Below are 288,358 nucleotides of genomic sequence, written 5' to 3'. Positions count from 1 at the left end.
TAGGAGGGATCCATCAAAATGCCTTCAAAAAAGGGTGTCGCCAAGGATAGTGTAATGGGTGCACTACTGGATGAAGGTTGTTGTTGGGTTTTGGTGAGGTAGGGTGGGATGATGTTGTCTCGGAGGTAAGCGAAGGTTTATTGATACCAAGAGGAGTCAAAACCAACCAGAACACACACCATTTCATATTCAGGGATATCATATGCTAGAATAAGGATTTGCTCGACCAAGAACTCACACTTATGACTATTAGCCGACATTTGGAGGAGGGAACCGATTGTAGCCATAAAATCTATAGCTATGTTGTTTGTATGCGAGATTTTCTCAAATTGAATAACTGTGAAGTGTTGCTTCAGATCCTCAACCATACTATAATAAGGAATAAACTTGTCATCTTTTGTCTGGTATTCATCATTTACTTGCTTTATGACAAGTTGGGAATCACCATAAACCAGCAATTCCAGTATCTTCCATTGAATATCCAAGCAGATTCCAGTGATTAGTGCTTCGTATTCCATTATATTGTTGGTCCATGAAAAGGATATTTTTGTATGACTTAGGAATGCAATCTCCTTGAGTTGTCACAAGTAGGATACCTACCCATGATCCATTCTGCGTGCAAGAGCCATCAAAGTATAACTGTCATTTCGATGATGTGGAAATAGTCATAATGGCATGATCTGGAAATTCTATGATGAGAGGATGATCCCCTTGTAGTGGAGCATCTGCGAGTTGATCTGCAATTACTTGTCCCTTGATTTCTTTTTTTTCCACATACTCAATATCAAATTCTCTCAATAGCATGACCCATTTTGCAGTTCTTCCTATGAGAGTAGCTTTTGATAACTGATACTTCCAGGGGTCAATCCGTGCAATCAATTTTGTCTTATTGTTGAGCATGTAGTGGCAGAGTTTATGTGTGTGAAGAAAAGTGTGAGGCATGCCCTTTCTATAGGGGTGCAGTTGATCTCACACCCCACAAGTGTATGACTAATGTAGTAAATTGCATGTTCTTTACCTTGATCATCTATTTGTGCCAATAATGCCCCCAGTGCCACTACGGTTGTTGATATATACAGAAGAAGTGGTCATCCTGGGAGGTATGAGAATTGGTGGTGAAGCTAGGTATTCTTTTAATTTTTTAAAAGACTTTTGACACAAATAATCCCATTTGAATTTTGTTTCCTTTCTAAGGAGGTGCGCAAATGGGTGGCACTTATCAGCAAGTTGTGCAATAAACCTTCTGATAGACTGAAGCTTTCCTTGGAGACTGTGTAACTACCTTAAAGTCTTTGGAGGAGGCATTTCCATAATAGCTTTTATCTTGGTAGGATCCACCTCTATGCCTCTACGAGAAACTATGAAGTCGGGGAGTTTTCCAGATGTGACACTGAAGACACATTTCTTGGGGTTTAAGCGTAGCTTGTACTTTTCATATCTTTCAAAGATTTTCCTTAGGACTAAGATATGCTCATCTCTTGTCTTAGATTTACCAAGGAGGTCATCAACATAATCTTCCATTATTTTGTGTAATGGGTCATGAAATATTATGGTCATCGCTCTTTAGTAGGTTGTTCCTCTGTTCTTCAATCCAAAGGGCATGACTTGGTAACAAAATGTACCCCATGGTGTTATGAATGTAGTTTTGTGTTGATCTTCTTCTGCAATCTTGATCTAGTTGTAACCAAAAAATCCATCCATTAGGGAGAGCATCTCATGTCCCTCTATCAAGTCTACAATCATGTCAATGTTGGGCAAAGGAAAATCATCCTTGGGGCATGCCTTGTTCAAATCTCTGAAGTTTGTGTAGATTCTAATGCCCCTAGTGGGCTTGTCGATAGGTACAATGTTGGAGACCGATTTAGGATAATCAATGGGTCTGAGGAAGCCAACATCCAATATTTTTTGTAGTTCTTCTTTAACTAGGAGGGGCAATTCGAGGATGTATCTTGTGTAATTTTTACTTGACAGGTTTAGCATCCAGACGAACTGCAATATTGTGTACCACCAAGTCAGGATCAAGTCTCAGCATGTTAGCATATGACTAGGAAAAATTGATTTGTGTTTCTTTTAGAAAGCTTATAAAACTATGCTTCTCCCGATCAGTGAGTGACTTGGCGACAAGTACATTCTTTGGTGTTTCTTCTATGCCCATGTTGATTGTGTTAGTTTATTCAATGAGTAGAGGGGACTTTTCCTGTTGTGAGGGAACCATTGTAGGGAGGTCAATTCCATCATCCTCAAGCGCCTAATCCATGTTTTCACTTGAGGATGTGTCCTTTATTTTTACTTTTTCCATGTTCGAAGGTGCCTCAGAAAGGTTTTCACCAGGGGACTTCTGATTTTTCTTTTTGTTTTCATTTTTGTGACTAAGGGAATCGACCTGACTAGAAAAGTAATCTTTTGGATAAAGTTGAATTCCATTGATAAATATGTGGTCCTCAAGGTCTTGCATGTTAAGCAATTCTATAAGAGCATCGTCATCGGCACAAACATCCAAATAGGTGGTCCTCGAAGGTTCTCATCAATGAGTTTGGGATGGACAAGTTTAAGCTCATATGAATTAGAAGTGATGATGGGGGTGAAGGTGTTTACATGGGCGTCATGAAATATGTTGTCGAGGTATTCGAAAGGTATTTCATGAAACTCCTCTTCATCGAAATCTTTGACTTCAGTAGGAGGGTCAGGCTAAACACTAGTGATAGTGATCTTAGGCTTTAGAGGGAAACCCAAGCCTCTATTGTACTTATAAGAGATTGGAGAGATGGGTGCTTTTATACCTTTCTTTTCTGGTCCAAGACGATGTCTTTTGTAGCCCATTTTATCTACAATGGTGGATGCTTTTGGATACATCTATTTTAGGATGTTTGTTGGTTCTTCATCTTTCTCCCAATACAACCAAGAGGTAACATCGATTTCTAGACTTTCCTCATCAAGTGGGCCCCATTGTTGGAAGGTCGTTTCTTTACATTGGATAGTGGTTTTTCTTGTTTATATATTTCCTTCGGCTTGGCGTATGACTTAGGAGAGGGCGGGAGTTGACCCACATAAAGAGCATTTTGTAGGGTATACTCTACATAGCCATTATTAATGATTTTGACCTTGTTCTTAGGTTTGGATGAGGTGGATGAAACATTGGATGGATCAGATGGGAGAAGTTGAGCAGACTGATTAAGTGGGAAATGGTAGGGGTGCTTTCCTTCAAGAAGTTTGAAATACTCAAAGGGTTTGGAGTCTGCACATATGGTAATCTCTCTACCATTGAATGGAAATTTAAGGCATTGATGGTAGGTGGAGGGAACTGGTTGAATGGAATAGATCCGTGATCGGCTAAGGAGGATGTTATAGGAAAGTTAGAGGTCTAAAAATTGACAATTCGTTTCCACAATAGTCGGCCCCACTTGAAGAGGCAATGTGATAGTGCCTTTGGAAACTCTCTTTGCATCATCATATGCTTTTATAATTATCTTTCCATATGGGTCAACCAAGTCATTAGAGATTCCCATTTGTTTAATTAACTTGTACGTACATAGATTCAAACCAGATCCATTGTCTATAAGCACTCACTTAACTTTATGTTTTTGTACAAGGGCTTCAATATAAAGGGGTTTCGTATGATCGAGTCCATCACACGGGACATCCTTGGAAGTCAAAACAAGGTGGTGTTGGGCATCAAGTTTATCGAGAAGGGCCTAAAACTAGGCCGCATTGATGTTATTAGGGATGTGGGACTCGAGGAGGGCTTTCTCTAGGATTTCCTTATGTATAGGCAAGGTCTTGAGGAGCTCAAGGATGGAGATTTGTGCAAGAGTTTTCTTGAGGTGATCAAAGAGATCATATCAACAAGTGGTTGACATAGGAGGTTGTGAAGGAGGAGGAGCTCCTTGGACAGTTACTCTCCCTCGGTGGGTTGTCACATTGCAATCATTTGAAGGTGCAGCTCCTTGAATGACTATCTTGTCTTGAGAGGATTGCGCAGATCATTGCAGGGGAGGATCACCTTGGATGGTAACCCTAGGTCTAGTAGGAGGGTCAACTCCTTGGAGTGTGATGGTATTCACATGGGTATCGGTGGGTTCTATGCGACCTACTAGAGAGTCAAAGCCAAAGATTTGATTAGTATAGTCATAATTGACATTGTTAGATGATGAGGCCTTGTCCTTACCATGTTTGGGGAATGGGTCCTAGTACATTTTGAGCTTATCATTGGAGTTACCATTTTTTGCAACATCAACCTAAATATCACCCTTATCAATAAGGTCTTGGATATAATTCTTAAGCTTCATGCATCTACGTGTATCATGACCATTGATGCGATGGTAGTCACAATATTTGTTCTCATTATACCATTGGGGCTTAGGTTGATTAGGATCAAAAGGTAATATCGGGAAGACAACGGTGTCGGTCTTAACAAGCTTCTAGAAAATAACATCAATGGTCTCACCTAGTGGGGTGTACTCACGTTGATTATTGGGCCTGGAGGGAAAACTTGGACATAAGTGGTGTTGTGAGGTTGTGATTGAGTGTCGGATTGGTTACGAAGATTAGATCTAGTGTTGAAGAAATTATTGGTGGTGGTGGGTTTGGATGGTGCAGTGACAATTTGGACACACTTGGCGTTGGTGACCCCATCATTGACAACATTTTTATTTTTAGACCAGAATTTGGGCTCATCATTATAAGAGGAGGGATTTGATTCGACTTTTGATAAGGTTTGATAGTTACATCCTCTAAGAGCACGCACTCTAAAGCTATACCCTTCTTGGAAATTTCCTTAAAGGAGGTCAAGCATTGACAAGTTAGTGGTTTGGATAATTTTGGTATCAAGTTGCGTTGAAATAAGTCAACCTGGTTTGGCTCTAGTATTTTCCAAGGAAATCTTTTGATGAGATGTCACCCTCTTTGAAGGAAATTAATGAAGGTTTCTCCAAGCCTCTACTTTGTGTTGGACAAGTCTATCATAGAAGAATCATTCTCAATGTTATAGGCATAATAATCCACAAATTTTTCAACCAAGTCAAGGAATGATGTGATAGAGCCTTATGGAAGAGTGTAGAACCAAACGAGGGCTTCTTTTGTAAGATTTTTTGGGAAAAGTATCCTAAGATAGATGTCATTGTAGGAAACCTCTTGGAATAAAAAATAGAACTCCCGAACATGATATTTAGGATCACCTTCACCTTTATATTTTTTAAATTTGGGCATCTCAAAATCAGGAGAATATGGGGCAATGGAGATGGACTGGTCATAAGGAGATGGATATATTTCTTGGAAAGAATGAGGTCTCTTATTTGTCCATTCCTTGAGATCTTTGATGATGTCCTTCATATCTTGAATCTCCTTTATGATATTAGGTTGCTGATTTTAGACATTGGGAATGTAGTGATTTGTTGGGATTTGATAAGAAAAGGATGTTTTCACCACCAATGTATTGATATGAAGAATGAAGAGGTTGAGAGATGTGGGGAGCTTGTGATCCTCAAACCATGGTAACAGAAGGTAAGCTCTTGTTGATGTAATTAGACATATTGTAAAGAGGGATAGATTAATTTGTTGGGTTGGAAATATGAGGAGGAATGGAAATTTGAGGATGTGTGATCATAGGAACGGAAGTTGTAGGCACAAATATTACGGGTACAGATGTCATGGGTTGAGGATGAAGTAGAGGATCAAGAATGGAATTGTTCGTGAGGTTTCCTTGTTATAACCTATCAAGGATTGATCTGTCAAAGTCGGGGGACAAGTGTGCCCCTTAGGCGATGAGTTTGACTAAAAGTCTATTGGCATCATGTTTGATGAATTTATGCATCATGTCTTGGTCATAAGGATCATTCATGAATGTTTGGATACGTGGAGAGAGTTTAGGATGATCAACAAGTTGTTCCTCTTGATGTGGTGGATCTTGATTGTAGAGGATACTAGTATCAGGCATTCCAAAATCTTCAGTTTCCATTTTTGCCTTTTAAGGGTGAGTTAAGACCATATACGGGTGACCTTGGAGTTGGAAGTTCATGCGACATTTAGACGAGAAGAGATGATGATTGACTTAGAAATTTTAGATGTTGATTTAATTTGGATTGAAATTGATTTGGATGGGAACCTTTGATTAGGACAAGGATGACACATTGGAAGATGTGGAATTGATGTGAACCACAAATGAGGTGACAACTAGGTTAAGTGCAATTTAGACCTTAGGATTAGGATCAATTGATTAGACCTTCTCTTATGTGGGATAGACTTGTGTTCCAAAGCAAAATAAGGCCAAAGGATTAGGGTTGATCAACCCAAATGATTAAGCAATGGGTACTTGGGGTAGATTCTTTCCCAAGCACAAAATCCAAATGATGATTGATTTAAGATAAGATCTAAATTAAACTTTCACAAAGATGTGAACCTTTGGATGAGGTTGATTGATTGATTGGGATTGAAAATGATTGTTTGATTAAGTATAGGAATAGATTGGATTTGATTATGCCAAGTCCTTATAAGATGATTGGATGATGAATGTTTGAGCAAAAGGAAATTGCTTATAGAAAAGAAAGTGTGGTGAAAGGGAAAGGTCACCCTAGGATGACTCAATAGGTGATGGGATTCTCAGGCAGGTAGGACAAGTTAATATGACCACTCCTATTAATGGATTGTGAAAAGCTTGACCTCTATAGGAAGGCACACTCCCTTCAAGTTTCTTCATCAAACTTGTTGTTGCAACCACGAAGGTAATCATGAAAGTGATACAAAAAGGTTCTATATTTCAACAAGGGTTTGCGATTGATATATAGGTACTTGCTACGCTTGAGGTTTTTCTTCAACCTAAGCTTCTTCTTCTTGACTTGATGGTGGATTGACCTCTTGGGATGCTTGATTGAGGTGGCCATGAACGTAATTATGAGATTAGGAAAATGATCTAGGCTTTATGCAAATTTGGATGGTTGTCAAATGTTTAAGAAAATGTTTGGAGGTTGGTGATTGTCAACTACTCTTGGCAAGAATACATCAAGAAAAGTATACACATTGCCCAAGTGTAACGCTTCAAAGATTGAGAGTAAAAGTGATAGGGGGCCTAGATTAGCCCAAACAATTTTTACAGGTTTTGCATAAATGAAGACATGCTTTTAAAACATGCAACCTAAGGTTGGAAAGTAGAAACCACTTGATAGGCTTCTCGCACAAGTGATACCTCACTTAAGCAAACAAATAGAGACTCTGGTAGCACTAACTCCCCCTTACAGTGCAGTCACTTCTCGGGCATACCAAATTCTCTTACCCCAAAGATCTAAGGATCTATAATATGGGGAATTCCTATCTCATCCTGAGTAGGTACATGAGAGGTAACTTCGGGGTATGATCCACATCCTCTGCACTATCAAAATGTAGGATTTTACACTAGTACATTTGGGGCTGATTTTCGATGGCCTATCGTCAAAATTTTGACTATTTTTTGTTGGATTATCGACAAATGAAGCTGTCAAAAACTCATCGTCGGTCATTCCGATGGTGACATCTAATGTCAAAATTCTGATAAAATCCTGAACTCTTCTGATGGCGGGTATGACCACTCATCCAGCTAGAGAATGTCGTCGGGCATAGAAGATTATGATGAGCATCTGACAATAGAGTGTCATCAGACATACAACATCCTCGTCGGACGTTTCATCAAATGGCGTCAGAATTCCGACACCTACCAAGAACTATGCACCGACGAGGATGTTGTTCGTCTGACAATTTCATCGTCGATGCAAAGTTGGGACAATGTCGAAATTCCGACGGTGATTTATTTTAAAAATAATAATAATACGCTCCACCAACTTGTCAATGTAGATGTTACAGAGGGTTGGAGATAGGACACCCTTGTTTGACCCCAATTGTTCTCCTCATCAAGTTGAAGATATTGTAAGCATGAAGCTGCCCAATTAATTTCATAAAGCCTACAAGCAATGCTAATAAGAGAATCCAAAATGTCAACATCATATTTTTGTTGGAAAATCAAGTGTCGTCGAATTGAGTCAAAGTCCTTCGAAAAGTCTACAAACAACAAAAGACTATAGAAATCAATCTACTTTAGAAAGTCTAGCAAGCTGATTAATTGGCCCATAGTGAGGGATGAAATCAATCCACTTTGTCAGCTCTTCCCTTCTCGTCTCCCCGTTTTGATGGTTCTGGTTTCCCAGTCGACTGATAGGAGAGGATTAGAGGTGAAAGCTCAGTAGTTTCATGTTGTGTTGTTGGGTGATAGAAAGGGTTTTGCATCACTCGTTAATACTACTATAAGATAGAATGCACCATCTTCCCTGATCTCCTATGTCGATCTACTATAAATCCAAGTGGGTGTACGAGCCTACGTCCCTCTCCCAGTGGTTTGATAATCTCCCGGTGGTGAGCCTTCTCAACAATAGCCTAGAGTGTAAATATGTGGTCAATGGCTTGATAATCTCCCTTGAAGCTAGCTTTCCCACAAGCTCGAACATTACCTTTCTACAGGTACTCATAAAAAAATTGCATGTCTAACATTGTAAAAAATAAAGTCACAAGGGCACACATAAATCAAAGTAGCACAATCAGGCATCATTCGTTAGGGCATGATCTAGTATGCAGGTAGAAGAATCAGATTTTTTTTTAGACAAGGGCATAATTTTTTTAATTGCTAAAAATTGCATGTCAAATAATCATGGAAAATGTTTTTTCCCTTTTGGAAGGTCGTTGTCACATCACAAGCAAAAAAAGCCAAATGAAGGTTTCAAAAGGGAAAACATGTGAAGAAAATCACCATTTCCCAAGGTCACACAATGATTAGTGGCTAATGTTGCACATGAAAGTTTGTAGAGGATATGCAAGACAAATTTTATTGTTAATGAGTCATAGCTAGGGCATTCAAATGAAGGATAGGGCACATGAGCAATATCAAAAAATCATGGGTATTATTTTTATCTACATTCAATATTTGTTTTTGAGCTACAAATTTTGTAAAGGCATCTTTCAAATAATCTTCCAAAGTGTTAAATTTTTAGGAAATTTTGATTTTTGTGGAAGAGCCTTATTTTCTATGGTCTAGGAATGAAAATTCCATTAGAAAAATATTTTGAACTCAACTTCCACACCTAGAAAATAAAAAACTAAATACAATTGATGAACATGAATTTGTGGGGAATAGCCAATGGTGTTAATGTTCACTGCTCTTCCAATTAGAAAGGGAAGCTCCTGAACAATAAAAAAGTAACCTTCTATGAACAACATGTACTTGCAATTTACAATGTCATTCTATGGATCGCATGTCAAGCTATATAAACTTTTTAAAAACTTGAAAATGAGTCTTTTTGGGTTTGCCTAGATAAAAGGTTGAAATGTTCTTTCAACACGAGACAAAGAATCCTATGCTTTTTTAATTGAAAATAAATTCTAAGGTTAAACACTCCTAACAATGCAAGCACACACAAATTGGATACGTTCAAGCACATACACACAATGTTATATGTTAAGACACAATAGTTGCATTTAAAGCTACATTTATCAACCTAAGACCTAATAAAATACAAAGCTTTTGTTGGTTGTAAATTTTAACTCATAAAGCACAATAACACATCAATAATAAATTAAAAAATTTAAATATTAACCTAGAACCTACTACAATACAAACCTTTTAGTGATTGTTAAGTTTTAAGTTATAAAACACAATAGAACATCAATAGTAAATTAGAAGTGAAATGCCATACTAAATAACTATTAAATAAACACTGAATTTCAGAATAACAATCATGAGTATTCAATGAATAGTGACTTTCGCAATATGTAGGCATGAGAATTACCATCAAGAATTAGGTGAAAAATATTTAAATTGTTTACAAAGCAATGCATGAAAATAAATGAAGGAAATCATCTACTAATTTTAATAACAAAAGGGTATCAACAACAATGATTTGGTGAAAGATTACCAAGGCATTTTGAGGTCACTTAAAAGTCATTCAACAAAAGTTGTACGTAGATCAACACCATACCAAGAGATCATTAAATGTGGGAGATATGATTTTTCAACTCCTATAACCTCATAAGAAAACTACTGTAAAGTGAAGTGGATTTGAAAATATCAAATCTTATTTTATGGACCATATAAAAAATTTCAAAGGGTTCATGAAATGGCTTATGAGTTAAAGTTTCCCACAAGTAGTTAGCTTCACAATGTTTTCCATGTGTCTTGCCCCAAAAAGGTACCTAGCTAAAATATTGTATCCTTAATTGATCTACTACCCTTGGATGATGAGGAGAAACTTATATTGATTCAAAATGCCATCATTGACATATGAGAGAAGAAATTCAGGGACAAGATAATCATAAAATACTCAGCCCACTAAAGAAACCCACCTACAGAGAATGCTACTTTGGAGGATGGTGCAGGAGCACTTGAGAAATTTTGTTGTGTAGGTTATAGGAGTTTGGAATCATGTTATTTTGGTTTGTAATAAGGTCAAAAGGATTTTGAATAAGTGCTCAAATGATGTAAGGACCCTAGGAGTTATTGTTTGGCCAATGTTGGCCTATGGACTCTTAAGGGTGCCAAGAAGAGTACATGGTAGGAAAAGTTGGTTTTATGTTAGAATAGGTTGGTTGATGTTGTTTAGTATTTTTTAAGGTCATTTGAACCTTTAGAAGTGACCTGGGATTGATTTGGGCCAAAGTTTCTCAACTATGTAAAAGTTGTAAAAAGTTGCAAAAAGTTGCTCATAGCAACTTTGCAACTTTTGCATTTTCCAAACACCAATGGCTAGTTGGTTCAGTTAAATAAATTTTTAACCAACTCAAGGCCGATGTAATACTTGGGACAATTGATGAGAATGTTGGTTGTTGAGTTGAATGAGAAAAAGAAAGATTAGCCTTTCAAAAATTATGTTTCCAGCGAGTAGTAGTTGAGTTTCATTGGCATTGTATAGTCTGTACAGACTACCAAGCCTAGGCCTAGGCATGATTTGTTAGAAAAAAGACATACCTTTCATTTCATGGTGATTTGAGGCTTTGAAGTTTCATAGTTTGCAAATTTTGACATTTTTGTTGTAGGTGGGTCCTAAAGACCTTAAAACAAGGGTTTTGAAGACTTTATGGCTCAATCCTAGAATTCCATGGTGGAACCTCATACTAAAACCTTGTGGAATACTAGGAGGCCTTGTATAATATGTTTTCATTTTGTTTTTAAGACAAGGAAGGCTAGTCTCCAGATTTGCCACCATACCCTAGGCTTGGCACGTTGAGTTGGCAAGCAATGGGGATCATGGACAACATGCCCTAGATGGGTAAATTCGTTGGATGGATTTGAGACTAGGTTGGATTGGAAATCCTCATGGGTGTACAGACCTGAGATAATCATCAGATTCCTTAGCCAATTGGACTGGTGAAGACATTTGAGCAAAACCCTATTTTGTAGGCTTAAAAGGAGGGAATTGTTAGGGTTTCAAGCAGATTCGAAGCAAATATGAACTAACAATTATATGCAAATTTAAATACAAAAGATAACAAAATAAAATAGGACACAGATAACATAGAGATTAACGTGGTTCACCCAGAATGGGTTACGTCCACAATACACAGTCGTCCAATCTTTCTTATTATCTAGCAAAAATAGTACATCAACCTTACAATGCCTTAAGCATCCCAGCCGCTTATAACATGCGTTTTCAGGGCAACAAACAAAGTCAACCTTTTTAGGGTTTTATTACAATGTCGGGTTTCATCAACAACAAAAATGACAAAAAAAAAGTGATGAGTGTACAATACTTTGCTGATCAGTCACCACATATCAACAATCACCTACTTGGAGATTGATCAGGCTCCACACCAAACAATCTCCCACTTGGAAACTGATACAAGACAACGCCACTGTATTTGCAGCATCCACTGGATAAAACACTTGGACTTGACAGGTATAAATTCCACACTTATCAATCAAGAAGACCAACAAAAACTGATAAAGAAATCAGCTTCTCATGTGGAACTGCCTTCGTGAACATATCAGCAATATTCTCACTTGTGTGAATCTTCTCAAGCCACGACTGACCCTCCTCCAAAATAGTCCGGATGAAATGGTACCTGAGTTGAATGTTCTTTGTCCTTGAATGAAAAGCAGAGTTCTTTGCAAGATGAATGGCACTCTAGCTATCGATATACAATGGTTGATCCTCCTATGTCTGACCCAATTCCTCCAGAAAACATTGTAACCAAATCATCTCCTTGCTGACTTTTGTAGCAGCAACATACTCAACTTCAGTGGTTGAAAGTGCAACAACCTTTTGTAGCCTAGAAATCCAACTGACTGCAGTTCCCCCTATAGTAAAAACATACCCTGTAGTACTCCTTCATGAATCAATATCACTTGCTAGATCAGAGTCAACGAATCCACTTAGAGTAGCATTAGATCCTTTGAAACATAATGCCTTTGTAGTAGTTCCTTTCAAATATCGAAGAATCCATTTCACAGCATTCCAATGTTCCATACCCGGATTACTCATAAACCTGCTCACAACTCCCACTGCATGTGCAATATCTGGCCATGTGCAAACCATTGCATACATCAGACTGCCAACAGCTGATGAATACAGGATGTTAGACATTTTGTTTACCTCTTCCTGTGTCTTTGGGCACATCTCCTTACTCAATTTGAAATGACTAGCCAAAGGTGTACTAACTGCTTTTGCATCCTACATGTTAAATCTTTTCGACACCTTCTTTATATATTCGCTTTGGGACAAATTCAAGGTTCTATTTTTCCTATCCCGTGTAATCCTCATACCAATAATTTTCTTAGCTACACCCAAATCCTTCATAGCAAATGACCTAGCTAATTTCTGTTTAAGATCATTTATATGTTGCATGTTAGACCCAGCAACAAGCATGTCATCAACATAAAGCAACAAGATAATATAACTGCCATTATCCAATCTCTTAAAATATACACAATGATCAGAATGACATCTATGATAACCATGTTCAGCCATGAAACTATTAAATTTTAAATACCATTGTCGAGGTGCTTGCTTTAGGCCATACAAAATTTTCTTCAACCTGCACACCAAGTTCTCCTTACCTTTCACCTCATATCCCTATGGTTGCAGCATGTAAATTTTCTCCTCCAAATATCCATGTAGAAAAGCTGTTTTGACATCTAATTGTTCAAGATGTAAATCATCTGCAGCCACAAGACTAAGTATAGTTCTAATTGAAGTCATTTTTACAACTAGAGAAAATATTTCATCATAATCTATACCCTTTTTCTATGCAAAACCTTTTACCACAAGTCTGGTCGTATATCTTTTCTGACCTCCTTCCTCCTCCTTTAGCCGATAAACCCATTTGTTGGGCAAGGCTCTTTTTTCTACAGGTAAAGGGACTAAGTCCCAAGTCTTATTTTTCATCAAGGAGTCCATCTCCTCTTTCATGCCTAGCTCCCACTGTTGTTTGGCATCCACCTGCATTGCCTCTTCATATTCTTCTGGTTCACCAGAATCAGTTAATAAAATAGAATACAAAGAAGGAGAAAATCTTTCAGGGGGTCTACTTGACCTCATAGAATGTCTAACACTTGCAAGAGTTTGTGGGACAATCTGTTGTTGCTGAGTATTAGGTACCTATGGCATTTCATTTTTAGGAATCTCATCCAACACCACATATTCTTGTTTGTCCTATTCATGATTCTTTTCCTGCATCTGTTCTTTATACATAACCTTCTCATTGAATATAACATCTCTACTTCTAATTATTTTCTTATTTTCAAAATCCCATAACCGATAGCCATATTCATCTATTCCATATCCAATGAAGGTACATTTCTGAGATTTAGCATCAAGCTTGGTTCTGTTTTCTTTATCAATATGGACAAAAGTTTCACAACCAAAGGTTTTCAAAAAAGAATAATTTACTTTTTTACCAGTCCATGCCTCCTCTAGAATACCACCATCCAAAGGGGTTGAAGGTCCTCTATTTATCAAATAGACAGCAGTATGTACAACATCTGCCCAAAAATGTAAGGGCAATCCAACATGCAATTTCATGCTCCTCGCGTGTTCCAAGATAGTTATATTCATTCTCTCTGACACACCATTTTCCTGTGGAGTTCTTGGAACTATCTTCTACTTTCTAATCCCATTTAAGGAGCAATAATATTCAAATTCTTTTCTGCAATACTCACCTCCATTATGTGATCTGAGACACTTCAACTTTTTTCCTGTCTCATTCTCAACCAAAGCTTTCCATTTCTTAAAAGTTTCAAAAACATCTAATTTTTGTTTTAGGAAATATACACATGTTTTTCCGGTTGAGTCATCAATAAAAATGACATAATAACAAGAGCCGCCAAGAGATGATACCTGAGCTAGTCCCCATACATCTGAATGCACAAGCTTTAACTTCTCACTCTTCTTCTCTTTCCCAACCTTGAGAAATCTGACTCTTTTATGTTTACCATAAACACAGTTTTCACAAAACTCTAAATCAATCTTCTTTAGTCCTGGCAATAGATTTTTGGAGTGAAGGGTTTTCATCCCTTTCTCACTCATGTGCCCAAGCCTATGGTGCCACATTATCAAATATGTTCTTGCAACATCTATTGTTGTTGTCCCTGCAGTAACTTTATCTGTAGCAGCTAGGGTAGAGTAAGTGTTACCAGTACATAGATATAATGTGCCTACCTTCACACCTTTAGCTACTACTAATGATCCTTTAGTGACCTTCCACATACTGTCTGAGAAGGTAACTATGCAACCTTCACTACCTAGTTGCCCTGCAGAAATTAAATTTCTTCTTAAATTAGGAACATGTCTTACCTCCTGTAGAAACCAGTCATTTCCATTCTGCAACTTGATCTTTATCTTTCCTTTTCCAACAATTTGACAGGGCTCATCATCGCCCAAATATACCTGTCCAAAATCACCTTGAACATAATCTAGAAAATATTTTCTATGGGGTGTAGCATAAAATGAAGCCCCAGAATCTATTACCCAGGAATCATTAACATTATCCAAACATAAGATTAAAGCATCTTGTAAAGTATTATTTACAATATTAGCTTCCTTACTGTCATTTTCATTTTTGTATCCTTCTTTATTTTTCCGAGACCAACAGTCTTTCTTTAGATGACCAGGCTTTCCGCGGTACCAGCAATCTTTCTTTCCTCTAGATTGAGAGTGTCCTTTCTTTGACTTCCCTCATGACTTTTCATTCATAGGGCCTTTTCCTCTTTCCTTTGATCTTCCTCTGTTATCCACATTCAAAACACTGCCCGATGATATTGGAGTCTCACCTGTGCTTTTCCTTTGCATTTCCTTGAATAGGATAACACCAACAATATCATCAAATACCAAAGTATTTTTACTAGAGATAGAGTTACTTACAACTATAACCAAGCTATTCCAGCTTTCTGGCAAAGAACATAAAATCAAGAGAGCCCTAACCTCTTCTGCAAAGGTAATTTTTACCGAAGACAATTGACTAGTAATTGTATTAAATTCATTAAAGTGCTCCGCTATAGATCCTCCCTCACTCATTTTCAAATTAAACAAACACTTCATAAGAAATACCTTATTCGAAGCCGAGGGTTTCTCATACAACTTAGCCAATGTCGCCATCAATTCTATAGTCATTTTTGCTTCTGTTATATTGAATGCTACAGACGGTGCAAGGCATAATTGAATGGATCCCAATGCCTTTTTATCTAAAATGTCCCACTCTTCATCTGACATTGTGGTCGCTTTCTTTGTCTTTCCTTCAAATGGTCGCCACAAATCCTTTTGATACAGCTAATCCTCCATCTGCATTTTCCATAAGTGATAGTTCTGGCCATTAAACTTTTTGACCTTGAATTTTGAATCCTCCATTGCTTCCACTCAAATCTGAGAGTCCTGCCAATTTACAGAAAACCTCGCTCTAATACCAATTGTTAGGGTTTCAAGCAGATCCGAAGCAAATATGAACTAACAATTATATACAGATTTAAATACAAAAGATAAAGAAATAAAACAAGACACAGATAACATAGAGATTTAACGTGGTTCACCCAGAATGGGTTACGTCCACCATACACAGTCATCCAATCTTTCTTATTATCCAACAAAAATAGTACATCAACCTTACAATGCCTTAAGCATCCCAGCTGCTTATAACATGTGTTTTTAGGGCAACAAACAAAGTTATCCTTTTTAGGGTTTTATTACAATGTCGGTTTTCATCAACAAAAAAATGGCAAAAAAAAAATTTCTCGGGGGCTGCCACCCCCGAACCCCCACAACGGGCTTCGCGGACCTTGGCGAGGATACGTGCTGAGTGTACAGTACTTTGCTGATCAGTCCCCACATATCAACAGGAATTAGGCCTAAAAAGGGTTTGGTGGGTTAGAGACCAAACCCATATCCAATTCTGAGGGTGTCTAAAAAGCCAAAGAGTTCATAGGGGTGTTTAGGACTTCTGGCAGATAAGTGCAAAATACCTCATCAGTAGGGCTAATTGGACTAGGTCTGCTAGTAGCCTAAAAGAGAAAATTGGTCCTTAAGATTGGAATCATTAATCTCCAAAGACCTAGATGAAGGGATAGGGTTGGAAACTAAAATCAAATAAACCCTATGTGTGTTGGGAATGTGTGAATGAGATCCTATACTGGAGGGGGTTGGCTCATGGTAAAGGTGTGAGTAGGTGTTGGGTTGGAGAGTCTCAATTAAGGAGTGTTGGACACTCACAAGTATAGGGGTGATCACCTTAGTCCTAGGACCTTGGGAAGGTCAGTAAGGGTGAGCCCTACAACCTTTGGAAGGTTGGGTTAGAGAGGAGCCATATGATGGTTCAAGAGATAGCTTAGTGAGACACCAAGAATAAGCAAACCTTGAAGGATTGAGCATCCTCTCTACATCAGAGGAGCTAAAGATATTTGAACATCTAACACTCCATTGATTTTGAGAAGATATAACTTGTAATGTCCTCTTTTATTTACTCCATTTATTTTGAGAAGAGCGAACATGGCATGTCTCATGATGTTTCTCCTAGTTATAAGTAGTACTTGCAAGAAAAGGTTGCACACTAGGAACATTACAAAGAACAAAGAATACTTGTAAATGTAATTAGTTAGAACTCTCTATAGTGGATCGGCCCTACCTCTATGGTCTAGCAAATGGCTTACTAAGTTAGTCTCTAATATAGATAACGTAGTTATTATATACATTATAAAATCAACCAACCAACCAAAGTACAAAGGAAGTCTCATGATAACATCGTTGTCCTTTTGTTCCAATCATGTAGGCTTGGTACAATAATGAACATGGCCTTCCTCCCCTCTCCTTAGTGCCTCCAAAAATATTCTAGGACTTTATAAGGTCCACATACTAAGCTTCCCAAAACTCCAACCACTAAACTTCCCATCACACCCTATTTGGCAAACAAGAAATTGTTATCTCACTGGTTTTGCTAAGACGGTCATAGTCACTGTTAACTTAGGACAGCCAAAGGTTTGCTTAGTTATTGGTTCTTCAACTTGGTGACCCTTTCCCTTATCAGGGGAGCCCTAACACATTCCTCTTTCCCTTCACTAGACTCCCCAAGAACCATTAATGCATTCACACCACTTCAAACTCCATGAAATCACTGTGTTTCAGACTGTGACTCAGAAATCAGTCCCTTGCATTCAACTAGCACGTGCCAAAATTATTCATGAGCCCCTGCAAAAACCAAAATATGAAAAGGCATAATATTTTACAAGTTCCCACCAGTTTTGGTGGTTTTCCTATGGCTACAAATGATGCATTACATTATTTATGGTCACTATTAACCCTAGGAAGGGTTTTGACAATGCTTTACAAAAATTGGAATATCTTTTTCAAAACAAAATCAAATTGGATGAAACCAAAGCCAAAATAGAGGGGATGTCTTTGAGTATCCTTGGGTTGATGTGTGCCTACTTGGCATTAGAAGCTGTGTCCAAAATCCATTAGGAGTCCTAATTGGAGAAGGGCTTGAGGGAGTAATATTTTGTGAGTTGGTGTGATTCAAGGGTTGCAAGATCTCAAGATAGGTTTGAGAAAGGTGACAATGCCCTATGTGATGTATGTCAATGGTTGTATGGGACTAGGGAGTAGGAGTGAGTCTTTGGGGTGTTGAAGCAACTTGATGGGCTATTAGGCTAGTGAGGGCTTGGGGTTTGTTCTCTATTGAATAGGTGAGTTGGGAGAAAGATCTCCCTAATTGATTGAGATTGGTGGATGCTCTACATCACAATGCTCCAATGTTGACCTTACCTAATTCTTTGTTGCTCATTGAAGCTTACACAAATTCTACTAAGGATGTCATGGGAGCCATCTTGTTATAAGATGGTAAAGTATTATGCTACTATTCAAAGGTTTTATTTTCAACAATGAGGGACTATCTAGCTTATGATATAACTTTATGCATTAGTCTAGGCAATGAGAAAGCGTATAAAAAATAGTATGAGAAAGACTCAAATTATTGGGAATACAAATAGCAAGAAAATACATGATCATCGAGGGAAAATCTAAGATTGGTTGACAAATATAAGATTGCAACTATGCAAATCATACAGCAGTGATAAGGAGAATTCCTAAATAATAGTCCATATGAATCACCAAGTAATAGCAACATATAGTCATACTAATCCTCACAGAGAGAAACCATGGAGTCAAAGAACACTGTCCAATGTACAGTTATAGTAGGATAAGAACTTTATATCCATCTATTCTATTGATACAGTATTACAGGAGATAAATAGCTATAACAGTCTCAATTATGCTATAGGGTAGTCATACTGGATTAAGAGCATGCAACAGTGAATGTACCAGTATCAGCACGGTGTTAATGAAAAGATCATGCATGAGGATCATTCATAGCAATCAATGGCACAAATGATAGTATAAACCCAAACACAAAGGAAGATCATCGCACAGTGTATATTTGTCACAAGCATTAGAAGTCACAAGCAAAATACAGTGTTATGAGTCACAATAAGTGCATTGGAGAGTGAGAAAACACCAAAAAGAAGGTCATCTAGATTGTAGAGTAGCACAAAAGCCATAGATTGGAGGTAGAATACAATCATGAAGGCATTTTTTATAAAAGATAGGGTTAGAGCCCAATCATGGCAGTATCACAAGCACAATGTTGCCTAGATCATTTGACAGTCAGCGATGAAAACAAAGTCCCACACTTAATAGTTAAAGGATAGTCCCAAGGTCAGGTACATCAAAAGCATAAAAGCAACAGTTATAGTGGCTAATGGTTCCAAAACTAGGAGATCGGTAATGTATAGAGGATCAGGTGCAAACACCATTATCATGATCACTATACAAAACAACCAAGAGAGGAGCAGTGACTTAAGATGCAAAGCACAGTCTTCCATTCATCAAGACAATGGCATCAAAGTAAATACAATAAAAAATACAGTCATAGAAAGGAATCTTGATATTAATGAGGACATTGGAATTTATAGCATTATAATTGATCAAAAGTCACCATCATGGAGGTATCCTTCATAGTCATATGATATAACAAGAATGAATAATGTATTGATAGCCATCAAATAGTTTGCCATGGTGTTTTATTGTAGTAGAACAGTGATCATGATTATAATTTCAATCCAAATTCCTTCAAAGGAGTAGCTTCAACATAGGATTAGCAGTCTAAGGACAATTTGCAACCATGAAATTTATCAATAGTTCAAAGTCTAACACAATGAATAATTAAATATTGCTAAAACAATTCTTCATGGACAGTCCATAGCCTTATAACAAATAGACTGATAAGGACAAAAAAGATCACTATTATCATGGGTCTGAGACAATATAAAATGATCAAAATATATAGTTATTAGCAGTCATAAACTTTCTTAGAGGATTGGCAAAGAAAAACATAGGTGTTCTCCTCTTAGAACATAGAGATATGAATCAATAACGAGATGTGAGGTAACATTTATAAAATTTGGATGAACTCAAAGAGACATTTACAAATACAACCTACCCTTTATAATACCTAATTAAAAAAATGGATGCAATGCAAGTCCTTGTATCAATAATGTTTGGCAGATAGTAAAAAGCTAGAACAATAAAGTGGTTAGACTTAAAATGATAAGGAAAATTTAAAAATGCTAAAGAAAATGTCAACTAATAAAAAAACTTACAGGGATGAGGCATATTCATAACTTTTGCAGTCCCGCCATGGATATCAACACTAGAAGCAACTCATATTGTTAGTGTACATACAAGACAATATGGGAGTTCATTATACCCATCAACTTGTGGTGTTGTTGTTCATGTTGGCTCTGTTGGACCCTGCAATTAAGATACAATATACATTATTCAATAAGATTAATTGTGCAACATAATGAAATATTGAAAAGTGTGTTATCTTATTGAGCTTCACCTAGTTTCGAGAATAGTTTAATACTCTCTACTTAACAGGGCCAACCACGTGAAGGTGGAAGTTCATTTGGCCCCTCCCACCCCCCTAACATCACTCTAAATTTCATGTTAACATCTAACATTCATTCATTCTTTCTACCATTAATAAAATATAACATTCATTCATTAATATCACATAACATTCATTAACATATAACATTGATTAACATTAATTAACACGCAACATTCATCAATATTAATTAACACGTATCATTCATAACCATTCATTAGCACATAATTACATTCATTAACACATAAAAATAAGTCACTATCAAATAAGGTAGATTACAATCATTTATTTTTTTGTTTTTTCTTTGAAGCTATGAAAAGAATAAGTGGAGCATCATTTTCTTCATCATTTCCCCCCTCTTCAGTTGTTCTATCCTCTACTCGTGATCTCGATGTATGCCTAGTCCTATACTGAGGACGAGGACACTGAAGCGAAGGGGGGTCCTCTGCAATAACAAATAAATGGATTAAATTCAAAACATTTTGTATTATTGTTATAAATATTTCATTAATTTAGAGAACATAATTGTGGCACTCTTTACCTGATGGGGCCACATCATTTTGTCTAGCCTCAACCTCAACATGTTGAACACCCTCTAGATCCTCTGGAGATGAAATACTAAAGGTTACATTAATGTTGAACACTAATTGCAATAAAATTTGTTTAAAGGAATAACAATGGTCCTCTTTACCTGATTGGGGAACATCACCTTCCTGATGTTGTGTACCTGGATCATGCTCCACTTGGTCACCACCAACTACATGCTCTAAAATATTAACAAAAAAGGTTACATTAATTATTACACTAATTACAAATTAAGATGTTTAATTGTATTAATAATTACGTAAATAAATTTGAATAGAAAATGAATACCTCCACTATTGGGATGCACATCCGGACCTTCATGTGCAGGTCATGTTTCACGATTAGCAGGTTGCATTCCAATGTCATGTGCATTGTTATCATTGCTTGCTTATTTAAAAAAAATATAGTCACTTTATGTTGGAACTCAACATCAATTAGATTATTGGTAAAGTATTCAATTTGAAACAATTTTCATTAAGCTTATTTACCTATGTGATGGATGCACCAGAATCTTGTGTTTGCCCACTCAATTCTCGTAGTCGTTCAGCCATGGGTGTATAGCCTTGCTGGTAGAAAATTCTATTGTCATCTTCTACAGGTGCTCTATTGAATTCAAAGCCCTACATTTTTGCTTGGTATCGTGAATTTTGCTTGCATTGTTTGATAAAAAAAAAATTGTTTGCAATTTATAGATATTTTGATGCGATATTTCATTTACTGATACTTACAATTCATGCAACAAGTTTCATATAACCACCAGAGCCGAGTTTGTGTTGCCTATGCTTTTCTTGTCTTGCCTTGGTTGCGTTTGACGTGTCACTCATTCTATGAAAAGTTTGAAATATGTTAGATTATATAAATATAAAGAGTAATTAATTAGTACATATTTACATTCATAATAGTATCTCATACCTTCTTTTGGCATCTGCTGGTGTATTTCCTTTTTTCCTTTCAATTCTCTCCTTGGGATCCAAAATCAGGTCCTTCCACTCCCTCTCTGGAATCATGGGGGGACGCTCGCACTTTATGTTCTTCTCTAAATGGTTCATGTATTGGTCCCCCACATACTTTAGATATGTGCCAGCTTTTTCAAGGAGCTTGGTTTTGTCGAATGTGCCATTTCCAAACAACTCAACCATATGGTTTGTCAATTCATCTTTTAACCTTTTTTTTTGGTCATTCCACCTTTTAAAGCAAAAACAAACCTGTTAGATTTAGAAATGAACTAAAGCTATATTTACTATAGTTCAAAAAATGGATCAAAGGAAAACTATTCTAGCAATGATATAAAATCAAAATAGTGGATTAGGGTTAGTTCACATATGATGTTCCACCTTTTATGTATGGTGGGCCCAAATATCTGCAATGCAATGTCATTAAGATTTTTATAAAAAATATTATTTCCTGCAAAAAAATCATGGGATCATTAGTCCAAAATGAGTGATCAGAAAGTAAATTACAATTAGACTATATACAATAATAATTTTAAAGTACCTGGAACCTTTTGTATCTTTAAGGAAATCAATTCTTCGTCGCTCACCACCAATGTGGCCTGTAATGTTCTCATAATTGTTACTACTTACTAAGTTGCCATTATTTTTATGTCCAAAGTCATTCTATATACTCTAGTCGGTTACTACTACTGAAATATTCAATCGGTAAGCTCAGAGCAGTCAGTTATAGAAGAAAGTAGTCACAGAGCCTAGTATACACTGAACTGTCTACCAAGTAACACTCTATGTCTACCGAGCAGCAAAAATGATATACCAAGTTAACACACACCGAGTGAAACGTGTTACCAGATTCATTGAACCTAGACACACATGGGAAACATGTTACAAGATCGAGGAACAAAGAACCGTTATCACATTGGAAATTGCACTTAAAGATTTTGTATGATTTTGAGGTCATCTATCCAATGAAATATTTTGTATGGTTATTCATTCGATAAATCATGTTTGTAAGATCGAAGCAATGAACCAGATCATCGACATAAGAGATCTATTTATACAACATGGATTAAGGATAAAAATATGGAAAACAGAGATATATGAAGTAAGACATATGTGATAGATAAGGAAGCACTGAGTAATGCGGCTATCAGAGACACAGAGGTCACCGAGAAGGATTTCAAAGATCAGTCAAGGAACAGAGTAAACAGAAGGGTTTACCGAGTTGATCTATGGGTTACTGAGGTATGCTATAAGCAAGGTAATCTCATTTTGAGCACATAGAATCTGCTATAACATTTCAGATGTGAAGTTGCAGATATTTGTAAAGATTTTATTGTAATATTTTGAGTTGTAAGAGAAACCTTTAACAGGGTAAAAGACTCTAACAAAGTCTATAAATTGTAAAGCCTTTAACCAAGTGCAACATTTAGAATAAGTGTTGTAAAATCCTTTAGCAATGTAGATCTAACAATCTCGATACTCCTAACAGGGTAAGCTATCAGAAATAGCTAAACATGTAGCTCTAATCGAGCAACCTTTATTATTGCAGTAGTGAAGTTGTGGGTGCCATCCCCACCGTAGTTTTTCTCTCTAACGAAGAGTTTCTGTGTAGCCAAAATATATGTGTTATGGAGTGAATCATGTATGATTGTTATTTATTTGTTTTAGCTTTATGTTATGTTACAGCAGTTTTTGGTTTATGCATAACAATAAAGTTATTGTTGAAGAAAGGATTTGAAATACTGATTCACCCCTCCCCTCTCAATACATTAGCTTTCCATATTGGGCCTAATAATTGGTATCGGAGTTTCAATCTTGGAAAAGGGTTTGACAACCTAAAGAGAAAGATCTTATCAATGGAAGGCTACAAACAATCTCGGAGAATTGTGAATCTTCAAAATGAATTGGATCATGCTAATCAAGTGATTGTAGACATGCAAAGACAAACGCAAAAATCATTGAAAGTTAGAAGAAGATTATCTGATGATTTGCAGGACTCTCAAGAGTTAGTGAAACAAATTGAAACATCATCTGAGAATAGTATATCTGAAGAGACTGAAGAAATGATTGAAGAAATGAAGGAAAAGAACAAAGCACTGACTGATCAGCTAAAAGCAATGAAAAGAGAACATGAACATTTTAGCACAAAGATGGTTGAAAATATTGATGCATTGAGGACAGCTGAGGATAAAGTAAGAGATCTAGAAAGAGAAAAACAAAAGCTTGAAGCATTAGTATCTGAAAAGAATGATGAAATCACAAGGTTGACTAGGATTCACAAAATCTGTCAGATCAATTGGGTTATGCACATCATGAAGCAAATCTGAAAGATGATGAGAAGCAAGCATTGAAACTTGAAGTATCAAGGTTGACCGATGAACTTGAAACAAAGAAGAAATCCAAAGAAACACTGAAAAAGAGTCATGAAGCATCAAAGATGTTGGATGAGCAACTGAATACAAAAAGACCCAACAAAGTTGCAGGACTCGGTTACAAAGGAAAAGACTTTACCGAGAAGGGAATCCACACTACCGAGAGAGGAGAATCATCAAAGCAAGTTGGAAACAAGAAGAACATCAAAGGAAAGAAGCCTATTTGCAACTACTGTGGAAAACAAGGACATACTGCTAATATGTGCCAAATCAGAAAAGGTAAGCAACCGAATGTCACTAGGTCTAATGGTTATTGTCACAATTGCAATAAATATGGTCACACATCTAACCAATGTAGGCTAAAGTCTGCTAGCAATTATCAGAAGGCAAAATTCAAAGGATTTTGTAAAAACTGCAATCGATATGGACATAGTTCCGAGAAGTGTTGGTTTAAGCAAAAAAACTATATGTGGTCTGCACACCGAGCAAATACTAGAGGCTACCAAACTCACACAGATCCTAACCGACAGTATTCTGCAGTACCATGGGATTACAATACAAGGATATGGTGTGAATGTTGTGGAAGATATGGACATATAAGTGCCAACTGCTTTATAAGGTTTGGAATGAACAACCGAAGATCATGGAGAAATCCTGGTATGACATGTTTTCATTGTCACAAAGTTGGGCACTTGGCTAGAGATTGCAGAGATCAACCTAGAGGAGACACTGAGGAAATAAAAGGAAAATTACAGATGATTTGGAAAAATAAGGAAATTGTGTCAAATGAAGAAAGCACCTTATCTACCGAGTTAGGTGCACCTATTCCAAATTAATTGGTAAAAGTATGAAGGGACTGCATTCTCTCAAAGGTTAAATATTAATTGTTCCTATTTTATTATGTACTTAATTCAAAATCTACATTTGAAATTTTATCAAGTCTTTTGGAAGCCTGTCTAATCAGTAAATACAGGAAGTCTGGCTACTCGGTAAAAGCATAAAAAGGAAGTGATACCGAGTGCATTTAATATTTTCTGACCTAACTGCACAAAGCCCGATAAGATATATTGTGTACTTAAATCTTTTGCGCGGTCATTTTACACTTACCAAGTTTTCAAGAGAGCAGAGCAAAGTGATTCAAAGGCGATCAAACCTCCTCCGAAGCGAAATTCAAGGTATTTACATCAATCACAATGCATTGTCAAGCTAGTTTACCGATCATATCAGTTGTGAATATCAGTTTTATATTTGCTAAGTGAAAGTGTCTGCCGTTTAAAAGTTTTCAAACCCTGAGGATCTTTTGTTAGTATTTATCCGAAATCTGCAATGGCACCTAAGATCTAGAAGCCCGTTGTTGTTGAGAACATTGAAAAGCCCTCACTAAAATACTCTCTAACTCCCAAAGTAGCATCTGAACCGAATGATAAAACTGCATTTTCACTCATTTCGGATAGAGTTTTACTAGTTGAGGATGTCAAATTCTTCACTAAGTGTCATGTTGAGGAACTAGGTCATGTTGAGATCAAGGACACATATGATGAATTGTGTACTGATGGGAAATTGGATAGCAAGTATGAACACATTAAAATCAAGGGATTGACCGAAGCCCTAACCTATCCTCATGTATTCAAACCCCAATGGGTCAAGTTTGTTTTGAGCAGAGTTCATGATGATTTCATGTGGTTAGAGGAGCAACCATTCAAGATCACCAAGGAAATTATTCATTTGATCACCGGTTACCCTATTTTTGATCGTGCCCGAGCTCAGAAAATGATATCAAAAAAGGAATTGATTACTTTAACCGGAGTTGAATCTGATTGCAGAGGACTGAAATTGAACAATGTCACAAATGCAGAGCTGAAGTTTGCCATTAGAGTTATAGGTTATTGTTTCTTTCAGTCGGCAAGGGAAAACAATGTACCTTGTGCAGCAGTCGATTTAGCATATAAAATTGTGAAGAAAGGAATGAAAATTGATCTATGCAAAGTATTGTTGAAAAACCTGTTTGAGAATCTAAACACCACAAGGAAACCGAAGAAGAAAAACTCGGATAACACACTAAAGTTTGGATCACTTTTGGTATGCATGTTTTTCTGTTTTGAGAAATTCTTTCCATCAGTCAGTAATGTAGTTTGGGAGCTACACCGACCAATCATCTATCAAATCAATGACTTCATCAAAAATCTAGGTGATAGCTTCAATGATATTATGGATGATTACTTTAGCAAGTTTCAAGAAAAGATGCATAACAAGTATAGGATTCCACCCAAGTTAGTGGAGAAATACAAGGATGACATATGCTTTGAAGTGGACATCGACTACTGCTATGGCAATGTTGTGGAACCGAGAACTCAATCTTGCCACCTATGGGTTATGAGATTGATTTTGACATCACACAACAGCAGATAGATGCTTTTCTTACATTACCATGGCTATAAGGAAAGCAACAAAAATGGTAAAGGCATTAACGGAGAAATTTGGAGAAGGTTCTTCCTCCACACCTCTCAAGGGTACTCTAGTCATCACTGAGGAGGAATCTGAAGCCCAAGAGGTAGCTATTACATTGAGCACCGAGTTGCCTAAAGGGAAAGTTTTGAAAAGGAAGAAACAGGACAAATCAAAGGTATCACCGACTCCTTCAGTTTAGCGCCCTAACACAAGATCATATGCAGCATCACCAAGTAAGAAACCAAAGAATGTTGCCACACCAAAGGTAACAAAAACTTATAAGAAATCTACTCGGAGACTCATTTTGACTAAAGAGTCTAGTGACACCAAATCTGAAGACAAAAGTAAATTTCAGATTGTCAAGAGTAAAAGGGAAGATGTACATAGTGTTGATAATTTTTGTGCTAATCTGAAGCAATATGGTGGATTTGGATCATTTAGATATGTTAAGTATGAATCTAGAAATGATGCAGAAAAGAGACAAATTGAAGAAGTCGTAATCTACACTCTTGTGAAATTCCGATTGGTCCCATTCGAAGTAACTAATTCTCTTCCAAAAGAATTGTATGTGCATATTGATAACAGGTGGACATATGCCATGGACTCGAAAAGGCAGATGACAGAAAGAAGTCTGGTACATCTCTTTCCAGACATGTTGGTAGATGAGATCACTAAAAATTTGATAAACTACCACAAAAACTTCCTAGTCAAGCAAAGAGCCTTAAAATTGATGAATGGCATTTATTTGGATGTAGAGAATGAGACCAAGGAAAAATGGCAGGAAATCTTTCGAATCAAGAATGCTAGTGAGCAAGTTGAAGTTGAAATAGTTGATGTCACCGAGCAAGATCTTGATATCACCGAGAAAGACCCTGTAGACACTATACAAATTGATGAGGATATCATGGACACCGAGGCACCAGAATAGGAAATGATAGAAGGGAATGCATATGCCAAACTGGTATCCAATGAGTTAGTTTTGGAACAAGTTCAACCCTATCCTCTGGTCACTCAGCCTATTTCCACCGAGGCCCCTCAGGATATTGAACAAGGAACAGAGGGTTACAAATCTATAGAAGAAGACATGACTTCTCAGGCCATAGGGGAACAAACTTCTCAAGCTCCTTCTAGCACTAAAAATGTTACAATTGAGACCCCGAGCAAGGATTCACCGAAGGCTACATTAGAGGTTCAAGAAATTGACAAAAGTGTTGCCTCTACCGAGCAACCTACCGAGAGTCAACAAACCTCCCAAGCCATTGTCTTAGTTCAACCGGTGAAAGATAAAGAAAAGAAAATGAAAAAGCATAGTTTCAAATTAGATTTGTCAAAACCAATAGTGTTGCCGAATGTAGACATATCCAAATTAAAAGGGCAAGCACTCATTGAATTTGGTGAACTATGCAAGGCCAAAGCAGAATAGGAAAAACAAATGGCTATTCAAAAGAAAAACAAAGTACTTCAGAAGGTGAAAGCACTGTTAACAGATATGCTACCTGAAGCAACAGTGACAAAAGGTGCCACCATCCATATTCAACTGGATGAACTCCTGTCTAAAATAGAAACATCTGGAGTAGACGCATCTGAATATTTGAGCAAGTTAAAGGACAAAGAGCTCACTGCTAAAATGATTGAAGAGGTACAGAAATCCATTGTTATTGGCAAAGTAAAACTTGTCAAATTTATTGTTGAGTTGTCCCCTCAACTCAAGCACATTCTTTATTTAATTCAGAAACTCTGTACATTCTCTTTATTCATTAAAGATATCAAAAATAAAATAGAAGTGATTGAGAAAGAGATCACCGATCTCTCAAATAAGTTGACCACTGAGCCCAATTCTATTCAGCAATTATATATAAAGTTACAAAAGCTCATGGCTCAACAATTGGAACTTAGGAATGAAGAGCACCAAATAAGGATGGACATTATGACTCTTCAAACCTTATTCATTCCACACTTGTCCTCAGTCCAAGAGCAGATCAACAAGGCTACCTCCCTATCCACTCAACCAGAGGAAAGCACCTTAGATGGACTAATTTCACTATTAGCTGACATTACAGCTCAGAATTCACTCATGGACAGTGTCAAGGATGCCCTCTCTGCCGCTCTTACCGATGCAAGGACAAAATATAAATCTATTTTTGACCAGTTGCCTCCACCGAATGGTAACTAAGTTTTGATGTTTGTCAAAAAGGGGGAGTATAGTATCAAAGTAATCAAAGTATCAAAGGGAGAGTGTAGTATACAAGGGGAGTATACCGAGCAGTGAAATGAGCAATGGAACCGAGCAGTGACAACCGAGCAGTTAATATAGAATATTGTTCACAACGCATGCATAATCAGAGTTTTGTACAGTATATTGATAAGGGGAGTATATCTGAATATACTATTTATTGACTATTGTATATACTGTCAGTTTAGTCAAATTTTGTAAGTATATAGATTTTTGAGTTATGACTTTGAAAGAAGTTTTGTCAAACATCTCAACTAATGTCAAAAGGAGAGATTGTTACTACTTACTAAGTTGCCATTAGTTTTATGTCCAAAGTCATTCTATATACTCTAGTCAGTTACGACTACCGAAATATTCAGTCGGTAAGCTCAGAGCAGTCAGTTATAGAAGAAAGTAGTCACAGAGCCTAGTATACACCGAACTGTCTACCGAGTAACACTCTATGTCTACCGAGCAATTTATTACATGTATTTGATTAAATCAATTGATCAAAAACTGAAAAAGTTTTCCTTGCAAAAATCTGAAATGGATAAAAGAGGTTTCTTTCAAAAAAGTAAAATTAAAATATAAACTTTCTTATGTGCAAAATTTTGAAAGAGACGAGAAAAAGATTTTCTTTGAAAAGAAAAAGCAAGCAATGAATGTGCAAGAGGGGAACCTGGATTTGAATGAAGAACCTTGTTGACCTCCTTCAATTCCTCCTTGAAGCTTGGTAATTATCTTCTCCAAAATCCTGCAACACATCTACAAGATTTCTCCTACAACTAACATGGTATTGAAAATAAATTCATAAGAATTTCAAGACTACTTTATCATCCAAAAAACAATGAACTCTCCTTTTTCAAAAATTTAGAACTCAATATATAGAAAAGAGAGTCATTTTCCCACTACAAAAGAAATTAATTGATTTCCATATTATTTTCCCAAAATAATTTCATGCAAAATGATTAATTGTCATAGTGGGGGTTACATGCAAAAAAATTGAATTTGAAATTCTCTTCTATAACCTTCTCATTTCCTCCTACAACATGTGCTAAATAACATATTGAGAAAATAAACAATTTCTAAATTAATTTCATGCAAAAATTATTGTTGTCATAGTGGGGGTTACATTTGACCATGTATTTAAAATTCAAACTTGAATTCTCCCCCAAAAATGCATTTTGTAACTCCTTTGTCATAAAAATGCCATGAATAGAATTATTCTTGTCGTAGAATAATTTTGTAACTCCTATGTCATATATTTGCTAAATATAATATTTATTCTTTAATATTTTAAATTTTAAATTTCTTTTCTAGAATCTTTTTATTTCTCCTACACCATGTGCTCAATTAGGATATTGAGAAAATAAGCAATTTTCAAATAAATTATGACCTCATGTGTGTGTCACCACTTAAATTCTTTTTTTTATTTAAAAACTTCAACCTCATTTCAATTTATATTTTCTTTCTAACATTACTCATAAAATTAATATTATAGTAGTAGTAGTGGTAGCGGTAGTGGTAGTGGTAGTGGTAGTGGTAGTGGCAGTGGTAGTGGTAGTGGTAGTGGTAGTAGTAGTAGTAGTAGTAGTAGTAGTAGTAATAGTAGTAGTAGTAGCAAGTCCTATCAAGGTCCGAAAAGAGTGTTATGATATCCTTCCCCCCTTTAGTTGTGCATCGTCCCGATGCACTAATTATAACCTTAAAAAGAGTTTGCTAATTCATAATGTTTAGAACGAAAGTGAAAATATCTACTGCATCATAATTGAGTATTCTCATGTAGTATTCCTTTTATCATATTTATTCAATTATACTTGAATAGAACAATCTCTTTGTTGCACAATTGGTATTGGCAATTCTCCAAGACTCTGAATGACTCTATCATTGTTCCCCCTGATTCCTAAGAGGATCATTCCTTCATCAAACCTTAGCGGATAAGTTATCCTATTTTAATTTTCCCTATTAGTATTTTATCCATCCCTTTGATTTTGATATGATGTGGCTTCTTTCAGATAAATTATTCTATTGATCCTTGTTGAAGTTTGCATTTCCCTTGAATTCATGCTTCGCCTTGGGTGATTGATTCATGTTAAAATTCTATCTTGTTATTGCTAGGGCTTGAATATTCCTTTCTTGTTCTTTCAGGTACTTCCTTCATGCCTACGAGTCTATGCACATCAACTTCTGCCCCAAGTTGGTATTGAGCCCCAAAAATGAACTTTTTGATTTGACCCTTCTCATCTTTTGACACATAGGTACACACTTTAACAATTTGGCAAACTTATTTTGATATTGTTGAACTGTCAAATCCCCTTGTCGAAGATTATGGAATTATGTTACCTTCTCATTGAAGAATAATTGTGATAGCCTCCTCTTATGAAAATGGTGAATAAATTTATCTCATGTGATTATATCATTGTTATACCCATGTGTTCCTTAGTATTAGTCCACTAACAAGTTGCATCTCTAGTGAGTTGATAGGAAACCCCATAGTGTCTTAATTGTTTCACTAAAGTCCTTTAGTTCAATGTATTTTCCCTTTTCATTCAACCAATCCTCAGCTCCTTCACCTATTTCTTTCCTTCGAACTTAGGTTGGTTAATTTCCTTGAAATCTTTAGATAGTTCCAACATATTATTTTCCCTCATTTCTTCAGTCGTTGCCAAGTTCTCATTTTCAATCCCGCTTCTATTTACTTGATGTCATTTTGCCTTGCTCTAAGGTCTCACATTGATTGTTCCATGGAGCTTATCTCATCTCTTTGCTTAGTTAATAATTGGTTATAGCTTCGACTCATATTCCATTATTCCCTTGGTCTTGTTGATTTTCATCATTGCTATCTTCCCTTTGACTCCTTGTAGTGGTGGTATGTTTTCCTCTTCCACATTCCCTGTCATCTAGGTTCACTTGAAATTTGATTCCCTTATTCAATTCTTGATTTAAGATATAACAATTCATCTTTACTACTTCCAAGATACTCTTCTAGATTGCATAAGTTGAAGTGAGCTCAAGGCCTAGACTTGAACCTTCACTCTGATACCACATGTAATAACCTACTTACTTAATCCAAAAGCTCAACTAATTTTTTATTTTTAATATATAAAAATATTGATTTCTTATTCTTACTTATTTTTTTGTTCAATCACATTTTCCTTTGCTTTGTTTTTTCTAAGTCAAACTAATTTGTTTAATAAGGAGATTTAACTATTTTGTTTTTATCGATATAAGGCCGAGGCCAAAGAATTTTATTAATTTAAAAAATAGATAGATTTACATTTACACCTCCATTCGGTGTGGGAACCGGTAGGAAAAAATGGAGGGAAGAAAACCTCTGGTCTAGCCCAAATCCCTCAAGGATCAGAAAAATTAAGAATGCAATACAAAATGGAGGTACAAGATCACAAAGGGAACTTGTCCAAAATAATGAAGATTGTATGTAGAAATCCTCTATGTAAAGTTGACCAACAGATTGCCCGTCTCTTGGGGTGATGCAGCCATTTGTGGGCAACAGTTCTTGCTATTCCTGAAACACGGGGTTAAGCATGCTCTGCTCCTTATGCTGCACAAAATCTTGAGAAAATCTTTCACCAGAATGTTAGGAAAAGGAAAACCAAACAGGTCAACTTATACAATATATCATACCTACCTGGATGGTCACCCTGTTAGGATACACAACTCAAAATATTAGTCTCAAAAAATCTCTAGAAACATAATGCAAGAGAGATTACCCATCGAATAGCATAAACTTAATAAATATAAATGAGGCAAATTCCATAATATTTCTGCAGAGAGATCGCTGGGAGCTACCATCCTAAAGAAAATGGTTCGAGAGCCTTCAAGGCCCTAATTGAGTGTCATGGGAAAGCTTTAAGTAAATCAAGCATGCCCTTAAGAATTTTGATAGAACCCTTGAAACTTCCACCGACATCAGAATCCTAAAAGTTATTGCCCAAACCAAGGCCATCAGATGTACACACTAACCTCTCACTGAAATGTCTAGTTTTACCAAAATGGTACACCTATTGAATCAAAGAAACCTACCGATGTTTCATCGATAAGATGACTTATCGAATAGACTTGGGCCTCGATGAACTTCAAAAGGGACTTATCGAAAGCGTTATTTTTCATCGATAGAAGGTATATCAAAGAAACCAAAGGAGGTTCCATCGATGAAGCAAGGCTACCAAAATAATTCACCGAAGGAGATAGTTCTACCGAAACAATGAGATCGAAGAAACTGGGGAAGGTTTCATCGATAGGAATTTTCGAGAGAAGAAGGGTGTCAAAGAGATACTAAATTTATTGACCAATAGTGATAGTTCCATCGAAAGACAAAAGGTTGATAAAACATAAGAGATTTTCTATCGAAAACATGCCATTGGTGAAAACAAAGTCGAAGGAAGATATTATTCTTTCACCGACATAAGGAATTTTATCGATGCCAATGCGAAATTTGGATAATGAGGAACCATTATCGACACACTTAAAGATCGATAAGACGGTTGTGAATTCCTATCGAAAATAGGGTTTCAATGAACCGATGGAGAATTACATTGACACGAACACGTAAGGTAAAGCTTTTGATGAAAATAAGGAGATCGATGAAACCACAAAGCTCATTGATGATAACGATGGTTTCATCGAAACAAAGGTAACATCGATGAAACAAGGGTACACACTAACCTCTCACCGAAATGTCTAGTTTTACCAAAATGGTACACCTGTTGTATCGAAGAAACCTATCGATGTTTCATCGATAAGATGATTTATCGAGAACACTTGGGCCTCGATGAACTTAAAAAGGGACTTATCAAAAGCACTATTTTTCATCGATAGAGGGTATGTCAATGAAACCAAAGGAGGTTTCATCCATGAAGCAAGGTTGCCAAAGAAACTATGGTATTGGTAGGACACGTAAAGAATTCACCGAAGGAGATAGTTCTACCGAAACAATGAGATTGAAGAAACTGGGGAAGGTTTCATCGATAGGACTTTTTGAGAGAAGAATGGTGTCGAAGAGATACTAAATTTATTGACCGACAGTGATAGTTCCATTGAAAGACAAAAGGTCGATAAAACATAAGAGATTTTTCATCGAAAACATGCCATCGGTAAAAACAAAAAGTCGAAGGAAGATATTATTCTTTCACCGACATAAGGAATTTCATCGATGCCAATGCAAAAGCTAGATAATGAGGAACCATTATCGATAAACTTAAAGATCAATAAGACGGTTGTGAATTCCTATCGAAAACAGTGTTTCGATGAACTGATGGAGGATTACATCGACACGAACATGTAAGGTAAAGCTTTCGATAAAAATAAGGAGATCGATGAAACCACAAAGCTCATTGATGATAACGATGGTTTCATTGAAACAAAGGTAACATCGACGAAACAAAGGTACACACTAACCTCTCACCGAAATGGTACACCTGTTGTATCGAAGAATCCTATTGATGTTTCATCGATAAGATGATTTATCGAATAGACTTGGGCCTCGATGAACTTAAAAAGGGACTTATCGAAAGCATTATTTTTCATCGATAAAAGGTATATCAAAGAAACCAAAGGAGGTTTCGTCGATGAAGCTAGGCTACCAAAGAAACTACGGTATCGATAGGACATGTAATGAATTCACCAAAGAAGATAGTTCTACCAAAATGATGAGATCGAAGAAGCTGGGGAAGGTTTCATCGATAGGACTTTTCAAGAAAAGAAAGATGTCGAAGAGATACTAAAGTTATTGGCCGGCAGTGACAGTTTCATCAAAAGATAGAAGGTCGATAAAACATAAGAGATTTTCATTGATAACATGCCATCGGTAAAAACAAAAGGTCGAAGGAAGATATTCTTCTTTCACTAACATAAGGAATTTCATCGATGCCAAAGCAAAATCTGGATAATGAGGATCCATTATTGATAAACTTAAAGATCGAAAAGGCGGTTTGTGAAATGTAGCGATAAAAGGATTCCTATCAAAAATAGGGTTTCGATGAACCGATGGAGCATTGCATCAACACAAACATGTAAGGTAAAGATTTCAGTGAAAATGAGGAGATCGATGAAACCAAAAGGCTCATTGATGATAACGATGGTTTCATCAAAACAAAGGTAACATCAATGAAACATGACATTTCGAAGGAAGATAAAGTGATGCCATCGAAGTGTATGACTCTAAGAAATTATGAAAATGAGAAAAGGCATATATGCCTTCAAATAAATGAAGAGATGGATAAAAAATGATTTAAGCCAATATTCAAGGATGATGAGAGTACTTATCTGTCCCAGATAATTCATGAAGGGTCCTGGGCTACAAGAATGTGAGATAAAACCTGCATATATATATATATATATATTTATATATATGTCGATGAGAGGCTGAATATAAGGATGGATGACTGAATCAAGGTGAGGGTTTTATAAACAAAAATATTAAACGAGGGGCCTCTCCTTGGGCTAAAGGATGGAAGACTAAATGGGTATGAAGGAGAGGAATAAAAATATATGATCGAGATTTGTGTTTTAATGATTATATCCGACCATGGGTTGAGCCTAACTACCTGAGTTAAAGTCTGGGAGACCAGATATATGGGCATATTTAAACTGAATGTTTGTCTGAGTATCTATACGAAAATACAGGGCAGGAAGAGGAAAAAGTAAGGGGGTTAAAACAGAGTCTGGGCAAGAGAAACATAAGGGGATGAAAGGAGAAACATGCTAATGACCACTTAGGACACGAAAAACAAAAGAGGGGATTGCCTTAAGGTGGCATAGATAGGAGATTGATGCCATCGGCTCCCAAGTTGGCCAACTCATCTGCTCTTTTATTGCCTTCCCTATAAATATGATTGACTGTGAACCTATCAAAATCTCTGCATAAGTCAAGAGCTTTTGACAATAAAGTATTTAGTCTCCAATTAGGCATACTACCTTTCCTCATAGCATTGACAATTATAGTCGAATCTCCTTCAATTTCCAAGTTCTTAACTCCTAGTTTCCTACATAAATGCAGACACTCCACCAAGGCCATAAGTTCCACCCAATTGTTGGTGTTGATGCCAACTGGAGAGGCAAGGGTTGCTAGTTCCTTGCCTTCCCAATTATGAACAACACATCCTATCCCTGCTTACCCTGGGTTGCCACGAGATGCCCCATCAAAGTTTAGCTTCATCCAACCTTCGCCTGGGGGCTACCATCTACATGCATCCCTTGATCGAAGACTTGCAATAGGACCATCTCCTACAAAGGGAGGAAAGGATAAGCCTTCCCAACATTTTATCATATTTTCATCCCAATAAGTGATAGAGGCAATCTTCAATGTGCCTGATGACAGTCGGTTGTTCATGAGCTCAGTGATAGCTGACTCTATCCTGTTAATGATTCTGGGAACATCTAGTTTTTCATTCTTAAAGAGACGTTTGTTTCTCTCCTTCCATAGTTCCCACATAATGGAAGAAGGAAGAGTTGTCCATAAACCTTCAAAGAGACAGCCATGCCTGAGGAGAGGCCATGCCTTGGGCATTCCAAAGATGGTGTGGGGGAAGGTTGCAGACCATTCAAGTTTGTTGGTGAACCAGATCCAACATTTGTGAGAAAAGGGGTAGTTAAGGAGGATATGATTGGTGTCTTCCTTGTCTACCTCACAAAGAGAACATCTACTAGGGCCCTCATACCCCATTCTTCTAAATTTGTCCGCAGTTAGGAGCTTGTTCTAAACTGCAAGCCAAAAGAAGATACCTGCCTTAGGCAGACAGTATTTATCCCAACAAAGTTTCAAGAGAAGCTCAGTCATAGGTCTTATAAATGATTTGGAGATGAGAGAGTACCCATCCTCGGATTTGTATTCTCCTCTTAGGGAGCCATCCCAGATGAGCTTGTCCTCAACCTGACCTAAGGCAATGTTCCTTGATTTAAGAATTGCCATAAGTTTTTTGTTTATTCCTTACCGGGATATCCTCATCTTCCTTCTCGATCCACTGCCAACTAGCCCCATCCTCTGAAGGGGAGATATAGTTGTTTAACAAGGGTCCTCTATGAGATTCAAGAAGGATATGAGTAGCACCAAAGTCATGGATATTATCAATAGCCTTATATCCACCCCATGAATCTGACCAGAAAAGAGCTTTATCCCCAGACCCCAGGTTCCAAGTAAGTCTGTCAGAGATAATCATCCTGCAATCTAACATAAAATTCCATAGGCAGGACCCTCTAGGAGGGTTGGTTTCTCTGAAGATTTGGATAGGATTCCCTCCATTAAGGTATTTGTGGTGCAGCAAGCGAGCCCATTTGAGGTGGGGGGTTATGAACATCCTCCAGACCAACTTGGCACCCAAGGCTTTGCCCCGATCATGAAGGTTTTTAATGCCAACTCCTCCTTCTTCTTTAGGTTTGCATATCTTGTCCCAGGATATGAGTGATATTTTACGATTATCATTAGCACCTTGCCAAAAGAAAGTCCTGAGATGCTTTTTGAGCTCTACAAGTTTAGAAGAAGATAAATGTTGATAGGAGAGCTGGTAAATGGGCACAGCTGACAAGACCGATCTAACCAAGGTTGCTCTACCTGCAGATGAGAGCCATTTTCCTTTCTAAGTGTTAACCCTAGACTTGATTTTATCCACCAAGTTGTCCCATAATTTTGAGGGTCTTCTACCCTTGTCAAGGGGAATGCCTAGGTATTTGCAAGGAAAAGTTCCTTCACTAATCTCCAGAACATTATTGATCACTTTTCCTAAGGAGGGGTCTATGTTGAACATAAAAACTATAGACTTGGCCAGATTCACCTCTTGACCCGAGGCTAGAATATAGGAATCAAGGATGCCTTTGAAGACGTTTGCTTCCCTTACACTTCCCTACCCAAAAAGCATCATGTCGTCGACAAATTGCTGGTGCGTAAAGGGAGGGAGGTCGCTGGTAATGGGGATTCCTTGGATCCCACCTTCCTCTTTGGCCTTAGAGATGGATCTACCTAGGGCTTCAACCATGATGATGAAGAGGAAGGGGGACATAGGATCTCCTTGCCTGAGCCCTCTTGAGCTGCTGAAGAAACCTTCTGGGGAACCATTAACCAAGACCAAGAATTTGGGGGTGAATATACATTCAAATATTAGGTTGATCCAGGATTTAGAAAATCCAAAGGCCTCCAAGCATTTGCATAGGAAGCGCCAATCAACTTTGTCGTAAGCTTTGCTTATGTCTAATTTGACTAGCATACTTGGGGCCCTATTGAGCTGGACCGAATGAATGGCCTCTTGGGCTATAATAACCCCATCATAGATTGATCTATCTGCTACGAAGCTAGTTTTTTCTTCACTAGTGATAATGGGGAGAAGATTCTGGAGTCTGGCTGCTAGGGTTTTGGTTAAGAGTTTGTACAGAGTGTTGCAGAGGGCTACTGGTCTAAAGTCATTAAAGCTTTCAGGATTCTCTTTTTTGGGGATGAGAGCTAAGAAGGTATTGTTGATTTCTTTGAGAATCTTACTAGAGTTCCTAATACCTTCTAAGGCGTCTGTGATCTCTGTCCCCATAAAACCCCAACATTTTTGGAAAAAGCTAGTGGGGAAGCCATCCGGGCCCAGGGTCTTGTCAGGATTCATCTTCATAAGGATAGATTTAACCTCCTCCTCAGAGAATTTCTTTGACAAGATTTTGTTGTGGTCATCGTTAATGAGTTTTGGAAGATTCTTGATAATAATGAGTTGGCCTCTGAGGTTGGAGCCTTCAATATTGTTTAAGATTTTATCAAAAAACCTTGTTGCTTCGGAGGCAACATCATCCGGTTCAGAAAGGATGGAACCCTGGCAATTCTTAATTTTAGAAATTCTATTGACCCATCTCCTCTGCTTAGTACTATTGTGGAAAAACTTAGTATTTCGGTCCCCATCACTCAACCAAGTCTCCCTCGATTTTTGTTTCAAAAAGATCTCTTCATTTGAGAGTATCTTTTCATATTCAGAGAGTAGAGCCTTTTCTTTGAGGAAGAGATGCTCATCCATCCCCTTCTCAAGAACCTTAATGTTAACATTCTTAAGATCATTTTCTATTAGGAGTTTTTTATCAAAAATATTTCCAAAATTAATCATGTTCCATTCTAAGAGCTTCCTTTTGATAAGCTTTAACTTGCTTGTGATAATAAACATCTTCGAACCAGAGAAAATAGAGCTTCTCCACCAGTTCTCAATTAAGTTTAAAAAGTTATCATCTCTGAACCACATGCTCTCAAATTTGAAGGGACATTTTTTAGGGGAGTGGTCAGATAATAAGGTTAGTTGGAGTGTGAAATGGTCAGATCCTGCTAAAGGGAGGGTTTCTACATTCAGGGTAAAGTTAAGCTCTGAGAGCCCTCCATGGATAAAGAACCTATCTAGTTTCTTAGCAATGTTATAGAAACCAAGCCTTCTGTTGTTTCAGGTGAAGGCATTATCTGTCGTCTGGATTTCCAACAGGGAGTTCCTATTGATCCAATGATTGAAATCTACAACCGCTGGAGGAAGTTTGTTGCTACCTCCTCTTTTTTCTACTACCTTAGTGATAGCATTGAAATCTCCCCCAATGATGCATACATCATTTGGGAAACTTCTGAGGAAAGACTCCAGTTCCACCCACACCCTAGCCTTATCCCTATTTTGGATAGGATCGTAAACGTTAATCAATTTGAATCTTAGGTTATTTTTATAACTTACTACTTCTCTTCCCATCTAATTTTTCTTAATCTCTAAAGGCGTAAATGAGATGAATCTAGACTCCCAAATGATGGCTAAGCCCCCAGAGGCCCCTGTAGCAGGGGAGTGCTTAAGCTGTCTAACACTTAGTTTTTTCTCGAAAAGGGCTATCTCGGAGGAGTTCATTTTGGTTTCTTGGATTAACATTATATTTGGTTTAGAATGAGAGATGCAACACTTTAAGATGTGTTGTTTGTTAGGGGCATTCAGACCCCTAACATTCCATGTTATGATTTTCATGGCTCTGTGGGGAGGAACTTCCCCTCCCCTGCATTAAAAAGAGTAGATATTTTAGACTGACCCTTGGCATCTCCATCCTTTGATCTTAGTTCAGCAAGGGATCTCCTACCTCTTCTCTTACTGTGTTTAGCATAGTCAGGAGAGTCCTTACTTCTATCAGATCTGAGAATGCCTAGAGTATTTGGGTTATCATTTTCTAAGTTATCTAATGCTATAAATAAATCATCTATTTCTAGGTCGGCTCTGGTAACATCCACTGGATTTTTTATTAAGAGATCCCTTTGTCTTTCCAACTCCTCATCATCACAAATTTCAACAACCAATTGATCCATGAGGTTGTTTACTGCTTCTTCCCCTACAAAATTGGTAATGACGTTAACTTCCCTAGCCACTCGATCACTCTCAGATTCTACAATTGAATCAGAAATAGCCTTCAAAGGTGGAGGGTGAGCCTCTACATCCTCTAAACCCTCCAATCTTGAGGCTAGAGAGATTGGATGATCCTGCAAGGATACCATTCCTGGATCCAAGGAAAGCCTATCCATTACTGCTGATTGCTCAGGGGTAATTAGTTTCATTAAAGGGGGAGACCCCAAGGGACTCAACTTCTTTAGAGGGACGAGAGAGCTAGATGATGACATATTTGTCAGACCGGGCTGCTCTTTCTGAGGGATAACCTCATTGATTTCACCTTCTTCCAGATCTCGATCCTTGAGAAGAGAGTAAGCTATAGGTGAATTTATAGTAAGCAATGGAGGAAGAGGGGAGCGAGAGGGCTTAACAGGGGAGCTATGAGGATATAGGTCCGTGGTGAGATGATTAGGGTTAATATCAATCTTATATCCCTCTAGGGTGAAACCCCCTCCTTCCACGAATCTGAATGGTGCGCCATTAGACTTAAGCAACAATTCAGGGAAGGGTTTCTTGAAGGGGATCTTCCTTGGCTTAGAATCTTCAAAGGGACCATTATAAAAGGGTAATCCTAGGGTTAAACAAGATTTATCGCATTTTAGAGTTATAGGCTTTAAAGATTTAATGTTAATATTCATATTAATGATTAAGAGCTGGTTAAAGAAGCTTAGAGTTGATTTTTTGACTTCTACAAATTTACCTATTTTGTTGCCTATTATTCTTAAAAATTCATTATTTCGCAATTCTACAGGAAATTTATCAAGTGAAATTGCTCTGTTAACCATGCAGGAATTAAATTGAGATGGGAGAAAGAGAGGTTGCCAATCCCAGGAATCAAACCCTATACCCTTAAATGATAATATATCCCTGTTTAGCAATGAATTTCTTAGACTCTTATTACCACATTTAATAGCTAAGAAATTATCAGGAAGGATGTCAATTTTTACCTAGTTATTGAAGGAGGACGACACCCAGTTGGCAATTTGTTCAGACAGGATCCCCCAACCTTTCCACCGAGCAAAGATCATTCTGTCGCTGCAATGCATTTGATACCTGGCCTGGGTATGATTATCAATTTCAATGACCAACCCGTTAGGGGTAGCTAGGGAATTTGAAGGTAGATCCGACATTGGGTGCTCGACTTCCTTAGAATTGTGACAGCCAGGGGTTTCCATATCCTTTGATAATTTACCCAGAGATTTTCGTGGAGGGATAGTATGGCAAGCAGAGGATCTCTTTGACTGGTTAGGTTTTACAAAACCCTCCTCCCTACAATTATTGGAAATCCATTTATGGTCGTTTGGTTGCCATAAAGCCCTTTTATTTCTACGGCTCACCAAATTCCGGTCCTGATCCCAACCCTTGTAAAGAGGAGGGGGAGCCCTAACCTCATTAACCAGAGAGTATTTTGTTTTTGCAAAGAAGGCCTCCTGATCGCGAGTCCACAAAATGAACCTACTAAGATCCTCAATCCCAGAGTTATTAGCCAAAACAACAAATTGATTTGCAGAGCCTCTGTAATTTCCCCGCGGTGGATAAGAATGCTCTAAAAAGGAAGTTGATGCATTGCATCACTTTTTCGCATGCAGAGGCATTTTCACACACATAGTAGATTACTTCTCTAATAATAAACTTAATTTTAAATCTAGTTCTTAATTATTATTTAAGGAGATTTAACTATTATATCTACATCCTAAGAAGGATTAATTCAAGATGATAGATCTCTTAATGCTCAATTATCTATTGAAATTCTCAAGTGTTAATTGACCCTTTTGCCTTATGCAATATTTATCTTTTCAAAACCCAAGGGACTCTTTTCCCATCATTGAGGAGATACTAACTCTTTAGAATTCAAAAAGAGTTCAAATTTGCAACTTAATTTTCCATAATTAAAACTCCAATAAGGTATCCATTAATATGGGTTAGACCCTTTTCACTTAAATTTTCCTTTAATATATTAATAATCTAATTCCTAAAACTAGAGATGATATTTTAAACACATTTCCATTAATTTTAATAAGGTTGGATTATAAATAGGTCTCATTAATCCTTTTTAAATAGATATCAATAAATAAAACCATTTTTCATTAAATAGACCTCAATAAATAAATCCATCACTAAATTTGATTAATTTTCAATTATTAAAATTTATAATTATAAACTAATCCTAAATGATTTTTTATCACCAAGTGTATAATTAAATTTCAAAGAACTACAAGCTTATTAATTTTAATCATTCAAAATAACTTTCAATATTCTAAAACATTTTTAATTTTAAATTAAACTCATAAAATTTAATTACAAACTCTAAAGTATAATAATTCAATTTTAATAAAACAGTACCTAACTCAAAATATATATATATATTTTTTTTAAATAATTGACTCAAAATATTTTAATAATATAATAATAAACTTAAATCTACAAACAAATTTAGAACATAAATTTAATATGATTTTAAATAATTTTTTTTTTTTGATCAGTAATTTTTGATATATTGATTTTCAAAAAAGAGCTACATTCTTCCGAGGCCATTCAAATTTCAACATCAGCCCAAAATTGCAATCCAAACCTACTATGAAGTGTTCCAGCTAAAATAGAAATAAAAACAGTACTGTGCATTCTTGCACTGAAAAATTACAGTCGTCCATAAATATTGTTTTTCTTTTAAAACCAGTAAAGAGCAGAAAGCAAAAAAATGGATTTTTAGCACCGTGGCCACTCAGTCAGAATCGCTCTGGTTCGGCTTCTTCTCCTCCTCCTCTGCAATGTCTGCTAGAGCTTTCCCTTTGGCTGCTTCAGTCTTCATCTTCGGTATGCAATCTAAGTTCTCGAAATCTGGGTCTCCTTCAAGGCTTGCTAGGAATTGGACCGCCCTCCCTTCCTCAAACCGGTCACGCAGATCTCTTCCCACCTCCATGCGCGCCACCACCTTGAGGGATTTTAGTACCTCATCTGTTCGTATCAGTTTGACACAGAGCTTCATGGCTTCCTAGCCTATGCGAGCTCGCTCCCTGCATTGCTCCTTTAATCGATTCTCCAGCCCTCGGACAAAGGGTAGTATCTCCTCCTCTACATCTCCTTCCCGGATGCAAATTCTAGTCTGGGGAATCACCCATTCCAAGATGGAATCAAGGTTGATCAAGTAGTCCCCGTCAATTAGCTTTTTCATTGTAAGCTTAATTTTCTCCACCTCGGGTTCAAATTCGCAAGCCTAGGCCATTATCAAGGAGTAAACCTCCATATTCCTCATGTACCTGAAGTGAATGTGCACCAAGTCCTCCCCCAGCATTAGCCGAGCTCCACTCCACAAATTTTCTTCCTTGTATGTGAAAAGTCCTTGGATTCGTTTGTCCGACACGGTTCCCAAAAAAGGGACCAATTTCTTCTTTATTCTGAGAGTGAAGTTAGTCTCCATTGAACCTGCTCAAAAACTGTTAACTCCAAATACTAAATTGCAAAGACACAACAAACCCTCATTAATCTGGATCTTTGATAATACATTGCTCATAAACCAAAATAGTAATTTCTCCGTCATCATTTGCGATGAGACATAAATGCATAATCAATGATTTTAAATAAATTTGATATATATGTTTGTATAATATATATTTGAAGGGAAATTTACTAATTTATTAATCAAGATAAGATTTACTTTTTTTTTTTTTTAAATTCATACATGCACAGGGAATAATTTTTTTTTTTCCTAAAAATCCAAAGAGATGAATATGTTTCTGAAAAGTACAGAGATGAACTTTTTTTCTTTTTTCTTTTTGTAATGCACAAAGATGAATGTTTTCCTAAAATCCACACATGAATATTTTCCTAAAATCCACAGAGATGGGTATTTATCTAACATACACAGAGATTAATATATTTCTATTTTTGTTTTATTTATTCTGATTTTATATTACTTTGGCAATAGATTTATCTTTGTTCAAGTTATTCTAATATATATATATATATATATATATATATATATATATTTCATTCTTAAAAAAATCTGATTTTTTGTAAAATAAAGAAAGTTTATTGAGGAAAATATTTCAGATTAAACAATATTCGAATTTGTATATGCATATTTTTAAAGAAATCTATTAACCAATTTATTTCCTACATGCAGAAAAAAAAAGGAAGATTTTTCTTTTTTCTTTTTTTTGGATAGAAAAGCAATTTATTACATGTATTTGATTAAATCAATTAATCAAAAACTGAAAAAGATTTCCTTGCAAAAATCTGAAATGGATAAAAGAGGTTTCTTTCAAAAAAATAAAATTAAAATATAAACTTTCTTATGTGCAAAATTTTGAAAGAGACGAGAAGAAGATTTTCTTTGAAAAGAAAAAGCAAGCAATGAATGTGCAAGAGGGGAACCTGGATTTGAATGAAGAACCTTGTTGACCTCCTTCAATTCCTCCTTGAAGCTTGGTAATTATCTTCTCCAAAATCCTGCAACACATCTACAAGATTTCTCCTACAACTAACATGGTATTGAAAATAAATTCATAAGAATTTCAAGACTACTTTATCATCCAAAAAACAATGAACTCTCCTTTTTCAAAAATTTAGAACTCAATATATAGAAAAGAGAGTCATTTTCCCACTCCAAAAGAAATTAATTGATTTTCATATTCTTTTCCCAAAATAATTTCATGCAAAATGATTAATTGTCATAGTGAGGGTTACATGCAAAAAAATTGAATTTAAAATTCTCTTCTAGAACCTTCTCATTTCCTCCTACAACATGTGCTAAATAGCATATTGAGAAAATAAACAATTTCTAAATTAATTTCATGCAAAAATGATTGTTGTCATAGTGGGGGTTACATTTTACCATGTATTCAAAATTCAAATTTGAATTCTCCTCCAAAAATGCATTTTGTAACTCCTTTGTCATAAAAATGCCATGAATAGAATTATTCTTGTCATAGAATAATTTTGTAACTCCCATGTCATATATTTGCTAAATATAATATTTATTCTTTAATATTTTAAATTTTAAATTTCTTTTCTAGAATCTTTTTATTTCTCCTGCACCATGTGCTCAATTAGGATATTGAGAAAATAAGCAATTTTCAAATAAAATATGACCTCATGTGTGTGTCACCACTTAAATTCTTTTTTTTATTTAAAAACTTCAGCCTCGTTTCAATTTATATTTTCTTTCTAACATTACTCGTAAAATTAATATTATAGTAGTAGTAGTAGTAGTAGTAGTAGTAGTAGTAGTAGTAGTAGTAGTAGTAGTAGTAGTAGTAGCAAGTCATATCAAGGTCCAAAAAGAGGGTTATGACAATAACTCCAACAACTCATCGATACGAAGCTCAATATATGCATTCATATCTTTAACTTGGTACTTACCTAATCAAATGAACAAAAACATTACATAATTATTATAACCATTTTACTGTAATATTTATAACTAAATGTAGATGACTATTAAATGATAAAATACCTGGAACAATCATTGCCAACATTATGTGCTCCCTCTTCATTGACATCCACGGAGGAATGTTATTGTTGATAACAACAATAGGCCACACTGAGTAAACGGATCTCAGCTCTCCAAATGGATTGACATTGTCTGCTGCCAATGAAACCCTGAGATTACGAGGTTCTTCTTTAAAGTGTGGCCACTTTTCCTCTATGTCCATAAATGTTGAACCATATGCAGGCATTTGAATCATGTCATCTTGACTTCTATTGCATGCATGGTAATCCATAAATTGTGCCAAGCTAGTGCACTTAAATAATCGTTGCATACGTGCAATAATGGGAATATAACAAAGAACCTTGCGAGGCACCTTTTTTGCTTTTTTGTTTTTTTTTTCAAAACAAGGTGGCGGTGCCACTTAATATATATTATTATATAAAGCTAATTCAAAGAGCTCCCGAAGAAAATAACTAGTAAGAAAAACTTTGATCCTTGCTCTACAATACATAGAAAGGTTGTGAGATTTAAATCTCAAATATGCCAAAAAATACAATATCTTATAGTGTCCAGAATACTGAGTGCCATAAAACATCCCCCAGTATCAATATACCTTTTTTGTTATTTGATCTATTTGATATCTAATCATATGACATTTAGGACATTCAGTTTGAAATTCATGTTGTTTGTGATATATAATATGATCATTGGGGCAAGCATCTATTGCTTGATACTCCATTCCAATATCTTTCATAATGGCAGATAATTCTCGGTATGAGTGAGGTAGAATATTTGATGGTGGTAACAAAAACTCACCTATCAATCTACAACAAAAAAATATAATTTGTTGATATAAAGAATATTAATGGTACATGATTCACCATTTATTAACTATAATGATATATGTGACAAACCTTAACATACGCGAGATTGTTATGTTGGATAAACCATTCATAACCTTCAAGTTCACCAACAACAATACAGCGGAGAGAAGAGTTGTCTGGGAGCCTTCGTAAAGGGCCTCATATGCCTTCTCAAGTAGAGGTAAATCATGAACAACATCAAGGTCATCTTTATCATCATGATCAGTTGCGCCAATACTAAATATGTCATGGATCAATGTATGTGTACCATCATCTTCAATTGTGTTTTGTGGCTCATGATCTTCATCTTCCATGGGATCATTATCTTCAGCTTCGATATTCACACCTCCATGTTCCTCCACTTCGAAAACCATATTCTTCGGGTTATGTTGATCCATATCATGTGCTCTGGGGTGCTTGACCTATATAAAAATGATAAACATAAATAAACCATGATCATGATCCCATCATCAAGTGATTTCTTATGTATATAAATTGTTAAAATGATATAATGTTAAACTTACCAATGGATGATAATCATGTCCCCCTTCAATGTGACCATGCAACCTACAATGTTTCTTAGTTGTTTTGATTAGAAGTCTTCTAGTCTTTAACCCCTTACAAATTTTGTAGGGACAATAACATTTTCCATCACCTTTTCTTTTCAAGTTAGACCACAATCTAGCATTTGTCTCCTTATTTTGTTGTTCATTGATATTGTCTGACATGGTCTTTCTTCACAGGCAAAAAAATCGGGCTATAGAACTAGTTATATAGAAGTTGAAATGTTAGTTATGAAATCACGTTTCAGTATAATATACCAAATTAAATTACTTGAACATAGAAATAATGCAAATTGAACCAAAACCATTTAACTCTTCTTTTTCATCTCAAAACATATATAATGACTTTGTGGTGATTTAGAGCAGGTGATATGCTAATGGCTTTATGGTATGCAATCCTTGTATCATATTTTAAGTTGACTAATGTCTAATTGGGGTAATTCATGAGTGTCTAATGTGAATTCATTATCAATGTTGTGAAGTCATCAAGAGTATGGCAATAGTCATCCTTATAGGATCCTCTCAATACTGTCCAAATCAGTCTAAAAGGAAAGTAATTATCCATTCCCATGCTCATGCATACTTACATGACTAATGCTACCCTTGTGTATCCTAAACATTGGAGAGACCTTATTTGACTTGCCTAATCAATGTGGTTGTTGTCCTAATATGAAACATTGAGTTCTACCCTTGCATCTGCATCAAACTTCTCACATCATGTTTCTTCAACAAAACACACTATTCTGATCCCAATCTTCCTCAATACCCTCAATGGAGGGGAATGTATAATGGTTTCAACATATAAAGTCAATGATCATACAGTCCATTCTTCTAGACACCCTTGGATACATTACTTGGCTTCTAGGCTTGGGAAAACTAATATGAATTGAGGCAACACCATAAGGATAGGGTCAAGTATCATGGCAACTAATCATAATACGTGAAGACAGGATTCACACCTAAGTGTTGGCTCTCAACAATGCCACACTTCCAAAATTGTCAGTCTCAAGACTTCTCCTATTGGGTCAATACTCATTGATGGCTACAAGGCCAAATCAATGTATCTAGGCTTCGAACTCCTTACTCTAGACTTGGAGGACCATACATAAGGTCTATGAAAACTCATTTGGTATTACAATAGAAAGAGCCTTCCTATATAACTTTGTTTGAAACACACACATCATTGGTAATCATTGTTACGATGGATGGTCTATTAGGACAGTAAATAAAATTCTTATTCTTTTTCCACCCTTTGAAACTACAACAAGGTATTTGACTTGGCAGGGTCCCCACACATCACTTCAACACCAAACATTAGGAAATCCAACCTTTTACCTTCTCAATGCATTTTTTTTTTGTCTTTCACTGGTTTTCTTAGTTTGATACATAGGGATATCAGACCTATCATGGCACCATCACACGTGCAAACTTCCCCATATGTCCCTATAAGTCTAAGATATTAAATACATTTCACCTAGCAGTATCTGGTACAAATTCTTGTGTCCTATCCATATAGGATGTTTGCACACCACACTATCATCCTTGACTCATGTGTATGATGCAGAGGTAGGGGCATGCATAATGGTTTCAACATACAAAGTCAATGATCATACAGTCCATTCTTCTAGACACCCTTGGATACATTAATTGGCTCCTAGGCTTGGGAAAACTAATATGAATTGAGCCAACACCATGAGGATAGGGTCAAGTATCATGGCAACTGATCATAATTTGTGAAGATAGGGTTCACACTCATTGATGGTAGTTTTGCAACTCACCTTGAGTCTACATGAGCTGAAGAAGCTTGTGATAAGTATGGATGATTGTCTCCTTCCAATATGTAGTCCTTTCATTGTATGAAGACCTAAACAATAGCATAAATATTTGTCATATTTTAGGTGCCTACACACTATGTTAGAATTTAACGTCTCACTATGGTAGGCAACCAGATGCTAATGTTAGCCAAGATTGCTCCCCATACATGCTCTAAGGTATCTATTTTGATCTCAAAATATTGCTACAAATCAAACAAAACAAAGAGTGGTACTGAACAAAACTTCTATTTCAATTGAGTGAATGCTTGTTGTTGTGGCCCTATTCATATGAACTTTTCTTAGGCCCCCCTTTTGTTGCATGTTTAGAGGCAATGCAATGTGAATAAATGTGAGCAAAAACCTAATGTGGAATTTGGTTAGCCCCAAGAAATTCAAGAGTTTTATGAGAATCCTAGGAACAATATATTCTTTATAGATCAAGATCTTCTCTAGGTCAACATGTACACCATCTTCATCAACAATGTACTTGAAGTACTAGATCCTCTCCATGCTAAAAGAGCATTTCTCTATATTGGCATAAAGCTTAAGCTGATGCAAGTTCGAAAGAACTTGTCACATGTTATTCCCATATCTTTTTTAACATAAAAATATCATCTAAGTAGACAACCACAAATAACCTATGGAGAATCTAGGTACATCATTCATCATCCAAATAAATATTGTTGGTGTAGTGATTATGCCAAAGGGCATCAATAACCACTCAAACAAGCCCTTATTGGACTCAAAGCAAGTATTCCAAATGTTAATTAGCTCAACAGGGAATTGATGGTTCCCTAATTTCAAATCCATCTTGTTGAAAAATTCATCTCCTCAGAGCTGGTTCAAGAGGTCAGCAATTTGAGGGATCAAAAAACTTGTTCTTGTAGTGGTCTTGATTAGGACCCAATAGTCGATTTGAATCACCATGTCCCATCTTCTTCTTGGAAATTACAAAATGGGTTCCACAAAGCAAAAGTAGTTGGTCAATATGACCCTTTTGAATCAACTTCTCAAGTTTTTGTTAAGTATTGATGTAGTCTTAAGACATATCATGACTCCATTACATGTCCACACTTGGGTTTACAAACACAACTCTGTCAAAACAAAAACAATATCACTCGTAAAACTATGACTATGACAATTAATACCCTTAGGAAAGTCATAGGAATTTAATCTATTTCATTTGGTTTTGATCCACAAAACCTTCCAAAGGTTTCAAAGGGTCCCCTCACCCCTCTCTCTATCATCAACCACTTCAAAATACCAATCACTTGGTCTTCCCACCAAATTCTTCACTCTTATTGCCTTTTATTGTCTGATACATAGAGATATCAGACTGTCCTCATGCCCAAACACGTACCAAATCTAATTTGAAGTCTTGAACACAACATAATATGATACATAGCATGAAATCAGATCTTCCCACACATTTGGGTGAATTTATATGCATGGGAGACCAAACTATACATCATTTACTCCTCTCGGTAAACACTAGGCAGGGTTTTGACAATTTTTGGAAAAACTATGATATCTTCTTTAAAACACAATGAAATTCAATGCTAAAAAAAGAAAAAATGAAGTTAACTCACTGCTATACCACATCTAATTGACTTCCCATCAGATTATGATGATTTTCACACTGAAAAATGAAGAGAATCAGATCGAAACGTCCAAAAATGCACAAAAAACCCCAATTTCATTAAGCAAAACTCTTGGATGGCATGCCAAAGACCTATTTACTCCCATAAAAATGGGTTACAACCTGAAACCACCATAAACTAACTTTCCAACCATATTTTTAATAATTTGCTACAAGAAATGCAAAAGTTGTCATGGCAAAATGACAACTTTTTTCCCAATGGACCTCAAACTTTCACAATTAGGTCCCAATACATGAATATTTGAATGGTATGGGAGATTCCAAAGAGGGTAAAGAATGAGGTATGGATAATGAGGACAATGGAGACTTGAGATGTTTTCTACATTGCAACACCACTTCCACTTTAATCTATGGTATTTCAAGCTTCATGGTAAAGAGCAATTCAAAACAGTGAAAGAGTTTTTCTTCATGGCATATAATAGTGAGTAGATTGAGAGCATGATATGCAATGACCATTAGTTTCAAAAAAAATAGATAGTATTAACATCCCTTTGACAATCATATAAAGCAATTTAAAGCATCAAATAAAAGTTTAAGGCCAAAAAGGATAGAGCATTCAAGATCAAACCAAGTCCAATAGAGAATATTAGAAACAATTCACAAAATGGCACAATGACTGTTGGTATGGTGAAATTTAAACAGTCTATAGTACAATATATAAACATCCATCTACATATGCAAATGTGATAAGGCAGTGTTCTTGGGATCACCCATACATAAAATTGAAAGAGCACAATCATTTCATTCATTATGAAATCAAGAATAAGGACTAGTTTTTTCAAATTTTAACTATCCAAGAAAGGACATTATAGCATCCATGTGCAGGTTTAGAGTTTGTATAGGCATTAAGGTACAAGTGCAGGGTCAAGAGTGCAAGTATGAAAAAGAGTAGCTATTGGATAGTGATTTTGTATGCAAAGAGCAGTCATGTTAGCAAGGCATAAGTCACATTGCATGGTATCAAGACCATGCATGATTAAAGGCATTATAACTACACCAAGATAATGCATTTGTGACAAAATATTGATTGCTTTGAAGCCAATAGTAGTCAGGGATATAGTGGTAAGTATAGTGTAGCCCTTAGAAATTTACAATAGATAACAACCTGAACCATGGGCAAAAGTATACAAACAAATCCAAATAGTGTATATATCATGGGCATGTATATATCTCTCGATATTTTTGTGTAGATGAAATCTACTGAGACCTTTGAAAAAGATTCACCTAGGTCTATTTGTAGGGCTTTGTTAGGAAATTTGGAAAATATAAGTTGTGACATTCAATGTTATCTACACACTCAAGATCTCGATCTCTTATACCATTTGATGGAAGCACATAAATATTCCTCTACCCAACTTAGAAACTAAATAATAGTTAGCACAAATGTATCGATTATTTGCACACAAATTGAACTGACATAAAGATTACAATAAAATATTTATTCAAATATGCAATTAACAATCTCCATACACATCAATCATCTTCACATTTAATGTCTCTCCCTAGCGTTTCAATTTTTTAGATAGTTATTGATTTGATCAAACACATGGCAATTATATTTATGGTAGAGTTTTAAAAGCCTTTTTATGCTTTGATGGATATCATACCCTACTCTATGGCTCAACCTTGCATCTTTTCTATTCTCGTTTCTTGAATAGCTTGTCTCTATATTGTGCCACACACCATCTCTGCAGCCTTCCAAAGTAGTGTGATGTTTATTCATTGTCCCTTTTACTAAACTCTATAAACTCAAATCTTGTATTTATTTTTAATAGATGCTTTCCTACATTGTTTGATTTGATCTGTCATCTTGTTAGAAATATCTTCTCTATTATGCTTTGATGGATGTCGCATCTTGTTACAAACCTCACATTTTGGCACTGGCAGAAAGGATATTAGCAAAGGTTGTGGAATATGGCATGTCCATCTACCAATTGTCATTCCATCTTGTGCATATGGATTTTACATGTAGAAGAAATAAATTTGATAAATAGGCCATATGGTGGATGATAAGTGGAGGATGTAAGTACTAAAGGTATGGCATTAGTGGCTTTGGTACATGAAGGTGACTATAGGTTGTGGAAGGAGAAATGGTGGAAGTTGGATCTATGGCAGAGGTGGGAGTAGATGTTATTTACACATGAAAATGTTAAACTAATACTCATAAAATAGATAGGAATCCAACTTAAGGCCTTCTATTTGTTAATAAAATTCTTTACCATTGAGCTAGTACCCCCTTTCTTACCATTCCATTATTGGCTTGAGTGTAGATTATTTTCAACACCCATTATAAGACACATTATAGGTTCTTGGGGCTCCTAACCTAACCTAGCTTTGATAACATGTTGAGCTACTACTCATGGATTAGTTAGGTTACCAAGTTATGACTTTCTATTTGTTGTTAGAATGTGATCTATGACTAAGCTTCTATCCCCTTTCTTGATAGTCCATTTTTTGTCCAAGTGTTTCTTATTTTCAAAAATTAAAACCATTTGTAAAATTTTGGGTCATGTAGATTACCTCAGAGGTTGCAGAGCTACAAATATACTAGTCATTGCTCTTTCATAAAAAGAGACAAGCCCGTTATAGTGTGGTAATTTGGTGTTCACTTCACTCATGAGGGGTCATCAAGTGTATGGCCAAAAGCTTTGTGCACTAATACGTACAATCAAGAAATCGAAACACTATCTACTACTTAGGGAGACAATTGTTCACATGTGCCCCACCAGGGCCCCCTAATTCCTAAACTCAAAATGTTTCTTGAGTTGTACAAGCTACTCGAGAAAAATAATTAGGCCCAAGTACGACTAACCAAGCTCGGCCAATCAAATATACAAATTCAAGTGCTTCCCTTCCTTTGATTACTAGGAGAAATAAAAAGAAAGGTGGATAACCACAAGTGTTTTCCATTTACCCAGGTGCATTAATGAATAAGCATGCAGCTCTGTGAACATGTTTATATCACTTCCATTCCCTAATCATTAGGGATTCAGGAGTGGAGGTATTGAAACTCGACCGTAAACCATTATAGCATTTGTAGGTTCAAAGCAAGTTTTAGCAGGCGTGCCATTACAAGTGGGTTGCAAAAGAAGGTGAAGATTCTACCTCGAATGGTGAGTGTGTGAAAGTATCTCGATGGTGAGTGTTGTTTGATCTTTCCATGAGTTGATAGAGGTCGATGAAGCCTGTGTGGGATTGATTGCACGAATGACTTGCTCTCTTTTCTTTTTTTTAAGTAATGCCCGTTGTCGTCGAAATTTCAATGAATGCAGGCACTTTAAAAAAAGAAAAAAAATCATTTCTAATGCCTTCTCCATTGAAACCAAATGTGAAATTATCGTTGGAATTCCAACGAATTCGAGCATTTTATCAAAAAATAATCAAATTTGGTCACAATATACCTTCTCCATCGGAAACCTCAGTCAGAATTCTAGACCAAATGTGTTGGCTACTTAAGCAGGTGTCTAGTGTAGTTTACAAGGGATCATCAATCCAATCATAGATTCTCAAAGCAAGCCACTTAAGGCTCTAACTAAGCTTATTGGTGCAAGGAGGCCCCCCACATACATTGAATTCACTCAGCACCTCAACTGTCTGGCCAACTTATTTATGTAGCGGCTCAGAAAAAACCGCTCGAGATCGTGCCGAGAGAGTTGATATCCCTGATGTGTCCCAAATCGAAGAATCCTTGTGGGGTGATGAAATCCCTGATTAAGAAGTACCCATCTACTACAAAAAAAAATAAGGGTGTTGTTGTTCACTCTTTCTCTTACACCCAAGTTCCACGAAGGCGAGGGGAGAGGATACTTGAGTGCAACGGTGGGTCCACCCAACACTAAGTGTGCAAGAACACCAAACACATAAGACACATGTTCAAATTTTTATAGCTAAATGGAAAATAAAATAATCTAATCTAGCGGAAAACAATGTTTGGACAAGCGTGCTGCAAGAAAATAGTTAGTAGTTTAGAATTATGCCTTGGACAAATAAAATAATCTTGCAAAACTCAAGATATGATCAGTAACCCAAAAAACCTAAGGTTATAGTGCTAGCAATGAACCACAGGCACAAATTTCGAAGGAGCTTGCATGCACTACCAGACAAAAAGCGGGAATTGTAAAATTTCAAAAACTTAAATGTGAATTTTACCTACAACGCAAACGTTGATTCCTAGCGCATACGTCAATGCGTATGCGTAGGCGTCAAAACATAGAAAATTAAATGCACACAAGGTTAGTTGAAATTTTAAAATTTAAATTTTGAATTTAAAATTGGGTAGGCTTTTCACTTCAGTAGAGGCACCAAAGCAGAGCGCAAATATTGATGTGTTTGTGTAGGCGCCAATCTGCCAGAAAACCTGAAACACTAACTAGATTACCTAAATTTTTTGATAAAAACCGAAAGCAAAGTACCCTAAATTTGTTTTTTTTTACCTTTTTAACTATTTTTTGTGGTTTTTTAAAATTGTAAAAAAGCAAGAAAAATGAGAATCTAGGCTAAGAAGACAAGTGTCAACAGACACTATGCGGAGGCTTCTAACTAAAGGCGCATACATTGATCCGCTTAAACTTGCAAAATGGCGGGTTAAGAATTTCAAATTTAAATGGATGTGTTGAATCTTTTGAGGATATGTTGAAGCAACAAAGCGGATATGTTGATTAGCAGGTGGAAACGCTAAAGCGGCAACCTGCGAGCTAAAATAACAAAAAACTCAAAAAAGTGATTAGTAGAAAGGGATGTGGGTCCCATCAGGCGTACCAAAATGAAGCAAGGGAATATTAGAGAGGCACGATTCAATGGTTAATATGTAAACAAATCAATTAAAACACAAAACAAACCATTATACCTCACTATTTTACCTTCTCCTTCGGATTGGGCTTGATGAAGTGGAAGATGTGCCTTGTACTCCACTTGTTTGGATTTTCCCTTATTGATTGATGTGGATTTCTCTCCAAATGCACAACAAATGGCTAGGTGGTGAAATGATGGATGCAAGATGAATGGAGGAAGTGAATGGCTATGAATACTGAGTGATTATGGATGCTCAATTGGCTATAGTATGGATGCACAAATGAGAATCCTAAAGTTATTAGGCCAGCATAAGATTGCATGAATATGAGATGAGAAATGAAGGGGAGGAGACCCCAATTTATAGATGGGAAGGGAGAGGAATGGACGATAAAGATTGAAGATGAATCAAGGGTGGAGATTGAAGGAGAGGAGACACGTGGATTGAGAGGACATGAGTGGACAAGGTGTGAAGACCAAGAGATTTGTCATAAAGGTATTTCTTGTCTCCATAGTCCACAAGGTGCATGGGGAAAATATCCTCAAGTACCTTGGGGAAATAAAAAGGAATTAAAAATTCCTTGAGGAGAGGACAAGGGAATTAAAAATTCCTGAAGTATGACTTGCATGGGAAAAGCAAATGGGAAAAGGAATTAAAAATTCCTTGTGAAGGTGAGAGACATGGGAGAATGTGAAATTTTGAAATCCTTGTAATGACCCAATTAGGTGCATTTAAGGTTGGAAGGTGAGGAGGGGACAAGGGGACTTGACCAATTATGGCTATTGGTTGACTTGGTGGTTAATCATGGGGATTAGCCACTAGCAAATGATTAAGTGGGATAATAGAAAATTAGAAGACACGTGGGATTTGTAGGAGGATTTGACAAGAGGAGAGAGAATGAGTGAAGGAAATAAAAAATAGGAAATAATGCCAAGTGGGCATTCTAGAAGAATTAATTAGCTTAATGAAGAATCGGGGAGAGTAATTTATTGGAATCACATGGTTTAGTTAAATAATTTGAATTAATTAACTAAGGGGAATTTAGAAGGAATAATTAATTGAGAAACTTTAGAGGAATAAGGGATAATTAATAAATCAATTATCTAGACTATGGTGACAGGATTAATTTAATTAATATTGAGAAGCATAAACAGGATAACATAATTAAATTAATTAATTATGTAGTCAGGCTAAATTAATTAAATATTTAATTCAATTAATTTTAAACGTCTATATATATAAATTAATCAATTTAAAATGTTAAACAATATTATTTATAATTCAATAACTTTGTTAAATTAAAGTAATTTAATTATTTAAATTATATGAAGGTATACAACGAATATATTTGTTATCATTTTTTAAATTATTAAGAATGGGTTGATCGAAGATTTTTTTCTTATTTTGACAAATAGAGGGAAGAATATCAAAGAGATTACTAGAGCCAATATAGGAAACAAAAAAATGAATAGATGACATATGCACAAAAGAAAGAGAAAAAGAGGCGAAAGAATGAAATGGATTGAGTGAGATATGCACGAAGAAGATTACAACTTTCAATTGAACAATTACAACTACAAAATAGAGAATCAAAAATTTCAAAATTCAATAGATGTCAACAAACACTTCAACATGAGATTGACCATACAGTTCATAACGCAGAAGAACCTCAATCACATTCTATGAATAGACATATAGATACACAACAAATTGGTTTTCAAGAGGAACCCCTCCAAACAATGAAGGTTGAACATAATACACAATTTTAAAAATTTACGAGAACATGAATCCCAATTTGAGTTATATTCTAGTGCACAAAATATAGTAAATCCAAATGGATTACTTGCCACAAAATTTATAAAAGTGAAAATGGTATTTCATAATCATTTAGATGCCTGCAAATACCCATCAATGTGTCATATTTGTCAAGAATATTATGTCAAAATGAAAGGTTTTCGCAATTCAGAAGGACCTGTCTATAACAGATGCAAGCAAGAGAAAGGAATGAACAAATTTTCAGCTACAAATAATATGGATCAAGAGTCCCAACCAATAGAACTACCATGTTTGATCCAAGTAGAAGAAATACTTATTGCAGGTGTGAATCTAATATTACAAGTTACGCATGCAAGAGGTGGCTAGTTTAAATATAAAGGACACACAATTAGCTTTTTGCAACACATCAAACAAATAGCAAAGCAATTGCCACATTCTATTACAAACTTGCTATTAATTATAGTATGAAGGAAATATTAACATGGCACAAGCTACAATTTTATAGTAAATAGGGAGCATGTATACGAGCACTATTGTACAAAATCACACATGATAAGTTTTACTTAGACGTCATAGTTGATTCATCTGCTCTTGACAATTTATCAGTAAATTTTGATTAAATATCTTTGAACGACTGAGAACTATGAACATGGAATTTTATTCTAATAGAAATGAGATGGTGTTCGTGGGACCAGTGACATAAATTGAAGAAGATAATGTCATTGATCACACTACATCGATGGCTTCGAGACCACCAAACACACAAAGAGAGATAGATTTGATCTGTGCATGGATTAATAACAAAAATACAAATCCATCAACATTGATTGACTAACCAACAATTGGTGGATCTCCAATCAATGAATATACCACATTGGGACTACTTGATATGGGAATTCTGACATTATTTCCTCACAGTAAATGTGATTGGTTAGAACCTCAGATTAAACAAGTACATCTTCATGAATATGCTAAGTATATATTACGATATAAAGATAACAATTTTGGGAAGCATCCCAGGTTTTGATATTACATGACAAATATGATTATGAGGCATCATGCACAGACATCAATTGTGTTCTTCATTAATAGAAGTTTCCATGAAATGTCAATCACTATAATGGAACTATGTGAGCATATGGAGAATATTCTAAATTCATATTTAGTTGACAGGTTGATGCGATTTGGAACAGCTCTAAGGGGTACAAGATCTTACTAGACAAAATATTGAGCTGAACTAACAAACATGTTACATTAGATTAGAACACCAACTATATTTTTCACTTTAAGTGCAGTTAATTTGTATTGGTCATACTTACATGTACTAATTCCAGGTACACCACAATTGAATCCATGTGAAACTCAACTATGGTGAAAACAAAATGTCACCGATTATCCCCATATAGTTGTCCAATACATGCATTTACGAAAGTATAATTTTAGAAAAGAGATACTTGAAGAATGATTGCAAGTTAAAAATTATTGGTGTAGATATGAATGACAACATAGAGGATCAACACATGTACACAAATTTCTATTGATACATGGATAACATTGATTGGTCGAATGATGAACAACAAAAAAATGTAGCAAAATATTTCAGCTCCATTGTTCATGCATGGAACCCTAGAGAAGATAGGCACAAAAGAAACGTACGGGTATGTTTTTAACTATCTGTCAAAAATTGCAAAAATATATTTATTTCTAACATCTTTATAACACTGTAAATTAATTGATTGAAATTCCATTTGCAGCTATTTCACGATTTCACTATACATCCATGTCTTAAAAACACAAGTCAAATTGTAGAAACATATTTTGACAACGACTATGAAGAGATATTGAACCCAGTAGAAAGACATACAATGTGCAAAGAAGGAACATGTCTACAAAAAAAGGGAAAATGGTTTGCAAGTAATGTTTTTAATAAAAAAATTAATTTATGTTACAACAATTCTAATAATATGATTTTTTTTTTATAAATTATAATTTCATGTTACATTATTAATGTATAGGTATAATGCTCCATGGACAATTAATTTGGATTGGTAAAATATGTGTGATGATTCAAAGATGGGTGAAATTTTTATTGAACCAGCGAGAAATGATGATAGACTAAACACACACTACAAGTACATATTACAACTTTGGAGAGCAAATATAGATTGGCAACTCGTTCTTTCAAAACATGCAGTAATTAAATATATTCCAAAGTACACGACCAAATTAGAGAAAAGCTCTGAAACATACCAACAAATGTTATTACAAATAGCAAATATTGAAAATCTAGATGATTTAGCTACAGAAGCTTTTAAGAAGCTATTAATTGAAATAATAATTGAAAGGGGAATTGGAGCACAAGAAACAAGTCACATGCTATTAGAACTACCATTGGTAGAAAGTAGAAGAAAAAAATTATTATTTAAATGTCTCAATTGAAGTTTTCAACTGTGTAGTACAAGATGATGAAAAAAACAATAAAGAACATACAATCTCATTCATTGACGCATATCAAAATAGGCCATTTGCAATGGAAGTAATATCATTGATTGATGCAACAAAATCATGGATATGTAATCTTAAAAGAAAAGGTGATGACAAATGAAATCTGAGGAAAAAAGCAAGTATTGTCAGAGTATTTCCAAGGTTTCTATCTATTTTGACACATGGCTTAGAGAAATAGATAAACTTTTGCTTTTTAGAATTATTGTTATACAAACCTTTTCATGACATCGAAAGGGACATTGGGAATAACAATGAAGCAAGAGGCAAATTGGGATAACTTCAATTATAATCAATGGCATGTGCAACGAAGAATAGAAACCGAAAATGATGAAAACATTGAAGACTCTAAAATTGAAGAAAACGATACCAAACAAGAAGAAATGATAAAAAATGAACAAGAGACTATATCTAGGCTTCACCATGGCCAAATAATGCAAACTTCAGAGATAGATATGCTCAACATGAGAGATATAGATAAAGGGACAATTTGGTCAAATGATTATCAAGGTGAAGAATATACTAATAAGGCTACAAATTTCATTGTCACCATAAAAAGTATTGGTTCACTTATCCATGATGATATACCACACCTTGTAAACCATCACAACCTTAACAATAAATAGGGAGAGGCAATTAATATTATCTTTTCACACTAACTCATAGATGGGATATAACCTCCTCTGTTTACGATAATTCAAGGTACGATAAGAATAGGCAAATCACATTTAATAGGTGCTATAAATGAAGCACTTCATAATGCTTCCATGCCAAATCGATCTCCTCTACTCATACTTGCACCAATTGGAGTTGCAACCTTTAATATAGGAGCATCGAGTATTCATTCAAGATCAAGAATATCAATAAGAGATTTCAAAGAGCTTTAGGGAACAAGACTAACAACCTTACAAGAGGAAATGATACATGCCATATATATCTTGATTGAAGAAATGAGTTTTATTGGTGAAAGGTTAAAGGAGAACATAGATGCATGCATGCCAAGTTTTTCCTACAAATGCAAATGAAACTTTCATAGGTATGCCTTCTACTCAACTTGTAAATTTTCGATTTCATTTTACTTACACAAATTTACACTAGAAATATTTAAATTTAAGAGTTATGATACATACACATTAACATAATTAATTCGATTTCATTTTACTTACACAAATTTACACTAAAAATATTTAAATTTAAGAGTTATGATACAACACATTAACATAATTAATAATTAATAAAAAAATTCAGGAATATGTATGATTTTGGTTGGCGATCTTGGACAATTACCTCTAGGGAATGATAGACCACCACATGAAAGTAGAAGACGATCTAAACTATTAATGGGAACAATTCAAGACTATTATTACTTTGGATCATATTTTTTGACAGGATGGACAAAACAATGACCAACAATGATTTCTTGAACTCTTAATGAACATAAGAGATGCAAAACCTACGTTAGATGATTGGATGTTGCTAATGATAATGTCTTGTATTGCAATTGATGCAACAAACAACCAAATATTTGACATTTGTGTTCATTTGTTCTCAACAAATGATAATGTTCACAACCATAATAGGAAGAAATTACATTACAAAATCCAGTTGCATGTAGCATTGCAACAAGAATTGGAACTCTTATTGGTAACAAAGGTGTAATAGATGATGATCTAGACGTATAATTATTATTATCTAAAAAAGTCAGAGTAATGCTGACACCAAATCTGTGGATAGAAGTAGGACTTGTAAACGAAGCTTTAGAAACTAAAAAAATGTATATAAACTTGGAAGTGGACCACCTCAACCACCAATGTATGTATTAGTTGAATTTGATAGTTACTACAGACTACCATTCGATGATCATCATCCATCTATAGTTCTAATTTCAATAACTGAAAGAGGTGGTTCTACATTGTAGCATCCTAAATTGTACCCCCTTACAATTTAGAGCACATTGGGGGCCTCACCTTAGTGTTCTCATTCATATGCTTGACTAGGACCCATTTACGCTTGCATCATGCAAATATGGCCTTAATATGACATTTTACCTTGCATTGCCCCTTTATCCCAGCCCCATGTTAGGGTAGGACCAGGACGTGGTGTCTTGGTCCTCACTGGGACCATGGCGCCATGCCATGGTCCTCCCCAATTGAGCCCTATTTTAGACCCTTTACCCCATCTCAAATTTAAGCGGGAAACCTTTCTTCGTGTCAGCCTATGTCAAAAAATTAACATGATTTCCTGATTGGCAAGTATATAAAGAGGTCTTCCCCTCTCATTTTGGGTAAGATGGTGAAATTGGGAGCACAAGGAATCAAGCAATCAAGCATTAAAGTATTGAAGCATTCATCATCAAGCATTTCTAGGGGTCTTAAAGGTTGCATATTCTTCATCTATCTATTGTGGAGCAACTTTACATCGTTCTTATGCAAGCATGTGTGTGTGTGATTAGGGTTTTGTCATATCCATGCCATTTCATACAACATATGTGATTACATTCAAGAAGCAAAGCATCATTATCAGTCATTGCAGATCTGAGGTATATCTTTCCATTATTCATTTAAGTATTTGCAACATTTCATTCAAGGTTGATTCCTCATATGAGGTTTGATGTAGGCAAACCCCTATTCCCGACTTATTTCCCTTTTTTTTTGTGTGTAGGAAACAGGTACATAGTTGTGATCTTCAAGATAAGCTTTATTTATAGTGACAAATCAATCCCCCTTTGGTGTGTGAAAAGCTTAGAGGACCATGTCGACCACCACCACGGTCTTGACATTTTAGGCGCTCTTTCGGGGATCAAATCCGAATCTGCGTACATTTCTTTGATCCAGGTACACAACTCAATCTTGCATCTATAGCTCATTGTTTTCAAGTTTTTAATTTCATTTCCAACACTTTATCTAAATTACACAATTCAACTTACAAAAGATGACCCCAAATTAATCAATCCAATCAATATTTGTTGGTGTAAATAAATATTCATTATGGATATTATTACACTTTACTTAAGTTAACTTAGGATAATGCATCTCTTCGTAGTTTGGATATGAGACACATAGGGATATAGCTTATAGGATAAATTCCACCTTTTGTGGTCTTATTTTGCTGTTACACTCCACATTTTGTGGGTCATCCACCTCTTGTAGAATATTATATTATTTCTCCTACCTACCCCTAATATTTTTTACCTACCCTTGTTTCTCATTGGGCCACATGTCATGATCGTGTGCTCACATATCCATATGGCCTTGCCTATATAAGCCAGCTCATATTCATTGTATTGGTTAATCCAGTTGATCATTTGTATATTGATGAGAATACAACTTGTTCTTGTCTCTCTTTATGCTTTTCATTGTGCCCTTGATCTTGGCAAAATCTCACATGGTATTAGAGCTATTGGGGCTTCATTGATTGGAGACATTTTGGAAGGCTTCTATTTTTGGATCTGAAGGACTGCGTGTTTTGGAGGCATCCTAGAGCGTTTTCAACCTCGCCATTGCGTCCAAGAGGCCGTTTCCATAAAATGAGTATAAACTCGACCTATTTTGGCGAAAGTCGAATTTTGGGTGTTGGAGAATTTTTTTGCCCAATTCGGACGGTACAGTACGAAATTTTTGGATTTAAAAATAAAAATAAAAAAATTTCCAGTTGAAAATCTTTTTTTGAAAAAAAAAAAAAAAAAAAAAATTTGAATTTTTTTTGGGGGGGGTCCGTACCTTTTGCCCAGTCAGCAGCGCACAATTAACGCCCACTCACCCTAGTCCAGGGGTGCGACATCCTTTTTGACGATCATACGACCATCAAATTTAGCACAATTTTTTTTTCTGACGTCAGCATTTTTTGAAAATTTTAGACCCCTCTCCGTTGAGTAGTTTGGATTTTTGGGTTAACTTTGGAGGCTCGTAACTTGCTCAAATTTGCTCCTTTTTGGGTGCATTTTTTTTTTATTTGGGCTAATTTTTTGTTCTCTTTATAGTGGTGTGGTTATTTTCTTGGATTCTCTCAGTTGTACCTGATCAATCCTCAATTTTGCAACTTCAAAGGCTTCGTTTATGCTCATACGACCTCCTTTTCAGGTGCTGTTTTTTTTGAAAGTGCATATTTTTTTGTCTAATTTCATAATATATGATCAGTTTTCAGATACTTTTAGTGGATATTATACTTTCGGATATTGGTCTTTTTTGGCCTACTTGGTACTTGTAATTTGCTTGGATCTTAGTTTAGATCACTTGAATTATTAGTTTGAGTCTCCTTTGGCCTCAATGAGGTAGTTGTAAATTTGAAATCAGAAGTCCACTTTGCCATTTTTTGCAAGTGGCCCATTGTACACGCACTAAGTATAAAGTGTCAAATCATCATTTGTTTTTTTTTGGGGGGGGGTTCTTTGATTGAGTGAATTTGGGGGAGTGTCTTGTGTGATTGTGCCTCTCTTTCCTTGTGCTCTTTCATTTTTTTTGCAATGAGTCCTCATAAATTTCCACCTTTAACTCCACATAATTATGCATCTTGGAAAATTAAAGCATGGAGCAAATTAATGGAAAAAGGTCTCACGCATTACATAGATGGAACTATACAAGCACCACCAGATCCCAAGACTGATCCTAATGCTCGGTTAGAATGGCTCACTAAAAATTGCATGGCTCTTGGAACTTTGCGTAAGTATGTATCAGATGACCTCATTTTTCACATAGAGAAGTGTTCTGCAATCAAAGAGGCTTGGGATATATTTCAAAAATTTTATGGTCAAGTTGATGAAATTAGAGGTTACAAGATTGAAAATGAGCTTACCAACTTGGATCTCAACAATTTTGATACAATCCAAGATTATGTCACCAAAGAAAATGAGCTAAGAGCAAAGCTCAAGGATTGTGGAATTGACAAAAAGGATGCTCAGTTGATATTCAACTTGTTGGACAAGCTTGCACCAGAATATGCAGCATTTATTTCTAGCTTCCAAACTCATCATTTGACAATGGGGAGTTCCTACACCATGCCTTCATTTGATGCTTTCACATAAATGTTGATGTTGGAACAATCTAAGTTGTTGAACATGGGGATTCTCAAGTCTTCAAAGTCCAAGGCTTTGGTGGCTAATCAAGGGAATCAAGGAGGTCAAGGCAAAGATTCCAAGAAGAAGAAGAAGAAATCTAAGTCAAAGCCACAATAGGAAAAAGGACAATCATCCTCTCAATCGCAAGGTGATTTTTCTTCCTCTTCCAAGAAGGGGACTCCACCTAAGAAGGATAAACCAACCTGTGCATATTGCAAGAAGTGTGGTCATGATGAGAATCAATGCCACACCAAGCAAGTTGATGAGTTGACAAATCTTCTTAAGAAAAACAACATCAACTTACCATCTGCCTACACAAAGAAGGATTCATCTCCTTCCTCTTCCTCACAGTCTAAGGGAAAAGGGCAAGCATTTGTGGCTACAACAAGTTCTTCACAACAATGGATACTGGACTTGGGTGCCTCTTATCACATGGGTTCTACAAAGGAGCAACTTTCTTCATTGGAGCCTTCTAAGGTACCTCACATTTACATTGTTGATGATACACAAGATGAGGTTGAAGGGAAAGGTTCAATTGACATGGATGATGGAACATTTGAGAATGTTCTCTATGTTCCTAACTTGTCTACCAATCTTCTCTCTATCTACCAAATCACTCACTATGGGAATGGGAAAAAGGTTGAGTTTACACCTGATTTAGTTGTGGTAAAGGAACTTGACAATGATGCCTTGGTAGCAGTGGAACAAGTCAATGACAACTCAAGATTTTATTCATTCTCCCACTTTGTGCCAATTACTCCTTCTAGGGCCTTTCTTACTCATTCAAATTCATAAAGTAGGCTATGGAATGAGTGGTTTGGTCACCTCAACTACCGCTATCTTCAACTGCTCAACACTAAAGACATGGTCATAGGTCTACAAATCAGTTTTTCAGAGGGGGTATGTTCAGGTTGTTCCATGGGCAAGCATCCTAAGGAGAAGTTTGATAAGGGGAAATCTTGGAGAGCTTTGGAAGTTCTTCAACTTGTTCACAACGATGTAGCAGGTCCATTTCTAGCACCTTCATTTAGTAAAGCTCGCTATGTCCTCACCTTCATTGACGACTACTCCCACTTCACTTGGGTGTACTTTCTTATTCATAAGAGTGAAGTATTTGACAGATTTCAGGACTTTAAAGCTCGTGGAGAAACAATCCAGGAAAGTGGTCAAGATTCTTCATACAAATAATGGAAGGGAATATGTGAACAAAAGACTTGAGGATTTTTTGTACATTTGAGGGGATTGATCTTCAACATTCTGTTGCATACACTCCACATCAAAACGGAGTTGCAGAGCGCAAGAATAAAACTCTCAAAGAAATGGCTAGCTGTATGATACATGCACATTCTCTTGATCTCACCTTTTGGGTAGAGGCTATCAGTTGTGCCACACACATCCAGAATCGGGTTCCTCACAAAGCTTTGCAAGGTATTACTCCTTTTGAGGCTTGGGCTGGTAGGAAACCGATTGTGAGACATTTCAAAGTCTTTGGGTGTCCAGCATGGGCTCGCATACCTCTGCAGAAACACAAGGCATTGGAACCTCAGAGTAGGCCTTGCATATTTGTTGGATATCCTGAGGGTGTTAAGGCATATAGATTGATGGATCTTGAGACACATGAGGTGTTTATTGAGAGGATTGTTCACTTTGAGGAAAGTTCTCCTAGCTTAGCCTCTCTACCTCCACCTTCCTCCATTGTGGATAGTGATGCCAATGATTCAGATGACGAGACTCCTTCAACTCCGACTCACAAGGTTACACCTTCACCGGGTCCACTTTCAGTTGAGGAGCCTCGTTCTCCACCTCCACCTAGACCTCGTTGGGCTCGATAGACACTTGAGTCAGTGAGTTCTCTTGTTGAGGATCCTACAGATACATGGAGGACTCAATCACAACATTAGAACCTTCCACATGCATTCATTGCTACTGCTTCCAATTTGTAGACATTTTGAGAAGCATCAGGGGTTCTTGAGTGGGACCAAGCCACGGAGGATGAGTATAGTTCTTTGATGAGGAACAACACATGAGATTTAGTCCCTCTCCTTAAGGGGAGAAAGATAGTTTGATGCAAGTGGATCTATCAGACCAAGGTTGCAGCAGATGGTAGTGTGGATAAGTATAAGGCTCGACTTGTTGCGAAAGGTTTCTCTTAGGTTTCAGGTGTTGATTATACTGAGACCTTTGCGCTCGTAGCCAAGATGAACTCCATTCGCTTGACACTCGCTATTGTCGTAACTCATGGTTGGGTTGTACATCAGATGGATGTGAAGATTTCTTTTCTTCATGGGGATCTTGATGAGGAGATTTATATGGAGTAGCCATAGGGTTTCATCCAGGATTTTTCCTTGGTTTTCAGACTAAGGAAATCTCTCTATGGCCTTAAGCAGGCCCCCAGGGCTTGGTACGCCAAGATTGATTCCTTCCTTCTCTCAGCAGAGTTCACCATGTGTCATTCCGATCCAAATGTCTACATTTTGCGACAGGATGACTCACACTTGATACTTGTGCTCTATGTTGATGGTTTGATCATTATAGGGAGCACTACATCCATCATTAGCAATGTCAAATCTGCTTTACATGACATATTTGCTATGACTGACTTGGGTCTTTTGCACTATTTTCTTGAGATAGAGATTTCACAGTCATCTTTCGGGATCACTCTTTCGCAACCCAAATATGCTCTTGATCTTATTGCATGCTTTCATATGGCTGATTGTAAGCCTGCATCGTCTCACTTTCTTTCAGGAGTCAAGCTTGAGGCTCGATGTTCTTCTCCACCAATTGATGCCACATTGTATCGTCAACTTGTGGGTAGTCTCATTTACTTGACTCACACACGCCCTGATATTTCATTTGCGGTGGCATGGTTTCCCGCTTCATGCAAGAACCACATGAGTTTCATTGGAAAGCCACCAAACACATACTTCATTACTTCCAGGGTACACATCACTATGGGATTCACTATGCAGCAAGCACGAGACTTCGCTTGGTTGGTTACACATACTCCGATTGGGATGGCGATCTTGATGATCGTAAGTCTACTTCAAGTTACAATTTTCACCTTGGTTTAGGCCCCATTTGTTGGCAGAGTAAGAAACAACATGCTATTGCTCTTTCTTTGACTGAGGCTAAGTATCGAGGAGTTGTTAACGCAGTGACTGAGACCATTTGGCTTCAACATATTCTCACAGAGTTTGGGTTCACCACTCCATGATCGACAGTTCTACATTGCAACATCAGAGTGCTATTGCAATCTTGAAGAACCCGGTCCAACATCAGTGAACCAAACACATCGAGATCCATACGCACTACATCCGAGAGCTAATTCAGGAGAAGGTCATTGATTTGCAGTATTGTCCTACATCGAAGCAGGTTGTCAACATCTTTACCAAACCTTTCACCGAGAGTAAGTTCCAGCAGTTGCGAGCTCTCTTGGGGGTGCAGGATGTCTCATTAGGGGGGGTCAACTGACTTCTCCTTCCTCTCTTATGGGGGGGGGACTTTTTCCTCTTTGAGGTTTTGTCCTTCTTCTTTGAGAGTCTTTTGTACATTCATCTCTCTTTTGGGGGGGAGTTTTTCCCATTGGGTTTTCTCCCTTTCTCTGTTTGCGAGAGATTGCATTGCATAGTTTTGCTTTCATTTGCATATTGTACATGGGTACCTATCATCGCTTAGTAGCCGGGACCCATCTTGCATTGTTGACTTGAGTCTTCATTCCCCTAAGTTGCACTTAAGGGGGGGTGTTGGTGTAAATACATATTCATTATGGATATTATTACACTTTACTTAAGTTAACTTAGGATAATGCATCTCTTCGTAGTTTGGATATGAGACACTTAGGGAAGTGTGCACATAGGGATATAGCTTGTAGGAGAAATTCCACCTTTTGTGGTCTTATTTTGCTATTACACTCCACATTCAGTGGGTCATCCACCTCTTGTGGAATATTATATTATTTCTCCTACCTACCCCTAGTATTTCTTACCTACCCTTGTTTCTCATTGAGCCACATGTCATGATCACGTGCTCACATATCCATATGGCCTTGCCTATACAAGCAAGCTCATATTCATTGTATTGGTTAATGCAATTGATCATTTATATATTGATGAGAATACAACTTGTTCTTGTCATTCTCTTGTCTCTCTTTATGCTTTTCATTGTGCCCTTGATCTTGGCAAAATCTCACAATATTCAATCTTAATCCTTGTTGATTTGTAATTAAATCTATTGGATTCCCCCTCTTTTGAATGTAATGGTCATCCCAAGCAAAAATTAGTGGTTTTCTCTCTCTAATGGTGGAAACCCTAATTTTTCACCATTACATACACAAATACCATTACGATTGGCTTGGACATTAACGATACATAAATCTCGAGGATTGACTTCAAAAAACTACTATTGATATAGGACCAACAAAAAGAGCAGGTCTAATGTTTGTGGCAATATCTTGTGTAAAATGCTCACAAGGACTACGAATCATGCCACCATTCACATATGATAGATATGAGAAATTAAAGAAAGAGAAACAAGTTTTAAGCAGAAAAAGAGAAGAAGACAAGCTTCAATGCATTGAGAACACTTAATGTAAATTTTCCTATTAAGAAATACATCTATTTTCCATTTATTGAAAATATTACTATAATATTCAAATTTATTTTTTCAAATGACAATGTATATTTTCAATTCTTTATAGAATCAAATACCATTGATAGTTTTTCCTATCATTTATTATCAACATAATTTATCCTAAAATTCAACCATTCAAATGTCAATCTTAATGTAAATTTATTTTCTTCTCACAGGTTCCTAATATAAATGTGAAGACATGGAGACACCAATTAGATTACTACAGTATTCATATTTCTTTCTCCAAATGAAAATGTACATTTTGAATTCTTTATACTATCAAATAACATTGACACTTTTTCCTATGATTTATTATAAAAATTTGCAACTCTAAAATTCAATTATTCAAGTGTTAATGTTAATGTAAATTTCTTTTGTTTTCACATGTTCCTTCCATAAATGTGAAGACATGGAGACACCAATTACATTAAGAAGTACCAAAATGCAAATAGTCATCGGATAATATTTCGTCTATGTAAAAATTATTTCAAAAAAATGGAACTCTATTTGTGTACTTTAATATTGACTCAATGAATTTATATATATGTTTCAACAAACCACAATTGCTTCAATATTGTCCAAATGTAATATCACGATATATGATAATTATATTGTTGCTTTCATATAGAAAATTATGCAAATTCAAAATTTATAAAACTAATAGTTTAGTAAACGATATACTTCGTAAGCTACATGTCGTCTCCCATGCTAATAGAAACTTCATTTCAACATTGAAGTGTGTTTTACTAAAATACCCTAGCGTCAATAATTTTGTAATAACAATTTCTATAAGCAATTTAAGCTACCTTTCTTAATCATTTACTTTTGTTACAAATTCACACTATTCTATTATATGATATATGTTTACTTTAAAAAAACAATTATACATTTAATATATTCTCTTTAATTACATACACATATTTGTGCAACTATGAAAGAAACTACAAGCATAAAGTTATTATTACATTTTAGCTATATATAATTATATATGCCTATCAATAAATACATCTAATTATATACTTAAATAGTATATTTATTCATAACTTAAATTTAACATCATATACTATAAATAAAAATTCGTTACATACAAATAATTAAATTTATAGCATACTAATCATTATTTTACATGCTCTAAATGTAAATTAAATTAATATTAATTTTTTTTTTCTTATATATTAAAATTCCAAATCTTACTAGTTTATATATCTTAACTTTAATCTATATAACGTACATTGAGAGTATCAAGGTATGTATCAAGGCGTATATGCTATATTGGAGAAAAAAATGCCTCGCATATTTTAGGGGAAAGGACCCAGTAGTCGTGCACCCTAACTTCACACTTCTCAAAATCCTACTTGGAAATTTCGAATCACTCCGATTTTTTTACAGCAGCTTACTTGGCAAGTCCCCTGCTTATAACTAAGGTTTCAGGGCCACATCATCAAATATGATGCCACATCAGCATGCTTTTTGCCAAGGTGTCCAAAACAGCCCCAAAAAAAAGTGAGACCAATAGGCGTGCAAAAGAGACCCCAATAGTTGTGCAGCCGATGTGGCATCCCCTGATTGGTTACTTTTTATAATATTAGTACATTTCTTAACAACTATTGGTACATTTCCTAACAACTGTTGGTACATTTCCTAACAAAAATTGATATTTTTTGTTTCAAACAATAGGTTTTATTTGTTCAATTTTTGGAACAAAAGGTATCAACAACCCTCACAACAATTGGAACATGCTCAACTACTGGGTCCTTTCCCCTATATAGATTAAAGTTAAGATATATAAGCTAGTTCAACTAGTTGTCATGCATAAAAGTCTTTTGTAATTTATAAGACTGTCATATTTAAAATTCATTTATGTCTTCCCCTTATTTACTTATCCACATATCCCATCATATTTAAAATTTATTTAAGTCTTCCCTTTATTTACCTATTTATTTAAGTCTTCCCTTTATTTACCTATTGCTTATCCCTTCATCTCCTATGAGTGCAAGTGTTTGTAAATAAGACCATGCAAACAAAACTTCTTAGACTACATTATTATAATTATTTTATATAAAATTTGTATTGTAACCAATCACAAGGCTTGGTGAGACTCATCAACGGCTACATTGGAAAAAAGAGACTCAGTAAAATCCAATTAAAAAAAATAAAAAAACATATTTATTAAACTGTACATCAAACTTGGAACAATTAATAAATATATCTGTAAACACAAATAAACGAATCTCTTTTAACTGTCCCGCTCTGTTTTTTTTGGCGGGGAAAAGCCTCAATTCCTTAACACGGACTTAAAATTTTTATGCATTACAATTCCACCGTTGAAAACAATACAAGGAAAAAAACTGTAAGATACCTGCTTCTAGTCTAAACCTGCAAAATCAAACAACTGCAGGATAATCAGATCAAGTAGAAAATAGAAGCGGTTATACTGTGTAGTTCGTTTTGAGGCTATGCAGGGTTAATTGAGGGCATGGCAGGGTGCATAAATCTGCTCGGATACCTGGAAAACAAGCCAGGGGTTTTGTCTGCAAATACTACGAGTACAGACTGCGCTAATAATTGTGAAGGCGGTCCAGAGTTAGGTTCTGGGGTCGAGTCCGTTGGAAAACCCCCGGGAAAGAGAGTAAGAATGAAGCAGTCCAGTTTCGGAGTGATTAGCAAGGATGGAAATTTAGTTTGGGATTTGTCGGCTTCAAATAAGGCAAATATGAATACGAGCCCTCAAAAAATTGAGGGCAATGATGAAAAGGGAGGAAAGAGGAAGAGGCCAATGCGTCAGTGTGTTCGATCGACACAAGTAGACAAGAAATTGTCTGATGTGGAGGAGGGGGACGAAGCAGCCGTTGATGCTTCTAACGTCAAAAATAGGATAAGGAGAAACTATAGACGAAAAGATGCGGATTCTCCTCCCAAACAGGTCAATATTTTTTGAGAAAAAATACTTTCGAATATAAATTTTCAAGAGCTTTTCTGGATAGCCTGTTTAGATTTTTTTGTTCAGTGTTTCGAGTGAGCAAAATGAAAATGAAATTTGGTAATGCCTGGGGGGTTTTATTGTCGTGCACATCTCATTTTAATTTTTTGTCGACTTAGTCTATATATAACTCGTAGTCAAGGACGTAATGCTTGGGTTCGTATATTTTGTTGAAAATATCAGTTGTCATGTGAATTCAACGCTTAAGGTTCATGGTTGTTCTGTGTTGTCTCTGCTTACACTAAAATACTATAAAATATGTTCTGCAGAATGAAGAGAATGCTTCTGTGGATGGGAACAGGGAATTGACGGCTGCAAGGAGAGGCAGAGGCAGAGGCAAAACTAAAGCTGCGGAGTCTCCTTCTAAACAGGTTAGAATTATTATTATTTACCAAAATTTAACTCTTTATTGCTATCCCCATTATTTTCATCATTCTAGCCCATCCCACTTGACATATTATATTATTATATCAATATAAAATTTTAGGATAATTTTCTCTAGAATATTAAGTTCTTCAAAGCAATCCAGAGTTGCCTCTGCTCACATTAAGATAACAGAAAATAACTTTCACAACAAAACAAAATAATTTTAAAATGTAGATCATTAGATAATCTAAGTGGTTGCCAAATATGCCATTTAGGAAACATTTTTCAACTTTCTGAGATATCTGTGATGGATTCTTGTGTAAAGGGAATACACCAACCCTAGTTGTTTTAGTTTCTGTGTATGGAATGGAATGACATTGGGGAGAGGTACTCCAAGAGCCAATAAACCTCGGGGCAATGCAATGTGGATGGTGTTAATTTGGTCATTTTCCTATTTAATAGTTTCTTTTCGCTCGTCGTTTAAGTAGGTCATATCATAGATCCCTAGGATTTGTTTGTCAACTCTAATGGCATTGCTTGTTTCACCATAATTGGATAGCCAAATTATTCACTTGTTTATCGACAAAAACAACCAAGTAACTGACCATAAACCAAAATGTACACACTCAAGTTGCATGACTATCAAGAAATGTTAGTAATGGAGCAATTAGCATCCTATTACCATCTCCTTGGGATTTGAGATTTTGATTGAGAGAAACCTAGGTTTACAAGTATTTAACCAAGAATCATGGGTAGCACGATGGGCTCCTATAAATTTTCTCTGTAAATCTTCTTTCGGATTGCTTGTGGTCATGCCACATGGGAAGTATAAATTGGGTGGAAGCTTGTGTCTATTTTGAAGCTCTCTATATGTAGAGTCCTTTAATTGGAAAAGCTTGGAGCCAAAATCTTAGTCAACTAAATTGGAAAAGGTTTCACATTTGAATTCTCTTCATATCATTCTAATCCCAAAGAATTGCCAAAGGATGCTGCAAAAGCAAACAAACTCAAAATGGTTCTAAATCTTGATTTAGAAACCTTGAGATTTAGATTTCTAAACCATTATGTCTTAGTCAATTTCCTCGTGTAACTTGGTTAAACATTACTTAAGTCGTGAAAGGTATTGCAATGAGATGTTGCTAGGTGTTCACCCAGTCAGTGTGTGATTGTGACACCATTCTCATCCTTCCACACAAATTAGCTTTGTTCCCCTTTGGCCATGAATTTTGACTATTAAATAAAGCGTAGGGTATGCCCTTGAGTCTTGGTCCCATATTGTATCAATTTTGTGATGGGAGTGGTGTACCCACAAGGTTGATAGCTTTTCAGCTGAGTTGCAAGTTATGCCCTCAAGTCCTAGTTCCATGTCGAATCAGTCTTGTGATAGGAGCAATGTACTTATAAGGTACCTAGGATTGCAAGGCTATACACTAGGTGCTCTTGGGCACTCCCAGGTGCACCTATGTTCACAACATTGATTTAAAAGAATGTCAAAACCTAATTTTAAAACATTTTTTTAACATTAAAACATTAAAAAAACATTAGAAGTGCCTAAAACCCTAAAACGTGTCCATACTAAGAGTTGTATTACTAAAACCTGCAAATTTCACAAAAACTCATTCCTTGTTTTGCCTTTTTTGTGTTTTAGAAGATAGTATATTTTTTTGATTGGTGAAGACTTTTGATTGGAGCTATGAATCATTGAGGCCACAAACGGGGGACCTTATCTCCAACATTAACGCAGCAACAACAGCCAAGATGTGCGAGCGTCGAGCAGGGGTAAAGAGCCCCCAAGCGCCCAACAGGGTGAGAAACACATAGCCAATACTGAGAGAGGGGGGGGGGTTGAATCAGTATAGATTTTGCCAACTTAAAAACTCATGAAAAATACTTAAAACTGATGTAAAACAATGGAAGCAAACACAAGAACCAGAACACAAATTTCTCGTGGAAAACCCTTTTGGGTTAAAAAACCACGACATAAATGAGCTCTTATTGATTCCAAACGAATGGGCACCAACCCAAAATACAAAAGTGAGCTTCAACTCACAAAGGGCACCAACCCTTTCAAAGTATCAAACCTCTCAAGACTGAAGCACCAACTTCAATCTCACAAAACACTTTTAATTAAATCTGACTAAGATTGCTCAGAAGAGCCCTTTTTAACCACTCAGCTGCATAGATACACAAATTTTTTAATCCACTCTAAATGGAAATTACACTGCCCTGTTCTTTAGGAAGGCACATTAAAACAAATTCTTCTCAACTTTTTCATCAATCACTGCCCCCAACACTTGAAGAATTAAAAATTTTTTTTTTTTTTTTTTTTTGCATACCACAAAAATCAAAGGCTTGATTATACCAAAGCATTTTCTCAGACTTGGATTCCTTGCGTACACAAAAAATGGCAGAAACCACACAAAGTAATTCAATTTCGTGTGTATTTTCTTTGCACTTTCAGTCACACACAAAACGCGCACACTATTATTTTTTTTTTACTGAAATTTCCGCAACTGCTAATATTTTCCCATCACAACCATACCAGAAAAAACGGATGCAAATAAAAAATTCCTCAATAAATTTTGCTCAATCTCCATCACAAAAAGCACATATTTCTTGATTTCAGGGATTATTAGATAGCTGCTGTAATGTCCCCTACTTGATTAACATAATTAATCTATTTCAATATACTAAAATTGATTGAGAGGCTAATCATGAAGCCAGTCATTGACATTCTTCAATTTATTAGTTATTAACAAGTACTTATTTATTTTCCTCATTAGATGATTAATTTCATTATTCATAGTTATTAACATAGTTGGACTACTCGCGACTCGGCTCGACTCGCCAAGCCCCTGAGAAAAAAACTCGAGAAAAAATCGGAAAAACTCGGCGAAAAACTCGGCAACGTAAAAACACGCTTAATTTTAATAAAAAATGCATTTTTTTTGCAAAATTTAACGAGAAGATGCATCCAACGAGTCAATAAATGATAACACAAAAGAAACAAGCTGATTCTAGATATATTTAAATGCAAAGTGTCTACAAAATCACATCCTCATGAGGAATGCTGATGGTTGGAAGCAAAATAGTAAATAGTTTTTGTAAAACCAAAAGTAAATATATCATTACAAATTACAATTACAACTTCCTCTTCCCAGCTCTAGCTAAAACTAGGGAGGAGGTAAAACTAGAGGGTCTAGTCCTAGAAGTCTGCAATGGGCGTGACTGTGCCTCCTCGCTCGGTATGGCTGGCTCATCCTCCATCTTGGATGAAGCTATGTCTCCACTTGCTTGTGGCATTGGCAATGACTCCTCATCCTCATCCTCTTCCTCAATGTCATCCAATGTGAAACCAAATCCACCCCCCTCCTCCTCCATAGCTTGCCTCTCCAAATTAGTGTTGTCATCCTCAGAAAACAATGGAGGTTTCTCCTGTGATGTCCAATCACTGTAAGGATCTATATCATCCAAGGCAAGTGGACCACCTGCTACTTCCTCTACCTTCCTTACGCGCAATCGAAGATTATATTGCACAGAGACGAGGTCATTGAGGTGTTTTTGAGCTAGCTTGCTCCTCTTCTTCGTGTCGATGGCTTCAAACAAGCTCTAATTGTGCTCACAACTGGATGAACTACAAGGTTGACATAAGATTCTGAGGGCAATTGTTTTGAGATTTGGGGTATTTCCACCCCAACTTTGCCACCAAGCATCTACAAATTAAAATTAGGTTGAAAGTAGCACCCCTCGCCGGGGTCTGCGGGTGAGAAAAAGAGGGGTAGAGAGATAGGTTTAGATCTTGGTGGAGATCTACAAACGCTCAATATTTGAAATTTCATCATTCATACTCATAGTTTCAAACTTTCAACTCTAAAATGTATAATACCAGGATTTCCTCAATGCTAATTATGTTGTTATATGGAGCCTAATCAGACTCAGAGGTTAAATTTTCCTTACTTCCATCAGCGCAGTTTCCCCCTATATTTTTTGATGGGGGATTGGGGGCAGCGCCCCTTGCGCGCTCTCTGTCGTGATACAGGGCGGGGTCGAGGGGCAGCGCCTCGCGAGGCCAAAAATACTTTTATTATTTTATAAAGGCGTCGGGTGTTATAAAGTATAAGAAAGGAAAAAGACATATTTGTCATGTCCCCTCCTTGATCGATATATATATATATATATATATATATATATATCGATCAAGGAGGGGACATGACAGTTCGTCCTTCTCGAAATTGCTTGTCCTCAAGCAATTGACATTTTTTTCTCAAATTGAGTCATCTCCTAATATACATGAAGTAAACACACAATACATGTAAGGTCATGAGGCATGAAACCCTAAATACATGTAATACACATGAATACATAAGACATGAGTCATACCTATATATACACATAAGGCGTGAATCTAGAGTATATAAGGTAAGAGGCATCTACGTAAAGCATAAAGTATACACATGAATATACACAAGGTGTGAAGCATGTGTGTAATATAAGTGAATGTAATTAAGGCATGCAACATACATGTGAAACGCAAAGTATGGAGTATACACTTAAGGCAATACATAAACATAAAGTATCACATAGGGCATAGAGAATATGCATGAATATACTCATGGTCTGAGTCATACACATGAAAATACTTATGTTATAATCATACATATGAATACACATAAGGTATGAAACACTAATATGAATACGCATAAATCACATAGGACATGAAGCATACATACAAATATATGAGCATTCATTCAAGGCATACAAATATTTTTAAAGCATATGAAACAAACGCTCATTGGATAGTTGCAAGTCATGAATCATGGATGTAAGGCATGAAGTCCACGTGTCAAGCATAAGGCAATGAATACATCAAGCACGTAAAGCATGAAACGGTACACTCTATTACACTAAGCAAACATTAAACATACATGAGGAATGTCCTCGTGGAGTAAACAAGTGTGAGGCAAACACAAGTGCACATATGAAGGGTATACTTGGAGTAAGCATGTAGTCTAAAGTACATTGGATTGATCCACATTTACCAATCAATTCATATCTTTGGAACTATTCTAGATCAACCAAAAGTAGAACCACAATGATTTACTTCCCATAGATACATGAGACTCGTCTTCCCTATTCCGCTAATGTTTACAAGATGGAGGATTTATTGTGCCAAGGGTGCATGACACAGTCTACATGCGGCCCCCTCAAGGTTTGCTACCCGTCTTGGGACATTTTTGCCATGTGACCGATTTACTCGGCCTTTCCCCCACACACTCGCTATCTTTGCAAGTATTAGAGAAAGGCAAAGAATCCCATCACTACAATATTATTCGAATTACATTGTCAATTGTTTACTTAGGGCAAGAAACTTACAAATGAATACACATGTAGTATGAAGTACACATGTAAAGCACATAAATATGGGCAAGGCATTAAGCACATTCATAAGCATTCACACCACTAGCCTTTAAAGCAGGAAGAATATGAAGCATATGAAAACCTGTATGAATATAAGCATGGCATGAGCTAGGTAAGGAACATACATGAAGAATGAATTTAGTATTCACAAATATTCGCAAGGTAGGAAGCATATACTTGTAAGGAATGAAATGTTCATATGGAAAGTACACACATATTAAAGAACAATGTTAAAAATATTTGTATGCCTTGAATGAATGCTCATATATTTGTATGTATGCTTCATGTCCTATGTGATTTATGCATATTCATATTAGTGTTTCATACCTTATGTGTATTCATATGTATGATTATAACATAAGTATTTTCATGTGTATGACTCAGACCATGAGTATATTCATGCATATTCTCTATGCCCTATGTGATACTTTATGTTTATGTATTGCCTTAATTGTATACACCATACTTTATGTACTGCATGCGTTTCACATGTATGTTGCATGCCTTAATTACATTCACTTATATTACACATATGCTTCACACCTTGTGTATATTCATGTGTATACTTTATGCTTTACGTAGGTGCCTCTTACCTTATATACTCTGGATTCACGCCTTATGTGTATATATAGGTATGACTCTTGTCTCATGTATTCATGTGTATTACATGTATTTAGGGTTTCATGCCTCATGACCTTACATGTATTGTGTGTATACTTCATGTATATTAGGAGGTATACTAGGAGATGACTCAGTTTGAGAAAAAAATGTCAATTGCTTGAGGACAAGCGATTTCGGGAAGGGCGGATTGTCATGTCCCCTCTTTGATCGATATATATATATATATATATGTCCTAAATGAGGCAATAATTGTTATTATTAATATAATAATTATCGACAAATAATTATTTGAAAATTTATTAAATGTTATTATTTAATATTTATTAAAATTTATCATTATTAATATTCTCAATATTTATTAATTAAAGTTCATATATAATTATATATAAACACATATATATGGATATGAGCACATGCATATATCCACATATAAAATAGAGAGGCAGCGATAAGTAATTAAAGAATCGCTAAATAAGAATTTACCAGTAGTGAATTTGCTAGCAATGAATTTACTAATAAAGTATCACTAATGAATACCGATTGGATCATTGGCAAATGAACACGATTCACTAATTGTTTACAAGTTAAAGGAGGGTGCGCTTGCTAAAAGACAAGAGACGTGACCCCTCCCAAACAACCGTTCCATCCAAGGATGGGGATATATTAAGACCCGCCCTCATTCGTCAAATAAAGGGGGACACGAGGAAAAAAGGAGAAAGGAAATAAGGCAATGAGGATATATGGAATGGATAAGAAATGATTGTATATAGTTTGTGCCATCGATCAGATCATATCAGAACTGTTATAGGCAGTAACATCCTTGTTCCAGGTGGTATGCATGGGGATGACTTCATACGTATGGTTAATATGTAAAGTCCGATAATGTTTCAGGCAGAATTTAATACTAATATTAATATTGACTGCAATATGTATGACAAATCATTCTCAATTTTCATATGCAGTGGCAGACCAGATCTGACGCATGTCAGATCTGGCTGCCCTCATAGTCATTATGTATAGTATAGTAGGCAAAGGGGTATTAATAACTTATATAATAGGTAATATATAAATATTTGATAATATAATATAATTTATTAATTTATTTATATTGAAATCAGAAAACAATAATAAATTTATATATGATATTGATATCAGCGAGATATGTGTGTGTGTGTGTACTTGACATATTATCAATAAGCTTATGTTTATATATTTACAAAAGCATAAATTATAAAATGGATGGTTTTCAATAATTTATATAATAGAATTGAATATGATATAAGGGAATTATATGAAGACAATGGAATACATCAGATAATTTACACGCTGCAAAATAGGTAAGCGGTTGATTTACACGCCACAAGGATATATATGTGTGTGGACGTGTGTGCCACACACACACATATATATTTATGATGGTTCTGTCGTATGAATAGTATACCAATCTCTTTGATAGAGTTATAGTAGGATAATGATATTATCTCATGTGTATGTAGCAAAGGATATAAGAATGTATGTAGAGTATTTATATGTATATAGGATCAATAATGGAAATTAAGGAATATGTAAATGTGGGCATAAATTATGGAATGGAAAATAGTAATGAATTGTAAAAAGGTAATATAAGATGATTATATGATGGAGGCTATAGGGAGGAAATTCCCTTAGCCTAATGGAGGGATTATGATAATCCCCGGAGGGTAGTATATACTGAATATCTATATGCATATATATGGCTTGGTTGACTAAGTTCATCCAAGAAGAGACGGATCTGGCCGGTCCCCTCTGAAGGACTTGGATGATGTGATACATCATCCAAGGCAAGGAATTGACATATGGTCTTCCTTGGATGGCTTGGGTGTAAAAAATTACACCCAAGTCAGGAATCGAATTAACCTTCAATTTCCTGGATGGCTTGGGTGTAAGAGGTTACATCCAAGACAGGAATCTAATTAACCTTCGATTTCTTGGATCGCTTGGGTGTAAGAGGTTACACCCAAGACAGGAATCGAATTAACCTTCGATTTCTTGGATGGCTTGGGTGTAAGAGCTTACATCCAAGACAGGAATCGAATTAACCGTTGATTTCCTGGATGGCTTGGGTGTAAGAAATTACATCCAAAACAAGAATCAAATTCACCTTCAATTTTCTGGATGGCTTGGAACCAAGATGGGTTCCAAGAAGGCGAGCTTCACAACCGCCTAAGGACATATCTCCGTATGACATTCATAACCTTTTTTAGATAAGAATTGTGATTAGTGTTAATTAAGTATTTTAAGGTTAAATTGCAAGTTAGATTAGTTATATATGTATATTTGTTGTATTTCTAACAATCTGTTTTGCAGGACAGTGATCCCTAACTAGCAGGGACATTACAATATTGAAATGCCACTTATACTTAAATGTTATATTTCATGTGTATATTCTGATGAAGAGAATGAAACTGACCTGAAAAAACAAAAATTGACAATTTTTTGACATGTTTGGGCCTCTTTTTTAAGTCTAGCCGAGTACTCGCAGAGCTCAAAAACTCTACGAGTTAAAGTCGTAAAAACTCGGAGAGCTCAAAAACTCAGCGAGTGTTCCATCTATGGTTATTGATATAGATATCAAACCCTGCTACTACTTCAGTTTTAAGGGAGAAGGGTCTATGTATGTTACGAAAGCGCTTAGAGACCAAATACAATAGGTTCCCTAAAAGTTATAGATCCAAGCCCTTACCTATCTTGGGTCTATACCCTCAAGGCTTATGAGTCGCTGATCCCCACCCTATCTTGAGACTTAAACTATTGCTTGGATTTAGACTGCCCCTCTTTGGAACATCTCATTCCCATATTTTTAAAGATTGACATTAATAACATGATTTAGACTATAAGTATGCTAATTTCTTATGTATTATGAATATATATGAAATCAAGTATGACTATCATACATATTGCAGTCCATATTGATATTACTATTGATTCTGCATAAGAACATTATCGGGCTTCATATATTAAGCATACTTATTAAACACATTCCCATGCATACCACCAAGAACAAAGATGTTACTGCCTGTAACTTAATAACAGTTCTGATCTGATCTGATACATGGTGATGTTACTGGATACTTTTGATTCATTTCCTTTATATCTCTCAATGTGAGAGAGAGGTCACACCTCTTCATCATGTATGCCCTTTGGCAAGAGACACACCCTTTCACCGTCAGCACCCTTTGAAGAGTGCAACTCTTCATTATTTCTACCCTTTGAAAGGGACACAACCTTTCACAATCAGATCTGGACTTCTTATTTAAATCAGATTTGCACATCTGATTTCCAAATTCACCCCCCTCCAAAATGAGGTTCTCTTATCCCTTTTATATCTCATTGTTTAGGGACTCAACTTTTCTTTCCATGTCTTTTGACATTCATTAAATTAATTAAATTTAATTAAATATAATTATATTCTTTATATTATAATTTAATTTTTAATATTTTAATTTTATTATTATTATTTATTATTAAATTCTATTTCAAAGTGGGGACATTACAACTGCCCACAATTTTTATTTAAATGCGCCATAACCTTCTTGCGCCGAATTGCTGTAGTCAAAACTATATTTTTGGTCCACAACCAAAGACAACTTGAACAAATGTCCACGATGGCCAAAATGATGAAAGGTAACACACAACGAAGAGGTAGAATGTGGGTGCAAATTCAAACATATAATCTGCCGTAAACAATTAGGAGTCCCGGAACCCACAAAATAAAGTGATGTGGCAATATATTTGACTCTGCTGCTGACAAAAGAATAAGTAGGCAGTTGACTAGAACCAAGTAGACATATAGCTAGCTGAAGGAGGCAACTAGGCAGCTCAAGTAGATAAGCAACTAGGTGATGCAAGAGCACACACAACTCAGCCTAGCAACCAGGTAGCTCAAGCAAGCAAGCAACCAGCTTAAGCACCTCAAGTAGACAAGCAAGGAGTTCAAATGAACAGCTTGACATCAATGACAAAAATACCAACAAACTCCCACTTTGTCATTGATGACAACTCTATCATCACCACCTTCTGAAACATAACTTCTCCCTCTGAAATCCTACTTTCCCTTTGACATCAATGACTGATACAAAGCTGCAACCAACCATAAATTGATACAAATCCATAATCAAACCTGCAAACACTAAACGGGGGCATAAAATAATGCAATATATACTCCCCCAGAGGAAAACAACCCTTCAATGATGAAGTGAAACCACTCCTAACTGCTGTTTTAACCTTTCAAAAGTATCACTGGGCAATGGCTTAGTAAAAACATCTGCAAGCTAATCTTTAGTGGAAACATATTCAAGTTTTGCTGAGCTGATCACTGACTTGTTCTCACAAGAAATGATGCTTGATCAGAATGTGCTTAGTTCTAGAGTGCAAAACATGATTTTTGATATGTTAATGGCACTCGTGTTATCACACAATATAGAGATGGGATGACTGAAATCTACCTTGAAGTCTTTCAAAGTTGCTTCATCCAAAGAACTTGTGTACAACATAATACTGCTGCAATATATTCTGCTTCAGCAATTGAAAGAGAAACAAAAGCTTGCTTTTTGCTGTGCCATGGAACGAAACACTTCCCAAGGAAGAAAGCACCTCCACTTGTGCTTTTCCTGTCATCAACAAAGCCACAAAATCTGCATCTGTATAGGCTGTAAGCGAGAAATCATTTCCACCAGGATGCCAAAGGCCATACTCCATAGTACCTTTGAGGTACTTGAAAATTCTTTTGATTGCATGAACATGTTTCCTTAGGGGCAGCTTGAAATCTTGCAACATAGCCTACAACTTGCATTATATCAGGTCTAGTAGCTGTAACATACAATAAACTACCTATCGTAGACTTGTAAAGAGTTCGATTAGCATTTGGTGATTCATCATCCTTACTGAGTTTACAACCAGTCACTATAGGAGTGCTAACAAGAGTACAATCTTCCATTTTGAATCTCTTCAACATCTGTCTAATTTATTTAGTCTGGGAAATAAATATACCTTCCTTAGATTGATAAATTTGTAGCCCCAGGAAGAATGATAGCTCTCCCAACTTTGACATTTCAAACTCCATCTTCATATTAGTTGCAAAAACTTCACACATCTGCACAAAATTAAATCATCAACATATACAACCACAATCAACATATGTTTACATTGCTCTTAGATATACAGTTTGTTGCCCGCAATGCCTCTTCTAAACCCCTGCTAAAGCAAATAACTATTAAGTCTGTCATACTGTTGTGACCATTTCACACATCGCCCCATAGCAAATGGGGACCCCCTCTTTTTGCTTGTTTTTCGCTCGCTTTTTGCTTTCGTTTTTAGGGTTTTGTTTGATTAGTTGGTCGTCTGGATTTAGGGCCAAGCCTTAGGGTTTTAAATTTTGTCCTTTCGAGCCAAAATCCAGTCGTTTTTGAGAGCTTTTGAGCCTCCTTTTCTAGAATGCAAATTTTGAATGCAATGATTTCGCCAAAATGGTCTAATTTTCAATTGGAATGTTAATGCAGAGCTTGAATTTGTCTAAGTGTTGACCGTCAATGTGAATTTTTGTCCGATTGAATATTTTGACCAAATTTTGACTTTTTTGAATTTTGATCCTGGGCATTGGAATTGATTTGTTTTCGCCTCGTGAAGTGTTAAAATGTGAAAAATCTTGTTATTTTGGCCTGTAGGAGCAAAATCGCTCCTGTCCCTCAGTGAAGGACGGGAGCTCATTTTCAAAATATCTCATCATCCCTGCAGAATCTAGGCAAATTTCAAGTTGGAAGTGATGGAGAACGGCGAGATCTTTCCATTGAATATAAATTGAAGATTTTCATGAGCACAGAAATGCCTCCAGGAGGAAAAGCGCTCCTGTCCCTCAGTGAAGGACCGGAGCTACAATTCAAATTTCGCTTTGTCCTTGCAAAATTTTGAAAACTTAATAATTTGAAAGGGTCCGAAGGAAGATGCTTTGCCAAATGAATATAATTTGAGATGCAAAAACGATAATGACCTATATTGACTAAATCGCTCCTGTCCCTCTCCAAGGGACCAGGGCGAGGTACCTTGTAGCTCTCGTCCCTCTCCCAGGGACCAGAGCGATTTCCTTCATTATGCAAAATCCAGACAAAGGTCAAGGAAAGTTTACGTTCAAAAACAAGGGAAAACATGAGATGAACGCATTGAATATAAATTGAAGATTTTTGGGACGTCCATAACAGTGTTAAATGCCTAGTTCGCTCCTGTCCCTCAGGAAGGGACCAGAGCGATTTTTGATATAATTGCTTTTCTTGCAAAGTTACAGATGATGTCGAGGCATGAACGAATAGAGTGAAGAAGGACGAGTTCGTTGAATATAAACTTGGAACCTGGCAAAGTGAGATAGTGGCCACAAAGGGAGGATCGCTCCTGTCCCTCTCCAAGGGACCAAGGCGATACAATGGTGATGATACTTCCTACGCAAGTTCAAGGTCGTTCCTCCAAAGTTCAAGGTCGACACAAGTCAAGACAAGGTGGTGAGGGATGTTTCAGGGCATTTTCAATCGAACGCAAGCATCAAGGTCGTCACGTTGGAAGGATTTGCGCTTTAAGACCCAGGATCGCTCCTGTCCCTCAGGAAGGGACCAGAGCGATATTTCCATTAAGGCATCGATTTCAAAAGACAAGCAAGTGTTAAGCTACCAAGAGGATCGAATGGACGTCATTACACGCATTGAAGATAATTGCAAGTTGATAAAAACAAGAACAAGCTCGCAATGATGAATTTCGCTCCTGTCCCTCAGGAAGGGACCAGAGCGATATTGAGTGTATTGATCAATTCATGCAAAATCACGTTGAGTCAAAGTTTTTTCAAGGTCACACGAGGTTCAAGACATCTTTTTAAGGTGACATGCAAGAGTTTTGAACGTCCAAACATTATCAATCAAGCTAAGGAGTCCATATCGCTCCTATCCTTTGGACAAGGACCAAAGCGATTTCATCAAAAACATTCATACTCCTTCAAAGTCAAGGCAAGGCGAGGATGGACGAGGTAAAGGACGTTATTTCGAAGGCAATAAACAATGAACCAGGGTTAAACGTTACCAACTTGAGCTCAAAATGGAGAAAAAACATGGATCGCTCCTGTCCCTCTCCAAGGGACAAGGGCGATGATCCTTATAATATCAAAGGTACCTTGCAAAAGCAAGTGGGATGTGCGTGGAATGGACAAGCAATGATATTATTCGCCTTACAATGGAAGTTCGAAGGTCAAAGATACAAGATGAACGTGAAGACATGGAGATCGCTCCTGTCCCTCTCCAAGGGACAAGGGCGATGTTAGGCAAAACACATGATATTCTTTGAAAATCACGTTAAGACAAGGACGCACAAGGTTTTAAATGGCATTTGGAAGATGATACAAGGAAAGGATCGTATCAAAATGGAGAATTTCAAGCAAAAACCTTAGGATCGCTCCTGTCCCTCTCCAAGGGACAAGGGCGATGATACATCTAAAGACACTTATGCGCACATGCAAGGCAATCTAATTCGAAGAACCCAACCAGATGATCGATTTGGAACGTGGAAATGAAGGAGTTGAACGTTGAAAACGCAAGAAATCATGACAAAAATGGTGAATCGCTCCTGTCCCTCTCCAAGGGACCAGGGCGATGAGGTACGTCCACTTCATTTTCAAAATTTTTGGCGCCAAATAAACCTTTTTAAATTCATTTTAATGCCAAAATTCGATAAGATTTAAAGTCCTATTTAATTGGCATTTAATATGGCGTTTTGCATTAATTAATTATTTTGCCTTGATTTAAAAAAAAAAGAAATCGAAATTTATTAATTAAAATAAAAGGCATTTAATTAATTAATGAATTAAATAATTAAAAGTCGAATAAGAACGCTCATGCATGTAAGTCGGCCTTGTTATTTTATTTAAAAATCGTTTGAAATTACTTTATTTTATCAAGTCGGCCTTGAGGGTGAAGTGTGATGTGAGCGCTATATAAAGGGGGGTAAAAACTATCATTTCTACATCATTATTTTACCTTTCTACATGCGAATTGAGGAAGACGAAGGGAAGTGCTAAGTGCGAATTGCGTTGAAGACCAAAGGTGGTGCGAGTTTCATTCATCCAAAGGTGGCGCTTAGTTATCAAAAGGGGGTGCGAATTTGAAGACCACACCAAAGGCGAACTTGAAGATCCATCTAAGACCACGTCGAAGGTGCGAAACTTGGAGATTTGTTTGTGCGAACTTGAAGATCCATTTGAGACCACGTCAAAGGCGATAATTGAAGATCACGTTCTCTCCAGGGGTGGCGAAGTCAATTTTGAGGAGATCATATTGAAGATTATCTTATACCTCAAATTTTGCCTAGGCGAATTTTGTTTTTGCATTCTAGAGTTAGCTCTCTATCGAGGTATGGCGATTTAATTGTTATTGCTTTATTCATTCATCGTCATATTTCAATTTTTGAATTTTGAAATTTTGAATCTCTTAGCTCAATCGTTGTTTTTTTTAGGAAATGATAACTCTAGAGACTTATCATGAGGTTTCCTAAAATTTTATCTCTCTTATTTACGTTATTTATTGCAAAATCTATTTCTTATAATGAAATGTTGTGTAGGTATGGCGACCCCAAAGGCGGGAGCATCCACCAGTCGCTCGGCTCTCATGAAAGAAGACCAGAAGACCGAAGAAGTGGAGACCAAGATCGTGTCTAAGTGGAGCAACATTGGAGATACAAACTTGGGGAACTTTAGCACGAAGAAGTTCCGAGAGGTCCCTTACATCGGCAAGCCATCACCTGTCGCCCGGAGAATAATAGAGAGTGGCATCATCAAGGCGGCCGGTTTTCCTCCAGCCATTCAGTGCCACGAGTTGATGATCGAGTGTGCCCGTCACTACAATCCACAGTCCAGGACAATTGTGTCCAATGAGGGAAGCGCTTTGGCGTACCTTTCAGAGGAAGCCATAAGTGAGGCCTTCCATCTTCCAGAGCACAGGGACATGATATACAAGAGCATTGAAGGAGCCAGATCAGTGTACGATGATGATCCAGATGCTTGCCTAAGCATAATCAACAAGAACTGGCTACTCAAGAGTCGTCCCCGTCTGAGCAAAGTACCGAACACACCACACAGGATTGATTTCCAGGAGGAGTACAGAGATTTGATTACCATGCTCAATAGAGTTACAGGAGCACCTCATGCCTTCTATTTTGAGAAATGGATGTTTTACTTCATCCAGGTGATTGTTCAAGGAAAGGGTACAATACATTGGGCTAGAATAATTAGCCATTGCTTAGACGTACAGTTGAGAAGACTCAGGGCTACTAAGTCCTTCCACATGAGTTCATACGTCATCTATGCCTTAATCAGGAGCGTTGAGTACGCAGGACTACCTCACAGAGGAGTGATTGGAAGAGGACCCGGCGAGGTCAGAGCTTGTGAATCCTATACCTACTTGCATCATCCGCCAGGGAAGAACTACAAGTTAGTCAATGATACTTTCACGATGAACATCACAAGGACGTTGCAAGGAGGGATTCACAACAGATTATCTCAGGATGCCCAGGAGTTCATCAAGAGGTACGGTGCTTGGTTCATTCAGTTTCCCAAGTTCACTTACATTAGAGTGCATGGATGTCCTTTACCTCCATACATGTTGCCGAGATACCCGACAGACAGAATTGTGTTACTTGAAGTAACAAGGCAGTTGGCAGCATATATGAAGGCATTCAGACACAGACATCAGAATGGAGTTCAGGTACCTATTATTTTGGGTAATTCAGTTGAGGTATGTCCTAATGTCTTAGCCATGGATGACGCAGAGAAGGAGTTAGCCTTGTATCCTTTTTCATCTTTTGCTTGGAGGAATAGTTTTGATCCCCATGGACATTTAGAGGAGACGGTCGGTAGAAGATTTAAACATGAGCACCAAATTGAAGATTTTATGATGAATCTCCTAGATGATCTCGAAGTGAAACGAAAGATGCATTCTAGATTGCCTTTGGATTTCATCAGGAAATGTAAGATTTACAGAGTGGCCGACCAAGCTCAGGACAACGGCAGGCACATCCAGTCTTCATATGATAGAGAAAGCAAAACAATAAGTTTGAATTGGAATGAGCTCGAGGCCGTGGATTTAGATGATTTGATGGCACCAGTCTTGTCTTGTACTCGCAGATGGGTAGACGTTCAGCATCAGAAGTTGAGAGAACAAGGCATAGCCATGTCTTTTACTTTGGAAGAAAAGCCAGCCGAAGGTGGAGCCAGTGTTAGTGAAGGCAATCCTAATCCTAGGAATTCAGGTGAAGGTAACCTTCGATGTGCCAGTGAGGGCAATCTCCATTCGAGAGGTTCAAAGAGAAAGGAAAGATCAGAAAAGAAAGAGCCTTCCAAGAAAAAGTTAGGTGCCAACAAAGATCAAACACCAGGTACTTCTTCCAGACCAGAAGATAGAACAGTTCGAGTGGAAGAGTCCATGGAGTCGATGGTACAGAATGACAGACAGGAGGAAGGACAGGCACAGCATGTTTCGTCAGATGGATCTCTCCAAGACTATGATTTAGATAATGATAATGAAGTAACATCTCCTCCCAGACAAGAAGAAATAGTACATAAAGAAATTCAAGTTCAAGAGACAAGATCGAATATCCCAGATTGGTTGAAGGAAAGATTGACTAAGGTGATCGTAATAGAGGACGAGGATAGTGCAATTGATTTAGAGAGTCTTGTTGGACGTTCACATATGACAACAGAGAAGAAGAAGGCTACAAAGATGTCCAAGATGATTCGAGATGAGACTGGATCTAGAAAACTGCAGATAGCTACACCGGCAGCAGATAAATATGAGGGTGAGATCCTAGCAGAGGACTATCATATACAGACTATTGAGTTAGGACCGTCCACAGCAGAGCAGACTTTAGATGATGCCACCGACACATTTGAGGCATTGAAGGACAAGCTTAGAGAAGAAGTAGAAAAGAATAGAAAGCTTGAGAGAGAGGTCGGTGCATGGAGGACATATTTCAGTCACATCAATGAACCTTTGGGACGTCAGGATCCAGTTAGATCACCAGTGCAGGCATTGCCCCTTCAATCGATTAATGAAGCAGAAAGATTCAGGAACCTGGTCCAGCGTACATGTAGTTGGATGGATAGATCTCATACAATGGCCATAGAGTTTGTTACAAGGATGTCGAAGATCACCCATTAGGCTATCCAAGTTCTTGAAATTATCCACAGATTGATGGCAACAGTAGCTGCATTTGCCCATACCAAGGACGTTGTCATCCCTGTCTTGAAAGTTATAAGACACACATCCAGAAGAATTTTAGCGCAGGAAAGGATCTTAGAAGGTGATTCTCACAGTTTGTTTCAGTGGTCAACCTTACTCCATATAAAGAGTGTTCTCTTCGAGGACATCAGTGTTAGATGTGGTCAAGTTGAGGAGGTGATCAATCCGATCCAGGACAGAGTATTTGAGGTACTTCGTACCATTCTTGGCAGAAGGATCGAGGTCGAGACAGATGTGGATTTACAAGAATTTGAGGATAGAATCAAGATCATCTTTCGCAAGGACGCAGATGTTACAGATGAGCAGTATGATCAGATGTATGCTACCATGCTCCTGATTGATAGAACAAAGGAACTTGAACCTACTTGGGACGCAGCTCTTCTAGATGCATTTGATCAGGTCATCCACTTAGAAGAGAGTATCAAGAATCTTCCCGAGATTCCAATCACAGAAATCGAAGGAATCGTGACAAAATTCATTGCATATGCTAAGAAAGAGAATTGGAAAGGGAATAAGATTCTAGATGAAAGGTTGTTACAGATGACATGACATCTTATTTCTCATTGGTTGATACCTCCTAGATTTTTGTGCCAAATTTAATATTTGGCTATGTATTTAATATTGTTCAGTAAAAAGGAGGTCATTTGTAACAAACCCTAATTAGGGTTTAGGTGTCATGATCTTGTCCGTTGATTTACTTTCAATCTGGACCTTTCATTGTAACTGGGGATGCTATTTATACCCCCATTTTTCATTTCATTTGGTAATAGTGAATAGTGTAAGAGATAATAGTTGATGTAATAGAGAGATTAGAGTTAGAAGCAATTTTATTTTGTAGCAAGATTGAGTCTTGAAGAGAGAAATTCAAGCAATTGTTGTATATGATGACTTGGAAATCAATAAAATATTGAAGTTATGGTGTTTTGTTGCAAATTTCTTAAGTTATCTTCATGGTTGTTGGATGTACTTGAATTACGCTCAATCAAAGTAGTTTGTTAATTTGAAAGGCTAAGTGTGAGATTTGATATTTGGTGGGATTCGCAATCCAAACCACTAGCTTCTTGCTGATTGTAGGAACGCCTTGCGTGGTCGACTGGAAAACACTTTACGTCCTTAACCTTCAAGCATTTTCGTATCTAGGATATGTACCTTCATAGTAGTGTCCTTGGTCTTTGATGCATTGAACACCATTATTACCTTAGAAGATCGCACTAATTTCAATTGAGTTGTTATCTTATGGCAAAATTGAAGTTGGTTGAGTCTTGCCAAATCTCATTCATGCTAAGTCATTCATAGGGTTAGGCTAGATTAGACTTCCTTAAACCCTATCTTTTGCTATTTTTTTGGAAAGTTCCTTTTAGATTAGTAAAATCTTCGAGCCTTTGGAATCCGTAAGACGCCTTGGAGGAAACAGCAAATCACATCATACCACTAAAAAGCTTGTCCACACGTGGAGACCCCACTAAAAGAACCTTGGAGTCCATCTAACTGATCCTTTTTGCAGATCTTCAGCAGTTAGAGACTATTTTCTCAAGAGAGGATAAGATGCCTAATGGTATTTTATTCTGTGTATGATTGTGTATAAAATACACGTCAACACATACCAAGCATGGGATGCTTGTTTGAGGCCATAAAGTGCCTTTTTCAGCTTGCACACATAATCTTGATTCTCTGAAAAAATAAAAACCATCAAGCTATTCCATATACACCTTTTCCTTTAAATTACCATTCAAAAAGACAGATTTAACATCAATTTGAAAAATTTTAAAACTTTTAAAAGAGGCAAAAGCTAAGAACATTCTAATTGTCTCTAATCTAGCAACTGGTGCAAAGGTTTCATCAAAATCTATGCCTTCAACCTGGGCATAACCCTTATACACTAACTTTGCCTTGTTTCTTACAACTTGGCCATCTTCATTCAACTTGTTCCTGAAGATTCCCTTCGTGCCAATCACGTTCTTGTCCTTATCACGTTCTTGTCCTTAGGCCTTGGGACAAGTTCCTAATGTTTTTACTCTTCTGGATTTGATCTAACTCTTCTCTCATGGCTGGAAGCCAAGGCTTATCTTCTTTTGACTCTTCAAAATTTTTGGGTTCAATAATGGACAGCAGTGAAATATCATCATATTCATAGTAACTAACATTCTTTCTTGATGCTCTAGGTCTGTTCTCTTGCATAATCTGATTAATAGGATGGTTCTTTTCAACAAATCTTGATGAAGTCTTGAGAGATGTTCTGATTGTAGTTTTGTTTTTGTCATGTGAAATTGTAGGACCAGCTGATGCATTTGCTGTTCCTCCTTCAAAATGTGTACCAGCACCTTCATTCTAATTGTTTTCAAAGGTGTTATCAGCATTGTTGCTTGCTGTCCCAGCTTGAGTACTGGTAGAAGTTTGCTGATTAACACTTTCAGCCTCATCAACCTGCAAGCTATCATCATAACTTTGCAATTTCTTAGAAAAGTTAGTAATCTTATGAATTTTCACATTAGTGCTTTCAACTATTTTATGCAACCTCTTATTGAAACATTTATAGGCTTTACTTTTAGAGGAATATTCTAGAAAAGTACCCTCATCTATTCTAAGATCAAATTTGAATAAATTATCTTCATCTCTCCTAATATAACAAGGGCTGCGAAAGATCTTAAAATACTTAACTGTTGTTGCCTTACCATTCCATAATTCATACGGTGACTTGTTGTGCTTTGCCCTTACCAATTTTCTATTCTAAATGTAAATAGCTGTATGGACTGCCTCTTTCCAAAAGCAATCACTTACCTTAGATTCATTCATCATGCTTCTAGCCATCTCTTGAACTGACCAACAACCCCATTCTATTGAGGTGTTCTAGTAGCTGAAAATTGCCTCTTAATACCATACTTCTCACAAAAACTCACAAACTCACCTCCATTGTTTGATCGCAGGCATTTGATTCTCAATCCCTTGTCATTTTCTACCAAGCTTTGAACTTCTCCAAGGCTTTTGATTTTTCCTTAAAAAAGGCCACCCAAGTCATACATGAGTAGTCATCGATTAATAACATAAAGTATCTTTTGCCTTGCATGCTCGTAGTCCTTGCTGGTTCTGCACAAATCAATATGAACCAGCTCTAGAGGCATTGTGCTTGAGTACTCCTTTGTTTTAAAACTCCTACGAGTTTATTTACCAAATTGACAATCTTTGCACACTTGAAATGACCACCCCTATTTTCATTTTGAAAGAGACTTGCAAAGTACTATGTGATATCAATTAAATTGCTTAATAATCAAAATGGCATTTTATCAAACACTTGACAAACATACAACAATATATGCAAAACCCGAAACTTCTTATTTGTTGTTAAATACTGATTTGCAATATCAATGTGCACATTCAACTGCCTTATGGGCTACAACAATGATTCAGGTTTGTATTCAACAATTACAATGCTTAGTTATGAAAATATGATAGAAAAAACCTGGAATTGAATGTTGTAGTGGTCTGCAGATGTAATGGTAGCCTTCCAAACTTCTAATCAGCAGGAAAAACAAGTAAACTTCATACCAACATTGTTCATGCACTATAGCAGCACTATTCATGGTACTGTAGCATTTTTACTATTCACGTAGCACTGTAGCAAAACACTATTCACGCAGCACTGTAGCAAAAACACTATTCACGTGGCATTATAGCAAAACACTATTCACGCGGTACTGTAGCAAAAACACTATTCACGCAGTACTGTAGCAAAATCACTATCTTCAAATCTGCACTTTCAAACCCCTGTAAAAACTTCATGCGAGAGCACCAGATGAAGCCCAATGTGTTTCTTGAATGAAAACACCATTAATCCTCCTGACTGTGTCTTTCAACAGCGAAGAGAATGCTAGCAAAGAGGGATTCCGTCCTCCAAGCCCAATAATCAGATCTTTACGAAATCCAACAGCATAACATTAATCTCATCCAAGCATACCCCAAAAGAGAGCTCGCAACCTCAATTTATATCTTCTTCCTGGATGCAAACACTTCATTTCCTAAATGTGGGATAATACATTTTAGAATAAAATATTATTTCCCACAATGTACACATTAAAAGGAACTTTTAATATTTTAAACATTACTTTATATTCCCAACCTTATAATATAACGGTAAAGTTAAATATTTAATTTAACTTTACACTTTATCTTTAAATATTAAAACATTGTTGATAATCCCTTTAAATCATTGTCGCCTTCAAATATTTTTTACTGATAATTATGCCGACCAGGGAAATACTAAAAATTTCAAGTCACTACTTGGAGACTAACTTACTATAAATAGTAAGTGTTTAGAAACCTTGTCAGAGCAGCACCGATTGGCCTGAAACTGAAAACACCTAGGCCAAAACACTTCAAGATCCCACCAATGTCTTTGTTAGCCTTCGGGACCGTGTCAGAATAGGCTAACGACACCCCATATCATGCTGCGCTAAAAAGGGGACATTACAACACTGTGTCGGATGGTTTAGTGAGTTTTGGCAAGTCCCTCACTACTTCCTTCTTGCTGATTTGAACAAGGCTGTCAAAATTTATATGATCAAGTCTTGTGTCTCACAGCCAAGATTGATCAAGTAGACTCAAACAACAAGTTTCACTTTTAGCATCATCAAGAATGTATAAGTTATTCGCTACCCTACTGGCTTCAGCAATATGAACACCATCTTTACTAATCAATATGAACCAGCTCTAGAGGCATTGTGCTTGAGTACTCCTTTGTTTTAAAACTCCTACGAGTTTATTTACCAAATTGACAATCTTTGCACACTGTGTCAGATGGTTTAGTGAGTTTTGGCAAGTCCCTCACCACTTCCTTCTTGCTGATTTGAACAAGGGTGTCAAAATTTATATGGCCAAGTCTTGTGTCTCACAGCCAAGATTGATCAAGTAGACTCAAACAACAAGTTTCACTTTTAGCATCATCAAGAATGTATAAGTTATTCGCTACCCTACTGGCTTCAGCAATATGAACACCATCTTTACTAATCTTGCAATAGTTAGAACTGAAAGTTAAACTGTGATCTTGATCACACAACTGATTGACACTAAGCAAATTATGTTTCAAGCCATCTACAAATAACACATTCTCAACTTTAGTTATTCCATCACTCAAAATGAGAGTACCTTTACCAACAACCTTAGCAAAGGAGTTTCCATTGAATCTTACCTTGCCACCATTTGACTTCTTGAGAGTAAAGAACTTACTCTCATTTCTGGTCATGTGTTTAGAACAGCCACTATTTACATACCAAATGTCTTTTTCACTTTGTGCAATAAGAGCTGTTTGCACAATCAAAGACTTTGTTTCAGCCTCTTTCTCTATCTTCTTCCAAACTTTGGTTTCCTTGGCCTTGCTCTCATTATCTTTCTTTGAGAAATCTACCCTGTCAATCTTACAAAATCTTGCACCATGCCCAATGTTATTACATTTATAACAAACATAGTTATAATCTCTCAAAGGAGCAAAATAGTTCTTTGTTGGAATTTTTGTCATTGATGTCAAGGTTATTTCTGAAGTTTATTTGAGCTGCTTGAGGAGCTTGACCAGTTTGAGGAGCTTGACCTGCTTGTGTGTTTGCTTGAGCAGGGTGTGTGCTTGCTTGTTCTTTTTGTCAGCAGCTAAATCAGAAATTTTTGCCACATCCTTTTCTTGTGCCAAATCAGATGGCATGTCAGTTTGAATTCATGTGGACTAAGTCAATATTCTTTTCATCACATGTATTTTCTATGACTTTGGTGAATGTGGTTATTTGTAGTGCTTAAAGCTGCTGGCTATCATTAGCTTGTAACGTTTTTTTTAAACATCACTATCATGGCATATTTGTCAAGGAGATACTTTCTGGCTGAAGGAGTATGGGGCTATTCTAGGCATACTTAAAAAAAAACAAAACTTGGCAGCCGATGCCTGGACATGATGATTCGTTTCAGTTTATTTTGGAATCATAGTGAGTGGCATATAATGGCAGAGTCATACTTTGTCTGAAAGAATTTATTGCTGGTCAAACGTTTTTGCTTTATAGCTACGGTTATATGAAATATTGGGTGAATCATTTTCTGTGTGCCGTGTATTTAGTTTGGTATATGCAGAAGTTTTAAAAAAAATTCAATGCTGATGGTACGTTTTATTTCTTCAACGTATTTACAGCACATAGTGTCGGAATCATGATTTCTATCTTCAATGCATATACAGGGCATATAGAATTTTTCAAATAATGAGAATCACTTTTACACCATGAGTAGTTATTTTTGGGTCTGTGTAATGTCCCCTTTTGGGATTTCCCTAAATCTTGCCTTAGATTACTATTCTCAATTGATAAGGGAGGGTTAGAGAGAGGGTTCCTTTATCTTCTTAAAGGGAAAACAGTTTGCCGGTCCCTTTATTGTTTTCTGTTCTGCTAAAATATTCTCCCTTTTGATTCTTTTTTCATTTAGATCAGAGTGTAGATCGAACTTCTGTATATATCTGCATATTAATCTATTTGTATGTGTTTTCTATCTGCATATTAATCTATTTTTATGTGTTTTCTATCTGCATAAGGAATTCACTGGTAATCATACCCAGATGCTATTATAAGTATTCAGTCAATTTCGGTGTGGCTTTCTAAAGGTATCTTTAAGTTTGATTGGCCTGTGATGTTGATGTAATTCTGAGTGCAGTCTATTTCTTTCCAACCGATTCATGTATTATGGATTAAGTATGAATGTCATACATATTGCAGTCTATATTAATATTACTACTGAATTCTGCATAAGAACATTATCAGGCTTCATATATTAAGCATACATATTAAGCACATCCCCAACCAAGAACAAAGATGTTACTGCCCGTAACTTAATAACAGTTCTGATTTGATCTGATCGATGGTGATCTCCTTGGATGCTTGGATTCCTTTCCTTTATATCTCTCAATGTGAGGGAGGGGTCACACCTCTTCACCATGTATGCCCTTTGGCAAGAGGCACATCCTTTCACCATCAGCACCCTTTGAAAGAGTGCAACTCTGAATTATTTCTGCCTTTTTGAAAGAGACACAAGCTTTCACAATCAGATCTGCACTTTTATTTAAATTAGATCTGCACCTCTGATTCCCCAATTATCCTCCTCAAATGAGGTTCTCTTCTCCCTTTTATATCACCTGTTTGAGGGAGTCACAACTCTTCATTTCATGTCTTTGACCATTCATTAACTTAATTAAAATTTAATTATATACTTTTATATTTTAATTTTAATTTTAATTTTTCTATTATCATTTACCATTAAATTGTATTTCAAAGTGGGGACATTATAGTGTGCGCTAAAATTGAAGAGATTGTGGGAATTCAATTTTTGAGTAACATTCTTGACTGACTGTTTTTCTTTAATGTGAGAGTGCGTGAAACTCTTTGGTTTTGAACCTTTTTTCTATAAAAATCTCGTGCCTTCTTAATGTGCGATTTATATATATTTGAACCATAAAAAAAAAGTTTTTTTTGAGTATGATGGGAAATTAAAAAAACAAAAATGAAATCGGGCTTGGAGGAATTTGCAGGGCTAAAAGGAGAATTTGTGGTAATGGTGCGGTTTTTTTTTTCAGTCGTCGATGATTTTTCTCCCTGCAGGGTTGGCTCTCTAAAAGTTATGGCAGGATTCAAATATTTGTGCCAATTACTTTCAAAATTGTGAAGAATCTTTCTATTTTTAAGTCTGTTGGGTGCTTTAAATATACCTGGCTGCTGAGTGTGATGACAGAGTGTTAGCTCAATGTTGAGCTGTGTTCGATATAGCATAGTGGGAAAAAATCGTGGATATGTGGAGACCAAAAAATGGGAATTGTGTGGATGCATGACCGCAATACATTAAGTTTTGGCAGTTCGTGTGGGACATGGAGATATTTTTAGGCATCGCTTTGATCGACTTTTATAGTGCATGAAAAACCGATATAAGGTTCTGCACTTGTAACGATTTGAATTTTTTTTGTGCGTGGTGCTTGTGTGCTCTATATATGTAGAGCTTCAGTTTGCAGAAAAGTTATTTTTGAAGTGGGCTGTGATATATTTCTATATTCTTCTTAACAGTGAGTGACATGAGAGTATATATTTTTGTTGAAGAGCTACAAAGTTTGTTTTCTAAGCGTGAATAAGTAGTGAAGGGAACCTTTTGGAATGTATTCGAATTGAATGAACATATCTTTTGTCGGTGCCATTTCTGTGATGTTCAAAAGTATATGTGATAGTGTGTTTTTGAAAGTTGGATTTATCTGGAGTTGGTGCTCTTGATTTGCTTTGTGTGAATTAGGTGCTTTTGAGTCACTTGATTAGTTTTGAAACAGTTGGTGCTCTTTGTGAGTTGAAGCTCACCTTGTATGTTTGGGTTGGTGACCATCTGTTAAAGATTAATAAGAATTTTATGCCGTGGATTTTTACCTGAAAGGGTTTTCCATGAGAAAGCTTGTGTTTGTGTCTTTATGATCTTTTGTGTATCATTTGGCTTTGTACTTAAAAATTGATTAAAATTTCCAATACTGATTCACCCCCCCTCTCGATATTGGCTGAGCATCTTTCATTTGGTATCAGAACCAATAGATTCTTCAAAAGCTTAAAAGCTTGAAGGTTGTTTTTGTTTGAGTGCGAAATGAATGCTGTAGAAGGACTAGCTACGAATAGGGCTCCTCTATTTGATGGTTCTAATTATGCCTTCTGGTGTGTCAGGATGAGAGCATATCTGATGTCTCTTGGATTTGATGTGTGGAGCAGCGTTGTGTCAGGCTACACATCTCCTCAAAATCCTCCATCTATTGTTGATGAAAACAGAGCCTTTGAAAGCAATGCAAAGGCTATGAATGGTGTCTTGTGTGGATTGTCAGAATCTGAGTTTGTGAAAGTTATGCATTGTGACAGTGCACAAGCTATGTGGGATAAGCTTAAAAATGCTTACGAAGGAGAAGAAAAAGTGAAAAAGGCCAAGCTTTAGACTAAAAGAATGTAGTTCAAAAGTCTGAAAATGAAAGAGGAGAATGTTGCAGCATACTTTCTAAGGGTTGATGAAGTGGTTAATTCTCTCAAAGGTTTAGGAGAAACAGTTGATGATAAAGTTGTTATACAAAATTTTTAAGGTCTCTACCTTTAAGGTTTGATGCAAAGATTTTTGCAGTTGAAGAGATGGCTGATCCTGATCAAATGACCATTGACAAACTCCATGGTATATTGACCGCATATGAGATGAGAACGAATCTTGAACCTTCAAATAGAGAGACCGCCTTCAAAGCTTCGAAGAAAGGCAAACAAGTGGAGCAAGCCTCAAGTGAGAGTATAGAGGATAATGCTGATTCAGAAGAAGCTATGTTCACTAGAAGATCAAAGGACATTAGCAAAAACAAGAAGAAGACCTCTCTCAGATGTTTTAACTGTGGCAAATCTAGACATTTTGCAGCCAAATGTCTATACAAGGATAATGATGACAGTAGCAATGAAAAAAAGCCAAAGTTTAACAAAAATAATTATAGAGGAAAAGACAAGAAGACTTGGAAATCTAAGAAGAGTCTATATTCAAAGAAGGAAAGTGATTCGTCTGAAGGAAGTGATGAAGAATCTCAGAGTGATAAAATCCTTTTCATGGCTTTGGAAGATTTTCACGTTGAAAATCAAGAAGATGGAGATGTCTTTGATGAAGAAGATGGAGAAGTGGACCTTGAACAAGAGTTGTTAAGCGCACTATGTGAAATTAAAAATCTTAAGAAGAAAAATTTAAATCTGAAGCTGCTGCTCAAATAAGAGACTAAAGAAAAGGTCAGAAAGTCACAAGCTCTTGAGGATGCAGAGAAACAGATGGATGATTTGAAATTTCAGATTGCTAAGGCTAAGAAACTTGAAGAGGAATTCAAAAATCAGGTTAAAGTTATAGTTGAAAGTTGTGAAAAAGTTGAAGCTGAGATTTCTTCTCTTAGGAAGATTGAGAAATCATCTACACTACTGAACCAAGAAGAGATAAATCAGAAAGGTTCACTTTCGTTGGACAACTTGTTAGCTTCCCAAAAACAGTGCTCAGACAAGGGTGGAGTTGGCCTTGAAGAAGGTCAAAGATCGAAGGTAGAATAACAGAGTTTTACTGGTGAAAGCTCAATGTTTTCATCTTCAAAAACCAAAAATAATGCTTTCAGGCAATGTTTCAGTGCTAGACAAGCACACTCAACCAGGTTTAATTATCCATTCTTTCATGGCTATTGTTTTGCTTGTAACTATTTTGTACACAAAGTAGCAAATTGTAGGGTGTCTTTTAGAAATAATTTCAGTTTTGCAAACAAGATCTCTTTCGCTCCTTTGAGAGATTATAATCATGTTTGCTACAAATGTAACAACATTGGGCATAGTGCAGATTTCGTAAGAATGATAGGGCAGATTTTTCAAAGAAGGATGTTAAGAACAATGCAAAGGAAATCAAAGTTTGGAGGAAGAAAGAGAAGGAGGCTGAAACTAAGCCTGATTGTGCAAACAACTTTTCTTGCACATAATAAGAGAGATATTTTGCATGTGGATAGTGGCTGCTCTAGACACATGACTGGAGATGAGTGTAAGTTCTTAACTCTGAAGAAATCCAATGGTGGTAAGGTAAGATTTAGTGGAAACTCATCTACTAGAGTTGCTGGTAAAGGTACGCTCATGTTGAGCGATGGTAAGACTAAAGTTGAGAACGTGTTGTTTGTTGAAGGCTTGAAACATAATCTACTTAGTGTTAGTCAGTTGTGTGATCAAGGTCATAGTCTAACTTTCAGTTCTGACAGTTGCAAGATTAGTAAAGATGGTATTCATATTGCTGAAGCCAGTAGGGCAGCGAATAACTTATATATTCTTGATAATCTTAAAAGTGAAACTTGTTGTTTGAGTGTACTTGATGAATCTTGGTTGTGCCACAAGAGACTTGGTCATATAAATTATGACAGCCTTGTTCAGATCAGCAAGAAGGAAGTGGCGAGAGACTTGCCAAAACTCACTAAACCATATGACACAGTATGCAAAGACTTTCAATTGGGTAAACAAACTTGTAGGATTTTTAAAGTAAAGGAGTATTCAAGCACAATGCCTCTAGAGCTGGTTCATACTGATTTTTGCAGACCGACAAGGACTGCAAGTATGCTAGGTGAGAGATACTTTATGTTATTGATTGATGACTACTCACGTATGACAAAAGCCTTGGAAAAGTTCAAAGCTTTCAAAGCTTTGGTTGAAAATGAAAAGGGATTGAAAATTAAATGTTTGTGATCTGACGAAGGAGGTGAGTTTACCTCTAATGAGTTTGTGAGTTTTTGTGAGAAGTATGGCATTAAAAGACAATTTTTAGCAGCTAGGACACCTCAACAGAATGGGGTGGTGGAGAGAAAGAACATATCAGTTCAAGAAATGGTAAGAAGCATGATGAATGAATCAAAGGTAAGTGATTGTTTTTGGAAAGAAGCAGTTCATACAGCTGTCTATATTCAAAACAAAAGTTTGGTAAGGGCAAAGCACACCAAGTCACCGTATGAATTGTGGAATGGTAGGGCAGCAATTGTTAAGTACTTTAAAATCTTTAGTAGCCCTTGTTTTATTAAGAGAGGAGGATAATTTTGGCAAATTTGATCCTAGAGCATATGATGGTATTTTTTAGGATATTCCTCAAAAAGTAAAACATATAAATGTTTTAACAAGAGATTGCATAAGATAGTTGAAAGCACTAATGTGAAAATTCATGAGATTGCTGATTCTTCTAGAAGATTGCAAAGTTGTGATGATAGCTTGCAGGGTGATGAAGCTGAAACTGTTGGTCAGCCAATTTCTACCAATCCACAAGTTGGGACAGCAAACAACAATACTGAAAACATTTCCAATAACAATCAAAATGAAGGCGCTGGTATGCATTTTGAGGGTGGAACAGCAGAAAATCAGTCTAGTACAACTAATGCATCAGCTGGTCCTACAACTTCACATGATAGAAATACGCCTACAATTAGAACTTCTCTCAAGTCCATGTCAAGATTTGTTTAGAGGAACCATCCTATTAATTAGATTATGCAAGAGGACAGACCTAGAGCATCAAGAAGAAAAGTAAATTGCTATGAGGATGATGATATTTCACTACTGTCCATGACTGAACCAAAGACTTTTGAAGAGGCAGCAGAAGATAAATCTTGTGTTGCAGCTATGAAAGGAGAGTTAAATCAGATCCTTAAGAGTGAAATTTGGGAACTTGTCCCAAGGCCTAAAGACAAAAGCGTGATTGACACAAAGTGGGTTTTTCAAGAACAAATTGAATGAGGATGGCCAAGTGGTGCGAAACAAGGCTAGGTTAGTGTGTAAGGGTTATGCTCAGGTTGAAGATATAGATTTCGATGAAATCTTTGCGCCAGTTATTAGATTAGAGGCCATTAGAATGTTCTTAGATTTTACCTCTTTTAAAGGGTTTATAGTTTTTCAAATGGATGTTCAATCTGTGTTCTTGAATGGTGATTTAAGTGAATAAGTTTATGTAGAACAGCCTGATAGGTTTATTTTGTTAGAAAATCAGGATTATGTGTGCAAACTGAAAAAGGCACTTTATGGCCTTAAAGAAGCACCTCGTGCTCGGTATGATAGATTGAATAGTTATTTGCTTCAGCAAGGGTTCAGAAGAGGCATTGTGGACACCAACCTGTATATCGAAGAAGAAGGTAAACATTTGCTAATTGTGGTTGTATATGTTGATGATTTAATATTTGGGAGTAATTGTGTGCAGATGTGTGAAGGTTTTACAAACAATATGAAGATGGAGTTTGAAATGTCGATGTTGGGAGACTTGTCATTTTTCCTTGGGCTGCAAATTCATCAATCAAAGGAAGGTATTTTTATTTCTCAGAGTAAATATATTAGAGAAATGTTGAAGAGATTCAAAATGGAAGATTGTACTCTTGTTACCACTTCTATGGTGACTGGTTGTAAACTTAGTAAGGATGATGAATCATTAGATGCTAATCGAACTCTTTACAAGTCTATGATAGGTAGTTTATTGTATGTTACTGCTACTAGACCCGATATAATGCAAGCTGTAGGATATGTTGCAAGATTGCAGGTTGCCCCTAGGGAGACATGTTCATGCAATCAAAAGAATTTTCAAGTACCTCAAAGGTACTATGGAGTATGGCCTTTGGTATCCAGGTGGAAATGATTTCTCGCTTACAACCTATACAGATGCAGATTGGGGTGGCTCTATTGATGATAGGAAGAGCACAAGTGGAGGTGCTTTCTTCCTTGGCAAGTTTTTGGTTTCATGGCATAGTAAAAAGCAAGCTTTTGTTTCTTTTGCAATTGCTGAAGTGGAATATATTGCAGCAGTATCCTGCTGTACACAAGTTCTTTGGATGAAGCAGCATCTTGCTGTAAAACATGCTCCATTCTTAACACGTTAGAGATGCACCCGTGGGGTTTGAACATAGGTTGTAGTCACTACATGCAAGAAGCCCCACCATTCACCAAAGGGTCATCGCCTTTTAGAAAATAGTATTATTTTGAAAGAGTGATTTCAAAACGTTAGGGAAGGAATCCATTTTGCAAAAGAGACATATATCAACCTAAGATAAGTAATGTAACATCCACCCATTAATAACAAACAAAATCTGGTAATTAATGAGTATAGTAAATATAATCTAGTGTCAAGGAGTCAAATATTGGACTAATTTTTTTTTTGATGACATATAAAATGATTCTATAATCATTACAATTTGTACAAGTCCATTTACCAAACTTTGGCATAACTTTAAATGCAAACATTTTACGTTACTGGTATAAGCGCACATCATGATACAACACTCAAGATTTGCAAGGGAAGAGTAAGGTATATATAAGAGTCATCTACTCTTTCAATCAATAGGTTACAAAATAGGTAAACATCAATACATTAACACTTGCATTACAAACCCTTCTTTGTTTCCTCTTCGTAACTTGAAGTAGCATCATCAAGTTGATATCCACCTTACCACAAAGCATTAGCTTTCCTGTGTTACTCCAGTGGAGAAGATTGACCAATCACAAAGGATCTAGCAATATGTTGCCAACATGCATGATGGAATCCAATTCACTTTGTGATTCATTGACAACTAGCATACCTATATGCTCATGCATCACATGTCTAATACGCTTGTCCATTGTTAAATATATTATAGAGGAATACATAAATCAATCAAAGTAATGCATCTATGCATGGAAATCATTGATTTTTAATGTTTATAGCATAGAATATTTCAATCATCTCCCAATGATGCCTTGACATTCTATAGGATGGATAAAAATAGTAACTAGAAGGCAAAACCTATAATGGCGTTAGTTTTATAATATAATTTCAAGGTAGTGACATTTGTTGAATAGTACACCAAGAAGGCTACTCCATATCCCACACGTTCCCTAAATCCATTCAGTATTAGGTGATTTAATGAAAGGTCTTACTTCCTTGTTAATTCCCAAGTCTAGAATCCAATTAAGGATCAACAATAAATTCACCCATATCCTGTAATGTCCCCTACTAGATATAGGCTGGTTTTTATAATAATTAATCTGTTTCAATACGTTTATGATTTAAATAGATTAATTAGGAGACAATTACTATTCTGATTATTTGAAACAAATCATTATTTCAATACTACAATGTGATTATTTCTTAATCAAGAAAATCATGAATGATATAAGTGGGATTAAGGTTGGGCACATACCTTATATTGGATGAGTGTAATCTTGGAAGGACAACCTGCACCCAAAAGGAAAGGCAAATACCTACAATCATATCCAGTCTTAATCAGTTATAACCTATTCTAATGTAACAACAGAAAGAGTGGGTATATGAGACATGAAAGGGTTGCTTGGATCCGTTATCTAACAAGTCCAAGGAATGGTTGCTTCTAATCTCCTTGCTAGACTTGGCAGCCCATGTTGCTATCCCTCCAAGCCCATTGCCATTACATATCAACTAGTAGAAGACTCGTTTGCTAAGTTTGGCTTATGACCCAATACTGACATGAGTTGTCTAGGTTTCATTCTTAGACAACTATATTTAGGCAAAGAACATGTAAGAACCCTTACTAACTTTGCCCTTAAATCATTGATTTCTACCCTTGGGAATTTTGTCAAACACTTGTCTTGCAAAGTCTGTACTTGCTGTTATGAGTTTTCTGTTTGTATTGTTTGGGTCTTGTACACTGCAATTAATGTTTTGAATGCCTCTAACCATGAAAGATTGACTAACAATGTCATAGAAATGATATGCCAATTGATTTTGATGCATATAAGTAACTAAAAATAACAACTACAGTTGCTTGACAAATCATCAAACACTTGGCATGCAAACTAGAAATTATGTGGCAGCAGCATAATGAAGTTTTTATTAGTTATTCTCACACCAAATAGTTACAAAGGTATAACATGTAATTTCCAAAACTTATGACAGCAAAATTAGAGAACCTGATATGTAAAATGCTTGCTGCAAATGATGGTCTCCACTCTTCAATGGACTGCCAATTAAACACGTTCCTGCTGTAGCTACGAATAATTTGCCAATTAAATGCCTGATTTCTTAGTACCGTAGCACGTCACTATTCACGCCACTGTAGCGTTTCACTATTCACGGATTACTGTAGCGCGAGTACTGTAGCATCTACTGTAGCGCGGGTACTGTAGCAGCAATTGTATCTTGAAATGATTGCTTCAATTCTGATTTTTAATGGCTGCCAAATGAAACTGTAGGTCTGCAATTGATATATATTCGAAAATCTGCATACCCTAGATGTCTTCCCTTCTTTTTAAAGCCCAAATAGAACTCCAGAATGAAGCTCTCCTGAAATGCCAAATTCAGTGGATATTTCACCACCTCAAATGGTTGCAACACTGAAGAATTGTCGCTCTCCAATGGCTGACTGAATCAGAAACCCTTGGCTTCTTCTCCCAAGTTCATAACAAACAAATATCAATTCTCTGGATGGATGATATAAAATGAGCTCTTAAGTCCCTTTTTATTCTTTCTTATGAGAGCTCGAACACTTTCTTGGCCAATGTGGGATTAAAGACATATTCACACATTATAATATTAAAGTGACTTTATTATTATAAAGTTACTTTATAACTTTATAATAACATTAAAATATTTAAATAAATCACTTAAGTCACTTTTAATTAAATTAATTAAATATAAAGTCACCTTTTTTTATTTTATTTTATTTAATGACTTAATAAGAAATTAATTTAATCAATTTCTCCTTATTTCTCCACTTAGCCTTCGGAGAATGTAAAGGCTAAGAACTCCACTGAGATGCTAAAAAGGTGGGGACATTACAGAACACATATATACATTAATCCTATGCAACTTAGCTACATGAATCTAAGTGTATGTGTGTGTGATTCCATCACAACAAGTTACTAACATTGGCAAAAATCTTCCCAATGATACTCTCTTCGACTTGAGGGAGTATTACAGATTCTTGTCAGACTAGCATAATAAGTCATCACCATCATAATCATTCTTAATTACCCTTGAAGTAATAATCAATGTAATCAATTTGTCTTTCATAATTTCTTGTTATTAACAACACAAATATTCAATAACTAAACTAAGTCAATTAAACTGGATGTGACAAGTAGTTTAATGTTTTTTTTCAATCTAAAGGAAAAAGTTTTAGAGTTCTACAAAATCCTTTTCTGTGTTTGTTTTTAATTTTTTAATTTTTTTATAAAACCCTAAATCCTGACCCCAAATTTCCCTGTTTTACCCATTAAATCTGTGATTAACAAAAAAGTTGTCTTTTGTTATGTTAAGTTGTAAGATACATCATAGGAGATGAAGACCTAAACCATATACATATTATATTTTTATGCAATAAAATTGTCTTTTTTTAAAGTTTATCATAAATCATGTACCTCTTTTCTTAACTAAGCTACTGCAATGAAAGATTTGAGGAAGTGACTCACAAACATAATTACGCATAACAATCTCTATATGAGAAGACACTCAATCATTGTACAAGCCTGAAGGTCTTACCTACTAGAAATTGATAAAAAGTACAAAATGAGTTTAGGTAGCTTGTACTTCTATATCTTCTTCCATGTACTTCAATTAGGCTTTAGCTTTAGCATTTCATTACTTTGGGAGCTACCTTTAAATTCACCAATATCACTGTTAAAATCAACTCATATACATCATCAAAATGCTAAAGCATACCCCCACCAATTCTTGTTGTTTGGCACCATCCTCTTATTTATCTATATGTGTGGCCTCCACGATGAATGCCCTATTTTGTTGCTTGTTTGTACAGATACTTTGTTATTTTCTATTGTTGAAGACATAAGATACTGTGCACTATGAGCAGCGTCTTGGCTCATTTAGAGTCAAGTCTGTTCTTTACAAGGGGGCAAAGTGATATATGGGTTGGTTAATTTTTGTTGCCAAAGAATCAAGAACATGGCATGAGAAAGAGATGGTTAGTTTGTAAAGATTTAGAATTGCATTCCTATGCATTGCTTACTATTTAAATGTCCTCCCTCCATTCCAATGTGAAAGATGTTGCTAACTCAAAAAATAGTCTTTGAAGTATCTACGTTTCATCCACAGACTGCATCTGTCCAATAGCAAAGTTTCCTTACTCAAGAAAATGAGTCTTGTTGAATTACATTTTATAATTTTTCTGATGGTTTTCATCATACATGTTTGCAACTTGATAATTTTTATTTTATTTAACATGTATATTAGTTAATCGTTTATCTTTTTGTAGACACCCTTCTTACTTGTTCTTCTCTGCCACATGGATATGATACTTCACTTAATGCTTGTTGATATGTTTTGTATTTATAAAAAAGTTGATCGCCAACCATAATATAACCTTGTCTAATCTTTTGTTGTAATCTTCTAATCTAATTTTGCCACAGATAGATGGAGTAGCAATGCCTGGAAAACACCAATGCACAGACTGTGTAGGTGCATGTAATTGTTTGGCTTATATTGAAGGGCTTGGAGATGAAGTGCTTTTAGGTCCAACTTCTGAGTTCTCTCTGAAAATTCTTGGCAAAGCTGGTATTCATAATGTGTCCATTTTTCTTGGCTGACTGACATATCAGAGTAACTTTGATATTTCTATTAATTTGAAATTTCATGTATTATAGACTCTTTTATTTATTAAGCATGCATATTATGTCAAATCTTTATTAACTACATTGCATAACTAATGTTCTGTTTTAAGTACTTGAATTAGATACAATTTCTTTTACAGGCATGGAGTTCTCTTCCCTGACTCCCAAGAAACACGTTTTAAAGCAGCTAAAGTTGAAAAGTGAATCACAAGATTGTGGTGTAAGGAATAAAAATTCTTCCAATGCTGAAGCTCCCAAAAACAGTAAGCCTGAATATTCATTATCTTTCTTTTCTCTCAAATTTTTCAGAACACAAGGTCTACTGTAATTGAACGTTACTTTCGAGTGCTATTGATGTACATTGGTCATTTGTTGACATCAATTTTATTTCAAATTTGTAAGCTTAACACATCCTAATTAAATTTATCTATGAGCTTCAACCTAGTTGTGTTCGATACCCAGGCCTCCTAAGGTTCTCCCAAATGCTGGTTTGATTCCTTGTGAACTGATATGTTAGACATCTTTTAATTTGAGATTTTAACTTAAACCGTCAAGTTTGTAAGCTTCACACAACCAAATTCTTTTACACATGTGATTCCAATAAGAACTTAGGACATGCTAAATATCAGTTCAGAAACTGGCATGATTGTTTATGGTGCATTAGGAATGCGACACAGAGAAATTTTCCCTTTAATTTTGGAGGGTCTGTTATTTCCTACATGATCATATTCTTAATTGGAAGGACTGTTAAAATTTACAATGTGACACCACTTTTCCTTGACATTTGATTTTAGTTTCTGTTAAATATATCATTTTTTATTTTTGGTTTGTCGATTAGGATTAGTATGTTTTTTTTTTGGTTGGTAATAAGATTATTTTATTAAGTAACCCGGGTATTGTCTTGGCCCGAACTAGTAGGGGCTACAATTAGGGAGCCCCCTCCCCAGAAGAGTCATCTCCTTCATGAGATAAAGATACAAAGCTAGTACTGCCCCCATTTCCCTTTTATCTTTTTTCCGTTTAACTTCAATCCACCCCTCCTCCTTCGCCTCCTTCAATAACTTCAGATTTAAATTTTCTAGTAAATTTGTTCCCTTGGTAACCGGGTGTGACTGCTCCCGCAGTTGTCCACCAACTTGCCCTGAGCCACCTTCAGCCAAAGAGTTAACCACCAAGGCATGCCTTGTCACCCTATCTGTCTGAATAGAAAATCCCCCAGAGTAAGATTGCTTACGCACCAAGCCATAAACAACTTCAGTCATGCCCTGTTCAGGAACAGTTTCGCTCTCCATGTTGCCCAAAGCACTCTTGTCAGTGTCCTCCATACCTTGCTTGGCATCCTGAATCTCTATCACTTTATCCATCGTGTATAATAGAGGAGAAACATCCTTCCACCAAGAAGTCGGTCGATCCACCTTGGCCCTTTCACACGACGATGCATTATGCCCAACACTAAAACATCTCCGACACCTAAATGGAACCCCTTCATAGTCCACAAGCTGCTTCCAAATCCCTTTCGAGGTAGTAATTGAAATCTCAGCAGGGAGATCTTGAGATATATCCATCTCTACTAAAATACGAGCAAAGGTAGTGCACAAAAGATTTAAAGAACCTTCATCAGTCATAATAAACTTATCCAAAGAGTTAGCCACCGCCTCAAAGCAAGAATCAAACCAAAATTGCATTGGAAGGTTAGGCAGTTTGATCCAAAGAGGGGTGCGATCAAAAGATTCTGAAAGGGGGTTGAAAGCCGGATGCCATGGTTTCAACATCAATGGTTGACTTTCCTCCCAGCACCATTGACCTCCACTCAGGACCTTATTCCTATCAGCCTCATATTGAAAAACCACAACGAAAAAACCCCTTGCGTGACGGTAAATCTGCATATACTCTTCCACCAAGGGTTCCCAATGCACTGAAATCCACTTATGTAAATCACCAAGACTTGGCCAAAGACCTTTGAACCGCCCAATCAGCCCCAAATTTGAGAAAACCTTTTCATTATGCTCAACCTCCTTTTCCACTTCTTTTGATAGACAAATATTGACTGGTTTAGTTGAACAAATAGGAGCCAAAGAGGAAGAACCCGGAAAAGCCAAACCACGAGACGACGGAGTATTACTAGGCAAAGATTGAAAACCCTCACGATCCATTGCCTCACACTTCTTGTAGGCCAGACTATCACCATCCCTAGTCGATGCTCTAGAAACATCATCCATTCCGTGCCCTCGTTGCAGATTAGTTCCACCGCACCCATGCTTTACCACCGTACCATTTCCTCGATCAACTAAGTGCCGGTTACTTGCAACATTGTGTGGTCTCTACTCCTGCCATAGTCCACCCTGCTTTCTGCCAAACCCGAAATCCCTGCCTGTGCCAGCACCCACCAATTTGTTATGGGCACCATCGCCAAATCCACCCCTTCTCACCATGTTCGCCCTGCTCGGGGCATGCATATAACGCCTACCATGCTTGATAACCGCAGTCGGGAAAACCCTACCCCCAGAGGCCCGTAGCGCCATTTTTTTTAGGATTAGCATGTTGTAGATGTGCATATATAATATATATGTATTGTTTTAATGATATTTATATATTTAGGTAATTAATAGTAATGGGTGAGATTTTTGGTTGTAGTTTTGTCTTATTTAATATAATTAATTGAGGAAATTTAAATGAGAGGGTAACTTATTGATATTTTATAGAAATGTTACTTGTATAATCATATAATGTTCAGGTTTAGAATAGTTAATCTAAAAGATAATGTTGATGCCTGTAATGATAATTTTAGTAGAGCTCTTAGCTAATGATGAAAAATTAGAAAACATAAAATAATGTGTATAGAAAACTGTTTCTAATTTGTTTCTTATGTGCAATCTCAATCTACCCCATTTGTGTCACATTGTTTCTATTATGTTTTTTGTTTCTGACAACATATCTAGTGCATTGCTTAAGGTTTTTAGCAAAAAGTTATGGCTCGTATCTGTCATGATCTATGTTTTTGGGTTATAGGAAGAACCTGTCATACAAAATATCTTCCTAGCTCTCATCTCTTTCATTGGGCAATTTTTAGTGTATTTTCCTTGACATGATTTCTTCTAGTTCGCTTGGGCACAATTTAATAGTTTTTGTGCAAAATTTAAGATTACTATAAGGCCCCAGAAAATGTCTGTACCTTTTTTGGGCTCTATGATAAACTTTCCAACTTTCCATTCAATACCCTGATTTTTTTGATTATGGTCCATGCATTTATTGGGTACAACCAAATAAATTGTTGTTGTGACTGCCTAACTTATAAACTCTAACATTCAACTTCAGAATGAAAAATTAATTGCTCAAATAATCGAATTAATTAATGAAGGCAACAGAGGCTCCTTAAATAGAGATTACAAGACGGTGTTCTAAAAAGAACAAACCATTTAACTGAAGCTAAAAAGCTAAAAAGCAAAAATGCGAAAAAACTAACTATGCTTTCTAATAAAAGAAGCAATAGTTAAGCTAAACAAATTAAACTAATTAAACAAACTTAAATGACCATTAATAGAACAACTAAACATGGTTGACAAAATATAATTAAATATTCTAATACCCTTCCTTAATGGTCATTGTATCAACTAACTACCCTACAAAAGACATTGCAGGTCTTTTGATCACAAACGCAAAGAACACTCTGTTGTTGCGGAGACCCTCCTAGGATCTGCAAAGTGTTAATGACCAAGATTACTAGAATCCATCCAACTTGATGTTGGGTAACCAAACCTAAAACCTCAAACCACGATTTTGAGGAAAAATCAACAAACCCTCCAAAACTGAAGTTACAAATCATCATTTTTTGTGGAAAAAAATTGGTAAAAATACCCTAAACAGGAACAAAACCTTGAAACGATTTTTGAGGAAAACATTGAACAACCTTGAGACGTCAGGAGATGAAACCCTAGACATCACACGGTAAAGCATTACTCCTTGATTTTTGAGGAAAAAATCAAGCAAAACCCTCCAATGATTTTTTGTGGAGAAATATCAGAAAACCCAAAAAAATAATTTTTGTGGAAAAATTAATAAAACCCATAAATAATTTTTAAGGATTTTTTTTTTTAAAACCCATTATAATTTTTTTATGGAGAAAAATATTTAAAACCCATCATAATTTTTTTATAGAGAAAAAATTAAAATCCAAACCTAATTTTTTTTAAGGCCAAATGAAATTAAAAATCCATCAATAATTTCTGCTGCCGATTTCGTTAGACCTGTTGTTGTGAAAACCCTTGCGCTAGCTCAAAAAAAACTTTTCGCATGCAGAAGGAAAAAATAAACGCGACTCTCTCTGCGGGAAAAGCACAGAGATTGTTGCATTTATTTGTGTGAAAAATACGGGCCAAAATCTGCCGAGCAATCAGAACACGGTAAAAAAACAAACGTTGCCTAGAAAAGCGTGGGCAGAACACGACTGAAAGTCACCGTCGGAAGATGACATACGCATCCAGATTCATGGGTAAAAACAAACACGAAAAAAAATGTGGAATACAAATTTTGCTGCCAAAAACAAGACCTCCATAAAATCATTGATTGTGCAACCCATAGAAGGAAAAACCACTGTTATTTTCATGTCGCAGAGAAAGGTTGTGGTCACAACAATAAAACGTGATTTTTCTTCAAGAAAAAAACCCTCTCAGCCAGAAGACAAATTTGCCAACGATTTCCAGCAAAAAGAATCCACGAAAAACCCTTGACACAAATCCTTTTCATGTATAGAAAACTTGAAAACCCTTCACACGGGAGTTGCAGACAAAAAACGGATTTGAAGAAACCTTCAAAAAAATTGTAGCCATGAACTTTCGAAAAAAACATGATTTTTTTCATAAAAAAAATTACTTCAATTTTTTGTTGGAAATAAATTCCATGTAACGGCTTATGAATTTTCTAAAAAATCCCATCGACCCATTTTGATACCATGAAATATATTGCTCAAATAGTTAACTTAATTAATGAAGGAGATGAAGGCTCCTTAAATAGAGATTACAAGATGGTGTTCTAAAAAGAACAAACTGTTTAAGTAAAGTGAAAAAGCTAAAAAGCAAAAACGCAAAAACACAAAAAAGCTAACTATGCCTTCTAATAAAAGAAGCAATACTTAAGCTAAACAAATTAAATGAACTTAAATGACCATTAATAGAACAACTAAACATAGTTGACTAAATATAATCAAATATTTTAATACAGAAATATACGGTAGATCACTAAAACTTATTGCAGTCATATCTAATATTGATTTTATTTTCCTGACAATTTGTTGTTGTGGATGATTTTTTTAATCACCTACTGTTTTCCTTTTTCTATAGTATTTTATGTGGAGATACAGTTAAGTTTTGATGTTGTAGTTGGTGCTTATTTCTAATACGTGGGCATAATTTCTATTTACTTGTGGATGGATTTTTTTGTTGTTGGACAATTGTTGGCAGATAGTGAATTTATTCTCCACTCTTTCTCGTTTTATATAATTTCCTAATGTCTAAAAGCTTTCCTATAATGTGTGAGAATCTCACTACCATGATTGACATCCAGATGGAATTTATTTTCCCTATGGTATCCCAAATAATGTATAATGTCAATATTTCTGAGAATTGTACTAGTCCAGTTTTTGATGGAAATGAAAGTGCATTTCTTGTTTGTGCAAAATTATTAATATCTTTTGAAGAATTTGTGCTAATTTTGAGCTGATGAAATTGGCCAGTTCTAAAAAGGCAGAAGCATGCAAAGGAGGCAAAAGTTGATACTTCATATTCTCCTAAAACTGTATCTTCTAAAAAAGGTCATTCCAAAAGGAAAGGGCCGCTGTTGGAAAATTCAAAAATGGATGCTCTTATAGATGGAGATGGGGCTAAACTATCAAGTGCTAGTTTTGATTTGCGATCTGAAGCCAAACAAGCAGCAGAGGTATCGGTGCACTGTAAAGAGTGATTTTTTTTTACAGAAGTAGGCTGATTTTGTAAATAGCACTTGTTTTCTGTTCCATGTCTAACATCACTTGTAATACTATGTGTGTGTCAAGGTAGTCTTTACAATTGTAATTCTTTGGTATTTATTCTATTTTTTAAAATAGGATTCTATTTAATAAATATTTTGAGGGTTGCTTATAATATATATTATAAAAAACTTACATGATACAAATGAAACGACATGGTAATCCTATTTATATTTAGAGAAGATTTCCAAAGATCTATGTTTGGTAAATTTTGAAAATCATAACTCCTACCATGCTTTGAAACAGACATTATGAGTTTCTCCTTCGGTCTGGGGAGACATATCCCAATTATTTAACAAATTCTTTGATTTAGAATGCAAGATATGTAAAAGACTAGAGGCATGTGGATTGTTTATAAAGTTACATATTTTTCTAGTAATTTAGCAGAGTGCTTAAATATTTCTTCCATTTTTTTTCTCTCGATGAAAATGGTGTTGGGGGCCATACTCGTATATATTAAACTTGAAGAAATTACGGTAAGGGGCTGCTCCATTAACGGAGGGCCTTTGAGCAAAATGCTTGAGGACCTGTAACAAAAACCTCAAGGGTATAGTCCATTTGTGTTTTCATCAGTTTATGGCTGTGTGCTATTACACTATCTATATACAGAAAACTATTTACTTTTCTATTATCTGCATTTTTTAGCTTTCCATTGTATTTGCTAAATTTAAATCTGTTTCTCAAGTAATATGATATTTATATTAAAAAATAAGTATGCAGTGATAGAAATTGTAGTTTATCTTTAGAAGATGAAGTTCAAGGGAGTGAATGGCAAACAAAAAAGGAGAAAGCTGTGACAATCAAGTGTGGATTGGAAAGCAATTAAGGGCAGAATTTTAGCAGCCAGAGGCCAATGGGAGAAAGAAGAGAAACAGATAGAATAGGTTAAGGACAGGAAGGAGACACTATGGAAGTCTAATGGTCGAATTGGTAAGGGATAGCTTGAACCATATTAGCAAAAATCTTTAATAATTAGTGATTTATACTGCTTGCTTTAGTTGGTAACTCAATCCGAAATGGATCCTTGATTTTTTAATTTTTTTCCTTTGATCATTGGCACAATTCTTGAGACTGGTAAAGTGCCAATTTTTTTTTTATGTTACAAAATTGGGTTTTGTCTAAGTAAGCATACATTGGACCAATTAGGGAGCACTAAAGGGCACTCATTCTTGAATGAATATCTTTTACTTGTTAAGATAGGGTCTAATCTTTGCTTTATAGCCTTGACTCCTATATTGTTTTAAGGGTTTGGAGCTAGACATACATTGGACCAATTAGGGAGCACTAAAGGGCACTCATTCTTGAATGAATATCTTTTACTTGCTAAGATAGGGTCTAATCTCTTCTTTTTAGCCTTGACTCCTATATTGTTTTAAGGGTTTGGAGCTTGGGTAAAAGCAATAATATTAAAGACATGATGTTTCCACACCATGAAGGTTTGTGTCCCCTCGAAGGTCTTAGTTTGGTTTTGGTGGCAAGTGCTTTACTTGTTGTCCCCAACAAAGGTTATTGCCACCAGATCCCATGAGGGGTGCTATCTTTTGACTCTGCTAGGGCTTGTCGTCCTGTTGTGACTTTTTTCACACATCACCTCATCGGGAATGGGGACTCTCTTCTTTCCTGCTTTCTAGGGTTTTCGCTAGTGTCCCGTGGTCTTCCGCTTCAGTTTTGCTCGGTTTTGTCAAGTTTTGAACGGTTTGAGTCTTAAAGATTGAAAGTCAGTTTTTGCAAACCAAGTGATAACAGAGTTTAGACATCGCCAAAGTGCCCAGAACCGGCAAAGGACGAAGAGCACAATTGATTTGAGCGAATTCAGACAACTTTCTATTTTTGGAAAGTTTGCTTTTTTGCTTTTCCTATTTTTTAGGAAGTTTCATTTTTGGCATTTTTAGCTCGATCCCCGGGATGGCTATTTTTAGAAAGTTTTCCCTATTTTTTAGGGATGTCTGCTTTTTGCTTTTTCGGAGTAGGGACCTAGGGTTTGCACTAGTACCATTGGCTTGCATTGATCGCAATCGAAAATTTTCAAGTTTTGACCCAAAAAGCTAAGTTCCTACATTTTAGGGGTCATCGCGCTTCGAATGGGTTACCTAAGAGCTTCATAAAGTCCGCCCTATGGAGATGGAGATTCACAAAGTTCGCCCTACTCTTGATAGCATTGGAGCATGAGCCAAGATGTCCGCCCTCCAAGGTTTCCAAAACCTTCTCAAAGTCTGCCCAAGCAACTCTGCCCATGAAGAAGGTCCAAGGAGGCAAGAAAGTACGCCCAAGGTGATGAGTGAGGGTGCCTAACTCCAACAAGTCCGCCTTGTCAAAGTGAAGGAAGTTTCTAAGTGTTTGGAGGTCATAGCCATGGTGCAAGGAAGCAAAATGTCTGCCCTCCTAAGATCATGGATCAAAGGTCTGCTTTGCAATGAGAGTTTAAGGTTTCTCAAGTTTCTCAAAGTCCGCCCAAGCAAGTCCGCCTAAGGAGATGGTGAGTGATGTGTGAACATGAGAAAGTCCGCCCTCCTACAAAGACCAAGTGCATAAGGCAAGGGAAGTCCGCCTAGGACTAGTTTGCATTGAAAGTAAAGTCCGCCTAAGGGTGAAGGAAGCATGGTCATGACCTTCTCAAAGTCCGCCCTAGTAATGGTTGCAAAGTTAACATGATGATACACAAACTCATGGAAGTCCGCCCTACTTGATGAAGTGCTAAGACTTGTTCCATGAGTTTCAAAAACTCCGCCCTATGTTTGAAAGAGCTGTTCCATGAACTTCATCAAGTCCACCCTTGGAAGTATTAATGAAGATGATTGTGTGTTGCCACAAACTCTCTAAACTCCACCCTAATAGATGAACAAGTGTGGTGTCATGAGTTGGTTGAAGTCCGCCTCACTGATGAAAGATCAAACAAACTCCAAAGTATGCCTTGAAAATGATCAGATCATGGTAAGATCAGGTTTGAAGATGAGGTGTTAAGCTGAAGAGGAGTTCAAGTTCAAGATGAAATGATCAGATTTTGGTTAAGTATGAATGAATATGAAGTATGGTACCTTGTCTTGTTCCACCAATCTTCCAAAGTCCGCCCTATGCTGGAGTGTGGTGCCTTGTTTAGTTCCCCAACTTGAAATAAGTCTGCCCAAGTAAGATTCTTGCTAAAATGGAAGACAAGAAGATGATGTCAGCAGAATCTATCATCCATGTTTGAACTGAGTGCAGATTTGGAAAGTCTTGAAAGAAGAATATAGAAGATTGAGTTCGATTTGCAAACTAAAGACCGAATTAGAAACATTCTATGCAGATTCAAAAGGCTAGAGAAGGATTAGAAACAAATTTTGAAGAGATTTTCTTAGTTTCTAATTATAAAATCGAACCCTCATACAAATATTTCATTCACTATCATTTTTACACATGAGGTTCGAATTTCTTGAAGCAAGCTGAGAGCAATTAAGAGAGGTTTTCTGCAGGTAAAGAACATTTTGAGAGAAGTTTTAAGAGTTTTGCTGGTTGAAAGAAGATTTTAAAGGTGATTCCAAGTATAAGTTTGAGATTTTCAACCATTTATCACAAGTTTACATGCAGATTTCAAAGAAATCAGATTGATAGGGAGCAAATTTATCTAATTTTCTGAGTTTTTCAATCTGATTCTGAGTTCTTTCTATCCGTTTCTCATTCAACTCAGTTGGTTGGAGGTGAAATTTCATTTTGTGGGCAAATTCCTTCAAATTTTCAGTAAGAAGGATCATATTAAGACCGAAAATCCATACCTTCTTTCTTATTTCCCACCTTTCAAAGCAAGTTTGGATAAGATTGATGTGATTGCAGACCTGGTTTTTGGATTAAAATCAGAATGTACTTATCCTAGAGTGTGGAGTTTTATTATCATTTTCAAGATTCCTACATGTAAAAACTCCATTCTAATGACTAAATTTCAGTCACCTTTAAGTTCCAAGTAGACAAGGATGCTCCTGAATCAAGGATGAACTGGAAAAGGAAGAATGTCAGTGATACCAACCTCAGACATATCAATCTAAGGGAGTTTAAGAAAAGGATGTTCGGCTTGGACAACCTTGTGCCTACTGTGACCTCACGTAAAATGATGAGGAGTGGCATCGTGCATGTTGTTGGCTTTCTCCCTACTATGCAGTGCACGGAGTTGGTAGTTGAATGTGCTAGGCACTATAACCCTGACAGTAGAGATGTTATATCACCAGACGGAAGAGTGTTGGCCAATATCAGTGATGTAGCCATAAGGGAAGCTTTTAGAATTCCAGAATATCATAATGCTGTATATGTGACCAAGGATGAGGCCAATCAAATGTATCAAGACCACATGGAGGAGTATGAGGCCATCATCAATCATTCATGGCTGGACAAACCAAGAAAGGGTGCCTCTAAGCTGTCAAAGAAGAACTTGACGAGGGCATATTTTAAAGAAGATATTGGAGGCATTATTGTCCTATTGAATCGAATAATGGGTAATCCCCAAGGCGCCCCATTTGAGCCTTGGATGTATTACTTCATAAATGAGATAATGAATGGAGTCAAGATGATTGACTGGGCTCAGATAATAAGCAACAACTTGGACAGCCAACAGAGAAATTTGGAGGGAGATAGAATCTTCTACATGAGTTCATATTTGTTCTATTCCTTTGCTAAAACTTATAGATATAGAGGCCTCACTTGCAGAGGAGAGGTGGGAAACAAGGAGAATCAGTTTCTTGTTTACGATTGTTACCCCCAGCTGCATATGGAAGAAAAATTACATTTCAAGAAGGTGAATGATGCATTTTTGATGCATATCACGCGAACATTGCAAGGTGGATTACATTAGAGACTCTCTCAAGAGTCTAAGGACTTCATAAGCAGATTCGGGTATTGGTATATCCAATACCCAAGATTCACCTATATTAGAATTCAGGGATTTTCTGGATCTCCCTACAAGCTCCCATTTTATCCCACCAACCGAGTTGTGCTGCTAGAAGTTGTGAGGCAACGAGAGCTTCATGACGGTTTAGAGAGAGAAGCAAAAGAAGGAAGGAACATCTTCTCTCACTATTGGAAATGGATTGGAGACATGTCCATCATCACAAGCTGCTGCCACTGTGGAGAAAGAGCTGCCATGAGAAAGGCAAGAAGAAACTTTGATCCATTCCATAAGATGAAAAAGGTAGAAGGAATTGTATTTGAACACATAACTGATTTGGAGGATTATTGGGCTAATGCCAGCGATAGTTTCAAAATCAAAAAAAGATTTTGGTCGAGAATTCCCCTAAGCATGGTGAGAGTAACGAAAGTATTTAGGGTCGTTGATCAAGTAGAAGACAGTCCTGAACTTGAACAGTCGGGTTTCGAGAAGATAAGAAATGAGCCACTTGCCTTGATTGATTGGGCAGACGGGGAAATATCAGATTTGGTAGACCTTATAAAGTCAGTGGTCGAATACTCCAAGTGGTGGACATCTGAGAAGACAAAGTAGCTAAAGTCCAAAGGTGTTGCCTCGACTTATGGTTTGATGGGAATGGATGACTCTATGTCTTCAAACCATGGTATTTCTTTAGGCAATGCTTGGAATCCAAAAAGTGTTGGGTCTCGGAAGAGAAAAGAACTTGCTGGAAGTTTTGGAAAGACCAAGGGAAATAAAGTTATTGGGGAAAGACGTGAATCAAATGAAGGTCATTCGACCTTGAGTGCCACATCTGTTGTGCCTGACCAAAATACAATTGAAGAACATGAGATGGACATAGATATAGAGGATAATGAAGTAAGAGTGCCATCTCCTTCGATTGAAGAGATAATGAGAGAGGCTGTCCAAAATCCAGGCAAGGAACCAGTTTTTACTAGAGCTACAAAGGTTGAAGAATATGAGCCTCCAAAGGCTTTTCTTGATGGTATAGTTACTAGACCTGGAGAAATAGATGGTGGATTTGTTAAAGATACTATGGAGCAATCAACCATTCCAGATTGGTTGAGGGAAAGAATGAAGGCTAAGGCTCCTAAGGAAGCTCTTTCAAAGGAGAACACAACAACATTCTTGGCTATGGTGAGTAAACCGGTTGAAATAAGACAACCCAAACTAGCCAAGAGATTCTCTTTAATTCAAAGAGATAGCGCAGGATTCAGATCAGTGCAGGTAGCTGTACCCAAAGAAGGCAAAACTCGGGATAACATCACTCCTGAGGATTATAAAATCATCACTATGAATTTGGGTAAGCCTACTCAGACCCAAGAGATCCAAGATTTTGATGATTCTTGCAATGCTCTCAAAGCAAGACTAGCCATGGAAAAGGAAAAAAGAAGGAAGGTTGAGGAAGAGAATCAACAATGGAGAAAATGTGTTCTCCATCTAACTAAGCCACTTAATCATGATACACCAGTTACCCCTCCGCAACCTCTTCTGCAGGAGTCGATGAAAGATTATGCGGACATGAAGGGCACATTCAGGCAAGTTAAGGAATGGACCTCAGATGCTTCGGCACGTGCTGACATACTTGTGGAAAATTTGGTATCAACATATGAGTCGGCTTCGTCATTGGTCAACAGAATTCAGGACTTAGCTGCAAATTGGGAGGATATTGAGGAAATCCAAGACAAAATACTTCCACAATTGAGGATCATTCGAGGTCTGTCAAAGCAAGACTTGATAGATGCAGGTGTCATCCAGTCTGGGGATTAGTATGATTTTAACACTTGGTATTGTGCCTTGGTCACCAGGATTGAGGTCTTGAAGAAATCTGAGACAAGTGTATTGTGTGGCATAAAAAATTTGGCAAAGGGAGGGAATGCGAGAAAAACACCTGCAGGCAGAGAACCTGAGAGCCAGAATTCAGTCGAGCTTTTTCGAATTCTCGAGGATGATTGATAAGGGCAATCTCTCAAAAATTGTGAGTTTTCTCCTCGTTGACGAAAACTTTCTTGCCTAGGCAGTTGAGTGGGAATGCATCCTCGCCACGTGTACTGGCAATGTGGACGTCGTCGACTTCCAGATTAGTAACTTGCCAAGTGTCACTATGGAAGAGTTTCGACTCATTGTGTGTCTAGATACATTGAATTTGCGAAAGGGGAAATTGGACACTCACCTCAGTGATAATAACTATGCCACATATCACTCTTTTGTCTGTTTTAACTGATAGAGTTTTGAGAAACCCTAATTAGGGTTCGTAACTTTCAATCTGGGCCCTTGATCACTGTTTGATCTTGACCGTTCATTGTTTCCTAGAAAACTATATAAGGCTACCTCTTCTCATTTGGAGAGTGTGAGGTTTTTGATATGTTGCGTGAAGGTCATTTTTCAAATAATACATTGCATGTGCGCTTTTTCTTAAGGTTTCAATTTCCTCAACACATTAATTAGAAGTTAATTTAGATTTGCTTTCAAAGTTGTTAGAGTTGAATGAAGGATTTGATAAGTATTAATTAACGGTGCATCTCCGCTCATACTTTTGGTGAATGGATGATCTCCATTTCACTGCGCAAAGTTAGTTTGAGCCTATCCCCTGTGTATGCCAAAACTTCAATCATAAGCACAACCCATTGAAGATTGCACTCGCTTTGTGTAGTTTTCCTTAATGTGGCGAAGCAAAGTGTGGTTTCCCGAGAACACCCAATTAATACCGTCTTCAGAATTCGTAGGTTTAGATCGGCTTTCTTAACCCTATCCCCTTTTCTCCTTTTTGAAAGTCTAAATCCCGGAAAATCCATAAAAAAAGAGAGCCAGAAATTGACAAATTTATCTAAGTCCAGAAGCTTGAAAGACATTTGTAAACGTATGTCCCCCTTGAGATTTTCAGCATACACTACCCAAGTAGCTATCCCACTAAAGTCACTTGTTCGCACATATAGACCTTGGAATCGCCAACGGTGATTTTTCAGGAGAGGATAGAATAGCTTTGGGTATCTTATTCTAATGTTTGGTAGATGATAAAACGTACACCAACTTGTCCCAAACCACTGCTTTATTTTTTAAAAGGCAAAAAGTAAAAATTGTTTTGGGCTGCAACAGATGGAAAAAGGAACATTTTTTTCTTAATTTCTATGAATTTTCATTGTTTTTATCCTAATTTTTTTCTCATTAATTGAAAAAACCTTTTTTGTTTTGCTGGTCAAGCCTGAGAAAGAATATGGCTACAATGGCCTCAAGTGCAACAAGGGTATGGGGAAGATTGTGCACTCTCAAAATCCCCAGGAACCTTAATGTGGAAAATATGGTGAGAGGTAAAGCTTTATTTGCTGCCAAAATTGACATTTTTCTTTTCAGTCACATACTGTATAGGACTTTAGATGCCTTCTCTATCATTCTAGATAGTCTAGTCCAACAGGACTTGGGATGCTTTGGATAAAAGAGGAGAGTGTTGTTGCAAGCAAGGTTATATGAGTGTGTGGGTGCAAGGTACACATGTTTTGGGTACTTAGTAGCTAGGGCAAGTGCTCAAAACTTGGGAATGTGGCTGTAATTGTGTGGGGATGTGCCAGCTATGTTTTGCTAAAAATAGGGGTACACTATGAGTAAAACTCAAATAGCAAACTTGAACCTCAAAACAAAAGATTATCATGAAAATTACAAGTCCAGATGTATTATGACAAAAGTAGTGTTGTAGGGGAGTGGTAAGAGAGATCTGTACGCCATTTAAAGAGATTAGGAGATGAGTTCTCAGAGATGCCAAAAAAACTATATAATTTGTTGAAACAAAAAATTTAAAACTTGAAAAATGTGAAATCTATAACAAATCTGTAAAGTTCTTCTCCTTATTTTCTTGCTCTCTGAATTTGTAATAGCAGCAAGTTCTTTTTTAGTCTTGAGTAATGCTAACTGAGTACCTTTCAAAGAATCTTTGGTTGTACTAAGCTAAGTGAGCTTATCAATCTTAGCCTTTGTTTCGCTAAACATAGATGAGACATCATCTACAAGCTTGGTTGCTACATCTCTATCTTTGATCATAAGCAAGTAGGCTGTAATGTCCCCAAGTCAAGCCATGATGAGGCTTAACTATGCATTGTCTGCCCTTTCCTTGGATTACCCAAGAGGAAGAGGACTTAGAGCATCATTGGGTAAGTGTTAAAGTCTTTGGCTTGTTCTCTATTCTATTCATAAGTTGTGGGCACATCTTTTTATGCAACTTAAGTGGCTTTTAGCCTAAAGAATTATTATTTCCCCCTTCCGTGTTTAATGATTTAAGAGCCGTACTTTAACTGATTTTAAATAAGCATGTGCCAAAAAGGTTAAGGGGGCGTTGGAAATTAAGGAGCCAATTTTTGAGGGTTTTATTTGGATCATTGAATTGGCTTTGCAATGGATCTATGGCTGAGATTAAATCATCCTTTTGGGAGTCATTATATAACATTTTAGGGTTCTCTTGGAGCTCCTTGTGTGATCAAACTTTCCTCTATTGCTGCTGCAATCTTTGGCTTGAGGCTTGAAACCCTTGAGTATCCCTGGTTTAGGAAAGACATATAGGCTCCCCCTAGTCAGAAGGGTGTGTCTTGGTGGAAGGGCTCTGGTCTGTGATGCCTTAGCACATCATTTCCAGAGCTGCATATTCTTATCAGGTTTGGAGGTCATTTTGGAGGTGTGCTTCAAGGTTATCAGAATCAGACTAGACCTACTTACAACAAAATCCCTGCATATTCATGAGCATCATTGAAGCTAACATCAACAATGGCAAGTGGGATGTCTTTGTGAGACCTAGCACTGGTTTTTTGAGGGTTTTGACAATGGCGGCTAGGGTTTTAAAGGTATTTTTGAGGTAGTTGAGCATAAATCTGCATATTGCAGGTCATATTCAGCTCAAGAAAATAAGAAAAAAATAATGTAAATTATTTGTGAAAATTCTGGACAGATTTAGTGTTTTTTTGTAACTTTTTCATATTTAGAAATTTCTATAAATTAGCAGAAAAATCAGATAAATAATTTGATCCTAGGTTTGAGTTTGTTGAAGGGTATTTTATTTGCAAATAAAATTTCAGAATTTTCTGTTGCATATTTTTGGATATGTTGTTTCTCCTTTATTTCTATTTGGGGATGTTACACGGTTTGTAATCAACAAAAAAAAATGCAATAGAGATTGTCTAAATTTCAAACAACCAATTAGAGTCTCAATCTATTAAGATTAAGCTTGGAATTCCTTTTACATGGAATGGAATGGATTTCCAAGGTTCTCGAGGATTAAGGTATTTTTTCTTTAAATCTAAAATAATTGAACTTTGAGCAAACTCAATATTAATATTGATTTGGTGCCATATACATTCTTCACGATTAGAGGTGACATTTAGTCAATTATCAATTGGCATTGTTGTATGCTGAACCTCTAATGAGTCAATTAAGATGAAGTCTTTGCTCAAGCAATTAATAAGACAATTTTAATTTTAAGCTCTCTGTCAATTTTACATTGTTGACATGTTATTGAAAACCTATTTAACTTCTTTATTTTATTGTAAAACATTTTTTGTAGAAAGTTTGATATACCCAACTAAAAAACATTGTCCTTAAACCCCTCTATAGTGCATTGAACACAACATTCGACAAGATTAGCCTCTCATACTTTGGGAAGAAAACATTGCCCTTAAACCCCCCTATAGTGCATTGAACACAACATTTGACAAGATTAGCCTCCCGTACTTTGGGAAGTGATGCCCTAGAGGTATATTTGAGGGCTAGGGAGGTTGGAGTGATGAGGAGACTGCAAACTTCTGCACATAGTTGCCTTCTCTTACATATCTTCTCTTCTGTTTCTTTGTTTGTCCAGTGATCTATTGTTCCATTGTATATTAGGTGTAGGGGGGTTGTAGTGTTATTAGAATAATATCTTTAATGGTCAATTATGTAATTTATTGTAAATATTAGTTAGTTTCTATTTTACAATTGTTTCTATTTAGAAACATCGTTTTGTAGATTCTTTAAATGATCTTTTGATCATTTCTTTAATTCATTCAATATTTTACCAATTGCTTGCGTAATATGGTATTAGAGCAAGAAAGAAAATAATATTGTTTTTCAAAAAAAAAGTTCGAAAGGAATTTTTTAAAGAAATTTGAAAAACGATTTTTTCGTTAATTTTTAGTTTCAACGTTGCTTTTGGGCGGAATTTTTTTCATTTTTTGCATCATTTTGGTGCGTTCTTGTTGCAACCCTTGCGTTTTGGTTCCTCTGTGTTTGTCGACTTGCATCCACGGGCTCACTATTTCTTTTGTGAAAAAGGGTTTTGTTTTCCATGCGATTTCTGGTTATCACGAATAAACTCGTGCACGCAATCTGTGTTTTTTGGTGCAGTGTTTTATTTTGTGATTTTTTCGTGATTTTTTTCTGAGATCTTCATCTTTTTACTTGCGAATTCAAGCTTCTTCAGTGGCGGTAGTGCTTTTTCGTGGATTTTCTTTTGCGATTTTTTGTTTTTCAGGCGACGGGTTTTCGTGTTTTTGAATAAATGTGCGACATGACTTTTTGCAGCCGAGGGTTTCTGTGATCAGGGTTATTTGCATGCATGAATTTTTTTTCTTCTTTGTGTTCGTGCTTCGATTTGCATTTTTTTGGGTGTCATTTTTTGACGCGATTTCACAAACCTCCATTTTTTCTCAGACGGGTTTTTCTAGTTCTTTCTACCCGCACCCAATGGCTAGGGTTTTTTGCATTCCGCGACCTGTGGTGATGGCTAGGGTTTTTAGCTCAACCCTTCGATTTTTTGTTGCCAAAGGCACAATTTTTTTCAAAAAATAGTAATTTGTTTGTTCTGTTGGCTAGGGTTTTTTGCTAAACTCTTTGGGTTTTTGCCGAAATTAATTTTTAACTATAGATTCCTTGTGGGTTTCTCCCATATTTTTTTGGGTCTTCGTCAGAATTTTTGGGTTTGTCGAAAAGTTTACCTCGGGATTTGTGCCAACCATATAGTATTTTTTTCAAAGTTTGTACTTGAATCTACTTTTGTTTTTGCATTGGGATCTGTGCCTCAGATTCCATAATAAGTTTTTCACCTTTTTTCAAAATTTCTCGTTTTTCATGCCTCGATAAGCGTGCAAAATGGTGTCATTGACCAACATCATGTTGGAGGGCAGTCAGTGATGCAACGACAAAATTACAACACATGGAAGCAATGAATGATGACCATCTTTGAATACCGTTGCCTCGATCTCGTTTTGGCTAAAGAAACTCGTTCTACCACAGCTAGACACGATCAAGATAAGTTTGACGAGCGCAACTGAGAAGCGGTTATGCTTATCAAGCTTTCAATTACTGATGGTCAACTGTTGCAAGTGCCACTTGGCAAGACAGCTGTAGAGATATGGACTATTCTGAAGCATCTCCATGAGACATCAAATAAGTGCCGTGCGTTCTTCCCAAAGAACTAGCTATTTTCTATCATGATGGATGAGCGTATGTTCTTACAGGATCATCTGACAAAGATTATGAACATTTGGGATCAACTCGAAGCAATTGGCGGGAAAATGAAGGAAGAGGATATTGTAGTTATAACCCTAAAGAGTCTACCTAAATCCTATGAGCACTTCATAAAAATTCTCAACATTACTTCAATGAATGTTGACCTGGAATTTCTAGAGCTGTGCACCAAACATTTGCAACAGGACTATTGGAAACAACAGTTTGGTAGTGGTGCCACTTCGTCCTCCACCGAGCAAGCCATCGCAACCAAATTCTTTCACAAGGATAAAGGCAAATCTTAGTCATCTTAGTAGAAAGTCCCCAGTCTATCTTAGGATAGCTTGAAGAAGATGAAAGTTCAGTGCAACTATTGCCACAAATATGCCCACTTGATAAAGGACTGTTGGAATCAGATAGCTTTCGAACAATGGAAGCAGGGAGGGTCTTAGCCTAAGGCCAATGTCGTAGAGCACTCGGAGTAGAAAGAATCTGCATTCTATGCTTTCATGGCGAAGCGTCCCGCAGATCATGTGAAATCTTCTGCTTGGTACATAGACTCTGATGCATCTCGACATTTCATTCGTCGATGTGATTGGTTCACAAACTACTCACCTTTCATTGATTTAGTCACTTTTGGAGGAGGTGAAGAGTATACTGTTTTGCGGCAAGGGCAATGTTCAGATTCAGTCTGGTGGGAGGAATCTCATTTTCCTCAATGTATGCTACGTTCCTGCATGGAACAAAACCTTCTCTCTGTGAGCCAGATTATGCGGCATTTTCCTTAGCTTGATGTGGTATTCAGTTCACACAAGTGTTCGATTGTTGATCGTGCGACTCGCACTACTGTGGTTGTTGGCATTGAGGATCATGGTCTTTATAGACTTGTGGATACGGGTGATTCTCTTGAGCATGCCTTTGCAGCTAAATCATCTTCTATTAGCAGTCTTTGGCATCGGTGGTATGGTCACTTGAGCATTCTTTACCTCGCTAGCTTGTTCGGGAGGATCTTGTTCTTGGCTTACCAGAGATTCAAACTTAGAATTACCGAGTTTGTGGGGCTTGTCAGGCTAGTAAGCAGCACCGGACACCATTCAAGGATGGTGACTCATGGCGAGCCTCAACGGTATTGCAGTTGGTTCACACTGATGTATGTGGTCCAATGAATACACCTTTTGTTACTAGTTGCAGGTATTTCTTACTTTTTGTTGATGATTTCAGTCGTAAAATGTGGGTGTACTTTCTTAGACAGAAATCAGATGTGTTTATTGTATTTTAGAAGTTTAAGGCCTTAGTAGAGTAAGAGTTTGGTTGTCCAATAGTCACTCTTAGTTCAGATAATTGGGGGGGGGGGGGGAGTTTTGTTCTACTGCTTTCTCCAACTTTTGTGATACTCATGGCATCAAACACTAGTTAACCACACCGTACACTCCTCAATAGAATGACGTAGAATGTCGCAATCGCACTATCATTGAAATGGCTAGGTCAATGTTGGAACGCAGGAATGTTCTTAAGAAATATTGGGCAGAAGCAGTATACATTGCAGTCTATCTCCTTAATCGGTCTACCACACAGGCTGTTAAAGGGAAGACTCCTGAGGAGGCTTGGATTGGTCGGAATCCTAAGATCAGTCATTTGAAAGTCTTTGGCTCTTTAGCTTATGTACGGATTACAGATGCCAAGCGCTCCAAGTTGGATTCCAAGAGTCAACTTATGTTCACTGGGTACAGTGACAACCATAAGGCTTATTGGCTGATTGATGTGGACATTGATCGTCTTATCTTCAGTCGTGATGTTGTTTTTGATGAAGAACGAGGACCTTTTCAGCTTTCCTCGTTCGAGCAGAAATCTGAGGATCAACCTTTGAAGGCTTCTGATTTTTGTGTTCGTCTCTCATTTGTTTCACTTGATGGGAGGAATGATGCAAACTTTGAATTTGATGACGCACTACTTGAATTTCATCCGGATGATGTTAATCTTTCACCTGTTCAACTTGTTCCAGATTCTGTTCCAGTTATTCCTCCTGCATCTGATGTTGGTTCATCTACTCTTTGGCCTAAATGGTGGGCTAAGACCATAAGTGATCTTCAACCTGATGAGCTCATTGAGGGTAGTTCTTCTAGAAACAAGAGCAAGCAGCAAATTACAATCAACTTTTCTCTCATGGCTAACATTCATAGTATTTTTGAGCCCCAGACATATTTTGAAGCTAAAGGGATTCCTAAGTGGGAAAAGGCTATGGAAGATGAATGCCATAGTTTTCTGAAGAATAACATTTGGGCCCTTTTTGATCTTCCATCAGGGAAGAAGCCCATTAGCTGCAAATGGGTATATAAAGTTAAGTACAAAGCTGATGAAACTCTTGACAAGTACAAAGCTCGTCGAGTTGCTAGGGGGTTCTCACAGAAGGAAGGCATTGACTATGAGGAGACTTTTGCTCTTACAACCAAAATGAGTACCATACGGCTTGTCCTTGCCTTAGCAACTCAATTTGGTTGGAAAGTCCATCAAATGGATGTTAAGAGTGCATTCCTCAACAGTGAGTTGCAGGAAGAGGTCTACATGACGCAACCTCCAAGGTTTAAGGTTGCTGGAAAAGAACATTAGGTGTGCATACTAGTGAAAGCACTCTATGGCTTGAAACAAGCTCCTTGGGCTTGGTACATCAAAATTGACAAGTACCTCACATATATTGACTTTCAGAGGAGTCCATCTGATTCTAATCTGTATGTCAAAAACATTGGTGATGATATTCTTATTCTTGTTTTCTATGTTGATGACCTTATTATCATTGGTAGTTCGACACTTTTGATTGATCAAATCAAACAGAGTTTGTGCCAATCCTTTGACATAAAAGACTTGGGACTTTTGCACTATTACTTAGGTGTTGATGTTTGGCAGACTGAAGGTAGTATCTTCATCTCTCAGTCAAAGTATGCTCACAGTTTATTGGACAAGTTTCGGATGCAAGACTACAAACTTGGATCCACACTTGTGGAGAAAGGGTTGAAATTGACAACCAAATCAGATTCACCCGTGGTGGATGAATCGACATTTAGGCAACGGGTGGGTAGTCTCATCCACAGAAGCAATAGTCGGTAAAAAAACCCGATTACTCCCGATTAATTGGCAATCGGGATTGTTCCCGATCAATTCCCCCCCAAAAATTGGAAAAAATTGTTGACTGATTTTTTTTTGATTTTCAACGATTTTTTCCATTTTAATTTGCAAAAAAACGCGATTAATCGCTGCACAAAATCCTGTCAAAAAAACTCGCCATGAAAAACCCTAGAATGTTAAAAAAAATCAATAAATAGTTGAAGTTTACAGAAGCCAAACGGAAGTTGAAGCTGAAAGGTAGCAAATAGAAATTCAAAACGAAGCAATTAGAAGGTTTTTTTTGGTCGTGCGACAGAGCATTACTGGTGACTGCAAATTTTGAGGTATTTCTATTTAGTATTTACGATTCTTTCTATACCAGTTCCAAACATTCTAAACTGTAAATTCCTTGACCATGGAGACTTTAGGGAAACAATTGCCACATGTATGAATTTTCTGTATGTTTGCCATTGTTATGTATGTATACGTTTGCGGGAAACTCATATTAAAACTAATATGAGACTGCTTCTAATATATGTTTTAATATGTATGTATATGTTTTAATGTATATTTTAGTTTGCTTAATATGTATAGTTTTAATATATGTTTTAATATGTATGTATATGTTTTAATATATTTTTAGTTTTAATACCGACTATGTATGTATAATAACTAACTGGTATGCAAAATTTAATAACTGGTATTACCATATTAATATTAAAACATAAAACATATGCAAAATATAATAATTGGTATTACATTTAATGTATGTATATTAGTTTTAATAGATTTTAATAACTGGTATTGGACATATGTTTTAATATATGTTTTAGTTTTAATATTAAACTTCTCTATGTATAAATTAAGAAACTAATATGAGTTTGCCATTGTTATGTATGTATATGTTTTAAGAAGTTTGCCATTATTGCACATGTATGTTTTATTTTCTGTATGTTTGTTATGTATGTATTATGTATGTATGAAACTAATATTGTTATGCATGTATATGTTGAATGGTCATTGTTTGGGATTATGAATTAAATGTTACGAATGATTAAGATGACTTTGTAATGCAAGTACATTCCCAAACCATTAAGAATATTTGAATAATAATTATGGTTAGAAAATTCAACAAAAGAGGTTTCATACAAACTGTTTGACAAAATGCCTGTGAAGCATAATTTGAAAAAAATTGCCAGTTTGTTCAATATTTTGACAATAACCTGGGGTTTCAAGTTTCAACAATCCCTTCCTCCTTCAGTGGCCTCACATAAAACCTCTCTTGTGCAGTCACAGTGGATATAAAACCTCTCTTGTGCAGTAATCTTCATATTTTAAAAAACAATACAATAACAAGTAATGTAGGTAATGTATCACCTGACACAGATTTCTGATTTAACATAATTTCTGATTAAAACATCTCACATTTGATGTTGTTGCTGATCGTCCATTTGAGACTGAAGATTTTGATATCATGAGGCAAGCCAACTCTGGTCCTCAATGGGTTGAACGAATTAGGATAAGCTCTCACCCAAGAGCTTCATCATCAGGGCCTCCTGCCCTCTAGCATGTCATTGCCTACATTTGATATTTTGGAATTTTGTACTTAGTTTTACAAGTTGACTTTGTGCAAAGTCACAAACTATATTGTAATTGACATTTTGACATCTATCACCATCTAGATATTATTAATGGTGTAGTATATTTTGTGCAATGTAATCAGTGATATGAATATAAACAACGAAAATCTATTTCCTGCAATTCATGTGTTTAAGTGTCTATTTTATTTGCCTACAATGTCTCTATTCTATGGAAATACCCAAAAATATATAAAAAAGTAGTTTTTGATTGTTTTCCTACAATTTTTTACGTTTTTTTGTAAATCTGATTTTTTCCCCATTTTTTGAAAAAATCTTTACTTTTGTTTTGCCGATTAATTCCCCAAACGATTATTGCTTCCTTGGTCTCATCTACCTTACTGCTACTAGTCCTGATCTCAGTTTTGTAGTGAGCTACATTTCACGCTTCATGACAACCCCCAAGGCTGATCATTGGGTCGCAACGAAGCTTGTGTTGTGTTATGTTAAGGGCACTTCTTATTTTGGACCTCTGTACAACACAAGTCACAATCCTAGGCTTATTGGTTACATAGACTCAGAATGGGCAGGTTTCGTTGATGACAAAAATTCAACATTTGGGTATGTTTTCAGTTTGGGATTTGGTGTAGTCACATGGACTAGCAAGAAGCAGCGGGCAATGGCTCTTTCTTCGACAAAATCTGAGTATTGAGGAACAATTTAGACAACTTGTGAGGTAGTTTTGCTTCGATGGATGCTTTCAGACATGCAAATGTCTCAAGCAGGTCCTACTCCCCTTTATTGTGACAATTAGGGGGTGCTCAAACTTGCCAAGAATTTGGTCTTCCATGAGAGAACCAAGCATGTTGAACTTCATTGTCACTTCATTCGGAAGTTGGTTGAAGATGGATCAATTTCGTTGTTGTATGTTCTGACTGCGGATTAGACAACAAATATCCTCACCAAGTCTCTGAGCCGGACACGTTTGTAAATTTTAGGGGGCAACTTGGTGTAGTTGATAGATTGACCATTAAGGGAGGGTATTAGAATAATATCTTTAATGTTTATTTAATGGTCGATTATGCAATTTATTGTAAATATTAGTTAGTTTCTATTTTACGATTGTTTTTGTTTTGGAAACATCGTTTTGTAAATTCTTTAAATGATCTTTCGATCATTTCTGGAATTCATTTAATATTTTACCAATTACTTGCATAATAAGTGTCAGATGGGAAGTTGTGCTTACATGCCCTAGATTGCCCCTTGTGAGCACGTATGCCATCAAATAGAGTTGAGACCTTTCAAGTAGCATTCCTTATGGTGCAACTCTATTGTCTTGTGCTACACTACTATCACATCTCTCTTCTATGTGCCTTTAGGTATTTAGGAAGGTGAGGTATATCAAATGGTTTGGTATATTGAGAGGTTTAAAATATTGGGAAAATTGTTCTTTTGTGCCATCACTTTGGTATAATGGTGGTTTTACATTGGAGATATGGGCATATTGAAATGTGGGGAGTGATAAGGTTGAATTGATAAGGGTTTATTCTAGGAGTGATAAGGCAAAAGTTATAACCTCGAAATATGATAGATTGAATTCAGATTTGGTCATCAAGTTCTATCAGAGGGACTTTGTGTGGGCATATTGCACATCGGTCTTGTGCAAACAAGGTCAAATATAATTTTTGCTTGACAGATAAATGGAGGCATATATCGCATCAAATTTAATTTGGCAAAGGAGCCATGACTTGACACCACTGTTTGCTCAAAGTGCCTTGAAATATCACATATTAGGCACAAAAGTGGGTTCTAGTTTTGTAGATATTAAGGGCAATCCTTTGGATATGGCAATTGGTGCATCATAGTCTTTGAGGGAGTCTTAGTCAACACTTACTTCTACAACACATAGCTCAACCATAGGTGGAGGAAACATTAATTTTTTCTTTGCACCTTGTGCTTCACCAAATTTGCAAACCATTTTGGAGAGTACAAGATGTAGGAAGCATGTCCATAAATAGAAAACTAGAGTCATGTTATATCTTTAATAGAAAACTTCAGGTAGTACATAAAAATGAAGACAAATTTCATGAGAGTATGGGCATAAATTTGGGCCAAAATATCTTCCAAGAGAAAACATACATGCTTTAAAGGCGAACGGTCTAATACTAGCTACCTTTCTTCCAATAACCTGAATCCGTGCAGTAACTAACATTGTATGGGAGACTGCATTGTATCAAATTTTTACTTTAATAGCCCAAGTTTGTAGTCAGTGTAACAATGCCTATTATATATGATTTTTTTGGCTGTTTGTCTATGTATCAATCATTATTAGCTCTTGGGTTATTATATGAGTTAGTTGACGATTGTATTCGAGTCCTTTTAAGTGGTCTTAGTGTTGTCAAGTAAAGCAGTTTGATCCTTGGCCAACTATCTCTTCTCTACTTCTGTAATAATTTCATGTGCGAAGAAATACATATTTTGCTCTTATATCTGTTATGCATTGTTATCTCTGTTATTAATTGAAGTATTAGTTTTATCAGATAGAGCAGTAAGCAATGGCTAAAATATGATCAGTGCCTTTATCCAATGCATGAATGCTGGCATTTTTGTCAGATAGAAAAGTTGGAGGGTGTTGTGTGCATGTGTGGAAGGGATGGCAGGAAGCTATGAAATTAATTGTTGTTCTTTGACTGCCATCTCTTGAAGAGATCATGCTTTGTGTATTTTTGTTGAAGCTATTCTATTCGACTGTAGTTGCTAAGAAATATTTGCATATGTTATACTATTGTATGGCTGCAGTTTAGCTTGTCAAAGTCAGATGTTGACTGCATGTCTCTGTATAGCAAATCCTTGGATAGGTGGACATTCTTGCTAATCCTGCAGCAGTGGATGTTTGTGCTGTGTTTTCTCAAATTTAAAAGAGCTGTGTTTGGGACGAGATTATTGAGCAAAAGTAAGAAAAACCTGGCTTGCAATCAGACAGTAAACTGCTTTTGTTAGTATTGCACTGCAATGCTGTCCTTTGGTAAGTTTTGCTTATCATATAATTTTAAATGCTTACCAAGGGTCTCAGCTTATTTTTTTAACGAAACTTGCTGCTTTTAGTAGCCTGCTTGCTTATGGAGAATACAACATTTGAAGTTTTTAAAATTAAGTAGGCTGTGGTAGCACTTGTAGACTTGATACTGAAGTTACATGCCTTATTATTAAAATCAGAAAGGACATGAAAAATGTAAGACAATACTGCTGGATTGGCAAAGGAAGTATCAAATCATCATGTAATTACATCTGATAGGATAGTTTAGACAAGTTCTCAGGTTGGTCTTTAATATTATGTGCTCCAAGACATACCAGAACTGAACATTACCAATGAATTTTCACTATCTGTATTTTTTTATCAACTCCTTTAAGTTCAAATGAACATTCTTGCCAGCTCTATTTGGTGATTGAGTGTGAACTTCTTTCCCTTTTATTTTAGACCATTTCCAACCTCCTATTTTTTGTAGCTAGTCATTTTCCAAAAGTTGAAAGTTGCCACTATTTTCTCTTTGAGGTTTACCGTGCTGGTATGAGAGCTTTTGCAACAGCACCACATCTTTTGATATAATCTTTCTAGAACAGATATAATTGTGCTAACAGTTTCTTCCCAACTGCCTTCTGGAAATTTATCATCTACTCACTTGAGGCATTGTGTTGATTGCATTCAATCTAAATTTTAAATATCCTTTTACTTGTTAGGCAAGATGTGGGCAAGCTGTAATAAGTTCAATCCTTTGTCACACAACGGATCTTTTGGTTTCCATCATGTTTTGCTCTAGAACTATTGTTTATATTCCTCTTTTTTGCTCTTGGATTTTCATGGTTATTGTGAGAAATTTAAATAACTACTAGCCACTGCTTATCCATAGGAATGACTGGCATGACAATTGATGTTGATTGTTGACATTCACATCATTCAATGGTTGCTTCCCTTTTTTCTCGTTAAATTTCAAAATAAACTATAACCTTTTTTGGTAAAGTTGAGTTACTGTAGATTTCAATGCAAAATGATGTCCACGTGCCAATAACTATTAACTGTCTTCTCCATGTCTTGTTCTGGAGACAACTTTTCGGAGGAGCTTAAAATGACCTTTTAATATTTCTTCATGTAAACAATGTAGTCAAGTTTGGGAGTTTTGAATAATCTAAAAGTTCACTTATTTTTGATATATAATAAAATATGGTCTATTTGTTGAATATGACATCTTTTTTCTCTTGTTTTTAAGTTTATAGTGTATTATGCTAGATGCCTCATTGATTCCTTATTTTACTTGTGGCTGCAGGAAAATGCACGTCTTAATGCTGGGAAAAACACCCATCCATTCTTTATGCAGAAAAGATCACTACAGACAAGAGCAGTAAATATTTCTGAGACTCAATTTGAAGCTAATCGGCAGAATTTGAAATTGTCAGAGACATTGGTTGCACCTTTGCCACCTTTTCACATAACACAAAATGACCAGGTATGATAATATTTTTGAGCTTATTCCTCAAGGGAATTTAATAATTCAACGTTAATTAGCTTTGAGAATTTAAGAAGGGTGAAATTAAATGCTTTATTGATCTTATGTTCTTAAAAATTGCTAAATACTTACCTAGTTTCATGTTTTGGCTGATAACATTTTTAAAGCACTGACTTTGTTATTATTGCAGATGGAGATTGCAGCTTTGGATTGGAAAGGTTGGGAGTTTGTAGAGAGCAATATTTGGCAGCAGGAAGGTTCCAAACTTTTTGAAGAGGCCTTCCAAGCAATGCCAGAAGACGACATTAAACTCTTAAAATCTGGGGGTTTTAGTTGTTTCCTTAATGGCAGCAAAGATTCATCAAACGCCTTTCCTTGTCAGGATGTTTGGTCTCAGGTTGAACTGACAGAACATTCAGGAGGTTTAGACAGGAAGAAAAAGCAACTTGAGAAGCTATTTGCATACTTGGAGGTGATATTTTGTGAAATGCACGAATGTTATATTTACAGCTTGGTTAACAATCTGCCATCAAAACAAACATGCATAGAGACATAATATTTGAAACAGCTCGAATTAAGAATTTTATTTATGCTGATGTATGCCATTATCTATTGTGTGGGATGCTGCAGAACGGGGCAAAAATTGGGGAACCTACTTTATCTGCTAATCTAGTGAAAGATTCCTGCAGCAAATTATCTTTAGAAGATCTTGAGCAAAGGTGGAATGCTTTATTTTTTTCTCAGAAATGCTGTTTTTTATAAGCTTATGCTAGTAAATGCAAAGAAATGAGGTAAGAGATGTTGACTTCGATGTCTTATTTCACAAAGAGGAGAAGCATTATATAGAATTAGAAATGCACTATTTCATCTGCCATATTACAAGGAAATACAACAAGATCATTAAGAATTGCAACAACTACAACCACTACACTAACTTTAATGACTTGCACCTAACTATCCAAGTAGAGTAAAGTTTGAATACACTTCATTGCATTGTTATACTAATATATACATGTACTAACTCATTAAATTAGCAGTCTGCTCTTGAGAGGAACATAAAAGAAGATAAATGTCTTCTCAATCAACCAGTTGTTGAATATAGTGATGATGAATCTCAATGTGTTTGGTTTGAGTATGATAAATTGGATTCTTCACCAACTTCAATACTCCCTGATTAGCACAAAAAATGGAGTAGGAGTATGCTTATGTAGCTGAAAATTTGTCAAGATTTTGCATAACCAAAGTGCTTCACAATTGACACTCACAGCTTCCTGAATGTTCTGTCAGCTCAAACTTTTCAATTTGCATAACCGAAGTGCTTCACAATTGACACTCACAACTTCCTTATTGTTTGCTGAAGTTTACTTTGCCAAGAAATCACTCTTGAATCCAAGGAGAAAATGTAGCTGATCGTAGACCACCAGTTATCCATAGATCCTGTCCACTCAGAGTTTGTATACCTAATCAAACGAAAATCTTTAGTCCTCTGATAGAATCTGATAGGATATGCCAAAGCCATGAGTACCTTCGATATATCACTGAACTCGCTTCGCAGAGATCCAATGTGAGGGCTTTGGTCTTGACAAAAATCTAGAGAGATAGCTAACCGTGAAGGAAAGATTTGGTCTAATGGTTGTAAGATATGTCAAGCTGCCCACCAATTGTCTGTAGTGAATCATCAACTGATTATGAATCCTTGGAGACTGACAACTTCAGCTTGACCTCCATAAGCGTCAAAGATGACTTACAAGCTGCCATCCTAAAAAACTCCAAAAGACTTGTGGCACATTTGATTTGTACCATGAAGATTGATGATCAGATTGTCAAAACTTAACTCTCAGGCAATAATATATGAGGTCTATATCTGAAATGTCAAAAGTTGCAAACTAATATGATTTTACTCGATGAATTATAGTCTTTGTGCTACATTTGATGACAAGATCATTAACACATACAATATCGTTGCCATCCCATTTGACATAAAGTTTGGATTAGAAAGACTCTTCTTAATCGAGAATCTTTTAAATGTTGGTCAATTTTAAGATACCAGCCTTAAGGAGCTTGCTTAATCTTTTGTATAAAGACTTCATTAACCTGCAAACCAGATGTTTACGTCTAGGAACCTGAAAACTCTTTAAGTTGCACCATGTAGACTGCCTCATCGAAGTCCTTGTTCAAGAAGGCACTTTTGACATCCATTTGATACACCTTCCAACCAAATTGAGTGGCTTTGGATAGAAGAAACCAAAATGTGACCATCTTATTAGTAGGAGCAAAAATCTCTTCAAAGTCTGTACCTTCCTATTGTAAATATCTCTTACCAACAAGATGTGCCTTGTATTTGTTTAATGAACCATCAACTTTGCATTTTACTTTATAAGCCCATTTGCATCCAACTGGCATTTTACCTAGAGGCGATTTGGCCAACTCCCAACTATGATTCTCTATCAATGCATCATATCAACCATCATATCAGCTTCCCATTTTGGTTTTCCTTATGCCTAAAAAAACTTTTGTGGTCCAGAAGCTTGACAAAGATTAGAAGATAGAACAAAAAATGAATATGCTCATTGAAATAATGATCATTTATCTTTTCTTTGAGGACATTCATTGGATTGACTCACAATGTGGAATATTATTATTTAGGTCTCTGATGTGTCTCAAATGAATGCTGCAAAGGCAAGCGCTCAACTGTAGCCTTAGTTGGAGTGGAAACACCTTTATTCTTGTGTCTTTGGTAGACCAGTGGAGAAGAACCAGTAAAAGGTTGACTTATAAGTTGGTCTAATGAATTGGAGGGTTCATCTTTCAAGTGTATTGTAATACTAGACTAAAGATCTTCATTGATTTCTTGTTGAACATATGAAAAATATGAAACTGTCTCTTTTACATCAACATCCCAACTAAAGATGACTTTGTTACTCGAAGTATCAATATGCTTGTGTACCTTAGATTATTCACTATAACCAACAAAGAAATACTTGATGGTTTTGGAATCTAGTTCATAACTTTTCTATTCACGAACCAAAGTTTGTGTGGATACCAAAAACCCGAAAAGATGTTACCTCAGGTTTGTTACTAGTCAAAACTTCATTTGGTGTGAGTTTTTGCAAGGCTTTGCCAAACATCTATTTAGAATACAACCATGTGTTCATAGCTTCTTCCCAATATTGGTAGGGCACATTCTTGTCGTGCATTATGCATAGTGCCATCTCCATGATAGTCTTATTATACCTTTAAACCACCCATTTGGTTGTAGAGTGTATGGTGTTGTTAATTGACATTGAATACCTTTTTTTCAGAGTGGAGGTGAATTCCACCTCATTGGATTGTAGGATCTTGATCCAATGTCTTGTGAACGTTTTAACCATAGTTCCATGGAGTTACTTGATAATGGGATGAGGCAAATGTTGATATGTTTTTTATGACCTCATGCAACACAGAATAAAATACTAAGTATTCTATCCTCTCTTGAACAAAATCCTCTTGAATGCCAAGCTATGTGATCATATGAGGCGACTCCAAGGTTCCAATAGTCAGGTCTTGATTTATACATGGATAGACTCAGAGTGTTGATGTGATTTTGTTGGAATTACAAGGGGGCTTACGTGTATACTTGAACTCTATTGGAACTTGAGATATGATTGACTTGGAAAAAAGATAAAAAAGATAAGAGTTTAGAGAAATCTGATCTATTCCTAAGATCAATGATAGCACTAGATCATGCTTGGATGGACACATTTCTTAAACCGAGCTTTTCTTTGCCATGTTGCCACCAACTACACAAAACCGATGCAATCTTCCAAGGGAAATGTCATATACCCTTGTTTTCTTATAGAAGAAATCCCCGATAATAGCACTAAATAATATTAATTTGATTGATTATTATTATTTTTCACTAGTTGACTGATTAAATGAATAAATTGTTATGGTTGTGTCCCATAAATTGTGGCTGTCTACCATGAGGAAGGAGGATAAATACCACCCAGTGATTTGGAAAAAGGGAGAGGGAGAATAGAATCTGGAAAATAAGAATCGTAGAGTCTGCTCCATAGTCACTGATAACATTCGAAGGAAAAGACCACTTCCTGGTTTCCCTATCAAAGCAATAAAAGGTATTCCTATTTCTGATCTATCTTTAGTAAGTGAGGATCGTCATCTAGGGAAACTAGGCCATTTTGAAAAGGGACATTACAAGTGCTATCAGAGCATGTTCCTGCCAGCCTGAGGGGAATTAGTTGATGCAACTAAGTCAGCAAACCTTAAGGGCTCTAGAAAGAGAAAAAAAAGAAAGCTACATTAGCCATGGAACATGAATTTAGAACCTTTATGGAGCAAACTACTTAGGCCCTGCAAAACATAACAGCAACCATAGGTAATCTTAGGACAAACCAAGGGAATTAAAGGGAAAGATCTCCAAGTCAATTAGAAAGTGATAATAGAATCACCCAAGAGCCTACCCCTAGAACAAATAGACCAGCTTTTCTATTTAGGGAGGAGCAATCCAGAGATGGTGAAGAAACTCGTATCCCCGACATAAGGGAACTCGCTGCAGAATACACAAAATTAGACCTTGAAATTAAAAGAAGTATTCCCTTCTTTGAATTTTGTGAAGCCGATTCAAGGAGAAACCATAGGAAAAAAAGGACAGAGCCCAATAGGGAAATACAAAACAAGGTGGGAAAAAATGACCATTCCCAACTTTGATGGGTTCGGGAAAATCTTACCTCATTCATGGATTCAAAAATTAGAGACTTATCTCACCCTTTGTCCTATGATAGAAAAGGATGCTATCACATTTGCCATACTACACCTAGAAGGGACAGCACATGAATGGTGGCATCATGGCCTAGTTACACAAGACCATAAAAATGTTAAGACCTATGATGCCTTCAAGGAAAAACTTATTGAGAGGTTTGATCACACCCATCCCCAAAAATATTTCAAAGAGCTTACAAAGATAAGATAGAAGGGAACTCTTGAGGAATATATCTCAGAATTCCAAAGATTAGCTGTTATGGTCCCCGGGATATCCGAAGAAAGACTCATCTACCTATTCATAGAGGGGCTAACCGATGCAACCTGAGGCTTAGTAAGCGCTTTTGATCCCCCTACTCTTCAAAAGGCAATCCTTAAAGCTACTGAACTTGAGGCTGCCCAAACCAAAGGGCAAGATCATTCTAGGAAGACAACAATAAAAAGTAAAAACTTCCATGAAAGAGATGGCCGCAAGAGGGCCCTTATTTCTTCTGATGAACTAGAAGAGCTAAGGAGGAAGGCCCTATGTTTTAATTGCAAAAAGAAGTGGGAGAAAGGTCACATATGTGAACAAGTTTCGAACGAGAAGCAAAAAATATGCTACAAGTGCAACGAGGAATGGGGTTCAAGACATGAATTTAAAGGGAAGAACCCAAGAAATAATACATGTTTCAAATGTGGAGGATATTGGGAACCAGATCACAACTGTGTAAAAAGGAGCCAAGCTCTCTACATTGAAACCAAACCTAATGAAGATGAGGAAGCCCCATGTAAGAGGGTAAAATACAGTGAAAAGGATGAGGAGGGGGGAGCCTTAGCGTCCATCTCAAAAGCATCAAAACACCACCCTTTTAGAATCCGAGGAATGGTTAAGGGGAAAAAGGTAACTGCTCTTATAGATAGTGGGGCCACACATAACTTTGTGGATGAGGACTTAGCCACAAAATTGGGATTAAAAATGCAGGACTTCAAAGGATTTAAGGTGGCGCTAGCAGATGGATTTACAACTCCATGTACAAAGAAGGTTCCTCAACTTGTCATCTCTATGGGAAAATACGAGATCAAGGACAAGTTTTATATCGTAAAGTTGGGAGATACAGATCTGATTTTGGGGATCCCTTGGCTGGTTTCATTAGGGGATATCAATCTAAATTTTAAAAAATTAGAACACAGCTTTGATAATAATAGGGAAAGAATCAAATTGCAAGGACTCTTCGATGGATCTCCTAGAGTAGTTTCAGCAAAGAAAATGGGAAAGATTCTCAACCATAACCAAGCAACATGCGTGGCCCAATGCCTAATCTTAGACAAAACCACTCCCAAGGGGAGAGCAGTCCATGTGGAAATCCAGCCATTGCTAAGGGAGCATAAGAAGGTATTTGATGACATCTCTCTAGGATTGCCTCCCAAGAGGGGTTTTGAGCATTCTATTGAGTTAGAATAAGGGACAAAACCGGTAGTCACCACACCCTAACGCCATCCACACAAATATAAAGAGGAAATTGAAAAAACCATCAGAGTTATTAGAGATGGGGCACATTAAACCAAATTTTAGCCCATTTGCCTCATCCATTGTTCTCTCCAAGAAAAAAGATGGCACAATGAGGATGTGCATAGACTACAAGGCGCTCAATAAAAAGACAATAAAGAACAAGTATCCCATTCCTTGAACTGATGAACTCATTGATGAACTTGATCGGGCCACGCATTTTTCTAAAATAGACTTAAGATCAGAGTACCACCAAATCAGGCTAAGGGAAGAAGATATACCAAAGAACAATTTTAGGTGCCATTATGGGCACTTCGAATTCCTTGTCCTGCCATTGGTTTGACAAATGCCCCTGCCACCTTCCAATCCTGTATGAACCACATTTTCAAAGATCAATTAAGGGAATTCCTGTTGGTTTTCTTTGATGATATCTTAATCTATAGCAACACTTGGGAGGAGCATCTAGAGCACATATATAAAGTATTGGGAATACTTGAGGAAAGTTCCCTATATGCAAAACTATCCAAGTGTGAATTTGGTATAGAGGAGATCTTATACTTGGGCCACAAGATCAGTGCACAAGGAGTAAGAGTAGATGAAGAAAAGATAGAAGCCATTCAAAGTTGGCCAAGACCAAAAACCCTCACACACCTATGAGGATTCTTGGGACTTTGTAGCTATTGCAAGAGATTCGTAAAAGGGTTTTCAAGGCTAACAACACCACTTGCGAATCTTACTAAGAAGGGGGCTTTCGCGTGGAATGATGGGGCCCAAGAAGCTTTTGAGAAACTCAAGGAAATCGTGAGTTCCTACCTTGTGGTAGCCATATGTGATTTCTCTCTACCTTTTGAGCTATTTTGTGATGCCTCAGGTGAAGGAAATCGAGCTGAATTGATGCAAAACAAGCACCCCATAGCTTTTGAAAGCAGGAAACTTAAGGATCCAAAAAGGGCATATTCCATTTATGATAAGGAAATGTTGGCAATAATGCATGCTATTGCAAAATTCAGGCAATATTTGATTTGTGGGAGGTTCATTGTAAAAACTGATCACAGTAGCTTAAGATTTTTCGTAAGCCAGAAGGACCAGAATGATAGACAACAAAAATGGGTAAATAAATTACAAGTCTATGATTTTGACATTGAGTATATGAAGGGTAAAAATAACATTGTAGTCGATGCATTATCATGGAAACCTCACCTAAATAATAACAATGATATCTATTGATTGGAAGACATCTATACTCACTGAGTATGCCAAAGACACATTCTTGAGTGACCTAATTGAGGGGAAGATACAGGATGAAAGATATCGGGTTGTGGATGATCTTATCCTTTATAAAGGTTGACTGTTCATTACACCTTGGTTAAAGGTGAAAAAATAAATCTTAAATAATTATCATGACAATCCCTCAGCAAGACATTAGGGGTACTACAAGACTTATAAGCAGATCAGAGAAAGATTCTCATGGAAGGGTCTTAAGGGAGATGTGCTCAAACATGTTAAGGAATGCATGGAGTACCAGATGAATAAGGATGAACAGACATTTCCAGTAGGACTACTCCAGCCATTACCCATCCCTAGTCAAAAATGGGAAAGCATATCCATGGTTTTTATAACAAGTCTACCCAAGGTACAAGGGAAAGTAAGTATTTTAGTGGTTGATCGGCTAACAAAATATGGTCACTTCATGGGAATATCCACAAAATTTAGAGCACCTCAAGTGGTTGAGGTTTTCTTCAAAGAGGTTTTTAGGCTACATGGGTTGCCCAAAAACATTGTAAGTGATTGGGACAATCGTTATAATGTCCCCACTTTAGCAGTTGACCAAGTGTGTGTGCGTTAGCCTTGTTCTACATGGTCCCGAGGGCTAACGAAGGGTTTAAGGGGATCCTGGAGTGTTTTGGCCTAGTCATTTCCAGTTTGGGCCAAAACGAAGTTGATTTACTCAGTTTCAGGCATACTTACTATTTTTAGTAAGTCAACAGGACATAGTGGAGGCCAGTTTTGGTGTTTGGATTTGATACTCCTCGGTGAGAGCTTTCCGACGAGCTATCACTCGCATTATTCGGAGTCCGTTTGTTAATACATTTTAATGCCTGAAGTTTTATTAAAGTAACATTTAATTTAATTGTAAAATATTAAAGTGTTACTCTAATATTTATTTTATGGGGATCTGTACCCAAGGGAGACATAAGTGAATATTTTAATATATGTTTTATATTGCTCATCTTTTATCCCACATTGCCCATGAGAGTTGAGTGGACCCTTGGAAAAAGAATAAAAGAAAGCGTTTGTGGCTTCATTAGATATGTTGAATATGAGAAGAATTGGTATGTGTGAGTTGCAGATCCGTTCTTGGCATTAGAGGACGTCTATCCTCTCTTGTGACATTCTAGACGTCATTCCCTTGGGGTTTGGCCTTTGGAATCCATTGCTATCAGCTTCATTATCAGGCAGATTGGGTGCATTTCCAGCTACAGGCAGATTTAATGTTTGTTCATATCTTCTTCCCTACTTGTCCGATGCTTATGCCCTTTTGAGGAGATGATTTTATGAAGATATTGGACCCGTTGAAGACAAATTAATATTGCTGCAACACTATTCACGTGGGTACTATTCACTTGGGTACTATTCACGTCATTGTAGCAGCAAGATTGAAAATGATTGCTGGAGTATTATGTCAATAATGCTGGAATAATTAGTGAGTTGATAATCTGCCATGTATTTGATTTTATTAAAATCTGAAAATAACATCTTATCAGCAGTAGTTCAATTTTCAGTTTGCATATTATTGTAGTTTCATTCTTGTCCATATTCTGTGATTTCAATTCCATGTAAAACAAACCAACATTTCATTTCCGGAGCCATAAGGGAATTTAAAACATTAAACGGAGAAATAAGGAGTTGGATGCAAACTGTTTGATAAAATTCCTAGCAGCAATTGGTATGGTTTTTGGGCATTCCGGGGTGTCCATTACAATCGTTTCCTTAGTCTCTTTTGGCAAGAACTCTTTAGGCTATCCGGAACAGAGTTAACTCCCATCACAAGCTACCCTCCACAAATAGATGGGCAGACTGGGATCTTCAACAAATGGTTGTGTTGATGTGTCTTTTGTACATGACCAAACACAAAATAAAATACCTATAGGTACCTTATCCTCTCTTGAACAAAGTTTCCCGACTATTGAAGATCTCGCCAAAGGATCTGTCGGAGTAACTCCAAGGTTCTGATATGTAGGTTCTCTATGTGTGGGTAAGCTCTTTGCGGTCTAATGTGATTTTGTTGGAATCACAAGGGGACTTACATTCGATGACCTGAGCGTCTGATTTGCTTTGGATATTATTGGAACGTGGAATTTCACTGACCCTTGATTTTGAAAAAAGGAAAAAAAGGATAAGGGTTGGAACGGGATCTATTTCTAACACTAAGAATGTAGGAGCAATGGATGACCTTTGATGAAACTTTAACTAAGTCTTGCTTTGACATGCTAGGATCATCTCTACAAGGTTAGTGCGATCTGCTGAGGATGGCTTTATGATGTTCAGATCACCGCTACAAGCATAGACATCGTCAGGTTGATGCATATCAATGAAGAAGCGATAATTGAAGTTAAGCTTAAGCTAAATGATTCCAGTTGACTACGCAAGGCAAGTCTGCAATCAACAAACCGCTAGTAGTATGGATATACGAATTTCACTGTTGATCATACAAATTTCTTCCATTCACCTAATAACATGAAATCAAATTTGAGAAGTATAGAGACCATGCAAATTGTTGAATCGACCCATAGAATTCACCATTTCTTCAATGAAGTTTACAAGTCTTTTGCAACAATATGTTGGCAACAATCTTTGTCTTCTCTTTCTACTCTACTCTAAAATGCTAGTAATTATTGACTATTCTCTCTAACTATTTCCTATTCTCTGACTATTAACTATTAACCTTTGCAAATGAGGAGCCGGGGCCTTATATAGAGAGCCCTTTACAGATTGATGGCTCTGATTGACTTAGATGGAAACCCTAATTAGGGTTTGTTATAACAAACTTCCCTAGGCAATGATAAAATTACATTCAACGAGTGAGGACCAATAGGAAGCAGGGGTAGGTACATCGAAGTTTGTGTCACCTCCGATAAATTAGGTACATTGAATCTGGTCATGTTGAGGTGGACCAATCCGATCGGAGGAATGATGACTGGGATGCCACCTTGTCTAACGCTTGTGACTTGGTTGATCCTTTTCTATCTCTAACGTGATGAATGATGTACTTCCTTTGCTTGATGAGGCTTCCTTATTGTCAAGTCTTCCTTCTCCAGTAGCATATCTCGCCCTAAAGTGTTGGCAAAGGTCATTTTTCTCTGTCATCATGTGGTTTCTTCATGTGGTAGAATGAGGTCTTGAAGCTAGCTTGCAACTCCTCAAACACTTGAAGTCTTCCAATGCTTCAAAACACCTTGAGTCCTCCTTTATGCATCTGGAATGTCCTTGATGAGGATGGACTGGAATAGGTCGTCCTTGTTCGGGCTTGATCTTCTTTTATCGGCAAAATAAACCAAAGGATGATTAAGCACATATGACAAATTCATTTCAACATAGCATTTTCCACCTTAAATCATCAACAAAAAGGCATTAGAATGAAATTCGTTCAAGATCCTCCCCAGGGACAGGCCCTATTAGAATTTCGCTCTGGACCCTTTGGAAGGGTCAGGAGCGAAATTTGTATTTTAGCTCAAATTTCATCTTCTCCTTGCCTCAAACTTCTCTTGACCTTTGAATTGCTTTCTCGTGAAGATATCATTGATTTGACCCCCAAAAAGACCAAAAGAGGATTTCGCTTTGGATCTAGGCCAAGGATAGGACCTATTTAGAATTTCACTCTGGACCCTTTGGAAGGGTCAGGAGCGAAATTTGCATTCTTGGCTTAAATTCTTCTCATTTTGTGACCATACTTGGTCAAATGTATGCCTAAGGATCCCTTTAATCTCAACCAATACCAAGTTTGAGGTAAAATTGGAGCAAGATGGAGTCTTTAAGGATTTTGCTTTGGACCCTTTGGAAGGGTTAGGAGCGAAATTCTTGTTTAGGCTCAAGTTCTATCACTTCTCCACTCCAAAATGTCTTCCAAGGCAAGCATACACTAGTCTTCTCTCCACCAAGGTCTGGGAATCCATCTCTTGATCTTCATCATGAGCAAATTAGGTGAAATTGAGAATTTCTCTCTGGACCCTTTGGAAGGGTCAGGAGCGAAATTCTTGACTTGCTTGTTTTCCTTCACCTAAGTCTACTCTTTTCACTTTTCATACTTAGACTTCCATTTTTGAATCCCTCTCTCAACATTACAAAACTTGCTTGACCCTCAAAATGGCTAGAAAGGAGAATTTCGCTAAGAATCATGGCCAGGGACATGACCTATTCAGGATTTCGCCCTGGACCCTTTGGAAGGGTCTGGAGCGAAATCCTTGTCCTAGCTCAAAATCTTTGTTTTTGGTGGCCAAAATCCATCCAAGGACAATCCTAGGGGCATCTCCCAACTTCTCTCACCTTGGTCTAGGCTTGGCTTGGCACAAATTTTGGAAGATAGAATAGGTTTTAGGATTTTCGCTCTGGACCCTTTGGAAGGGTCTGGAGCGAAATCCTTGCTCTTGAGCTTATTCCTTCATATTTGTTGATTATTAGCAACCCAAAGTTATGCCCAAGGACATCTCCAATCCTAATTCACCTTGACCCACACTAGACTTGGCACAAAACTGAGAGAAAAGAGTGGTTTTGTGAAATTTCGCTCTAAACCCTTTGGAAGGGTCAGGAGCATGACTCTTCATCTTTTGTAATGCCCCGCCAGGAAACCCCGAAGGGATAAGCCAAAACACAAGAATAGAGTGCAATAATTTTTTTTTTTTAAAGTTACACCACATTAAGATACCACAAGATATCAAAGATTCAGAATTACATAGCGGAAGACATCAACTAACACCTAAAGAGTTTCCCAACAAGATTACTTAATTTTCACAATTCACTTAACTTACACAATTAATCCAACAAGCTGATTACCTTAATAATGAGATAATTCTTAATTAGGATAATCTCTTTCAAAAGATGGAAATATTAATCACAAGCAAAGATTCAACCATTAAGATCTATTCATAATCTTCATTCAAGCTTTTCGTAAGAATTACAAGCCATACATCTAATATTCTATCACACTAGAATTTCATCAAAAACATATGAGATCTTTTCAAGCATACTTAATTTCCTTAACAACAACTGAATATAATCCATTACTCTAAGTTACATTCTTTCATATTCCAATTTATTGCATTTAAAAGACGATTGCATACATGCATCTACGATAAATCTCATCTAAACCACTTATGCATTCGATCAAAAAGGCATTCAAGAAAGGACTGCATATAAGCATTTAAAGTTAATTCCATTTATCCACTTATCCATTCTAACATAAGCTAATCACACAAGATAAAGCTGAATAAAGGAAACATAAGAGAATAACATCACATAACACCATAATGATCTCGGAGTTCACCCCTAAAGGGCTACATCTCCGGGTCTGCTCAACTGCAAGACCCCTCTGATAAATAATAAAGTTAAGAGTACAAGAGGTTACACCATTACAATCCGGCCATCAAGGCGAAAATAAACAATATACACACGACCACATCGGTCAATTGATACATAAACGATCCTTGAAAAGGAAAGGATCCAGCTGAACATAATCAAAGCTAATACAAAGGTCCAGAAGAGCATCCACAAGACTGAGCCATCACCACCCAAGGTCTAACATGAAACCGATACTCACAAGGGCAGAGACAAAAGGACGACCCACAAAGGTACTCCTAACAGGACAAACGACAACACACTAGCGAACGTAGGGACAAGTGTCATCACACAACCTGGTACGGTTACCATGGCAGGTCTTCATAGGTCCCGGCCTCATACACTGGGTTACCCTGGCAACCTAATCCGAGCCTCCGGCCCATCCAAGCCTCATGTGGACCCACACATCCTCTCGTGAAGACAAGGATGATGGTTTGCCATTTCAGGCCTTCTCACAGCATGTCGAGCCTATGTTAGCACTCGTCCCATGTGTGAGGCACATTTATCTTACTTAGAGATTACATTCTAATCTACTGATAGGTTATCACTTATTAGACTCACTTTCGACGGGTTACCCGGCAGCCACTTTGGGTGCGACCCCCAATCGAAAGCCACTTTCCCATACGTCACTAGACTACACTCAGACGAACTCAAAACCCAAGGAATACACATGGTCAGACGAACGGAGTTCAAGGAGGAGAGGACAACCATCTGGTCAAACACGAATCATCATTCGACACCTACACAAAGGATATGACCAAATATGACACAACCACAAAACAACAGACAACTCAAAACCGAGGACAGAAACAGGTACCCCAAATCATTCCATACGACAGGGACCTATCAAACAAAGCACTCTTGCCATTTCATAATTTAAAAGCGAATACAGAAATTAAACTCGCAAAGGCAACATTCAACAGATACAATCTTTCTCCAAATTAATCTAGACATTAAATGTCGATCAAGATTTCCACAAAGTCTATATTAGATTGCAGTTATCTACCTCATCTAGGTATAGGTTGTTCTTGGTTTTCTAACTCTCTAAGGTTCATTGCATCGAACATACAAAAATACGCCATAACGAGTTCTTTAACCAATTTCACAAGAATATAATCTAAACAACCATTAACTAACTAATTAAGATATTTAATTTTAAATTAACATCATTGATGTACTGGTTCAAAATAAATTCCTACACATTTGTCTTTTCCAGAACCAATTTACGCTATACAGATCAAGGAAATATACATATTTAGGGAAGCCAAATAAAGAAAATCCATTCCCAGATTAACAAATTGTTTCCATGAGCATTAAAGAAAATTACTAAAATTAACTATTAATTAATGAATATATTTAATAATCCACGATTAATTAAATATAACAAATTAATAATTAATAACGGAATTAACCAATTAAGTATTTAATTACCAAAATACGCATTAAAACAAGATGAGTTTGAATATTAACTATTGTATATTATTTTTTTTTTAAAACATTATACAATAAATTGATAACCAATCATACTTGGATTTTTACTTAAATGCCCATATTTAAAATAATCAAAACTTAATTAAAATATTAAACATTAAATAATAATAAAATATTATATGCATTTTTTTTTAATATAAAAAAATACATAAAAAAACAACATTTTTTTTAAAAAAAAAACTAATAAAACAAAGCGTTGAAAAAGAGCGGCGAAGGCTGGGCGCCTAAACCCTAGCCACAAGAGATACCTGCGCGGGTGGCGCCACTGTGGTGCCCGCAGGTCCCGCGGCGCCCTGCGGCCATCGCGGCCCCTGCGGCCACCGCGGCCCCTGCGGCCACCACAGTGAGCCCGCGGCCACTGTGGGCAGCGTACAAGCGCGCGGTGATAAGGGAAAGGGGGAGGAGGAGGCGGGTAGAGCTCCGCTCCCCGCCCTCCAACCCCAAACAAGTTTTCATTTATCTAAAAAAACGCACAGTTCGAAATTTCCTTTTTTTTTTTTTAAAAAAAAACAACAAAACAACATTTGTTTATAAATTTCGGTATACATAGAAATCCGGTTTATAAGCAAAGTATTTTGGTTTCCTTTCTCTTTTCTTTTAAAAAGGGTATCCCTCATTCCCAAACATAACTGGGTTTCAAACACCCACAAAAAGGATAAAATCTGAGGAGTAACAAAAACCCCAACAATCTGAAGAATATCAATTTATAAAAATTTCTTCAACAAAACCCATACTTGGGCAAAATGGACATTTAAACTAAATAACTCATCCATTCTTCCCAACAACATCTAATTTCTAAAATAGAATTCGAATTTGAGAATACCCAATGGAGATTTTAACAAGAGTTCCTCATGAACAACCATTTCCAATTGATATCCAATATTTGGTTTTGAAAAAAAAACAAGAACAATGCAATCAGAAATCAAAGAGATGGTTCTAAACCCTACCTTATCTCGCATTCCTGGCAAGATCTGCTGAAGAGCCCCAATCTGCGACTCCAGGAATCCTTCCCCATCGAAAACCCCCCCAAATTTCATCCAAAAACTTTCTCCAACCAAATATTTTCCAAAAATGTCCATCCTCCAAAATTTCCCAAAATTTTAGGTTATATGGAAGAGTTGACCAAAATTCCATTTTTGGAATTAAAATTTTTATTTAAAAATAATTCTCAAAATTAATTCTTTTCTAACTATATCAACAATTAAATTGCTTTCCAATTAAAATTCGATTTTTCTCATTTAATTCAATTTACCCTTTCTAATTTCACAAGCCAACAGAATACAATTAAATCTATTGCAATTAAATACAAAACTTTTTTTTTCGACAGCATATACAAAATGCATTTAATATTCAAAATCAGCTATTTAATTGAATTTACTCCCAATTAAAACGAGCAATCCAATATCAACGAAAATCGCATAACGAAATCTCGATTAATCTAGTCCATTAATCTCTAATGCACAAATACATATATAATCAAAATAATTACTAAGGACTAATTAATCAATTTAACCATACACACCAAGCACGCAAACCGAGAAGGTCAACCAAACAGACGACTCGCAAATCCAACCAAAAAGGGATTACCGACGGCGACTGACGATGCTCGCTTGAGCACGACTAAGGTCAACTAAGGTCTTACGACCACCTAATCCAACTCTAAGGATTAAAGAGGTACACTCAAACCTGCAAATTCAGGTGAAGACGAACCTCGCACTCATGCGGCGTTGTACTTGAAATCTCCTGCAACCAAGAGTCATACATGCATACGTATATAAAATTTAATGAAAGCGTTAGCCCAATATTAATACCACGAAATAGGAACACTAAACAACTTGCATACAACTAGTGTGGGACCCACATCAACAGCTATGCGTTAAATCAAACCTCTGACTATAATCATAATATTAAGATACACTAACCAAGAATAAACCAAGATAAGAAATTGATTAGGGCAGGGGTACTACATCTTTTCAACTCCAATCTTCTCTGGAAGGCAAAAATACATCACTCTTTACCCAAGGAACAAGGTTTGTAGCCTAAGCAAGGGAGCCGATGAGGTTTATAAAGAATTTCGCTCTGGACCCTTTGGAAGGGTCAGGAGCGAAATTCATCCTTTAGGAAAAATCTTCATCTTTCAATGCTTTCAACCACATCTCAAGGCAAGAACATATCAATCCACCTTCCAACATGCCTTAGAAACCAACACTTGGCCAAAACTAGGAAGGAAATGAGAGCTATGGGGATTTTCGCTCTGGACCCTTTGGAAGGGTCAAGAGTGAAATCCTCATTCTTGGTTAATTTTCCACTTAATTCGTCCAATTCTTCCTCAAATGTGATCAATTCAACTTCCTTCCACCCTAATCAAGGCAATCCACCATCAAACTAGCTCCAGACAAGGCCAACCTAGGGCTTAAGGCAAAAAAGAAGGTCAAATGGAGGATTTCGCTCTGGAGCCTTTGGAAGGGTCAAGAGCGAAATACTCCTTCCAGGTTGATTTCCATCATTTTATTGCTTCAAACCTTCTCTCCAAGGCAAATATGCATCCAAGTCCCCCAAATCACTCCTTAGAAGCTCCAAACTTGGTCAAGTTAAAGAGCAAAATAGAGAAAAAATGAATTTTGCTCTGAACCCTTTGGAAGGGTCAAGAGCGAAATTCCTCCTTATGCTCAAATCCTGACTTCATTTTCATATTTCTTCACTCCAAATAAGTGTTTTGCCCTCAATAATGCTTGGGAATGAGTTAGTTCTAAGTTTGGATCAAAGTAGAATGTCCTATAGAGGAATTCACTCTGGACCCTTTGGAAGGGTCAGGAGTGAAATTTGACATTTGGGACTCTCCCTCAAGATTCATAGATGAAATATAACATTTAAGTATAAGATTCTTATACTTCAAGTTATATTCCATATATACTGTCAGGATGTTTGAGAGTGGTTTCGGACCTCCAGGAGTTATAATGCAAAATCTAGTTTTTGGAGGATTCTTCAATTTTCCAGACTTAGTCAAATTTCAGGATCACGATGACATTCTAGACTTAGCCAAATTCCAGACTTAGACCTTCAAAGATGATATTCACTCACCAAGCTTCATTGACCTCCTCAAACTCAAACAAGACACAATTAGCAACAAAAGCAAAACTTTGTCCTAAGGAAGACTTTCAAAGATGACCTTAACCCGAAGCATCCACTGACTCACCTTTAGCTAAAACAGAGCCTGCTATCTTAGTGATCCCTCTGGCAACACTCAACATGCAAAGGCTAATAGACAAAACCCTAAAAGACCTAGAAAAACAAATCCCAGAAAGCAAAAAGTAGGGGTCCCCATTTGCAATGGGGCGATGTGTGAAAACGTCACAACAGGAACCAAGGGCCTAAATTTGGGTATGACAGTGGAGGGGCAGCACAAATACATATATTATTTAAAAAATTAGTCATAAAAAGATATATAAGAATATTTAAATTTTCATGATGATGATTATAATGACAAATGTTCAAAGCAACAAAATGTTTAAAGTGATGCTTCTAATCATCCACATGTGTAAGCTCCTCCAAACCAATACCAACCAACATTGTTTGTGTACGATCATCATTGATGTTGATGATTTATAGCTTCAGTCGGAGTAGTCTCATAAAATCATACGTATAAGTAATGCTGATTATAGTTGATATGAATGTATACATATTAATATATGTCATAATAATAAGTCTTCTTATTATTATTATATATATGAATATTTATATATGCATAAGTTATATTAATCACATTGTTTATACCAAATCGAATATGAGCACCGTATCTATATGATCATAAGTATCGATTATATTGATCAAATGAAATGATCAATATAAATTGATTCTCCACATTAATAGTTCGATATCATTTATCGCTGTGTATATCAACAATAGTTGATCTCCTTCCAAAAACGACTATGTGAATCGTTACTTGCTGATAACAGTGATAACCAACAATTATGAGAATCGTTAACTATTGTTAACCGATAACAAATGATTAGGAGAATCATTGTTTATTGTTAAACCGATAACAAACGATTAGGAGAATCGTTGTCTTGCAAATCGGATAATTAATCCAGTATGTTGAGAGGCATCTCAATGGAGAGACATTTCTCCACGTACGTGGAGGCATGTCTATTCATCGACATGTCTCCACATACGTAGAGGCATGCCTGTTCATTGACATGCCTATACCGCAAGGTATATATTATGATAGAGTTCGATTCTAATAGGTAAGTATAGTAATCGAAAGTGCAAGCCATTAGATATCGATCTCCTTGATTTTGCAGTCTTGCAAATACTTTATGAATTAAGTTGTGTTCCCTTCACATAAGCAGCAACCTACACTTAAGAGTTCATTGTCATACAGTCTAGTGTGAACCAAGTATTAGAAATAAATTAAAACTACTCACATATCTAATCTGATCCAAATTTTAACATAGTATCAAAGCTAGTTTGAAGAAAAGATCCGATCAGATTTGTAAAAGGGAAACAACCAATCTCCATTAAAGGTTCTAGAATTCTATATTCGACAAAATGGTGAATAGAGTTAGACTTGAGGATCGACTTCAAGGAGCTGCAAATTTTGTATCATGGAAGTTTAGAATGATGCTTGCATTAAAGGCACATGAATTAAACACTCTTGTGGAAAAGGCCTTACCCATGCCCGATGAAGAAGACAAAAAACTCCTATGGACAAGAAATAATAATAAAGCTATGAAACTATTGGGGGATGGAGTAAAAGATCATGTTGTTCCCAATCTCAAAATTAGATACTGCTATCTAATGTTTTCAAAACTAGAGAACATGTTTGAGATAAATAACACTAGCAGGGTTCTTGCTCTAAAAAAGCAACTCCACCACATCAAAATGAACCAAAGTGAAACTATCACTTCATATTTCATGAGGATAACAGAGCTCAGAAACCAATTATCTACAATTCGTCACACATTCAATAGCAAGAAGTTGACTATGCTGGCACTCAACGGACTTCCTACTTCTTGGGAATTGTTTATTCAAGGAATTAGTGCTCAATCCAAACTCCCCAAATTTGATCAGTTGAAGACTGATTGTATACAAGAAGAATCCAGATTGATTACTAGAGGGACTGGAATTAACTCCCAAAATGAAGTGATGCAAGCCCTAAACTCTTAGTCTCACAAAAGAGGAAAGAGGAATAACTCGAAGAAGAGGAGAGGTAAGGACTCAACTAGGAAGCAATCATTCAAAAGGAAGAGGGACCTATCTAAAGTACAATGCTTTAGATGTGATAAATATGGTCACATTGCTGTAAAGTGTCCTGACAAACCTAAGCCTCAAGCCTCGATTGATTGCTGAAGTCAGTGAGGCCAACACAGACTCTGAAAGACTTGTATTCTACTCAACTCTATCCAGTCAAGTATCAACCAGCCTTAACACCTGGGTTATAGACAGTGGGGCATCTCGGCATGTACCAGGATTCAAAGAGCACTTAGACACTATGATAGAAAAATCTGATGAGGAAGTCACAATTGGGGATGATTCAAACTACCCAGTGAACGGGATTGGAACCTGTACCATTCAACTAAAATCAGGCATTGCCTTTCAATTAACAGGTGTACTATTTGTGCCAGGCATCAAACGCAACCTAATTTCCATATCAGCTCTTGAAGACAAAGGATATAGAATCGCCTTCATGGATGGAGAAGTCTTAGCCTGGCCTAAGAACTCAAACATCAAGAAGGCACACACCATTGGAATTCGACATGGGTGCCTGTACAAACTTTGCACCTCTCCTTCACAAGCACTTATTCATGAATCTTCTAACACTTGTGAATTATGGCATAGAAGATTAGGGCATCTTCATTTTCGTGCTTTACCCTCGATAGAGAAAATGGTGATAGGGATACCTAAGCTGACTCAAGAACATGAAAGAATCTGCAAAGGGTGTGCCTTAGGGAAAAATACCAAGGGCACATTTCATAATAGTGAAAGTAAATCCAAAAATGTATTAGAAATTGTTTATTCTGATTTATGTGGACCTATGCCAGTACCCTCCTTAGGAGGATTTTTGTATTATGTCATTTTTGTAGATAATTATTCTAGGAAGACATGGATATATTTTCTAAAGTGTAAAGAGTCTGATGAAGTCCTTAAAAAGTTTAAGGAATTCTAGGCTTTAGTAGAAAATATATCAAGTAAAAGTATTAAGACCCTTAGATCAGATAATGGGGGGGAATACATCTCTGAAAAATTTAAATTTTTTTGTAATAATGTTGGGATTAAGAGGGAGTTCACTGTTCCTTGCAACCCTCAACAAAATGGGGTAGCAGAAAGGAGAAACAAAACTATAGTAGAAGTAGCCAAAGCCATGATGCATGACCAATACCTTCATACCTCATTCTGGGTTGAATCCTCCAGTGCTGCTATGTATATCCAAAACAGATGTTCACATTCCTTTCTTGATAACAAAACTCTTGAAGAAGCATTCACAGGAATCAAACCCGACATAGGTCACTTAAGAATTTTTGGTTGTTATGTTTACATTCACATCCCTAAGGAGAAAAGATTTAAATTAGAACCCTATGGGAAAAAAGGAATCTTTGTTGGGTATAGTGAAACTTCTAAAGCCTATAGGGTCTATATTCCAGGTCAAAAACAAATTGAACTAAGCAGGGATGTAATATTTGAAGAGGATGTTGCATTCAAAAGATCTAAGGATGTTAATGAAACAGATGATGAATCCCCTCAATACAGTGAAAAGGATCACTCCTCCGAGATTCAAAGTGAGAGTCATGAATCAATTGAAGGCAACAATCACATTGAACCTATGGACTATATGGTTGAACTTAGGGACACCAATGTGACTAAGAAAAGACTAGTATGGGCCAAGAAGATGATTGAGGAGGCTGAAAATTATGCAGCTCCAAAAGGAACTTTCAGGGAAACTAAAAGACCTAATAGATTCTCCAGCTATATTGCACTAATGAGTGAAATCATAAAGTCAGAGCCTTCTACTGTTGAGGAAGCCTTCCAACATCAAGCCTGGAAAGAAGCCATGACAAAAGAGTATAAGTCTATTCTCAAGAATGATGTCTGGGACATTGTGCCTAGGCCTAAGGACAAATCAGTAGTGTCTTCTAAGTGGCTTTTCAAAATCAAACATGCTGCAGATGGAAGTATTGAAAAATACAAAGCAAGGTTTGTCGCCAGAGGTTTCTCTCAGAAAGAGGGAATTGATTATGAAGAGACATTTGCTCCTGTTGCCCGATACACTTCTGTCAGAGTTGTGATTGCTATTGCTGCATCAAAAGGATGTAAAAACTGCATTTCTAAACGGTGTAATACAAGAGGAAGTCTATCTAGAACAACTTGAAGGATTTGTAGTGCATGGACAACATTCTCATGTTTGCAAATTGAAGAAAGCCTTATATAAACAGGCTCCTCGGGCCTGGTATGAAAGGATAGATCACTATCTATCAGGACTTGGCTTCTCAAAGAATGATGCAAATCCGAATCTTTACTTCAAGGTAATAAATGGAGATATGTTAATTCTTATCCTTTATGTTGATGACTTGTTAATAACAGGCGAAGAGCATCTCATCATCAAATGTAAACAAGACCTTGCAGCTGAATTTGACATGAAGGACTAGGGCTTCTACACTATTTTCTCGGTTTAGAAGTATGGCAGCAGACTGATGGGATTATCCTAAATCAAGGGAAATACACTATTGAAATTCTAAAAAGGTTTGGAATGATGGATTGTAAGTCTATGTCCACTCCCATGGAAACAAACTCACACAAGTTAAGAGAGGCAACTGCAAGTTCTGAATCAACAGATTCCACACTCTACCGGCAGATGATTGGATCATTGATGTATTTGGTCAATACTAGACTAGATATTTGTTATGCTGTGAATGCACTTAGTCAGTTCATGTGTGAACCAAAGCAGTTACATACAGTTGCAGCAAAACACATCTTGAGATATCTTCGTGGAACAATTGGATATGGCTTAAAGTATAAAGATGTAGATCTAAACTTATATGGATATACAAACTCAGATTGGGTTGGAAGTGTGGTGGATCATAAAAACACATTAGGGTGTTGCTTCAGTTTAGGATCAGCTATGATATCCTGGTTTAGCAGAAAACAATCTTCAGTTGCTTAGAGCTCCACAGAAGCAGAGTACATTGCGACATCTATGGGAGCACGAGAAGCAGTATGGTCGATAAAACTCTTTGTAGGATTGTTTGGACAATCCTTAGATCCTACTATCATCCACTGTGACAACCAGAGTTGTATAAAGCTTTCAGTAAACCCAATATTTCATGACAGATCCAAACATATTGAAATACCTTATCACTATGTTAGAGACATGGTGGAGAGAAAGATAATTCAGTTGAGGTATATTAGTATTGAAGATCAAACAACAAACATTCTCACCAAGCCTCTCGCCAAAACAAAGGTAAAACACTTCAGAGGTAAGCTTGGTATGATTGAAATGTAAATTCTGAGTTTTGAGTCTCAACATTATTATTGTACTAATATATTCTAAAGATGTTTAATATAAACTCTTTTCGTCATTACATGACTATGGGCACCTATGTGCATCATTAAGAAGTGACGACTTCTGAATGATAATCACTTGTACTTCTAGTAGTTATTGGAAGGTGACGACTTTACAATAACTCTACAGTCTATCATGATAGATATCATATGGTTGATATTTGTGAACATGTCATGATAGTTTATATCTCTTAAAAACAATTTCAACTGTATATAATAAGGTTGATATCTTGAATTTTTGAGATATGTCATGGTGGATATTAAGTGCTTAATATCTGTGGGTATGCCATGATCTTCTATATCCCTATGGTAGGCATCATATGGTTGATGCTAGTGCACATACCATAATGGATATGATGAGTTTTGGTGAGTATCATAAGTGTTGATACTTGTAGACCATTGCTCCTGATATCATATAATGATATCTACTACACTATGTGTAGTTCTTCTATGAGTACCTTGTGATCCTCCTCCCTAGCTAAGAGGGAGTGTTGATGATTTATAGCTTTGGTCGGAGTAGTCTCATAAAATCATATGTATAAGTAATGCTGATTATAGTTGATATGAATATATACATATTAATATATGTAATAATAATAAGTGTTCTTATTATTTTTATATATATGAATATTTATATATACATAATTTATATTAATCACATTGTTTATACCAAATCGAATATGAGCACCGTATCTATATGATCATAAGTATCAATTATATTGATCAAATGAAATGATCAATATAAATTGATTCTTATGATCATATAGATTGATATCATTTATCTCTGTGTATATCGACAATAGTCGATCTCCTTCCAAAAACGATTATGTGAATTGTTACTTGCAGATAACAGTGATAACCAACGATTATGAGAATCGTTAACTGTTGTTAACCGATAACAAACGATTATAGTTGATATGAATATATACATATTAATATATGTAATAATAATAAGTGTTCTTATTATTATTATATATATGAATATTTATATATACATAATTTATATTAATCACATTGTTTATACCAAATCGAATATGAGCACCGTATCTATATGATCATAAGTATCGATTATATCGATCAAATGAAATGATCAATATAAATCGATTCTCTACATTAATAGTTCGATATCATTTATTGCTGCGTATATCGACAATAGTCGATCTCCTTCCAAAAACGATTATGTGAATTGTTACTTGCAGATAACAGTGATAACCAACGATTATGAGAATCGTTAACTATTGTTAACTGATAACAAACGATTAGGAGAATCGTTGTCTATTGTTAAACCGATAACAAACGATTGGGAGAATTGTTGTCTTGCAAATCAGATGATTATATCGGTATGTTGAGAGGCATCTCAATGAAGAGACATGTCTCCATGTACGTAGAGGCATGTCTATTCATCGACATGTCTCCACGTACGTAGAGGTATGTCTGTTCATTGACATGCCTATATTGTAAGGTATATATTATGATAGAGTTCGATTCTAATAGGTAAGTACAGTAATCGAAAGTGCAAGCCATTAGATATCGATCCCCTTCATTTTGCAGTCTTGCAAATACTTTATGAATTAAGTTGTGTTTCCCTTAACGTAAGTAGCAACCTGCACTTAAGAGTTCATTGTCATATAGTCTAGTGTGAATTAAGTATTAGAAATAAATTAAAACTACTCACATATCTAATCTGATCCAAACTTTAACAATTGACTCATGCTATCTTCTTTGGCTTTACATCCCATCGTGATGTTGGACTTTTCTTGTATGTAAGTGAGTTATCCAAATATTTTAATTTTATATACACAATGGTTTGAAAACCAGATTAGAGAGTGGATATGCAATTTGGAGAGGATTTATAACATACAATGCATAGCTGATTTTCATTGTATAAAAAATATGATAGAAAATCATGGTTGTTTATCATGAATGTTAATTTTCTTACTATAAATGCAGCAAATTGGGACATGTGTCCATTCATTTTACAAATACTGTCGGGACAACTCTGTATGGTTAATTCATTTATGAATGGGTGATGTAGACATGCCAAGGATGTTGATAATTATGAAGCTTATGAAACACATACTTATGAAGGAAAGCTTGCCTATGGTTTTGCTATAGCAATTGATTTTAATACAACTTACAAGATGCTAAATGACCTTGTAGAAATGTTTGATCCTACAATTGTAGAGTTAACAAAATATAGAGAATTTCCTTACCTCTTATGGGGAGAAGATAATTTTGAATAGAAATAGGAACATAAATTCTTGTAGTAGACATATTGAATGCCTGTATTTTGACAAAATCTATTTAAAAATTCTTGTCACAAAGTTATTTAAGTGTTCGCTATTATCTTTGTGAATAAGAGTCTTATTAGAATTTCTCATATTTTATACCGTTGAGTCATGCAGGTTTATCTCATATCACTTCCATCGTAGCAGTGGTATGAACAACATGTGGACAGACAAATATCAACCAGAAACTTCTAGAGAGGTGTGGTTTCTCATGTATGGTATTTTTTTATCTTCATTGACCCATTAGTGTCTATAGCTCTAGAAATGCTTAAACGTTAAGATATTTGCAATGAATAATATGACTTTTTTTTTGAATAGCTAATTTAATTTTATATTTCTTTTTAAAAAATATACAAAAACCACACAGAACTTTTTCTGATACAGGTTTGTGGAAATTCTGAACAAGTTATGTTTCTAAATGATTGGCTACGCTGCTGGCATGAACGTGTTTTTGGTTCGGATAAGGATCAGACCAACGAATCTGACAGTAATGTTCAAGATGAGGATTGGGGTAGTTTTCAGGATGAGGAAGAGACTCTCAGCAAGGATGGGGAAGATGGACTGAAAAATATTTCCTTACTCACTGGACCTGTTGGGGTATGTATGTTGACATATATTGAGATTTGAAGGGTTCATGAGAAGGATGCCTAATTATATGCATTATTAATTTTGTTCTACTTATGTGGTGGTAAGACAGAATGAAAGAAATGGATTTAAGCAAATTAATACCAACGTTGTTGAGAATCTAGTTTTCAAATATGTGATTGCTTTTTTGGTATTGATCAACGTTTAGAAGTCTTTTTAAAAATCCATTCAAATTGTATTGCTTGAGTTTAAACTTGGGCATTTTTCTATAAACTTTTCAACACTTTTGAGAAAACTAGGTTGATGAGGCTAGTTATGGTGGTTATTCAGGATCAAGTATTGTGATTTGGGTGTATTATTGTGTTTTGCAATACCATGGTGTGAGGAATGCCCACAAGTGTAATTTTCTAAATCATGTTCTTGGGTAGTTGATGAAGCAATTAAGGTTTTGGGTGTCTTTGGGTAGTTAGAAAGTAAGAAAGAAAAAATGTTAATGGCTATGAGTAGTTGTACAGTGACTAGGACAAGCTAAAATATGTGAATAGTTGAGCAAATTACAAGAGGGTGTGAACCCTAGCTATATAATACAAATATACAATTAACCAAGTGGCTCTTTGTCACCAAGGGAAAATAAAGAAGAAGCTGAAGAAGATGGACATATAAAACTTATAGAATCACATGTTTGTATTAATGCTTAATGTCAATAAATATCTCATTTGATCACCACCTTAGATTTAATGCAAAATTCTCTTGCTGGTCCCATTTTCCTCTTGAGTGGCATTCCTATAAGCTAAGCTATTGTAAGGGTAAGGAGTAACTGCCCAAGACACAGATCCGCAATCCACTATAAGGATGGCGGGGGGGAGGGGGGGAGGCGGAACTTGCTTCGGAAAAAAGATTTCTGAATATTGGTTAGGTATTTCTAGGAATTAAGTATGAAACTTCCCTTGGGACCTCTCCCAACATCTAAGGCTGACAAGTCTTTAGAGGTGAAAAAAATTGTTGATATACATTTGTCTTTGTAATCTTGGTTACAAATAAGGATAACTTTGAAGGTTGTTTTAGATGGCAATCACCTATAGATGATAGACAAAGATTGGGAGGGGAATGGCATTATTTTAGAAATGCGGTATGGGGGTTTACAAAGCTGATTATATTTTCAACCAATTGATAGAACTTCAATTTGTATATACATCTTAAGCCTCATTGTCATTTCTCTTTGTATTGCTACCTCTTTGGTATTTGGTGAATATTAAATTTCTTCTATAAAAGCCCTCGTAATTTTTTATACAAAATAGAAAATTACAAACCTTAGTTAATTTCTTTAGTCCTTTTAGCTTTTGTGAACCACATGAGTGCTTTTGGAAAACCCAATGTAATTTTTATGATATATCATATATTTGAGCAACCTGTGTAAGAAGTTATCCGATTTTCAAGTGTGATGCTTCTTGGAAATGTATGGAGACATAGAGAAACTTCATTTGGAGTCCCCTAATGTCTAGAGACATTCCCATATGGTTTTTGCAGAGTAGCCGGATCTTCCTTTGTCTCTCTCTCTCGGCGCACGTATTTCCGTATCCAAAATGGCCCGGATACACATCGGATAATGTACCCATGCATGCCCAAAATACCTTGGTTTTCCAACTATGCTGGATGCTATTTGTTTTGATTTTTAAAAAAAAATTTGACATAAATCTTCCTAAATTTAATTTAAAAAAACTTCATTCAAGCAATTTGTTTTAGAAAATTTGGTATAAACAAAACCTACACCAAATGATAAAGACAATGAAATGTTTTTTCAATTTCAGCGACCTATTTTTTTGGGTTATCTTCCAATGCAACTCTACTATTTTTGCATATTGTAATTTGTTCATTCAATTTATAATTATTTATGTAGCAATTATGTGTCTATATTGCTTTTGAAGAAATGAAAATCTCCTCCAATAACTTAGAAAATTGTGGTAAATATATGTGTATGTGTTTTTTATGAATGTTGTATCCAGCTGTATCCATATCGGGGGTCTTAAAAGATGGCTGTGTCCATATCCGATACTGTATCCATATTTGTATCCGTATACTTGTCCATGCAACTTTGGCTTTTTGAGATGGGGACACATTTTTAATAGGGGAGACAATTATCAAAGGTCAAGGTACAAGTCTTTGTAACTATGGTAATAATATCCTGAATCAGGGAATACAAGGCTCACTTTGGTGGCCTAACTGCAAAAATCATTTTGAATCTGCAAGTTGCCTCTTTATTCATTTTTCAGTATGTTGCCCAAATCTAAACTCTTATGGCCTTCACTTTAAGAACCAACCCATCTAAAGCTGGGATTGTTTCTAGGCTTATCTTTAATTGGTGCAAATTTAGTGTCCAATATGCTGTTCTTCCAAATAATAAACAGGCTGGTCTCGGGATTCATCATATGGAAAGAACAGTACAACATCATTTTTTTGAGCTAAAAGCATTTCAAATCCTTTATTAAAAAAAAAGGGAAAATCAGAGTAGTTTGGCTTATATATACCAAAAATGACTTGTAGAATTTTTTTAGTTTTAACATTAGAGATTCTGGTTGGGCCAATGAACGGAAGGTTCCCTTTAGATATACAAGTGCACTTGGATATCTTCCAAAAAGGTCTTCATGGGTGCACCCTCCATTCAAAAGATTTTCTGCCTAAGATTTGATGGGCTCAAAAAAAATCTTTGAAAAGATGGGACTAGAGGAATCATTTGTTGCACTTTTCATTGGTCCTCAAATAAGCATTGACCTTGGGAGCATATAGATTCCCTACTCGTACTTTACAAGGTTAGGGATTATGATAATACATTAACTTTTTAACTTTGGATCTAATATGGAATTGGATTTGACCCTTAAACAAATCATCTAGCACTTGGATTTCTTTCAACATAGGTTACTATGAATTAAGTTGAAACTCATGAATAGAATCTGACTATGTTATGAGAGTAAAGTGTTTAACATTCATGACTTAGTTCTTTGCTTTGGATATATAGTAACATGGTGATAAGAAATTATATCTTCCCATAATGAGATGGTTTACCTTTTCGATGATAAATATGCATCAACTTGTAAGGATTGACTATGGAAACAAGTGCACATAGGGATTTATCTTCCTTTTTTGTATTTTGAATCTCTATGGTTGTTGGAACCGTAATTTCTCCCAGTCGCATGGAAAGATCCGTAGTTCTTTGTTTGAGTTAGAATTGGGTGTTCTAAATTTAGATGTTGCATGAGTTTGTAATAATTGCATGTTAAGTTTTGTGATCTTCTAGAATTTGTTGAGGAGCTCTATATAGAGGCAATTTGCAGTGTTCCACGTCCGTTGGGGACGGGTTTCGGGGATGGGGGAACAAAGGGCCTAAGTTTGGGGATGGCGGGGGGATGGCAACGGGTGGGTGGTGGGGTGGTGGTGCTGATATCGTAATACATATACTTATAGTACTTGAAAAACTAGTTGTGAAAAGATGTATAACAATATAAGAATTACATTTCAAATGAAACTAGTAAAATTGTAAAAGACTTTATAGCAAAATTTGAAATACTAAATCTAAATATGAAGATTTGTTGAATGTTAATTGCTAAATAAAACAACAAATGAAATTGTCAAATTGAAGATTTCTATTATATCGAAAATATGAATATCTGATGTCATATGAGATATCACAAAGTCTATAAAGATGATTACATGATACATCATTACAATTGAGTAGCAAATACTAATAGCAATAGCATTACAAAAGACAAAATGCCAAAATGTCAAAACTCAAAGTGTAGTGAAGGGAGGCCTCAAATCATCTGCAAACTCCTCATCACTGGAACTGTTGGACTCCCCACGGTCAAGATCCCTCAAGCTCACACCAACCAGCCCTGCATCTGAAGTGGTAGGATCATCCTCATCAATCAGTGAAGGCTCCTCTGGCTTTACATCCCATCGTGTTGCTGGACTCTCCTTGTACATAAGTGTGTTGGGATCCATGAGACACAAAGCACTATGTACATCCACAAGCTTCTTTGCTTTCTTAGAGTTAATCCGGTTCCCCTTAAGGGAGTGGATGAAGCTATATGTAGACTAGTTCCTTTTAGCAGTTGAAGAGCTAGAAGCCTGGGATAGCATATGGATAGCTAGATTGGTGGTCAAATTTTTTTGACCATGACAATTCCACCAGAAAAGTGGGTCCTCTTGTGCCATATTTTCTAATCCATCTTTGCCGCATCTAAATATCCTTTAAGAGTGGCAAGTTTTGTCCACTCAGTACAAATTATGCTAGCATCTCTAGAATCAAACATCTTCTCTATGCACCTAAAGAACTCCGCCTTCACCTCATCCTGAATTGGTGTCACTCTACTTGGTCTAACCTTGTTACACTTAGGATTCAAGGCATAGGTAGCCATATGCAAAGGAACGTTCAAATTGCCCCATCTGCGCTGAATGATTGGCCGGATGTGCTCATTGTAGAATGCTAGAGTGGAGTCCTTCACTCGCACAACAACCCTCATCTGGTCAAGTATAGAGTCAATGCACTCATACACCTCTCCAAGGTTAGGTGCATCCCCATCCCCATATCTAATGACCTGGAATACTGGAGAAATGATGGAGACAATGTATTTCACATCAGTCCAAAACACATCACTCTTCACTATCTCCTTCACCCTTCTCCCCTGCTTTGTCTTGGCCTCGACCCACCTATTTCCACTTTGTAGTCATAACTAGGAGTTGCAATGCCTCTTGCAACTCAATCATTCTCTCGAAGAGAATTAAATAGGATGCATATCTGGTCTCAACTAGTTTCAAGAACTCCTTCGCGAAGGTCTTGAAGAGTGTATGTGAAGTGTGGTGGTTGCAGATAAACATCTGCACATCTCTCACATCGCTGACCACTCCTCTAATCCAATCAATCTTCTCCATGTCTTTGAGTGCATTGTTCATGGCATGCACATAACATGGGGTCCACCAAATATGTCTATAGGCTGCCTCAATAAGTTTCCTTGCTGCTCTACACACATGGGCCGCATCTGTCACTACTTGGACCACATTTTGTGGCCCAACCTCCTCAATAGCCTCCTTGAGGACCTCAAACTGAAAATCAGCATCTTTGCGATGCCTTGTACAATCAATTGCTCTAAGAAAGTATGGGCCCTTTGCACATGTGACCATGACGTTGATGAGTGGACAATGGCTAATGTCTGTCCACCCTTCCATTACTATGTTGCACCCAGAGGCCACCCAACATGCCTTTGTCTTCTCCATCAAAATATTAATCTTGGAATAGCTCTTATCCAAGGTCGTGGTCCTCAATTTTGTCTCACTTGGTGGCACATATGATGGTCCTCCCTTCGCTACCATAGACATCATCTCCCAATAATAAGTATACTGTGTAACATGAAATGAGATGCCATTGGCAAAGAACCTGCCAATGGATTCATCTATTTCATCCTTTAGCTGCACATTAACATATTAGCTATGGGGTTACTCTGCATCTTGTGTTTCCCAGTCCCCTTAGCCTCTTGTGATTGGGGCATGGCACTAGAAGTGGAAATGGATGAAGGTCTAGACATCATTCCTCTCGTCTGCGATGTATGAAGATAAGTATGTTGCACTTGCTGGCTCTACTGAATGGCTGCCTATTGACGTGTATTTTATACACCATCATACACAGAATAAAATACCAATAGGCATCTTATCCTCTCTTGAGAAAATAGTCTCTAACTGCTGAAGATTCGCATAAAGGATCAGTTAGGATGACTCCAAGGTTCTGTTAGTAGGGTCTCTACGTGTGGACAAGCTTCCAGCGGTATGATGTGATTTGCTGTTTCCTTCAAGGGGGTCTTACGCATTCTGAAAGTTCAAGATTTACTAAACTAAGAAACTATTCAAAAATAACAAAAGAGTAGGGTTTGAAAGAGATCTAATCTAATCTAACCCTAAGAATGACTTCGTGTAGACAAGACTTGGCAAGATTCAACCAATTTCAATTTCGCCATAAGATAACAACTCTATTGAAATTGATGCGATCTTCTAAGGTAACAAAATGATATTCAATGCATCAAAGATCAAAGACACTACCACGAAGGTACATATCCAAGATACAATAATGATTGAAGATTAAGGGACTCAAAGTATTCTCCAGTCGACCACGCAAGGCATTCCTACAATCAGCAAGAAGCTAGTGGTTTGGATTACGAATCCTACCAAAGATCAAATCTCACACTATGTCTTTCAAATTAACACACTACTTTGATTAAGCATGATTCAAGTAAAATCAAACAACCATGAAGATAACCAAGAAAGTTGCAACAAAACACCATAACTTCAATATTTTATTGATTCCCAAGTCATCATGTACAACAATTGCTTGAATTCCTCTCTTCAAAACTCAATCTTGCTACAAAATAAAATTGCTTCTAACTCTAATTTCTCTAATCTCTGTTCTCTCTTACATCAACTATCGACTATTGACTATTACCAAATGAAATGAAAAATGGGGGTATAAATAGCATCCCCAATTACAATGAAAGGTCCAGATCGAAAGTAGATCAACGATTAAGATCATGACACCTAAACCCTAATTAGGGTTTGTTACAAATGGCCTCCTTTTTACTGAACAATATTAAATACACAGCCAAATATTAAATTTGACACAAAAATCTAGGAGACATAAACCAATGACAAATAAGATGCCATGTCATCTATAACAACCTTTCATCTAGAATCTTATTCCCTTTCCAATGTTCTTTTTTGGCATATGCAATGAATCTTGTCACGATTCCTTCGATTTCTGCAATTGGAATCTCGGGAAGATTCTTCATACTCTCTTCCAAGTGGATGACCTGATCGAATGCATCTAGAAGAGCTGCGTCCCAAGTAGATTCAAGTTCCTTTGTTCTTTCAATCAGGAGCATGGTGGCAAACATTTGATCATATTGTTCATCTGTAACATTTGCGTCCTTGCAAAAGATGACCTTGATTCTATCCTCTAATTCCTGCATATCCACATCTGTCTCGACCTCAATCCTTCTGCCAAGAATGGTACGAAGTACCTCAAATACTCTGTCCTGGATCGGATTGATCACCTCCTCAACTTGGCCACATCTAACACTGATGTCCTCGAAGAAAACACTCTTCATATGGAGTAAGGTTGACCACTGAAACAAACTGTGAGATTCCCCATCCAAGATCTTCTCTTGCGCTAAAACTTTCCTGGATGTGTGTCTAATAACTTTCAAGACAGGAATGATAACATCTTTGGTATGGGCAAATGCAGCTACTGTTATCATCAAATTGTGGATTATCTCAAGAACTTGGATAGCTTGATGAATAATCTTCATCATCCTTGTTACAAATTCTATGGCCACTGTATGAGATTTATCCATCCAAGTACTTGTACGTTGGACCATGTTCCTGAATCTTTCTGCTTCATTGATTGATTGAAGTGGAAGTGCTTGCACTGGTGATCTAGCTGGATCCTGACGTCCCAAAGGTTCATTGATGTGATTGAAATATGTCCTCCATGCACCTCTCTCTCTCTCAAGCTTTCTATTCTTCTCCATTTCTTCTCTAAGCTTGTCCTTCAATGCCTCAAATGAATCGGTGGCATCATCTAAAGTCTGCTCTGCTGTAGATGGTCCTAGCTCAAATGTCTGTATATCATATTCCTCTGCTAGGATCTCACCTTCATATTTGTCTACTGCTGGTGTAGCTATCTGCAGTTTCCTGGATCCAGTCTCATCTCGAATCATCTTGGACATCTTGGTAGCCTTCCTCTTTTCTGTTTCTTCGTGTGAACATCCAACAAGGCTCTCTAAATCAATTGCATTGTCCTCGTCCTCTACTACGATCACCCTGGTTAATCTTTCCTTCAACCAATCTGGGATAATCGATCTTGTTTCTTGAACTTGAATCTCTTTATGCACTATTTCTTCTTGTCTAGGAGGAGATGTCATTTCATTGTCTTCTTTATCTTCATCTAACTCATAGTCTTGGAGAGATCCATCTGGTGACCCATGCTGTGCCTGTCCTCCTTCCTGCCTATCGTTCTGCACCATAGACTCCATGGATTCTTCCACTTGAATTGTTCTCTTCTCAGGTCTAGAAGAAGTACCGGATGATCGATCTCTGTTAGCCTCTTGTTTCTTCTTGGAAGATTCTCTCTTTCCAGGTCTTTCTTTCCTCTTCGAACCTCTTGGATGGAGATTGCCCTCACTGGCACATCGAAGGTTACCTTCACCTGAATTTCTAGGATTAGGATTGCCTTCACTCACACTAGCTCCACCTTCGGCTGGTTTCTCTTCCAAAGTGAAAGTCATAGCTATGCCTTGTTCTCTCAACTTCTGATGTTGTATGTCAACCCATCTGCGAGTACAAGACAAGACTGGTGCCATCAAAGTATCTAAATCCACGACCTCGGGCTCATTCCGATCCAACCTTATTGTTTTGCTTTCTCGATCATAGGAAGACTGGATATGTCTGCCACTGTCCTGAGCTTGGTCGGCCATTCTATAAATCCTGCATTTCCTGATGAAATCCAAAGGCAACCTAGAATGCATTTTTCGTTTCACTTCAAGATCATCTAAGAGATTCATCATAAAATCTTCTATTTGGTACTCATGCCTAAACCTTCTGCCGACCGTCTCCTCTAAATGTCCATGTGGATCAAAGCTTTCTCTCAAAGCAAAAGATGAAAAAGAATACAAGGCTAACTCCTTCTCTGCGTCATCCATGGCTAAAGCATTAGGACATACCTCAACTGAATTGCCCAAAATGATAGGTACTGGAACTCCATTCTGATGTCTGTGTCTGAATGCCTTCGCATATGCTGCCAACTGTCTTGTTACTTCAAGTAACACAATTCTGTCTGTCGGATATCTCGGCAACATGTATGGAGGCAAAGGACATCCATGCACTCTAATATAAGTGAACTTGGGAAACTGAATGAACCAAGCACCGTACCTCTTTATGAATTCCTGTGCATCCTGAGATAACCTGTTGTGAATTCCACCTTGCAACGTCTTGGTGATGTTCATCGTGAAAGTATCATTAACCAACTTATAGTTGCTCCCTGGCGGATGATGCAAGTAGGCATAGGAATCACAAGCTCTGACCTCGCCGGGTCCTCTTCCAATCACTCCTCTGTGAGGTAGTCCAGCGTATTCAACACTCCTGATCAAGGCATAGATGACGTATGAACTCATGTGGAAGGACTTAGTAGCCTTGAGTCTCCTCAACTGTACGTCCAAGCAATGGCTAATCATCCTAGCCCAATGTATGGTACCTTTTCCCTGAACAATCACCTGGATGAAGTAGAACATCCACTTCTCAAAATAGAAGGCGTGAGGGGCTCCTGTAACTCGGTTGAGCATGGTAATTAAATCTCTGTACTCCTCCTGGAAATCAATCCTGTGCGGTGTGTTCGGGACCTTGCTCAGACGGGGACGGCTCTTGAGTAACCAGTTCTTATTGATAATGCTTAGACAAGCATCTGGATCATCTTCGTACATTGATCTGGCTCCTTCTATGCTCTTGTATATCATGTCCCTGTGCTCTGGAAGATGGAAAGCTTCACTTATAGCTTCCTCTGAAAGGTACGCCAAAGTGTTTCCCTCATTGGATACGATCGTTCTGGACTGTGGATCATAGTGACGAGCACACTCGATCATCAACTCATGGCACCGAACAGCTGGAGGAAAGCCGACCGCCTTAATGATGCCACTCTCGATTATTCTCCGGGCGACAGGTGATGGCTTGCCAATGTAAGGGACCTCTCGAAACTTCTTCGTGCTGAAGTTACCTAAGTTTGTATCTCCAATGTAAGGGACATTTTAGCTGGGTCCTTCGAGTTTGATTGACTTGTTTGTGCGAAGGAATGTCTTTAAATGTGATATCGCCCTGGTCCCTTGGAGAGGGACAGGAGCGATCCTTGTCTTCTAGCTTGAAATTCATCGTTTTTGATTCTAACTCTTCGTTCATTGCCTTCCAAATGGCGTTTTAGACCCTTTGCAACTTGTTTTGTTATGATCTTCGAAGGATAATAGGTGTTTTGGCAAATATCGCCCTGGTCCCTTGGAGAGGGACAGGAGTGATCCTCATAATTTCTCCTTAATCTTTGCATCTTTGATCTTTAATCTTCATTGTGATGGACAAACAATGCTATTCTTTCACTCCCCTTTCGTTCCACTTGAATTCTACAAGGTGTTTAGACGTTGGAAGGATCATCGCCCTTGTCCCTTGGAGAGGGACAGGAGCAATCTTGAAGCTTTAGTCCAAATGCATCACCTCTCAACCTTGGTTCCTCGTTCATTGCCTTCCAAAGGACGTTCTTGATCTAGCGTGAACTTGCCTTGTCTTGGTTTTGACGGAACATGAATGTTTTAATAAAAATCGCTTTGGTCCTTGTCCAAAGGACAGGAGCGATATAGGCTCTTTGCTTAATTGATAGTACTTTGACGTTTGGAACCTTTGTAAATCATCTTCAAATGACACCTTAGACCTTGTGTGATCTCGAAAAACCTTGACTTGGCATGAATTTGAAGGAAAATGAAGGATCCCATACAAATCGCCCTGGTCCCTTGGAGAGGGACAGGAGCGATATAGCTTCTTTGTTCAATTTGATGATTGTTTAACGTTTGAAGCCTTTGAATATCATCTTTTAATCATGTCTTGGACCCTTTACGACCTTGCAAAACCTTGACCTTACGTGATATTTGAGAGATTTGGCTAATATAATCAATATCGCTCTGGTCCATTCCTGAGGGACAGGAGCGAATTTCAACATTTTGAGCTCGTCTTTGCCTTGTTCAACTTGCAATCGCTATCATTGTGCAAAATAAAGTTCCTTGATTGTTCTTGACCACTTGATGCTTGATAAACTTTCAAATTTTATGCCTTTATGGAAATATCGCTCTGGTCCCTTGGAGAGGGACAAGAGCGAACTAGAATATTTTAGTGCAAAGTCCTTAACTTGGCGACCTTTGTAACTTTGTGCTTGATGGAGATGCCTTAAGACGTCCTTGCCTCCTTGTTCTTCATTTTGGAGTGGCTTGAACTTGGAAGAATAGCAATATAATCATCATATCGCCCTGGTCCCTGGGAGAGGGACAGGAGCGAACTTGCTCTTGTGGGCTTCATTTCACTTTATCTCCTTCAAAAACTATCTTCAATTGTCTCGTCATACTTCCTTTCATTCATTCATGCCTTGAGATCGGTTGTAACTTGGCAAGAAAATCAATTATAACAAAAATCGCTCTGGTCCCTTCCTGAGGGACAGGAGCGAACTTAAGCATTTTGGTCCTTTGATGGCATTTGGTAATCTTCAATTTATCTTCAATGAGTTCATTTCACCTCCTTCCTTGCCTTCAAACATAAACTTGACTTGATCTTTGCCTGAATTTTGTCTTGTGAAGAACTTCGCTCTGGTCCCTTGGAGAGGGACGGGAGCTACAAAGAATTTCGCCCTGGTCCCTGACTGAGGGACAGGAGCGATTTTGGCATTCTGGGTCACTCTCCTTCATGGCGGCACTTCAAGTTATATTCATTTGGTAAAACATATCTCCTTGGACCTCTTCAAATCGTCAAGTCGTTAAAATCTTGCAAGGACAAAGCAATATTTGATTTGTAGCTCCGGTCCTTCACTGAGGGACAGGAGCGATTTTGCTCTTACAGGTCAAAATAACATGATTTCACAAGTTTAATCAATTCACGAGGCAAAAACGAATCATTCCCAATGCCTGGGATCAAAAATAAAAAAAGTCAAAATTTGGTCAAAATTACTCAATTGGACAAAAATTCACATTTCATCTTCAACACTTAGACAAATTTAAGCTCTGCACTCAAAATTCCAATTGAAAATAGACCATTTTGGCGAAATCATTGCATTCAAAATTGCATCCTACAAAAGGAAGCTCAAAAGCTCTCAAAACTGACTGGATTCTGGCCTGAAAAGACGGCAATTAAAACCCTAAGGCTTGACCCTAAATCCAGACAACTGACTGACTAACAAAACCCTAAAAAGCAAAGCGAAAAGCGAGCGAAAAGAGGGAACAAGCAAAAAGAGGGGGTCCCCATCTGCAATGGGGCAATGTGTGAAATGGTCACAACACTGCCCTAGCAGACAGAGTAAAACTTCTCTATCATCTTGAATGCCCCAAAGCTTGTTTATCTGAATTCTATACTCTATATTTTTAGCTTCTACCAAAAACTTACATGGATCCACATCTTTTCCTTTCCAAAAAAGGAAGTGTGCATTCACTCTAGTGATGCTACCAAACCATGAAACCCCAAAAATGTTGCACTGCCACTTCCTTGTTCCCCCACCCGTTCTTGATGTGCCTTGTATTCTTGAAGCAAACTGTTTTAGAGGAGACCTAGGATCATAAGCACCCTTAGCATACTGTGCCAACAACTCTAAAGGGCAACCTGTACTAGTTGGTGCACTCGCCATGGAACTAGATTGGGTTCCAAGATCAGCCCCATGATCACCCCCCTCAGCCTCAGGTTCAAAATTTGAATAATTTTCACTATGAGAATGGATTTCCATCTCATCCTCACTCATGTCATGGGAGCTCATTGTGATAGCGACACTGCATTTCACAAAATAAAAATAAAAGTAAATTTAGCTTAGTTTAACAAATTGAAATACAAATTTGAAATTTCAATTTTGAAAACAAAATTTATAATTTATAATTTAATGTTATTTAAAATTTGATGTTGAATCTTGAGGGCAAAATGATGAATGATTCATTCATCATTTTGCCCTCAAGATTCAACATCAAATCTGATTTTGAAATGAATAAAAAAAAAATGTTTAAGCAAACAAATAATTGAAAATCAGAAAATAAAACAAACGAAAAACAAGAAAACCCTTACCTTGTATTTGAAAAATCTTTCCAAAATGTTGTAGAATCCTCTTCCTCCTCTTCTTCTTGCTCCTTCTCATTCCTCTCAAACTTGCACTCACTCTTTTCACTCCTTCAATCAGACTTCTCCAAGTTTTTTCTCCTCTTCAGCTTACGGGAAAAAAAAAACCAGACTTAGAAATGTGAATGAAATCACCAAATTTGATGGTTTTGTGTTGTATTGGGGGAAGGGGTGACGGGAGACTTCTGGATGTCTCCTCGCCCCCCCCGAGAAACCTTTGGGTGTCTCCCAAGGATTCTTGAAGACGCCGAGACGTCTCCTAAGGAGACTTAGAGAAGTCTCGATTTCTCCAAGAATCCTTGGAGACTTGGAGACGTTTCCCTGTCTCCAGTGCAGGACCGGTGGCAGTAGCGGGACGGCAGGAGATGCCACGTCCCCGTTTCCCTGTCTCGGAAACGCAGGTTTGAGGGGGGGGGAACGCGTTTCCGTGGAACAATTGCAATTTGTAATGAATTCCTGTCTCTGATCATTAGATCAATTGACCCTTAATCAGGTGATCAAGAAGTGTTTGTAATCAGTCTGAATGAATGAAGATTCGTTATGTTAACAGTCTTATTGCTGTAGTAATTTTTCTTTCTATGTATGTTTAAATTCTTCAATGTTTCTAAATTTTTGGGTTTTTTATTAATAATGTGACTGATCTCTATTGGGCAGCTGTATTGTATTTTTGTTTTTGTTACTTCCCCTTTTTGTGCCTCTCTAGAATTTTCTCTTCCTAGAATTTTCAGTTGCATACTGATGTACTATTGAGTTCCACAGGCCTACATTTTGGTCATTTGTGGACAGTAATAGAATTTCTTTCATTCTTTCTTTATATGTTTCAGTTAATGTAGCGCTTTGCTTATATCTGAATTTAAATATAAAAATTGAGCACGTGCATGATATTGATGCCATATTTTTATATAATGTATTTTGTATTACAGTGTGGAAAATCTGCAGCCTTGTATGCCTGTGCAAAAGAGCAAGGTTTTGATGTGATTGAGGTAAGCTACGCTCAAAATTCTGTGTTTGGAGAATAGTTCTCTTGATTACTTAGAGATGAGAAAAGACTTGGATAGTTTCCTATCTGACTATAAGCAAACTTCTTGTGACTGCTTTATAGTTTGTAGATGTAAAGATTTTTTTGTTTATTATAACATCATTTAAAAACTCTTTCCTGTATCTCAACTCTTGTATATGGAGACCTATGTACAAAATAATTTGCAACAAAGTTTTGGTATGGATATGTCCAAGGATCTATTAGCTGGTGTCTACACATATGTCATATTTATTCTATGCATATATCATATTTATTCTCTTTAACGTATGCATTTATGGACTATGTCTTCAATTATTCTTGTTTCAGAGCCTCATCTTTATATGTTGAATTGAGTGCATTATGCTTTGAATACTTATAAATTTTTGTCTTCGCTGTTGCGCACCTATATACAATGTTCATAGTATTGTGATGATAAGCTGTTGTGTTAGCTATTTGGGCTTGCAGGTGTGCCCATTATTTTCTATTTAATCTTTACTGCATGATTTGCAAACATTTGTAGACTGGATATATCTTTTTGTAAATCTTTCAACTTTCTAAACACTTACAGTTGCAATATAAAGTCTCTTGAGAATGGTACAAGTTGGCATCAGAGATACCTTGTCTTCAGCATTGCTAGAATTGTGCAGTGCAGGAATCCACTATTCGTTAGTCTTCTGAGACGTTTATCGTGTGAGACGTTTATCGTGTGAGACGTTTATCGTGTGATTTGGTGTTTAGGAGGAAAAGATAGAAGGTTGTGATGAAAGATAGTGAAATCCAACCCTGCAGTTGGCAACAAAATTTCCTAATGTTTAGGATTAATAGACGGTCAACTTGTAATTAGTTGCAAGGCTTATTTGGGGAAACAACTGGCAAGAGGGGTTGCCTTATTCACAAAAAGAATTAACACTGGGATCAAATTTAAGGCTTGAAATTTATAAAATAGTTTAACTTCAACACTAAAGCCAAGAGTGAATGGATAAATTTTTTACAATGCTGTTCTCTGCATTGTTTATGTTAAAGTCCTCAGTTATTGGCGGAACTAGAACACTCTTTGAGATGGAACACCAAAGCCTTGGTCGACATCATGTTCCAAATTGAGGGTTGATGCCAATACTTTCGAGTTGCACCAAAATTAAGCATAAAGGTTTCTGCACCAATACATGCCAAAATTATCACCAATTGGAAAATGAGTACTTTGTTCTGGCATGGGCTACCCCAATAATTGTGCCAAAGATTGGAGTCACAGTCAAAAAGGGCCTTCAATGCCAAAACGAGGAATGAGGAATGAATATAAAACAATCATACCAAGATTGTCTGACACTAGGGTTAGAGCTGTTACAGACTCATTCACAGGGTTCAATTATTTTTTGTAATTTACATGATTGTAACTATTGACATCCAATTCCTTATTCTAGCTATTCTCAGAAATAATTTATATTAAGGTTTACTTGAAGAGAGAACCTAAAGACTGATTTGATTATAGTTAGTGTTTTTTGGACAAAAAGCTAATATATTGACCAGAATAATACTAGAAAAAATCTGTTGTATGTCAAAACGTTTTGGGAGTTAACGTAATATGTTACACTGGGACATTAGCTAAGAAACAATATTCACACATATATTCATCAGCATGTAACACTAGAGATAGTTCATAGATAATAGTAGAGAGGCATGCCTCCAGTAATTGGGATGAGCAACTCTCTGGGTTATGGGCTATCAGATTTCTTTCTTTCAGAAGCTGATTGTTCTGAGTCCAATCCACTGGCTTAGTTTGGATTGTACACAAGTAATTGCAGTCCAATTATTATGCATGTTTAGTCATAGAATAACTCACATCATTAATCGACCTTTTTGTTGCCAATTGATGTATGTTGTGTTCAGTGGCACCGCCAAGTTCTCTAACTTTATACATCAGCCATTTCGTTGTCCATCAGCCATTGAACATTGTTGACCACCACATTTATACATCTTTCTTAAGCTGCCTGCTTCTCAGGCATATCTTCATCCGTGGGTGTTGTTATAAGCTGCCATTTTTATTTGTTAGAGCCGTATTAAATTTTAATGAAGGTGTCATTAAATTTCATGTTTTTACAAAGGTTTGAGTGGTGCCTGGTGGATGGATATTAGCTTACAATTTTGTGAAGGAATTTTCTTTGTTGGTGTTATTCCAAAAGCGATTGAGGGTACTAATGTCTTCTACAACAGTGAAATGGAAAAAAAGGAGGTGAGAGGCAGTGAATATGGACCTAATCAACAAGTGGGGTTACAATTTTTGCGGTTTTCCTGTAGCCACGTCAGCAACAAGCTGCATTTTAAGGGGCTGGTTAGTGTATGAAACCATACTTAAACTTTGGACTAGAAAAGCTATTATATAGGTAAGAGGGCTGTTAACCTAATCAACAAAGTGGGATTACAAGTTTTTCTTGTAGCCATGTCAGCAACGTACTGCATTTAGTGGGCTGAAACCATACTTAAACTTTGTCTTGGAAAAAGTATAGTATAGCTAAGAGGGGGCTGCTAACCTAATCAACAAAGTGAGATTACAACTTTTTCTTGTGGCCATGCTGGCAATAAACTGCATTTTAGTGTTTTGGTTAGTATATGAAATGATACTTAAACTTTGGGATAGAGAAAGTGTACCATATTTTAGAGGGCTGTTACGATTCATTGTAGTCAAGGTGTCTTGAGAAAATTTTCTCTTTTCAAAGGATAGGCTGGTGGGTTTTGCATTATTGAGTGATATTAAATGTACCTAAGGGATGTGTCTTTGGTACATTTGACATTTATTAGGGGGTGGTGACATTAGGCATAGTTTGCATGGTCGGTGAGTACTTGATTAGTCGTTGAGTAGTAACCATTTTTTTTTCACCTGCAATTTTTATTAGTGTTTACCCATCAAGTTATTTTTCTGAGTTATTTGACTTGTTGAGTACTTGCCAAGGCTCGCAAAAAAAATCGGTGATTTTTCCCATTTGGCTTTATAAGCATTGGTTTCTTGCCTTTCAAAAAATTATGAAAACGGTGTGTGCCATGAAGGTTTGTGTTGTTTTAAAGGTCTTCATACTTGATGGTGGGGGCTATACCCTTTGACCACAACCTATATTGCAATAGGGAACACACCGAGGGTGTTGGCCCTGATCCCTGCGAGGGGCATTGTTCTTTGACCTCGCTAAGGGTGTTGCTCCCAAACACTCTTGAGGGGTGTTGCCTCTAGACCCTTGCAAGGGGCACTACCCCTTGATGCTATCTTTGGCATTGCCCATAGACCCCTACCAAACCCATTTGATACATCATGGGAGAAGTTAGGTATTGCAGATGCAAATGGCTGAATGTGAGGCACACACTACTAAAGAGCTATCATAAAGGAGGAGAATAAAATCATAAACAAAGTCATGGACAATCAAAATTTTGCAAATGCTGCTATTGAATGTGTAGCAAAGCAAACCCAACACAACAAAGTATTGGATGAAGAACCACATTCCATGATGTATCTAGCACAAGGACAGCAGGAAGCACAGGGACACGTTTCAGAAACTGAAGTGTTTGGAGACTTTTTGTGGTAACGATAGTTAAAGAAAAAGAGAATGCCTGTAAATATCTCCAAAACAACAACAAGAAATAAGTCCAAAAAGTTGTACTGTTAATGACTTTATTTTTTAGCCCCTCTAGCTTTTGATTCTTCTGATTTAGTCCATGTATTGTTAATGACTATGGCTTGCAATGACTCTCGCTCTTGAAGGTAAGGTAGCCAGAATTGGACTGATTATGGACTTGGCATGAATGATTCACCTTGTCCATTCAGATTGGAAAAATATAAAAAAAAGCAAAATAAAATCTGGACTCCAGATAAAGAATATATTTCCTTTGTATTGCTAGTTCTAAATATAGAGAATGCATCACAAAATCCATGGATTATGTATCAATGGCATGAAAAACGGATGCTCACAAAATCCACATGTAGGAGAGTAGGCATTGGGTTCAACATCAATCAATCTGCCTCTTGACAAACTCAAAAGTATCTTGGAAATAGTAGTAGGTGCTTAAGATTCTCTACCTTTTCTTGTGCCTTCACTTATGCAAATTTTCCCTAATGCAGACCTGAAAAAATTGGCCAAGCTTGAATCTTGTTATAATAAATCTTGTTTATTTTCCCTAAACTAGGATCAATATACTTCCTAGACTGATAAGAGGATAGGCTTAAAAGAATTTGATCATTTCTATGATCAGGAATATGCGTTACCGACTTCCTGAAAAATTGGCATCACATATGTTGTTAATTTAGATTTTACACTAGAAAATAGCGAAATCTCACGTGTAACTCATGAACTGTTGACTGTTTATTGTTTGTAACTATTCCGTAATTTTTTGTCCTTCTCCAATCTTGAAAGATATTTTCAATTCCAAGACTAATTGCACTCTGCTTCACCTTATTCTTGTCAGTCTGTTCGACAACAAAATCATCAAGGTTTTGAACCATTTCAAGTCACTTTGCTCTTATTTCAAGAAAAACTCAAATTTGAGAACTGTGATGGAACAGGTTGCATGAAATCATCAATCAACTGTCGCAATATACAGGATTGTGTGATGCAGATACTGCATATCCAAATGTTCATCTACTTGCTCCACATGCTTTCTTCTGTCTTTAGATTACAACATCTGGCAGAGAAATTTTAGATGCTTAGGTTTCTTGGAAGAGTCATCCTCATGGATAGGCCTGGTCCAAGGATTTGGTTTTGGAGGAGGAACGTAATCCCTTGTAAGTGGAAAATCCATCATAATTATCCCTAATGTACCAGGCATCATGTCAGAAGGTGAAAAGAGTGATGGATTGGATAGTTGAGAAGCATTGACTTAGCTATCAGAGTGGTCATATGGTCTGATTTAATTTTCTTCCTCTTTTGGATTTCACATTTCATTGCCTTGCGTGGCACACGTATACATGATTTCAATTCTTTTATCTATCCAATCTACCCAGTTGCACATTTCTTCTTGCATAACCCCTACAAATTATCAAATGCTTCAATGCACCATAATGTACTTCTGTATTTGTATCAGCTATAAACAAAGTTGCTGAATGTAATCTGCGCAGTTACACATTTTTCCTCACATAACCCCTACAACACATATGTAAACTACCATTGACATGAATGCCATTGTCTGTGGTTTATGCTATACACAAAAAGTACACGCACATGGATTCTTAATTTGCTTTTTTAAGTGACTGTTTAAAAACCAACTAAAAAATGATATCTCTCCCTCAAACATTTGTTGGAATGCAACATACTACATTGGGTCCTTAATGGCAAGTGCCAATGCAAAGACAAATAATTATTGTTTTTGCAATAATGGCTCTGTTTCAACCAATCTCATGTGTTCTCATTAGCTTCTTACATTTCTTTTACTTCGTACAGAGTTTGTTTTCCTTGAACAAAGATTGTGCGTTGAAATATGTATGAGTGCTAGGCTCCTTGTTTGTTCTCCTATAAGAAAAGTTAACAACAAGCATATTGCCAATTGTTAAAAGTTAAAACATATTGTGGGTTCAACATGCATAATTTACAGTTTAGGTTTAGAGTTGACATACGGAATCCCTTTTAGGAGGAGGGACATGCAGTAGAGAGAAATATTTTGTAATAGTTGGTTAACATGTTTGCTAAGTAAACTTCAACATGTTCAAAGGGAAGCATAAACCATGAAGTCAATTGCAATATTAATGCACTTTTTCTTGTTTTCCATATAAGATAATTATTCCTGCTTGCAATATACCAACATGATAATCTATTAGTCAAAGGATTGTTTTATTTATATAAACATATATTAAAGATCGCTGTTAGTAAAAAACAAACAAGGGATGTTAGATATTTTACAGATTTCCTACTCATTTACTTTATGGAAATATATTATAAACACAATGACGATAATATTTCCTTTCCCTTTTTTGGAGCTTGCTCTCTAGAGCCAGAGACAGCATTTTGAAATTTAATAAATGGAATGGTAATCGATGCAAACCTTTCTGAAAATTATATCTAGTTGCCTGCTTTCTTTGATAGGTAAATGCCTCGGACTGTCGTAGTGGAGCATTGGTGAAGCAAAAGTTTGGGGAAGCAATGGAATCCCATGGCTTGAATCAACGGTCTGTGAAATTACTTTCAAATTTATTGTCCTTGAAATCTGGTATTTAAAACATGTTCAGAATTAGAATGTCTTGCTTTTTGAGAAGAAACTATTTCAAAGAAGCCATGCAAAGAAATATATAATTTTGATCATCCGATTCAGAGTGCATATATCTATGCATACAAGAAAGAAAGCTGTATGCTACTTTAATTACATGCATGATTTCTAACTTATAATTTACTTTTTTTAAAAATATATTGATAGTTGGAGTAATAACATTATACTTTTATCAGTTGATCTGTGAAAATAACAACATTTTAATTGTCTAAAATGTACAAGTTTGTAACTTGAAAATTGTATCTCTATTAATTCAGATTATTGTTTCAATGATTGGGATAAGTTTCTGAATGATGTATTCAAACTTCAAAAAACTAACTATATCTAATTTCACTATGCATGAACTCATAAAAGGTAGAAGTATGATTTTGGATTCTATCCGAGACAGCACATGCCTCATGTGAGAATAGGGGAATTCTATGCTTAGCGGTTTAGCTTAAGTGTGTGTTTGTGTGTGTGCGTATGTGTGTCTTGTTTCAATTTTTTTTTGAGGTTTTTAATCAAAGATCAAAGCTATGCCAATCACATATACACAGGTTGTGGAAATTGCTCTTATTGGGGAGAACGCAATAAGTACATTATATTCATTTAGGTTACTTGATGGAAAAGGTGTACTGGCTACAATGCTCACATAGCCAACACTTTCTCTTAGTTAGAGAATATAATTTCAATTTCAATTTCTTAGTAAAGAAATTTCTTTAATTATGTGAAGTAAACCATGTCGTGCAATGATTTTTTTTTAATCTCCCTTTGGTACTATTGCCTTTATTTGTTGTTATCTTTGTGCTATGTTTTGCACTTACTGACTTTAACATATTTGACTCCATTTTTTGTTTTAGTTGTGTATTGAGCATTTAAGAGCCCTAATATGGTTTTATTTTTGGAAATGAGTCATGGTTGACATATGGAATTTAGCTTACTGTCTTCGAAGAACTACAATATGTGCAATTCCATGGACATTGATGTTGTGTTTTTCCATGTTTTGAGTTGAAGTTCAAGTGTCTCATTCTTATAGTTTGTTATGTTAAATTTTAAGCTTATTGTGTAGGGGATTTAATAAGACAAGCCACATGTACATAGCCAATAAAAGAGGATTAAGAATTTTACACACGTTTTTGTTTAAAGTATCATTTCTTGTTTTTAGTCTCAAAATCCTATGAGGAGGACCATTATCACCTGACCACACTTATTTGCATCCAGGCAAGAGTTATGACATTTAGACCTCTGTAGAATGATTGTTACCACTCATATGAGAAGGAATTAACATAAGAAGAGTAAATATTATAAAATAAGGAGGTCTAATACAAGTATTAGTGGGAAGAGGAGAATATATGCATTTAATATTCATCATGAACATGATCTCCCACTTCCATAGGCTAAGAATGAACTCCACGTGATAAGAATGCTCATCTAAAGTGAAGAGGCAAAAGGAATTGGTGAAAGAACTAAAAAAATAATATTTAACAATTTCTATCACAGGTTTTTGTCACTGAAATTTCTCTATGAATGCCTGACCATATCCTAGTGGAAATTGATAAGATGCTGGACTAACTCATAGGAAACTTTTTTGGATTAGATATCAAATAGTCATTACATATCATCAGGAATGTCTGAGTTTAGCTACATCAAGGCACCGTAGGAGGGTACATACACAAAAAAAAATACAGGTTCACAAGCATCTCCACATATGGGAAGATGATTACAATAATTACATCATAGTTATATGAGCAAAAAGACCAAAAAAGAGAGCTCTAAAGGACTATGAAAAAGAGATTTCAGATTCTGGAGCAAAGTTGTCTCCCACTGGTGGGATCCAGGCCACCCAGCCCATGTTTCCATCCTGCCATACTTCCATGCGGCCATCAAGTAAGTCCTGCTTGTGGGGGTGTGAGGTGCGCTCATGAAACAAGTCAGCTTCCTCCCGATCAATCTTCATGTGTAGGTGTCTACAGTCCATCTGTCTCATGAAGGCCATGAGTGCTTGCTCAAATGCGGCCTTTCCTGGCTCATCTCTCTCCCATGTGAAGCGGTGGGACAACTCTCTGATGTTAACGGTGGTGGCACCTTCCTTTATCCATCTATCAAACTTTTCTGAGTCTAACTTTATAACCACAGTGACCTGCATTGAAACAGTATAAAAAATGAGTCTCCTAAGAGACTCAGTGAGGTGTCTGGTGCTGTTATTAAAGACATCATCATGACGGTATTTCCAAATGAGCCAAAGAACTTCTAAAGATAAACAGGACCAGAAGATATTTGCAGTTTTCCTACAGCCCTTAATGTAGCCTAAAACAACATTTATGATTTCAACACAATTAGTTTCCAGATTAAGACCGAACAATTTCCATATTTCCTTTGCAAAGTGACAATCAAAAAAGATATGTTTCACATTTTCTAGAACTCTACAAATTTTGCAATTTAGGTAGCTACCCTCGTCTTTAATGGGGAGTTTATTTAACAACAGTCTCCAGCCAAAGAATTTTTTTTTAGGTTCATTTTGAGTCATCCAAAATTTACCTAACCTATCTTTCCATTCCTTTGGTTCCCATTTTAGTTCCCAGCATGTGTTCAGGTCAAGAAAAATGGCATCTGCCTCGGGGAGAGACACATATATGCATTTGGCTTTAAGTGAGGGGAGAGGTGTGCCATCAACCCAGCAGAGTGCAGAAATGGAGGAGTGGAGGAGAAGAGGGTGAAGAGTAGTGGCTAAGGCCGACTTAAGGATGTTATAGGTTCTGCTCTGGGACAACGGGATAGAGAAGGTAAGTTTCAGGTCCTCCCATGTTTTCATTTGGCCATTCTCCAGAATCTGGTCAAAATACTTGATTCCCATATTGTGCCATTTTAGTGCAGAGTAGCCTTGAAGGGCTGCTAATGGTTTCCCATTATGAAATAGATTCCATGATATAGATCTGTCACTGGTAATCTGCCCCTGTCTATTTCCATTTCCATTGTATTGCACCAAGTGTTTCACTTGCTCCCAAGTTTTCCATAGGGACTTGAAGACCCCTGACCCAGCTATGGTTACCTCTATCTGTCCAAGAAGAAGGTCAATCATGGGGAGATCCTTCCATTTCTTGGCTTTCTTAAGAATTGAGGATGAAATATTGTTCCTTATTAGGATTTTCCATGGCTCATCTCCATCCATGGCCTTGAGGATCCATTTGGATGCGAGGGCAATACCTTGTATTTTGAGATCTTTTAGACCCATCCCACCATAGAGTTTATGCATAGTACACCACTCCCATTTCACTGCATGTTGCTTCCTGGTACCTTTTCCATCAGACCAAAGGAAGTTCCTTATTTGTTTTTGGATATGATTAAATTGATAGTTTTTGAAGAGTCAGGTAGAGGAGAAGTAGATGTTATATGATGCTAAGATCTTTTGACAGACCTGAAATCTTCCAGCCAGAGACAGATAGTTCCTATTCCATTTAGAGAGCTTCTTCTCAATCTTATTCCTTACCCATTCCCACATTTATTTTAAATTTGGAAGGACAGAGAAGGGGATGCCTAGATATTTTACAATATGAGTAGGGCCCAGCCAGTTGAGAGAGAATTTTGAGAGCCAGTTCGGGGGGCTGTCATCCCAGCCAAGTAGGTTGGATTTGTGCATAGCTATTTTACTTCCAGAAGCTAGGCAAAATATATCTATATTTTTGAGCAGAGCAACAAGGTTTTCTTCATTAAGTTTAATTAAAATTGCAGTTCCATTAGCAAATTGGACATTACAAATTTCCTTTTTATTAGGTAATGATATGCCTCTGACAGGAGGAGTGATAGAGGTGTCTTTAAGTAGGTAGAACATTGCATCAACAGCTAAGACAAATAGGGCTGGGGCTAGGGGGCATCCTTGCCTGATAGATCTAGTTAGTGCAAATTTGGGGGATCTCATCCCATTCACTTCAACAGAGGCATTAGCATCACATGATAGTGTTTTGACTCGTTTGCAGAACCCAGGGGGGAATCCTAGTGACTGGAGCATCTGAATAATATATTGCCATTCTATTCTGTCATAAGCTTTCTCGAAGTCTATGAGTAACATAGCTCCATTCTGCCTTGATTCTTTTGCCCAATGGAGTGATTCCTAACATGTGATTAAGTTCTCTAGTATATACCGTCCTTTGACAAACCTTGTTTGTGTAGTATTGATAATCTTAGGTAAGATTTTTTCCAATCTGCTTGCTGTCAATTTCGCTAAAATCTTGTATGATACATTTAACAATGTAATGGGTCTCCAGTTTTTAACTAGGGTTCTGTCACCCTCTTTAGGAATGAGCTTGATAAGACCTTGGTTTATGTTTTCTCCCAGGGACCCAATGTGAATAGCTTTAGAGTATAGAGCATGAAGATCATCCACAATCCATTCAATATTTTCTTTGTAGAATTCTACTGGGAATCCATCAGGGCCAGGGGATTTGTCATTATTGAGGGCCACTATAGCTTCTTTGATTTCTTCTTTAGAAATATTCCTTTCAAGCATCTTGCTATCTTCTTCCTCAAGGAGTTTGGGGACTAAAGCCATGTGTAATTTTCTTGCATTATCCTGCTCTTCCTTAGCTGGTTCTGTAGAGAATAATTGCTTGTAAAACTGAGCAAAGCACTCTAGAATCTCATTTGGCTCAAAGAGGCTCTTATTCTCTTCCCATATGGTGTCTATTTTCTCTCTTGCTTGTTTCATTTTGAGCATCTGGAAGAAAAACTTAGATCCTCAATCCCCAGTATCTAACCAGTTTAGCTTAGCCCTTGTTCTCCATCCTTTGATTTTCTAGTTTTACAGCCTTCTAAGATCATTTTTGGCCTTGTTTAGTTGATTGGTGAGTGTTGCATTTTCCGGGCCTCTTGAAGTTTGGATTCTGCCATTTGTAAGGCACTGTGCAATTGCATCTCAGATGCTCTGGCATCTTTAGCTTTCTTTTTACCTACCACCTGACAAAGTGAGGTCTAGGTTGTAATATTTTGATTCCATCTATCAATGTTTGTCAACTGGCTGTTTCCATATTTGTTATACATTCTCACCAGGTACAGTGCACATTTTAGATCACCATCCTTTAGTAGGCTAGTGTTCATTCTAAAATTCGAGCTAGGGCTTGGTAGGGCCATTTTAGACTTAGTTACCTTTAACCCAATCATAATGGGGTGATGATCAGATAGTGTATACGGTATGACAGCATATTGAACACCCTCCTTATTTTTAATAATTTCAAAAAAATCTTTGTCGAAGTAGAATCTATCTAGTCTGCAATAGACCCTCTTATTGTATTGTTGGTGGTTACACCAGGTGTACCATATTGAATTGTGCTCTCCTTTTTTACCTGCTATTGGGTCAGTCAATCTCATTTTGTTAACCATCCTCTCCCAGTGTATTCTCTCAGCACCTTTCCATTCCACCTCGTTCCCTCCTTGTTTATCTTGTGCATTGATTACCATGTTAAAGTCCCCTCCCAAGAGCCAGGGGATGTCTTCTAATTTAGCAATCCATTCCCACATCTCCCCCCTTTCTCGATAGTCGTTAGATGCATAGATTGAGTAGAGACCAAATGTAGTACTTTCATTTTGTATGATTACCCATACTGCCCTATCACAAGGGGATTGACCCCATTTGACAACTTTATTCGTCCATTTAGGATTTAACAATATTGCAGCTCCACCCTTTCCCTTAGGGTGATTGGTGAAGAAGGGGGTGGCCTCCCTCCAGATGGATTTTAGCCCAATTTCTAGAGAGAATCCCACTGATTTTAGTTCTTGGAGCATAAGGCAATCAATTTCCTTGTGCATATTTAGAAATCTTTTGACCACATGTTTTCTGTCAAGGGCCTCTAATCCCTTGATGTTCCATGAGATGGTTTTCATCATCAAGAGGTTGCTTTAGGATTGTCCCCTAGGGATTTAAGCCCTTCAAAACATTTGGACCATTCCTCAGGTTTAGAAAGATGGCTGGCATCAAAGGCTACAGTTGATAGTGGTCTACCTCTCTTCTTCCTGAGATTAGAGAGTTGATCAGGTCCCATAGACTCTTTCCTAGCTGTATTGTCTTTATTTACCTTAGGAGATCTTTTCCTCCTTTTTTTTGGTTTTATTACCAGCTAGCTCTTCTCCCCCATCCTTAGCTCCAACCTCAAAGGTTCTAGGGTTAGGGGAAAATGAAGTCTCCCTTTCATTATTGCTATTCACAGTTTCATCCGACTGCAACCTAGGTTCAGTACCATGCCCTTTCTCTAGGGGTTGGTCAGAAGGAGAAGTGGTAGGCCCCACCTCCACATCAGTGTTATCAGAGGTCCTTTCAGGATGATTGTTGGGGTGCGGTTCTGTATCCCCTCCATCCTTAGTCTCCAATGGAGTATTTTCAATATGAGGGATGCTCATATCCCCGGAGGGGTCTTTTATATTATCTTTAGGTCCATGAGGGGAGTGATTAACCATCTCGGTAGCACTGGTGGTAACATGAGTACCACCATCTTCCCCTCCGATCAACTCTTGGAGTAAGGGTATGGTACATGATTCAATCTCCTTCTTTTGGTTAACTAATGTTAACTCAAGCCGTTTTCTATGTTCTATAGCCATTTTCAACTTCTCAAAGACAATTTGCTGAGCATTTTGCTTCCTGGGTCCATCCATATTAGTGGAGATTTTGTTATTATCTGGTTCCAATGATTCAGGTTCACTGGCAGCCACATTAGCTTCTTTTAATGCTAACTGGTACTTGAGTATAGATTCGGCAATTGAGGGAGGAGAACTGGAAGGGCAGGGGTGGGTTTGTGGTTGAGAAAAAGGGGGAGTAGGATCAGATGAGGGTATTGATCCAACAACACTAGGTTGGGAGGATGGGTCGAGAGGTGGGGATGCAGAGGGAATAGGATCATTCTTTTTAGCTTCTTCTGAATTCAGGTGAAGGCGGTTTCTACTGGAGGTCTTCTTGAAGGAGGTACCATTTTTCTTCACCATCAGTGGGTAGTTTTTAAGGTAGTGGCCACTTCTTCTACATCTATGACATGCATTAATCCCTCCTAAATATTCTAGAGGGCATGAGAATAGCTGGTTTTCAATACAAATGTCAATTCCAGAGGGAAAGGCTACCCCAGGGTTGAAGGCAATGAGAACCCTCGCATCCATATGGGGTAGTAAAGCAGTCGAGGAGTCTATTTTAATAACTTTTCCAAGTGGTTCCGTGATTTTAGAAATACAGTTCCATAAAAATGGGGGGACTTTCTTAATAACTACCCATTTAGGGTTGGAGAGTGCCATTATTTCCTCGTTACTTGCAAGAGGGGTCCAAGGAACGACCTTCAAACAGGCGTTACCTATACTCCAAAATTGTTTCTCTACAACCTTCCTCTACATTTCTTTATCATTAAAGAAAATAAGAAATAGTCCTTTTTGCAACATTCTACATAACGAAAACTGAATTCCAAATTTAATACACCAAGTATCTTGAAACCATTTATTAAGATATTGTCTAGATGGTATTTTATCTACATCAAGGGTTGCTAAAAAAATTGCAGAATCCCTAAGCCTAGCAATCTCTTTAGAAATACATTCAGTCATAGAGGAATTAGGTTTAATGATGACTCTTGGGGCCGAGGCAACCTCACCTTCTTCGTGGTTTTGGGTTGCTGCTGCATCTTGGCTCGCCTCTGGTTCGAACCTCGCTTCGTCTGGGAAGGTCGTGCGGAGCCCTTGAACGACTTGACTGAAAGTTTTTCTGCCATTGTTGGAGGCCTTGTGGGTATTAGTCCCATCGCCGTCGGGTTCCTTCTCCAATAATGGAGGCACAGGTAGAGTAAATGCGGGGGCCTCCCACTAGGTCTGGGAGCCCCCGGGCAGAGAGTCGATCTGCAGCCAAGGACCGTTCGTGTGTGCCCTTGGTTGCAAAGCTCCGCCAAAAAATAGCTGTCAACTCATAGGAAACTTGGAATCAGTGGCTTTCCTTTTTATTTAAGAGGGGTGTTGCTCTCAACAGAGTTTATATTTTTGAGTCCTTTTTGAATTACGTTTGCCTTTAGGTAAGATCTGCCCAACTTCCCCCGTGCTTCCTTCCTCGAACTTTACACTACTACAGATTGAGTTAGGAGGCAAAGGAATTGATGAGGCAGCTGCAATCCTACTCACTTTCTTGCAAAGATTCCTAGTTTTTAAAATTCTCATGTATTTTGTATCAAGGATTTTCATGATTGGTCTTTGAGTTTGCATCAAAAGTGATCGCAATTTTGTTTATCAGATAGGAGAATACTCATAACTGCTACCATAGTAGAAGAGGAGATGCTATGAACTGTGTCATAGTATTCCTTTGCCCATATGTTGTACAAGCTCCTTCATCATTTGGATGACAAGATCTTGAGTAGAAACAACCCCCTTGTTGTCTAATTCACATCCTGCATTAAAACAGTCACAATCCATATCCTACTGCATCCTGATGGATGGGTTTGTACAAGGCTGTCCAAAATTCCTCTATCAAAATTTCAGCATGGAGATCCCTTTTGGCTACCTGTAGTTGAGGAGGAAGAACAAGTATTTGATTTGGAAAGTCTTCTAGGAAACTCTCAAGAAGAAATCGAAAAGAAGGCTACAGGATCCAGGAAGATACAAGTAACTACACCAGCAGTGGACAAATATGAAGATGAGATTATGGCTGAAGAATATGATTTAGAGACATTTGATCTTGGTCCACTTACCTCCGAGCAAGCCATGGAAGAAGCAACTGATTTAGTGAGAGCACTTAATGATAAACTCAAGGAAGAAATGGAAAAGAATAAGAGGCTAGAAAAGGAAGTTAGTGCTTGGAGGAGTTATTTTAGCCACCTTTATTAACCATTAAGGCGACAGGATCCAACAGTATCACCTTTGCATGCACTTCCTCCTGAATCGATAAATGAGGTAGAAAAGATGAAGAATTTAGCCGAACTCATGAGTTCATGGATTGATGAATCTTACAAGGTAGCCATTGAATTTGTAACAAAAATGATGAAGACAGTCCACAGGGCTATCCAAGTCCTTGAGATCATTCATAATTTATTGATAACTGTGGATGCATTCACTCACACTAGAGACATTGTCATCCCGGTCTTACAAGTGATAAGAAGGACGCCAAGGCAGGTTTTGGCGCAAGAGAAGATAATGGACGGAGGAACCCATAACCTTCTGCAATGGTCAACTTTGCTCCAAATGAAGGAAGTACTTTTCAAAGACATCAATAGCAGATGCAGCCGAGTTGAGAGCACTATCCACCCTATTCAAGACAAAGTGTTTGATGTATTATGTACAGTCCTTGACAGAAGGATAGAGATTGAAACAAATGTGGATCTCCAAGAATTGGAAGACAAGATCAAGGTTATTTTTTGCAAAGAGGAAAACATGATCATAGATAAGCAATGAGATCAGATGTATGCTACTATGTTCCTAATTGAGAAAACAAAAGAATTAGAGCATGGGTGGGAGATGACCCTTCTTACAGCTTTTGATCAAGTCCTGCACTTGGAGGAGCGGATGAAGAACCTTCATGAGATTCCCATTGCAGAAATTGAAGGAATTACGTCTAGATTCATTGAATATGCCAGAAAGGAACATAGAAAAGGGATCAAAATTCTAGATAGGGATATTTATCTAAATAGGGATATCTTGAACTTCTTACAAGGGATAACACAAGGGATAACAATAGCTTAGTGGTCAATATTACAAGGGAGTTCCATAAGCCACATTTTAAAAGGTATATCAGCAGTTTTTATTCATAGATTGAAAACAAAAAATGTGCTTATAAGCACCTGCCAATGTCATGGCAGCTAGTTTACATACATGTGCTCAATCAGTGACCACTTGTACAACATTTTAGGCCCGTCTTCTCTATGGCCTCCTTCAAAACCTGAAATTGGAAGTTTGTATTGTCTGATGGAGGCTCCGACCAGAAGTTATATATTGGCCTTATCATTACCTAGATTCAGCTTCTAGATGCATTGTGGTGCAAGTATGTCAAAAATAGTAACGGATCAGTCAGACAGTGGTCCACTAAGATTCGCCAGAACAAGACTACAGAAATTGCACATTTCAATTAAAGGACTTCCCTTGATTTTCTTGCTTATGATTCTGGAAAGTGTTTGGCATTTATAAGCTCTCTTAGTGTCATCCTTTTGTTGGATAGATAATTCTCCTTTGGTGTTGCTAATGCAATTCCTTGTCTTCATTCATTTAACTAATTAAGGTTCCACTGGCAGTTCTTGGTTATTAGTGGACCCAGGTAAATTTTTTAATTTATTACACATCTCCTTCACTGGTTGCTTGATTGTACTCAAGTCCTTATGATTGAATTCTGATGTAGGACAATTTTTATTCTTGTATTTTTTTTTCTGAGATACTTCTATGTATAAGGATTTTCTTATTGTAAAAAAAATATCAGTTTCATGCAAATCTTTATATTTTAAGATGTTGAAGTGGACAATGTATCTTTAAAAATTTCTAACATACTTTCAAAGTCCATGTATTCGTTTGGATTCAGTTGCCGATGCTCTACCTCTCTGACATGATTGCATTTTTACATACATATTTTTTTATTGTAGTGTTTATTTGCAAACTGGGGTTCTTTCTATCCAAGCATTCTACTGTAACCACATATACTTTCAAGTTCCATTTATCAATTTTGGTCATTTGTTGATAACTTAATATTAATAAATGATATAATTTGAGTTCGTATGAATGTGCAAGTTATGAAGAAACAGTTGATTTTTTTCAGGGCAGTTGAGGACATTTTAGGGGTTGATGATCATAAGATTGTGCCTGAGAATCCTTTTTCTGGAAAAGAAACAAGGTGGAAGGGAAATGCACAACACAAGATGAACAAGGAAAAGCATGTAGCAATAGTTTCTGGTGGTAAAAACTGTCAAATTTCTGAGAAGGGAAAACAAATTTATAGTATGGATGAAAAACGTTGGACCCAGGGTAGAAGCAAGGCACTAATTTTGTTTGAGGATGTGGATATGGTCTTTGATGAAGACCGAGGATTTATGGGAGCTTTACTGCAGATTGCTGAAACGGCAAAACGACCTATAGTATTGACAAGCAACAGTAGGTTTCTTGACTCACCATTGTTTATTGATGTTGTGTTTATTTATTTGTTTTAATGTTCCTGTACAAATTCTTTAGATTCAATGCAGCTAATCTGGTTTCTATTAGCTCATTAAATATTCATTCCCTATTTGAATTCATAGGACGGGATCCTTGTTTGCCGCGGCTTCTTGACCGATTGACCATACAACTTGAACTCCCTTCATTGGAAGAATTGGTTTGCCATGTTTTCATGGTATGCGATGAAACTGCTTCTCATTGTTGTACCATTCATTACAGTCAATGAATGCTTGCTATTTTCCAACATGCTCTTTTGAGTGCCTGTTCTGAAGAAAGCATTGCATGCTTTTGTACTTATTCTCTGCTTGGCTTTCAGATTTGCATTGCAGAAGGCATTATAATATCTCCTAGTCTTGTTGAGCATGTCCTGAGATGTTGTTGTAGAGATTTGAGGAAAAGTTTGATGCTGTTACAATTTTGGTGCCAAGGGAAGAGCAAGTCTGGAAAAGGTGTGTCATTAGGTCCTTACAGCTTCACCTTTCAATCTGCACTCAAGATTATTAATATTTTAGTAATCTGCTTTATTCCAATGACACTTTATTTTTAGGTGGAAATTTTGTTTGCACTTGTTTTTGATGTTCTTTGAGTTGACTGTAAAATATTTTGGGCAGCTTCAGAGGGGCAAGTATCTCATATCTATAGTTCAATTCCACTTGAGCTAGATGTGGAACATCGCATAATGCCAAAGATGATGCCATGGGGTTTTCCTTGCAAGTTATCAGAGAGAATAAACTTTGATATCTCAAAAGCATTAGATGAGGTGCAAAAACAAGCATGCTTAAATGAAATAAAGTTTGCTGAAGAACGTGCTGCTAAAGACACACTTGCTGCTCAGTTTAAAAAAATGCAAAAGAAAATGAATGAAGCTGAGAAAAAAGCTGCCATGTTGAGAAGGCTTTCTTCTGATGATGAAAGCATGCAGATATTGAGAGATTTTGAGAATGAGATAGATACGATATCAAAGGTGACTCAGTCATCAGTTCGATCTCTGAGGCACAGACGTACAGTAGTGACTTCTGACTCAGAAGATATTGACTGTCATGAAACTACCACAGCTATATCTGAAACTCAGCTTCAAGACACATGCAAAGAGGTTCCAGTTGAATTGATGAGTGAGCCTGATGATATGACATTATCAGGCTCTGATCCTGAAAGCTTTCCAAATTGGAGAGGCAGAAGTCAAGAAACTAAACCTACTTCTACTGTATTCAGAAGGTTAAAGAAAATACAAGGTGTAAATTATGTCGAATCAAGCTCATTAATAGATAACTCCTGTCTTCCAGAATCTTCAGTAGTTCCTGAGACTGTTGCGAATTATGATAATGAATGTCAAGTCAAATCAGTTGACTGTGGAAATACACTTGAATGTGTGGAGAATTCTTTCTCAAATATCTGTAGTCCTCTTGGGGTCTTGACAGAGCTTCAGAAGCTGGAATGCCCAAACAAAGTAGAGAAGATGCTATCAAATACAGAAGATAATATTTTAAAAAGTGCAGAAGTTTTGGAAAGATCAGTACATCATTGTGAAAAATTTACAGATATGGTGGGTAATAATGATTTCACAACTTCACATACAGGTGATGCATCTTCTGATGTAGATCATCTGAAATCTAAAGAAAATGTGGATGATAAGAAGCTGGATTTAGACAGTCATATATGGTCTGGAAGTTTGAAAAATTCGGCTAAACATATAGAATCAAGTAATTGTGAAAGGCTCCATGATAGGAAAGGTGTTACAGCCATATATGAAATGCTTCCACTGATGGATGAATGTAGTAGAGTAGATTTTAATATCATTAATGCTGACAAAAATAAACAAGAAAATTTGGAAACTGAAAATCCAGCTCAACAAATATGGCTTAAGATGCTTGACTCTAATGAAGATTTCAAGTCACTGTTAGATCTGCAATGCAAGGATGCATTGACAGCTATCAATTTGGCAACAAAATTGACAGACCTTATTTCATCTAGTGATCTGTTGATAAGTTCGTGCACACCTGATCAAAAAGTAAGAAAATATTTCCAACAGTTATTTAGTGATCTAATTTTATCTCTACATGAATCTTTCCTCTTTCTACATGAGAAGACATTTTAGAAACTTGTTAATTATAAAAAGGAACATTCTATGTTACTGACAGTTTGTTGCAGAATATTTCTAAGCCATTGCATGTTTAACAGGATTTCTTTCTGCATGAAGATCATGTACCAACTTCATGCTCTGATGAGCGTATGGAAATTACTTCAACACTTGCACAACAAGGTCTCTGTATAATGGGGCACAATCTGAGTAATGAAAGCAATTTAAATCTACACAAAGATATATTAACTTCCAGCACTGATTCTATTGCCATGGGTAAGCTGATCTTGGCACAATCAAATGATGAAATGGTGCGGACTGATGAATTTTCAGAGATTGACATGTGTCCAACAGAACAATACAGTAAAAGGTATTTATCTCCTCTTGTGTTTGGCACAAAGAAATAAAGCTAAATGGGAAAAAATATTTGCTAACTAATGTTGTTTTAGTATTCATATTTTGGTCAGGCTGATGCCATGTTGAAATGTCTTCTAGTTCATTAATTAACAAAAACTTTGGGTTTGAAAGATTCACATATTCTTTGTGCCATATTAAAGTAAATGTATTTCACTGTCATTATATGTCTTCATGAGAAAATTTTGTGGAACTGGAAAATTTGTTTGAGAAATTACCTATGCTTAATCTAATCTTGAAGAGTATGCAGAGTTGTTTCCTTGCTAAAGATGTAGTGACTTGATTGCTTAAGTGTAATAGCCCTTATATTGTGACTATTTATATTCTATGTGTGTGTGTGTGTGTCTTTTATTTATTTCTTGTACATTATTATTATATTACTCTATTAAATGAATCATTTACAATCATTATAAATTCCCATGAGAATCCCATATATTTTGAGTATTTATATCTGTTTATTGAGATTATTAATTTATTTGTTTTATACATATTACTAGTTAGAAATATTCACAAAAAAATATAAATATTTAATGGTAATTACCATTAGTGTTGACCAATGGGTTATTATAAGTTAGTGTTTCAGATCAAGATACCAAAGGCTGCGGTCAATAGTCATAACTCTGCTTTACAAGTCCATTGGGAAAAGTAATAACCATAGGAGTATTTTAAAAGAGACCGATCTCTTTCCAGCAAAAGGGGGGCATGGTTTAAGGAAAGAGAAAAAGATAAGAAAACATCTGTGGTGGTAGTAAATAGTAAGTTGCAATAGGTACGAATCTGAGAAATATCATTACTAAATTACTAATACAACATATGAGAATGCTTATAGCACAGTCCGATATGACTGTTATGATTGGAAGATAATGTGGTTCGGTTTGATATAAGATAATAATATATTGCACACATATTAAAATATATTTAACATATAACCAATGTTGCCAATATAATCTAAGGGCTGAGAATACAATATATTACTGTCAACATAATCTGTTTTAATACAGTAATCTGATACTATATTATAAGGAGGAAGAACATCGAAGAAAGCAGATTGAACTCACAGCAAGGAACTCTCTGTCATATCCATGTTTAAAACATTAAGACATTCTGGGTCTTACTATTAAGAGTTAAAGGTACTCCCTCTCTTAGTAACTAAGATTTATAATCAAGGGTAAACTAGGGTATTTCATAAAAAGGGACATTACAATTGGTATCAGAGCTATTTTCCTGCCATCCTGTAATGTCAAGAGGAGGAAATAAAATGAGTGAACAGAATGAATTAAGGGCTTTTATGGAACAAACAGCCCGAACTACCCAAGTCCTCTCTGAACAAAATCAGAAAACAAATCAGCTACTTATGCAAACTCTTCAAACCATAACTAATAACCAGCCTAGGCCCGATCAGAGCAATTGGAGAGAGGCTTATTCAAACCATTCAGAAAACAACCAAACAATGAGTTGATCGGTTGACCACACGGAGGCCTATGAAGTGTTGCAGAAGGTCTTATGGGCATTTCCATATGATTTGGGTCAGTTTCCTATTCTTTAGGAGAATCCCTACTTTTTAGGGGAAATTGGCAGTTGGCCTGCTACCACCAGACATCACCTTGGTACCAGTGGCAACGCCAGATCTCAGTTGGAGGTACTCAGGTGATGATTTCAGAATTAGGATTAAAACATTTGTGCTATGGCTTTGGTATTTAATTAAATAAAATGAAATGACTATTTATTTAAAGGTCAGCATATAATATTTTAATAAGAGACCCCTCCCGCGCCCCCCCCCCCCTCCCCCCACCACAAGAGAATGACCTAGTAGAGTCAACAGTGTTTTAAAAAAGGGGACACAAGGCTAATAATAAGTCATGAGAAGGGGTTCGATCAGCCTTAGGGGCAAATAAATTAAATTAATTCATTAAAATGTTATGCTGTAACCCTAAAAGGAGATTGATTAGTGTTAGAGGAAATAAAGTGACATTTGGGGGCAGCAATTGGACATCTTTGGCTTCATTTTTACAAGGAGAGTTTGGGAATTGGAGAGCTCTGATCACCTAGGGCAGATTTGCTGGTTGTGGAGATGGAAACCTTCACAATTTTCGAGATCTACAGGAGTGCAATACCTCCCAAGGATCTGATTTCTCATGTAGTTTAGAAAATCAGCAAGGAAGAACTACCATTCTGGTTGCTTCAGTTATTAAATCAGGGATTCAGCATCAATATACAGTCCAAGGAGCAGGTCTAGGGTTTGCACCATCATTTCATAGCATTTTGTGAGCACCCACAGCTGGCCGTACCCTCCTTGAGCCCTTGTGCAGCAAATTCAACTTGGGATGGAGGGTTTCAGCCTTTGTTTGTAGCAGATCTGAGTGCATACCAGTGTGAAAGTTCAGGTCAGACCATTAATCAGACTTGTATCAGCTATTGGGGGTATGTACGTTGCAAAATCTCTTCAATAAAGTTTACAAATTCACTATTTTGCTGTGTGTAGTTGTTAAATTATTTCCAGCATTTTCTATTATCGTCTTCCCAATTCATCGTCAAAAACTCAAGCCAAAATCCAAAAAAAATCAGGAAACTGGAAAAAAAAAAAAAAAAAAACTCCAAAAGCACAAAAAAATTAAAAAATTCATCAAAAACAATACCATTCAGCAAAAAAATTCAAATCAGCATTCTTGATTTGGGGGTGGATCATTACACAGTGTTGGTGTCGGCCAAGAGCTTGGTTGTCTAAATTTAGTATGAAAGGTTGCCGAGCAACCATAGCACCAGGTTCAAGCAACTTTGAGATGTTCTTTGGCCATGGAGTCCCCACCCCAATTTCCACCTAGACCGCTATGTCAATGTGGTCGACCAGCACATCTAGCACAAATCCTTCTCGTAGGAGCAAAATATCAACCTTTGTGCCTTCAAGATCTAGTAGAGAGTTGAGAATTCTCGAAGAGATATTGGTATTGATCTGTTATTTGTCATCATTGGCTTAGAAATCCCTCCCAATCACCATTTTGATTGCCTCTGTCAGCAACTGGTTGATACATGGGGGGATTGGATGGCCTTTAGAAATCGTCCTCAACCACAAGTCCAAGATTTGCCTTTTATCGCTTTGCAGTCTGTTTGGTGAGTCCATTGCTCAACACTTTCAGCAATGTAGGTGAAGCAAACAAAAATGTTTTCGAATGATAAAATGACTTGCTTGAAGGGGCATTTAAATCCATTTCACATGAATTGCAAGCCAAAGCAAAATTAATTGTTTCAGGTAGGTGTTCCAAAATTTTGTCTTGCATATCTCACGTGACTTCACACACTCATCCTCAATGCTGCATCCGTTGCAAAAGTACCAAAATTCTCCAAATTGGCTAGGGATAATTCATTCCCTTAATGATGCTTCAAATTGATATGACTTCTCTCCTTGGATTCATACGTCCAACTTTAAGGGTCATAATGATTATTGTTGCTGTCAACTCTACTCGTCAAAATGTTTATCTTTTTAGTGGTTTCATTGGCTAATTTATTTACTTCACCGTTACCTTCCCTATATATGTGGTTCGCGGTGTGGTTTTCAAAGCTTGTGATGATTTGCATTGCCTTTTCCAACAAGGCTTTCAACTTCCAATTTAGAGTTGCTCTTGTACAGATGTTTAAATCCAGTATTAAAGCTTTGAATTCGGTTACATTGTTGGTACCATGGATGAAAATATCGGCTAAAAATCGGCCAGATCGCGATTTATCAGGAGGCAAATGGCCAGCCGATTTAATCGGAGAAAAAATCGCTCCCGATTTTTTCCAAAAAATCGCAGGTTTTCAGCACAAAAACTTGGGATTTTTTCTGATAAAATCGCGATTAAAAACCGAAAAAATCGCGCCTCTGCAAACTGACCAAAAACCCCTAAAAGTCGAAACTAAAACAACATAAAGTGACATGCAAAAAAAAAGGGCAATTTCACTCCATATCGCGCGACTGTTCCCGACGGCAGACACCCTACGCTTGATGCCCAACGCGCAATTTTGGCTGTTTTTTGGCCGACGCCCTACGCTTGATGCCATTCTCCTACGATTATTTTTTGCATATATATAAAAAATAAAATTGTTAAAAATTAAAACTTTAAGATATATAAATGTATTTAAGTTTATATATGAAAATAATGAAATATATAATAGTATAAATTAAAATTGTTATAAATATGAAAATAATTTAATAACACTATAAATTAAAACTGTTTATATATGAAATTAATATGTTATTAAAACAGTATAATATGTTATTGTGCTCTATAAATTTAGTCTATATGTGTGTTTTTTTAGAATATTTAAAGAAATTATGTATTTTTAAATGTTCGATAATTTTGCCGATTTATTGCCGATTTTTTCTCGATTCCCGATTTAAAAAAAAATCAGCCAAAAGATTTATTGCCGATTAAGATATTTCCATCTTTGGTTGGTACCAATGGGCAATGGTTTTGATAAGGATTTGATTATCTGGCCATTCCAATCTCTAACTATGCATCTGACGCCATAAATTCTTGGATTCCCTAGAGAAACCATCAAAGTTTAGTTTATACCACCCATGCTGAGGGGCAGACCAAGACACCTTATCTCTAGGGGATAATTTTCAATCTGATATTTGCAGCCCACTTTGTGAAGAATGAGTTCCGCAGGTCAAACTTACCAAACCTGGTGTTAATAATTTCCACAATGGCCACGTCTACCTTATTTTGAAAAGAAGCCAACGTCATTTCTTTGTCTTGGAACAACCTCCTGTTTCTTTCCTTCCATAGTTCCCAAATGAGGATCAACGAGCAGATGCTCCATAGGCAATTGAAGGATGCAAATTTCTTGATATTTGGCCATGACTAAAATAGACATAGAATATAATTGGGTAGAGCACTGACCCAACCCAGCTTGGCGCATAGCCAAGCCCAACACTTCTAAGAGAAAGGGCAGCATGATTTACTGATTCCTCCTGCCCTTTGCAAATGGTGCATCTTGAAGGACCTTGAAAGCGCATTTTTCTGAATCTTTCAGTTGTTAAGATTCGTTTTTGCAATGCAGCCCAAGTGAAGCTGCCTGCTTTGGGAAGGCCAAATTTGTTTTAACAAAATTGGAGAGGAATGCTAGCTCTCATCCCATCTATACTTCGTGTGATTTTTTCATATCTATTTTTGACATTATAAATGCCCGACATTGAGCCTCACCACACCAAATCATTTGCCCCTTGTTTGAAGACTAGTGTTCTTCCAGATAAAGCAGATTTCAACTTTTCCACTTTCCTCCCATCAAATCCGAAGCTAGAAAAATCCTTCCATTTCCAATCAGAAGCTCCACCTATTGTGTCAAAGAGTACATAGTCCTTTACATGTGGACCCCAAGTTTGTAGAAGTGTATTCTTGATATTGGGAATTTCAAGGAAACTGTCAAAGCTAGGGTACCCTACCCAAGAATCGGCGCAAAATAGGGTTTTTGCTACTATCACGAACATCCCATTATATGTAGTCTGTGATGATCGACGAACATCCCATTATATGTAGTCTGTGATGATTGATTTACATTTTTGCATGAAGTTCTAGACTCTCGATCCTTTTGGGGGGTTTGGGGTAGTCAACATGCTTGAAAGGCAGTTGTTATTCAGATATATTCTCCACACAAGTTTTGCCCCAAATGCCTTATTTTGAATATCTTGGTTTTGAAGACCAACACCAACTTCCTCTCTTGACCGACAAACCTTGTCCCATGCAACTAAAGCAATCATGTCTTTTTCTTCCATTCCTTGCCAAAAGAATTTCCTCACCATTTGGTTTAATTTTTGAAAAACTCTAGTAGGAAGGGCCATGCATGTCATTAAATATATGGGCATGGCCGATATAACAACTTTTAGCATGGTGGTTCTTCAAGCCCATGATAACCACTTTCCTTTCTAGGTGGACATTTTGTCACCCATTTTCTGTTTCAATGTATCCTATAGTTTACCAGTTCTAAGACCTTTAGCTAGGGGAAGCCCAAGATAGGAGCATGGCAATTGCCCTAGCTTGAAATTCATGATTTGGGGGATGTCTCTCTCTTGTTATTGTGTGGTATTGAAAAAGAAAACAACTGATTTTTCTGGACTAACCTCTTGCCTTGAAGCCTTGGAGTAACAGTTAAAAATGCAGTTCATATGGTAGACCTCTCTCCTTTTTGTAGTTCCAAAGAGCTTTGTGTCATCAACAAATTGCTGATGAGACGGTGTTAGATTTCAATACCTTGGATGATACCTTTGTCAACTCCATTGGTGAAGTCTCTACCCAGAAATTCGGCCTTTATGATGAAGAAAAATGGAGATAAGGGGTCCCTTTGTCGAAGCCCACGAGAGACTTCCAAAAACCCTTTAGGTGAACCATTCACTAAGACCGAGAACCTTGGAGTGGAGATGTATTGGAAGATCCAATTTATCCATCTTCTGTTGAAGCCAAAGGCTTCCATTGTTTTGAGTAGGAACCTCCAATCCACCTTGTCATATGCTTTTTTGATGCCCAATTTGACTATCATAACTGACCTTTTCATTGTCTATATGGAGTGTATGGCTTCTTGGGTAATGATTACCCCATCCATGATGGATCTTTCAGGCACAAACCTTGTTTGTTCACCGAAGACGATATCAGGAAGGATTACCTTCATTCTGTTTGCCATGACCTTTGTCAATACCTTGTAAACTGTATTGCATAGGAATAAGGGCGATGAAGGTGTTATTTATCTCCCTCAGTAAGTGACCTGATCGCCAGGATGCATTGATGGCTTCGGCAAGGCCCTGACCTATAATGTCCCAGCATTTTGCCGACGGCTCGTCAGGTCCAGGAGCCTTCTCCAGATGCAGTTGGAAAAGAGCAGTTTTTATATCTGCAAGAGAGAAATCTGCATCTAGAAGATTGTTCCGAGCATCTGAGACCAAACGTGGGATGTTTTGTATCAACTCTCTTTGGGCCAACAAGTCTGATCCATACTGGTTATTGAGGAGATTGTTGAAGTAGAGTACCCCCTTTTGGACTATGGTCTTCGGATCCTCAATTCTTGACCTATTTGTCTGTTTAAGAGCAGCAATGCAATTTGCAATCCTTCTTTGCTTGGTTCTGTTGTGGAAGTATTTGATATTGTTGTCACCTTAATTTATCCACATTTTCCTTGACTTTCTGTTTCCAAAATCTTTCCTCTTTGGCCAGGATTTCTTCATATGCAGCCATGAATTCTTTCTCCTTCATAAAAGTTTAAAACACTACTAGTTCATACCATCCTTGATGACCATCTCTTAAAGATTCTGCAAGCCAGCCTCAAGCACACATTTGGTTTAAAAAATATTTCTGATATGTGCTTTGTTCCATTGTTTCAGTTTTAGCTTCACTCGTTTTAGTTTTGAAATGAAGATGAACATCTTCGAACCTTCTACCTTGTCTTGAGTCCACTATTCCTTCACCATAGTAAAAAAATTTGGGTTCCACATCCACATGTTTTCGAATTTAAATAGGCTCCTGTATGGTTTCTTGTCCCCCAGAATCTCCAATTTCAAAGAAAAGTGGTCTGACCTAGAGCATGGTAGAATCTGAGAGTCTAAACTAAAGGGAAAATCACCAAGATCCCCCTTAAAAAAGAAGTGGTCCAGCTTCTCTGCTATGTGGCTGAAACCCAAATGCCTATTAATCCAAGTGTAATTACCATAGATGGCACACTCGCAGAGTACTCGGCAAGTTTCAAAAACTCGTCGAGTTTTTGAGCTCTGCAAGTTTTCATGACTTTAACTCGCAGAAAAAACTCGTCGAGTTTCTTTAAAAAATTCGGCTATACTAAAAAAAGAGGCCCAAACATGTCAAAAAATTATCATTTTTTGTTTTTTCAGGTCAGTTTCATTCTCTTCATCAGAATATACACATGAAATATAACATTTAAGTATAAGTGGCATTTCAATATGTCTTTATCCTTTCTTATACTTTATAACACTCGATGCCTTTATAAAATAATAAAAGTATTTTTGGCCTCGCGGGGTGCTGCCCCCTAACCCCTGTCGAAAAATATAGGGGGAAACTGCGTTGATGGAAGTAGGGAAAATTTAACCTCTGAGTCTGATTAGGCTCCATATAACAACATAATTAGCATTGAAGAAATCTTGGTATTACACATTTTAGAGTTGAAAGTTTGAAACTATCAGTATGAATGATGAAATTTCAAATATTGCGCGTTTGTAGATCTCCACCAAGATCTAGACCTATCTCTTTACCACTCTTTTTCTCACCCTCAGAACTGGGAAGAGGAAAAGGAATAGTAAATAGTTCTAGCTAGAGTTGGGAAGAGGAAGTTGTAATTGTAATTTGTAATGATGTATTTACTTTTGGTTTTACAAAAACTATTTATTTACTATTTTGCTTCTAGACATCAACATTCCTCATGAGGATGCGATTTTGTAGACACTTTGCATTTAAATATATCCATAATCAGCTTGTTTCTTTTGTGTTATCATTTATTGACTCATTGGATGCATCTTCTCATTAAATTTTGCAAAAAAAATGCATTTTTTATTAAAATTAAGCGTGTTTTTACGTTGCCGAGTTTTTCCAAGTTTTTGCCGAGTTTTTTTCTCAAGGGCTTGGCGAGTTGAGCCGAGTCGCGAGTAGTCCAACTATGGTAATTACCATTAGAGGCATGAATCTCCACCAGGTTATTCCTCCCAACCCAGCCTGCAAAGTCTCTTTGTGATTGTTTCTCCCTACCACTTCCTCCAAATTTATCATTGCTATGTAAGATTGCATTGAAGTCTCCTCCAAAGATAACATGTTGGTAGGTCCTTGAGTTTACAATTCCCTCCACAGTTCTCTTTTTCTAATGGAGGCATTCAGACCATAAACATTGATCAGAACAAAGGTTTATATACAGATATTTATAAACCTTATAAAACAGTAATAAAATTAGATATAATATAATAATGATATCAATTTAATAAATATTTATATAATAATATACAATATTACTAATAGTATGTATAAATATGAAATAATTTTTTTATACAATATTACTAATAGTATGTATAAATATGAAATCTTAGTAATATAATAATAAATAAAATTTACTATTAATATTTGAGGTTACGTGCTGGACTGAATGGGATCTCAAATCTGTTTTAAATCAGACTTGGATCTGATTGCATAAGCCATGGATCTGGTAACAGAGACGTTAAAATAAAATAAAAAATTCAACTATTGCATTGCAAACTACATTTCAAAAGGTTTTTGTTGATTTTGGCTAAACAACATGCTCAGTTATAAAGAGATGAATAGCTTTGATAACATTAAGAAGACTACAAACACATGTCAGTTTCTTTAGTCAATGGAACTTTAAATTTACAACTGGTGTCAAATATATAGGATGGGCATTTCAATGCTTGGGAAAATGGGACTTGATGTTGTTCAATCACAAGTAGCATGTCACGCCTTCGTCTCTAACACTAGTTGCAGCAAGTATAAACCCTAGTCGCAGCATTAACAAACCCTAATCACAGCAGTCATGAAAACTAGTCACACGTTTATGTAATTAAATATGGGCGATTAAATAAATGCAAAGAGTCTGACCCAGGATAAAGGCAATGAATATTTTGGATGATTAATTATAAGAAGGGCCAAACGAAAAAGATAATAAAAATAAAAATAAAATATAATCACATTTTAAGATGGGAGGACAACCTGGATTAATTCAAGCAGCGGACTAAGGAAATCAGAAATAAAATTAAGTATATGTAGGGGCCAACCTGCTTGGTGTTTTAAAATAAATTAAAAATATATTGTTTGAGGCCGACCTTAATGAAGAATCGCCCCTCTTGTGAAGAGGCATGAAGAAGGTATTTAAAGACAAAGTGGAAGAATAAGAGGGGCCACGGAGAAGTGCAAAAAGGAATTAAGCTCAGAATTTATCAGCAGCAGAAAGTAATTAAATTATAGTAGAAATCTGAGTTATTTACATCAGCCTGGAATCAGTAAGTACATTTGTGAAGTATGGTATGAGTACAGGGGGTAAGAAATCATCAAGTCTGATTCTGAATATATAATACAAAAGAATAGAATGAACAAATAGGAGAGGATTCTCATACACGCATATATCTGAGTATAAGCAGCAAATCAGATTGATATAAATAGCAGACCTATGCATTAACAAGTGTTTGGTATGCATGAGATGCATGCTTAGTATATTTTAGAATAATTAATTCTTTTAGTCAGTTACCTTTGTAGTGGTTCTATTAATGGTCATTTAGTTAGTCATTTAGCTTTTTAGTTCGTCATCTTAGTTGTCGACTTATTTAGCTTTTTAGTTCGTTTAGTAGTTCAAGTGCAACTATCGCTTCTTTTATAAGAATGCATAGTTTGGTTTTTAGTGTGTAGCTTTTTAACTTTATTTAATGTTTTAAGTGTTTTAGCTTCATGTTGAAGCCTTAGTTTAACGGTTCGTTCTTTTTAGAACATTGTCTTGTAATTCCTTTATATACGGTTGTAAATTCGTAATTAATTTATCCGATTATTCGGTATCATTCGATTATTGATTCAATTATTTTTTAGTATATGTATGATGTATATATTGTCTAACATATAATTTCTTATGTGTTTGGTATAGTTAATGACATGAAATGCAAATCAATGAAATAAACAATCATGTAAGGAATGGAAGGAAATGCAAGAAAGGGGAGCAGATCCGAGATAACCATCTAAGTAGACCACCCCATGATGGATGTCCAATGTGGTTGCCACTTGGGGCCAAGAGGGTGAGTGTTTACTCTTCGACTTAGGAGGATTTCTAGGCACCCTATTGCAATTTCCTTTTCAACCTCTACAATGGTTGATTGTTGCAAGCACCCTACTAGGTAGACAACCCCATGTTGGATGTCTAATGTGTCTGCCACTTGGGGCCAAGAGGGTGAGTGTTTGCTCTTGGGCTTAGTGTGAGGATTGTTCGGGTCAACCTATCATGATCTCATTTATAAGAGGATGAATAAGGAAACATGGATAGGAAGTGCAAATACAAGCCTCCCATTGGGTAGACCACCCCATGCTGGATGTCCAATGTGCGTACCACTTGGGGCCAAGAGGGTGAGTATCCGCTCTTGGGCTTAGTGTGAAGATTGCTTCGGGCCAATCCTAGCATGCTCCTCCATTCAAACTCTATTGTGATTGGATACTAAAAACGAATATAGATGTGATATGACCTATCTAATGAACAATGATAATTATATGTATTTGTATATGATAATAATATTGTTTAATATGGTTGCAAGAATTAAATCAGGGTTGATCTTGTTAAAAGGCATATTAAATGGTAAAGTTATACCTCTAACTATCTTACAATTCTTATTTCAATGGAATTTGTGATTTTAGGGCAAGATTTAGGGCAATCCCAAAAGGGAACATTACATAACATCAAGAGCATCGGTTATTTAGAAAATTACTTAAGCTAAGGGGAGCCATTGATACAAAGAGGAAGATCAATATACACCCCAAGAAATTGACAATCCAAAACTTGGAAGAGGCTGTAGCACAATGGAAAAGCATCAACAAAAGGTTCTAGGTTTGATTCCTTACTAGTCTAGGTCTATTGAAATACATCGAGTAACAAAAACTGGTTCCAATCTTAATGCACTTAAGATTGTGGAATGCCAAGGAGGAAATGTATCGAAAACAGGGAATGCTAAGCTGGAAGAACTTTATAGGAAATTATCCTTGGAACACAGGTTTGTAGGCATTTTAAAGAAAAATAATTAAACCCGGCTTATTGATTCTTTGAATTTCCCTAATTCTATTTATTAAAAAATATCAAAAATTTGTATGTTGACTCTCATGTGAGTTATCATTTCAGCTTTGATGTTATGTAATATGGTTATATAATGAATATGGTACAAGAAACATTCGAGTTGCATACACGCACCCCACCTACCCACTTTGCTAATAGGATGAAATCCTCAATTTGCCAAATTCACCACCCAACTTGCTCTCTTAGTTTGCAATTGATGACCTTCCTAAGTGGGCATATACTATTGGCTTAAAACTTCTAGAGGCCAATGATTGTGAGTAACCATTTGAATTATCAATCTAATGGCCTAAGTCCAAACGAAGGACTTAAACTCTTTATGCTCCCTATAAACTATTAAATTTTCCTTAGGAGCTAGACTAACATCACCCAAATCTAGTTACTAGTCTTGGTACTCATTCGGGTTCGGGTTTAGGGGTTTGGTTCACAAATTTGATCAAATTATTTTTTGGGGTTGGGTTTGTTTTGGGTTCATCCATACAAACACAAATAAAAATAAGATATATATATATATTCAGAATAACACACATAACATCATATATTTTCTAATAAACAAAACCATCATGACAATAAAAAATATTACAATGTCAATTAGTCAAGCTCGAATGTCATGATATATAATATATGTTAAAATTAAAAAAATTATAATGTCAAGTATTGATAATCAACCATCATTGATCAAGCATCATCATATGGGTATTCAAAAATATCATGATCGCCATCGATATTAGATGATGTAGGTATAGGTAAATTAGAAGAATCACAAACAATGGCACTATGTTAGCATTCTCATGCTCGTTAGCTAGCTCATCTTCAACATCAAGTACAAAAAGGTGGGAAGTGGAAGCATCCAAGCCAAGATGCTTTTGCTCAATATCTGACTTCCTTGTGTACTCTTCTTTGTATTAAGTTTGCATCAAAGGAGGCACGAGTTTGAATGGATATACATTAAGTCAGCCTTTTTGAGTGTAGCTGATTGTAGTTTATTGAGTGGATGGAGTATGTGCTCTAATTCCTCTTAGATGTAGGTGAACTTGCAACCTATTAAGACAAAATTACATAGTTAAGAGTTATAAAATAAAAAAATGTAAATGAAACTTAAAACATTAAGAATTTTTTATAAAACGTGATAAAATTTTGATTGCAAGAGGTTGTAGGTGTGAATGGCTGGCCATGGAACTACTACCAACCATGAGCATCGACCTTATACTTGTCACGAAGAGCATCGATACTAATTGGAATGTACAAAATCCATGAACTCAATCGTCATTGCATCTGACATATCAAGATCAATAAAGACACTACTAAGTACAACCTTGTACCCTTAACTAACTTCAACATCTCTATATGGGGTAATGCTCTCCCAAGTTTTGGGGATGAGGATAGCAAGGGACAATGTGACATGTTTTTAGTATGGTGGTACTTTTGGGCCATTTTTAAGGGGACAACAAAGGATAACTACTAAAAATAGGGAAATTTTAAAAGATATAGAGAAATTTGAAATATTCATATCATAACATTGATAAAGCATTCATCATAGACATTATCGAAGCTTAATACATCACATTAGACTTGAATTGAGATTTCATATTTGGTTTTATAGCCATGGGAAGACTATATCTATTCTTTGAATTTGTCCATGTGTACCAGGGTTCAAATATACAAGGGTCAATCTGATAGTAAATAGTCACATCAAGGGGGAATTATTTTGTTGAATTGCCCTACACTTGTTAAGGGTCAATGATATTTTTATCTCAATAGCCATGATGGGATGTCTCTTCTTCTAGAACTTCCCATTATTGATATGGTCAAATACCTAATAGGGTAAGTCTCATTGTCTCACATTTGGCTTAATAGTCATGACAAGAATATCTCATTTGCCAAATTGACTTATAACAAGCACATGGTCCTATTAGAATAGGAGTAGTTGGGGTTTAAGGATCTCTTTAGAATGGAATTGTGGTGGATCACATGACTTGTAGTTTCATCCCACCGTTGACCTAATACTTTGATGGAAGTTTTCTATGTAATAAAGTCGTAGCAGAATGTTGAATGTAGTTGTTTGTGTGTTTCTCACTTGGAGACAATTATGTCTTTAATGTTAAGAGTGAATAATGTGTTGTACCTTGTAATTTCCTAGCAGGGACATATTCACATGTCAACTTAGGTCCTAGGTGTTATTTCTAGAAGTATTATTTGTCTAGATAAGATATTATTCTTATCCTTATCTTTATGACTTTTATTTACTTTAGTTAATGTTTGTGTCATGTTAGTTGGTCATACTACATCACACATTCCCTTTAGAAGCAACACATCTCATTGTAATATTTCATATTCAATCAATCATTTCATGCATCTTTATTATGCAAGCTATTCTTGCCATTTTCTCTTGTGGAGGTTGTTTTGGTCTTGCAGAGATTCTGGGGGTGTTGAGGAGTCACAAATCAACTCCTACATGGTATCAAAACCATGACCATGCAAAATCCTTCTTAGATTTTAGGGTAGAGCTATTGCTAGATTAGAGATCTTGGTTGTTTTTGGTAAAGTTGAGTATGCTCTTCTCTTGCATTGTATGGTGACTTGGAGAATTAGAAAAACTTGAAAAAAACACTAGATTTGGGGTTACCCCTTTTGTGGGTTATTATTGGGTGCACGTTGGAGGAGAATTGAGCTCATCATTGCGTCCAGGATGACTAAGAAAGTAAGGATTGGGTTTTGTTTCATCTAAATTCGATATTTTTTTTCCGAAGTTACAAAGGTTTCAAGTTGGAGGCTGTAGTGGGCATAAAATGCTTATTGTTATGTTTGATAATTTTGGTTATCCATCAAAGTATTAATTAATTGTATTAGGTGGGTTGTCACTCTCGGGTAGTTATGTGTCCATTGGTTGATGGTTGTGTTCCTCTCGGCAACCGTCAGGTCCTTTAAATATGTTGTGTACCGCCAAGGAAGGTAGTATGGTATAGTGGGGTCAATTGTAATCCTTGGCCGACCATCTCTGGTCCTCTTCTCTATAATAATTGCATGAATGTTGTGTCTGGTATACATTGTCATGTACATTATTATTTCTTGTAATTAATTTATCAGTTGTAGCGGTAAACTTTTTGGTGTCGTTGCCTTAAAAGAAGTCAGGTCAACCTTGAGTGATTCATGCCCTTAGACCCCAATAAAGGTTAGAAGAGGCCACAGGGTGGTCAATACCAAGAGATTAGGTGATCCGTCGACCCTCGACCGGAGGGAGCATAGGGTCGAGTTAAAGCCTGAAAGTATTTAGAGTGTTGGGATGTTCGAGGTGGACATGTAGAGGACGCCTGCATGGCCAAGAGTGTAGGGAAATCATCGGAATGTAGCAGTCGGAACAGTCCTCCCAGGTTCGGCACACAAGGGAGTAAGTAGGCGATAAACCAATTTGCACTGTATGGGGAACTTGTCCCTCGCCGAAGGTGACCAAGGTGTAGAAGAGGCAGAAGGTGGATGCATAGAGAGATCGCGTGTGGGTGAGAGTGCAAGAAAGGCATAGGATTGCGGGTGAGAGCGAGATGGTCCAATGTGGTCGAATATACACGTGTAATGTCCCCTTTTTGGGATGAGATGGTTTATGATTTGATTAGCCTATTATTGGCCCTCGTGGGCTAAGACAAATGATTAGAGGGTCCCAATTGACAGTGTAGGAGGCTTATTCCCGTTTCGGAGGTCAAAAGTGTTCAAGATTGCTCTTCGTTTGGTTTAGTTTAGCCTCCGTTTGACTTTGTTTCACACAATTACTATTTATAGTAAGTCAGAGTTACATAGAGAGAGACCTTTTCTATTTTTAGTAAGGCAGTTGCACGTACAGAGGATAAAATGGTTAACTATCGGGTGTAGACAAAATTGAGAAATAATGTTTATTTGGGGAGTTATGATTATTTAATTATTAATAAAATCTAGCTTGCCGGTTCGGGTTCGAAGAACCGGTACGCCGGTACGACAAAATTTTGAAAAGGGGTTTGGGTTCGTTAGTACAAAAACATGTAAATTATATATATATATATATATATATATATACATACATTTTAATATTTATGCAGCCTATAAGCATGAATTAAGATTAGTATGTCACATAGCATCATATAAACAACAAAACAAACATAAACTTGTAATCATAGCATCATGATCATACCATAATAGCATCATATACATCAAGTTTAATATCAAAATGACAAAATATTCAAGTATCCCTATCTCAATAGTAGGTTTCAATTGGGTATATCTCATATCTTGCCCTGTAGCTCGTGCTTAGAAACTGGGCTCCTTGTTTTGTAGAACAATTGCTCAGATTTGCTCTTGCTCTAGCGAAACATGTCCTGCAATCTTGTACTGATATATCTCTCCAACATTGAACTAAACCATATAATGTTCCACCAGCATTATATTTGGTTGTTCTAGCAGTGAAATGCTTATTTGCAGGGATGTAAGCTATCTTAGACAGATTTGACAGAAGGCTGCTGGTTGTGTTCTTGAAAGAATCTCTACTTTTAGTAATATCCATTGTGTTCACCAAGAGAATTCTTTTAGTATCCAATCTTGAAATGAAATTAGAATTGTGATAGTGCATGAAACAGACATCCAACCATATTTTCCCACCTATGTCGTTGGGGTAAAGGTCATGAAGGGTTTTATTCAGTGTTCCACGGGCGTTGGGGACCGGGGGACCAAGGGCCTAAGTTTGGGGACGGTGGCGGGACGGCGGTGAGGTGGTGGTGCTCATATAGTTATACATATACATATAATACTCGAAAAACTAGTTTTGAAAAGATGTATGATAGTATAATAGTATAAGAATTAGATTTCAAATGAAACTATAGGAAATACCAAGATTACTTAGAAGTTAGATTAGTAAATGCTAAATGCTAAATAAATTTGACAAATGAAATTGTCAAATTAGAGATTTCAGATTTCTATTATATCGAAAAAGGAAAACGAAAATATGAATATCTGATGCCATTGCAAAGTCTATAATAATAAAGATGATTACATGATTCATCATTACAATGAGTAGCCAAATACAAATACGTGTAGCAATAGCATTACAAAAGAAACTAGAGTCAAAGACAAAATGACAAAACTCAAAATGTAGCTAATGGAGGCCTCTAATCATCTGCGAACTCCTCCTCACTGGAACTGTTGGACTCTTGAAAATCAAGGTCCCTCAAGCTCACACCAACTAGCCTTGCATTTGAAGTGGTAGGATCATCCTCATCAATCTGTGAAGGCTCCTCTGGCTCTACATCCCATTGTGCCGCTGGACTCTCCTTGTACATAAGTGTCTTGTGGTCCATGAGATGCAAAGCACTGCGTACAACCACAAGCTTCTTTGCTCTCTTAGAGATAAGTCTGTTCCTCTTAAGAGAGTGGATGAAGCTATATGTAGACCAGTTCCTCTCATCAGCTGAAGAACTGGAAACCTGGGATAGCAGACGGATGGCTAGAGTGGTGGTCAAAGATTTCGGGCCATGACAATTCCACCACAAAAGTGCATCCTCCTGGTGCCATAGTGTCTATATCCATCTTTGCCGCATCCGAATAACCTCTAAGAGTGGCAAATCTTCCCCACTCAGTGCGCATTGTGCCGGCATCTCTAGAATCAAACATCTTCTCTATGCACCTAAAGAAACCCGCCTTCACCTCATCATCCTGAATCAGTGTCACTCTACCCGGTCTAGCCTCGTACCACTTAGGATTCAAGGCAAAGGCAACCATATGCAAAGGAGTGTTCAACTTGTCCCATCTACGTTGAATGATAGGCCGGATTTGCTCATTGTAGAATGCTAGAGAGGGGTCCTTCACTCGCATAACAACCCTCATCTGGTCAAGCATAGAGTCAATGCACTCATACACCTCTCCAAGGTTAGGTGCATCCCCATCCTCATATCTGATCACCTGGAATACTGGAGAAATGATGGAGACAATGTATTTCGCATTAGTCCAAAACACATCGCTCTTCACTATCTCTTTCACCCTTCTCCTCTGCTCTGTCTTGGCCTCAACCCACCTATTCCACTCATTAGTCATAACCATGAGTTGCAATGCCTCTTGCAACTCAATCATTCTCTCTAAGAGAATGAAATATGATGCATATCTAGTCTCAACTGGTTTCAAGAACTCCTTCGCGAAGGCCTTGAAGAGTGCATGTGAAGTGTGGTGGTTGCAGATAAACATCTGCACATCTCTCTCATCGATGACCACTCGTCTAATCCAGTCAATCTTCCCCATGTCCTTAAGTGCATTGTTCATGGCATGCACACAACATGGGGTCCACCAAATGTGTCTATAGGCTGCCTCAATGAGTCTCCCTGCTGCTCTACACACATGGGCTGCATCTGTCACTACTTGGACCACATTTTGTGGCCCAACCTCCTCAATAGCCTCCCTGAGGACCTGAAATTGGAAATCAGCACCTTTACGATGCCCTGTGCAATCAACTGCTCTAAGGAAGTATGGGCCCTCTGCACATGTGACCATGACGTTGATGAGTGGACGATGGCTAATGTCCGTCCACCCATCCATAACTATGCTGAACCCTGATGCCACCCAACATGCCTTCATCTTCTCCATCAAAATATCGATCTTGGAATAGCATTTATCCAAGATCGAGGTCCTCATTTTCGTCTCCCTTGGTGGCACATAAGATGGTCCTCCCTTGGCCACCATAGCCATCATCTCCCTATAATAAGGAGACCGTGTAACATGAAATGGAATGCCATTGGCAAAGAAGAACTTGCGAATGGATTCATCTATCTCATCTCTTAGATACACATTAAACATATCAGCAATGGGGTTGCTCTGTGGTGTCTGCAACCTACGTTTCCCAGCCCTAGCGGCAGTAGAAGTGGAAGTGGATGGAGATCCAAACATCATTCCTCCCGTCTGTGAAGTATGAGAAGTATGTGGCGGATTCTGGTTGTGCTGAAGGGCTGCTCTAGCAGACAAAGTAGTAGGCATTGAAATATTTGTGTCATTTGGAACCCCCCAAAGCTTGTTAAACTCAATTCTGTATTGTATATTTTTTAGCTTCCTCCAAAAACTTACAATGTTTCATGCCTTTTCCTCTCCAAAACAGAAAGTGTGCATTCACCCTACTAATGTTACCGAACCATTCAGTGTCACAAATGTTGCACTTCCACTTCCTTGTTCCCCCACTTGAATGTGATGTGCCTTGTACTGATATTCGTGAAGCAAACTGTTTTAGAGTAGACTTAGGATCAAAATGACCCCTAGCATATGGTGCCAACAACTCTGAAGGGCAACCTGTACTAGCTGGTGCACTTGCCATAGGACTAGATTGTGCTCCAGGATCAGCCCCATGGTCACCCCCCTCATTTTCAGGTTCATATTCTGAATCATTCTCACTATGAGAATGGATTTCCATGTCATCTTCACTCATGCCTTGGGAGCTCATTGTGAAATTGACACTGCATTTCACAAAATAAAAATAAAAATAAAATCAGCCTTGTTTAACAATATATTTTCATTCATCATTTTGTCCTCAAGATTCAACATCAAATCTCATTTTGAGATGAATTCATTCATCATTTTGCCCTCAAGATTCAACATGAAATCTCATTTTGAGATGAATAGGGAAAAAAAGTCCAAAAATGACATACAAAAATGAAAATCAGAAAATAAAAGTTAAAACAAAAAAAAAACAAGAAAAAGTTGAAAAACCCTACGTTGTGTTTGAAAAATCTCTTCAAAATGTAGAAGAATCTTCTTCTTCCTCTTCTTCTTGCTTCTTCTAGCTCCTATCACGCTTGCAATCACTTTTCTCACCCCTTCAATTAGTCTTCTTCAAGTTTTTCCTCCTCTTCAGCGTGCTGGAAAAAAAATCAGTTTTCCAAAATGAGAGTGAAATCTGAAAAAAAATTGCTTTTGTGTTGTTTTGGGGGAAAGGGTGGGGCCCACGTCCAATTAGGGTTACCCCTTAACCCCCCCCAAAGTCACATTTTTATAAAAAAATACTTTTTTTATTGGTTTTGACGTGGGGTGACGGGAGACATCTAGGTGTCTCCCTAGGAGACGCAGAGATGTCTCGGCGTCTCGACGGTGATTGGGTGGTGGTGGCGGGACGGCGGGGGACGTCGCGTCCCCATCCCGTCCCGGGGACGTTTCCTCCGGGGAGACGTGGCCAAAAAGGGGGGGGACACGTCCTCGTGGAACATTGGTTTTATTTGCTTCCACTGCACATTTTGAGCATCTATCTGCTGATATAGTTCCAGTGCACTGGAGCAGACCATAGGCCTTACTGGGAGATTGGCCATGGGAAGAAGTGTTAAACCCTGAATTTTTAGGTGCATTAAGATACAAATCGTTCATAACTAGGTTTAAGTTTGTGGAATAGGTGCTGCCATTGGTGAAAGTTGAGGAATTATTGCATGTGTGCCATGCGTAGATACACATGACTCATGGAAAATTTTGTACAAATGGCAAAAAGAGGGCGAAACATCTAGGCGGAATTGAAAAAAAAAATAAATTTGGCATAAAAAATCACTTTTTGGGCCGCCTAGACACCCGGGTTCGCTTTGGGTTCTCTGTGGTTCTCTTTGGTTCGACCTAGGTTCACTCGAGTTCGAACCAGGACGAATCACCTTTGGGTTTTAAGAACCCTGGTTGAACCTAGTCGAACCAGGCCCAGAACCACGAACCAGTTCGAACCTGAACCCGAACCAGGGGGTCTAGAGGAGAACCCGGTAACTCAAAATAAAATGAACACTTTATTAATAATTAATTATAATAAGGCATTTAATGTTATACTATAAAGTTAATAAAATTCCATAAAGAAGGGGTCGATGTATCATTAAAAAGAGGCCAGTTGATTATTTAAGTGAGGTACCTAGGCCAAGGGGGTGAAATTAAGTTTTAATGCCAACATTAAAAATGTTTAATGAGTTAAAAAAGTGCTTTTTTGGAGAAATTCGACCTCCTCTTGGAGAGATATAAATATACATTGAAGAAGTGAATGAACTCATTCTTGAGCATTTGTTTTGATGAAATTGTCTGAGAGAAGGAAGCCAAGGGTTTCATTCTTCGAGCCATTGGAGAACGGTACATTCTTTAGTGTTGCAGCCATTTGAGTTGGTGAAGTATCTAGCGAGTTTGGCATCCAGGGGGAGCTTCATTCAGAGGTTCCATTTGTGCAAATTGGTGAGAAAATAAAAAGCTTATTCGAGGGTATTAAGATTATATGTTTGAAGATCTGAAGATTGTGGAAGATTAAGAGTTAATCATTTGCAAATCAAAATTTATGTTGGGCTGCTACAGTGGCGTGAACAGTAAACGCTACAGTACTTTGGCAATTTGGTGAAATCTACACAAGGGTTTCACACCTGATTGAAGGGATTGCATGAGTTAATGTTACCAGCTCTTCATCGATTGGGGAGGCTTTATAATCAGGTTCTTTCATAGTCACTTCATGCATTGTAGTGTTATTTTCTGAGCAATGAATTGTTATATTAGACCTTATGGAGGCTGCTGTAAATGATCATTTTATATCAGACTTGTGTAGCATTGTGAAATCATTGTAAGGCCAATAGTCTTGGCTGCTCATATCAATACCATCATTGTAATTGAATGCATCTCAATAATGGAGGGACAAGTTGCATAATAACTGTTTGATGTAATGTTCATATTTATATGTTTCAAGTCGCATTCCAGTTTACACACCAAGTGTTTGTCATAATTCCCAGTTGCTGTAGGTGCACGATAGTTAACTAGAATGCATGGAAAGTGTTTGACAAAATGTCAACCGCCTACATATGATGTTTGTATGCTTTATTAGTTGGCAAATCTATTCTTGATTCATTGCATTGCATTCATATGTTCAAAGAAGCCAAAAACTAAGGAAAGTTGCATAACACACAAAGTTATACTAGCTGTCTAAAACTGCATAATACGCAAGTTATTTAGTCCGAAAACTAGAACAATAGGTTATCAGACAATTGTTTGTTAATATTCCCTACACACCCAGTCATACAACAACAGGGGATATTACAACACGGTACCTTCCAATTGAACAACATGATGAACACCCAGAAGAAGCAAAAACTCCCTAAATTTACAGGAGATGGATCAGAGGATCCTGTATGCCATTGCAAGACCTGCGTAACAATATGGGAGGCAAACAGTCAAGATGATTGGGATTATTGGTTGAAGGCATTTTCCGATCACTCTTCGGGGAATTGCCATTGACTAGTACATAGACCTAGAGGCTAAGCACAAGGTCGGATGGGGTGAACTAAAGAAGGTGTTTGAGGAGGAGTTCAAACTTTTGAGGGATGACAATGAGATTGTAGCTGACATTTACAACACGAGACAAGGGAAGTATGAGAACATATGGGCATACAATCTTAGGCTCAAAGAACTATTGAACAAGATGGGGAATCAACCAGCCGACGGGTTGAAGAAGAGGTGGCTCACTAAGGGATTAATACCCTTGATGTGCAAGAAGATGAAAGTAGTGCCTCCGTCCTCGTACGTTGATGCTTACAATCGGGCGATGGACATCGGGAGTGAAAACAAAACCTCTTCTTGAGGGAAGAGAAAGATCGATGGTGACCAGAGCATCGAAGGTAGCAGTGACAAAGAATCCAAAAGCGTATGAGCCCTTCGACAGGATATGTTGAGAATGATGAAAGTATTGAAGGCTGAGAAAGGAACTAATAAAGAAAGTAATGAACTATGGTGTACTATATGCAAAAGCGAGGGGCACACGAAAGGTAATTGTCCTAGAAATATGTTTTGTGAGATTTGCCAAGTGCCAGGGCATTCAATCAAGGCGTGCCCATACAATTTAAAGACGAGAAGCACACAATTATTCTTCACATAGGGAGAGTCCACTCCATCGGAACCACAATGCATCGCTAGGCAGTTATCGAGGGCGAAATCAAATACAATATGACTCCAAAGGACGTCCTATCATACAGTGCAGATAGTGTAGTGAATGGGGACATTTTGCAAGAGATTGCCAGGATAAGAAAGACAATGTACAACTATTGTGCAAATGGTGTGGACTGGGGAATCATGAAAACACTGACTGCCCAAAGTCGAAGGGTATTAATATGCTAGATGTGGTGGAACAAGAGAGGGTAGTGTTGGCAATCACCAGAGCACAAATGAAGAAGGCGGTGTACTCGAACCCATGTACGAAGAAGCAATGACTTCGAGAAGCCAAAGAAGAAGTAGAACAAGTGTTGGTGAAGGAATGAATAACCTCCAATAGAACTGCAAGTATGTCATTGCGATTAGAGCAGAGAAGAACATAGTTCGATAGGTGTTATAGACAACCGTACCCATCAAGGTGATAGACCTTCTTCAAACTATGTTGCAACTGGGAATGGCAATTACCAACATGGTCGGTGACAACAACTCTAGTCATCAAAAACAAAATAAGCCACAAGAGAAACCGACACAAAAAATACCATGTGAAGGGAACAAGGCTAGTGATCCAATGTTGTTGACGATGAGAATCAGGATGAAGCCGATGGCTGTCGAGATGGAAATAATTGGGAAGAAGTTCACAAACACCATCATTGATGGAGGTTGGCGAGTAAACGTACTACTTGAAGATAATTGGAAATGCCTTGGAAGACAAACACTTTGGCCGTCGACCTTCCACTTGGTAGGTGCCGACCAACATGGGATCGAGCCATTGGGAACATTGACGACACAAAAAGTAATGATTGGGACACAACAATTTTTCTTGGACTTTGTCTTCATCCCATTGTAGAAAGGCGTACGATGCACTCCTTTGAAGAGGATGGCTGATTACGGCCAAGGCGAATCATAATTGGAAGTGAAACACACTCTTGATCGAGAGGGATGGGAGCAAGTACGTCATTGACCTGAGGAATTAGACGGTGAGTAAAGAACTAGCATCCTCTGAATCAAAGTTTGAAGACAGAGAGTTGAGTATAGACAAGGGAAGGAAAGGCATTGAACCAAATAATGAAGGAGTGCTTGAGTTGGAAGATTGCTCTGAAGATTAGACGAGTTCCTTGAATGGACTATTTCATTGGTAGATGGAGGACTATAAGGTATTTTCGTCAACATGTAATTTTATTGGAGCGACAATCCTGGTGAAGGGAAATTGTTGGAAGCATGTAAAGCTATGGATGGTACATTTGATAGTACTAAAAGTGAACGAGAAATGCCCTCAAAGGAAGAATAGAGGTTGTATGAACAAGGGAGCCGACATGAAAGGAAATCATACTCGTACAGAGTTAGGTCGTACACAAGTATATTGCTGTACGAGGGGCTCGCAAGTAGCAAAGAAGTACAGACTAAGCCATACATGGAAGAGGCCGTACAGGAAGGCAAGGTACCCATACGCAACATGAGAATCACACAGACCATACAAAAGGTGCGAAAAGGACACAAATTTAACTCGTACATGGGTACTGTACAAGAAAGTCCATATGAGGTGAAGAGAGCAAGTTTTCTGTACGTACTGAGAATAAGATTTCTGTACAAGGTAAAGAGAACTAGTTTGTACGGGTTGAGGAGAGGAGATGTGTACGAGGTGATGGCAAATTGGTGTGTCTGTGGCAGCACACCGTACTTAGGAAGAACAATTAAAACACTCTACAAGGAAATCAGATCAACAACTCTGTGCGAGAGGAAAGAAATTGTACCGCACGTGAGAAACAGTCGTACAAGAAAACAAAGAGGTCGTTTGAGAAGGAGAGGGCCGTATACAAGAGGAATTCGTACGTAAGAACAAAGGTTGTTGTATAGTCTGGGGTAAGGAATTTGTATGAGTCAACAGAAGTACATGAAAAGAGTGCTCATCCGTACGAGCAATACGAAGTAATTGGTCAATCGTGCGGAAGAGTTGCACATTATCCGTATGAATGGAACGAAGGAATTTATGCACCGTATGGAGGGGTTGCTGGGCCATATAGAGGAAGTGTTGCACCAAACGAGAGAGTTGTTGAGTTTTATGACATAAGTATTGTACTGTATGTGGGAAGTGTTGAGCTGGACAAAGGGAGTATCAAGCTGCACACCTATGCACTGTACAACCAAGAGAGAAGCACAAGCCTGTACGTGAGAACAAGTCTATATGCAGGGAGGATAAGCCCATACAAAATGAGAAGAAGTCAGAGAACACAATACCCGTATGAGAGTATACAACTTAATCAGAATTTAATCATGGACTGGCTGTTTTCTGGCTTCTGCAACATTATTTTTGGTGTCTTAAAAAATCAGAAAATTAGTGTGCGCCATGGAGTTCCTTGTGGTTTTGAAGGTTGTAATTGCCCCAGGATCCCACGAGGGGTGTTACCCCTCGACCTCGCAAGGAGTGTTGCCCCTTGACCTCACTAAGGGTGTTGCTCCTAGATCCTTGCAAGGGGCACACCCCATTGACCCTGCCAGTGGTGTTGTCCCAAGGCCCCCATTTGATCTGTTTAGTACACTACAAGGTTGGGGTTGTTAGTACAAGTCATTGTCTACTCTCTTGTCATTAGTCTTCCCGAATATTACTTAATGTTTACTTGTCGTCTAGAAGACAACTTGTTCTTTTTGGGGGGGATTATGTAGTCAGCATAAAATGCTTATTGTTATGTTTGATAATTTTGGTTCTTTGGCAATGTATTAATTAATTGTATTAGGTGGGTTGTCACTCTCTAGTAGTTATGTGTCTGTTGATTGACGGTTGTGTTCTTCTCAGCAATCGTCAAATCCTACCGCCAAGGAAGGTAGTATGGTATAGTGGGGTCAATTGTAATCCTTGGCTGACCATCTCTAGTCCTCTTCTCTATAATAATTGCATGCACGAATAAAGATATATTTTATTGCTGTGTCTGGTATGCATTATCATGTACATTATTATTTCCTATATTTAATTTATTAGTTGTAGCGGTAAACAAAGGCAGTTACTAGATTCGGGAGGTAGCTGAATTTTTGGAGCAGTTTGGGCCAAAACAGATGCTGCCATTGCGTCTAAAAGGCCCAAAAAACCTATGAATGCCTATCAAATCATCAAATTTCAACACCTTGACTATGGGTTTTGGACGACTTTTCCACCATTTTCGATTGTATGGATTTGTACAAATACGTACTTGAGTGTACGATCAATACTGTATGGTGTAATTAGGTTTTGCATTTGGGTCGACATCTTAAGCATATTCTGTAGAACATTCCGCTCCTTGCACTTGCATTCTATAAGCTTGTGTCAGCTTTATGAATTTTGTGTAACTCTGTATGTTCTACACATTCTTGTGTCCTTCCATCATCTCGTCGTTAGGTATATGTCATTGTGATAGTTTAAATTTTTTTTACCTAACACCTTTCGGTTGTTGAGAAGTCTAATTGAAGACACAAGGGCTTAGCGTTATGGGTGTACCTTTTGATTGTTGGGCTCCATCACCTTTGTCAAGTGGCATTGTCGCCACAAGGACCTAAAATATTTAAAAAAAAATTTGTGCCCACTATCATATTGGGGACAACTTTCTAGCACCCAAGGACACAAATTTTGCCCCCTAGGATGTGTTGACGTGTTTTTTATACACTATCAAACACATAATAAAATACCCAAGGGTACCTTATCCTCTCTTGAATAAAGCCTCTAAATGCTGAAGATATCGCAAAAAGGATCAATCAGGGTGACTTCAAGGTTCTTTGCTGTAGGATCTCTACGTGTGGATAAGCACCAGTGGTTGTTGTGAATGCTGTTTCTTCAAGGGGTCTTACGCACTTTGAAAGCTGGTCTGTGTTACTCTTACTTGACTGCAGGAACGGGAATTTTCCTAATACTAACAAATTCTCAAAAAAGATCAGAAGATAGGGTTTGCAAGAGATGAATTCTAATATAATCCTAAGAGTGACTCAATGTAGGCTAGACTTGGTAAGATTCTACCAATTTCAGTATTGCCAAGGAATTACAAGTTTATTGGAATTGATGCGATCTTCTAAGGTGATTAGTGATTTTCAAATCATCAAGAATTATAGATACTACCATAAAGATACATATCAATAGTTCAATAATGATTGAAGGTTCAAGCAATCTAAATATCTCTAGTTGACCACACAAGGCGTCCTTACAATCAGTAAGAAGCTAGTGGTTTGGAACGTGAATCTCACCAAAGATCAAGCACGACACTTAGTCCTTCAAACTTAAATACTACTTCGACTGAGAATGATTCAAGAAAGTAAACAACCATGAAGATAACCACAAGAATTGCAATAAAACACCATAACTTCAATATTTTATTGATCTCAAAGCCAAAATAGACAACAATTGTTCGAAATTCTTTCTTCACTACTCAATCTTACTACAAAATAACTTTCTTCTCTCCAAAGTTCTAACTATTATCTATCTCCTTAATATCTAATTTCTAATGACAAAATGAAAATGAGTGAGGGTATATATAGCATCCTCAATTACAATGAACGACCCAAATCAAAAGAAGATCAACGGCTGAGATTCTGACACCTAAACCCTAATTAGGGTTTGTTACAAAAAGTGCCCCTTTTAGATGAACATTATTAAATGCATAGCCAAATATTTAATTGGCACAAAAGTCGAGAAAACATAGACCAATGAAAACTAAGATGCCACATCATCCTATAACAACCTTTCTTCTAGAACCTTGTTCCCTTTCCAATGTTCTTTCTTAGCATATGCAACGAATCTGGACACAATTCCTTCAACTTCAACAATGGGAATCTCAGGAAGATTCTTCATGCGTTCCTCCAAGTGGATAACTTGATCAAAGGCAGTGAGAAGAGCTGTTTCCCATCCAGGTTCGAGTTCTTTGATCTTCTCAATCAGGAGCGTAGTAGCAAACATTAGATCTCGTTGCTCATCTGTGATGACATTCTCATCTTTGCAAAAGATGACTTTGACTCTTTCTTCCAACTCTTGGAGGTCCACATCCATCTCAACTTCGATCCTCCTGCCAAGAATGGTACACAACACTTCAAACACCTTATCCTGAATTGGATGGATGACACCTTCAACTTGATTGCATTTGGTGCTAATGTCCTCGAAAAGAACCTCTTTCATCTGGAGTAGAGTTGATCACTGAAGTAGGTTATGAGCTCCTCCATCCATTATCTTTTCTTGTGCTAGGATCTTCCTTGGTGTTTGCCTGATTACTTGCAGAACAGGAATGATAACATCTCTAGTGTGAGCGAAAGCGGCTACAGTTATCATTAGGCTGTGGACGATCTCAAGGACCTGGATAGCTCGGTTGATTGTCTTCATCATTCTTGTTGTAAATTCAACGGCTACCGTGTGGGATTTGTCAATCCAAGAGCTCATAAGCTGAACCAAGCTCTTGACTCTTTCTGCCTCGCCAACTGATTCAAGGGGAAGTGCTTGCACAGGAGACACTGCTGGATCCTGACGTCCCAAGGGCTGATTGAGATGGCTAAAGTAACCTCTCCAAGCACCTCTCTCTCTCTCCAGCTTCCTATTTTTTTCCATCTCTTCCTTAAGTTTGTCTTTAAGTGCTTTAAATGAATCAGTTGCCTCATCCATTGCCTGTTCAGTAGTGAGTGGACCAAGCTCAAATGTCTCTACATCATACTCATCTGCAAGAATTTCACCTTCATACTTGTCCACTACCGGTGTAGCTATCTGAAACTTCCTGGATCCTATCTCATCCCTTATCACTTTGGACATCTTTGTGGCCTTCCTCTTCTCCGTTACTTCTTGAGAACTTCCTATAAGGCTCTCTAAGTCAATTACATCTTCTTCATCTTCAATCACAATCACCCTCGTCAGTCTCTCCTTTAACCAATCCGGAATGGCAGATCTCGTCTCTCTTACTTGTATTTCTTTAGGCAATGGTTCATCTTCTCGGAGAGGAGATGTCGCTTCATCATCATTCCTCTCTTCATGTAGCTCATCAACTTGGGGAGATTGACTTGATGAATGTTGAGGTGTCTGCCCCTTTTCAGGCTTATCATTCTGTACCATGGACTCCATAGATTCATCAACCTCAGGCACCGTCTTTTCTTGTCCTTCAGCTTGACTTGCCTTCTTTCCATGTCAAGAAGATGTGCCTGATGGGTGATCTCGATTGGCCTCTTGCTTCTTCTTGGAGGGTTCTCTTTTCTCAGGTCTTTCTTTCCTCTTTGCGCCTCTAGGATGAGAATTGTCTTCACTTACGCTCGCTCCTCCTTCTTCTGGTCTTTCCTCCAAAGTAAAAGTCATTGGTATGTTCTGCTCTCTTAGCTTTTGATGTTGTACATCCACCCATCTGCGAGTACATGACAAAACTGGAGCCATCAAAGCTCTCAAGTCCAAAACCTCAGGTTCATTCCAATCTATCTTCACTGCTTTGTCTTCTCTGTCATAAGATGACTGGAGATGTCTACCGCTATCCTGTGCTTGATCAGCTACCCTATAAACTTTGCATTTCCTGACGAGATCTAAGGGTAGCCTGGAATGCATCTTTCTTTTAACCTCTAAATCACTTGAGAGATTCATCCAAAAGTCCTCTACCTGAAATTCATGTTTGTACTTTCTACCAACTGTCTCCTCCATATAACCATGAGGATCAAAATTCTCCCTCGAGGCAAAGAATGTGAATGAATATAAAGCCAATTCCTTCTCTGCATCCTCCAAGGTTTGAGTATTAGGACATACTTCAACTGAATTCCCCAATATGATGGGCACGGGAACTCCATGTCCATGCTTGTGCCTGAATGCCTTTGCATAAGCTGCCAACTGTCTGGTCACCTCAAGTAGCACTATCCTGTCTGTCGGATACCTCGGCAACATGTAGGGAGGTGAAGGACACCCATGAACTCTGATATACGTAAACCTTTGAAACTGGATGAACCTTGCACCATACTTCTTCACAAGTTCTTGTGCATCTAGAGATAGTCGATTATGAATCCCACCTTGCAATATCCTAGTGATGTTCATCGTGAAGGTGTCATTGACTAACTTGTAGTCACCTCTAGGAGGATGATGCAAATGAACATAAGAGTCACAAACTCTCACTTCTCCGAGTCCTCTTCTGATCACTCCTCTGTGAGGTAGCGTTGCATACTCGAAACTCCTGATCAAGGCATATATGACATATGAGCTCATGTGGAATGATTTAGTAGGTCTTAGCCTTCTCAACTGCACATCCAGACAATGGCTAATAATTCTAGCCCAATTAATCGTTCCTTTTCCTTGGATTATCACTTGGATGAAGAAGAACATCCACTTTTCGAAGTAGAAGGCTTGGGGAGCCCCTGTAACTCGATTGAGCAAAGTTATCAAATCTCTGTACTCCTCCTGGAAGTCGATCCTATGTGGTGTGTTGGGGATCTTGCTCAGGCGAGGACGACTTTTGAGCAACCAATTCTTATTGATGAGATTCAAGCAAGTGTCGGGATCATCTTCATACATTGACCTGGCTCCTTCTAAACTTTTGTAAATCATATCTTTATGCTCTAGAAGATGAAGAGCTTCACTTATAGCCTCCTCCGAAAGGTAAGCCAAAGTGTTTCCTTCCTTGGATACGATCGATCTCGTTTGTGAGTCATAATGGCAGGCACACTCGATCATCAGCTCATGACACTGGACTGCTGGAGCGAATCCTGCCGCCTTGATGATGCCACTTTCAATTATCTTCTTCGCAATAGGTGATGGCTTGCCAATGTAGGGGACTTCTCGAAACTTCTTCACACTGAAGTTTCCCAAGTTGGTATCTCCGATATTGTTCCATTTGGACACGATCCTGGTCTCCAATTCTTCGTTCTTTTGATCTTCCTTCATGAGAGCCAGGCGACTAGTAGATGCTCCTGCCTTTGGAGTCGCCATCTTGACACCTACACAACATTTCACAATTAGCAATATATTTTGAAGCGTAGAAATATAGAGTAGAAAGGAAGATTTAAGATTTTTAATTAGGAAACTTCATGATAAATCTTGGGTCATCATTTCCTAATTAACTATGCAATACTTGGAATTTTCAAAACCAAAGTTCAAAATTCAAATCTCCAACAATGGTGTCAAGATAATTTCGCCATACCTCCTCTTGAGTATTAAACTCTAAGAAATGATGCAAAAATAGATGAATTTCGCCAGGCAAAATGTAGATCAAAGTTCTCCCTTGAATAAAATGCGCCTCCTTTAGCCTTCACAAGAATCAACTCCACTTCCTTCCAGCCTTCAACACTTGAAAGAAAATCGCTCCAAACAAACTAGATTTCGCACCTTCAATTAGTCTTCCAAATTCGCACTTGAAGCAATGATTGAATGAATGATTAAACTTGATCAAAGCATCCCTATTATATAGAGCGCTCACCACTTTGCTCCCCCTAGGCCGACTTGGCAAAATAGGCTAGAAAAAAATAAATAAAATTCAAAAAAAGGGGGGCCGACTTGGCAAAATAAATGAAAATAAGGCCTTAAGCGCTTCATATTTAATTTTAATTTAATAATAATTTTTTTTAAATGCCTTCACAATAAAAGTTCGATTTTCTCAAGGCTCAAAATTAATTTATTAAATGCCAAAGTGCTTTTAATTTAATGCGAATTTGATTTTAATCTTTCCAAAGGCTTCGAAGTTAGCAATTTTGAGGAATTTGAGGAATATCAATGCTCAAATATGGTAAAAATAAAGAATGTTACTAACTTCGCCCTGGACCCTTGGCAAGGGTCAGGAGCGAACTTTCAATTTAGGCCTTGCATACCTCATTTTTCTTGTCCAAAACTTCATCTAGGCATTTAAATGGCATTTCTTATTGGAGTTTTGAATTTGATTTCATTTGATCTTTAGGAGGAAAGTGTATTAGGACCTTTTCGCCCTGGACCCTTAGAGAGGGTCAGGAGCGATTTTTCAATTTTGCTCTTAATCCTTCATCTTTTAATTGTCAATTCTCCTTGTGGGGTAAGCGATGATCTCCTTCATCCATTCCATACATGTTTAATTTGTTTTTGTAAGGCAAAATAGGTGCTCCAAAGATTTTCGCTCTGGGCCTCAAGTGAGGGTCAGGAGCGACTTTTGCAATTTAGGCTAGGATCATCAAGTTTTGGAGGTAAATCCTTGTTCATCACGTTTTGGAGGACCCTTCCACCTTAGCACAACCTTGCCTTAGCGCAATCTTGAAGGGAAGTTGTTGGTTTTGTAAATTTCACCCTGGGCCTTCAGTGAGGGTCAGGAGCGACTTTGAGTCTTTTTGCACAAATTCTTGATCACTTCAACTTCAAATTACTTTCAAGGCGTAGAATATCACGTTCTCCTCCTGTCCAAGCAAGATTTTGTCTTAATTCCACAAAGGAGAGAATCATGAAAAATCGCTCTGGGCCCTCTTTGAGGGTCAGGAGCGATTTTTGTAATTGCCTTCAAAATCCTTACTCTTAACGATCCCTTTTCACTTCAAGGCAAATTAAACATTATTCCAAACTCGTGCCTTGGCTTAGATTTGTCCAAACTTGGAGAGAAAGGCTCAATATTAGATTTTTCGCCCTGGGCCCTCACTGAGGGTCAGGAGCGATTTTGCAAATTCAAGCTTATCCATCTTTTGTTAGCCCTCCAAATTATCTTCAACGGGCAAAACACACCCTTCCTCATTCATTTCAATCATAAAATCACTTTGTCCTTGCAAGAAAATTACACATTTGAAAATTTCGCTCTGGACCCTCCCTGAGGGTCAGGAGCGATTTTTGCTATCTGGACCAAAATACTTCACTTTTCATTTCAAAATTTCTTTGCTAAGGAAGATGTCATCTTGTTTCATGCTGTGAATAAAAATTCATGTCCAAGAAAGGTCAAAAAATGTGCACACAAAGAAAATCGCTCTGGACCCTCTCTGAGGGTCAGGAGCGATTTTACCTTTGCTGGGCAAAACTCCTTCATCTCATCATCTTTAATCGAGTCTGGATACTTTATCATGTTCGCTTCATCCTCCACCATGCCTTTGACATCTCAAATCGACCAAATAAGGCCAGGAATGATTCCAATAAGCCTTTTCATTTTTAAGTTAAAACTCCTTCAGGCGGGTGGAGAAAGTCATTCATTTTCCATTCATGTCCAACACTTGGTTCCTTTTTCACTGCCAGATGAGGGAAATCAAAATTTCGCCCTGGGCCCTTAGTAAGGGTCAGGAGCGATTTTTTCCCTTAGCCTTCAAAATTTATCATTTTTCATGCCTTCAAATCTTCAAAAGCATCAAGTCACGTCCAATCATCCCTCCTGGAGACCCTGCACAAAACAAATTAGAAAAGTCAGTGACAAATATGCCTTAAATAACATTTTCGCCCTGGACCCTCAGCAAGGGTCAGGAGCGATTTTACCCTTTCTGGCTAAACTATTCAAAATTTAAGTCTCCAATCACTTCACAAGGCAGAGTCAGGTCATTTTCAAGGTCAGGAACCAGTTAGCAAGCCTATCAAAAACAAGAAATTGCACTTAGGATAAATTTCGCCCTGGGCCCTCAGCAAGGGTCAAGAGCGATTTCTCTGTTTCAGGCATCATCTTACTTCCAAAATTTGATCAAAACTTACCTAGGCAAAAACACACAATTTCACCTTCAAAATGCTAACACTTAGTCAAAATTTGGATTTTACCCTAAAAAACCTTGATTAAACCTAACCTAAGACCTACTTGACTCCCCTGAAAGGCTTACCTTACTTCAATCGTCTCAACTCTTCGGGAGGACACTTAATAACTTTCAAAATTTGACTGGACTCAGCTTGAATAACACCCAAAAGAAACCCCTAAGGTTTAGCCCTAGCCCAAACAGACAACTCACTCACTCCAAACCCTAAAAGTAGAGAGAAAAACAAGCAAAACAAAAGCGAAGAAGAGGGGGTCCCCATTCTAATGGGGTGATGTGTGAAATGGTCACAACAGGATGCTAATTGGGTAATTTTTTTCAAATGGGCATAAGTTTGCATCATGAAGTCCATTTTTTGCAAACGAGATATTGTTGGAAAGTTGGTTCAGTCCTCCTCATAGTGGTATAGGTTATTTTTCTAGATTCTGTTGTAGACTTAAGTGGTTTTACCCCTTTTAAACTCTCGAGATCATAATTTTTGTAAGATTGTTCAATTTTGTGATTCTAATGACATTTGAAAGTTGATTTGGAGCTCTATCATTCTGTCCGTGCACTTTTTCTAGATTCAACCTCAAGTATTATTTATTTAGTTTTTCCATTTTTGGCATCTACACTGATTTCTTGGACATGTTGTCTCTTGGAAAGGTTTTGCCTTTTTGGGAAGGCTTCATTTGTAGTATTGATCATATTTGAGAGTGTCTATTTCATGTTAAGGGTTTCTATCTTTGTAATTTTGGAGAAATATCATAATTTGTAGTGGGTTTTTTATTTCATCCTTCTTTGATCACCTTGAAAAGGGGAAACTATAAACAATTGAGTTGGCATCATTAAACATTTTCATTGGCTTCATTTGTTGTCACATTTGTATGATCTTGTTCCCCCTCTTGGTACACCTAGTAAGAAATTTGCTTGGAATTGTAAAAGGGATCATGTTTAAGGAGTTATTGCTATGCATGTTGATGATGACATATTGAAGTCTCTTGTTAATTTTGAGTGTCCTCATGCTCTTTGAACTAAAATTTGGGAGATATATGGAGATCATGATAGTTAGCTATTATAAAATAATCTTGTTTTAGATTGTCTTGTGCCTCTTCACTTTTTAGAAAGAATACTTTATGACTATGATACTATTTAGGAGTTTGATTCTTTTGAATACTTTGAAACTTCAGAAGATGAGGATAAGGTTGCTTTAGAGGTTCCTGATTCTCCTTGAGAGATAGTTGATACACCTTCACCCATAGTTGAACTACTTGCCAAAAACAAAAACTCACCAAGGCTTGAAAAAAAAAAACTCTGCGAAAACTCGACAAAAGCATGATAACTTAAAAATTTGCTTAAATTTAATTAGAAATGCAAAATTTTTTTTTGCAAAATTTAGTGAGTAGATGCATCCAATGAGTCAATAAATGAGTTCACAAAAGAAACAAGCTGAGTCTAGATATATTTGATTGATTTAAATGCAAATTGGGTACAAAATGGTATTCTCTTCTGGAATGCTGATGGCTGATAGACCGAAACAAAATGAAATAGCAAATTGGTTTTGTAAAACTAAAAGTAAATACTACATGAAAATGTTTTACATCTTCCTCTTCCCAGCTCTAGTGAAAACTAGATGAGAGATAGAACTAGAGGGTCTAGTCCTAGGAGTCTGATGTGGCTCCTCCACCTTGCCAAAATGAGGTTGAGGGTAGCACTCGTCATGAAGGTCTGATGGTGAGAGAGAGAGGGGTAGAGAGATAGGTCTAGATCTTGGGGGAGAGAGTGGTAGAGAGAGGGATAGAGGAAGAGTGATAGGGAGATAGATAGTTCTAGAAGTCGGGGTAGATAAAGTGAGTGAGATAGAGAGAGCTAGAGAATGCTTATAGGAGTCTACTGATTATTGAAATTTGACCAAGTCTGAAAATATAGAAGATCTTCTAAAACCTAGAATTTGCATTATAACTCCTACAAATCTGAAGCCACTCTCAAACATCCTGCCAATATATTATTGAAATGTGACTTATACTTAAATGTTATATTTCATGTATATATTTTGATGAAGAGAATGAGACTGACTTGAAAAAAAAAATTTAGATAATTTTTTGGCATGTTTGGCCTCTTTTTTTAATGCAGCCGAGTTTTTGTTGATTGCCGAAAACTCACCGTTTTTTTGTAAAGAACTCGCCAAAAATTTGACATTTTTTTTTCCATAAACTCGGTGAGTTTTTTTTGCGAGTCAATGGCATAAATAATCACCCAGTAAAAAACCTCGCGAGTATTCCATCTATGACTACACCTATTGTTGAGTTGACGTAGTGTTGATGTGTGTTTTATGCATATAACATTCAGAATAAAATACCAAAGTAATTTACTCTCTCTTGAACAAAATCACCTCAGATGCTAAGGGTAAGATCAACTAAAATGATTCCAATGTTTCTATAGTCAGGTCTTGACGAGTGGGTAACTCAATGGTTGATGTGAATTGTTGATTTCACTTGGGAACTTACACAATTGTTCAAATTAACTTCATTTATCATGGATGTGTGGAATGGGCGTGCTGATAACTTAGGATATGGCAGGGTTCAGGAAATCTATTCTAAGCCTAGGAATGTAGGAAATGATGAACAAATTCAGTGGAATCAAACTAGGCAAGGTCTCACCATCAAGTCGAACAAATTTTGACACGAGCTTAATGCAATCATCTAGGGTATACTTCATAGATTTTCAAACTATTACCATCAAGCATTGAGACCATTCAAGTTGATGCATAACAATGGATATGTAATAATCGAAGTTAAGTTTGCATAAATTTCTAGTTGACCATGCACGACGCACTTACAATCAGCAAGAGGCTAGTGGTATGGATTCATAGATTCCACACAAATATACTCAACAATTCTTTCATTCAATCTAACAAACATTGAAAGCAAATTCTAATCTAACTTGGAGGAATTGAGAACCTTGAATGCAAAACAACACTTGAAAGACAAAATCACCATCAAGTCGAACAATGATTTATATTCAAATAGCTACAACATGTACTAACAATTCTACAAAATCTCTCTCTTACAAATGAGAGGCATTGAGGTATATATAGAGTCTCATACAAAATGGATGGCCAAGATTAAAACTAAATCAAGGGCCAAGATCATGCCAACAAAACCCTAGAGTTGCCCTAATTAAGATTTACATAAAAAATGGAGCCACCAACATATGGCCCAATGGAAAGATACCTAGTCATCAAATAAAGAATATTCTAGAAGATTCTGTCCTCTCTCTCTCTCTCTCTCTCCCCCCCCCCTAGCATACTCCAATGTCATGTCCCCTTTCTAGAGTGGACATCAGAGATGGAGGAGTTGGCTTATCATTGGAGTCTCGTAAGCTAGCAGAGGTTGATTGGGACTCATTTAGTGCATATAGTGACTAGATTTTGGCTTTACAGGCAGTTTAGAGCCAGTTTGGAGCAGTTCCTAGATTTTAGGGGATATCCCTAAATTTTAGGAGGTCGTGACAGTTGCCAGTCGTGAGGTTATTCATGACCTTTCAAATGGTTTCAGTTTCAGGAGATTTGGGTGTGTTTCCTAGTTTCTAGGAGCATCCCTAGATTTTAGGGATGAGACTGCCAGTTGATCCATGATTTCCGACATCAGTCACAGATAGGTGACAGGTTCAGTTTCAGGCTTTTGGTGTGTTTCGAGCTTTCTGTAGCTATTTGGGTTATATTTTTAATATATTTAAATATTTCCTAAGTTGGCGTTTTAATATTTTAAATAAGGCTATGTCTATAGCCATTTCGTAGTAATAAGGGGTTTTTGGCTTCATTTGGATTCGTATGCCCATGTGTTATAGCTCATTGGAAAGGTCTTGAACTTTTCTAAATGATTTTCACTTGCCAGGGTCCTTTTGGTGCTTGGAGTTATTTTATATTGAAAAAGTGGTGTTTTTTCTATACTTGGGCGCCCAATATTGGGAAATATTACTTTATATTAAAGCGCACTTTTCATATATCTTTAGGGTTCGATTTGGAAGGGAAGAGATATAAGGAGAAAGAAACCTAATTTCTCATTATCTTTTACATATTGAAAACTTGTTTGGTGCGATATTGCTCTGGTAGAGCAATTCTTCAATCTGGGACGCAAACCCCATGATTGGTACTGGCTGGGACGTAACCCTTAGCTATTGATTGGCAGTGGATTCTTTTAGCATTGGCATTATTGGTTAGAGTGTATGCACTATTCCTTGTGGAGATTCAGATTGCTTGGTGAGGGTTTCAGCAGGGTGGTTGAATTTCCCAGCTGGGGCGTGATTGTTTCAGCTTGATGCCACCATTACAGCAGCTACACTTTACGTTGGAAGTGGTGAAGACTTTCATTTAGCCATTGCTGGTGTTCTTGGTTTGTGTTCATCATCTACCCTTCAGTTGGCGCCATCATTGGATGTAAGCACATCCCCAGTGCATAGGGAATAATCTGGATATTATAAATCAGAAATCTGCCTGGTACGATTTGTATCAATTCTGATTTAATTGAATGTTCTTACTTGTTTCAGCTTCCTTCCTTATTTGCTATTCTTTATTCATTACTTGCTTATATATTCAGAAAAATACAAAAATAAACCAAACATTCTGCAACTTCTCTCTATTTTGTAAGACCATTAGCAAAATCACAAGAAAAATATAGTATTATTTTAAAAATTACAGCAGATCAGCAAGGGGATCCATCAGAGATCTTTCATCCAAGAATCTAGCCAATACATAATCTAACTCCTGCATGGAAATGTTGGGTAAGGTTTCTTGTTGTAAATCAATCACGTCCAATGCATCTGAGCAAGCATCCAAAGTGTTCTCCCAATCCGGCATAAGCTTCTGCAAATTATGAACATGAATCAACAAAGAGACCAAATCATCAATCTAACTCTTCTTCAAAGAGTCTAACTGATTGAAATACATGAATTTCATTTTGTCTCTTAATTCTGCCAAGTGTAAACCACTGGCCTCACTGACATCAACCCCCAATAACTCCTCAATTGAAGCAAGGATCTTCAACTGAATATCATGAATTGATCCTTCCATCTTTGCACAACTCAGTTGTGCGCTCTCATACGTTGATTTCTTCATGGCTAATGAACAATACTAGCCATGGAAATCGTATCTATCTCCATTGTGCACAACATTCTCCCTGACCAATGTGGACTTAGGAATCTTTTTCAAAGCTTTGAGGCGTGGAATAGTCTTCTCCTGAATAGGTCTAAATTCTTCCCAAACTTTCTCCAAATATTGTATTCTGAATGTGAGCCCTGTTGTCCTGTCAAATGCTTGGACAAACTGAGTAAGAAAATCATTCGCATGTCTCTTTGTATTTTCAATCCACTTCTCCATCTTCGAGAGTGTATGTCTCATTGCCTCATAATGCGAATGTAGTCCACGATCAATTGCAATAGGGGAAATAATGGTGGGATTATCACGCCTTACCCCTGCAATGTACTTTCTAAGTTTGATATTCTCTTCTTTGTACTTCTCTTTTTCTTCAATTTCTCTATCCAATCTCGCATTGATAACCTTGAGGTTATCACCAACCTCCTGAAATTCCTGCTCTCTTGTAGTACGACCAAGGGCAACTAAAGTAATCTGGAAATCCACGGGAGTGGCAATGTCTTCCGTCACACCTGCAATAGGAACAACCACTTGCGCAATCCGCATTCTTGTCTCATCTCTAGTTATGTGTGACAAAATCTTAGCTCTCTTAAGCTCTTTTTCCTTATTGCTCCTAGCTAAGTGGTCATCAATAGGCTGTGCCTCTATCATTTTCTTACTTTTCTCCATGCTCCTCATTAGCCAATCAGAAATAGCGGCCATCTCCATACCATCATCGAGACAGATCTCTCGATCAAGCTCTCTCAATGCTGAGATAACATCATCATAATCATCAGGATTATCCTTGGTCAAATCACATACATTCTTTCCCAAACTAACCTCCAAAACGACAGTAGGGGATCTTAGCTAATCATCATCCTCATTAGGTGGAGCAGATGTCGTTGTGGCATGTAAATCTTGAATATTCTATGGTAGTATCACTATGTTGGAACATTGCTCAGTCCCCTTGTTTTGTTTTGGCACTTCAACTTCCTTGATTGATGAGACACTGAGGGGCGGTGAAGGAATGATAGGCAAAGGAATAGTAGTCTTTTGTTTCTTCTTCTTGACCTCCTCAATCTTCTTCCCTCTAGCCTTGACTTCTCCTGGTGTGTTCTTCCTTCTCTTGGGAGCTTGACTCTCCTCATCCGCATGAATCGTGATATCACTGATAGTCCTCTGATCATCTTCGGAAGCAGATTCTTCCTGTTTCATCTTTTCATAAGTGAAGGAAACACCCATATCAACTAATCCGTTTTTCTGAATATCCACCCATGTTCAGGAGAAACTCAAGACCTCTCTCATCAATACATTCAAATCTATTTCTTCTGGTTCCGACCAATTAGGCAATAGAATCACCTTCTTCATTTCATTTTCATATTGTGGATGCGTATGATCCCTGCCATCTAACACTTGGTCAGGAATGAGGAAAAGTCCACACTTCCTCATGAAATCCATTGATATCTTGGACCACATTCTTCTCTTTACTGCCTGCTCTTCCATCAGGTTGGCCCAATAGTCTTCTATGTCTACCTTGTGGATGAACTTTTCTCCCCTGATCCTTCCAACTTTCTTATCTGGATCAAACCTTTCTCTTCTCTTGTATGTTGCAAATTGATAGAATGCAAGTTCCTCACTATGCTAGCTGCTAAGGCGGATGAACAAACCTCCAATGTCTTCCCAATTGAAATAGGAAATGACATGCCCGTTTTGTGCTTTTCCTTTTGGATAGAATCAAACTCCAGAAGCTGTCTCACCACTTCCAACAATATCGCTCTGTTAGAAGGATACCTAGGAAGCCTGTAGGGTTCGGATTGAAATCCATGAATCCTAAGGTATGTGAAAGTGGGAAACTGTATATACCACGATCCATATTTCTCTATCACCTCCGTTGCCTCTTTGGACAACCTCCTGTGGACTCCACCTTGCAACATTCGCGTTATGTACATTGTGAATACATCATTCACTCTCTTATAATCTTCAATTCGATACATGTTCAGTTGTGGATAGCATTTATAACTCTTGAATTGTCCTTGTCCATTCCCGACTTCACCTCCGCATATCAATCCCTTGTATGTAACCAATCGCGCAAGCAGGTACACCAAATAGGAAGTCATGGTGAATGATCTGGATAGCTCCACATTCCTCAGCTGGAAATCTAGATTGTCACTTATGATTCTAGATCAATTTATCAATGTTCCTTTTAGACAATCCTAGATGAAATAGAACATCCATCCATCGTATATTGCACCCTACGGCATTCCCCATCACTCGGTTAAGTAGGAATACTAAATCACTATATTCTTCTTTGAAGTCTGTGCACATGAGTGTCTTTGGAGCTTTGGAATGATGAGTCCTAGGCTCAATCATCCACTTCTTGTTCACTACGGTCTTGCACGCATCCATCTTCTTCTTATATCTGTCTTCATATTCATCCTTAGTTATATCTTTCATGTCCGCTCCTCATGGAATTCCAAACACCTCAGCAATCACATCCTCAACAAGGTAGGCAATGATGGCACGCTTAGGAGTCTTGATCATTCGGGAACGAGGATCATAACATCGTGCACACTCCAAGATAAGCTCACTGCACTGTATGGATTGCGGAAATCCGGCGGCCTGATAAATGCCACTCTTCATAATGTTCACATAAGCTGAGGAAGGAATCTGGCTCCCAATTCTGAACATCCGCTGTCGCATCTGGCTCATGTTTAGGAAATGCATGTTTATGTCTGTAACCTCCTTCCATCTGGATGACATCTTGGATTCTGGATAGAATCCAGTCTCAACTATATTCTATTGCTCCCTCCTTTCCTTGAGACCAAACTTAGACATCGTACCTGTACGAAGTTAGAAGTTAGAACTTCAGAAAATATTCTTGACAAAAATTCTGATTTCCTAATGATTTAGGGTATGGAAATTAGGAAAATAATCCACTCAATAGATTTCAATAATTGAATGCAAAATGTGACAAGCTTAGGGTATAAAACCCTTGTGAAACTCATTGAAATTAACAATTTTCAGACCAAAGTTTTAAAACACCTCCTTATACTTGGAAATTTATTCAAATTATGGTGCAAAGGAGTATACCGGATCAAACAATGACTAAGGAAAGGTGTGAAAGGTTGTGTTTTCACACAAAACTATGTCTGAAGGCACCTTCTGAAGTCAACAATGGCTGCCAACAAATCTGAAGACAACCTGCAACTTCACAAATTAATCTCTAAAAGCATGTTGCAGTCACCCAAATGTGCACAAATTTGATGAAAATCGATTTCAATGATGAAAACAATCATATCCGGGAATGTAAGTATGGCTGGTAAAAATAAAGTTTTCTGAGGACAAGTTTGAAAATTAATTATTTCAGATTTACCAGCACCTTGCAGAGTAGTAAAAAATCCTTGAAAATGATCAAAAATGACAAAGGAATGAGCTCCAAGCAACATCGCCAAAGTGGGTAGGTGGCAGAAGATGAATTTTTTTTGAAAACAGCCCCTCTACAATGGAGTTTCAGACCTGCAACAGCGTTCAAATGGTCTGTAAATGCACTAAAACTCCACAAAAACACCTCCAAATGCAAATCGCCTAAGTTGGGATTGGTTGGGCAATGAAAATTGAAGTCTGAAAATTAATTACCAGCCAACAATGGAGGTCACACAAGCTCAACAATGGCGATATATCAGGACTGAAAACAATTATCAGCAGTCCTCCAATAATGGCGCCACAAATGGTGAAGAGAATCACCAAAAATGGAGGTGAAAATCCTCCGAAACCAAAATCGTCCTCCAAAAATCACAAAAGTCTGAAAATGAAGCTTTAATGGCACTCAAATGGCAGGCAAACGAATCGCCTTGGCTGGGAATGGAGGAAAAATAACAATAAAATCAACTTGTAGCGCAATGGTGTCAACTTGACACTTCACCAAAAATCGCCAACTAGAGGAAAAATCACCCTTTGCAATCACACACTTGGCAAATATGATAATATAATAATGTTGGGATCTCTCCTTTTAAACTTGTTTTCACCATCAACTTTCACCACACAAGCAATGTGGGATAAAAAACTTGTTCTTATACTTGCTTGGCAAAAAATCGATTTGCTTTTAGAAGGTAAAATTCATTTAATGTTCATTGCAAATCATTTATTAATTGTTTTTTATTTTTAAATAATTGGTGCACCTTAAAAAACAATTAAATGTGGGTCACTTCATTTAAAATATTTTAAAATTTAGATCCAAAATGACCAATGGGGAAAATCGATTTAACTTGGGATAAAAATCCCAACAAAAATCATTAAAATATCCCCTTTGGGGAAAAATTGATCCAAGTAGGGATAAAAATCCCTATCAAAAAATCATCGACTTGCACAAAAATGGGTCCAGGGGAAAATCAATCTGGGTTTGGAATCAAAATTACAACTCAAACTTCATCGCTTGGCACAAAAATCCTTCTGGGGGGAAATGGATCCTAGTTAGGACATTCATCCGAACACAAAATCATCAAAATCACTCTCAGTAGAAATTTGCCTAGGGTTTGGAATAAATATCCACGTAAAAATCCTCAAAATCTCGTCCCAAAAGGTCCTTGTGGAAATCGATCATCCGCAACAATATCCATACTCCCAGTGGAAAAACAAAGGCAGTCAGGAAAAAATCCCAACACTTAGTCAAAATTAATCATCTTGTTGGAAAATCGATTTTAGTATGGATTCTGAATGGAGGAAAAACAAGGCATGTGTCTGGATTCCAGAGGAAATCCACGTCCAGTTTGGATTTTGAGTGGGGGAAAATCATGGGTAGTCAGGAATATGAGGGGAAAAGCACCTCTAGTATGGAATTTTGACCTTTTAACCCTTAGAATATGGATTTTCATCCGGAAAATGATGATTTTTCCATTCAAAATCACTAGGAAACTTCTAAACTCAATAAATCTCATCTAGACTTGGGCAAATCCATCAAAAATTTGAGCGAAACAAAAGGAAACCTATCTGGATAAAGTGCAAAATCAACTTGAATAACTTCCTAGGAGCGAGAAAATAACTCCAAAAGGTCCTAAAACACCATAGCACTTTAAAATCATCGATGTGGATGTTAAAAAACATGTTAACGTTCAAAAGGTCTACACTTAGACAAAATTAGGATCATTTAAAATCTCAACTTTACGCGTTTGATCCTATAACTTCAAAAAACCCTAAACGACAATAGGTATGATCAAAATTCCGAGACTCCAGCATGGGAAACTTCAAAATTGCCCACTATGCTGCCAAAACCCTAAACTAACCAACGCGGAAAGCAGAAAAAGAGGGGGTCCCCGTTTGCAATTGGGCGATGTGTGAAAAAAGGTCACAACACGTAGGAAGGTCATCCTTCCCTCACACAACAACTTTAGTGACCCAAGAATTGCACATTGATACCCCTACGATTCGCCTACCTATGATGAGGATTCCAACAATCCAAATCTCTAAGCCTAAGAAGTAGGATCCCTTAGGCACGTCATGTTCAAGACTTGGAGCTAGTAGCTCTCATCATGTACGAGGTAGCGGATATTTCTAGATGGCTGGATCATACACATTCCCCTTTGGTCTTGCAAGATGCCCAACACATTTTGAAGTTGCTGTACCTGCCTCGCCTTTCTGATAATTAGGGCCTGATCTATCCACCGAAGGTTGGATTTAGGGCCTGTTGGTGCCTGTTTTATCATCTACCAAACATTAGAATAGGATACTCGAAGGTATTCTATCCTCTCCTGAAAAATCACTACTGATTCCAAGGTCTATATGTGCGAACAAGCAACTTTAGTGAAATAGCTTCTTGGGTAGTGTATGCTGAAAATCTCAAGGGGGACTTACGTTAACAAATGTCTTTGAACTGTTGGACTTAAATGGACTTAGCAATTTTAGGTTCTCTTTTTTTTTAAGATTTTCCAAGATTTAGACTTTCAAAAAGGAGAAAAGAGATAGGGTTTAGGAAGGCTAATCTAATCCTACGAACCCTAGAGACGGTATCAATTGGGTGCTCTTGGGAAACCAAACTTTGCTTCGCTACACTAGGGACAACTACACAAAGCCGGTGCAATCTTCAATGGATTGTGCTTATGATTAAGATGTTGGGATGCACAGAGGATGGGCTCAGACTAACTTTGCACGGTGAAATGGAAATCATCCATTCACCAAAAGTACGAGTGGAGATACACCATCAATTAACACTTATCAAATCCTTCATTCAAATTAACAACAATGAAAGCAAATCTAGATTAATTTTAACTAAGTGTTGAGGAAATTGAAACCATGCAAATCATTCAAACAATAGGGATTACAAAGCCTTAAGAGAAAGCGCACATGCAATATATTATTTGGAAATGAACTTATGCAACAATACATCAAAAACCTCACCCTCTCCAAATGAGAGGAGGTAGCCTTATATAGTTTTTCAAGAATAAATGAACGACTGAGATCAAATAGTGATCAAGGGCCTAGATTGAAAGCGACAAACCCTAATTATAGTTTCCCAAAACTAACTACCCTCGACCAATGAGAAAATTACATTTGGGACACTTGTCCTTCTTGCTAAATATGAACCATCAATGAAAATAGAAGGTTGTTGCATTGTGAAGTGTGCCCTTCTAGAAGCTTCTGGATAAGTCAGGTTCATTGAACTTGGACATGCTGACTTGGAGCAATCTGATTGGTCGAAAGATGACGAGGAACCACCACAACGTGAGTCACTCCTAATCTTGCTGAGGCGGTGTAGGAGTAGGTACGAGAGCTGGCTCTTGCTCTCTTCTTATCTCAGCGTCAATACGTGCGACAATTTCTAGTTCCTCGTCAAGGACAAAACACATGCGATGCCAATCAGGAGCGTTTCTTTTCACTTCCCACGCCAAGCTGTACAATTATGTGATAACGTGTTCTTGTTTGTCGCTGAAATCCAAGTCTGGTTGAAGTATTGGATGAGGTTCTCTGCCTGGTTCAGGAGGAATGATTGGCAGGCCCATGAAGAAAGTTGTTGAATTTCTTAGAATAATTTCTTGTTGACGACTCTATGCTTGCTTCTTTGTGGCTCCAATTTATGTTGCACGAGAGGAGGGTTAAAAAGCTGTGGGTAAATTTCTCGCAAATATGAAATGATAAGATCAAGCTGCTTAGACATTCACTGTGATCATGCCCTCTTTCTTGATACCTTGACATTTGGAGAAGAATTTCTCCATGCCTTCATCATAATTGAGGGACTTGGAAGAAACATTTCTCATACTTAGCCAAATTTCGGCTATCTCCACGCTTAGATGAACTTTGCTTGTGAACTTGTCTTCAATCTTCCGTTTGGCTTGAAACTCCAGCTGCGATCTCTATGATGATCTCGCTTCTACTACCATCTGCGACCTGTAAAACCAAAGGAAATTAAGTTAGAAATCTATCTTGGATTAAAGAAAATCGAGGCTGCGAATGGCTAAGTGTTTGGAGATTTTATTTCATTTTCATACTTAGCCATGAGAATGGGATTTTCACATGTAAATTCTCCAATCCTAAGGATAACTGTGATCACAATCCAACACCAAGTGTTATAACCCTCTTACTTAGTCAATAAAATGATTTTCCTTCACTAAGAATTCGAATAAATCCACTAAAATCATTTTCAATGACTGAAAAAAACTCAGAAAATGCACAAATCTGCATCGTAAATTCAACTTCACCTTCGAAAAGATAGAAGTTTCTCAGAAAAGTCAGAAAGAATTAACAATTCTCCCTTATACCAGCTGGCTTCACTCTAGAATTTGTGAATCTTTTGTCAAGAAGCTTGCTCAACTGCAAGTAATATCACAATTTTCTCCAAATGAACTCCAATCTGCAAACATTTCTTTATGTTCTCCTTAACTAAAGAATTTTGAACTTCTTGGTGTAAGAATGAAGTTACAAATGATGCATTTGTAATGAAGTTGAATTCCTAATTAGAAACACGCAAAAATCATCCAACTCATGTTTCTAAATCTAACTCAAATCTTGGGAAAGTGTTGTCATCTTCTTTAGTTCGAAAATCCTTTACTTGTGCAAGTTTCTAAGTTGTTTTTAGTTTAATAACTCGAACTAGGCTCACAAAATAGTATCTTCCAAAAGTTTCTAATTTGGAACTCAGTCTGAAAATCATAAATATCTTCTTTCCCATTTTAATTTCCTAGCTCATTGATCTTCGAAAATCTTAAATTCCAACTTTCTAAATTGATTGCAAGTTTGATTTTTTGGAAGATTTGATGACATCACTCAAATTTTTATTGACTTTATTTGACTTCCAAGAGTAGGGCAGAGTTTTTTTAGTGTTCATCTTCGTGCTTGGGCGGACTTTTGGTAGGACTCCAATGTGTTCATCACACTTGGGCGGGCTTTTCACTACCTTCTCAAGGCATAGGGCAGACTTTTGAGGTTATCCAAGGTGGACTTTTTCCACCCCACAAGGCATGGGAGAGTTTAGGAAGGACACCAAGGAGGGCGGAGTTTTGAGCTCCCTCTTCTTGGCCTCTTTAACATACATGGTGGACTTTGCTTGGGCTTCAACTTCATGGGGCGGAGTTTGGGAAGACCTCTACTCAAGCATGGCGGAGTTTTGGGACACCTCTACATGGCAGACTTTGAGCATTCCCCATGATAGGGCGGGCTTCTATGACATCTCCACCATAGGGCGGACTTTGGAGAGACCTCAACCAAGGTGGAGTTTAGGAAGCACTCCCACATGACAGACTTATGTAGGTCTTCAACATTGTATCTACTTCCTTGGGCGAAGTTTGGAGAGACCTCAACCAAGGCGGACTTTTGAGACTTGAAACACTTCATGGAGGGCGGACTTTTGGGTGACTACCACTTCATCATGCTTGGGCGGAGTTTTGGATGACCAACACCATGGGCCGGCTTTTAGACTTGGCATCATGGGCGGACTTTCATAGACATCAAGGAGGGCGGAGTTTAGAGCTCCCTATCCATGGCGGAGTTTTGACTACTTCCTCTTGCATGGCGGACTTTGGTGTTCCCTCCAACATGGCGGACTTTCTTCACTTCTCATGAGGGCGGACTTTTGAGCCTCCAACTTCATGGCGGACTTTTGGGAGATCACCATCATCTTGCTTGGATAGGTCGGAGTTTCATAGACATTATGACTCTTTGCCAGGGCAGACTTTTGGAAGGCCACCAAGAGGGCAGACTATATATGAAATATAACATTTAAGTATGAGTGGCTTATACTTTAAGTTATATTTCATATATATTGTCAGAATGTTTGAGAGTGGTTTCAGACCTCCAGGAGTTATAATGCAAAATCTAGTTTTTGGAGGATTCTTCAATTTTCTAGACTTAGTCAAATTTCAGGATCAGAATAACATTCCAGATAGCCAAATTTTAGGACATTTGAGGATCAGGATGACATTCCAGACTTAGATGATTTTTTTGAGTTGATTATCCTTTGAATGTGCCATGACCCCCTAATATATAGGAACTTAGCTTTTTGGGTCAAAACTTGGAAATTTTGGATCGCGGTCGAAGCAGGTCAGTGGTATCAGTGCAAACCCTAGGTCCCCATTCCAAAAAAGCAAAAAGCAGACATCCCTAAAAAATAGGGAAAACTTTCTAAAAATAGCCATACCGGGGATTGGGCTAAAAATGCCAAAAACAAAACTTCCTAAAAAAGAGGCAAAAACAAAAAAAAAGACTTTCTAAAAATAGAAAGTTGTTCAAATTCATGCAAATCAATTGCGATCTTCTTCCTTTGGCCTTTCTAGGCACTTTGATGGTATCTAGACTCTGGAATCACTTGGTTTGCAAAAACTAACTTTCAATCCTTAGGACTTGAACTGTTCAAATCTGAGCAAGGCTTGACAAAACTGAAGCGGAAGGCCATGGGACACTAACAAAACCCTAGAAAGCAGGAAAAGAGAGGGTCCCCATTTGCTATGGGGCGATGTGTGAAAAATGTCACAACAGGGCCACAAAAGGATTTACGGTTTCTTGCAACATTTAGATATTTCATTTTTATATATCAGCAATAATATTTTAGATCAGTGGCATAATTATTGCAGCACAAAATACATACATGACCCATTCTAGATTTTGAGGACTTTCAAGTTGGCTGGGCTACCCATCTAGACCCATCCCGTCTCTTAGGTCTAATAGGGCCACTTGAGGATGGGCCCAACATACCCCTGGCTTGCACTCATTATCTTGGATGTACTGACAAACAGAGGATATCAGGAAGATAATAAATGTCTACAGAAAACATAGATTCATGACTATATTACTTGGTTAACATTTATCCATTATATATAATTTGTAGGGATTAATTCATTATATTTGTGCCTAGTTGCAGAAACACGACTGTCATTAATTAGTATTCCTTTTCTTTACTTATTAGTTGTGTCTGGGAATGAATGAACTATTTTTTATTTTTCTGTTTGTCACTAAAGTGTATTTTAATGCAGCATACTAAACCTGATATTGCAGGTTACCTATCTGGCGTAAAGATTAAGTTCATTGTACCCTTTTGTACATTACAGATGTGCTTAGTTCATTTGGCAAGACATTTTTAGGCATGGAACCCATTTAGCAATTAATCTGGGCCACTAGTTAAATTATAATCATTACTGTTATATGAGGAATGAAAGCAGATTTAATACAACTTGCACAAAGACATACTTCATCATTTCGACATTTAAGCGGATTGGCTTGGGGACGTACCAGCCTGCTGGCGATGGGGAGGGATGCGTACTAGGCGCTGGTTCTTCATCGCTGGGAAGAACCAGCGACTAGCCCTTTCACATCGTCTGCTGACTGATGCGTTCCCAGGGCAGTCCTCATGGTTGTCTAGGCATCATAAATTATGAAAACTGAAATACATATTATTACTGAGTAACGAAGTTACCTGTTGGACGCTTCTCCTTGTCACCTCCTCTCCCAGCTTTCCTTGGGGTGCGGGTTTATACTTCTTTGAAACCACGTGATTCCCCTTGAAACATGGCGTCTATTCCGGAGGTGGCTTGGGAATGGACGCGTCCTTTCATCACTCCCACTAGTTAAGATAAAACATATTTTAAGCGGTAAAAATAATTTATGTATTGAAAATATATATATTTATGTACATGTATTGTTTAATGTTTCTAATCATTGTCTGCTGTCTACATGGGAATATGACATCATGTGTGAAATTTATTGAAATATGTCATGAATGAATTATATTGTCAAATCTTTTAGTAGGTGCTGTCGTAAGTCTTTAATGATTTGGGTGTTTATTATATTGTTTACTCTGCAATAATCATTCAAGTAGAACTAGGCAGTTAACAAATAGAACTCTACTATGAAATAGGCTGTCATGGTAGATGGTAAATCAAAACCTTTATCTCTAGCATTAGAAAACAGAATCCAAGAACTGTGATCTCTTGCAATCTGGTGTGCCTTAGTCCACTGTTGGTGTCTCAGCTTTTGATCAACATGGAGAATCATACTAAAGTCTGGAACTCTGTTCTGTTCTTTGTGATCGAGGACATAGATTGAACATAATTTTGGGCATTTTCGTAAGGGCAATTTGATACTGTAGCCTTCTGTTGTCTCTAGTAGAATTTTCTTTACTTAGTAATTTGTGTCGTTATATTGAATCTTGTTTTTATATGGTTTAGATGTACTTTTTTGCTTTGTTATGAACTCATAAGTATGCCTCAATGAATCTATTAAATGATATGTATCAATCTTTTTGTTTTATACAGACAAGAAACAGAGACCAGGCTTTCGAATGCTTTAGATTCGTTGTTACCCAATAAATCTTTTTTCATGGCAAAGGGCATTGCTTTTCATGAATATACATCATTTTTGGGACAAATTTCTAAGCTTGAAGAGGCTCGTGTATCACATGCAACTACTCTGAAACGAAGGTATATTTTCACCTCCCAAATCATTAATTGCTTGCAATGTATTTTGAACAGGGAATTGCAAATTGCTATATAGATAAAACTGTTTATTATGAATCATTTTGAACGTGCAGGGCTCGAGGTTGTCATCACTACTTGAGTACAGGTCGTTTTTCTGTATCTCAGGAAAACATTCATTTGTTGGCTCAACATAGCAATTATGGGAAGGTGTCAGGGGGTAATCATCAAAATGCTTGGCAATCTTTGTGAAGCTCTTTATCTTCAATTAGTTTCTCCTATTGATGCAGTACTTCTCATCCTTTCAATCAGACAGTTTCGCATAACATTTCTAACTTGAAACACTCTTGGCTTCCTCAACTTGTATTTTAATGTCACATGCTATACGGATCAAGACATACAGTCAAACAAATGATGGTTCACATTCCCATGCTCTAAGTTGCTAATCACTGGAGTACTGGAAATTCATTTAGTCAATTAACTGGCTATCTTGCCAATGCTGTTCTCATTCATGTACATTAGCATTAACTTTCAATTTAAAATTTCCAGAATTTTTCTTAATAATATTTGAAATTAAGGGCACATAGTACAAATCGTATCGGGTAGAAACCATAGAGCCATTGCGGAGATGATTTCTGGGTCGATTCAGAATTGATATGCATTAAACAAGAGTGGGTGACAGGCCTTCAAACCTTCAAATGACTTATATGCAGGGTGTTGTCAGCTACTATATTTGATTTGTAAGTAGGGTGAGTTGTATCCTGCTTGAAACTATTGGGCATGAACTCATTTGTATCAACTGCCATAAAAATTAAATTCTATTAAACATGTTCTTGGTCGTTCCTGTGATAATTAGCATATGATGTAATATGTGTTGGAGAACTAAATTGATCAAATTTAGCTGTGTACAATGTATTGAATGGCTGGCATTTAGGCAATCTGAAGATTCTTATAGACCGAAATGTGTCTACCAATTTCTCAGGGTTTATAATTGGATTTAAAACTGAATAATACTTATTATTGTATTTGGCATTGCTAATAAAACAGTGCAATGACGGGCAAAGTTCTTCAGACAATATTATCTACTTACATGATCTGCTCCAACCTTGTTAAGTCAGTATCAACCACTGTTCTTGCAGGCACCGTACGGGGCATTTAGGTATTTACATGACACATCATATATGAATGACTCGATGGTTTGAAGTGTTGGTCTATAAACTCTAGCAAACTTTTGCAACATTTCTGCTGAGTACTTATATTAAGAAATTAAGATCTGGATTTGCTTTAATAATTTAAAACTATTTTGGGCTGCAAACAAAGTTGAATTAATAATCTACACCGCTTGGAGAAGCTCCTTGGGATATTCAGCTAGAGCATATAAAAACCATAGTCCACAAACTTGGTACGTTCTTGCTGAAATTGCGAGTGTGAGTTTTCCAACCTGGCAAGTAACTAGTCAGATTCACATGCCCAGTCCTTTAGAGAAACCATTTTTTTTCCTGCGGATTTGGCCATTAGTTTTTTGTTTCAGATCCTTGATGAAAGCTATTTTGTGTTTTTGTCTTGAATTATTAGGATCTCAGTAGGGTGAATTGATTGTTGAGTGATTGGAAGTATTTAAGTACAGGGGGTTAAAATTGATTAAATCATGAAAATCGCATGTTCCATGAAAAGGTCGTTGTGGCAAAGTCCTTAGTTTTGGCGTGGTGTCAGGGGCTCCATCCGTTCACCCTTCTTTGTATTATGACGACAGGAAATGTGAGGGGTGCTGTCCAACAATCTCTGTTTTTGTAATTTTCTAGCAGTTTCTAGTCTCCCTGCTAAATAATTTCATTATATACTTATGCCTGAATTTGGTGTCATGCCACTATGATAAAAAAGATTTGTGTTTTCTAATTTCATTTGTCATGCATTATTTAAATTTAGTGTATTTAAGCATATTTTTATTTGTCAAGTTTTGAGTCCCAGTCAATTTTGTGTTGCAATAACTAGGACAAAAAAATGTAAAATATTAATTAACTAAAAATTGATAAATGAGTACTGACGGCACCTGCAACAAAAAACAATCCCATTATAAGTAATGAATAATAGTTTTTAAGGATCCAAAAAAAAATGGTGGATTTGTTCAGGAACAAGAACGGGAACATGAACATCAACTACTACCCTGTGTGTCCTCTCTCGTTTTCTGGCCCTCGCCCTTATTCTGGTTCGAAATTCTTCCCTCGTATCTGAAATCAATTGGGAAACTTTTCTCGGAGCTCTAAGAAAAAATTTCAAAACTTGAGGGAAGCTCAAAGAGGCTTGGATGGACACGTTCGCCAGTTAAATAGTGTGGCTACTGGGGCGAATGGTATCCCCCTTTCGAACAACAAAAGTCTTTGGCCTAAAAAGCCCAACATTGGTATTCAGGGTGCTCTGTGGGAGGGGTCGGACTCTTCTTCTCTACTCCGTACGAATGGTCTTGTTAATAAGTTTGAGAGTAATTTTAAAGGGTAGGCAAGATCGTAGTTTCTTTGGTTCAAGGAGCAAGGGCGAAGGTTTCTCGTGAAGGAAATATCTCTCAGCCCAAGGCTCATCCTTCTTCTGAAGGCAAGGAAGGATACAAAAAGAAAGGTCAGAATGTGGGTTGGAAGAGTTTCCCCTTTGCGAAACCACTTGTGATTGGAACAAATCGATCGTTTACAGATTCGAGGAAAAAGGTCTTGGTTGCAAGCTCTTTGTTTTGCCATCCATTGCCATGAACCCTGCGATTGGGTGTCTCAAGGAAAATGCTTTCTTTGCTAAATGATGTGGTATTTGAGGTCACAGTCAAGAAATTGTGGAATGGTGGTTACTCTCCTTTCCTGGTTTTGATCCTCTAAACCATAGAATAAAAAAATCTCTCATTTGGCTCAGTTTAGTTGGGCTCCCCTCAAAATTTTTATGTGCGGAGGCCCTCTTGAAGATTGGGGATGCACTAGGATCTCTGGTTGGCATATAAGAGGATTTCTTAAATGGGAATCTAGGGGATATTGGTAATATCTATGTAGAAATTGATTTGGATTTGGGCTTTTATGGAGAACTGGAAATTGTTTATGAAGTTGGTAGATGGAAACAAAAAAACAGGATATTGGTAGACAGATTCCCTGGTAAATGTATTTTAAGGAATTAGATAACTGTTGGTAGTTCAATGGCAGGCTCCAGGGGCTCGATATTTCAGTCAAATGAGTTCATTCCTCGCCTAGGTTCAGATGACATTCCTCCTCAGAATCCTTCTGTGGAAGCTCAGAATCATAATGGACAAGTAGCCTCAGATGATCTCCAACAGGATCTGATTTCTTCTCCTAGGGTGGTCATGGACGCTCCTTTGCAGGAGCAATATGAAGATGCACAACTCATCCTGTCTCCTAGTATAAAGCCACATGTCTCAATTGCTTCTAGGAGGTCGTATGTCTTAGAAATAAATCTATCCTAAATTGGGGGCTGTTTAATGTTTTCCTCCCTAAAACCAGGAAGGCCTCCAAGAAAAGAAATCGATCCAGAAGGCCGTTGGCGGGTGGCAAGTCTGGACTTGTAGCCTCTTATAAGGAAAAGGATATAGTTTTGTCTAATCTTCTTTTTGAGACAAATTCTTAAAGATGATATTATTCAAGAGCGGAATGCCTCCAAAGATCCCCTCCTCCCTCCCGCCCACCCCCACCACACACACAAGGCTTTGAGGCTTCCAAAGTAAGTTCCCCTGTTGTTTCTCCTCTGAAATCTATTCTAGAGCCCTTTGTGCGAGGCTCCCTAAGCCACTTTTGCTTTGCCTCTAAATAGTCCTCCAAAGAAGACTAAACTTGTTCATCTCTCTTCGGAGTCCCCATATCCCTTAGATGGGTCCCTCTTTTTCCAAGCTCCTTTCTTTGATGCGAGTTTAGATCCTAAAACATATAATCTTCTCAATGATTACATGGATGAAGATGTTGATCCAAATCTATTTATGGAGATCCCCCTTGCAATTTTTTATTCCAAAGCCAAAGAAAAAAGGAAACTGGATATTAAACAAACAATTGTTGGCAAAGAAAAGCTTGATTTTGGCATTCTCTCTCCAAAGAGAGGTAGGTTATCCTTACTAAACACCTTGCCCGTGATGGTGAAAATGAGGGACAAATCAAGATCATTAATCTTTTGAAAGTAAGGAAGGGAACTCCCCTTCCTAAACAAAAATGAAAATCCTATCCTGGAATGTTAGGGGCTTGCATGCCCCTAACAAGAGATGCTTGATCAAAAGAAGAATTCACTTGATCAATTCAGAGATTGTAATGTTACAGGAAACAAAACCTGATTGTCAGCAAGCAAAATCCTTTGTTGAAGGGTTGGGCTGCCAATACCTTAATAGTAAGCAAGTTGTCGTATCTTTTGAGGGAGCTTTGAGGGGCTTGCTTATAGTTTGGAAATATTCCTTTGTTTTGATTGAAGGAATTGCTTCCAATAGAAATTGGTTGCTCGTGAAAGCTATACATTTAACAACAAATGTTCCCTTCTATTAATCAATGTCTATGGGCCTGTTTCCCCTTCTTCTAAACACGCCCTCTGGTCGAAGTTGGATGTGGTAATTTCTCGAAATCAGGATCAACATCTTCTCATAGGAGGGGACTTTAATGCCATTAGAGGCTCCATGGATAAAAGGGGTGGGATCTTGAGACTTGGTAGATCACAACAAGATTTTAATGACTTGATTGACATAAATGGGCTTCTTGAGATTGAATCAGGTGACAACATCTTCACTTGGAATAACCATAGATTGGGGTTCAACAATATAGCAGAGAAAATAGATAGATTCTCTTGGTTGGGTGATCTTTCATCCTTCCCCTTTTCTTTGGAATGTAATGTCTTACCTTGCTCGGGCTTTGATCATTATCCACTCTTTACCTTTAATGGTGATTCAAATTTCTTCAAACCACCTTTCAAATTTGAGAATATGTGGATGAAGGACCACAATTTCCTAAATCTTATAGACCAATGGTGGAAAGAAGCTTCCTTTGAGGGTTCTAGGCTCTTTTGTTTTGTGGCCAAATCAAAATATGTCAAAAAGAAAATGTTAGAATGGAATGTTGTTCATTTTAAGAACATTTTTACTGTAAAAAAGGACTTGGAAGCTCAATTAGAGGCTTTGAATGAAGATGCTATCAAGGTAGGCGTGTCGCAAGCTCTGTTTGTCAAGGAGAAACATTTGTTGGTTGAGTATGAAGATATCCTTTCCAAGGAGGAAATCTTTTGGAAACAAAAATCAAGAGAGAATTGGCTCCAAGTTGGGGATAAGAACACAAAGTATTTCCTTAATATGACGAGGATTAGGAGAAGCATAAATAAAATTTCCAGGCTGGAAGTTCATGGAAATCGATTCATTGAGGACCCGAAGGCCATAAGAAATGAGATTGCTCAATTCTTCTCTAACCTACTCAACAATGTAGAAGGTTCTGACTTAAGAGAACAAAACATGTTTCTTTCTTTGATTCCAAAAGTTATCTTAGATGAACAAAATAGGAAGCTCAATGAAAACTTCTCAATGGAGGAGGTTTCAATTGCCTTAAACCAACTCCCCTTTGATAAGGCCCCAGGGTCGAATGACTTCTCGACTGGCTTCTTCAAAAAATGTTGGGAAATCCTATGGAAAGATCTAGCGGAAGCGCTAGAATCCTCAAGAAAATCTGGTAATATCCTAAAGGAAATTAATAATACTTTTATAGCCCTTGTTCCAAAGAAAGATAAAGCGGTTCCTTTAGAGGATTTTAGACCAATCTCGCTATGCAACACAATCTACAAAATTCTCTAAGAGGTGATGATGAACAAATTGAAACCCCTAATGGACAATATAATTTCTTAAGAGCAAACTGGGTTTGTCCTTGTTCGCTCAATTTTAGATGGGGTAATTGTGGCCCAAGAGGTAATTCATACTCTTCAAAGTACAAATCGTCCAGGTATGATATTGAAATTGGATGTTTCAAAAGCCTATGATAATGTGGACTGGCGTTTTTTATGCAAAATACTACATGCGTTTGGCTTTAGTAAACAATGGGTCAATTGGGTCTTTGAATGCATTTCCTCTCCAAGATTTTCAATTCTTATAAATGGGAAACTAGAGGGCTTCTTCTCATCCTCAAAGGGCTTTAGCGAAGGTGATCCAATCTCCCCCTTCCTATTCATCATATTGACAGAAGCATTGGGTAGAGCGAGTAAAGACAAGCATTCTAATAGGGAGTTGGAAGGTATCAAGATCACTTCAAACTTTGTAGCTACCCATCAACAATTTGCTGATGATAACCTCCTTCTTGGTGTAGCCAAATCTAAGGAAGCTATTCAAATCCAAGATTTTTTGTATTCCTATGGTAAAGCTTCGGGCTAGGTAATCAACAAGAATAAATCAGAGATCTTTTTTTTCTCCACCCCTCTACCCTAAAAAAAAGGATCCTTAAAATCTTTAATTGTAAGAAAGGCTCTCTGCCTTGCACATACCTAGGTATTCCTATTGATAAGGGTTTGAGGAATTCAAACATTTGGGATCGTCTGAAGATAAAATTGGACCGGAACATTAACTGCTGGAGAGGGAAGTGGCTTTCTTGGGTTGGCAGGCTTATAATGCTTCAGGCAGTAATCTCAACCCTCTATATATCTAATGTCGGTTTTAGCTATTTCTGTAAGTATGAACTTCATCATTCAAAAAATGAGGAACTTTTTTTGGTAGAATATGGAAGAAAAGCATAAGATTGCTATTATTGCTTGGGACAAAATTTGTAAACCCAAGTGTTTAGGTGGGCTTGGTATTCGTAATCTTCAGATTCAAAATCAGGCTTTGGGGGCCAACTTAGTCTGGAAAATGGTCACGAGCCCCAAAGCAAGATGGGTAAGAATGATGCAAACAAAATATGTTGCAGCAGGGGAATCATCAAATCCTTTGCATGTTAGTAACCCTCCTAAAGGCTCTCAAATTTGGAATTTCATTCTTTAGTGCAGGGATCTAATAACAGACTTTGTCTCTTGGGATGTTCATGATGGTTCATCAAGCTTATTCTGGGAAGATTCTTGAGGAGGATATCCAAGCTTACATTCACTCATTTTAGTTCCCTCCTCAAGGGCCTGGCTTTGACAACACTGGGGAGTTAATGTTAGGGACTATGTAGAATTTTCAGGGGACAACTCTTTTCCTTGTTGGAGCTGGAAAAATTTGGATGGTCTTCCCCTTCTCCCCAATGAATTAGAGCAACTTCTTGAGGTCATAAAGGACAGGCAATTGGTTTTCAGAGAGGGTGCAGATGTATTGATTTGGACTCCTTCAAAATCAGGTCATTATAGTGCCAAGGAAGGTTATAATATCCTTGCCAATCAAGGTGCCTCTGAGGATCAAAGAATTCCACATAAAATTTTCTGGAGTAGCAAGCTAATTCCTAAAGTTATCTTTGCTTGGTTAGCAACTAAAACGAAAATTCTTACAACGAAGAAATTCATAAAGATGGGTTTCGAAGGCCCTTCTAGATGCATATTCTTTGTAAGTTCATGAGGAATCAATTGACCACCTTCTCCTAAGTTGTCCCTTTTCAACAAAGTGCTAGAGGTGGTTATGTGTTAAGCTTGGCTAGATCATGACCCTTCCAAATGATATAGTTTCACTTTTTCAAGGATGGCCAATTTGACCCAAAGATGGCATTCTCGGTCCTTTATGGGAAATGTCTCCTTCCTATCTAGTCTGGGTTTTCTGGAAAGAGCATAATAGAAGGCTCTTTGATAACAAAGCGAGGGAATTAGAATTAGTCCTTTCCTCATTTGAGGCATCCATTGTTGAAAATATTAATAGCAAACTAGCCCTCACTCCAGATTTGAATAAGGTTTTTATTGATTGGGATAGTAGCGATAGGTTAAGATGGAAGAAAAAGAATGATAGAGCCAATTCAGTTTGGATACCTCCCAAAGTTGGATTGTTAAAATTAAATTTTGATGGGGCTTCAAAAGGGAATCCAGGCGCTTCTAGAATTGGATGTATTATCAGAGACTTTAGAGGAGTTGTTAAAGGGAAGCTGGCTGTTCCTATGCCTCCGAACACTAATAATATTGCAGAATTCATGGCTCTTTTACTAGGTCTCATGGAGTGTTCTAAACGAAAAAATTAAGAATCTTGAAATTGAAGGGGATTCAACAATCACCATCAATGCAGAACTAGAACCACATTCTCCCCTAATTGGAGGTTGAAAGCTATGCTTGAAAAAATCTTAGTGACACTTTCTACATTTGAAAGTTCTCTTGTAAGCACATCTATATGGAAGGTAACAATGGCGCGGTTGTCCTCTTCAAAGTTGCTTATGATGGGATCACTTTCAACTAGTGGCCAGATGAATTAAATGCTGATTGACCTTAGTGTTTTCATCGAGGTCTATTTGTTGGATTTGGTTAAGTGCTGTCATTGATGTCAACTCTGTATTTGGGTTGGATATGGTTCTACTACCTCAGTTGGACCTATCCTGGTTAAACTTGGTGTTTGTCTTGGTTTTGGCTATGATTCTGATCCGGTATGATCAGATCCTTGGATTCGGTTTTGGATGGTTATTCAGGCTGGTTATATGCTTTTCATATTCAGTTGGTTCATGATTTGGTGCTCCAAAAGTTATCGCTTATGTTCCTGGTTGATATTTCTTGGTACGAGTTAGTTTTACCAATTGACATGAATATATGATAATATGGTTAAGCATTTTTTGTCCGGCTTATGGAAATGGTTTCTAACGTGCGAAGGTGCTTCTTGATTGTGTTCTAATTGTTCGGTGGCTTCGCATTGGCTGGCGTGCTGATTTGGTGGTCCTATTTGGATCCGGTTGATTATTATGTGTTATTGCACTAAGGGTTTCTACCGATTGGTGAAATGCATTGGAGATTGGTCTTAGCGTGATTTCTAGCGGATGTAATCGTTTGAGAATTTGAATTAGGTCCATGTTATGTAATGTAAATAATAATATTGGTCCGGAGATATCATGTGATGTAATTTTTGTAATTATGGGTTTATAAGTTTAGGGTTTAGCCGACCTTATCAATAAGGTTGATGATCTGTATTTATAGGTGACTTATTCATGTAATTTCGGGATCGATGGTTAAATCTACATTATCAGAGAAAGGTTTATGTGCAAATAGTGATATCATTCGACATAAGGTTGTAAAGGATTTGGTGTTGTAAGGCAGACATATGTGCTTAATTGAAACTGTATCAATCATTAGGAGATGCTACTTCCATAGTTCATTCTTTCCGGATTGTAGTTCGATGTGTTTGTAAGTCAGTGAGTCTTCCCTTTTGTGATGAGCAGTGCGCTCTAGGCAGTTGGCCTGATTGCAAGTGCAATCCCCATTGTAATTATTTCGCATACTGCTACAAAAGTATTATTTGATTGTGGGTAGGGTTTCCCACCGTGGTTTTCCCCTTTACCGAGTTTTCCACATAAAAAATATTGGTGTTGTGTGTACTGTGCTTTCATGCTTTATCTTTCATTGTGTTGGTTTCTTTGTCCTCCGGTATAAAGCTTATAATCTGCATTAACTGTTATACTTGTAAGGAAACTGATTCACCCCCCCTCTCAGTTTTCTCCCTATATCAGAACTGTCTAACACTATTTTCAACGACAGTAAATATTAATTGTTCTTTCCATCGGTTGGTCGTTTGGATTTTCAAATTTGTATTTGAATGTTTTTATTTGGCAACCTGTTAGCGACTATCTTCTTTTTAAATTTTGCCGCCTACTCGCCCTTCGAAGACTTGAGTTGGAGCTGCCGAAGTGGAATTTGTATTATTCCTTTAGCCTAGTCACAACTTTCCCTGACAAGTCATCTACTAAACAATTGGAGAAAGTTACTATTAAGCTGGATGTCTCTGACATCATTAATTTTTCGGATTTGGCGTGTCTCAAGAAGGATTGTTGAGGTCACTGTATTAGGTGATGAGGATGTCGCCATCATGGTTTGGTATGCTTGAGATGAATTCGTGGCAAATTTTTGAGGTCCTTTGTTTCAATATCTATACTTTGGTATATGGATTTTCGCCACTTTTCCCCTCGCGCTTTATTTCTCAAAGCATTTCTCATTAATGATGCTTGGTACGAGAGGGAATGTTAGAAGTAGTAATTTTTGCCTAAGTCGCGAGGATTTTTCAACTACCTTGTTTTGTTTAGCTATTTCTCTCCTACCTCATTTCCTTTCTACTGTCAAGAAATCGTGCTTCTCTGGCTTCTGTTGAAAATGGTAGAACCCTTCAGATTCATGTAAAGGTTTTCCCTCATCCGATTCTCTATTTTGGGGCGAACACTCCTGTTTCGCTGTCCTGGTCTAGGCGCCAAGTTTCCTTTAAGGAAATTTCTGATCAGAGACTAAAAAGACTTCTTACAAATTTGGAATTGCCGGTAATCTTGGCGGTTAAAATAATTTTGGGTCATGGTCACTTGAGTAGAATAGAATATCCCAAAGATAATTCTCATATCTCCTTCAAATTTGTGGCTTCATTGCTTGATAACTAGGTTCCTATGGTGGATGTGCTCACCTTAACTTCTCATCTGTTCGAAGAAGAAATGCTGGAAGGAGTAGACTCAGTTCTCAAATATGCCATCCTTAGCACTGGGATTCACCGTCTCGGGGATACGATTCTTCTCTCTAATCCGAGAGAAACTATCAATTTCTACCCTTTTCTCCTGGACCTTAAAGGCCTTTCTTTGATGCAACACAGGTCCTTCGTAGCCATGGCTGTTAGGTTTCTCAAATGGAAATTGTTGGGTGATAATCCTGAGGATCATGACAGAGAATATGAATTCAAATATTTTGCCAGACTAAATGGATTCCTCCCTCCAAAAATTAAGCTTGATGGTCGGCTTGCAAGAGGCAAGGGTAGTGATGTTCCTCAAGAAGGAAGGGGTCGTGGGCAGTCGCCTATTTCTGGTAGTCCCAGGGGATGTCCACGAGGAAGGGGTCATGCCCAGTCTGGAGTTCAAGCGTAGGGTTGGCATTTGAAGCAAGGCTTTAGCAGATATGAATTCCTTTTTCTTTTAGAAGAGAATTTTGTTTAGCTTTTAAAGACTTTCATATAGTATCAATGTCGATACCTCTAGACTTTAAGGCAAAGAGGTTGATATTGCATGCTTATACTCTTAAACTCTCGAGGTAGTTAGAATGTTGTTGATTTGCCTCGAAGTTCATTCCTATTTTTTTTTTGTAAGGAATGATTTTGGTTTGATTGGGGACTTGTTCCCTTGTCTATTTTGGTTTCTTTGCCTTAAGGCCTTTGACAGTATCTCTGTAACTGGAAATTTAATTTTAATATAAACTTCTCTGGCTCTGCCGTTTACCAATAAAAAATAAATAAAAAAATGATAAATGAGACATATACTATACACTTCAAATGGAGCAAAACAATATATATAAAATATATATCGAAATGTCAAGTTTTCTAATTCATAGTTTCAAAAAAGTTGTACACTACGCATTTAAATTCAATTTTTATTATAAAATGGTCATTAATTACAACAAGGTTATTCATTGTATCTTCAGTTTTTTGGTTACAGGTAAAACAGGGAGAACAATTTCCCAATCCCAAGAACAAAACGACAATTATGGTTTTAAAAGTTTGCCTTCCAATCTTGATCGTTCTTTTTCACAAACATAACAAAGAACAAAGAAGAGGTTAATAAGAAGGGAAGATTCATATTAACATTTTTTGAAGCCTTTTTAATGCTGAGAATCTCGACTTTTTTTTAGGTGAATAGATTATTATATTATTTTCTATTATTTTAAGAAAAATAAATATGGCGTTCAATTTGACTTTAATATGAATATATAACTAATTTTTTTTTTTGTTAATTGATTAAAATTGATGTGAATTACATGGCAATTCATGTTCAAAATATCTTTCTATAATAGGTAAGTTTAAAATTTCGTACCAAAAATTACCTACCACAACAACCTACAATTTTTTTGCCAAGTAATTAAATTATAAACATGAATCTAAAGTTGGTTGGCCAACAAATTTCATTCCAATTATTGGCTTTTGATATAGAAATTGAACTCATTAAATACATCTATAGAGTTCGTTTTTTCAAGGTTTGTACATAGTTTTTTTTTTTTTTTTTGTTGAACAATACTTTTTAGATTTGAAAATTGTTTGTTTATAATTTTTTTTAATTTTTGGTGATCAAATATATAAATGAATTAAATAGATATCTAATGTGAAATTAAATAATTTGATTGAAAAATTTCTCACATCATTTAAAAATATTAATACCCTATTTATACATGAGTTCGTAATTTAGAACAAATAAATGAGACTCATAATTTTGAATAACCATACCTCATTACTAAAACATTCATTACGAATTGTAGTTAAATATTAAACTTAAGGTACCATAATATGTAAGGTTATAATAAATTGATATAATAAATTTAGAACACATGAATTAATTACCTCTCAAGTCAATTGTTTGTGCAAGGGGCAATGGCTTACTAATGTTGCCACCCTCATGGGTATATCTTTCTCAATGTTCAAGATTTTATAAATTGTGCTTTTAAATATGGGTTTAGAAGTTGAGGAGATGGGAGAAATTCAATTGGCCTCTATAGAATTTCTCACTATTTCTTAAATTGAAAGAAAAAAGCAAAAAGCAAATGTGGCTTTGGTATACAATTGCAGAGGAAAAGAGACTGTAAATGATTGTGATAATGGAACTTAGTGGATGATGGAACTTAGTGGACAAAGGAGGCCCTTCTTTCTCATAAGGTCAGGACATAGGCTTTTGTCTTTTGTTAGATTATTCTATTAGGAAAGTGTTCAATGAGGTAGTGAATGGCACTAGCTTTATTAGCCTTGAAAATTTGCAATTGTGTTCTTGAAGATCTAAAAAGGTTGTAGTTATTGTGCAAGACTTTTTGGCTATTAATATAGCTTTTTTTTGCTATACAAGTCGATTGTGTAGTTGTTGGAGATAGGAGATAAGTATAATTGTGAATATTTCTTCTTGTTGCACAAGAATCTTCAATTATCATACAAGTCAGTTACTAACATAGATAAAGTCTTGTGTATAGATACAATTCTTAAGGATTTTAATAAAGATAGTTCTGATTAATAAGAAAAACAGGCTTTCAGGACCCAAAACCTTTAACAGAGGAGATTAAGAAGTATCATCATAGAGTATCCAAACCATAAAAATCTGCTTACAAAATGATTGGCAAAAAAACCAGTAAACAGAAAGGACAACAAAAGATAGAAACAACAAAATAACAGAAACCAGGAAAACACTGCATAGTTAAAGAGTCTTCAGGAGGTCCTCTGCTTTAATCACCAACTGGTCATAGGCGGCCACAACAACTTTGAGTTCATCCAGGTCCTTATTAGGCTTCTTCTCCTTCTTTTTACCTCTGGTTCTTGTTCTGGGTCCTTGAACATCTCCTGTACCTTCAGTGTCAGGGTCAATTTCCAGGATGTCCTTCTCCTCATCCAATTTGCTGATGAGAGTTTTGGTATTGCCAGCAGAGACCTTCAGAATGTTTAAGCTTTGCTTTGCGATAGTTTTGAGACATTCCTCAATTTTGTTGACTTTATTGATATTTCCCGACATAGTTTGATCCATAGCATTAGCATTCGCTTTCCTCTCCAGCAAGTCTTTCTCGATTTGCTCGAATCTGGGGTTGAAGGAGTCTCTTATATTTTCAGTTTTAGCAACAATATTTGTCAAATCCTCCATATAATCTGTCATAGTCTTCCCTTCACTAGTGTTGATAGTTTCCAGAATTTGGATTCTGTGGCTGACCTTCTTGTTGTCATTCACAACTTTCTTGTAACTGGTGATTAACCATTCCATGGTGTCTATAAAACCTTTCAAACCCTCAGGAGGAGGGTTTGAGGGGGGATCTATCTTACCGGAGTTGTCCTGTTCCTTCTTTGGGGTGTCACCAACAATAGCTTTATCTTCAACCCTATGAACTTCTCCAGTGGTCACCTCTTCCAAGGTTTGGTCAACATCCGAAATCTTTTTCTGCTTATGTTCCTCTCGCTCCTTCACATTCTCATCCTTTCTCTTTTGTTTGTTTCTGGTCTGAATATGAGTTTTAGTTTTCTTTTTCAGAGAACCCTGGGGTTTCTCCTTCTTTGAATATTCAGAGACCTCCTCCTCCTCCGAGGAGCTTATCTAAAGAATTTTGCCTTTAGATTTCTTGCCCTTTGAGGAGGAAGACCTGGTTTTCAAATGTTTCCTCTTCTTACCTAGTTAAACTTCCGAGTCATCCGTACTCTCCTCGGATTTGCTCATTGGATCACTGTCAGAACCCTCATCCAAAGAAAAAATAGAGTCCGACCCATCCCCCTCAGATTCTGAAATAGAGGGCTGCGGGCAGGCTATTTGGTTAGCATTGAGGTGGTCATAAATAAGAACCATTAAGCCTTGATGCATGGCAGTGTCACCTGTAGGGTTCTCTTTATAGGCCTTAATGGTGGCATTCATAGAACATAACAGAAAATATGAAATGTTAACCTTCTCGTCATGCCTAAAATGATTCATCAAAACAAAATGGTAGCCGTATACTTTAGTGAATCTACCATCCAAAGTAATATAACACATTATAACAAAAGGACCTCCCTCCATGGTTTAACAAAAGCCCTAGGGGGATAGTAAGTTTTACTTAGCTTCACTAGACGTTTTTTCTCCTTTTTAGTTTCAGGATATCTTTCAATGGCCTCCTTGCTCACTTTTCTATGTCTATAGTAGTTGCTTCCTTCCCTTCGAAGACCCGTGGCTTGGGCAATAAGGTCTTCATCTATGACAACAGACTGGTCTCCCATTTTCAAAGTGCCCTTTCTCCAGTTTTTACAAAATAAATTAGTGATTGTGGCGTCCCATCCATGGAGCCTCTCCATAAATTTTGAAAACCCGCCCTTCTGCAGAATGTTCCAGACTGCCTCCTTTTGCTTCCATTCCTTACATCTGCTAGGTTCGTAGCGGTGCCTATTTCGTCCCATATTTTCTCTATTCAGAGCTAAATGTCGAAACTTGTAGAGAGCTTTAGACAGAGAGTTTCTCAGAGCTACCAAATTTACCCAGAAAGCGTGGGAAGTGATAGATTGAGTGTTATAATAAATGGTGCTGACAATATTATAATTGCTCGAAGCACTCCTTTTAATCCGTTTCATTATTGTTTTGTACATTAATGATCTTTGGGGTGCTATTGTATCGATCCCTAAAAATAATTAATATGACATCCTCTAGGAAGTCTTGTTCTCCCTTCCAAGTAATCATTTTGTCTTCATTGACCGTCGCATTGGCTGCCCAGTCAGCAGAACCATTCGCTTCACGGTAGATATGAGATATGTAACTTTTCTCAAAAGTGCTAATGAGGTCTCTAGCGGCCTTTATAATGTTATTGATAGACCATGAGGGCTTAGAGGTCCCCTTGAGGCATTTGATGTTGTTGTTAGAGTCCCCTTCAATCCATATGTAGGGGAAATTCCATCTTTTTGCGAGGAGAATACCTTGGAGTGTTGCCATTGCTTTTGCTTTGTGGTTTGTTTGGCTTCCTATTGGAAAATCAATCATTTTCTTCCATATACCTTTGTCATCTCTAAGAATAGCTCCACATCCTGCAAGGCCTGGATTACCTTTTGCAACACCATCAAAATTGACTTTGAACCAACCATGAGGGGGAGTTTGCCATGTTGCTTCTAATCTTTTGTTTTGCTTGGGGTCAGAACTGCCAACATTCTTTAGATTCCAAGAACTTAAAATGTGAGATTTCAATGGGTTGTGTAAAGCGGAAAATCGAACCCTAGGTGTTCCCCCACTCCAAGGAGAGAGAAAGGAGGTCACTAGGATTGACGGTTTTCACCAAAATGTAAAGCGGAAAATCAAACCCTAGGTGTTCCCCCACTCCAAGGAGAGAGAAAGGAGGTCACTAGGATTGATGGTTTTCACTTAGGAGAGACTTTACATTCAAAAGAGGGGTTGAAACTCACAAGATCCAATCCCACACAATGCAAGATTGAATTCTAAATGAGTTTCAAGGGTTGAGACAACAAGGATACCCTCTTTTGTAAAGAATGTAGATAGAAGGATTGAACTAGGAGTGTATATAAAAGTAGGAAAGATTTGCTTGTAGACAGAGATAGAAACACGAGATGAAGCTACAGACTTGAAATTAGTAGTAAAATGTCGAGATGATGCTGTCCTGCAAGTTTGAGCGAAAGTTGACGGGACGATGGCGCCCGGAGTGCACATGGTCCTCCGAAAAATCCGTGAAACGAAGGGGGATTTGTTCGTCTCTGCACAAGGATTCCAGATCTTCAATTACAGCCGTGTACCTGCAACCTACACACAAAAAAGAGAGGACGATTGGGGGGTTAGGGATTAGGGGTTTGCCTTCAGGTCAAACCCCGGTTTTGGAATTAACCAAGAAATGAGAATGCTGTAAATGTAAGTGTTTGTAATGTAATCAAGTATTGATACCTTGTTGTAAGAATGTTTGTATTCTTACATGCGAAGGTGTAATGATGTTGTATGTTGTAGGTGATCTCCTCTTCAATGGTTGAATCCTTGTCTTGAATGCAACACCTAGCCTTGAATGGAGACCTAGAATGCTCAATTGCTTGAAGGAATGCTTGAATGCTTGAATGTTTGCCTATTGCTTCCGCCTCTTGCACACATATGTTTCTCACCCCTATCCAAATGGGAGGGGAAATGTAGTTTATATACTTGTCAATTAGGGTTAGGAGATTGATTTTTCTGACCTTAGGCCAACCTAGGAACATTATTTTCCAAATTGCAAACTTGAAGACCCGATGCCCAGCAAGAGATCGGGCCCAAAATAGGGCCAGGGACCAGGGCGTTGGGCGCCATGGTCACACCTCCCGAGACAACAGGGTGCAAGGAGGATCAGGCCAAGGTGCAGAAAGATGCAGTTTTTGATGTCGTAAACAGGTTTCGGGGTCTCCATTCAGGTTCAACGTTGCGCCGCCATCGTGAAGACCCAAATGCAGTCAAAATTGTAAGTGTCGCAATTTTACGATGCTACAGGTTGGTTGAAAACAGGGACCCCTAATGATCCCAAAGTTCTCCACAATCGCCCATTGTATTTTCTGGAACACAATATCTTGAGTAAGAGAAGTGTCCCTAAAAATACGATTGTTTCTTTCTTTCCATAATCCCCACATGATGTGAGGGAGAGATAGCTGCCACAAAGATCTCAAAAAAGAGTTAGACCAATGGTAATTCCAGGAGTAGAACAACTCACTGATAGTGTTAGGAAACACCCAATCAATGCAAAAACTCTTAAGAAATCTTTCCCAGATAGAAGCAGAATAGGAATAGTGGATAGCCAGATGGTCCATTGACTCTTCCTCCTTAAGACACATAGCACATCTATTAGGAAAGGTAAATCCTCTACCCTTGAGGTAATCTAAGGTCAAGATTTTATTTTGAAGAATAGTCTAATAGAAAAAGTTGATTTTGGGGGTTAGTCCATTTAACCAAGCTTTAGACCAGAAAGGATTTTTTAGAAGGGGCGGGGGAGAGAACAACATACATTGAAGAGACAGTGATATTACCTTTGGGTTCATATTTCCAAATGAGGGAGTCTTCCTCTTTATTCAACCAGGCTGAAGACAGATGATTTTTGAGCTTGATAAGGCTTGGGTGAATACTTTCTATGTTCTACCATTTATTACTAGTCCAATACCTTTCAACTAAAGGACCAAAAGTTCTAATACAGGAGGAGGCATAAGGGGCCCATTCTGGGAAATCAGTCAAAGGTTTATAAAAAATCTAGGGGTCTTCCCAAAAATTAACTTTCCTACCATTGCCTACTTTCCAAGTAACCCCTTAGGCAATGCTATCTTTGCACTTAGAGGCATGATTCCAGATATGGGACCCATTAATGTTGATTTCAAAATTGATAAAAGAGGAAAGAGAGGAGGACAGAAGAGAGTACTTACTTCACCAGATTTTACACCATTCACTATCTGAGTGGAATATTCTCCAAACCTGTTTAGACAAGAGAGCTTCATTTAAGATCCAGATTCTTCTTAGGCTTAGACATCCTTTACTTTTTGGTCTGCATACCTGATCCCAAGCCACAAGAGACATTCTTTTCTTATCCTCAACCCCTAACCATAGAAATTTTCTTTGAATTTTCTCAATTGCATCAGCATACTTGATTGGAATTTTGAAAAGGCTTAGGGCATAAATAGGTATGCTTTGAAGAGAAGCTTTATGAAGTTGAAGCTTTCCAGCTTGACTTAAAAGGGCTCCTTTCCAACCAAGTAGCTTTTTATGAAATTTGTCCACTAGAGAGCTCCAAAAAGAATTAGGAGGTGCAATGCCCAAGGGGAGGCCAAGATAAGTGGTAGGAAGATCAACAATCCGACATTCCAGGATTCTACTGATTCTATGCTATCTTCTCTCTGATGTGTTGATGAAAAAAACTTTGCTTTTGACCCAATTAATGAGCTTACCAGATGCAGAGGCAAACTTACAAAGAGTGTCCTTTAGGGTTCTAGCTTCTGAGATACTTGATTCCCCCATGACAGTGGTATCATCCACAAACTGTTTGTGAGAGCGGATAAGATCAACTGAAGAAGGTTGGAGTCCCTTAAAAGGTCCTCGCATAACCATGTTTTCCATAGACCTACCAAAACATTTAGCCATAATAATGAAGAGGATAGGGGAAATGGGACCCCCTTGCCCCAGTCCTCTAGACGCTTGGAAGAAGGGGGATGGAGAACCATTGACAAGAAAAACAAAAGAGGCTGAGGTAATAAGCTGACTGAAGAGGTCAACACATTTGGTGGAAAAACTATAAGCCACAAAAACCTTCACAAGAAAAGACCAATCAACTCGGTGATAGGTCTTAGAGAGATCAAGCTTGAGGATGAGATCCTATTTCTTAGCCCTAACAAGAGAATGAATATTCTCATGGACAGTAATAATGGAGTCGAGAATTTGTCTTCCTGAGACAAAACCATTTTGCTGATGATTAATTAGAGAAGGAAGGACAGTCAGGATTCTGGTGGTAAGAACCTTGGAGATAATCTTATAAAAAGAATTGCATAAGTTGATTGGTCTGAACTTGTCCATGGAGTCAACACCTTGGGTTTTGGGAATAAGTGCAATGAAAGTGCCATTAATTTCTTTCAAAATTCTTCTAGCCCCAAAAAATTCCTTGACCCCATTGGAAACATATTTCCCTACAATGTCCCAGAAATCTTGGAAAAAGAACATGGGGAAGCCATTAGGACTGGGGGCTTTGTTACCATCAAAAGAAAAAACAACATTTTTGATTTTCAAGATCGAAGGAATTGAAGAAAGGGAGGCATTCATCTGCTCATCAATGAGACAAGGAATATTTTGAAGAAAAGAAGATTGAGCATCAGTGTCCAACCTATGATCCCTCCTCAGAAGTTTCGAAAAGTATCTGTTGGCCTCATTCCTTATATCTTCCTCCTTGACCAGTTCCCCATTGTCCATTGCCAATTTTGTAATCCTATTTGCCGCTTTATGTTTGATCGTCGACATATGAAAAAATATTGTATTCCTATCTCCTTCCTTTAGCCAAATGCATCTTGATCTCTGCTTCCAAAAAGTTTCCTCTTTAGCAATGATTTCATGGTATTTTTTAAGGGTCTCATTTTCTTCAGCTATAGACACAGTACTGAAACCATCCTTCTGAATTTGGTCTTGTATTTTCTTAAGGTCATCTTGGACTTTACCTTTGGCCTCAAAAAAGTTCTCAAAGCTGGATTTATTCCAGAGTCTTGTATTGTCCTTAACACTTTTGAGTTTCTTTACAACTTTGTACATAGCAGTTCCCTCTACTTGGATACTCCACCATTTCTGAATATTACGAGTGATATCAGGGTGATGAGTCCACATTTTTTCAAATCTGAAAGAAAAATGTCTTCTTCTATTAATTGGGTCAGCAATGAAGGTGATGGGAAAATGATCTGACCCAACCCAGATGTGGGCAAACAGGGAGGAGAAGTAATGTTTGTACCATTCATCAGAAATAAGAGGCCTGTCAAGGTGAACTTGGATAAGATCATTACCAGTTCTCCTATTAGTCCATGTGTAATTGCATCCCTGTATCTCCACATCGTTGAGAGCCTGTGTATTTATGAAGTCCATAAGGGCCAACCTACTTTCCAACTAAGAGGGGCTTCCACCAAATTTTTTCTCCTCTCTCAAAGGATTATTAAAGTCTCCCATGACCAGCCAGCTAAGATTCTTGAAGCTATCCCTAGTTTCTATAAGTTTTTTCCAAAAGGAGTTTCTAGCTTTCAAGGTGTTGGGTGCATAAATGTTGGTGAGGACCCATGATTTTCCATCTTTTAAATGCTCAAATCTAATGCAAGAGAAATTATTTTCTTGGATAAGAACATGGCCTTTGACACTATTAAGATTCCAAATGGTAGCTATGCCTTTTGAAGCACCTTCCGAGCTACCACCACTGATACTCCCATTTTTAAAAAAACTTCAAAGATTCCACTTTTTCTCTACTCATTTTGGTCTCTTGAATTAGAAAAACATCAGGTTTACTATCCCTTATCGTATTCCTAATAATATCGTGTTTATGAGGATTATTAAGTCCCCTAATATTCCAAGAGATAATCTTCATAGTTACTTACCGATTCCTAACTCCTTAAGAGTCTTCTGAGTCCCATCTGCAATGTTCTTACTGGCCTCCTTGTCTCTGACTTTATGGTTAGAAGGTCGACCTGGGGAAGAGGAGATATACCCAACATCTACTTGAGCTATTATGCTGGATTTCCTTAGTTGAGAAGCCGAGGGAGTGGATCCTTTCTTGTTCCTGTATTTTGGTATTTTCCAGTCAGCTTCTTTCTCAAGAACTGCTTCCGGGTTACTGAGGATTCTGGATATTTCATCTTCATTGCCCCAATTAGAGAATCTAGAATCATGTGAAGCACTATTTACTGTTTTTGAGTTTTGATCTGAGTCCAAAAGGTTCATACCCAGTATTGCATATTTTTGGGCTTCCTGCATTTCAGAGCTTATCATGAGAGGGGAAGAGTCAGTCTCTTCTTCTTGGGAGCTAGAGATCTCCCCTTCCTCAGGTTGTTCCTCTTTCTTTTGCATTTCCTTACCAGCACAAGTATCAACGATTACCACTTCAGCTGTGTCTTTTGAAGACTCAGTCTTTCAATTCCTCTATTCGGATTTGCTCTGTCACAGGGTTGTTAACTTTGGTTGACTCATTTCTCAATACTTCCTGGGTTGGGGGATTGGAGACAGAAGTTGAGGATACCACTTCTTTATTTTCCCCCAAGGGTTTAAAACAATTGTTGTTAGTAAAGTCCGCTTCCTTATTTTTTGAGTTTTTAACTTGCCATACCTTATTTTCTGAGTTGTTGTCAGTAAAGTTAGCTTCCTTATTTTCTGAGTTTTTTTCTGGAACCTTTTTACTTTCAACCGGGGGTTTAGTCTACTTGAGCTCTCCTTTAGGCTTGATAGGACATGATTTTGCCCAGTGACCTACTTTCTTGCAACGGAAGCAGGCAAAGGGGCAATGATAACTTTAAGAAACCCCACCTCGACAAATTGTATAAAATCTTGGTGAATATTTAATTTTTTCTAAAAATACTAATAATGTTTATTGGCAAATCTTTCCTTTTTATAAAAAAAAATATTAAATTTATTGGTGAATTTGTTTATATCAATTTTTTTTGGTAGAAATTATTGACGAATCTTGGAAAACAATCATTGTATGCATTAATTACTATTGCATTTCCTTTCATTTAAAAATAATCTTTTATAAAAAAGTAAAGGCATGAAGGTTGAAATCATTACTGAGTTTAAGGGTTAGACTATACTTTATTTGGTTTCTACCATTAAATTAAAATAATCTGATAGTCCTCTTTCTATTTTGTGAGATAAAATTTACAAACAATTTTTAATACTCATGGAGCCAAAAAATGCTTTTAGACCATTGGTTTTCATTAAAGTCAACAATTCAAAAGCAATTTCAAACCCCCACGAGCATTACAACTTGTAGGTACATTTTACCTCATGGAATACAATGAAGGTCATTAGATTATATTTTAAATCAATGGTGGAAACAAAGGATTGTTGATATAACCCTAAAGTAACTAAAAATTATGATATATTATTGGTGAATTAATTTGGATTTCTATAATAAATTATAAAATGTTGGTGAATCTGATCTAGTCATGTATCAAATATTGTGGCGAATCTTTAAGTTAAAAAAATTAATAAAATAAATTCTCTGGCGATTTAAATAACATTAAAATAAAAATTTGTAAAAATGTGGCGATTTGGGTCACCTTAAAAGTCAAAATTATTAGCCAAATTTGATTCCCAAATTTCAAAAAATAGCCAATTGGCGAATATTAGCCACTAAAGTTTTCACTGCAAAGGGGATAGATTCATATTCTATTTGTTGTTTCCATGTCCCCAACTTTGACACTATATCTATCTGTTTCGGCATGTCTGCATCATAGGCTATCCCTACACAAAACCTAGCATGAGTGAGTCTCCTTTTTGAAGCTATGACTGGGTCTATAAAGAGGAGTTCACCAAAGGAGCTTTCTAGTCTTGAGAAGATGCTTTCTGCCCAATATTCAAGAGGTAGGCCTGGTAACTTTACCCAAACTAGAACTTGTGCCAAAAGAGTCATTCATATTCAGATTTAGATGCCATTTCCGAAGAACCAAGGTTGTCTTTCCTACCATCCAGGGACTACCAACAAGTATCCTTAGTTTATCTTCTTCACACGAGAAAGTAAAAGACAGGAGGCCTTTAGGCAAAGCCGAGATTTCAATGTTACCCTTGAGAGCCCATTTCCGTTTGACATAAGCCCTAACAACTTCTATGTTTGGATGTGAACCCATAAATTTGCCTACCAGGGAGTTTGACATACTGTTTATATTATGATCCAGAACCAGATCAGGGATAGAGATACTGAACTTTCCACCAGTTGGATTAGAAATATTCTTGACAGGAGGTAAAGAGGATTTACCAGAGGGTTTCGTTCCAAAAAGGGATGACCATTTTCTAGATTCTTTTCCGTTCTCCAAGGTCTCTTCACGTGGGCTGGACCCCCCGCTGGACCCCTCCCCCGAAAACCCAAAACCCACTTTCTTCTCTGGCAGAGTACCACCAGTCTGTGGAATGTCAATAGCCTTCAGAATGTCTGAAGGCTTGTCCTTCTCTCCCATAGGACCAACTCCTTCATCCTGGCCGCTCCCATCATTGGAACCAGAGTTCCCGCCTTTTAGAGAATTTGAATTTTGAATTCTCCCATTGCTGCTGTAATAACTCACCATAATTAACTCAACAAAATTGACCATTCATTTTTTTTGTGTTTAATTTAATCATTGTGTTTGATTCAATTGCATACTCTAGGCATCCATCCATTTAGATTAGGCATTCATCCATCCGGGATGAGCATCTAACCATACGGGTTAGGCATTTGTCCATACGGGACATAAGATTTCATCTATCCAATACGGGATAGGCATCTACCCATACGGGGTAGGCATCTATCCAACCGGGATAGGAGGTGCTCTGGCCAGAGACTTAGACTCATCGGGACCATTCGGGTCTTGAGCCACTCGCTAAGTACTACACTCTTCTAAGAGAAGTGCACCGAGGTTGCCGTCCTTAGGAGTAATTGAATAATATAATACAAGATTGAATTCCGCCTCGGAATTTGGCTTAAAGCCTCAGGAAGTCAAGCGAATCCATACGGGATTCCTTCCGAGTATGCATTGAATTACTTTTTCCAAGCCTAGACCCCACCCATGAATGCCTGAGTACGAGGGACAACTCCGTCCCAAGATTGCCTACATATTCGCTTCGGCATGAGATCAAGGCGTAAAGTATGTAGTTGTATTTTCTACTCTATGGTTTGATGTAAACCGATTAGTAGGTACGCAACCCTTTCTAGGGTCAATGTCCCAGACAGTTTCTTTACAGTTGCTACCCATGATGGTAGCGCTTAAGCAAAGGCTCAAGATGGCCTATTGCTTGTGGCCTAAAACAACTACATCCTAATTCTTATCATGAGCGTCACCCTTGACCAATTGCCAATCGACAGCAAATCTTCAAGATTTAATCAACTTCGTAAAAGTATTTCACTCAACATCCCTATAGGGGTTTACCATAGTTTAACTCAGCGGATGAAAGATCGTTTTAGAATTATATTATTAAATTAACGATCCAAGGGGGATTACCCGCCCCTTGGATTTTAACCTCCAAGTGTCCCTTATTACTCCTCGATAATTTATAGGGACGATGCCACAGACGTCTTTGATGTAGCTTTATTAGGCGTTAAGTGTAGTAGTTCAACACGACGGCAGTACCCGTAAGCGTGACCCAGAGGCACCGTATATACCGAACACTACTAGGTTTTGGTTTCCATCTTCCTTTATTTAGTTTTCTAACTAAGAAGCTATGAAAACATCACGCTTGAAAACAATTACTAATTGAACATGCATAATTTTAATTGATTGAAATAACTACTTGAGGAGTTACGTAGAATAAAAACCATAACTTGAAATATAACTTGCATATGAAAACTTGCATATTAATAATTGCATGTGTACTTGCATGGAGATGATAACGTCAATAAAAGTAATTAATCTATAATTAATTTGCATGATATAAGAATAGTGTAACTTGCATGTATGATTAAGCAATCCAAAAATAGTAATTAATTTAGACCTTTGATACAATCATATTAATGTGAATTAATCGCTAAAGGCCAACTAAGTGCCCCAATGGATCTTAAATGGATTGAATAACTCAAATTAAGAGAATATAAACTACAATTATAAAATTTACTAAGGATAAATTAATTACGAACTTGCTACACAATAATCCCCAAATTTTTCCTAAGTCGAAATTCAATATCTTAAAATTTATACTAAGGGAAGAATCAACATTTCCTAAATGCCATTATTAACAAAACTTAAAATTTAAACTAAAATAATTAATAGCAATTAACTTAAATTTTTAACCCAAGTAATTACTAAAACTTCAAATTGCAAAATATATAAAAACTAACTATAAACTAAATAGGCGAAATCATTTTTTGAAATATTTAATAGGGGTGCGGGGTGGGGACCACGGGTCCCATCACCCCTATGGTCCTGCATGCGCAGGTCCGCAAGGTTGAAGGGACATCGTGCACAGCAGTGACCGCAGGGGTAGTGGAGGGTACCACTGCCCCCCCCGACGGTTACAATAACTGCCGTCCTTGCATGCCATCCGCTAACCGTTCGAAATATTTTTCGAATGCCATGCTAGTTCGCATTGCAATATTTAATAGATTTTAACGTTTGAAATAAATTTAATATATATATATATATATATATATATATATATATATATATATATATATATATATGTAAGAGGATTGCATTTCCAGATTATTAAATTACATAAAGAAGAGCAGATAACAAGTATGTGTATAAAAAAATATTAATGTAAGAGAGAATAACAAATTAAGTCCCAGGGACGAAAATATAATAGAGAAATAAAATAACCAAAGAAGGATTTATTTATTCATTCACAAAGAGATTTAGTTCTTTACACAAAGAGATTTATTCACAGAGAAAGATTAATTTATTCATTCATAGAGAGATTTATTCCTTCACACAGAGAGATTTATTCACAGAGAAAGATTAATTTATTCATTCATAGAGAGATTTATTCCTTCACACAAAGAGATTTATTGACAGAGAAAGATTAATTTAATCATTCATAGAGAGATTTATTCCTTCACACAGAGAGGTTTATTCACAGAGAAAGATTAATTTATTCATTCATAGAGAGATTTATTCCTTCACATAGAGAGATTTATTTATTTTTATATTCAATATCATCTAAGAGAAAACAGAAAAGCAAAAAGCTGATTCTCTACCTTTTAAATAGATTAAATAAGATATACAAGAGAATTCTGCATTTGTATTTAAAAGAGAAGGGATTATAACACTATATTTCTTAAAGGAAACAAAAATAGATTTTTCTTCTTATCTAGCCATTGAGAAATGATTTCTTTAGAATACTATATGCAACCAAAGAATCTAGAAACTATATATTTTAATAAATACAAATTCCTTATAAGATAAAGGGAGAGAACCTGGTTTACTGAAGCTTGATGTTGAATCCTCTAGCTATCCTTTGATCTTTCCTTGCAGCTTGAGAGATATCCTTCAACCAACAACTAAAAAAAAAATCCTGCAACAAAAATGAGACTACAAAAAAAAACTTGGGAAATTTCCTTCAAAATTTCCTTCAAAACATAATCAACCCCCTTCTTTGAAACTTGCCTACAATTTTATAAGAAATTTCCCTCCATTCCACTATCTAGAAAATTTAATTAAAAGGGAGATTCTTTCCCAATTTTGGACTTCATGCAATTGATTAAACTTATTGGGGGAGTTACATGCAAGGTGGTGGAGAATCCTCTAGAAACTTCTTATTCTTCCTACAACATGTGCCATAATTGGATGTGGAAAATAAATAAATAAAAATAATATATATTTTCCATGAGTGTGTGTGTGTTATTATTATTTTATCCTTTTATAATATTCATTCAATCATTTAAATAGCTTATCCAAAAATATAATAGAGTTGTATTTTAAATCCAAAAGTGATAAAGGAGGGTTGTGACATCCTCCCCCCCTTAATTTGTGCATCGTCTCGATGCACTTATTGAATGCATCCAAAAGAGTCTATAGTTCATGATTAAAACAAAAAAGGAAACAACTGCTGCATTTCCTTAGTATCTTCCCACGTGGCATTCTTTTCATCATACTGGTCCCATTGCACTTTGCACTGATCAACCTCTCTGTTGCGCAACTGGCACTGGCGCCTCTCCAAGATTTTGAATGGCTCTATCATTATTCCTCCCATTTCCTGGACCTGTAAAGCATCCCAATTCAAAATGTGTTTCTCATCAGGTACATACTTTTTAAGAAGACATACATGGAAGACATCATGGATTTGGCTCAATTGGGGAGGTAAGGCCAACCGGTATGCAACTGGATTGATCCTTCCCAATATTTCAAAGGGTCGAACATAGCGAGGTGCAAGCTTAGTCTTTTTCCCAAATCTTATGGAACTCTTGTGTGGCCTAACCCTTAGAAAGACTTTCTCTCCCACCTCAAACTCCTTTGGCGTCTTGTTTTTGTCTGCATAACTTTTCTACCTATCTGAGGCTTCCTTCAATCTTTGCCTAATTTCCTTAGTTTTCCTTTTCATCTCCTTCAACATATCTGGTCCAACAATTACTCTATCTTGAAGACTATCCCAACTCAAAGGTGTTCGACATGGTCTACCATACAATGCTTCGAAAGGTGCCATTCCCAAAGATGTTTGATACGTATTATTGTAAGAAAATTCTACTAGAGGTAGGTATTCTTCCCATTTCCTCTGTTGGTCCATGCAATACATGCGAAGTAGGTCTTCCTTAATCTGATTTGTCCTTTCTATCTGACCGTCGGTTTCAGGATGGTATGTGGTTCTAAAATTTAGTTGAGTTCCTAGAGCTGCTTGAAGAGTTGTCCAAAACCTTGAAGTGAATCTAGCATCTCTATTTGATATGATTTTCTCTGGTATTCCATGCAACCTAAATATTTCCTTAACAAAGCACCTAGCCAAGGTAGGTGCATCATCCGTTAGGTTCCCTAGTATAAAGTGTGCCACCTTAGTGAGTTTGTCAATTACCACCATTATTGCATCATGCCTAGAAGGTGACATGGGTAACCCTTGCACAAAATCCATGCTAATAACTTGCCACTTGTGTTGAGGTACATCGTGCAATTGTAACAATCCAGCTGGATGTCTATGTTCTGCCTTTACTCTTTGACACTCCAAACATTTAGCCACATACTTGACAATGTCATTCTTCATCCCTTGCCAAAAGTATAACTTCTTTAGATCTGCGTAAAGTTTGTTAACTCCTGGGTGCCCTGAATAAGGGGCATTGTGAGCCTCCGACAAGACTACTTCCCTTAAGTTCCCTGAATTAGGAATATAGATTTTGTTATTGTATCTGAGCAACCCATCTTCATCTAATGTATACCCTTCAATCTTAGGATCGGTTGGATCATATTCTAGAGTCAATTTGACTTGCTCATACCATGGGTCATGTCCTTGTTCATCCATTACTTGCCTTTTGAAAGAAGTTTTGAATGTTGCTATAGTCATCAAGTGTCTCCTCCTACTTAAGGCATCTACCACCCTATTTTCCTTCCCCTTAATATATTCAATTTCAAATCATATTCACTTAGAAACTCTAACCACCTTCTTTGTTTGGCATTTAAGTGGGGTTGGGTAAAGATGTACTTTAGTCCTTGGTTATTTGACTTTAACTCAAAGGGCTTCCCTAGTAAGAAATGTCTCCATTTTTGTAGGGCATGCACAATTGCTGCCAACTCTAAGTCGTGGGGTGCATAATTGACTTCATGAGTCTTTAGCTTTCTGGATTTGTAAGCTACTACCCCTTCATCTTGGACAAGTACTCCTCCTAAACCTTCAATAGAAGCATCAATTACGACTGTGAAGTGTCCATTCGGATCTGGTACCTTTAGAATGGGTGCTGAAGTTAGTTTCCCTTTCAAAATTTGGAATGCCTTATCACTTTGTTTTGCCCACACAAACCTTTTACCCTTCCTTTATTATGAGGTGATGGGGTTTGCTATCTTAGATAATCCTTCCACAAACCTCCTATAGTAACCTGCTAGCCCCATAAAGCTTCTTACCTTTGAAACATTTTTAGGGATCGGTCATTCTACTATTGCCTTTATTTTATCTGGATCAACTGCTATTCCTTCCTTTGATATTATATGCCCAAGGTAGTGAATATTTTCCTTGAAGAAGGCACATTTTGACAATTTCCCATATAACTTATGTTCTCTCAACCTTTGCAAAACAATTTGTAGGTGCACTAAATGTTCCTCCTCATTTCTAGAGTAAATCAATATGTCATCCAGAAATACCAAATCAAATTTATCCAAGTAGTCATGGAGTACACTATTCATTAGGTTCATAAATGCAATTGGGGCGTTGGTTACACCAAAAGGAACTACTGTGAATTCATAATGCCCATATCTAGTCCTGAAAGCTGTTTTCAGAATGTCTTCCTCCTTAATTCTGAGTTGATGGTACCTTGACCGGAGGTCTATCTTTGAGAAAACTACTGCTCCTTTCATTTGGTCAAAAAGATCCTCTATGCAAGGTAAGGGATACCTATTCTTTATGGTGACTTTGTTCAACATCCTATAGTTGATGCATAGCCTTAAGGTTCCATCCTTTTTCTTAACAAACAAAACTGGTACTCCCCATGGTGATACACTTGGCCTTATTAATCCCTTAGCTAAGAGTTCCTCTAATTGCATTTTGAGCTCTTGTAATTCAATTGTGTTCATTCGGTAAGGTGCCCTTGATACTGGTTCAGCTCCTGGTAGTACTTCGATAGAAAAGTCAAACTTCCTTTTAGGGGGTAAGCTAGGTAATTCTTCTGGAAAAACATCCTTGAATTCTTTTAAGAAAGGGGTATTTTCAAAGGTTGGTGTATTTTCCTCTTTTCCTTCATCAATTTCAACCATATAGATTAAGCCTCCTCTTCTCCTTTCCTTCTTTAATTGCATGGCTGAGATGGTTTCTATATTAATGGGTTTAAACTTTCCTTGAATTTTGACCTTTTCCCCCCCATCATCCAAACATTCAACAACTTTGTTATAGCAATCTACATTAGCTTGATGGTCTGTTAACCAACTCATTCCAATAATTACATCATATAATCCCAGGGGTGCCACATAGAGATCTACCCTTGTTTCAAACTCAGGAAATTGTACCCTTGCCCTCGGCAAACACTTAGTTACTTCCCTAGTTGCCTTATCCCCATATTGAACCGTCCATGATGACTCCATTTGGTCAACTTTTAATGCATATTTGCTTACTAATTCAGGTGAGATGAAACATTCAAATGATCCAGTGTCAATTAGAATTGAAATTGGTTGTTCAAATAGTGTACCTATAGTTTCCACGGGGACATTCTAGTATCTTCCTCTTCGGTTCCTAATTGCTGCATGAATCCTATGTTAGGGCCCTTGTTGGGGTTGATTGGCCCTAATCTGTCCTTGCATCCTAGGGCACTCTCTGGCAAAATGGTTTTCCCCACACATAAAGCATCCACCTGGAGGACCCCTCCTACCTTGATTCCTAGGGGGATCATTCCTTGTTTCATTGGCCTTGGGTGGATAAGTTATCCTATTTTGCTGGTCATTCTTGTTATAGTTGCCTCTGTTATTATTGCCCCTGTTATTATTATTATTTCCATTCCTCTGATATTGATTAGGAGGTGGCCTTCTTTCAGAAGAATTATTCCTTTGACCTTTATTGAAATTAGTGTTCCCATTGAATTCCTGCTTCCTTTTAAATGAGTGGTTCCCATTATAGTTTCGCCCTGCTAGTGTTTGAATCTCCCTCTCTTGCCTTAGGTACTTTTCAAGTACTTCGTTCATGTTTTTGGGTCCATGCATGTCAACCTCTGCCCCTATGTTGGTATTTAGCCCCAAAATGAACTTCCTTGCTTGGCCTTCTTCATCTTTCTGGTACATAGGTACATATTTAAGCAACTTGGCGAACTTATCCCAATATTGTTGAACGGATAGGGGCCCTTGACGTAGATTATGGAATTCTGTCACCTTCTCATCAAAGAACAATTGAGGGAGCCACCTATCTTGGAAGTGGTGAACAAATTGATCCCATGTGACCGTATCCCTGCTATACCCATTTTGTTCCTTGGTGTTGGTCCATTAACTAGCTGCCTCCCCTGTGAGTTGATAGAAACCCCATAAGGCTTTGGTTGTTTCGCTAAAATCTCTTATTTCAAAATACTTTTCCATTTCATTTAGCCAATTCTCAGCTCCTTCACCAATTTGCCTCCCATCGAACTTAGGAGGGGTGATTTTCTTTAAGTCCTTGGAGAGTTCCAATATGTTATTTTCCTTCCTATTACCCACCATATTCCCTTGATTGCTACCAGGGTTTCCATTTTTCGTACCACTTCTATTTTCAAAGTCATTCTGCCTTTCCCTAAGGTCCTGCATTGATTGTTCCAAGAAGTTGATTTTATCTCTTTGTTCGGTTAGAAGGTCGATTATAGCTTGGACCCCATCTTCGTTATTTCCTAGGTTGTGTCGATCCTCTTCATGGTCTTCCTCATGGTTTTCTTCATGGTTTTCCTCATGGTTTTCTTCCCTTTGACTCCTAGTACGTCTTTCATTACCCCTTCCTCTTCCTCTTCCTCTTCCTCTTCCTCTTCCGCTTGCCATTCTAGGTTTTTACCTGAAAGTTAAATTATGTAGTTAGTTCTTGATTTAGGATTTTAAAATTTAATTTCTACCATTGCAAAACATTCCCTTAGTTGAATAAATTGAAGTGAGCACAAGGCGTAGATTTGAACCTTTGCTTTGATACCACATGTAATAACCCACCATAATTAACTCAACAAAATTGACCATTTTTTTTTGTGTATGTTTAATTTAATCATTGTATTTGATTCAATTGCATACTTTGGGCATCCATCCATTTGGATTAGGCATTCATCCATCCGAGATGAGCATCTAACCATACGGGTTAGGCATTTGTCCATACAGGACATAAGATTTCATCTATCCAATACGAGATAGGCATCTACCCATACGGGGTAGGCATCTACCCATACAGGGTAGGCATCTATCCAACCGGGATAGGAGGTGCTCTGGCCAGAGACTTAGACTCATCAGGACCATTCGGGTCCTGAGCCACTCGCTAAGTACTACACTCTTCTAACAGAAGTGCACCGAGGTCGCCGTCCTTAGGAGTAATTGAATAACATAATACAAGATTGAATTCTGCCTCGGAATTTGGCTTAAAGCCTCGGGAAGTCAAGCAAATCCATACGGGATTCCTTCCGAGTATGCATTGAATTAATTTTTCCAATTTTAATTGTCTTATCTTTCAAAATAGGATTCTTACTCAATCTTTCTTTTTCCAAGCCTAGACCCCACCCACGAACGCCTGAGTACGAGGGACAACTCCGTCCCAAGACTGCCTACATACCTGCTTCGGCACGAGATCAAGGCGTAAAGTATGTAGTTCTATTTTCTACTCTATGGTTTGATGAAACTGATTAGTGGGTACGCAACCCTTTCTAGGGTCAATGTCCCAGACAGTTTCTTTGCGGTTGCTACCCATGATGGTAGCGCTTAAGCAAAGGCTCAAGATGGCCTATTGCTTGTGGCCTAAAACAACTAGATCCTAATTCTTATCATGAGCGTCACCCTTGACCAATTGCCAACCGACAACAAATCTTCAAGATTTAATCAACTTCGTAAAAGTATTACACTCAACATCCCTATAGGGGTTTACTATAGTTTAACTCAGCGGATGAAAGATCGTTTTAGAATTATCTTATTAAATTATCGATCCAAGGGGGATTACCCACCCCTTGGATTTTAACCTCCAAGTGTCCCTTATTACTCCCCGACGATTTATAGGGACGATGCCACAAACATCGTTGATGTAGCTTTATTAGGCGTTAAGTGCAGTAGTTCAACACGACGACATTACCCGTAAGCATGACCTAGAGGCACCATATATACCGAATGCTACTAGGTTTTGGTTTCCATCTTCCTTTATTTAGTTTTCTAACTAAGAAGCTATGAAAACATCATTCTTGAAAACAATTACTAATTCAACGTGCATAATTTTAATTGATTGAAATAACTACTTGAGGAGTTACGTAGAATAAAAACCATAACTTGAAATATAACTTGCATATGAAAACTTGCATATTAATAATTACATGTGTACTTGCATGGAGATGATAATGTCAATAAAAGTAATTAATCTATAAGTAATTTGCATGATATAAGAATAGTGTAACTTGCGTGTATGATTAAGCAATCCAAAAATAGTAATTAATTTAGACCTTCGATACAATCATATTAATGTGAATTAATTGCTAAAGGCCAACTAAGTGCCCCAATGGATCTTAAATGGATTGAATAACTCAAATTAAGAGAATATAATCTACAATTATAAAATTTACTAAGGATAAATTAATTACGAACTTGCTACACAATAATCCCCAAATTTTTCCTAAGTCGAAATTCAATATCTTAAAATTTATACTAAGGGAAGAATCAACATTTCCTAAATGCCATTATTAACAAAACTTAAAATTTAAACTAAAATAATTAATAGCAATTAACTTAAATTTTTAACCCAAGTAATTACTAAAACTTCAAATTGCAAAATATATAAAAACTAACTATAAACTAAATAGGTGAAATCTTTTTTTGAAATATTTAATAGGGGTGCGGGGTGGGGACCACGAGTAACTGTCGTCCCTGCATGCCAACTGCTAACCGTTCGAAATATTTTTCGAATGCCATGCCAGTTCACATTGCAATATTTAATAGATTTTAACGTTTGAAATAAATTATATATATATATTTTTATATGTAAGAGGATTGCATTTCCAGATTATTAAATTACATAAAGAAGAGCAGATAACAGGTATGTGTATAAAAGAATATTAATGTAAGAGAGAATAACAAATTAAGTCCCAGGGACGAAAATATGATAGAGAAATAAAATAACCACAGAAGGATTTATTTATTCATTCACAAAGAGATTTATTTACAGAGAAAGATTAATTTATTCATTCATAGAGAGATTTATTCCTTCACACAGAGAGATTTATTCACAGAGACAGATTAATTTATTCATTCATAGAGAGATTTATTCCTTCACACAGAGAGATTTATTCACAGAGAAAGATTAATTTATTCATTCATAGAGATATTTATTCCTTCACACAAAGAGATTTATTCACAGAGAAAGATTAATTTATTCATTCATAGAGAGATTTGTTCCTTCACACAGAAAGATTTATTTATTTTTATATTCAATATCATTTAAGAGAAAACATAAAAGCAAAAATCTGATTCTCTACCTTTTAAATAGATTAAATAAGATATACAAGAGAATTCTGCATTTGTATTTAAAAGAGAAGGGATTATAACACTGTATTTCTTTAAAGGAAACAAAAATAGATTTTTCTTCTTATCTAGCCATTGACAAATGATTTCTTTAGAATACTATATGCAAACAAAGAATCTAGAAACTATATATTTTAATAAATACAAATTCCTCATAAGATAAAGGGAGAGAACCTGGTTTACTGAAGCTTGATGTTGAATCCTCTAGCTATCCTTTGATCTTTCCTTGCAGCTTGAGAGATATCCTTCAACCAACAACTAAAAAAACAATCCTACAACAAAAATGAGACTACAAAAAAAAAACTTGGGAAATTTCCTTCAAAACATAATCAACCCCCTTCTTTGAAACTTGCCTACAATTTTATAAGAAAATTCCCTCCATTCCATTATCTAGAAAATTTAATTAAAAGGGAAATTCTTTCCCAATTTTGGACTTCATGCAATTGATTAAACTTAGTGGGGGAGTTACATGCAAGGTGGTGGAGAATCCTCTAGAAACTTCTTATTCTTCCTACAACATGTGCCATAATTGGATGTGGAAAATAAATAAATAAAAATAATATATATTTTCCATGTGTGTGTGTGTGTTATTATTATTTTATCCTTTTATAATATTCATTCAATCATTTAAATAGCTTATCCAAAAATATAATAGAGTTGTATTTTAAATCCAAAAGTGATAAAGGAGGGTTGTGACAGCCACTTCCTACTCCTCCCAGCTGCATCTTGTTGCGTATGGGCAACAAAGTTTACTATTCAGCAAGGTGAAGTATTTTAATAAATATAGTTAAAGGTTGTAGATGAATTTAGTTAATCTCCCCATCGTATAGGGTTTATGTTATTGTTTAAAATTTCAAAGAACCTTTGTACAAGGGTCTATGTTGAGATGCTATTTACATTTTTGATATTTTATATACAAGGGACTAAACCCCAAGTCAATAATGTGTTAAAAAATGTAAGAAGTAAATATTTATTGTGTGATACATAGTAGCATGTGGTAAATGGTATCAAAGCTAAGGTAAAAGCATGGTAATATTGTACAACTTTTAAAAATACAAAAATGCCAACTTCAAGCAAACTTTAGTATTGTAGTGTGATTTAAAGAACTAATAATTAATACACTTTTTAATTTTAGAGTTTTTTTGATAGGTGAGTTGTGGAAATATGACCCACTTTATAAAAGTGAATGGAAATCAATGAAAAAACTTCAAATCCATGAATAGGGATCACAAAAGATAAATAAAAAACTTGGAGAAAAATGATAGGCACAAAGGGGAACCGTGATAACAAATATAATACTGTAAAAGAATGAGATTTGAAAGTCACAAAGGGGTTACAAATCTTACCTAGCCAAGAACCTCACCCCCCAAAATAGTTATAGGCCATCACATTCGTTCGGCTAAGCCTTTCTTTCCGCTCCTAGTTAGAAGGGAATCCATGCTTCGTTGAGTTCCTTTATTTGTTTTTTCTCAGCTTTAGATTTTTGTGCTTTATTATTCCTTGGAATGCTAATGTTTTGTTTTGAGATAGGACTTGTGGTTTGGACAATAGAACACTTCCTTGGAGGGACAACCACATCATCGTGGTCAATGAAATCTAGAGTCTCATCAGCAAGTTAGTCCATAAAAGGGAAAGTGCCCTCTATATCTATTTTCTTGGCAAGTTGATTAATTGCAAGAAAACCTTCTCTAGGAGGGTTTTGAGAAGGGGGCGGTTGTATAGAATTTCTATCCACAAAAGTCACATGTTCCAACCTTGTGTCCTTTTGGGTTCTAGAAACTTACCTTGATTATGCCAAATGAAATATGCATCTGGAGAGATTTGATTCTCGTTCCATTTTTTATTAGGATAGGTGACATTAATATTTCTTTCCTATTCATGTGTCTCCACGTTCCTTGGAAAGTGTTTTAGGGGACATGAGAGGAAAAATATTTAATATTTGTTTCCTATGACAAATTGTAAATGTGTTTCAAAGAGGCGAATATTTGTCAGTGGGAGTTACACAACATAATGGATAAACATGCTTCTTAAGAATCTACTTTTCAGATGTGTTTGGTTGTCTATTTCTGTGTCATCTGAGAGTTAAAGATCACTAGAGAGGTGTTTGGTTGTCTATTCCACAAATAGTTAATGACGCAGGTGTGTCCTAAAAAAATTGAGGATAAGGGATCAACGCCCAACATCAATTGAAGTTTCATTGACACAAGAATCAAAGATGAAAAAATCAATGGTCTCATTCATCAAGACAACCTTAAAATCACTCAAGGAGAATGTGTTCTCTTGATAGAGGGGTGAGATCAAGATCCAAGTTGGCTCTAGGGATGGGTGAGATTGTTGACCAAATTTTGCATATCTTTTTGGGTGGAAGGTTATCACTTGCTAGATTGATCAACTCTATGCATAAAGCACCACATTTATGGAAATTATTTTTCTTATTTTTGCAAGCCTCAAAGAATTGAGGGACCAAATGGGGATTGAGTGTCATTGAGCTGAATGCATCTACTATAGTGGGGAACAAAAGAGTGCAAATCCTTTTGCAAGATAATCATTGTTGCCCAAGGATGGTTGAAACCAAATTTTAGTTTCTTGGTTTGCCCTCTAACCGCTTCAAGCCTTTCTTTGTTTCAATCCATTGGGTTTTGTGTCTCCTTTCATCATTTTTCCATTCCAGAAATTTGCTTTCTTGATTTTGCTTCTTACATCACACACCTACATTGATCCTCCACATATCATTTTAAAATATTAAAACTCCATTTATACATGGATTGCTAAATTAGAAAATAAGGACGAGACTCAAAATTTTGAGTAGTCATACTTCATTACTTAAACATTCAATACAAATTGTATGAAAATATTAAGTTTGAGGTAATTTGATATCGAAAATCCTAATAAATTGAGATAATAAATTTAGAACATATGGATTAAATCCTTTTCAACTTAGTTATTTGTGTGAGGGGCATTAGGCTTACAAAATACTATCCAACTAATGGGTGTATCTTTTTCAATATTCTAGATTTTATAATTTATGAGGCGCCTTGAGAGGGTGTTCAAGGTGCAAATATAAAGGAGTTTTTAAAGATGGTTCTAGAAGAAAAGAGATAGAGGGATAAATCTAATTGGCCTCCATAAAATTCGTCACTATTTCTCAAACTAAAAGTAAGTAGAAAAACTAAATTGTAGTTTTGTTAAACACAAGGGAAGGATAAGAGATTATAAATGATTGTGAATGGACTCTAGGTACCTAGTGGAGGCTGAACTCAATGGACAATGAAGGCCCTTCTCTCTCATAAGAGGAGAAGAAAGGACTTTTTTTGCCTATCATTAGATTATTCTATTAATAATATGTTCAATGAGAGGTAATGAAGGACACTGGTTTGATGAACCCTAAAATTTCACAATTGTGAAGTTATTGAAGATCTAGAGAGTTGTTGTAGTTATTGTGCAAGACTTTTGGGCTATTAACAAAGGCTTTTTGTTGCCATGCAAGTAGATTGTGTCATCATTAGAGATAAGGAAGAGCTACAATTGTTGTGTAGAATTTTTCTTGTTGTTGCACACAAATCTTCATTTACTATATGACGAGTTAGTTACTAACATGGCTAATGTCCTTCGTGTATTGATACACATGTTAACAATTTTAATAGTGTTAATTTCAGGTTATGGATGAATTTGTTTTTATCTCTCTTCATATAAGGTTGAATTTACTTTCTGAAATTTGAAAGCACCCTTGTTTAATGGTTGATGTTGTGATTATTATTAACTTTTTTGATTTTTTATATTCAAGGAACTGGGTCCCAAGTTCATAATTAATGTATCAAGAAATATAGGAAGTAATTATTCATTGTATAATACCTAGAGTATATCTATAGAAAATGGTATCAAAACTACGATGAAAGCATGACAATATTGCACAAGTTTGAAAAATACAAAAATGACAACTTCAAGAAAACTTTAGTATTGTAATCTAACTTCATGAACTAATAAACATTGCACCTATTTTAATTTTATAATAATGTAAAATGCATCATTGTAGATTATATGTTTACCTTATATTTTATTAAAAAAACATATCATATATTTTGTGATTTTTTGCTCACATGCACTTGTTGGTAAATATTTTTGTAGTTACTTAAATTCAAATAGAAAAATTGCAAGAAGATATTGTTTCCTCTCTCTCTCTCTCTCTCTCTCTCTCTCTCACACACACACACACACACACACACATTATTTATGCTTTCTATCAGTTGTCAAATGCTTATTTCTAGAAAATGATTTGGTTTTTTACACACATTATCTAAAAATATATATTTACAATCAATTTCTAGCAAAAAAAATTATTAATGAAAAAGTAGTTTTCTATTTTTCAATATAAGTGTGTATTTAAATGTTTATGTACTTATAAGTGAATTTGTATCATAGAATTAATTACATGTCAAATAAAAAATATGACTAATAAATTTTATATTTTGAAAATCTAGCCAAGGTGATGTAGTTGAAAGGCAATAATAATTCTAGATAAATTATTGCTATTTCCTTGCTATTGTTTTGCAAGAGAAGGTACTTCAATATAATTTGGAATGCAATATAAAGTAAACAATAGTAATCATATAGGTGACTTAAGCTTTATCTTGGGCAATACTTTTGTTAAAAGCTAGCTAGAATGAACACAACTTACTATTAACAAATTATGATCACATATTGAGGATATTATCTTGTACTAGTGCTTGTTACCAACATGTGCTCTATAAACAATGTATTATTTTAAGAATTTATTGTACATGACAAAAGATTTCTTGTAAATATTTCTTCTACAAGGAAAACAAGATTGTGCTTGCAGGTGTAAATCTTCTAAGAGACTATTAGGTGCTTTTATAATACTATGTGTATAAAAGAATGGACCATGACCCTTTATATTTCATTCACATTTCTTTATGTTCTATAGGTGACCCTTCAAACCCTATACATTACTCTTCATATTTTGACATGCGACTTCGTATTCCTATCACATGACTCTTCATGTTCCACATGCCCAAAACATGACTACTCATGTTTTGTACATTGGTTTGTATATCCATACATGAGTCATCATATCCCATTAATAGTAAGACATTAGAAATGGAGTGCAATACATACCCAACATGAAGTACATTCAAGTAAACATCATAATCCTAACATTCTCTAGCTTGTTGTCTGCTTTGGATAGGGGTTGTACCAAGAAAATTTCTTAGTATTTATTAGACTCGCCTTGTATTTTGTTAAAGCCTCACTTTCTTGGCAATGTTTGGTTTCGTACCATACCACAACATGTGTAATTATTTTTAACCTTAATAACTATGAAACTATTGTATCCATCACTTACAATGCTTGTATCCAAATTGAATAGAGTCCTAGTACAAACAAAACTTTCCATTACTGTTCCTACTCTAACCATATTGCAACTATGTTTGCTAAATAATTCTTGCAGATGTGCAACATTTATCTTACTGAGAAACATTAGTTTTTTGGATAGACCTAGAATATGAAGAACTCCAGGAAGTAGATTGGCTCTCCCATATCTAAAAAGAGCTTTTAATTTATCATAATTTATGATCTTATTAGTTGAGTTGTCACCTAATAAGGGATCATTTTTATTAGAATTTTATATTGAGAGAGCCATTTCTTCTAAAGTCATATGAAAGTCACCTGAATGAATTAAACATGTAGGATGACATGGTTTTGTACTTAATGATGACACATGAACACCACACACTTTTAAAAATTGACAATTTATAATGGTAGAATCATTAAATGCATCTTCTTTGTTAGTCTTCTTAATTTATATTTTCTTATAAAATGTTTGGATTTACCACAATTCCAACATTTTTCTAAAATCTTCAAGGAGATTAAATTATGGATAATTGTTCTATCCTAACATTAAAAGCATGAGATGCTTTATCATATAATGGCCTTCGCTCATTGATGGATAATTGTCTTATCCTAATATTAAAAGCATGAGATGCTTTATCATATAATGACCTTCGCTCATTCTAAGATAAAACATCTTTCAAAGTTTTTTTAAATAGAGATTTTTATTATACAAAGACACTATCTTATCCCATGGTTCCTTATTAGTTCCCATGGTTCCTTATTAGTTGACATTAAGATTTTGAATGTCCATCCTTGAAGCACCACAAATTCCTATGCTTAACATTATAGTCATCTATACAAAGATGTCACTCAAATAAAATATTATCATAAGGCCAAAAACTAAAATTTGCTAGACTCTCATAGGTCTTAGCAAAGCCAAGTTAGATGCCAAATGAAAGGAAATAATAAAAGTGATTGAAAAACTATTACTATTTCCTTGATAACGTTTACATGAGAAGATAAGATAGAATAATTTGAAATACAAAAAAACAATAAAAAAAAAAAATTACATGCACTAAAAATGAAAAAAAAAACTCTAAGAAAATATTTTGGGGAAAACCCTAGGCTACAAAATGTCATTTATTATTGTATTGGCAAATAATGATCATGATATAATGAGTTTTTTCTTGTGTCATTCCCACAATGTTAATGTGTGACCCTAACACTAGGTACTTTCCTCTTTTCAAACTTCTTTTTGCACTTCTAGTTTCTTGAACTATTTATTTGTCTTTCCATCATCTTACACCTCCACAAACTTATTATAGACACCTAAAATTGCCCTAACGCCTGAGTATGCCATTTTTACTATCTTTCCTCTTAATTAATTAGATAATTTCAATTATTTAATTAATCTATCTTTATTCTCCTATTCTAAATTCAAAAATCAAAATTTTACTTTCTTCTCACAATTAAATAATTTTTTATTATTTAATTATCTTATTTTCTTCTAATATTAATTAAATATTTTTATTGTTTAATTAATCCCTTCTTCTCTTCTTTAATTAAATAATCTACATTGTTTAATTAGATGGCTCTTAATATTAATTTCTCACATATTCCAAATTATTCAATTTACTAATTATGTCTTCACAATTAAATAAATTCTTTAATTTATTTAATTATCCCTTTTTCAAAAATCAATTTCCTCTAAAATTAATAAAATCCTTATTTTATTTATTTCTCCTAACACATGTTTAAATGTTTTTTTCAATTATTTAAATGGCTAATTATTACCTCTTATTAACTATCATTGACTCTAAGTTACACTCACAATCACCTTTTTTTGACCGAGTCCATGAATCCACCTCTCCTAATCAATTCATTTGACAACCTAGTCATTTCACCTAATGAATCAATCAAGTCAGTCAACTAATCAACCAATTGTAATCATAGGAGTAATCAACTCTCAATAAAATTATCTCAACAATCCTTAACTATTGATCATTCTATTGATCTTTCAATCTAAATCATCGATCAATATCATAAATTTATAAAACAATATATGATTCTTATTCATAAATAACCACAATCTTGAAGCTTTTGTGCTATCACAATATTGGAAAAGTGCTACGATTTCGATAGCCAAAGTCCACACATCACAATCCTTTATTGATGTGATTGAGAATTTTGTAATTGATTTTGAGTTTGTGGTTGCTTGTATGATCTATTAAATGTTCAATTTTCCAGTTGTACACTTACCATTTTTGGAAACATCCATTGAAGCCTTACACACCACAAAAAAATTGCAACACATGGACCTAGAACTACACACACAAAGGCATGTTTGTAACTAGGATCGTACACACCAATAAATATCCCTATTTTCATGCTAAAACATGAAAAATAGGTGTTTGAATAGGGGAATCCCTTAAACATGAGCTAGGTACAAATTTCCATACATTTTGTCAACTTTTTACCACTTCTTTGATCACCTCTTCCAAATGCATCAAAATATATTTTTTAGAATGATTAAGGTCATGTCCTAACCAATTTCTTAGTGTGGACCTATTCACATGCTAGGTTAGCTTAGGCCTTTGGTGTTATTTCTAGAAGTTAGTTATAATGGGGTCATGTATCTTATTTATGTCTTGTGTTTTAGGTCATTTAGTATTTGTTCTAAGTTGTTGTCTCATTACATAGGATTAATACACATGTCAACATCTTGTTTAATCTTATCATTCACCTTACCTATATAAACAAAGGTTATGTACACTTTGTAATTGTAGACATCTAAAAATGACTAATGCATTTCTCCACTAGTTCTCATCATTTCCCTCAATTGACATTAATTAAATAATTTCAATTATTTATTAAGCTAGCTTAATTCTTTATTCAAATTCAAAAATTCCCTAAGCTTTTCCCTAAATTAAGTAAACAATTTTTAATTATCTAATTATTTTCTCATTATTTCTCTCACACATGGTAATTAAAATATTTTAAAATTACTTAATTATATCTTTTTTCATTTATTTTTCCACTTCACTATAATTAAATATTATTTTTACTTATTTCATTAGCTAACTATTCTTCTATAATTGAATAAAATAATTTTCATATTTAATCCATTTATACTAAATATATTTCTTCTAAACATAAATAAAAGAAATATTTTATTTATTTTCCCCATCTTGCATTTCAAATTAGATAATTTGTTTCTTTAATTCTATCTATATCTCTCATGCACATTCATTTCTTTAGTTT

At 36.9% G+C, this 288,358-nt stretch overlaps 1 protein-coding gene across 3 annotated transcripts; it reads left to right on the top strand.

The window, feature by feature from the left end:
• Window positions 1–71,747: 71,747 nt before the first annotated feature.
• On the top strand, window positions 71,748–246,284 carry LOC131079969 (uncharacterized). 3 transcript variants are annotated; one of them, XM_058018012.2, is made up of 19 exons: window positions 71,748–72,384; window positions 72,711–72,812; window positions 108,050–108,194; window positions 108,391–108,513; window positions 113,979–114,181; window positions 135,617–135,796; window positions 135,987–136,268; window positions 136,427–136,515; window positions 161,108–161,189; window positions 161,375–161,587; window positions 175,429–175,488; window positions 181,577–181,659; window positions 192,478–192,809; window positions 192,953–193,044; window positions 193,186–193,318; window positions 193,487–194,877; window positions 195,048–195,316; window positions 245,542–245,706; window positions 245,817–246,284. In XM_058018012.2, the coding sequence occupies exons 1-19, from the start codon at window positions 71,938–71,940 to the stop codon at window positions 245,950–245,952; spliced, it is 4,527 nt and encodes a 1,508-aa protein (XP_057873995.2). In that variant the 5' UTR covers window positions 71,748–71,937; the 3' UTR covers window positions 245,953–246,284. The 3 variants fall into 3 exon arrangements, with proteins under 3 accessions (XP_057873995.2, XP_057873996.2, XP_057873994.2); XM_058018013.2 differs by having other exon boundaries at window positions 71,749–72,384; window positions 108,050–108,152; window positions 193,481–194,877; XM_058018011.2 differs by having other exon boundaries at window positions 71,750–72,384; window positions 193,481–194,877.
• The last annotated feature ends 42,074 nt before the right edge of the window (window positions 246,285–288,358 follow it).

This window comes from Cryptomeria japonica, chromosome 10 (genome assembly GCF_030272615.1).
Source record: "Cryptomeria japonica chromosome 10, Sugi_1.0, whole genome shotgun sequence".
In the NCBI taxonomy this organism is placed as follows: Eukaryota; Viridiplantae; Streptophyta; class Pinopsida; order Cupressales; family Cupressaceae; genus Cryptomeria; species Cryptomeria japonica.
Note: the sequence above shows the minus strand (reverse complement) of the source record. Positions and strands in the feature narration are given on the sequence as shown.

Excerpts from the sequence above, each read along its gene's own strand:
- LOC131079969 (XM_058018011.2), top strand. The coding sequence starts at position 71,938 with ATGGCAGGGTGCATAAATCTGCTCGGATACCTGGAAAACAAGCCAGGG. Across the intron at positions 135,797-135,986 it reads ACATAACACAAAATGACCAG|ATGGAGATTGCAGCTTTGGA; the intron begins GTATGATAATAT and ends TTATTATTGCAG. Across the intron at positions 193,045-193,185 it reads TGGTTTGCCATGTTTTCATG|ATTTGCATTGCAGAAGGCAT; the intron begins GTATGCGATGAA and ends CTTGGCTTTCAG.